The sequence below is a fragment of the Perna viridis genome, chromosome 3, assembly GCF_037379345.1.
Source record: "Perna viridis isolate PV_CMFRI_1.1 ecotype Kerala chromosome 3, ASM3737934v1, whole genome shotgun sequence".
Taxonomy (NCBI): Eukaryota; Metazoa; Mollusca; class Bivalvia; order Mytilida; family Mytilidae; genus Perna; species Perna viridis.
This window is the reverse complement of record NC_142447.1, coordinates 37,562,809-37,805,043: the sequence shown is the minus strand read 5'-3', so window position 1 is coordinate 37,805,043 and position 242,235 is coordinate 37,562,809. Positions and strand designations below refer to the sequence as shown.

At 32.1% G+C, this 242,235-nt stretch overlaps 13 protein-coding genes, 3 long non-coding RNA genes and 1 pseudogene across 19 annotated transcripts; 7 read left to right on the top strand and 10 right to left on the bottom strand.

Moving 5' to 3' along the window:
- Positions 1–26,073: 26,073 nt before the first annotated feature.
- On the top strand, positions 26,074–36,790 carry LOC148622142 (uncharacterized). The gene is made up of 11 exons (XM_088571741.1): positions 26,074–26,609; positions 27,240–27,298; positions 28,470–28,632; positions 29,411–29,607; positions 30,323–30,574; positions 31,009–31,119; positions 31,588–31,750; positions 34,211–34,419; positions 34,911–35,156; positions 35,487–35,534; positions 35,784–36,790. Exons 2-11 carry the CDS (start codon positions 27,244–27,246, stop codon positions 36,788–36,790), a joined length of 2,451 nt encoding a protein of 816 aa, XP_088427867.1. The 5' UTR covers positions 26,074–26,609; positions 27,240–27,243.
- Positions 36,771–38,741, bottom strand: LOC148622141 (uncharacterized). Its single transcript, XR_015920580.1, has 3 exons — positions 38,550–38,741; positions 37,485–37,588; positions 36,771–37,086 (listed from the first exon to the last, which is right to left on the bottom strand). It is a non-coding gene; the product is annotated as an uncharacterized LOC148622141 (long non-coding RNA).
- Positions 38,742–46,151: 7,410 nt separating this feature from the next.
- LOC148622139 (WD repeat domain 54-like) lies at positions 46,152–66,103 on the bottom strand. The gene is made up of 8 exons (XM_088571740.1): positions 65,816–66,103; positions 56,230–56,292; positions 53,058–53,130; positions 51,830–51,886; positions 51,448–51,525; positions 49,999–50,134; positions 48,524–48,752; positions 46,152–47,395 (listed from the first exon to the last, which is right to left on the bottom strand). The coding sequence occupies exons 1-8, from the start codon at positions 66,047–66,049 to the stop codon at positions 47,264–47,266; spliced, it is 1,002 nt and encodes a 333-aa protein (XP_088427866.1). The 5' UTR covers positions 66,050–66,103; the 3' UTR covers positions 46,152–47,263.
- On the top strand, positions 61,901–62,890 carry LOC148622140 (uncharacterized; annotated as a pseudogene).
- Positions 66,104–85,024: 18,921 nt separating the features above from the next.
- Positions 85,025–90,913, bottom strand: LOC148622138 (uncharacterized). Its single transcript, XM_088571739.1, has 3 exons — positions 90,350–90,913; positions 88,067–88,266; positions 85,025–85,575 (listed from the first exon to the last, which is right to left on the bottom strand). The coding sequence occupies exons 1-3, from the start codon at positions 90,645–90,647 to the stop codon at positions 85,189–85,191; spliced, it is 885 nt and encodes a 294-aa protein (XP_088427865.1). The 5' UTR covers positions 90,648–90,913; the 3' UTR covers positions 85,025–85,188.
- A 10,479-nt stretch (positions 90,914–101,392) lies between these two features.
- Positions 101,393–108,052, top strand: LOC148622137 (uncharacterized). Its single transcript, XM_088571737.1, has 8 exons — positions 101,393–101,551; positions 103,704–103,814; positions 104,697–104,831; positions 105,046–105,096; positions 105,579–105,689; positions 105,947–106,096; positions 106,788–106,868; positions 107,930–108,052. Exons 1-8 carry the CDS (start codon positions 101,458–101,460, stop codon positions 107,959–107,961), a joined length of 765 nt encoding a protein of 254 aa, XP_088427863.1. The 5' UTR covers positions 101,393–101,457; the 3' UTR covers positions 107,962–108,052.
- Positions 108,053–108,204: 152 nt separating this feature from the next.
- Positions 108,205–119,672, top strand: LOC148622136 (uncharacterized). Of its 2 annotated transcripts, none has more exons than XR_015920578.1 (12): positions 108,205–109,310; positions 110,149–110,178; positions 111,142–111,927; positions 112,376–112,408; positions 113,076–113,117; positions 113,271–113,888; positions 114,722–114,763; positions 116,089–116,259; positions 116,709–116,750; positions 117,717–117,767; positions 119,022–119,214; positions 119,485–119,672. XR_015920578.1 is itself a non-coding variant. In XM_088571735.1 (12 exons), the coding sequence occupies exons 1-11, from the start codon at positions 109,181–109,183 to the stop codon at positions 119,208–119,210; spliced, it is 2,082 nt and encodes a 693-aa protein (XP_088427861.1). In that variant the 5' UTR covers positions 108,205–109,180; the 3' UTR covers positions 119,211–119,214; positions 119,485–119,672. The 2 variants fall into 2 exon arrangements, 1 of the variants encoding a protein (XP_088427861.1); XM_088571735.1 differs by having other exon boundaries at positions 119,074–119,214.
- An 8,019-nt stretch (positions 119,673–127,691) lies between these two features.
- LOC148622135 (uncharacterized) lies at positions 127,692–140,028 on the top strand. Its single transcript, XM_088571738.1, has 7 exons — positions 127,692–127,919; positions 128,344–128,457; positions 128,842–128,973; positions 129,896–129,940; positions 135,997–136,107; positions 137,582–137,722; positions 139,766–140,028. The coding sequence occupies exons 1-7, from the start codon at positions 127,823–127,825 to the stop codon at positions 139,807–139,809; spliced, it is 684 nt and encodes a 227-aa protein (XP_088427864.1). The 5' UTR covers positions 127,692–127,822; the 3' UTR covers positions 139,810–140,028.
- Positions 140,029–141,099: 1,071 nt separating this feature from the next.
- LOC148622134 (uncharacterized) lies at positions 141,100–143,225 on the bottom strand. The gene is made up of 3 exons (XR_015920579.1): positions 143,123–143,225; positions 142,008–142,118; positions 141,100–141,235 (listed from the first exon to the last, which is right to left on the bottom strand). It is a non-coding gene; the product is annotated as an uncharacterized LOC148622134 (long non-coding RNA).
- A 198-nt stretch (positions 143,226–143,423) lies between these two features.
- On the bottom strand, positions 143,424–144,262 carry LOC148622133 (uncharacterized). The gene is made up of 3 exons (XM_088574107.1): positions 144,142–144,262; positions 143,554–143,839; positions 143,424–143,437 (listed from the first exon to the last, which is right to left on the bottom strand). The coding sequence occupies exons 1-3, from the start codon at positions 144,145–144,147 to the stop codon at positions 143,424–143,426; spliced, it is 306 nt and encodes a 101-aa protein (XP_088430233.1). The 5' UTR covers positions 144,148–144,262.
- Positions 144,263–152,010: 7,748 nt separating this feature from the next.
- LOC148622132 (uncharacterized) lies at positions 152,011–156,456 on the top strand. Its single transcript, XM_088574032.1, has 4 exons — positions 152,011–152,096; positions 152,897–152,973; positions 155,171–155,496; positions 156,353–156,456. Exons 2-4 carry the CDS (start codon positions 152,907–152,909, stop codon positions 156,380–156,382), a joined length of 423 nt encoding a protein of 140 aa, XP_088430158.1. The 5' UTR covers positions 152,011–152,096; positions 152,897–152,906; the 3' UTR covers positions 156,383–156,456.
- A 1,388-nt stretch (positions 156,457–157,844) lies between these two features.
- LOC148622131 (prominin-1-A-like) lies at positions 157,845–172,122 on the bottom strand. Of its 2 annotated transcripts, XM_088571733.1 has the most exons (25): positions 171,996–172,122; positions 171,288–171,361; positions 170,913–171,033; positions 170,641–170,707; positions 169,755–169,838; positions 169,196–169,404; positions 168,620–168,694; positions 168,240–168,303; positions 167,953–168,029; positions 167,533–167,606; positions 167,181–167,333; positions 166,853–166,976; positions 165,924–166,015; positions 165,458–165,542; positions 165,001–165,153; positions 164,541–164,627; positions 163,235–163,309; positions 162,809–162,862; positions 162,476–162,556; positions 161,886–161,954; positions 161,446–161,535; positions 160,726–160,838; positions 159,231–159,251; positions 158,947–158,979; positions 157,845–157,975 (listed from the first exon to the last, which is right to left on the bottom strand). In XM_088571733.1, exons 1-25 carry the CDS (start codon positions 172,110–172,112, stop codon positions 157,918–157,920), a joined length of 2,250 nt encoding a protein of 749 aa, XP_088427859.1. In that variant the 5' UTR covers positions 172,113–172,122; the 3' UTR covers positions 157,845–157,917. The 2 variants fall into 2 exon arrangements, with proteins under 2 accessions (XP_088427859.1, XP_088427860.1); XM_088571734.1 differs by lacking the exon at positions 158,947–158,979 and having other exon boundaries at positions 157,848–157,975.
- Positions 165,511–172,142, top strand: LOC148622130 (uncharacterized). Its single transcript, XR_015920577.1, has 3 exons — positions 165,511–166,017; positions 167,183–167,289; positions 172,005–172,142. It is a non-coding gene; the product is annotated as an uncharacterized LOC148622130 (long non-coding RNA).
- Positions 172,143–173,903: 1,761 nt separating this feature from the next.
- Positions 173,904–175,178, bottom strand: LOC148622129 (guanine nucleotide-binding protein G(I)/G(S)/G(O) subunit gamma-11-like). Its single transcript, XM_088571732.1, has 3 exons — positions 175,036–175,178; positions 174,516–174,615; positions 173,904–174,163 (listed from the first exon to the last, which is right to left on the bottom strand). Exons 1-2 carry the CDS (start codon positions 175,137–175,139, stop codon positions 174,516–174,518), a joined length of 204 nt encoding a protein of 67 aa, XP_088427858.1. The 5' UTR covers positions 175,140–175,178; the 3' UTR covers positions 173,904–174,163.
- Positions 175,179–180,411: 5,233 nt separating this feature from the next.
- Positions 180,412–225,099, bottom strand: LOC148622128 (uncharacterized). The gene is made up of 34 exons (XM_088571731.1): positions 225,027–225,099; positions 224,379–224,459; positions 220,915–220,983; positions 219,769–219,983; positions 216,083–216,227; positions 214,788–214,886; positions 213,177–213,499; positions 212,838–212,982; positions 212,215–212,316; positions 211,036–211,674; positions 210,455–210,547; positions 208,731–209,378; positions 208,267–208,296; positions 205,519–206,208; positions 203,280–204,422; positions 201,490–202,170; positions 200,715–200,837; positions 199,829–200,376; positions 198,634–198,720; positions 197,383–197,811; positions 196,888–196,964; positions 196,262–196,325; positions 195,600–195,851; positions 195,009–195,114; positions 194,493–194,598; positions 193,608–193,738; positions 193,027–193,139; positions 191,788–191,937; positions 190,569–190,752; positions 186,484–186,683; positions 185,816–186,040; positions 184,984–185,098; positions 184,159–184,309; positions 180,412–182,457 (listed from the first exon to the last, which is right to left on the bottom strand). The coding sequence occupies exons 2-34, from the start codon at positions 224,455–224,457 to the stop codon at positions 182,337–182,339; spliced, it is 8,283 nt and encodes a 2,760-aa protein (XP_088427857.1). The 5' UTR covers positions 224,458–224,459; positions 225,027–225,099; the 3' UTR covers positions 180,412–182,336.
- A 2,813-nt stretch (positions 225,100–227,912) lies between these two features.
- On the bottom strand, positions 227,913–229,715 carry LOC148622127 (uncharacterized). The gene is made up of 3 exons (XM_088571730.1): positions 229,487–229,715; positions 228,802–229,010; positions 227,913–228,113 (listed from the first exon to the last, which is right to left on the bottom strand). The coding sequence occupies exons 1-3, from the start codon at positions 229,624–229,626 to the stop codon at positions 227,992–227,994; spliced, it is 471 nt and encodes a 156-aa protein (XP_088427856.1). The 5' UTR covers positions 229,627–229,715; the 3' UTR covers positions 227,913–227,991.
- A 2,115-nt stretch (positions 229,716–231,830) lies between these two features.
- LOC148622126 (mediator of RNA polymerase II transcription subunit 27-A-like) lies at positions 231,831–241,219 on the bottom strand. 2 transcript variants are annotated; one of them, XM_088571727.1, is made up of 8 exons: positions 240,971–241,219; positions 238,323–238,464; positions 237,096–237,238; positions 235,189–235,282; positions 234,500–234,607; positions 233,792–233,833; positions 233,285–233,362; positions 231,831–231,991 (listed from the first exon to the last, which is right to left on the bottom strand). In XM_088571727.1, the coding sequence occupies exons 1-8, from the start codon at positions 241,168–241,170 to the stop codon at positions 231,857–231,859; spliced, it is 942 nt and encodes a 313-aa protein (XP_088427853.1). In that variant the 5' UTR covers positions 241,171–241,219; the 3' UTR covers positions 231,831–231,856. The 2 variants fall into 2 exon arrangements, with proteins under 2 accessions (XP_088427853.1, XP_088427854.1); XM_088571728.1 differs by having other exon boundaries at positions 231,831–231,988.
- Positions 241,220–242,235: the final 1,016 nt, after the last annotated feature.

The window sequence follows — 242,235 nt, the reverse complement described above, 5'->3', positions numbered from 1 at the left end:
AGAAAATAGATATTAAGCAAAAGTCTACATGATAGCCAAAATATAAAATAAAAAGAGTCATTCAACTAGGAATAAAAATGGAGTAAAAATGTGCATACCATAGCGTTGAATATCTCGATTTACAAAAAGTAACAAAAAATTTAATTACACGAAATCAACATTCCTGTAAAATATGAAGTACATGTAATTCTCTAAAGTATATGTAACATCCACGTGCAAAACAATTATGTAACACGCATACTAAACAAATGAAATAAAACAATATATTGTTAACAACAAGCAAAACAGAACAAAGAAAAGATGAAAAACAAAAACAAAAACAACAAAAATAAACAAAAAAAATATATGAAATCCAATGCAGATCCTTCATCGCCATGGCAAAATTACTTGTAGTTATATCGTATGCGAGATAAAGCTTTAACAGTGTGATTTTGATAACCAGATATTATATTCCGAAGTATCTTTTCTTAACAAGCAATTAAAACGTAAATATATATCTTAAAAGATGATTCTTATACCCAAATTAAGAAACAGATTCCAAAAATAAATACAATAACAAAGAACATAAACTGACCAAAATTACACGTACAAAGAAACAAAGGTAAATGAGCAATATGGGGTCCACTACACTAAAGCATGGACCGGGTGCACCGGTAGGGTGGGCGTCCCCTGCTTTTCTAGAAACAGAGATCGGTTCTCATGGTGCAGATTAATACACCGTAATGATCCACGAGTTCATGAAGATGGTCATAAAACTTATGTAGTGATGAATTCAATCTTCAATCTGTAGCAACAAAACTCTGTGCCAGAAGCCTAATTTTAACCTTTCTATAACTTTTATGATATTTATGTTACCTGACTGATTGAGAGTCAGATCATCAAGCATAACATGCATGCAAAATATATCACATTATTTCTACACTGGTTACCTATACGAGAAAAGGTCATTGGAAGTAAAGTTAAAAGAAAACTAATAGGGCCATTTTACGAAGAAAGCAAGAGTAATCTGCTCTTTAATTGTGGACGTGTAATGCACAGCAGTGAAAGGAAATTATATATAATTTGTGGATTTGATCTTCATATAAAGTTCCACACGTCCGTAAATTACTTCAGAATAAAACAAACCATATTTTATGTTTAATAGAACAATTTTGAAGAATGAAAAAAACGAAAACCTAGTACGGTTACAGAGTGACTCAGAGAAGTAGTTATATTTCGGCCACGCCAAATTATTTATTAGAAACGGAAATTCTTATTTACAACGCACATGATAATTTCCGAGATTTCACGTAGCCAAGAGTCAATGAGTTTGGAGTAGCTGATGACACGAGTATCTCGTTTAATGACATTTAATTGCATATAAACAATATAGTTTTAGCGTACTAGTATATCGAGAAAATGATGTATGTGCCTGCTTAATGTAAATAAACGCTTCTGAAATTCTTATGAAGTAATCTAGATTGTCTCCACTTTACTTATATAACGAATAGTTTTTGAAATAATGATTGTAGTGTTAAAATATTGCTAAAGGTTGTGTGAGAGAATTAGATAAAATTGACATTTTTTTATACAAGAATCTCTAACCAGGGATTTAGGTTGGTTTGTTCATTATACAAGAATCTCTAACCAGGGATTTAGGTTGGTTTGTTCATTACACAAGAATCTCTAATCAGGGATTTAGGTTGGTTTGTTCATTATACAAGAATCTCTAACCAGGGATTTAGGTTGGTTTGTTCATTACACAAGAATCTCTAATCAGGGATTTAGGTTGGTTTGTTCATTACACAAGAATCTCTAACCAGGGATTTAGGTTGGTTTGTTCATGATGATTTCTGTAAAGAAGGTAAATAAAATTGAAAGTAATCGGCTAAAAAGGTAACATTGATATTACAATAAAATAACAAAAAGGTGATGTTACCATTCCTTAACATTTTCATGGTAAAAAGCGTACAAAATATCACTCCTTGTAAAAATATAAACTTTAATACTTCTTTGCATATTGTTACTAATATTTCATGAATTAAAGTTTTTTTTTAACTAGATGATTTTCATATAAGGTTCTCATTCTTAGTTCCACATGGCCCCACCCCAAAAAGTGGTGGACTTCCTAAAGTGATTAGTATGTCCGCCCGTCTGCACTTCATTCAGACCTCTAATAACGAATTGTATCCATACAGTAATATTTTTGTTTTCGTAATATTTTGAAATTTAGCATGTGGATTACCATCGGTCTGGCTTTACAAATTTGTAATTAGAATTCATTTACGTTGTGTCAAGAGATATATTCTACATCAGAGAGAGAATGCTCAGTAACAGACCCTCCTAAACGATTTTTCACTATTTTAGTCGTCTTGTATAACAAAAATGTCAAAGACAATTTCCCTGTATAAATAACCTTAAACAATATGTAGACTTTAAAAAATGCTTCCCGTTGGCACAGAGAACCTGTTATTTTAAACCGAACCCAAACATTTCTCACGCTTTTGTCAATTTGTACTCTTACATTTACTTGTTATTTTTATTATTGCAATATCAGATCTAACACAGAATATTTTTGAGGATGAGAACAGTTTTTACTTCATGCATACACATATGCATATACACAAATCAATATTTAAAAAAAAAGCAGTAGGCGGGATGTTAAAATACTGAAAATCAACAAACAAACAAAAAACAAACAAAAAGTAAACAAACAAAAAAAAACGAGAAAATGTTCTAGAAATTGCATCTAAATCCATAGATATCATGCCATAATAGCAATAAAGAGTGCTAATTGACAACAATTTAATAACAACATGGAATCTTGATCTCATTATTAACCACTCTTTGATTCGAGTTTTACGTTAATCAAATTCATCTTCAGACCAATTTTTACATTTATTATCTGAATGTCTCTGCAGTTTTTACAGATTACAGCCGTATCTCAGCTTACTGGCATTTAATTTATCCGTCTAATCAAAAGCCGTATATCAAAGATTGAAGTTGTTTAATATTTTCCCATCATAACTCATACGGGGGAGGAAGCATCACTAATTGAGTAAAGAAATGGCACACTACCTTCTTTAAAGACAACCACTGTCAGATCCATGTTATATCTACAGGATATAATAAACGGAACCACTTTGATGTTTTTTTCAAAGAAAATGACCTACGAAAGTAAAAACTTTACATTACTTTTCATAATTCATAAAGTTGCTTGAGTTAACAGAATACTTTCTTTAAAGTTCATTCCAAAGTAATTCTTAAAAAAAATTAATAGTACTTCCTTTGATAATTAAAGAAATTGAAAGAAATGTGAGTTGAAATATGGACGAATTCCGTCATTTAGGCACAACCTAATGACAACCTTAGCACTACTCAAATATAAATATAGAAGAAAGTGGGGAATGGGAAAAAACTGACAGTAAAAAGACAGTCCAACGATGAGAGTCTGCATTCGGTCGGCCAATGAAACGACAGCTATACTGATTCATACTCTTAAAACTTGCCTGGCTTTGCCTGGCGTCAGTTATGGGTAAGCTTGGTCCCAAGATTTGAAAAGCATGGCTTGACCTAAGTCATGATTTAAAAAATGTTCTTCTATGATATAAAGGTGATTATAAGACGGATTGGAAATGTTTGTTATTTTAAACAATAGTTTTTACTAAAACTTTGATGAATTTTTCTACGTATTTCGAATGTATGTATCGACCAACCTTTAATAAAACCAAGTTGAAATCGACCATAATTTTTGTTTTTGTAGTACATACTCAACGTTAAAGAGCATTTCTTTCAAACTGATTTAAATGGATAACAAAATTTGATTTTGTCATTGTTTTCTTGTACTTTCATGTATTCCACTTCTGACTTGTAAATAATCTATCAGTATGGACGTTTAGTGTGAAAAAAAAAGAAAACCATTCACGTGGTATAGTTGACAAGAGATAATTAGGCAATACAAATATTCAATCGTACCTCATGTATGTTTGATCACAATCTATGACAAAAGTGTACACAGAATTATTCATTGATGTTTTTACGGATTCTGCAAGGGGCGGGATGGGACAAACTGCATGATTATTATAATATTCCTCTGGCTTTTAAAAACAACAAATAAATGCAACGTACATACCTTTTAACCTTGAATATTACAATAAATAGTAAGCTTAAAAGGTAGTATTATATGGTTCAAGAGTATGCAAGATAAACACAAAACTAACTGAACATTCTGTCCTGTTTAAACTAATAAAAAAACCTTGAATATTTTGATGACCAGAATCAAGAGCTTCCCATGCATACTAGGTCAAACAGAGTGTTCCTAATTTCAGGCCAGGCCGATCTAGAATGGAAGCCTGACCAGTTGAATGTTTTGGCCATTCCAGGCTTAAACCAAGGCCGAACAAAAATCAATGCCCGGACAGCTCTAAGAGTTTGCAATGAAGGAATGTATGTATATGTAATATTAACATGGGCATTAAGATCAAATTAAAACACAAGAAACGACCATCATTATTTGATCACATTGAAAACGTGGAAAGGAAAATAAAATAAATTGCAATAAATCAGATATGTTGCTTCTTAATAGACTATGGTTTGTAATGTTGTTCCTCTTGACATTTGTTAGAATCATGACGACGTACTTGTGTTGTCTAATTCTATAGACCAATACTGTATGTAATTCAAAGGCACATTTACTATTTTTAATAGTAAATTTTGACTGAAAATTATTGACTCAAAATGTATAGTCGATTAATATTCTGATCATGGTTACCCCACAAACTAAAAAAAAATATTAAAAATAAAGTTTTGAGTGATATTCCTTTTTACATTGAATTTTGAAATGATATAAACTTTCACATTTACACCATTAAGTATTTAAAGATGCCACATTCCCAGAAGAAAAAGTCCCATTCCAAATAAAATCCCTATTGTCCGTTATTAGTATTGGAAAAATTCAACATCTCCAATATACCTTAATTGAATTAAGCTGATAACGAGACGAAGGTTAAATGATTGATCAATTGCTATTTTATGTCCTAAGGAATATATTTTATGCATTTAGGACGGGATGTTTGATCAATCAAATATATCATTCTTTGTAAGTACTCTGACATGCTGAGCTTAATGTACTGGCCAACAAGAGCAACAGATGACAGATAAGCATGGCACCTCACAATGATACATTATTCTGAATCCGATCTAACTACTCGTCACTGGTATCCGATATACCGTGTGCTTGGCTGAGAAGCAGTGGATACGCTATATTCCCATTTTGACAATTCCCATCTGCCTTTATGAAATGTTCATTATCAATCCCTCAATACCTTAGCATTGGAAGTCTGTAGTCCCGAATTCATGATGACGACCATAAAACTTCCGTAGTGATGACTTCAATCTTGTAGCATTATAATCCTGTTCCAGAAGCCTAATTGTAAGAAGTCTTCCGCGATAAAAAAAAAGTATGTCTGCGTAGTTACGGCAAGCTCTGGCATAACGTATGGTTTGTGATATGAAAACTCCATACGCAGGTGCTGACGGGATGTTGCCACAGATGAAAGGAAAGTTGACAATTTTGAATAAAAAATCATGACGCTTGTCGTAAAGTTTGGTCAATAGTTTTCCTTTACCATCGATTTCTAAGTGTAGGTCAAGATATGAGGCTGACTTGATATCGTCTGTAGTATCCTTTATCTCAAGTTCTTTTGGGGTAGGTGCACGATTGACACTGTACCCTTTAACCTCTCCCATCTGCTGCATTTAAAAATATATAAAGGGAAAAAAAAACAATTAAAGAACCAGTATTTCTACCAATCAGTCTTGCCTTCAAATTACTTGAACGATGAGGAATAAGTTTACAAAGACTTTTTATGACTTACAAGCAACAATATGATTGTTTGTCTGAAATGTGAAATGAAACAATGAGCGGAACAAGGAAGGGATTTAAACAATGGCGTTTCTTTATTGATGATGTCGTAGATAGCCTTGTTTATATGAGACGAACAAAGACTTTTTATGTAAATATGTTTATATAATGTTATTGTGATGTCGGCTAAATTGTTACAGGACAAGAGTTCATGATATATGTTTAAATTGACAACTTCCAAGTTTTCCAATCAAGAGTAAGATGTATGAACTGCAAAATGCAAAATGAAAATGTAGAAATTACAATTGGTGACATACTATTTTTAGAGTATCAAAAAAATCAAACAACATAAAATTAAATATAATTATTGATTTCTTCTTAACAACTCTCTGTTAAGTGAAAAATCAAACGAATTCAAGTAATGTTATGGAATTCTCACTTTTTTCCCGGTCGTTATTTGCAGAACTGAACTTGCATTAATGCTTTTAATAAACATTTAATAATAATTTCAGGAGTCACTGACCGCCTGAAAAAGTGTCAGTCGGTCTTTAAAACCCACATAAAAGTTTATTTTTGACAATGCATTCTATACATGGTTATCTTCTCATTATCCTACAATATGGTTACCTGGACTATTATTTCAAAAAATATTATTGTTATGAAACGGAACGTATCTCACAACTTAGTTCATTTTTCCAAGTATGCCAAAAGACAACCTAAGTTTAGCATGATTGTTGCCTTGTCAACTCAAGTTTAGCCTGATCGTTGCATTGACAGGCTGAGTTTAGCGTGATCGTAACCTTGACAATATGAGTTAAGGTAGGAGTTACGTAAATGAACGCCCCTAGCGGATTACGAAAAAAACGTTGTCGTTACCGTTACTATGCGAGTTATTTCCCTTTGACCACAGACTAAAAAATGTTCGACGGCAACCGAAATTCCCGTGAATATTTCTTTCGTAAATTGTATTATACTACATAACATAACCCTCGCGGAAAAGAGAGACCAGTAGATCTAGATGTTCACGAGAAAGAAAAAAAATGAATGCACACGAAAGTAATAACGACAATTTGGAATGGAGACAGGCCATGATAGAAGAGTAGTAGACATTTGACAGATATGCTGAAGGGGTGTAAAAACTATATATAATTCTTCTCTGTTCTTGCATAATTGCACATCTGAGGGAAGATATGGTCTTGGGAGCACTCTTTATGAAAAAAAAAGAGAAATTTGGAAATTTCCTCCAATTAAAAATAAATGACCAGTCATGTTTCGACGAATTATATATATATAAAAACAAGTTAGACGAACGATAATTTAAAATCATTTGTATGGGAAGAGTGTGTTACATTTTTGTGAACATACAACAAATGCGCGTAAAAAAAAAAAAAAAAAAAAAAAAAAAAAAAAAAAAAAAAAAAAAAAAAGAAAGAAATGGGTATAAGGATTGCAAGCTGCGTTGATATATCTTGCCAAAGAGCCATACAAAAGGAAATATCCCTGAATAAGTACGGTTTACAAAATGTTGTAGGATTAAACAGCTATTTTCGGTCGTTCAAGCATATATGAGCGGATCTCTCCACTCCCAAACATTACATGGGCGGCCAAAGGCCGTTCCTTGAGTTTGGGAGCTCCGAGAATAGGAGACACAGAACCACACGATGAATGAGACCAAGGCGGATTTACAGATATTGAAAAATGGGTTCCAGAGGGGTTACATGATAATATTTGCTGATCACTCTTGACAAAATACTGCGTGAATTTTTTTTATCCGACTTTTGATCCACCACTGGTAAAAGAAATCAAACCAAAATAATGTGGTAATCGGAAAAAGTCGGGTGTTCAAAGGAAAAAGTACAAGATATCAACTTGGCATCCCTACAACAAACTATCAAATAAATCAAAGTACTTTTCTACTGAATCAATATACATCGATTGTTTAAATTAATCGTCAAATTGCAAAAATAGGGTTAAGATAGAAGGCGCGATCGTTTTCAAGTGTATCCAAATACAAGCTTGATGTTGTAAATTGTAGGTTTACAGTAGTTTGACAGGTGCACATTACACAAGTCAAATGCATTTTTTTTCATGTGTGACATTTAGAAGCCCCGTGTCAAAAATAAAACAAACAAACAAAACAAAACAAAACAAAACAAACCCGAGACCCATCGTGAAAAAATGTCATGAAAAGGTGTTACTATGATGTATTTCCGACAAGATTGTTATGAGTACATGTACCTATACGTATAGTGGAGGGTAGAACATAAATATAATTGGTATGTGTTACAATAAAATGATTGGATTAGGACAGAATTATACGTAATTCGTAATTCTCCAAAAGCCTAGCGTTTCATTTACAACCGTATAACATGTAAAGATATGTGACGTCGCCTAGATAAATTTTGACGTTACAAATAAAAAAAAAAAAAAAAAAAAAAAAAAAAAAAAAAAACGAAAAAAAAAAGGTAAGTATTCCCATTTTAGCAGAGCATGACGGGTTAACGAGTCCCGTTGTCAAGTGATTTTTATACATCTTTTGATAGCTATTAAAATGATAATTATATACTATTTTTTAAAGAAAATTCTAGGCACCGTCATTTCACAATACTAAGAAATAATTTAATACCTGCCGTTTTTTAACAATTTCCCTACATATCCTATGTATTTTCATCATTGTTCTAGTATATTTCAAATCTATGTACTTAGAAAACGAAATCCGATACGATGTCATTTTTTTCTGTCATATGATTGCATTCGAGTCGATCTTTCTAAATGCAAAATTTCAGAAAAATTCTAGGACGCGATATTTACGTATCTCCTACCTTAAGCCTGATCCTTTAAATCTGGTTTTTTCTTGTTTTCCGAGTTAGATTCTTTACAAGAAGTTTTTCGTTTAAATAGGAGATCACATAAAAAAAAACATTATAATAACGGATTTGACCATAGACCACATTATATATATATCTATATATATATATATGTGTGTGTCTGAAAAATTCCCAACGATGTTAGAACTGTCAAATTTAAGATGCAAATTTTGGTCGTTCCCTCCGCGGGACTCGAACTCGTACCGCTGTCACATCTATGGCAACACCGCCTGCACAAAGTCCAGTGCCCTAGACCACTCGGCCAGCTAGGCTATAAAATATAGCTTTCGCTGGCCGAGTCATTCCTCCTCGTAGGATTAATCTAGGGCTGTAACTTATTACACGATGTATGGTAGTACGGGACAGTTCATTTTTTAGATGTTATTATGTAGGATAGAGGATAAAATTAATGATACATGTCACAACAAATCAATATTATACTCAGATGTTATTATTGCATTATATATGTATTTATATATAAACAATTCTAAGGTAATGCTAAACCCTGGAATCGATTCGAAGCTGCCAATGTTGATCCCTCAGCTTCTTATTTACATCTATGGCAACACGCTTGCACTAAGTCCAATGCTCTAGACCACTCGGCCAACTACGCTATACGTAATTCTTATCGGCCTCTATGCAAAGACTAAGAAGTATACAAAAAACTTGAATTCAACTGCTTCCGTCTTTTACTAAAGTCATAAGACAAAAATTGTGGGTAGTAAAACAGAAGTAGTGAAGTATCTTCGGTGAAAGAATATCAATCCAAGACAAGAGTATAGTGAGGTATTCTAAGTATTTACTGTGTTTTTTTGTATTTTGAAGTAAGTTTTGGTTAAACTGTAAGTGCATAAACAAAAAAGTATCACCGATTGGTACAATATAAGTATATAATACCACAGTTGTTAAATTTGCCTAATGACGTACGTAATGAAGTTTATTTAAGTGTCCCAAGACAAATACGAAGCTCAACAGTGCTTTTAACAAGCATGAGTTGTTCCTACTCAACAGTCAATTGTTCATTTAAGAAAATGTAACAAGTAGTTAATTAAATTACATGCTTTCGTGTGTTCATGTTCATGGAAAACCCCTTTCTACTCAACTCAACTACTGTTGTTTTGAGATTTGTTTGTAAATGTGCTGTTTAGATGTTATAGTTTTCAAGCAGTGTAATTGTGAATGAACAGATTCTGCTTATGCTTGTCTATTTTCCAGGGTTACATTTGTACCGACAGAGAACAGACTCATTTTTCTTTTACTCATTAGCAGACTCATTATTTTTTTTCTCTTTCCATTGGTCATGTTTTCATGAACGAAACCAATGTTATTACATAAGATCGTCATAAATTGTTGCATACGAAAATCCGGAATCAAATCCATAACCTATTGTTCAATGTTTTTGTCAACACACTTTACCTCAAATCAAAACGTTAAATAAAAATATGTCCGTATCTTAAACACAACGGATCGTTATTTCATCCAACTATAAGTACAACTATTGTCTGCGCGATTATCTTCCTTATTTTTTTCTTCCTATTTCATTTAAATCAGCAAAATTGTTCCCCAATATGAACACAAAACACCTATTTATCCTCCAATTAAAACAAACCATCCAAACTGAGTGGGTGGTGTTAATAATTCTTTTTCCTTTTTTTTTATTTAAATAGGATGTTTAGCATATGATGCTCACACCAAAATTACTTTTTTCCGATAATAGCTTGTGAAACGTCACGTTTTTACATTTTAATACAACCGGATCACAATCTATTTCTATCCGATATAATCTTAACAAATTCTAAATATTTGCTGACAGTTCTTGGAAATAGTATGTGACCAACCCGACAGTACCGCGTGCTTTCTTTTTCAAACATGAATCATAAGAAACTTTTTGTCAAACGACATTTCAGTTGAAGTCTTTGTGTATTAACGTTAAGTAATATATTAATACGACAAAAATACTTACCTGGGATCAATTTTATATATAACAATTTCAAATCTGATTTGAAAAAATAAATGAATGAAGAAGTCGTACAAATACTGGTAGAATGGATTATAGTTGTGACGAAAATACATGTAGACATTTGGTATATGATAAAATTGCAATAAAAGGAAAATCACTCAATTTTTCAAATTCCGACACAATACCGAACATCCAAGGGTGTCCATAGGGCATGTAAGTCTCGTCATATGACCCCGTGATTTCACGAGATTGGGTCCTAGTCTACCACTCAAAAGCATGCAGACTTGTCATTTAGAGAGCGTTGAGTTCAGTGTTGAGGGCAAAACATCTTTTTGTGTAACAAATACCAAATATCTATTTCTACATGATAAAGAGGTATTAAGGTATTAAGAAAAAAAACATGAAATAGAAGATTTTGCATTGTTATACAGCGTTTCGAGTACCCGGAAGTAAACAATAAAATGCAGATCGGTCTTCGGTATTCAATGCGTTCTGCGTCGTAAATTCCGGTAAAGAAAATGAAACTTACATACTATATATTACACTGGAAAATACTTGTTACCTTTGATTGTATCTTAAGGATAAGGTGCATATACAGAAAACGAAAAAAAAAAATGTATTCAAAATTCTTCTTTTCTAATTTCATTTAAATGAATAAAAAATCTATATTATACTTTGATAAGAGGTAATAATATATTGCTGGTTTTCTTTGCATCCTTAAATCTACTTCATAACTAACATATTTTTGTAGAATTCTATATTAGTTTCGTTCATCTTGCAATGTTTAATATTACAGATAAAGCGAGATAACTAGAAAATATTGAAAGAACTTGTACTCCTTAACCTAGCAAGATTTATAAATTGACGGGTAATGTTGAGCTTAAAAAAAGAACAATAATAAAAGTTGATCAAATATTTCACACAGAAATGTTTAGTAATTTCAATAGTAACACTCTGATGCCATTCAAAATCGGTCAGGGATTTGACTTTTCTCGATTTATAACCCTGAAAATGCTTACCATACCGGTACATGCTCCCAGTATTTAGTGGAGTCCGAGTTGCTCATATACGTTTGTTATATTTTATGTATTGTTTTGATTATTTTATGTTCTTTGTTGTTTGTGTCTGTTTTCCAGCAAGAAGACATTGATTGTCTGTCAGAGTGGTTAAAGGCCGTGAGGTCTTTAATGTTGAAACGAATGAAAGTTTTAAGTAGGTCAATGAGTGCCAATGCTACATCAATTTTCAAAGACCCCGATGTGGCAAAAACATTGTCTACTATACATGACAAATATGTTGTCGTACCACCAGACAAAGCCCAAAACAACATTGTGCTTGCCTGCAAAACGTTTTACATCCAATGTTTATTATCAGAGGTAGACGTAGAAAATAATAACAGTGATAAGACCTTTACTGCTATCACACTCTTCAAAGGAGAGATTGTGGAAAACCATAAATCCATGCTATCCTCTTTTGGTCTCTCTAATAAGGACGATGATTGTGATTTAACGTCTGTGTACTGGATTCCTAAACTCCACAAGAATCCATACAAACAACGTTTCAAAGCTGGATCTGCAAAATATACCACCAAACCTCTTTCAAAACTTTTAACTTCTACACTCACGAGTGTCAAAGAGGGTCTGCAGTCCTACCACAACACTTGTTACTCCCGTAGTGGTATTCAATGTGGATCCTGAAAAATTCGAAAGATCTTTTGAAGACAAGCAGTTTAAGACTGAATATAATAGCACTAAAACCTATGATTTTTTAACATACTCGGTTAAAATCCCGACTTAAAAACATTATACATCGTTGTTTTTTTTCCAAAAAGGTACAAATACATAGTTCTTGGTAGAGATTCCTCATACTTTGTAAGAAATAATTCGAAATCATCTTCCAAATATACGGTCGGCATTCCAATGGGAACAAATTGTGCTCCTTTACTTGCTGACATATTCCTTCACTCTTACGAGGCTGCTTTTATAGCTGATCTGATCCAAAAGAGAGAATTTCGTTTGGCTAGATCCTTTAATCTCAGTTTTCGCTATAGATGACGTTTTATCTTTAAACAATCCTCTAACAACTAGAACTCTAGAACTCTAACAAATAGGCTTCTGGAACAGGGTTATGTTGCTACAAAATTGAAGTCATCACTACAGAAGTTTTATGGTCTCATCATGAACTCGTGGATCGTTATGGTGTATCCATCTGCACTATGAAAACTGATTTATTCAACGGGTCATAGTTTTCCTTTCCTCGTTTGTCTACCCCGGAGTTGACTTTTTATGGGCAACTCGGCGGGCGTTTCTAGAAAAGCAGAGGACGCGTACCCTACCGGTGCACCTGGTCTATGCTCCCAGTTTTTAGTGGAGTCCAAGTTGCTCATTTGCTTTTGTTACTTTGTATGTATGATTTTAGTTACTTTATGTTCTTTGTTGTGTATGACTGTTTCCCATGTCTGGTCTTTGTCCCTGGATAACATTCTTTTGACTACCCTATAAAATGGCTCCCTTGATTATTCTTCCATGTCTGGTCTTTGTCCCTGCTTTTGCAATATTAGTTTTAGGTGATATTTTAATGATTTTTTGATCTTGTCGACACTTTTAGGTGAGGCTCCAAGCGAAAAGAGTTTTATGTTCTCTTGCAAAATATTGCGGAGTACTTACAAAAACATTTTGTGCATTCGTATGCATGTTTGCATTGTTTTATTTTTGGCCTTACACTTTCCATCATTAAATCTCCAACAGCACGAAAGAAATTCTCTGAGGAGGTAGAAGGGTGATTTACGTCAGTATGACCTTGTCTATTGTTAGCTGATACACTGTTGGGACTAAAATTTCTTTGAGGGGTAGCGACATATAGAACCCAGTGCTCCATGTCAATGATAGCCCACGATGACTCAGGATACCAAGCTTTCCATAAAAATCAGTTCATCCTAGGATACCCAACCTAGTCCTCTACTTGCTAGCATAACCATATGCTTATGCTTAAGCATTTCCTGACCCCTATCTGGCCATTTTTCAAATACAATACTCATGTAAACCATGAAAATCGATGTCCACGTATAAATATTGGATATTCCCTTTTGTGTTGGTGGAACTATACACTGCTGACCAGAAGTCAATGATAGGATCCCATTTGTTTGGGTGTCAAGGGATGGATCTTTTGCCGACTTTAACAAAGTCAATAGCTTAATGTATTCCCCAGCCCATACCTTCTTTTAATTTAACGGGTATGTGGGCACCTATGGGGTCAGATACCATTATTGTATAATTGGGCATTCTAACAACACTTAAACGGGGGATATAAGTGTCTTGTGGTTGAAGAAGTAATCAAGGGCTGTCACTTAAATTGATTGTAACCATACCCGTATGACTTGAATCCGTCTTGGGTGATGCTGAATCACGGTTGGTTTGCTGAAACTCAGGACTAGAATTCTGCCTCTGCCCGTCGGCTGTACTGTCGGCTTAATCATGGAGTGTGGACATGGCTAAGGTTGACGTGATCAGTCGAATTGTTGGCTGAGAGATTGACATGTTCATGTTGTCATTTAAATCGATATCTATATCTGTACCTTGTGGTACATTTCTATGTGCATGTATCCCGCTGGTGCCAATCGTGTTTTCTCTAGGTTTTGATTTTGGTTTTTCGTTTTGAAGCAGCAGATGCACTACCTTGAGTATTTTGAGGTTGCTTCCTCTAACGTTTTGATGGTTTTCATGGCTCTTATACTCGAGTATAAGATTGGACGACTTTGGATTATCAATAACAACTATTTCAAAGATGCTGAATATGTCTCTGTAGATAGATGTAAGTCACGTGACTTGTACACGTACGTGGGAATTCCACATGCTGTGTACGCATAAACACTACCCGGAATTTTTACCCGAAGTAAAAGAATAAGAATACATGTATTGCCCTTTTATTAAAACCTTTTATCTTTATGCGATATGCACGCTTGTTTTATGTTCTTTGTTGTGTGTGTCTGTGTCCCTGGATTACTTTCTGTGATTTCCGCTAGAACCTTTGATTACTCTTTCGTCCTTTGCAGCAGACAGATTGTCTATAAAGGATTTTCATTTTCTTAGGTCTTGGGCGAACTTGTCAATCTGACCCCAAGTCTTGTTTTGTTTTATCCTTCTGTTCTGTTGATATTCTCCAGGAGTATTTGCGTCTACTTTGCTTATCTTGTCCTTGTGTATTCCGTCTCAACACCTGGTTTACAATGGTGATTTTAGGCTTTCTTATGGTATGTCCTATACAGTTCAATTTTCTCCTTTTGATCTGCAATTCTATGGAAAACTGATTTACCTTTTACCATAATTCTTCATTTGTCATTTTATCCTGCCATTTGATGTTAAGTATATGTCTAAGACATCTTTTAATAAATGTTTGAAGTTTGTGTGTTGCTGTTTTACTGTACGCCATGTCTCAGAAGCATATAGTAATACAGATTTAAATTGGAATTAAACATTCGATTTCGGTGTTATTAGACATTTTTGTTGATGGCCACATTTTTCGTGGGGTCTTCAATACAGCTGAAGCCTTTCCAGTGTTGCATTTTATGTCTTTGTTTGTGCCCCGATTATTACTTACAGTACTACCCAGATATGTAAATTGGTCTTCTAATTCATTTTCGCTAGTTTTGAGTTTTGCTGCATTCAAAGCATTTATTCGCATAGTCTTTGTTTTTCCTTGATTTATATTGCGTCCAAGCTTTTGGCCCTGTTTTTTTTATGATGCCATTTTTGTCACGAGATATGTGTGTCTGTGTGATAGGAAGCGATGTCGTATGCAAAATCCAGGTCGTCTAGATGTTTTTTTTAAATGTCCACTGTATACCTCTGCATATAATGAATATGGTTCTGTGGGTGTTTCCATCACCCAATTGATAGCCAGCAAAAAGAGAAAGGGTGAGAATATAACATTGCTAAATTTCCTTTATTTGGCAGTTTTATTTTATGTTCGTGTTTCATTCAGTTTGTTCATTTTCTTCATTTCAGATTTTTGAAGCAGATTGTACAACATGTCTACTGGTACATTATGTCTGCTTTGATAGACTCTGCAGAAACACAATCCGGACCTGCTGCCTTCCCATTTTAAGTAGGGCAATATCTCTTATCTAGTTGGTCTGTAAGCATTGATGTCGAGTGGTCTGTTGGTATTGTCGTTTTTCTTCGTAATGTTCTTTCCACCTGTTCAGTTGTGCTTTTTCATCAGTAAGAACCTCCCCTTGCATTTTTTTTTCTTTTGCTCAATTATTCCCAACAAGCTTTCTTGTGATATTGTAGACATCTTTCATATTTGCCTGCAGCTTCTACGGCTTCCTTTTCTATGTTATCTTCTTAACTGACTTTTTCACGTCTATGTGCTTCTCGATATACATCTGTTGATTTTATCCTTTTTTTTTACCTTGTCTTACTGTTGTTCAAGTCTGCTTTATTATCATTTCTCTGTTTGATCGTAGAAAGGGCGTGTCTAATTTAATCCATTCTTTGTGTTGCCTTGTCTTATCTCTAAGACCTTGTCATATGTCTCCTTCCATACCTTTCTCGTATTTTTTACCGTTGTTCCAACCGAGATATCTTTATCAAATAAATCTGCGAGTGCTGTTGGATAGTTGTTAATGATATTCCTGTTTGATTTTTTTTTGTCTCTGAGAGGGTCAGTATATTTATGGCAGGTCTTGGTAATATCGGTTTGGTAGTTCTTCCAGTTTAATGCTACTAATACATAGATGGTGTTCTGATCCATTGTCAGTCCCTCTTTTGCGTCTAACATACTGAAGTGATGTTGGGAAGGCACTACTAATACAGTTGCGGTGTATCTGGTTTTTTGTTTGGAGGTCTGGTGATATCAATGTTACTTTATGTATTCTATTGTGTGGGAGTACACTTCATAAAATTACCAAGCTGTTAAATGCACAGAAGTCTGTGAGCATTTTACAGTTTTCGTTTATCACTCAAAGACCTTCTTTTCCCATTATCAATGGATGGCCAGTATTATCATTTTTGTGATGGGGCCCAATGTTTCTATAATGAGTTTGTTTTTATCACCTTTTTAAACATGCCTGCCCTTATTTGCCGTTTGATAATCAAACATATGTTTTCAGGTTAGACTCATACTAATTAAAAATGCAAAATTTTCTAAATTATCTGAAGCCTTAAAAAATGAAATCTGAAACATGACGCCTTCAGGAAAACCAATTTATCTTTTTATTACTTAGAAAACAATTCGATTAACAGCAAAGGGAGTCATTACCCAACAATACATCATGAGATTATCACTTTAAAACCCAGTAGTCTATTGGACGTAGTTTTTAAGAAGGAAATAACTCACTAGGGAACCGGAGAGACCATCGTTTGTTCTTAATGAAAATTCTATGGCGGAATAGAGCTATCACTACTTGATTAAGGCAATGATATTATGCAATGGGTATAATACCCTTCATCATATAGTCAGCTTTTTGATCATTTTAATGATTATGTCAGCTGAAACGATTGCTACAACCGGATATTGAACGAAAAAGGCAATATACTGGATAAACCAACAATGATTTTATAGATCTCTATTGAAAAAAATGAAAATTTGAAAGGATGTTATTGCCTATTACTTACTAAAACTCTTAAGAACGAAATGTTGAAAAAATGGGAAAAAATAATAGAACTTGAACCAGTGCATGAAACAAAATTAAGTTAATCCTTTGCTGCTAACATAACAGCTAATGAAAATTAATTATAGTAGTTTAGTATTTATGTGTGTGAGTTAGCGTCATGATTTGGTCTATATAAACGCTTGTAAATTTTCTCTTACAAATAAAAATCATTCTAGAGAATTAAAACGTTAAATAAATATTAGATATACGTGTGAGGGCAAATTAAGCAAAACAGCTTTATTATAGTAGTTAGTTTAAAATGTTTTTAATTGATAAACTATTGAACGTATATTGATTGATAGCCTTTCTTTTCGTTATTCATTTTGTCTGTGTGTGTTTTCGAAAGTTCTTTGCTAATGGATTTCTCCGTTTTAATAGCCCCCTTTTTTATTAGGACTGTGGTATTTTCGCTTTTCTAGAAAAAAATTGTAAAATTTGCAATTTTTTTAGCAGTATGTATTGTAAAAATCGAAAAATTGATATAAAACATAGCGTGATAGAACACACGAATTCAATGTTTATAAGGAATATCTTTGTCATTTTCAACGACTTTTCGTAATTAATTCCACTTATTGTTTTACATTACGTGTAGATTGAACTACGTACTTATTGTTTAAGAATCTTATTAGTTAAACAGTAATAACAGTAATAATTAGTTTAAGATTAATACACTGAAAATAAAGTTTTCTCTACAATGTAATAAACTGTCATATTATTTCCTGACATTTGAATTATCCTAGCGTATTTTTGTTAGCGTACAGCTCGAATAATACGATTTATTGGACAGATAGCAGTGTTACCGAATGCTCCCTGTGTAAAATAATTCTATAATTCACACTGTGAAATAAAGATTTTCTCCCAAACGTCACAAAACATCACAGCAATCCGCCGTTTAGACAAAAAAATGAATTTTATGTTGAAAATAACAACAAATAAGGGAGTAAATCTGTAAAAAAGATAGGATAATCAATTGGTTATCATGAATAACCAAAATATAAACACTCGTGCCAAGAACGCAATCAGATTTAATTCATCCGCAGAACAAGTTCCTTACACTCATAAAATATAAGCGTTCTTCAGCACTCGTGATCACATTTTGATTACTCACTCTTTTCAATTAATTATCCTATTAAAATATTATTTATCAAGGATGTTGATGTCATTTGCATTGAAGCATCTGACTTATGAACTCGTATGAAAAGCGAAATTTCGTATCAAAGAAGTGTTTTTAGTATGATTAATTAGCTTGAAGCCGATGGAATACAAATACTTGTTAAAGTTTTTATTCATAGATCTTATGATCCAATGCTTAAATAATGTGATGTATGAGCTACGAGTATATTTTCAACTCAAACCTCAGACTTGCGATTAGAATTAGAGATCGATTACGAAAACATTATTTAAAACATAAGACGCCAGGTAATCAATTAAAGTACAAGGCGCAACGTACCAAGGTAAACAATATAAAAAAACACGCAGTTGATCAGTTTTATCCGAGTATTAACGAGACATTGTCAGATTTAAAAACTTCCAATAGTAAATTATATTGGAAGACTATTAAGATGTGATTGAAGGGCGATAACCCAAGCAACAATATCGCACCACTCCGCGATCATAACAATAACTCAAAACTTGTTTTTGACAATTCAGATAAATGTAATATATCGAACCAATATTTTTGTTCTGTTACAGATATTGAAAACAGAGATAAAAATCTTCCTGATTTTGATGACAGGGGAAGGGAGGTCATCTCTGATATTGTAATTTTCGAACAAGATGTTATTAACGTGTCATCAAATTTAAATCCTAACAAAGCAGTTGGCCCAGATTCTATAAGTAACAGAATGCTTATTGCTGTTAAAGATTTCATACGTTTCCATCATATTGGATATTGGCACATGTTATTGTCCTGTACAAAAAGGGAGACAAATCAAAGGTATCAAATTATAGACCAGTTGCTTTGTTGAGTTGCACAAGTAAAATTTTAGAAAAGATAGTTTATAAACCTATTTTTAACCATTTATTTTTCAATAATCTATAAATTTCAGTCGGGATACCTGGTTCTTCTACAGTACATCATTTAATTGAACTTTATCATGAAATTCTGGTAAAAGAACTTGCATTACGTTTTGCGATGTTAGCAAGGCTTTTGACCGTGTTTGGATTAAGGGATTGATTTTTAAATTAGAACGATATGGTATCAAAGGTAATTTATTAAAGTGACATTATAGTTATTCAGAATCTAGAAGACAAACGGTTGTTCTCATGGATGGAAAATCAACCATAGGCTCATTGTATGCTGGTGTACCACAAGGATCTGTATTAGGCCCTCTTCTTTTTCTTGTCAATGACATATCTGATAGTATGATCAGGCTTTGTAGATTATTTGCAGATGACACTTCTATTGGTCATGTAGCCAATGATGAGGAGACACTTGTCAATATGACTAATATGGACTTAGAAAATATTTATATATGGTCTAGTGAATGGCTGGTAAAGATAAATCCTGATAGAACTGACATTATGGTATTTAGTACTTGCAACAGAGCTACTAATATTGCTTTTACATTTGATAATTCTATCATACAACCAGTCGAATCACAAACATCTCGGCTTGGTATTTAGCTCTGATTGCAAATGGACAAATTATATTGATATTCTAATTGAGAGAGCTTCTAAGCAACTCAATATATTACGTAAATTAAAATTTAAGCTGGATCGAGAATTCCTCGAGAGGATTTAGTTTACATTCATAAGACCGATTCTAGAATATTCTAGCGAAGTTTAGGATAATTGTGGATTAGTCAATTCAGATAGAATTGAGAAAATCCAACTTGAAGCAGCCAGAACGGGTCTAACATCATATACTAGTGGATTTACTTTATCGAGAGGCTGGTTGGGAAACATTAAAAGATAGAAGAGAACAAAAGAAGCTTCTTTTGTCGTATAATATGATTAATGGACATTGTCTTGAATATTTATCAGATTTACTTCCCCAATAGTATTTGAGATATCAGTGTATAACTTGCGCAATAACCGAAATTATAGCGTCCCTCCAACTAGACTTTCATTGTATCAACAGTCATTTTTCCAGCTACATTGAGCCTATGGAACAATTTGGATATCTTCTGACGAGAATCACAATCTTCTGATATATTTAAATTACGTTTAAAATTAAAATATCGTAATAACAGTGCTATTAGTAGGCCACCATCGTTATACCTTATTGGTAAACGATTAATGAATTTGACTCATGCACGAATTAGAAATAAGTGTAGTGCTTTGAAAAACGACATATTTAGAGCACATATTATTTTTGATCAAAGCCGTTCTTGTGGAGCTTTGACAGAAGACGCAGAACATTTTTTTTCTCGTCTGTCGAAATTTTACTGTGCAACGAAACATGCTTTTTCAAAATTTGACTGGTCTAGGAACAAATATTTGTCTCAACACTCTGCTTTTTGGAGATGATAATTTGAGTTTTGAGTTTAACTCATTGATTTTTAGTTATGTTCAAACGTTCATTGAAGCTACTAGGCGGTTTACTAGTCATATAATGTCGTTACATTCAGCTCGTAGGGTATATCGTGAACACTACTTGTGTTTATTTTTATCATGTTCCACTGCAACATTGATGCATTATAACTTATTTAAACATAATACATTCAATTTGAGTAAATATTTTTCGATATCCCTGTCTAAATTTATTCATGCTTAATCCCCAGTGCATGCATCTATGTTTATGGGTCACTACATATTTTGTTTGTCTTTATAGTAACTTCGTAAATAATATTATTTATTGTAAATGTCATAAGTATGTATTATTCAAATTTTTATATTAGGAAAAGGCATTAATAAGTTGTACAACTTGTGTCTAATCCAATTGTCTTTGACAATAAAATATGTTTAATAACATATTTTCGGGGGCGGATCCAAGATTTGAGTTGGGGGGGGGGGGGCGTTAATTGAATTAAATGCTGTGCAAAGCAAGGCAAAATATATTATGGGGTGAAACTTGTGGTGAAAAAATTTTTCTTAGCGATTTAGTGGGTGCGTACGCCCGGTACGCCAGTCCTTGGATCCGCGCCTTATTTTTATAAATATTTTACAATTGCTACATCAAACATTTTCTGGGGGACCTAAGCTTACACAATAAATTTGTTTGCATGCATATATCCGGTTCTGACAGTTTACCCGTCACGTGATTGCGCATTGTCATGGCATTAACCACCATTTTTGGTTGTTATTGTTTTAAACTGATGCTAAATATGCTGCCTCATTCCTTGTTTAATTCGGTGGAAGTTATCAACTCTTTGTAAAGCGCATTAATTTCCCATATAACCTTAATAACGTCGGTCCGCTTCTGCTTTTGGAGTTTTCTTATCATGACCCCTACGTTATGCAACGGGTTACTTTGGTGTTATGGACCTCTAATGATAAGCCAGTTTGAACAGAATAATACAACTTCAAGTATTCCATTTATCTTTTAACAAGTACTTCACCCGATCAACTTGAAGTTTTCACTTGTATCGTGGACACATTATCCATAGTCAACCTTTATGAAACCATCGAGCGTTACCTTAGTCGGCCTAAACATATTCCGTGCGCTTCTTTTATATTCCATTTCTTTTTCCTTTGAAGTAACTGTCTGATTTAAGTGGATTTCTAATTGCTATTGACTCCTTACGGGAACGTTGTTTTTTGTATTATGGATTCTATTCGAAAATAAAATGATCTAACATAGTTGAGGACTTGTTTCGATGACATTATTTATATAAACCAGCTTTTTTCTTTAAAATCAAATCCTCGAGTGAATTCATTTACTATACATAAAGTTTTCTAATAATCCCTTCAAGTATTTTTGGCTGCAACATTATTATTGTGTTAACTTCAAAGATGAAGTGGAATAATATAATTTTATCTCTAAAACAAAGTCGTTTATCTGTAAGATTCATTAAGAATACAGTCTGATTGGTTCCCAATCAATTGGATAACATTGGCACCAAGGTAGACATACATTTAAACAAGTGATGCTTATTGCAATCAGTAGCCACCTATTGAACTGTTACATCAGATAGTGGACTTATGAATAGGAATAATTAAACCCAATAGTTAGATGCTACATTAACGAAAATTTGTGAGAATATGGAACAAAATCTTCAGATAATGAAACATAGAAACTACTCGAATAGTAATTAACGTAAATGTAAAGACTATACTTGTATATGAAGCAATTCAGGGAGAACAAATTGATTTGGCACTGTTCAATTTTTAATTTTAATCGGAATACTTTAAATACATTTTGTAAAATAAACATGTTTGTTTGACAAAATAATATTTGTGTTGGATTATACCAACAGTTAGCTATGAAAGTGTAACAATTCAACATCAACATATTCAATGGATTTTTAATGAATACACATAAGAGCATTCACCTGTAAAAAACATAAAGGAACATATCCTGGTTAGTGTCTGGAGTTCGATCATTGTAAGTAGTCTTCTTTTCATGTCTCCGTCTAACATAAGTTAATTCTAAGTAAATAATGAATTACAGATACTAAGAAATACCCATTATGAATTTCTATAACATATTTTATACATAATATTCATGTTTAGGAAAATGATTATAAAAAGTATATTGTCGTTAGTATCCTTAATTTATTTTTATTATTGCTGTAAATTGTATAAAGTGTAAAACAAACTACCGTCTTCTGGACGTATAAAGACGATACCTCGTTAAAGCCAGAGATTTGAACCTTTTTTTCAAACTAGTTACTTTAGCACATGATAATATTAAACTAATCTGCGTTATGAAAGAATTGATGCGTATTCCGGGAAATTATTTAGAAAAAACCAATACATCAAGTTTTCATCCTTCAACTTAAAGTATGAAAATTATACACTTTTTTTGTCTGTGGCTTATGAGTAATTTACATGCACTTCAAAGTTCTACAAATAAATAGTTAATATCTTGAGGAGTACTTGTTTACGTAGTTGATATTGTTTCTTGAAAAGCTTAACGAAGTACACGCTGGTTAGATATAGCTTTTAGTTAAATGTAGACTAAAGACTGTACAAATGTTTATATTAATAAAATATTTGCTTATGTAGAAGTCATGATTATGATACTTTGTCTGTCCAAATGAACATTGCTATTGCCTGAAACATTGATAAAACATCGAGCCTCGGATGAAATTACTATCAGTATTGAAGGAAATATAACCCTCAATGGGCAGTCGATATGCAAGTATCATGTTTATTTAATTGAAGAATCTGGAGCGGTCATTGTCATGCAGTACTATCCTCTTAACATTTTAACTTAAATCAATGAATACCACATAATCACGTTTTAACTAATCTGAATAACTCATTCGTCTCTGATATTTTAATTCCACCAAGTATTTTTCCTCTTTTCCTCGTTTATAACTCCATCCTACACTATAACGGAAAAAAATGGAAAGTCGCCTGAATCATGAGTCAGATGAAGAGTTGATGAATGATTTAAACAAATATGCAACGAGTATTGTGCATTTAAAATGAGTTTAAACGAACGACGAACGAACAAGAAAGGGAATATGGAACGACCCCTAACGTTTCTGTATACTTTTGCTAACGGTCTAACCGTATCTTATTTTGAAAGTAAACACCATGAGAGATCTGCAAATAACCGTAGACAAAAGATTTTCTACTTAATTCCATGGTTGTTTTCGATTATTTAAATGGGAATACCAAATATACAGAAAATATGTCGAGATTTGTAAACATCTTACTCTATAATTAAAACCTGAACAAAAAAAAAAATCCCCGCCAACATGATATCGAAATAAAAATACTGAGAGTAACCCGTATACTTTTAAAATAAATTTGTGTTCTTACAAAAATATAAACGAATACTATACGAGATGTTCGCATTCTGCAAACAGGCTGATCATTCTGATAATTAGCATCTAACGAACACAACGAATAGAAAACGCTTTGATAACTATCAACTAACATTATCTGAGCCCCGTGCAGGTCTGGGTGTTAAAAGAATAGGCCTGCAGCAGCGCTAAGCTTGTTGTAAAAGGCGACTGAATAGTGCTCAAAACCCTACCCGGGGCTAGGACGCTTTGCCCACAGAGCAACTGGGATGTGTGCCCCAGGTGGTAGAATGGGGTACCCCTGGCGTGTTACATGTTGGGGTTGTCAGGCTATACCATAGTGGAGCACCGTGTTGGGAAAGATGCCACGTTCCTCGCACGTTAAAGAACCCTACTGTGGTATTCTCCCGGGGTAGGCACCATAGGGCTCCGCCACAGGAGGCTAAATTGCCCGACCCTACCTACCTCTCCCTATTTCCAAAATTTCCCAATCAAAATTTGTCGACCCCATTGTCCTTGTGTCCCATCCCTTTTTCATTTCATCATCATTTCATGTTCATTTTATCACCAATTTCATGTTCATCGTCTGAATATAGCTGAAATATTGCTGCTCGGACGTTAAACCCCAACAAACAACAAACAAAAAAACTAACATTATCTGAACTTTTTCGACAATTTGTTGGCGTTTGTCGAGAATTCTTTTTCTTGTGCAAAAATTCTTAACTTTTGGAACGTACTGCAACGTTCTCAAGCGAATAAAGCTAAATAAGGACAAATGTAAGACGAAGTCGGAAAGAACTTGTGCGCTTCTTTGACCTTCCCTGGGCGTTTTATAAAACTGCAGTTCGTTCCCAGTTCGTTGGCCATCTTGTGATAGTGGAAGAGCCCCCTTACGTAGTAGTTTATCATCATAAATATTTCCTTAAAGTTTTGTCCGATTTTCTTACATGGGATTAATATAAAATGCACATAAAACTCCAAATCTTGCTTGTATTAAGTATATAATAATCACAGTGAATAACATTTTACTACGTTTTGAAAATTGTTTATTATGAATATTTCCAACAAAATGGATGATTGAATTCTGTTGGTTTACTATGCAACCTCACATTCTAATTTTATTTATTTTCTACCTCAGTGGTCTTAGAATAACCACGTCGTTATCTGACATTTTAGCTGCAAAGAAGCTTAAATTGTTCATTGATTCTGAATTAGTTGAGATAATTAAACTATTGAATAAGTTCCACAATTCCGTTGCATTTTATAAAATAGGTACTTCGTTTACTAAATAGAAGATCTAAGCAAATGAAAATTCCAGCCTATTTTCCGAGCTATCACATTGTCAAAGAAACAATAAATAAGAGTGACTAAACGTAAACAAGAAAAAGTTAAAATCTGCTGTAAATACTAATAATAAACATCACAATGACATTTTTCACACTATAACTATAAATAGGAAAATAATATATTAAAAATGCAAAATGGGCAACAAAGTCTGATTTTTAAGAGTACAAAGAGAACCAAGAATGTAACCCAGGGACAAATGCCAGACATGGAAAGCAGACAAACACAACAAAAAACTTAAAATAACCAAAATAATACATACAAAGCAACTAAAATAAATGAGCAACTCGGACTACACTAAAACTAGGAGCATGGACCAGATGTACCGATAGGGTAAGCGTTCTCTTCTTTTCTAGAAACACCCGTCGAGCTGCTCATAAAAGGCAAGTCCAGGGTAGACGACAGTGGAAAGGAAAACTTTTACACATTGAACAAATCAGTTTCCATGGGGCAGATGGATATACCGTAACGACTGAGTGAGTTCATGATTACGATCTTAAAACTTCTGTAGTGATAACTTCATTTTGTAGCAACACAACCCTGTTCCAGTAGCCTTATTGTAAGAAGTCTAGCGCACTACAAAAAGTCTACGTTAACGTCAAGTGCTGGCATACCGTATGAATCTTGATATGAAAACTCCATACGCAGGTGCTGAAGGGATGTTCCCACAGATAAAAGGAAAGTTGACAATACGGAATGAAAACTCAAACGCGTTTATCGTATAGTTTGGTCAATAATTTTCTTGTACCACCGATCTCTAAATATAAGTCAAGATATGCAGTTGAATTCACAGTGTCTTTAGTATCTTTTATGTAAATTTCCTTGGGGTAGATGCGATGTATAATATCCCCGAAATTAAAATTGTTTAACGATAAATTGTCATCTATATAGCGGAAACTGAGACTAAACGATGTTCCCTCTTTTGTACCAGAACAGCTATAAGATCAGCCTCATAAAAGTGAAGAAATAGGTCAGCAAGTATAGGAGCACACTTCGTTCCCATTGGAATGCTGACCGTTTGTTGAAAAACACGTTCTCCGCCCTGGACTGAAACAATGAGATTATGTTTCAAATAGTCTTGGTAGGTTTGTGTTATATTTGCGCAAAACTTCAGTTGTACTACATTTTAGAAATTTCCATTTTCTTAATTAGGCTGTGTATAATCACCTGGTAAAGAATCCAAAAAAAGGGTTATAGTCCATATGTGCATCTTCTCAATGATAAATAGTAGTTCTAGATATGATGTAGATGTCGTTACTTAAAAAGGATTACCTTCTGGTTACAGAATACCACTTGCAAAAATTGGCAAGCACCACTTTTCACAATGTATATAATACAAAATGCAAACAACAATTATATGTTTTTAGTCTCTAGAAAATAATGATAAAAATCTTAGCTGATATTTATAAATAAATCATACCATAAAATATAAGTGATTTGTTCAGCGTGTCATAGTTTTCCTTTCCTCTTTCGTCTACCCGGACTTGACTTTTAATGAGCAACTCGGCGGGTGTTTCTAGAAAAGCAGAAGACCTTACCCTGCCGGTGCGCCTGGTCCATGCTACCAGTTTTTAGTGGAGTCCGAGTTACTCATTTGCTTTTGTTGCTTTGTATGTATAATTTTAGTTACTTTATGTTCTTTGTTGTGTGTTTCTGTTTTCCGTATCAAAATATTACATACAACTCAGCATCATTTTCTACTTTATTTTAGGAACATGCGGCCTAAAGATGTCCAACTTGTTTTTTCTGTCATGTTGTTTCTTATAACAGGTACGTAACATCTATTAATTTACCATTCCTTCCAGTATCACGTAGGTAGTCATTCGTTGTGTTTCCAAACCTCTGCTTACCAAAACAAAAAAATCTGCTTATTGGTCATTCAAAGCTTTTATTTCCATCAACACAAACCATTTTCTAGTGTTAGCATTCAACACTTACAGGCATTATTTAAACAATATTACCAAACAGATATACGTAATTTTAATTAAATTTCTACTAACGACAATGGTCATTTCTAGTAATTTTTACACTTGGGAGACGAGGTCCTTGCAAAATTAAGTCGGTCAATAAAAATAAATGTTATAAAAGTTATAAATTGTCTGAATATGATAATTATGGACTTACGGCGTAGAAGAAAAGTGGTAAAAAGATTTTTCAGTCGCAAATTTATCAGTAAGAGCAAAAAATGACTATAACGTTTATTACTTTTGACACTTTACGACAAAGGAAGATCCATTATAAACTTGGCATTACAATGCCTATTTTTACTTAATTATTGTTTTACAATTAGGAAAAGAAATTCATACAGTAATATGGCATTTACTTTTTTTGCTTGTTTTCAATTCTTGTGTTTTATGCGTCGTCGATGAAGATAAAAAGTTTTCGATAGTATGAATGAAATTTCCGATATAATAACTCTTTTCGTGACGGTAGATATGTTAACTACATTTAGAATTCCAAAGCGTGATCGTACGCCCTATGTATTGTAGTAGCAAGTGAATCTAAATGGAAAGTCAATAGACATGGCTAAGGGTTAATATTTCGTCAGTGGACTCAATCGAGGGTTGTAGGGTTCGATCATTAGTGGAAAAGTATGATTTTGTTAGAAAATCATGCTATACGATTAAATGGGCCTTCCATCTAAACACAAACGGGATTTGTAGAGCGTTGAGCTAGTTGTGGTATAGTCGTTAATGACATGAAGACCCTTGGGGATCGAGAGGTATGACAGGCCTGAATCATTATGTAGGAAATACATAACATGAAGGTTAAACTTGCGATTCAAGAAGAAAACATCTTTTTGTACTTTGAGCTTCGATTTTAAAGTTTTAGTTAAATGACTTTGAATTGAGTTTAAAGAACGAGTCTTTCCTTGACTTCAGTTTAAAACTCCAAATTCAACAAGGACATTCAGTTTATTAGGTTGTTATGATTTCCGCAGATGCTCAATCCCATATAGAAGAAATAGGGAATAAAATCGTTTTCCACCAGGAACAGCAAACATTAGGAGAAGCCGAAAGCATGTGTGGAAGTCATGGCGGTACTCATCTTGTAATTAGAGACTTTGTTGTTCAAGAAATTCTTGCTGATATACCCTCCTTAAGGTATGAAAGATTTATTTCCTCAAAGTTCAATTAGAATATAAAATGCTCCATAAAAGTAATTGTGGAATTACATTCAACTCAACGTGATGAGTAAGAAATTGATATTTATACAATCTTGACATTTTCTTATTAATCACCTGTAAGGAAATTGGATATATAGCTACTTTTATGGAATATTTCCTTTAATTGTTTATTATTCATATTTCATTTAGAATTGCATTGATTATGCAGACAATTTCATTCCTTGTAAATCAGACAACGAATAATTGTAGCAAGTCTAATTGGTTGGCAACATTTAATTATTTGATTTGAATGATAATTTACCATTAGAAGTTTTAGTAATCTGCCTTCTGTGCGTGTTGATGCTTCAATAATAAAGATTCCATGAAAAAACTTTTATACAAAAGTGACGAATATTGATAATCAGCATAAATGTATTTTTTATAATTGTTTCTTTCTCAATTGTTGTTAAAACAATAACATTCGTATTTTTGTAAATGGCTTAATTTGAATAAGAAAATGATAGGATCTCACATGACAAAAGAACCTGACGCTAAAAAAAGTAGCGTTCTCATCATTTTTTATATAAAAAAATGAAAAAAGAAAAAAACATTACCTTTTCCACAAATGAAGTCAATGTAATCTTCCCGACAATAAATAAAGTTATAAACCCCTTGATTATAATTTTGTACACATATGAATATAAATTATTCAGAAATTTGTAGAACGGTTGTGGCTTCGCTGTAGAAAAAAAATGTCGTTTTAACTTTTAAATCAGGAATGTATCAGTGTGGGTTGGTCTCTCGTACAGTAATAAATCATGGAGCTGGGCAGACGGATTTCCACTGTCACCACAGTTGGTGGCCTCTGTCGGGACAACGGGTTGTGTCTCAGTCACCTTAGATTTGGATGGTGTTTTTATGGAACCAAGAAGCTGTGAAGCAAAATTGCCATATTTCTGCCAATACAAAACTGGTGATTACATGTATTGTAGTGTATTAAAAAAGTAAACATTTGAAAATGATATCAGCGGCTACAACGGTATGGGCAATATTTATAACTCGAAAATCTAAGCAAAACAAGAAAACAATTATAACAACAATGCATTGAAAAAAAAAAGCACACAAGAAACTTTGATTAATGGCTAGGTGCGTGCCTAGCTATAGGGACTTGTCATTGTATGTCCTTTTCTTGCATTTAAAGTACGCTTTTATTACGCTTTCTTAAGTGTCATCTGCAATATTACATGTATGAGTTGCATTTTTCTTTTCTTAATTTTTAAAATATTATTTTATTTTATAACCTGTAGTTTAGATATAAAATAATACATCCAATTGTTTCAGTGTTAGTTTTCTTCTTTAAAATTATCCAATTATAAATGTTATACCTTTCTCTAAGACTCCCCCCCACCCCCAGGGTTGGGGGGCTTCTAAGTTCACTCCCGGTTTACTGGGGTTTTAACCAGTTCCCTGGTTCCATTTGACTTTTCATAGCTATCTTTTCATTTTCTGTTAAGGTTTTGCAAATGTAATTTACTTTCCATCTCCTCCATGTTTCCCTATGTTTACCTCTACTCCCATCCCACTGCTGGTGTGCACTTAAGTGTTATTTTTTGATTGAATATGTATCTTTTCGAATAAAAAAATGTACTTATCATATAGATATATTATGCACAATCTCTTTATAACAGGAACGTGTTTCTTTAGAGTTTATCACCAATCCAGTATTGTTGGACATAATATATTCCAACTAACAGTTACTACCTTAGAAACATGCAAGGATATATGTGGGCATATGACAGAATTTGTCTGTGCGTCATTTGAGTACAGTGAAGTTAACAAATTTTGTCAGATGAATGACGTAAATCGATGGACGGCATCTGAAAGTTTTGTTTTTAAAATAGATAAAAGTTGGGACTACTATCACAAATCTTGTTACACAAGTAAGTATAAAAAAAATCATTACAATTTTTATTGTTTTTAATCATGTTACATCTTGTTATAAAAACTTTTGGACACATTTTCATAAGTTAATATACCGTCGAGACGTCTAACAAACTGTGACGTAAATGATTGAAAAACGCTTTAACGCATTAAAAAAAAAACACTGAAAATTACGTTCACATGTGGCAATATTTTTAGCTTACATAACAATTCAATATAAGTGATTGTTCATGCTTCGAATTCCAAATATTGACGTCATCATGTATTTTCCAACATAACATCAACTATTAATCAAATATTTTAGAAAAAAAAAATCACAGGCAAAAATCACCCTTTATTTAGAACATGGTCATATTGAGTGTAATTAAATGTTAATAAGAATGCTTAAAATACTTTTCAAAGTGTTCCTCCCATGATTCTTTATTCCACTCAGCAACACTATTGACAGAGGATTCAGATCAATATACTTCGACAACAAGCAATATTCAATTTTCCACAGAGATACCACTAACAATTACACCAGCCTATGTACAAATTACAACTGGTAAGTGTGGAACATTTTTCGTCTGTCTGTTTGAAAATTGTCAATAGTTAAGATTATGTAATTGCCTCATTATTAGTAGTCTTTTCTCATGATTGTCAAGACAAATAATTTACTATAACAGCTGTTTTTAAAATTTCAAAAAATGTTAAAAAAAAATTCTTATGGAATACATGACCAGAATTTTGTATCATTAATGCAACGTCTTTCATTACTTGACATGTCTTACTTCTTGTGACCTTTAAGAAAATCAAGTCGACTTAACAGTCTGTTAGATTCAACAATAGCAATAAATTAGAATCATAACAATGTAAATCGCGAAGAAACATCTGAACTACTGAATGAATTAATGTATTGTAGTAGAACAATATATTGCATGTGCTGAAAATTGTAGCAATTTTAAGTTCTAAATGACCAGTCATCTGTCTTATCGATGAAATGCAATTCAAATGAAACTTTCTTTTTTTATAGAGTCGTTTCCTTCAGTGCTTATTCCTAAACGTTTTGTTTTGTCCAATGTAAGTTTGTCATGGGAAGAAGCAAAGCAATATTGTAAACAGGAAGGGGGCAGTATTGCTAAGATAGACGATCCCTCTATTGTACCAGAAACAGGGTATCAATCCATCAACGAACAGTGAGTAAAACTGGTAAAATACAAATATTTGAATTATATTATATAAAACCAAGTGAAAAATCAGTGCAAAAAAAAAAAAAAAAAAGAACCATGTTAATGCATGATATTGAATCGGCATAAAAAAGTTTTTGTGATGTAGCTGATATCACATGACTTGAAAGTCAAATTAGGCATGACAACAACTTGATTGCCGTATATTACTTAAACATTTAAAAAAAAATACAACGAGAATGAGGTCAAATTAATAACTACTAAATAGTTGGGTTAATTATGACTATCACGAGGGAAAAGCTTTATGCGTGAAGAATCGTTTAATACTTATCTAATTATTCCAGATACATGTCCATATTGATTTTTCTTTTCTCTTTGATGATTTTTTTTAGTTTTGAACGAGTGAGAAACTTCATCAGATAAAGTCTTTTAAAGTTCAATTTTATTTTTTTATTTTTCTGCAACTCGTGCTTCCATGTTTTATGTATCATCTGATAAGCAATACTGTCTCGGAGTTATAATTTTCATCCAAAGTACATGAAGCACAATAGTTCTTCGTACTTAACATTTTCGTACTTTTACCATGCAATTACTATTGTGTGAAATGCCCTCTTTTCAAACTCATGATTAATATGTTTTTTTTACAAAGCTGCACCATGATTACCTGAAAACATGTTAAAAAGCAATGTATTTAAATAATGCGCAGATTATTATACAAAACAGAAGCACACGTACTGAAATAAGCTGATCAAACATATGAGAAAGATATCGATATATTTGGAAAAAGGAAAACACTGACATCACGTTGAAACAAAATTTCTGCGTCCATGGTATTTGAATGATAGTTCAAAGTCCGACTTAGTATCATTTTAAAGGCCAAGTATGATAATAGGTCCTTTCAAGTACCTCATATTTCTAGTTATACAGGATTGTGTCAGTTGCGAATTAGGCGTAATAAGATAGAATATCATCATTTAATAAATTTGACTTTTAGATCAAAATTTTAAGACAAATGGTGAAAATCAATGTTGTCAGTTTTTTTTCAATATTATTCCCAGAGAAACGTATGTGTAAGTTTCTATTATGTCCGTTAATCTGTTAAAGTGTTGACTTTCGCCTACTGTGGAAGTAAGAATGGAAAATCAAAAGTACCAAAAAAAAAATTATGAAAACGGGGATATAAATGATATCCATGAGCAAAAACACATATAATAGATAAATTGACTAGGACAAGCAACACGTTTCTCTTGTCGCTTCTCTTTGAGTACATGGATAAGATAAGTAAAACATTATATAAAATATAGTTTGAAATGTTGCACCAGCCTTCTTTTTAATTGTTTTAATTGATGTTGTTCGATTTTTATATATATAGTAGTTATATATTTAATTTGAAATGTTCACAAGACAACCACCGCGTTTTTAACATCTTATTGGGTTGTGCGTTATTTTTTTCCCAAACTGAATAAAAAAAATTACCGATTAATGATTTAAATTTGCAAAACTCAAATTGAAATAATTAGTGTCTAACTTGTTATATGTTTTACATGTACATCTAAAATTCAAGAGCTGTCATACAATCTTCTCATCACAAACTACACGCCAAAACTTAAGATTTCCAGGATTTAACTTAAACTGATTTTGGTAAATAAAAATACTTGAATATACAATATTTGTTTATCTTTTGCCCTAAAGAAACTGCATTGGTAAGGTTATTTTCTGTATATTAGTCTTTTGTTAGTGATATAAGTGGTCTTGTAGCCATAACATCTCTAGCGTATGATGTCTTATTGTTTAATTTATTTTCAAACGTTGACAAATTTACACCTTTTACCTTTCACCGAATTCAAAGACAAGCGGCTAACTTAAAAATGCGTCAAAATATAAAACGTCAAACCGAATGTTCGAAGGTCGACAGCATACTCTAATTGACCGAGTGTCAGCTAAATATATGACAAACTACCCCATCTGTCATTAGTGATTTTTTGATCGGGCATACCCTTTATCCCGCCACACAATGGCTTTCTTAAAAGAATCAGTTACTGTTACCCGTTTGAAGACACTATTGTTTATTCCCGGGTTTTAGTAAATTTTGAACTGCTTGTTTCAATATGTGCTTTTTGGTCCCTTTGCTTTCAATAACTTGTTCTTCATATGCTGTGTTTAAATGTTCCCAATTTTCCTTTGGTCTAAAGAAATACCCAAAACACGTGAGGGGTCATTCTACGTATCATGTTCGATGAACATATTTTTATGTAGTTTTAGTCGTCACAAATTCTTGGAAGCAAACATAGAAGGATAATTTTTATAATATTTATTTTTTCATATATCATTTTTGATTTATTCATATTTGTGTTAAAAAATTTATACGAACAGAAAACTTTAGGTTTTTTTTCTTAATGTGGACATATCAATGAGATGGCATGTCTTATATATTCATTTAAGCTATTCATATATATTAATATTTTTTAGAAATGAAATATTTTGGATTGGATTAAGAAAAGCAGGAAATGCAAAGTGGGGTTGGTTTGATAACAGTACATTAGAGTGGAGTAACTTTAAATATAAACCAAACAAACTGGATTTCATTAAAGCATGCGGGGTCGTGTCACTATACAGTGGTTGGTGGTATACTGCTGTGTGTAATGAAAAGAAACGATTTGTTTGTCAATTTCCTTACGGTATGTTGTGCAAATGCATAGGATTTAATCTGTCCATCATATCTGTAAAAAAAACTCAAAAATAAGTAATATTTAACTGACTCTATTTTAATACAATTTACACACATAGTACAATAACAAACTTCTAAATTATCGGTATCGAACGGAAAAAGGTACGAAAAAAGTTGAACGTAATAAAAGAAACATTTTCCATTGAAAAAAAACTAGAACAAGAAAATAGACGCACAAAACAAACAGTATAAAATAACCAAACGAACATGCACATAGAATAAAAGTAAAATGAACAACCCGGAGTTCACAAAAAAAAACTAGGAGCGCGGACCAGGTGCATTGGTAGGGCAAGCATTCTCTATTTTTTTTTCTAGAAATACCCACTTACTCATAAAATCATAAAATGTTACTCACTTTCGGGGTTAACGAAAGAGAAATTCATCTCGAAAACGTTTAATGAGGATTTTGTTACCTACTTTGTTTTTATTCATCTTTTACAGAATCTTGTAATTTCGTTCCTTTGCAAAATGCAACGCTGATTGCACACAACATTGCTATTTTTAGTAATGTTTCCATAGGAGAGTGTGAGAATTATTGCACCGCTACCGATTTCACATGCCGCTCATTTGAATATAACCATGTATCTTATACCTGCCAAATAAGTGACCAAAATAGGTGGACTGTTCCAAAATATTTCTATCCCACATCTGCCAACTGGACGTATTCTCACCGAAGATGTAATTTTGGTATGTTTTTTTTTCTTTAAATTGAATTCTGAAGTGATATTGATAACAATCAGACTTTAATCAAAACAATTTAAATTGTAATCTTAAATAACAAGATGCGGAGTGTGCGTGTTTTTTGTGTTTTTTTGTTTTGGTTGTCGTTGTTTCATTTTGTTTTGTTTTGTTTTTTTGTTTTGTTTCTTTGTAAAAGAAGCTGTGACTTCAGCATCATTTTTAGACAGATATCGTGTTTGATACAAAATCATGAATTATATCTTCTTGTTAACAAGAATTTTTGTCAAACAAAATGTTAATGATAATATAGTGTATTCATGTTCACCTCGTTTTCAGGCTATGACTCTGTCACTGAAGCAACAACTCAATTTCAAACAACTAGTGGTACGTTCTATTTTATCAGTGATAACTCCCTTTTATTACAGTTGGTTATGTAGTTCATAATGGCAATGGCATAGTGTTAATGGTATACACAAAGAGTGGTTAAGGCTTTGCCTTTTTATCTTTTGCGTTTTAACGTAATTGCGACCGAATGATTAAATTCTTTCTTTTACCATCAATGTCTTGAGCCAAAAAATAAATAAATAGATAGATATAAAAAAAATCACAACAACGAAATTTTACCACTTATAGAATACAAAGAAACCTCGGTGGACCTTACTACAACTGAGGTGTTCACGACGGAAAACCATAACACTCGATCAGAAAAACTACTACAAGAGGTTGTGGAAGAACTGGAAGAATTGGGGAAGGAACTTAAACGGAAAAGGGTAGAAAGAAGTAAAACAAGTGCCGTCGACAATCGTCCTTCTGCGAAGGGTGTCGGTATTGCTGCTGCTATCATATTAATTTCCATATTTGGTAGTATTGTTATTCTTGATCTTTCAACAATCGGTGCTCAATGTAAACAATTTTCTACAAAGGGTAAGCATAAGGGTTCCAAATACAAGAGTAAAAATTTACTTCTACAAAGTACCCAGAACAACTCAGGGTGGGACGTTAAGGAAAACCGTCATGCAAATGTTTCAAGTACTAGGAATTCTGACAAAAATTCATTGTCTGTATTACCTAGTAATTGTAATGTTTGTTTTGAAAATCGAAATACAAGTACAGAAATTATTAATAACGGGTTTTCAAATGTGTTGGGGAGTGAAGGCAATAAACAAACAGAAAACTCAACCAAAAAAGTCGAAACTGATACGACATCAATTCAGTTTTCATTAGATATATCCGAAGATTTAAAACAGATAGATGCTGAAAGCATGTGTTACGAAAATACAAATCTGACTGTAGAAAATAATGACAATAGTTTTGAAAAATCACAAGTTAGGGACAATATACCCTCCAATCGCTTAACTGATGCAACGAAAATACAGGTATCAGTTGATGTGTCCAGAGAATGGACACAAACAGACAACTTTATTGTTTCGGGTTGTAACTGGGAAAAAAATACTGGCGACAATAGAAACGAACTACCAAGAAACAAGGAGGACAATACTAATCAGGAAACGGGCAGAGCTGAAATTTCACCTGTAGAAATGATAAACGATACAAATTGTGATAACGATTATGAGAGCAATGCAAATGAGGACCAAAATAGGCATGATAATCAAAAAAATGTAGACATAACTTATTTATGATGACAACGTTTAACAATGAATAAGTATGTAAATTATTCATGTACATGCACATGCTAAATCAAAAGTAAATCTGACGTTTTACACTTTCGATTATTCTTCTGAACAAACCCGTTGGCCTCAATCTACAACTGATGTTTCTTGGAAGGTTTCGGTCTATTTGCTTTGCTTCAAGCCATTGAATGAAAGCTTTATTGGATGGTACGTGTCACCTATCTTCACATAGTCAGGATAACCTATGTTAATTGATAGTGCGAAATCTATTGGTGTGTTCGATACTTTTGGATGATCTTGACCTTCTAAAAAAGAAAGATGAAATCGATTTAGAATATCAGTTAGCTTGATGTTTTATCACAAAAGCAAACAAACAAACGATCGAATACATTAAATCGAAAGTGTTCAGGAGATCTGATGTTTACTAATGAAGGTTGATAAGGACTTAACTTGTTCGATTATGCACCCACGAATAAACATCTAATCTAACTTGAAATGGCAAAAATTGGGCAATTTTAAACAAAAGTTTATTGTTGTTAAATATGTAAACAGCAGTAATACTTTAACTCAAATCTTACTATGCTGCTTGTGTAATACCCTTGGAAGTAAGAATACACATATATATGGGTCTTCAAAAAAAGGTAAACAATCTATTATGGTGTCAATATTATCATAAGATGACAAAATATTAAGAAGTGCTTACTATGATGGGGAGGCATTTTCTCTCTGTGTGTATGAGCAGCTCTAGACACAGCACTGGTAACTATTGTAAACACAAACAACACCAAAATTCCACAAATCTTCATCCTTAAACAAAACATTGAAAGTCACTGTTGGCGTTCATCGTAAACAAATTGACTAATAATGAATATGTGTAAAAGTAAATTTGATATTTGTTATCAGTAAAATTTGTGATGATTTTTTCTTTGTCAGGTGGCTTTCTACATTTTTTTCTATTTTTTGCTTCTTTTAACTATCATGCATGAAATAGCTTGATAGTATTCACTGAAATGTTTATAATTTCATTTATTTCTTTCTGTATTGGGTTTTCAAAAACACATGTGAAGTGAGTGTGTCAATGAATTAGGCCAATTTGAGTGCAGATATAACACCACTTATACTTTGACTGCTGTGTCCCCCACTAGACATCTAGTAAGTAAATGCATATGTGAGAAATAGTGAAAAAAAGAGAGAAAAAAAAAATCGAATAAAAAATTGAAAAGAGCTTACAAAGTATTCTAGTTATACTCCCTACAGTAAGGGCAAATGTGCACTTCTTAAAATGAAACATGTATCAAAATGTACATCATGTCGTGTATATTGTCGGCTAATACAGATTTTAATTTATGTTCTGGTGTTGATTAGAGATTAGAATAGAATGTTATTTTGAACATTGCCATGGCATTATCAGCCTATTCTTGTCACAAATTCTAGTTAATCTCAGTAATAACATGTTTTTGTATTAAAAAAAAATAGCATTTATTTTTATATTTGAACCTGAATTTTATGAAGAAGACACATCGAATCAATTGAGAAAACATTTTTATTTATTATTTGTTATGAATGGTATTTTTGTATTTCTTCAAATTAAAGTAAAAATCAGATTTCGCAAATTATAACCATCTTATTGCATACTAAAAAGATTAATTAGTTTTCTATTTTAACTGTTGTTTCTAATTTCACTTTGACATGTTCATACACTTAACTACACACGAAAATTATTTAATGTTCAACACAGATAAGACTAATGATGAATTAATATTCATACCTGCTTGTATCTTGTTCTATGCCAATGTCTTAATCCGGCAACCCAACAAGACACTACTTCAATCCAAAGAATCAAGACAACATTATTTTGCTTACAGTGAAGAATTTAAGCCCAGCTGCTAACAGGACAAGTTAAAACGTTTTATGACAAGATAATAAACAAGCGAGACAAAGGTTTGATATGATGATAATATTTCTTGTGTTACATAACAGAATATGCATTCATTTATAGGCCATTGTTCCTTAATTAATTTACACGTGATATTTCTTGTCTGACCCATGGATATAAAAAGGACCTCATTTCATTTGAAAAATGATTCTTCATAAAGTGGGGTATATATAACAGTATATATTACGCATATTGCAGCATGTCATAACAACTTGAATGTTTGTAATTGTAAGCCTAAGGGATACTGAGGTTAAGCTTAAAGCCAAAGAGAAATTTATAAAGAAGTCATGCTATGTTTAGTTTAAAGGAGGAAGCTGACATAGACTTAACTGAATTTTGTTGTTGTGATGATTTGTATATCTTTTGTCTTAGTTCCTGTATGAAGATAATAACTCATGATACGGGGGGCGGCTTTTGTTTAATTGAATAGTTTTCTGACCTCTTTAAGTTAATACTGTGACCTCATTGTAAAAAGATTAGGATCTGATGGAGGACATAGGTCTTTATGACATTACGTCTTATCAACGGATTGTACATTTATGGTAAACATGTATGGTAATAATTTTACCACATGTTTCATATTAGCTAGATGTGATTAATATTGTTTGTAAGTAGTAAAATAATGTTTTTTTTTTATAGTTCATAAAGTCCATGTTCACAGTTTGTCATGGAGAACGTTTAATATTTAGCTTTTTTCTTATTCCTGTTTTATTCTTTCGTTTTTGTTTCCGTTTTCATTGTCCCAGGACTTCTGAGCTTTTATATCGCTTTATTGATTTTATTTTATTCCTTTGGAAGAGTATTTTTACCTACTGCGTTTTTACCATCATTGGACTCTCAATTTAACCTTTGTTTTTATAACTGCTAGTATATTTGCAAATCGCCTTATTTTACAAGTTATCAACGCTTTCCCAAACTTGCCTCAATAAGTACTTCCACAAAGCAATTTTGAGTGTAATTTTCTACCACTATTGAAAATTAACGGTCAATTAGAAATAACTCGAAACCAGTGGAATCCGGGTTGTTCATTTACTTTTGTTTCTTTGTACGTATTATTTTGAAAAAAAAAATGTTTTTTGTTGTGTGTGTGTTTTTTTCCTGTCTGGTCTTTGTTCCTGGATTGCGTTCTTTTGATTTCCGCTTGAATCTTGGTTCCCTTGATAACTCGTTCCTTCCTCCCGTACAGTATAAACATATGGAATGGTTCATTGTCTGCAAATATACTGGCAGCATCAAGTAGTATTAGCTTAAGTTAACAAAGGATGTAGAATATTGACTGATTGAATGTTTCAAAAAGGTACAGTTTTAACATTTATACTAGCAAGCTGCACTTAAAATGCCATATATTGCAACTGCTTTAAAAAATGTTTTGATTAGAAAAACTTTTTTTCTGTGAGGTTAACAGACGGCAGAACCGTGTTCGCATTCTGTTGCATTTCAAACAAAATTAAGGTGTTTTTCACTGACCGAATAAAGTGATGTGTAGTTTAAAATTTAAACCTTGAACAAGTTTGAGTCCTTTAAATATACATTATCCAGATAGTTTAGTCTGCCTGCAACATAATTGATTGTGAAGTTAACTTCGTCGGTCTGAATAAAAAAAAACAAATTATGGAAGGACTGGGAACACGAAAAATCTGGGAATCTTCAAACAAAATATCTGGTGAATGATAAAAAAAAAAACACTTTACTTTCATTGTAGGTACATCTGAATGAATTATTTGCAAGTAAATACCACTCATTACAATGTCCTATCAAACAGTGCTTTTAAGCATTAAGTTTTCGAATAACAAAAAGTGAAGCTGGAGATAAGGTAATATGCAAACTAAACCACACAAAAATCGTTAGTTGGTGGTTGATTTGGGTATCAGAGCAAAACAAATGCGTTTAATTTCCTGTATCTTTAAACTGAATTTCCTGGTGAAACGATGGAGAAGTTAAACTTGCATACCATTGACATATCCCCCACTAAAAACTTATAAATATAACCTTGAGAAAAAGAATTTTGTTAATTAATATCAAGTGCACGTAGCTGTGAACTTTAATAATAACATTATTTTTTTTTAATTATCATTCCCACTCGAAAAGTGAAGAAGTGCTAAATTTAATCACAAGAAGTAAATAATAAATACGGCCTACTTTATAATTTGACAACTAACCACATATTCATTATATATATATGTATTTATTATTATGTAACTTGTCAATATGTATTGTTTGATGAACAATGTTACTTGTCTTTTAAAATGCATTGCTCATTTAAAGCCAATGTTTTCCGTGAAATTGAATAATTTGATGACAAGCATTTGTATTAGTCAATTGTGTTATTTAGTGAAAGGTACTTTTTGTTGTTGAAATGATTAATCTAATTAAAGTGAGATCAGTTACCTTAACTCCAAATATAGTTCCCTATATGTTTTTTGTTGTGTCTGTTAAGGCGTCTGTAGACCTAGGGTAAGGGAAATAACTCTTGAAATCATTGATATGTTTGCATTATATTCAATTTCACCAAAGCCTATCAAGCTTTCATTTGAAACAGAATGAAATCAGTCCAAGTTACTTTAATGCTTACTTGAGATTGATGTAAAAAGCTGAATACAAACGTTCCAATGATTCTAAGAGTTGTGTCCCTTACCCTAGGTCTACATCCTTAAACGTATGACCAAACACAAACTTTAAAAAACTGTTGGAGATCCTAAAAAAGAAACTAAGGGGTGTCTAAATACACAATATTAATATTATTTTAATTTATAGATTCTGATACAACTTAGAACAACTTAAATACATATACAAAGTAAAATATCAAAGTGTCTGTATTTTAAAGAGCAATTTCTTAACTTTTATGAGGAAACTTCTCAGCAGACCTTTCGATTATTTTTGTAGATAATATAGTTTAAGACAAAAGCACAAACTTTATGGCAAACTCGATTACACTTTTTTATGTATTGTCAATTTTAACATTTATCTTCGGTAATACAATATATTTGATTCACTCCGTCATAGGGAATTTTCACGTCACCTCATTTTCTCTCTCGACCTTACCGGATTTCGCATAGTACTTTAAATAATCATTTCATTTCATTGGTTACAGCATATAGAAATTGAAAAATTAAAATGATTGTTAATTTGTATTAAAAAGTTGAGTTTTGTCGCTCGATATTAAGTACTATAATTTTAGATATGTTCATTGATAAAACATAAAATTTTTATTCGTCCTAGATTTTTTCAACTCTCGTATTATAGAAGACATAATATGAGCAGATCAATGGAGACGGTGCCAACACTACTGTTGCACATGGTTAATGCTCAAATGATCTTGACTGAGTCCGAGTTGTTTTATTCATCCTTAGTTTGTGTATGTGTATACTTATGTGTTTTTAATTTGGTTTCTGTGAATTTTTTGTTGATTCCGTTTAAGTTAGTTTTCTTTTTTTTTTCTTTGTTTCATGGATAATGATAATTTCGCTTCTTCCTGGTAACTCTTACTTTTACATTGTTTTAGTGTTTGTGAAGTTAAAACTGGTAATTATGTAAATATTACTTAAACACTGCAAAAGTTAAAAAAAATGGCTTACGGCAATATTGAAAAAAAAACAATGACCATTACACTAATTGGAAAATTAATAACAAATGCAGGAAAAAATCGACCGTGCATTATAGTTAATAAAATAATGTTTGGAAAAAAAACACAAGATATAAAAAGCACAAATCTTTATTTAAAGGGGTACACAATAATGTCAAAGAGAAGAAGTGATTACTTATCACACTGCTAAGAATAAAACACGTTTTATATCACACAAAAGCTAGGGATTCAAAAACACATGAATCTATTCAAGAGTAATCAAAGGAACCAAGATTGTACAGTAACCCAAAAGTATGTAATCCAGGGACAAAGACCAGACATGGAAGACAGATACGCATAACAAAGAACATAAAATAACAAAAATAATATGTACAAAGCAACACGGACGCCACTAAAAACTGGGAGCATGGACCAGGTGCAGTGGTATTTTAAGCGTCCTCTCTTTTTCTAGAAACACACGCCGAATGCTCATAAAAAGTAAAGTCCGGGGTAAACGAAAGAGGAAAGGAAACCTATGACACATTGAACAAATCGGTTCTCATGCTGCAGTTGGGTACACCGTAACGATCAACGAGTTCATGATGACGACTATAAAACTTCTGTAGTGATGACTTTAATCTTGTAGCAACATAATCCTGTTCCAGAAGCCTAATTGTTAGAAGTCAAATGCTGTACAAAAAGTTTGCGTAGTTACGGCAAGCTCTGGCATAACGTCCATACGGAGGTACTGAATGAATTTATCTCGAGTTCTTTGGGGTAGAGGAAACTGGGATCAAAGGATCTGGCTAGACGATGTTTTTCCTTTGGAATAGATCAGCTATTAAGTCGGCCTCAAAAGAGTGAAGGATTAGGTCAGCGAGTAAAGGAGCACTATTTGTTCCCATTGGAATGCCGACCGTTTGTTGAAAAACGCGTCCACCACATTGGACATATATGTTGTCGATAAAAAAATCCAGCATTTTGAAAACAACTTCGGTAAATATGGAAGATGATTTGGAATCGTTTTTTACTAAGTATGTAGAATCTCTACCAAGTACTACATATCTGTATCTAGGTGTACCGTCTTTTTTTTTTATTTTGAGTAACAAAGATGTACATGTATAATGTTTTTGAGTCGGGAATTTAACTGAATATGGGGAACAGACGTATTAAAGTTAAAAAAAATGACAGATTTTAATGTTGTTGTTGTATTCTGATAATAATCTTGAATTGAGGGTTTCCAGAAGATCTTTCGGATTTTTTTTATCCACACTGAATTAATACCACTACGGGAGTAACAAGTGTCGCGGGAGAACTGAACGATGATTACGTCTTTAATTTGGTAAACTATGGCAAAGTATAAATCTAGTGGCCTTAGAATGGCACGAAAGGCCGAAGAACACTGAAGACATAGCACTAGATCCATACTTGTTATCCCTGACCTTTCAATAAATGATACGTCAAAAGACACGAACTAAACTATAATCAGTTCTTTGTCCATACAATCAAGAAGTAATCAATCAGATCTTGATTACGACGTGGAAAGAAATATTCATGATGAAGGCACAAAAACTAGACCAAAAATAAAACAGAGAACACCATCAATAACACAAATTAACAAAAAGGATAATAATACTCAAATTTAAAAATGTACACTTACGCCACTAAAAAATTAGAAGTATGGACAAGGTGTACCGGTAAGGTAAACGTCCTTTGCTTTCCTAAAACACCCGCCTAGTTGCTAATATGATGTCGGGTAATGTTCTCATAATCACAATAAGTTCATTATGTCGTCCGCAAAATTTTGAAGTAAAGGCTTTAGTCCTGTGGCAACAGAACGTTCCGACAAGTTATTATACCCCAACTTGCCAAGTACGGCGGTATATACTGATAGTAATATGCGTCCACCGTTCTATTACGTAGAAGGGTGCCAATCTCTTATCCATTATCCTCCCTACACCACTGATTGAAAATTAATGAAACTTTCACAGAACCCTAATTACATATTCCCACTGTACACATCTTTTTTTAGATTTTTATCCAAATAAATTGTTGTGTTTTATACACTAAAACATGGTCTTTGTCATGTACATAAGAACATGGGGTAGCCTCTCATATCAATTATTCCTCTTCCATCACATTATTGAATTTAATGAAACTTTTATATAATCTATGCTTCATATTCACATTGTGTTTAGGAGGTCAAAGGTGTATGTTATCAAATGGAAGAATAGGGTTTCAATTTATTGAGCATAACTCACTGTTTTCCACGTTGCATTAAGTTTAGCACAATACAAAAAAACCCATAGATTTGGCGGACTGCCATAACGTACGAAAAAAAAAGCTCCTCCAAGAAGAGGTCAGAAACGAAAGTGCGTTTTGTTCAGTTAACAGTCGACACACGGTCTAAAACGGTCACTTAAATGTTGTTGTATTTAGTGAAGTATACTACTTCCATGATTCTGAAAGGCATAAATATTACTCCTCACGTACACCATCAACTACTGTGTGGTAAATTTAATAAGGAAATATGTTCCAATTCCTGTTCTCCATTATGATCTGTATAAGGTGCATTGGTAGAGTCTTATTATACCATACGATTTCTGAATGTCAAAACAAACAAACAAACAAATAAACAAACAAAAACATCAAATCAAAATACCAGACAGAAAAAAAAAGTATTATCTTTAAAAAAAAAAGATAGCCGATGCATATTCTCGTTTTGTTAATACCAAAATCTGATTACGACTGTGTGATCACTGTGCTATGTTTTGTATTTCAATTATCAATTGGTTCAACAAAAAAACTATTTCAATTATTCCGTATATAAAAGGTTCTTCAATATATAAAAAAACTGAAATATCTCGAACACCGATTCCCCCAATGGAGCCTTAAATTTCACGGTTGCTATCACATTTGCTCCACGAAATAAAAGGTTGTAAGCAACGTCAGTTAGGTTGCCATGGTTAAGCATCATGGATGTTACGTGATGTCAAAACAAAGTGCGTCGGAAAAATAAACATTTCCTGGGATAAAAAACAATCAAAAACACTTTACTAACATTAACCTTTCAGAAAAGTTTTTACTGAAAATGATTGTGTTACTTGACTAGTTTGAATTGTGAAAGGGTAACATAAACAGGGTTGGACAAGAAATTATCACAAATAAACTAAAAATAACAATTCGGAAGTAGAATCCTCAAACAAAAGGTAAGAAATGTCTCCAGTTTGAAGACTGTTACACTATATTGGTAGAGTAGATCAACAATATGGCTGAGAGACAAAATGCAACAGTTTGGTAAATAACACAACACATAAGAGTTATATCACGCATTTCTTCTTTAAAGTCGATCAAATTGATCTCAAATTCTTTAAAAAAGATGCTATATAGAGAATGGCTGAATCATACATATAAAAAAATATATTAACTTTAAAAACTTGTGTGAAATTAAGTACAAAATGTGTCTAGCTATTTCGTTTTTCTTTGGAACAAGGTTTATCAAATATCTGAACCTCATAGTGTACAGATACTGAATGGATGGACATGTGTAGAGTTTGTTCTGGTCTACTGAGCAGGTAGTTTTATGTGTGCTATCCATTTTCGAGTTTACTGAATAAATGTTAGTTTGAAGATTTTTGAATTTGTGGATTTGACAAAAAGTCTTTTCTTTGGGAACCAATTCGTGGTTTACCATAACCACAAAAATTCAAGAAAAACACTCCACAGACAATAACACTTTCACAGTATTTAAAGTCATCATGTTGAATTACAACAATGAAACAGGAACAAATCTATAACCTTGAAGAGATAGTTAATATTGTTATACTGCTTGAGTAAATTCAACTTAACTCATATAACAACAAAACTCTACATAAAAATAAATATCTTTTATTCATGAGAAAAGCAATAAAATTGGACGGAACATACAAAAATTTAATAATTATCAAGTTACTTGTAAAAAAACGTTTTGCACGATCAATGGTTTATAGTAGGAATCATATCATAAAAGGTTACTTATTCGTTATATCTGTGTAAAATAACTACACACTGTGCTTAGGTTCAAATATAGCATAAATAAGTACTGCTATGGGCCTATACAAAATATGCACTGTTAACAATATGCTATGGGTCTATACAAAATATGCGCTGTTAACAAAAAAAAAATATTCTACAATATATATTCTTAAAGTACTGGATCACCAATCATCAGTCCATAAGTATTTTTCTTTATAATATTTAGTACCTACATTGTACAAGATTGTTCAATAATATTTTTCACTTGCCTATCACACATTAACAAAGGGAATAAATGATGATACCATTATTTATCATCAACATGCTTGCTTTACAAAGATCTGCATAATAATTCTAAAGTTGCTCAAAATAAGCTTAAAAGCAGCAGTGTCAAAATAACTTTCGTTTTTACACTTTAAAACTTCAAAGCACTGAAACAATGTCTAGAGATTCATACATGATACTATGCACATGAAATATAAACAAAAACAATCATTCAAAACAACCACAGAGCATACATAAAATAGATATCAATAACAACCAACTCGGTGTTCTTGATGAACAAGGATATGTAATTAGACCTGTTTTTTTTATAAATTATCACAATAATGTTCGTCAGTCTGTATAACTCGACACTGTCCAAACTTTGTATGTTATTTTTGGAGAAAAAAAATATGATTAAGATTCTTCTACAATTAGAATGAAGCATAAAAAAATTTCAACAAAGAGAAACGGTTTATTATTGTAAAAATCAAATAGTTTTCTTCATAAACAAGAGTTGTTGTAAATTAAGGAGAGAAGTGATAAGAGATTCTCTTTCAGGCCTTCATTCTTCAATGTAGCTTAGTCTGATTTTCAAGCACAATAAATAACAAAATTTAGAAGGTTTTAAAAATGACCTGTTTCTAAGTTGAACCCATTCTTTAAAAAAAGTACATACATTTTTATAATGAGTATAATTGCACATTGATTAATTCTGAATAAAGAATGAAATTTCTGAATTGTCATAACCTGTGACACAGAAACCCCGTCCTCCTTTCTGTATAAATTGTCCTCCTACTAGCTGTAAATCTGTTACTGACTCACTATACTTGTACTCAATCTACAGAACACAACAGAAATACAAATAATATGAGGAATTACCATAAATATGGTTTATTCAATACATGTATAAAAGAAATTATAGCGGATGCGATCCATATAATACAGGAAGCAGATACACAGTAGTATCAAAATTTCTTATGTCAATGGTGAAGAGAATGAAGAAATCTGGACTTTTGTAAAGATACTACAAATGTACATGAATGACCATGATGGCCATATGAGGTACAGATCAATCTGTTCTTTTCTAAACTTTACTAATTCTTAGCAAGGAAGTTGCACAATATTTGTTGATGGTACATTATCTATTTCTTCTGTATTCTTTACATTATTTTTAGCCAATCTGAACATTAATGAAGTAAGGAGGATTCTCCATAACATCAACAACTTACTGCTGTTTATCAAAGAAGGAAAACTACCAAATAGGGTTATAGTGCTATAGGATAAAAAAAAAAAAGTTTATAGTCCCAAAGAATATGTTAGAAAGTAGGGAGGCAATTATAAATATAAAGTCTTAAATTCTGATTAAAATAATGCAACCGGCTATTTACAAAAAAAATTAGGTTCAGGGTTTTAAAGCCATTTTTCATGAAAACCAATGAGGTAGCATGTGTTTCTTTTAGCTTTCTATTTCTAAAAAAAGTGAATATACTTTTTGTATAGCTCATTAGGAGAAAAATCACAAGACAGATGCTTTTCAGTATATATTTCATTGATGTAGAGATATAAATGGATAAAAAGCACTATCAAGATAGACAAGGAGGGACTTGAAAACCAAAACATAATTTTGGTTGGCAACATTGCTGAGGTGAATTTCCCAGTTCAAAGGGAGAACACTGCAAATCAAATAAATCTTAGCACTATTTCTATTATTATTATGTGCAATGAAAGATTTCAGGTAAATGAGTATGTTTAAATTTCTAAGTATTATGGCAAATAATCCAAGACAGGTCTTCAAAAATTAGAAATAATGATAAACACAGCACAACTTATAAGCAAAACCTCCTTGAAGATCTTTTCAGACTTTTTTCTTTAAAGAAATTAAACCTGACAGTTTCATTCCAAACATCATTAATATCATATCTCAATTTAAATACTTGAAATTGAAAATGAACATATATTTACAAACCTCTGGTAAATTTCCTTCTTTTAACTGCCAAACTTTAGCAAATGTATCTTCACTAACTGATAAAACTCTGCCAGTTTCTGGAGCTATGTCTATTGCATTTACCCATCTGGCATGAGCATTTACTGTAGCTGATAACTTAGCTGTCTTAGCACAGTAAAGTCTCAACTGGCCATCACCATAGCCTCCAACTAAAATGTCACGCCACAGTCCTAAACTACTACAGGGAATTCTGTTACATAAATATAATACCTGATTAACACAGTGGCCATATCAATATGCATACATGTGTTACTCAGTAAATGAACCACATATGCTCTTAATACTAAATTAACATTGGTTGAAAATTTAAATTCTAGATTTGAAAAATTTGAGGAATCCATTTAAGGGATGACTGATATATATTTTCCCCATCTATGTCAAAATAACTCAATCATGTGGAGCACATTATGTAACTTGTGCACCAATTTATATTTGTTTGCAACACAACCATTAAGATATACCCTTTCTTTTATTTAATATTACTCTAATCAAAATAATGTTAACCTTAAAGTGCAACAGAAAATGATTTGTTTAAAATATGTAGCACTATGACTAAAATTAACACAAAAACTGGTCTTACAAAATCTAACAGGTGGAAACCTAAAAATATGAATTAAATTAACATTGGAAAGGACAGATAACTCTGTAAAAATAATGCTACTTGTCAAACTTATGTTCCCTTTTTTTTTCAATTTCATGTAAGGTATGAAATGGCAGATGTGTTTTTCCCTTATTTACTACATTCAAAATAACAGTGTACATGATAAGAAACAACTTGAATTGGGATAGGTATATTTATTTTTCTTTTTAAATTTTTAATCGCAGAAAATGCTTAATATTTTCAGGCACATCCATCATCTTGAATTTTTTATAAAATATATTTGTATTGTTTATTTTTGCAAGATATTTATCAAAATATTTGCCTTAGTTAAAAGAGCCTTTTAACCACAAAGACTAAAATATTTACTTCATAATAACATCAAAATTGGAATTCTTGAACTTATTTATCTAAAAAAAAAATGGACACATGGTTTACTATTTAGATTCTAAATCTCAGTTGTTGCTTGTTAATTTATATGATAACTCTTTTTAAGTTAACTAAATTTAGTTAGACTTTTTTCTGTTCTTATTTTGGATATGCTATAGCTTAGAACTTCAATATTGTCTTATTACAATTTGTTTAGATTTATTGCAAGATTTTGCTAGATTGACTTTTCAAAATTCAACAAGTAGATCATAAAAATAGATTGATGACATCAGTCACAAAACTAAATTTGGTCTATGAGATGATAGACAATTTTTTTTATCCAATCAGAAATCAAGCTACTTCTAAAATTAAAATATTATAATTCAAACTCAAAAAAAGAATTTTCAAACTGAGAAAAGACAGAGATACAAACTAAGCTGTTTTCAATTAAAGTTAAGGTAATACTTACCCTTTACCTGTGATTGATAATGTCTGTTTTAATGCTCCGCCAGACTGCAGTGACCATATAAATATATTACCCTGTTCATCACTACTGACTAGTTTATTATCATCTGATGTTAAATCACATATGGGGTACTTATGACCTATAAAATGACCAAAAACTGTTTTGTAAAAAAGACAAAACAATAACAACAATAAAACAAATAGGCATTTACTAGTACATGAATTGTGAAATCAGTATCAAGTTAACAAGTTATTTTTTTTTTATTTTACATTGACAAAATTAAAAGGACAAATAGTGGAATGGTAGAAGGAAATGAGGAAATTTAACACTAAAGAGAGAATTCACCCACTTTTAATTATGCCAGATTTCCTTATCACTCATGGGCAAAGGATGAATATCATAATTTTATTATTTAATTCATGCTACATACAATGCTTCAGTTAAAAGTTTTATTCAAACTATTGATGCTATGAGATTTACTGTAAATAATCTGACATGTGCAAGTTCACAATACACTAGTGGAGCAAACAGAAATGTATATATGTCACATGGGAAAGTCTTACCTATGACAACTTTTTAACAATGATTTTTTAAGAGATCTGTTATAAACACTTTGTTCATATGAAAACTGATGATGAGTTAAAGTTACAACTACCCAGACCTGTGCGATCAACTGTTGCCCTGTTAGGCAGCAGATTTCTGCCGTTGCAGAAGACTGGACTATATGGCCAAACATGATTACCAGTCAAAGAATGATTTTGTTAACATTGCCCCATGAATGAGACACTTTATGATGGTATGCCCTTTACATGATGATATCAGATTTAATCTTTTAGAAAGGACCAAACCTGTTATTGTTATTTTCATTTGTTTGATAATGACAGTAAATTAATTAAATTGATGTAACTTGATGAAATTCAGCCTTTCTTGGGTCATTCATTTTTTAACTCATTTCAAAGGCTTATTTTAATTTAACGTAATGATAAGTTTGGGAATTTTGAATACTTTACAATCAGTCTCTTTTAAATGATATGATAATCTGTTCTAGAAATTCAATATGATCAATGAGGTTTTTACTTTTTTAATAAATAGTTTTTGAAACTTTGAAATGTTTACGTCTATTTCAAATGACAGGATAATATAAGACTGATAATTTGTTCGAGAATTTCATTGGGTTTTTCTAGTATTTTATTAATGATTATAAAGTTGTTTGTACATAATTGTCTCTTAAGTCTACTCAAGCTGGATATTTGATCTGTAAAATTTGGTGTTGTTGTAATATATGTATATTATCTATATAAAATCAAATATGTGACATTTTAATACAATATTTTATTATAATTAATTTATATATATATAGATGTATATACAACGTCTCAGAATGTGACGACTCTATTCGCTACACTGCTCCATCGGATCAAATTTATATATATCACATGGGTAAATTCTTACCTACTAAACTTTCTTTTAACATAATATTGGTTCCTTTAGATGGAACATTGAACACATGGATCTCTCCTATTTGGGTTCCTGTAGTATGTATAATAAAGCGATCAATTAAAACTCCAAAAAAATTCAGTAATTATATATTTATATAACAGACTGTGCAAGACTTTATTTGACATAGAGTACCGGTATATATTGGCCCTATGCGGAAAGTGACAACAACTACATTCTTTAATTTTTTTTTTTAAATTTTGTTCTTCAAATAATATTCATTCAAATTTGTGAGTGGTTTATTCTTTCTGTCACTGGCAATATATGTTCATACAATATAACTCATCAAAAAATATAACCTAGTTTAGACATACATTTGTACGAAATAAATACTGACCAACACAAATGAAATTTTCTCCAACACCAGCTATACCTCGGCCAAAATTTGTTTGATCTACAAAAAAACAGGAACATTTTTTTATTTTAATTTCACTTCAACAGTTAAACAGAAGTTATAGAAAACTTTGAGTAAAAAAAAAATTATTTTAATTCTGACTTTCACTATTTTATTGATGTAAGTAATGTTTCTAATTTTTGAACAGGTTATTGAGTATAACATGTTCAAAAATTAGAAATATTCCTTATTATTTAACTTCTAAAGGTTGATAGTTAAAATATTAATAACTGACTCATAATAAAAATGTTATTTTGTTTGGGCTGAGTGTAGACCAATCAACATGAATGATGTGAAATTGCCATGTCAGGTTAAACAAAATAATCTGGTTTGCTCAAAGAGAACCAACAAATCTGAAAGCGTGAAACAAATAAAATTAAATTATACATGGCTGCATTCTCTAAATGTTTAAATGGGTTAGCTCCATCTTATTTAGCTAATAAAATAAAATTTATTTCTGAAGAAAATCCATACCATTCAAGAAATGCCATAAACAATGCTCTTTTCATTCCTAAACCTAAGTCAGAACTATTCAGTCATACTTTACAGTCTCATTGAAATACCCTCCCACATGAAATAAGAAGTGTAAAACGAATAAGTAATTTTAAGCAGAAATAAAAAATCTTCTTAATGGAGCAACAGGCAAAAGAATAATCCAAATGTATTTACATGTACTATAACGTAAAATGATAACTTTGTTGCCATGCATATATGTACTAGTACTCATTTTGTGGCATTAAAATTAACCTTATATTTTTGTTTTTGTATGAGGGTCTTATGGAAGATTAGTTGTAAACTAACTGTGTAACCCTCTTGAAATAAATTATTATTATTATTATCATTATTGAAGAAAATTAATGGTACCAGAATAGTTCAGATGTAAATCATTTCATGGAGCACTACTGAATATTTTTCTGGACTTTTCAGAAATCTAAATGGTCAAGATAGAGAGGCCCAATGTCATTTACTCATTTTTCAATGATCAATCAGTAAATCTAATAAGTAATCCCCTTGACTTAAAAAAAAGATTGAAACCATCAAGTTAATTTACATGCTTAACTTTCATGGAATCTTGGAGCATTGTATACATTTTTTTCTATTGGGGTCATCATGTTTTTTTAGAAATTTAAAAACATAAAAGATACAAAACCAAGTACATACATGTACATACCTTGTGCATCAGAACTACTTGGGTCCCCTAATGCATGCCAATAAATCATAGCTGAACCATCTGTCTCAAACATCTGTAAATATATTCATATGAAATACATTTTGTAGTTCAAAATAATCCCATTGATTGGATAGAATTTGTTTTTAATGGAGCTTTTTGTACTCAATTACATTTAACATTATTGATAAAGCATTGTTATCTTGTTTTATTATACTTCATGTCAATTTGCTGAATTCTGATTGGTTTAATATGACAGTAAACGTTTACTTTATCACATGTCTCAGTGCTTTTGTCTTTTAAGTAATAACATTAAAAATAACAACAAAAAAATGGAAAAAAGAACAATTACTCGGAAAAAAAGACAATTACTCCAACATGGTGAAACAAATTTACATAAAATTTTGACCATAGATACATGTAGATCTCATCATGATGAGCAGTTATACCCCATCAGAATTTGCTATACCTAATGGTTTTTTGAGATATTCGCAAAAAAGAGGTTCCCAGGAGCCTGAATCACTCATCTGGTTAAAGTTAGTCTTTCAAGGGCAATAAATTTAACAAGGAGTTGTTCAACAATTTTGACTCAAGAAGACTTTGGTAGGACTATCATAAGGATAATTTCAGTGCTAAAAAGTGTCATTCTTTTATAGTTTTAAAGATATTGGCTGAAAACTGAAAAAAAAACCTGTCATTATTCATCTTTTAAGGGCAATAACTCTTACAGGAGTCACCTGACAACTTTGATCCCTACAACTTTTGAAGGCCTTATAATAAGGGTCATTTCAGCTATAGAAATAATTTTGCTAAACCTAACGGTTTTGGAGATATATGTGAAAAACTACTGTCTGACCCCTATGTTCTATTTTTAGCAACAGCAGTCATGTTTTTGGCAAGACAAAAAATCCTCATGCACAGATTATAAAAGATGTACTAAATAACATTTATTTAAATTTTGTTTCAATCCATCCAGAAGTTTTGGAGGAATAGATTTTCACAGTCGGAAATGTAAAATTCGTGGGGAAAAAAAATTCAGGACCCATAAATCATTCATTCATCAACGAATCTGTCTGAAAATTATGGCGTAGGTCCATCCAATCATGCTGAACAATGTTACCCCATGCCAAATATCAGATTAACCCAACTGTTTTGAGTTATGTGCACAAATCTGCACATTTGGCAGCCATGTTTTTTGCCAGATCAAAAATCCCCACGCACAGTTACTTAAAGATGTTCTACATAACATTAATACTAAGTTTTGTATCAGCCTATCCAGTAGTTTCAGAGGAGAGGATTTTTAAAATTGGAAATGTAAAATTCAGGAAAAATATCCATTTCAGGACCCATAAATTATTCATTCGTCAACAGATTTTTCTGAAACTTTTGGTATAAGTCCATCCCATCATGCTGAACAGTTTTAACCCACCAGAATTTAGCTAAACCCAACTGTTTTTATGTTTTTTGCAAAATTCTGCAATATGACCCCTATAGTTTATTTTTAGTAATGGCAGCTCTGTTTTTTTGCCAGATAAAAAATTCCCACATATGGATGTTTAAAATACCCTTTGGAAAATTCATACAAGTTTGGTTACAATCTGTTCAGTAGTTTCAGAGAGAAGATGTTTGAAAAAGTTTATGGATGACGACAACTACGGACGATGTACACAGTGTACTTTTGGCCAGGTGAGCTAAAAAGGAAAACATCCAAAACTGATTGTTAGGGTTTAGTTTGGAAAAGAATGACAATATAATATAATAAATAACACATAACTTACAGGATGTTGGAGAATTTGTAACCCCTTGAAAATACAGTCACCCTCGACAATACCTTGGGGTGACAACAATTTTCTTGCAGTAACAAACTGCTCTATCACCCTCTTAACTACACTGTATATGTTATTTATATGCTATCACAGCTATCTCTACAAATAGGAATATGCGAGACTTCCTACATCACATGATGTGCATCTGCGTTCAAACAATCACATCCTAAATACATACATTACTTCCGATATAAAGATTTTGAGCCATTCATGTTTTGACACAAGATCTACATATATAGGAACGTTGCTGCCATATTATATTGTTTTTTGTTTGTGTAAATATTCATTAAGCATTTTAGTTTATAATTGTCCGACTAAGAAGTACAGCATGCATCAAATGAAGTTTTTCACAAATGCTGATTAAAATGTAATATAATTGTTGGTTTAATGCATATGATTACATCATTTTATTAGGTAAGGTGGAATATGTAATAAAATTTAGGCTATCATACACCTATTTCAAAATAAATTGTAGCATGGGTTTTCAGAAGTGTGAAAATACTTATATCTGCTCTAGAAAACCATGAAAGTGAATTATAAGTTGTTGTCATCTTTAAAAGAGGAATGTTAAGTTTTCTTTACTTATATTAATAATGAAGTTTTACTGGAATGACACTGAAAAATCTACTTACTTATGTACCTTAAAAATGTCTTTCTTTTTGTTGTTTTTTATCAAAACAAAACATGTATTTATGTATTTATAACATAACTTTAATTCAAAAGTACTTGTGCAATAGCTCCAAATTATATAACACAAGCACAATGTTCATTTTTGAATTGATTAAAAATCACTTTTTGAAATTATGTTCAAATCCTAGCTAAAAAAGTGCAGAAACATATTAATGAAATAACAAACCATATGCTGTATTTCAGATTTAGAAAAAACCTGAACTCCCAAAAAATTGAATGGATTGAATAGTCTGGATGGAGCTGTTTGATCATTTAGGAAACATCAACAGTGTTCTCTTTGTGAATTTTCAATAGAGTAACTCTTAAATTTTCCCTTAAAATTAAAGCATTGCAATATATCTAAAATTATTTAAGGAATAACTGTTATATTTTTTGGAATATGAAGAAATAACCTCAATCATGTGGTGCACACTAAATAAACTACATAGCAGGTTATTTTCAAGTGTGCACCACAGGCACTGAGGTCATTTCAAATAGACAGACTTAATTTTAGTTTTCAAAATTCAATGAATAAATTATTAAAAAAGTTTGATGATGTCACAGACAAATATATGGTCAATGAGATGATTGACAAAATTTTTTATCCAATCACAGAGCCTGTTAGTTCTGAAATTAAATTATTTGCTGATATTCTGATTGAACTTATTATTCTTAATTACCTGTATTCCTCTCAAAGATGTAAGGACAAGGACTGTTCTACATGGTAAATTTATCCATTTTGCCTGAAAAAATGCAATTATTCCTTATAATATAAATCATTCCATATCATTTCCAATTTATATTCATCTTCAGCACAAATGTACACAGGACATAAAAATAAATGAACAATGCAAAGCAAGTAAAACTATTAACAAAATTGAAGGCATTAACTGAGTGAAATTCAGTATCCTTCCCTCATTGATTTAGGTTGTGATAGCCAGTAACAGAGCTCAACAGCAATCCATGAGTGTTAGAATAACTTTCTTGAGATGGCCTCCAGTGATATTTACCAACAAAACTGAATTTGGTTCAGTAATCTGAAAGAGAAGTTATGCAGCAAGAAAATAAGAAACTGACACTTATTAGAATCAATAAATGAAAGTGAATTAGGTTGATTTTTATCATTGAAATTATACCAAGCATTGCATGTGAGGCTGGTAATAGATGTTCAGTCAAACCAGTATCAGAGAGGACCACAGACCACAAACCACAGAAATGGGTCAGAGAAGTGAATTCACAGTAAAAGTAGCATTTAAATTAATTTAAAATTAAAATATGCAATATAAAAACAAAGAAAATATTAAAATTAAAATTAAACAAATTATTTACAGTACTGTATCAGGATCTGGTATGCTGAATTATTTTTTTTAAATGAACAACTGTTTACCTATCCTATCTCAACCTTTTCAGCTATCGTCCCTTTTTTCAATGTTTTTACATATGTAAGAAAAAGTTATGTGTAAGTGTGATGCTCGGTTGTAAGCTGTGCCTAACTCATATTATACTCTTCATCAATGCATTCCTTTTCATCATACAATTCTTGGACAGCCGTGTTTTTTTAAAGTTTGGGAAAGTTGGATGTACTTAAACGTCTTTCTCCACTCTTTCACAGTTTCACTACCTTTTTTGTTGCTCTAATAGTGTTATTCAATTCAAAGCACAGCTTTTCTAAGATAGAAAAGGCAATAATTTTTGGAATTTAAATAAATAAATCTGTCAGTTGTGTCAAATTCATGTGCATTTGATTATGTCACAGGTTATATATGTGTAAAACATTCTTGCCATTTGTGACGAAATGTTACATGTGATTGCTTCTGAAATTTGCACAAATTAAGAACCAAGCCTAATAAAAGAACAGCGTTCCAATGTTCCTCACTAAAAAAAAGTGAGGAAAACTTTCAATTCACTGAAATTTTCTAAGTCCAAGGGTCATAACTTCCATACAAATCAATCAACCCTAACCAAAGTTGAACTTGATCTGTAACTTCTCATAGTAAGACTACATACAAAATTTAAATCAGTTGGTGAAAGCATTACAAAAAAAAGTGTGGAAAACTGTAAATTCACTGAAATTTTCTAAGTCCAAGGGCCATAACTTCCGTAAAAATCATTCAACCCTAACAAAAGTCAAACTTAATGTAACTCTTCATAATAAGGCCACATACCAAAAACAAACTTATTTGGTAAAAGCATCACCCAAAAAATTGTGGAAAACATGGACGGATGGGCGGACAGACGGATGGACGCTGGGTATTTCCATGTCCCCTCGTGACAGGCCGCAGGGGACGAAAACTAACAAGAGGTTCTGAGGAGCCTGAATCACCCACTTGGTTAAATTTTTGCCTTTCAAGGGCAATAACTGACAAAGAGTTGTCCGACAATTTTGAATCAAGAAGACTTTGGTAGGACTTATCATAAGGATCATTTCATCAATTGAAAGATTCTTTCTATTGTTTATAGTTTTCAAGATATTGGCTGCAAACTGCTAAAACATCATTTTTCACCTTCTGAGGGCAATAACTCTATTAAGGAAATATCCATCATCCATTATTCAATGCATGCTTTTGTAGGCCTTGTAATTACATGTAGGATCATTTCGACAATTGAAAGAATTTGGATAAACCTAATGGTTTTAGAGATATATGAGAAAAACTTCAGACTGACCCTTATGTTCCAATTTTAGTAACAACTGCCATGTTTTTTGATGGATAAAAAAATCTCCACATAAGATCTATGCAGAATACCCTAGGCAATAAAGAGGGCAATTACTCCAATCTGGCTTAACGGATTAAAATGAAAATTTGACTAAAGATAGATCTCATCATGTTGAACACTTCTACCTAAATTACCTAGTATTAAATTTGGTTCCAATTGGATAAGTAGTTTAGAGAAGATTTTTTAAACAAAAAACAATCAAAAGAGCAAAAAAAAAAAACATAAAAAAAGTCAATAACTCCAACATGGCTTAACAGATTAAAACAAAAATATATCTTGACATAGATCTCATCATGCTGAACACTTCAACCCTTGTCAGAATTTGGCTAAACCTGATGGTTTTAAGATATACCAGTATGCAAAAAACTTTTATGTTCTAGTTTAGTACCCACATTAGTTCTATGCAAAATATCCTAACAAACATACATACCAAATTAGGTTCTCATTAGTCTAGTAGCTTCAGAGACAAAGACAACAACGATAGACGCCAAGAGCTGAAAAGGGTATAGCTGGAGCTTCTCATGAGAGTCAAAATGAACATTCACAAATGTTGTTAAAAGTTCATGGTGCTCAGTTTTAAATTATGTCTACTAAATATTACTGTTATGAGACAGATGCACCCAAAATAAATATGAGTGCAGTCAGTGCATGTAAATCCTAGTTCAATGATAGTGGACATAAAGTAGCTGAGGGATCCAAGGATTTTTTTAACAGACCCCAAAAATATTTAGTTAAAATTCATTAGCAAATTTTATGTACACATATATACAGCCATAAAAAAATTGGTTAGGTGGAGATACATCATTTATATAACACAGCTGAGTTAAAATATGGAGCAGGGTTGGCAAAGTATTGACCACCAAGGTTTTCCCTCTTTGGAAAACCCAGTTTTATCTTAGCTGGGTAATAAAATACTCCCTAAAATGGTCAATATTTTTTTCATTTAAATTATTTTTACCATTCTAGGATTTTATTGTCATAATTTTATTACACAAATGTAGCTAAATACACAGAAACATTTATTGCAAGTAGTTCACCAACTTTGTCTTTTCCTTTCCACAATCTATAACAGAATACAAATTTTGCACTAACAAATATTCCAATGTTTGCCTAATTTGTAAATTCAATAATGTCTTTAATTTTTCATGTATTGTAAATATTAATTGCTAATCAATTTTTTTTTTATAAAATCACCCCTTTGGGAAAATGTCTGGCATATTTGTATACTACTGAATCTCATCTTACAAACAATAATATTATAGATATAGAGAACTATAAATGGTTTGGTAATAATCATAACCAAACTTACACTCGAGCAAAAACCGGTTCTGGGGGGTGTGGGCCTCCTCGTCAAAGACAAGTAGTAAATGTGATGAACATCAGCATTGTAGACACAACAGCTGATGGTACAATATGGGTCAAGATTACAGAAAACACACCAAGCGACATTTAATTTTACATGTGTGTAACCTATCTTCTGACTGAATTCTCAGCAAGGTCTACAGATGTTCATGAATTTTTGCATTCATTGATGTCACAAATGTATTTAATTCCAAATGAAAATCCATTCTATATATGTGGTGATTTCAACAGTCGGATTGGAAAAATGGAAGATTTTATTCCTGGTGTCGATGAATTACCAGAATGAGAAGTTATTGATTCCAAATTAAATAGTTATGGGGAAATATTCTGTGAAATTTTGTCAATTGTAAATTGTTGTGTGTTGCATGGAAGAAATAGCTTGAATAATGATTTCACATATGCATCGACACGCTGTTTATCAGTTGTCGATTATTGTGTATTACCATTTGACAATTTAAATAGTTATACAAATTTTGAAGTAATTAGAGCTAGTGAATTAGCCAACAAAAGTATTATTGCAGGGTCAATCGAGCCAAGATTCACCCCTGATCATTCTGTGTTAAAATGGGAAATGGAAATTGCCTTATGTGAAAAAAAAATAAATAGAAAATGTGCATAAGAATAAAAATGTTCAAAAGCGAGTGATTTATAATGTGAAAAACATACCAAATAGTTGGTTACAAGATGAAAATGTTATTAGTCAAATAAATTCATGTATTGTAAATATTGAAAATAGTAATGGTAATCAAATTGATCTAGATAATGTTTATAATGAATTATAAATATCATGCAAACTGAGATGAAATGCAAGTTAGAACAGAAAACAAAACTTTTAGACAGTTGTAACAATAAACGATGACGATTTAAGAAGCCATGTGGTCAGATGAATTAACTTTAAAATTGAACGAGACGTGCCTTGCAGATAGACAGTATATGAGTTATACTGTTGGTGGTAATAAAACTGTGCTACAAACTCTATTTTTGAATAAAAGAAAGGACTTTGATAAACTTGTACAACAGAGGAAACATATCTACTGGCTTGAATGCCAAGATGATCTATTAAATATGAACAATAAGGACTCTAAACAATTTTGGAGAAAAATTGGTAATATTAGTATTGGCAATGAAAGACAGTTCTCCATTCCCAATGAAGATGTATTGCCGGATGGTACTATTACAAACAACATGGACTCTGTATTAAATATATGGAAAAATTGTTTTTGTAATTTACTTAATCAAAATCCAACAATGAATTAACTACAAATGTGTATTTGAATGTTGAAAGTAATATAGTATGTGATTTTCTAGACAAAACAATTATTTTTGAAGAAGTTTTTAATGTTGTCATGAGTGCCAAAAATGGTAAAAGTGCTGGTATAGATTTAATTCAAGCTGAATTATGTAAAAATTATACAGTTATTAACATTTTAAGAAAATTGTTTGATTTGTGTTTTAAAATTCCAAAAATTTGGAATCAAGGTTTTATTACTCCTATTCCTAAATGTTCTAGCTCAGATCCAAGAGATCCTTTGTCATATAGAGGTATTACATTAGCACCATGTACATGCAAACTTTATTGTAGTGTATTGAATAATAGATTGGTAAAATGGTTATAAGAAAGGGAAATAATCAATGATGAATAAAATGGTTTTGTTAATGTCATGTGTCCACTTTAACATCAATTATTGAAACTAAAAAAAATGTAAATTGTCAACTTTTGTTTCATTTATAGATTTAAAAAACGCACATGATTCCATAGATAGATCATTATTGTTTAATAAATAAAATGATTTGGGTTTAAGTACTAAGTTTATGTTTGCCTTGAAAGCCATTTATTCAAATGTGGAGTGTTGTGTTCATTTGAATGGCAATACTACTGATTGGTTTAATGTAAAGACTGGTTTGAAACAGGGCTGTGTTTTGTAAAATGTAATGTTTAATGTTTTCATTAATAATTTAATTACTGATGTAAAAGAATTAGATATTGGTATAGATATTGAAGGTCAAAAGGTTGATATTTTGTTATATGCAGTTGAGTTAATTCTTATGTCAGAAAATGGAGAAGATATGCAAAAACTGCTATATGTTGTAAATGTATGGTGTAATAGTAATTGCTTGAATATTAATTTTAGTAAATCCAAAATGATTCAATTAAGAAATCAATCAATACCAAGATCTGAATGTACTTTCCAGATCAATGGTGAAAATATAGAATATGTATCAAGTTATCAATATTTGGGACTGGTTTTAAATGAATTTTTAGATTATAATGTAATGGCCAAAGCAGTGGCTAAATCTGCCAGTCGAGCACTAGGTTTACTTATTGTAAAATGTAAAACTTATGACAGTTTCCAACACAATATTTTCACTAAACTATCTGACACTCTAGTTGGGTCAGTAATTATGGCTCAGCGATTTGGGGCACGGAATAGTTCTCCTGTATTTCAGCAGTTCAGAACCGAGCCACAAGATTTTATATGGGGGTTGGAAAATACATCCCTAATGATGCAGTAGCTGGTGATAGGGGTCTGAAGCCCTCATACGTTTGACAATGGGTTAACGTTTTTAGACACTGGTCTAGATGTAGTAAAATGGATGTAGATAGAATTAATTATAAAGTTTTTAAGTGGTTTATTACAAAAGGCAGTTATAGAATTAAAAACTGGAGTTACCAAGTTATGGAAATGTTAAAATTTTACAATAAGGAACAATTTTGTAATATAGAAGTAAATATACTTGATAAGAGTACCATATGTCAATTAGAGGAAAAAAATGTTAGATAAATATAAAACTGACTGGTGTAACAGAATGAGTCAATATGGCCAAGGTGACAAATTAAGAATAAATAAATTGTTTAAATCTTCATATTTTACTGAACAATATTTGTTGCAAAATATACCTTTACGTTTTCATTGTGCATTTGCAAAATTTAGATGTGGTGTAGCACCTTTGAAGATTGAAACTGGTCGTTACGAAAGGTTAGCATTACAACTGAGACATAATCTTTTGTTTAATTTAAACAAAAGATCATGTCTCAGTTGTAATGATATAGAAGATGAAAAACATGTATTATTAACATGCCCACTGTATGATGACCTAAGACAGTCACTATTTTTAGATATTATTAGCTATAATGAACATTTTTTGCCATTGTCTGATGATGATAAATTTATATTTTTATTTAACAATGAAAATGTATGTAGCTTAGTTGCCAAAACCTGCCATAGTATTTTACTGAGAAGAAATAGTATTTTATATCATTAATATATGATCGTATATATAAATCGTACCTTTTTTTAACTGTATTTAAGATGTATATATTACAATATTCTCAATAGTCTTTCATAATTCTTTTTACAATGGCTCATGCATTTTAATTTGTATGTTTTATCTCTTCTTGTTATCGTGTTTTATATTATGAATGTATGTGGTGAGACTTCAATAAACTATTGAATTGAATTGTATAGATCATAGAGTCAATAAAAGTAAATAATTAGACATTTCCTGACCTGTATAATTATACATGTACAAGTACAATTTAAATTTCCATAAATTGTTAAACAATTAAACAATTGGTCATAACTTCTCATTCTAAATGTTGACATCATACATTTTATTAGGTTTTAATATTATTCATCCTGTTATATAAAATGTATAACCAATAACTTACATCTACATATTCATTCAAAAACGTATTCTGAATTGCATCTTTTTATTTAATGTTCCACAGTTCAACCTAATTAAACAGAATGAGAATTCACATGAATTAATTTATTAAAAAAAAAGAACTGTTCAAAATTGTTCAGGTTTTGTTTCAATTTGCATGGCTGTCTATTTGACTTTACTGTGTTGAATGTTCACCAAAATATTTGTTTAAAAAATCAAAATGAAAAGTAACTGTGAAGGAATTCTTAAAATGTTTATATAAAATGTAAATTACAATTGTAACAATAAATGGCAGCTTCATGCATTTAATATCATGTTTTTTGGAATGCCTAAAAGAGAAATCAACAACCTCATTTGGTATAGACTATACTATAGTAATAGATGATCTTCCAAATTTGGAAATAATTCATTAATTCATACTTTTCCCCACTTCCTGTAAAGATTATTCGGGGTAAAATGGCAAATCACTCAATGAAGAGAAATGGAGAAAATCAAACAGGAAATCATTGATTGATTATAAGTAGAAAATGGATATCAAAAGCCAATAGAAAATTTGTTTTGATTGTGATCATTTTGGAAGACCAAAAACATTTTAGACAAAAGTTTTGTTATAAAAGTATGTTTATTTTTGTTTTGTTTTCATCCCGAAATTTTCTACATGCAAGTAGAACGTATTGGAATCTGAAGACTGAATCTGCATTTTATTGTTTACTTACAGGGACTCGGAGCACTGTATTACAAAGCAAAATCTTCTACTAACAGCCTTTCTTAACATTTTAATCATTATTTTTACAAGAGAAAGAATTTTGGCCTTTAATACTTGAATGAATGCAGTGTAAAAGAAAAATTTCCATGCCTTTGAATGGTAGACTCTGACCCAATCTCGCGAAACCATAGAGTCAGGTGACGAGACTTACATACCAAGGTTCTCCATGGCCTCTTTTTGCATGGTGCAGCGCCATGTGTTACTTTCCTTGCACCATGAATTCAAATGAGCGCCACATGTTCATTTGGTGTGCGCCATGTATTCAAATTTGTGTCATGCATTGCAAATTGGTGGTGTATTTTCCAATTACTTTTGTTTATTAATAATCTATACCTGTCATAAATCTATATGATTGGTGAATGTGTTTATTCTAACAGTAATTTCAATGTTTTGATTGGTAACTTAAAGGGGTATAATGTGTCAGGGAGTGAAACATGTGTGTGTAAACATATCTCAAATCAGTCAAATTTACAATTATCACCATTGGCAAAAATCAGTAAGATTCAAATCAGCTGAATGATTTCTATTGTTTTTTTAAATGAACAAAATTAGAAAACTATTCATTTAATAAAATATAGAAAGTACATGTATCAAGAGTTTTATTCAATTTGATAAAGATCGATATGTTTGGGAGAGAGGAAGAGATTTTAATTTATACAACAACGTCTTAATGATCTCAGCAATTATACAACACAAAAATGCAGTTCAATTTGCCTACCTTTTATGAAAATAACAAAAGAATGGGAGGTAACAGCTATAAAATTTCTTACATACACCCTCAGACTATTTTTATTCAATTTAAAACAAATTTATAAAAATCTTTTGGGTTTTGAAGGAGTTTGAATTTTAAATTAGGAGGGAAACTGCCCTCGTAGGTGGGGCTAAGCTGTCATGAGTCAAAACCAAGGCATATGAAAACGTTGATATTACAAATGCAGAGAAAGCTTCACTATTAAACTCCTTATATACACCCTCATATCTTTTCTGATCAATTCAAACAAATTTTATGACCATTGATAGGGTTTGGAAATAGGAGTTTGAATTTTGAAAGAGGAGGGAAGACCAACCCTTGAAGGTGGGGCCAGGTTAAAAACTAGATAAGAGATTAAGGTCTCGAATCGAGGTATTGATCAAAACAAAACACTGAAAAAGTCTGGAGGCAACTTGACGTGGGATATTTAAATTTTTTTCAAACCATATGGGTCAGAATACCTACATTTTTTGTGATGAAATGTTGAAGCGATGGAAATCGTTTGCCATAAACAGGGCATGCTCAGCATCAATGTAATGCACCGTGGGTAATCTTGCTGTATACCACCCCATGCAACATATTTATTATCGTACTATGTATAATCGCACCAGATCCTTACTATAAATAAATCCTTGTGGAGAGTGAGCCATGTTTTCATTTTGATCAATGGAGATCCCTGCATACCCTATTCCGTATTCTTAAGTTGGAATATTGTCTATACCATGTATTACTAAGTAAAGCATAGTAAAAATAGTTCTCCCAGTGTTGCCCACTTGACTGTGTAATACTGATAAAATCTGAGTTTTCTCGGAACCTGATATTAAAATTATCACTTTATTTTTCTATAGTAGTATAGAAGACCTGGTCCAAACCTGAAAAAAAAACATTCTCTAGAGTTACCTTTCTTTGAATAAAGACGATCCTCACACATTGAGGTAGACTTCATTACAGCAACCAATAACTGTTTTAGAAAAATGTGCAAAAATAGCTTTATGTTTTGTATTACCTGAATAACCATCGGTGTGCTCTGTTGAACAGCTGATGGTTCTTTACAGACAACTTGCCGATTTGTAACTGTAGAACCGTCTAAAGTCGACGAAATTACATTAACAACTGATTTATGTACGACTGCATAGTTCATCGACCCTTTCTCTGGACTGATGAAAACTGTCAGGTTATTGGTGAGGGATGACGCACTGCTTTTTAGTGCTAAAGGTTTTTCTTTGCGATACATCGACATTTTCAATAATCCTCACGATTTTCCGGTTGCTCGGTACGCTGCACCTGCGCAAACGAATTTAGATATTATAGTTTTAGAATGAAGACTGTGTGTTTTCCGGATTCCATTTTTAAATCCGTACTGTTACTATATGGTATACTTAAAACATAATTCGTGAAGGGGGTAGATTTGTACTCATTTTAATATGTGTATGGCATTTATATTCATTTATATTATTTAACACCGAGCGAGAGCCAAAATGCCAAACCCATGTTAAAATTAGTAAAAATCTACCCCAGGAAGATATAAATAACGGCTGTTCCGTTTACCCCCCTATGGAAGTTGGATTAAATTTCTTTATTTATGCCATCATATGTGTTAAATGTGTGTATTTGTAAAATTAATTTCAATTAGATAACATCTCAGCCGTTAAATCATCGCTTAAATGTTTTTTTTTGTCTTTTTTAATTAGTGTTTTGTCTCGAAGCGACAGCGAAAGAAAAGAGACAAAGCTGGGGTTGTACCGGCATATGCTGTTTGACGGTATGAGACGTCATATTAGAATACCCAGCTATCTCTGGTAGAAGTCACCAAGCAACACTACAAGGGCAAAATTGGTTAGTTATTTTCCTGTCAAAAAGTCCCGATGAAACACTGAACTTTTATAAAAGTAGACTAATAATTCGGTCAACATACGATCTTCTCTAGCTATACGAAGTTGCCAAAAAAAAAAAGAAACAATGAGGACATTAAACATTGGGACAGACCATTTAATGACATGCTGCACAAACAAAGCAGGTGTGGATTCAAAATTTTGGAAGTTTGGGTTTAATTCCGAATTGTCATTTTCTTTCTTTTTTTTTTGTGCCAAATTTTGGAAAAAAGAAAGACTGAAATATTCGAACAAAAGGGGTTCAAACATCCAGAACCATCTCTCGTGAATCCACAAACGTAAAGAAAAGGAAGATTTTGGTTGAATTAAAATCCTAGAGATCATGGTACCTGAATCCATATTCAAGCCTTCTCTTTCACCATGTAGAACTAAGGCAAGACATAAAAGGGGTCAAATTGACCAATAAAGTGTGATGTCACACCGAAAGTGGGAATAGTCATAAGCCGCTCAAATCGGTACATCCTAGGCGAATCCTGGCAATGTTCGGAATCAATGGACTACATAAAAAAGATAATTTTTTTCATTCCCTATGAAGACACTCTACACGTTGACGTACCGGTTCCCAATAGAATAGGGAAACGCTACCGGACCTTCTTGTGGTCTAGGAGTAGGCCAGAGCGTCAACAGATCTAGAGCATTCCAGCCGTTAGTGGAACATACTCTGACTGAGTTCTTTGGTAAGGTTTCCCGAAGGTAGTTCGAATTTCCTCTGACCCTGCAACCGTTCTCTTTTTTTATTTGGATATTGATATGTCGGGTTGGGACATATCAATGTCAATCATATGGTGTTTACATATCACAATTGGTTCGATTTTCTCGTATTTGTAACGATGTTTCCGATTTTAACGAAAGGAATCTTTATATAACCGAGAAATCACTATATCAAGGTTTTCGATAACACAAGCTCGTAAAAACAATCACGATTTTTTTTCAACCAATACAAAGAATGTATTCTCATATACAGATGTACTTGTGAAGGATTATACGTGCGGGTATCTCTCACCCTTGTTTTACGGTAATATTTTACACAAAACACGGAAAGCTCGATGCTCACTCAATAAGGATAGAACTATTTTGGTATTAATACATAGGGTCTTTACATAAAAATTAAAACACTGTATTTAAAAGCAGTTTTGGCATGACTTGTTTCCTTATGTACCGTGGTTCTTAACCCCGCATAGGAATAATTGGGGTTGATTTTACATACGATGGAGACATAAATTTTTGTAGGTTTTAATTGGTCTGGAGCTGGCATGTCAGTTAATTGCTAGCATAGTCTCTAGTTTGTAATTTCTGTAATATTTACTAGTTTTCAATATCTTTATTTGCGTTGTAACAAGGGACTTAGATTTTTAAACTGATTTTAGTTGTTGTTAGTTGTGTAATATTTTTCCTCATTGGCCAAATTTTAAAGGGGAGGGCTGTGATCACGCAAAAGTACTTTATCCCCGTCGCATTTTTTGCGCCTGTCCCAAGTCAGAAATTTCTGGCCTGTGCATGTATTTTTTCGTTTTCATCTTAAGTTTATTTTTATGTTGTTTGAGTATATAGGAACAACCTTTTCGCTGTACCTGTGTCTAATGTTGTTTTTGGGCCAGCTACAGCCTACCCTGTGGTGTGAGTGCTTCCTCGTCGTTTATTGAAGGCCAATGGGAGGCCTTGGGCTGACATTTTCATCCCGATGGTATTATTGTCTCTTTTGACACATTCACCATACATGTATTATTGGTATACAAACCAAAAAGATTACAACTAAGAAAACCAATTAAAACAAAACTATAAAACAAAACGAAAAGAGATAATAAGAAAATAAAATTCAATCCAATGTAAATAACTTTGAATCGATTTTCAGTTTTGTTAAAACATACTCGTATGGTTCATTCTCTTGACTCCGACAATATAGGTTTTCGAATTAGATGTACACCAGACTATGCCTACTTTATGGGACCTGGGACATCTATATAACGATTACCGGTTACAAGTTGCTGACCAAAAAAAAAATGCAAAACGGTAAAATTCTGAGATTTTTCATATTCAAGTCATTTCAAAATGCATTACTTCTAATCCTTTTTGGGATTCGGCGAGCTGGAGATACTTTTTTTTTGTTTTGATTATGGTCAAAACAAAACATGTCTCCTGCGCCGAATCACAAAAGGGATTAGTCAAAACAAAAAAAATATCTCCAGCGCCGAATCCCAAATGGGATTAGCGTTGCTTCATGTTTTTTTTAGCTTGGCTTGTCAATTTCCTACTTTCATAATATACTTTAATAGCTGTTCAACTTTTTTTTCAATCTTTTCTCTTTTAACGAATTTTATCTTAATAGTTCATTAAATAGTCAATGGATTAGAGTTTTTTTCTATACCACCCTAACGAATAATAATTTTCCGTCTAAATTATGAAATATGCTTTAAACATAAAAGGTTGACGGGTCACTATTTTGATTTGTCGGATCAAGCCTAATCTTGTACCATCATCTCAAAGCACACATAAACTCAATTTGTCAAAAATCTAACTAAGAATTTGATCCTGGTTTAGATATTTAAAGGATAACGATACTTTAATTAATGTTTATTGGAACAGTTTAAAGCTGTGAAGAGCTTGTGGGTGGCCAATGATTGTTTGAACCACTTATCTCTACTGAAATTCAGTATTGGGTAAAAAAGTACGTTGCATGAAATTGCAAAATCAAAGGTCAAGTTTGGCTATGTTGAATTGCTTCGATTTTATGTCCAAAGCGTAACTGAGGTCCTTGCTGTGGTAGTAAAGTAAGTACTTGTAACAAGACAGCTGGCGACACAGCTGCTGCTTCCGAAAGTGCATGAGTTTTCGTGAGAGTATAGTATTTATCCATATATCTTCTTATTTCATAAATTTCATTCTTTCTGATACCATTTATTTTCGACATCAAATTAAGACACAGCTGTTTGTATTTTTTCCATGTGAATGTTTGTCTTAATAGTTAAATCTTTAGAAACCGCAATAATTTGTATCTGCTATGTTTTAACTGACACATATATAAAGAAATCAAGGGATCCAAGATTCTAGCAGAAATCAAAAGAATGTAATCCAGGGACAAAGACCAGACACAGAAATCAGTCACTCAACAAAAAAAAACATAAAGTAACCAAAATAATACATACAAAGCAACAAAAGTAAATGAGCAACTCGGACTCCACTTAAAATTGGGAGAATGTACAAGGTGCACACGTAGGGTAAGATTACAGTGACTATTTCATTATAGATAAGTCGCAATACACAACACAACACCAAAGCGAACAATTGTGATTGAAAAGGCCAATATAAAATATGCTTTTTTATAATATATATAATATAAGTTTTTTCCTGCTAAGATTGAAAATTATTTGGTGTTGTTGGATTGTCATTGTTTTACGTTATGAATAGCTTGATTAATGGCAGGATGTCCTTTTATTTTTTTATTTTTTTTATTTTCTTTATTTTTTATTTTTTTTATGTCATTTTGTTTGAAGTTATCTTATTTATTATTAAAAATGTTCGCTAAATTTTAAGTACACGCACTTTAAACGGCAAGCAATTCAATGTTTCTCTTATCTGCAAATGAAAATTTTCGTTGATCAAACGAATCAACAGCTTTTTTTAAGTGGGAAAAACCGAGAGAGATCACTATTCTCAGTTGTAAAAAAAATTATAAGACTTGTGCAAATTTCCTAACATTTAGTTGATAGAAATCTCCACCGAGTCAAAGCTGTGGTATTAAAATATGTCACGGGTCAGTTATAAATATACTGTGCTGATCTCAAAAGGTCCGAAGTTCAATAAGTAGGGGACTATTGATAATAAAGAAAAAAGTTCTCTTCTTTGCCCAAAATTGTAGTTAGTAAAAAATCAGAATTCCCATGTTCGCCAGTTTTGCTTTAGGAAAAATCTTTCATCGGGGATTTTCCAAAGAAGCACTTTTAAAACTATTGCAATAATTGTTTAACACATTCTGTGTTTTAAAAAAAAAAACCAACTACAACAACAAACAAACACACACACACACACACACACAAACACATCTGCTACAAACATAAATATTTTTTTTTCATATCGGGTTTCTATAGTGGAGACAAACTATATTTTTTGTTTGTTTGGTTGTTTGTTTTTTTTCGCTTGTGTCTGCCTTAGGTACTTTTTTGTTTATTGTATAGGTTGAAATGTTATTATAATCATTATTTACTGTTTTTATCTTGTTTAGTTTAAACACAAATTAGAATTATTTGCTTTAAAGGGTAAACTGAAGTCTTTAAGTGCATATTTTGTAAAAAAACATATTCAGATTTCCATTCATTTAGATCGAAGATGAAAACTTCATAGACGTAAGATAATGTCATAAAACCGAACAACTTCGTTAAAATTAGGAATCCTTAAAGTTTTCCCATACATTAAGTGATTATCTGAGATCCCCTGTCACATACTGTAGTAATCAAGGGGGATAAACTTGTATCAATAATATCATAATTTACTAGATAAGTGTCGACGTTTTAGATGACGCTTACCAAATCACTTTGATAGTTGTAAATTGTGTTTAGATTTGGAATTTCCTGCGAATTAAGTGGCGATAGACTTGCTATTAAATGACACGATATTGATTACAACTCCCGTAAAGCGTCTTAATCGATTTGGGATAGGATACAAATGTCTTTATCACTACAATTTGTTGTGGAAATTAAAAGTCATTTGCTAATCCGACACTGGTGCTTAGTGAGTTCAATCAAAGTCTGGTAAGCACCTCCTGCATTGTTCTAATCAAAGCTATACGGCTTCTTGGTTTTAATATAGGGATTACCCAGGCTTCATAATGTTCTTCAGAATATGTGGTCATAATATCGCTAGTCCATCGTGGCTTTAACTAGTCTTCAAAAGTGGACCAATTGTCAACTAAAATTGATTTTAAACTACGCTTGAACAAATGAAATATGGTGCCCAATTGGGACAAAATGCGAATAAAAATTTGAAATCGAAATGGATGAAATTGCATTTGCTGCACACATTATTTATCCATTGATGATTATTACTGTAACACTTTGATATAGTAGTGACATTGGCCTTCAAGTTTGTTTTATGGACGGAAGGATGAATTAATACGACGCGTTAAGCAAATATTTTTAAGTTCATAAACCAACAAATGAGCTACTTGTACCTTATGCAAAGTGTACAATCTCTAAGAAAACAAAATAATAATAATACGTTTGTCTTAATTGCTAGAAATTAATAAGAAATGAAATATTTGATATTTAGGAGGGGGGAGACTAGGTTGATACAAAAATATGGATATGGATGAATAATTGGAAAAAATAAAAAGGCCGGATGCTGTTTTTTTTATTGGGAAAAATACAAGCAAATGCTAAAATTTCGAAAGTTAAATGATCAATGCTGAAGATAGAGAAGACGGCGAAAATCAACAAACAACGTATTTGTATGTAGAATATTAAATCAAACACTCACGCAACACAATAAAAAATAAATACCCCCCAAAAGACAAATAATAAATAAAAACGTTATATGTCATGGAGTAGTTCTCGCCGGCAAGTAATTATCACCTGCTGATTTTCCGTCCTTTTCTGTGAAACAAGTTCATTCCGAAAATTTAAGAAAAAAAACCAAATAACAGATTGTTGATATTTTCCTCTAAAATGAGCTTTCATGCAACGATTTTCATTGAGGAATAAAGTCTTGGTAAGTAGATTGGCGAGGATTGCTTCTGTCTTGAAAACGGTTCGATCTACTCTCTGACCAATATGTGTATTATACCAATAACTATCTGTTCATGTTATCTTTCCATGTTAAGAAGGGTAAACTTGACCTCTAGTTTAACGTAAGACCTATATTATCATTCACATAAATTTCTTATTACTGTTTATACTGAATTGACAGGTTTAGCAAGAACAAACCAAAAAAAATAATTCCTTTTTACAAAAAAAAATCTTGACTTCTTTTCAAAGGTAAGTCAGGACGAAGTCACGAGTACGAAATGCGTTGGTGGTAAGTATAGTGGTCGTGCGTTTCTTGGTAACCGAGTAAAGAGGCGAACAATAAGGATTTCTTTTGTCAGATTCGAAGCGATTAAATGTTATTCTTTAAGTGTTCTTTACAGACATGTGGAAGCTTACAGACTATTAAGATTGGCAGATAATTTCCTTTCACAATTAACTAAAAGTTTTAAAATTGATATAAACCTTAAAGTAATAAAAGATCTTACGATACTTGAATTTGGTCGTATTTCAATTACAAATATATATAGCTTGTACGTTTAATGCGGCTTTAGTATAAAAAAAAACTTATAGATTAATTCGGATACTTATAGTTTCCATAATATTCATCAAAGGCATTTAGAAAACAATTAACTGCACCGAAATTAGAACATTGGAATATTAGGTGTTCATAAGAATGGTGTCTAAGAATAAAGAAAATACAAAGATGGACTAAACTTGATATATTATATATCATACACATAGTTTGAAAGTTATGTAGAAATCCATGAATGCATATAATCTCTTAAGGTTCTTATAGAAAAATTAAAAAGTCTATCGACAAAAAATCGTCAGTTCAAAAAATGACAAGGCTGTCTGTAATGACATTGTTTAGTTATTCATTATTTTGAGTCATTTGTTTTGTTTCATACTGATAAGAATTACTGCAGGACAGTTTTTTTTTCAAAAACTGCATGGAAGTAAGTGATGAGCACAACTCATTTTTTTTTTAAAAATAGAACATAATGAAGAAAAAAGTGTTGTAAAGACGAGCCAATTATAACGACACGAGACTTGTCTAATAGTGCTTGATTTGTAATGGGATCTTAATAAAACGTTGTCATATTGTTTGCGTCTGCAACTATTGCCACTAGCACAAACTTTAAATGTAGTGAAACAATTTAACCATTTTAGGCAACCATCGAATCAATATTCCAAACAATTATCTTACTTGCCGCTAGTCACTCTAAATGCTGTAAGCTTTGATTGTTCATGAAAAACATATTTTATTCTCCCCATCAATAATCGCAAGTTGTCAAGAGTAGTTAACAGTTATTAACAATCGTTTTCAATTACTTATCGTGTGTTTTCATGATGGGTCTTTGATTTTCCCACGGGGAGCTTTGTCGGATCATAAGCTGGAATCGCTCATTAAAGAAATCATTACTTTGTGATCGGAGTAAAATGATTTTAAAGCAGCAAATTGCTTCTTGCATGCTATAAATGAATCATCCGAGGCAATTATTAGTTCTGTATCGGTGGACATGTTGGAATCAGTGATACTAATTAGTGTTTTAGACGCTAATAGCCTTACAGCGTTGGGGAGCGATAAGAAACTAATTCCATGTCCCAGGAACTATTTGTTTTCTAAACGTCTGTAAATGATTATATTAGGATATTGACATTATCGATAACCTTTCACAGTTCAATTTTCATCAATTCAGTTTATAGGCAAAATGTACCGGAATGTTTGTTAAAAGTTATTTTAATTTCGAGGATATGGATTTGCAATAGTTCAATGCATAAAGATCACCTATAAAGATATTTCTTTTAAGTAATAAAATCCCAACTGAAAGTCAGACAAAATATATGTACTGTTGTGTGAATATAGTATAACAAAAAATCTACTTCAGGGGGAGTGGTCAAATGATTTCTCCACGCGTATATAACCACTTCAATGGTCTCGTGGGAGAGTGTTAGCCTCGGTGGTCTTGTGGGAGCGTGTTTGTCTCGAGTACGGAAGACTATTGGTTTGATTCCTGGTCGGAACATACTAATTAAAATTAGTAGTCACTGCTTCTCTGGTAAACAAGCGGCATGACAATTAATTTGTTGGCTTGGAATTAGAATCATGTGTCTAATAGGGGTAATATGCCTGCCTGTGAAACTGTCACTTACGTGTGCTGATCCATTAGGTATCCGACTCAGCGTGTCGGACAAAACAAAGCAAGGTCTATTCGACTGGTCGAGAATTTTGGTCCTAAATTTATGACATCTTCAATCGCATAGGGTGCATAACTGCAATCAGTCCATCCATCCACTCGTAATTGTAAAAAAAGGTTGAATTAAAAGTGTAATTTATGTTTCCTTGACTTGCTTACTGTATATTCCAAGAACTCCCTGTGCACGTATTCCAATTCCCGCCTCAAATTCTTAATTCAAACATTTACAAGAAAATGTATGGAATTCGTTTACATAATTATCTAATAATTTAGGTGGGTATTTTTGTTCTATATGGAGGATTTCTTTTGATGTTTTTGTAAGTTTATTTGTGATATAACTTGCTATATTTTTATGCTCCTTATTGAAGGTATTCCTTGGCTTAGTTTTCTAAAAAAAATATAATATGGATTATTATGTTGTAATTCACAAAAGATGATGCTGAACGCAATCTAGCTGTCTGATAGACGCTTTAACCTGTCTCTGATAATTTGAATATTCTATTGTATAAAAGATTTAACCGTCACATTATATCGAACAATTTTATCATTTTCTTACATAGGTCAATAACGAGGGGCCAATAAAGGATAATTGATTGTTGCTAGCCACAGTCATACAAGGTTTAGCATGTACATCTAATTGATATAAACATGTATTTCTCTGTACAAACAAACAAGTAGTTTTCCATTCTATTATGTAGGGCTTATTACTCTGGCAACTTAAACTGACATGAATGCTTCCATATTTTTAATAATCACCAAAATACCAGTCTTAATAGATTTCGTCTGAATCATTTGTTTCGTTTATTAATAACGCATTTCTATTCTATGTGGTATTGTAAGAGACCAACTATCTCATGACAAATTGGCTATTATCTCGAACTAAAACCACAGAATAAATTAATAAAACCGCTAAATGTTTGATATTTTGTAATTGACCACTTATCAAACGTTATGCGGGTGAATTCCTCTTTTTCCAATGGCTACACGACCCGAAATTTGTAATTAAAGAAATCCCCTCAACAACCATAGAAATTAATTGCAGCTTTACAAAGACAAAATACATTCATCTCCCACAGAAAATGACATTCATGCAAATACTATTGACAAATATTTCTCATCAATACTTCTATAGCCATGATATTGTTATGAGAGATGCAATTGAATTTACTTTTCTACGTCTTTTAGGTCGTTAAATGAAAAGTTTAAGATTTGTATAGACGGAATTTTGGTAGATATAATCTTGCACTTAATATATTTTTATTGTGATGCATATTTTTGCCTTGATTATATCTTGTATTGGGTCTTATTCTATGCCTTTTATGGACAAGTCTTGATTCAGAACTAACCTTTTAATTTCTAAATTGAATCAAATACTGTGTTAACTGAAATGGCAGAAAGTCGCAGCTAAAACAATACCAAAAAATAAGTGCACTGAAATCAGAAAGAAAAGAGTTCCGATATCTCTAAAGACAAATATGCTAAATTCAAAAGACCATGCGACCAGTGTGCTGGAATCTCAAAAAAAGTGGCGCTAAAATTTCAAAGACAAGTGTACTGAAATCTCAAGGATTATGACACTTAAATCTTAAAGACCCTGATTGAATTCCAAAACCGAGGTGCACTGAAATCTCAACATTGAATTTTTCGAGGATTTTTCATTAGACGAATTTACGCGATAGGTATATTTGATTGTTGCTGTATATATACATGGCCTGTTTGGAAACGCTTAATGAATCGCGAGGCGATTTATAAACGTGCACAAATCATTCAAAAGGTATAGCTACGCAAGCATAACTTTTGTCAAAAATTAGAAACAATCCTTAAAATTCATTTTTTAACCTATTCCCGTCCTAATTCAGCTTAGATCCTTAATCACAACGTAATTTAGATTGAAATAACATGAATCGCGGACATTAATGACGTCACTGTATCAAATTAGTTTATGAAGAGAAAACTTCTACACCCAAATGAGAACCAGTCAACAGAAGGATTATTACAAATCAAATTAAATTATTTGGATATAAAGTAATTGCAAATGTTTGACACATATGAAATATACTCTCACAAATTTTCAGAAATTAAGGATTTCATATTCACTCTTAAATTAGTATTGACCAATCAGATTACTCGAAATTCGATATTTGAGAAAAGAATTAATCAAATTCTCAGTGTGATGTTTTTTTTAACAGAACTAAAACAGTCCCAACTTGTATCATACAGTATATCTTTTATAAAAATTAGCAGTGTTACAAATTTCAAAATCCCTAAAACCCTTAGTCATCATTGTGTTGCACAATATGAATTTGATTATAATATTGCTGATGAGAGGTTACTCATTTACTTTTGTTACTTTGTATGTATGATTTTAGTTACTTATGTTCTTTGTTGTGTATGTCCGTTTTCCATGTCTGCTTTTTGTCCCTGGATTACATTATTTTGATTACCGCTATAACCTTGGTTCCCTTGATTACTCTTTCATTTTTCTTACTTTTTTGGAGTAACGATGTATAATGTTTTTGTGTTGAGATTTTAACTGAGTATGAGGAGTACAAAGAGTTGAAAAATCATAAGTTTTAATACTATTGTGTTCAGAATTTCTAAGAATCCACACTGAGTTAATACCACTACGGGAGTAACAAGTGTCGTGGTAGGACTGGATGTCTTTTGACATCTGTGAGTATTGATGTAAAAAGTTTTGAAGGAGATTTGGTGGTACATTCAGATCCAGCTATGTAGCGTTGTTTGTATGGATTCTTTAGGAGTTTAGAAATCCAGAACAAGACGATGGATCACAGTCATCATCTTTGGTAGAGAGACCAAAAGAGGATAGCACAGATTTATGGTTTTCCACTATCTCTTCTTTGGAGAGTGTGGTATCAGTATAGGTCTTATTACTGCTATTATTTTCTACGTCTACATCTGATAACAATCATTGGATGTAATACATTTTGCAGATAAAGACAATGCTGTTTTAGGCTTTGTCGGCTGGTACGACAACATATTTGTCATGTATAGTAGACAATGTTTTTGCTACAGCGGGGTCTTTGAAAACAGATGTAACATTGACACCCATTGACCTAGTCAAAACTTTCATACGTTTCAAAATTAAAGCCTTAACCCACTCTGACAGAGAATTAATATGTTCTTGTTCTCGTTTTATCCATTTTCTTGCGTAGTCCTCCACGGTATCCATAAGAACTAATATGGATAAGAATAAAAATTAAGTTTGATCTGAGAGGTAAGTTGGTTAATTTACATTTTTTTTGCAATAGTCTTTGATAGTTTTATTTTTTAACCTTATCGCACAAGTTTTCAATCGTCGGTAATATAACATGCTTAATGTTATTTTTCCATTACATTGACATTTAGTCATTTCCAACACTTTATTACCTTAAGCACATATAATTTTCTTTTTATATTCCGTATATGAAAATATAAAAAAAATCCTAAAAACTACCTAATTGTTCAATTTCCTGTCACTTCTAGCTAAAATAATGATTGTAATGAACATGTTCAGTAAAAAATATAGCCAAGGCAAACAAACAATGTCTACTTAAATTTATCTAATCATATTTTGACCATATCAAAATTTAAAACACAATTTGCTTAACTCAGTAAATAAATGCGTCGTAGTAGACTGTCGTAAAACATCAAAGCAATTCTAGTGTTGACTAGGACACTTAGTTTTTGTGAGTTGAGGTGGACACATTTTGTCTATCTCAACGAAAAAAATGTCGATGTAGACATTTTATGTCTAACTCAACCCAAAAAGCGTTGACATAGACATTTTTTCACTAATTCAAACTAAACAAATGTTGTCATAGCCAAACAATGTCTAATTAAACATTTCATTTTGTTTAGGGAAAAAATGACTGATGCTACACTTTTTCAGCCCAATTTAGTCAAGAGTTGCTCTTTTTTTCCCGAAAAATGTTTAATAATGTATTTGCTAAATTCCCATTGCTCTTTGAAATTGACATAAGAAAACGAATTGTTTCTAACTGCGTTTATTATATCTTGTTATAACATTCAAATTGTGACTAATGGAATGTGTTAATTCAATAGTTATAGTGGAGTCCGAGTTGCTCATTTGCTTTTGTTACTTTGTTTGTATGATTTTAGTTACTTTATGTTCTTTGTTGTGTATGTCTGTTTTCCATGTCTGGTCTTTGTCCCTGGATTACATTCTTTTGATTACCGCTATTACCTTGGTTCCCTTGATTACTCAAAATATTACAGATTCTTATTTTGAGCATCTACCGTGTTGTAATTTTTCTACACATTGTCATTTGGTACTCTTTGTTTCATGTGTTTTAGCGTGTGTGGAACGTGCAGCACGCAGCGATGTATCTTAAAAACACTTCTAGAGCTATAGAAAAGAAAACAAGTCTTATCAATACTGAAATTCATACTGCAAAAACCTGAACAAGCTTGATAATTTTTCATGATTTGTCAGAAGCCATGACAAGATAGATATTGAATTAATGAAATTTAATTGTGTTATCTTTATTATCAGTTGTAATATATACTGAATTGTAGCCACGCGAATCTACGATATTATAGCCTTGCACGTGGTCAAACTATGGAGGCAGTATGTAACATAAAGAGTATCATTCTTCGTGCAGAGAACGGAAATCATGAAAATACACCATCGTATTTCTTAATTGCCGAGCCATTATTCAATAAATATAACATATAAACAGGGCTATTTAGATAAATAAGTAATACGATTACCGTAAAAACTAAAGCGATTTTGTTTGAGTTATCAGATAGATGCTAATTATCAGGTAATGGGGGCTAGAATAACTCTAGACACGCATAATTTGCTTTATATTGGCTAGCTGCAAAAACACCCGAATCTTTATAATCAGTTATTTTCGGAAAGGTTTTATGGCCGTCTCCCTCGTAGGAACTCTTCTTTAATGGAAAACACTTTTCGTATTCGCATCCGGTTTGAGTGTCGAACTTAATCATCACGCAATATATTTGGATCCAAATCATTTAGTAAGTTTAAATACTTGTCTGAAATCTAAATTGCCCGAGACACAATAACGAAATAAGCGAGTGATCAATGCCAGAGTATTTCCCCATAATCAGATGGTGCGATGTAAGCGGAAATGACTGCCTTTATGGTCACGGTATTAATATGAAGATTTCATGTAGTCTGAAATACTTAATTATCAAAAGGAAAATTGTTTAAAGTGAAGACTAAAACAATGATATTAGCTCTAATGAAGACGTAATCTTCCTTATGACCTATTTAACGTATTAAAAGCTCGCAAATGACTGTTAATCACGTAAGGAGCTAATAATCGACGCATTTAGCGAGAAATTGTGAAAAGGTTAACTCTCTTAAAACTGATCATTTAATTTTTTTGTTTAGATTAAAAGAGATTTAATGTTTTGTTCACTTTAACTGTTTAATTGAAACCGCAATTAATTAAAATTGAGTGTATAATAAAAACTGCGTTAAAGTTTGTCTGTCACGGTTTTTTGAATATTTGTACTGGGAATGATCACATCATTTTAAGTTAACACGAACATTCTCTTTAGATTGATGGTTAGATACTGCTTAGTTTGTTCGTAATTAGCTGCAGATAGTTTTGTAGGAACTCATGTGAAGCATTCGATTGTATCATAAACGTTGAAATGGACTATTAATTAAACCATCGGAGTTATTACTCTGCGATCCGACAGCAATGAAGGTCATGCAAACGCTATGTTTGAAATCCCTCAAGTAAGATAAGATATCAAACTGCTATTTAATAAAAGAACATAATTTTAGAGAATCGTATGCATTTCTGTAGTCATCATTCGTCAGTATAGGTTGATTTAAACACTTCTGAAATTACTTCAGGAATGACTGCTGTATTTTTTCGGTCAATGAAGAAATGACCTCAATCACGTGGTAATCACATGGTGCATACTAAATAGCCAGCTAATTCAAAGTGTGAACCCCAGGCATTGACGTTATTTCAAATAGAGCAAAAAAAGTATAACAGTCGTTCATTATAATTTAATTTAAATACCTAAATTCATTGAGTAAATCATTAAACAGTTTGATGACTCACAATTATTACAAAATTTGGTCTATGAGATAATAAACGAAATTATTTATCCAATCAGAAACGTGCTATTTCTGAAATTAAATCTTTGCCAAATAAGGATGCTTATAAGGAATAACTTTTTATGCGTATAACATCGGTCCAAGTAATAACACCAAGACATAAATGAAATTTCAACTCAGCGGATGTCACGAGTCAATTGTGACAAAATCATTTAGAACGAATGAAAACAAACAAAATGTGCTTATCTTGAGATGTCTATAACGTCCTAGGAGGAAATTTAAAGAAACCGAAGCCATTTAAAAAATAAAATTCAAAAGGTAAAAATAAAGCTGAAAAACTCGACCGAAACCGAAATAAGAATGGCCAATATATGGATATTGGAATAATGCACGAAATTTGAACGTACACCCTGAGCTTGATCAACTTAACAAAACTCTCAAGCAAGAACCGAGATTGTAGCCTCGCTAAAGAACATGAAATCCTACCGTTTCTCTTGCTTGCACTTTCAGTGGCTTTTTTTTTCATAAACGCTCTCTTTTAAATGTATAATAAGAAATAGTAGTAAGCTGGAGTTACACTACCCGAAAATGCAGTGGACTAGAAAATTTAATACACCCTTTCGTGACTTCAATGTTGTCTAACTTGATAGAGCCTCTTTGCCTCGAAATTGATATCACCCCTTAAAATAATCTTCACCTGCTTGTCGTTTCTATGTGTTGTCATAAGGACAGTTTGCTCTATAGTTTTGTATTCGGTATTATTACTGAACATGACACCAGCAGCATAGATTGTGTTTTGTGAAAAAAAAAACAGACGACAGTGGTGGATCCAGAAAAAAACTTTGCGTGGCCCCTGGCTTGATTATTTTCATCCCCGAGTCATTGTAAAATTGTAAAATTGAATCCCCACTAAGGGTGTGTTAATGAGTCATCTATAATATAACCTCTTGAAAGCAAGTTTTAGTCTATTTAAAAATACAAAACTGCACATTTAACAATAAACTATTTTTCTTTTATTTTTTGCATTTTTCGTGTTTACACGAATAACAGTTGTCATTTTAAATAGGTTCCATCACAGCAAGACAATCGAGTGTGTTAAATTCTTTCTTCCGAAATAGTGATTTTGTTTTTTCGTTTGTTTTTGTTTTTGTTTTTGTTTTGTTATTTTTGTTTTTTGTTTTTTTGTTTTTGTTTTTTTTGGGGGGGTGGGGGGTGGGGGAGGGGTTCTTTGTCATTTCCGAGAAATGCTTTGTAAGTTTGTCATGTGCACGGCCTATATGTAAAAATAAGTAGTTTTATGTCAAAACACATGTATTCGATCATCTGAACAAAATAATTAAGAAAATGTAAGAACAGTTAGAAGGTAGGCATATGAAGCCAACATATCCTTCCGACCAAAAAACTGAGATGTTCTGTAAACCTATTAATCAAAAACACAAAGTCAACGGAAGGAGAGGCATGTGAATTAAATTGTGTCTGAGGTCGCAACATGCTATAAATCTTAAAGAGCAGACCGGACTCGATCAAATTCCAGGAAGAGTGTGCACAAATTACCCAATTGTCTTTTAATAAATATCTAGAATCACCATGTTAGATTTTTTCATGTAATGTCACACAGAGAAGAAAACTATTAAGCTTGGTATGAATTTGTCATCTAGATAACGCAAAACATAACGCTTCTCTATAGCTTATTTATAAGAATCTAAGCAAAGTACACAAAGTCCGTGTAAACTTTGCAAGAGGGTTGAAAATTATACAATCTACATCTATGGATGGGTAATTGACGATATATAATGATATTTCGTTGCATTTAACCACTAGTTTTCGTCTTTCGTTGAATTCTACGAGTTTGTAAAAAATTCGAGCCGACTATATAGCGGCTTTAATCTAGATGCAACGGAGATAACCACCAACTCGGTGACTTGTTAAATACACGTAACAATAAACGATCTCTATCGAGAATAATGAAACTAAGAAATTTATTTTTCAGTTTTATTTTCAATAACCATGTTTTAAATTCCTTCCACAAAGAATTGTCTCGGTGAAATAAAAGAGTTCTTTTAATGCGACAAAAAATACAAAAGGTCACCAATTAATGGAGCAACTGAAAACCAAGAAATTCAAAGTACATGGCCTAAACGTGAAAAAAAGGATCTACAAACACAATGTAGCGCAGCAAACCGAATAAAATAGATATCATATAAAATGTGGATAAGGAAAACAAAATGTAACACAAAAGAATAAAGCACGTGCAATTTGAACTCCCACAAAAATAAATGGGAGTCACATAAGGTGCTCTGGAAGGGTAAGCATGTTCTAATGCACCAGGTACACCCGCCATACTGCAAATGAGTATAATCTTGTAATAGTCAAGCAACAATGCAGCTCCCCGTATCAACTATAAGTAAAAACTCCTGAACTTTTGATGTATTATTGCAACATATCATGTAAAAAAAACAAGAGGCTCCCAGGAGCCTGACTCGCTCACCTTGTTGAAATTTGCCTTTCAAGGGCAATAAATTAAACTAGAAGTTGTACTACAATTTTGATTCAAGAAGACTTTGATGGGACTTATCATAAGGATCATTTCAGCAATTGAAAGTTTTTACCTATCATAATTTTCAAGATATTGGCTGAAAACTTAAAAAAAAAAAACCTTATTTTTCCCCTTTCAAGCGCAATAACTCTTACAAAGCGTCGTCTGACAACTTTTATCCCTAAAGACTTTTGTAGTCCTAATAATAATGATCCTTTCAACTATTGAAAGAATTCGACTAAACCTAACAGTTTTCGAGATATATGTGAAAAACTACTGTCTGACCATATGTTCTATTTTTAGTAACGGCGACCATGTTTTTTGACAGATCAAAAATCTCCAGATCAGTTCTATGCAGGATACACCAAGAAACATTCGTAACAAGTTTGGTTTCAATTGGTCAAGTAGTGTCAAAGGAGATTTTTGAAAGAAATAACATTAAAAATATCAAAAAAACGTTGAAAAAGAGCAATAACTCCAACATGGCTTGACGGATCAAAATAAAAATTTGTCTGCAGATAGATCTTGTCATGCTGAACACTTATATTCCTGCCAGATTTTAGCTTAATCTAACCGTTTTGGAGATATAAGCGAATAACTATTGTCTGACCCCTATGTTCTATTTTTAGTAACGGTGGCCATGTTTTTCGATGGATCAAAAATCCCCAAATTAGTTCTATGCAGGATACTACTAGAAACATTCTTACCGAGTTTGGTTTTAATTGGTCAAGTAATGTCAGAGGAGAAGAGTTTTGAAAATTGTTAAAGACGGACGCCAAGTGATGGCAATAGCTCACATGGCCTTCGGCCAGGTGAGCTAAAAAACTGACATCCGTTTCAAGAATTTACTTTCAAACAAATTTTACAAGACAAATGTAAGGCGAATTAAACAATACCAAGGATACAGCAAAAACTTAGCTAAGTTGATACAACAAACTTGCATTAAACTAACGAAACAACCAACCGATTATTTATTTGTATGTTCCCCAAATGTAGAAGAGGAACGAAGACGAAATAGATCCACTGAAAAAAACAAAATCCCAGACTTGAAACTGGGTTTATAAATATGTCACCACGAGGGTTTTTCCTTTGCCACGTTAAATTCTTTTTAAAAAAGGATGACCTTTTTTTTCGATATAGCTGTCGTTAGAAAATATTTCATTTTTTGCTTAAATAATATTTTAAAAATATCATTGAGTTGTAGAAGAGTAATCAAGGGAACCAGGATTCTAGAAACTGACTTTTGGAGCTTTGGTGGTTCTATCCAACACGATATTATTTATTCTTCGTTCTGTTCACATGTTTCTATAAAATTCTGTTCTGGTAAAAGATATTCTTGTATTGTGACAAAATTCAATTTCCTTACATGCAAACATTAATGTAGCTTAATTACAAACTGAAAGAAGTACGTTTTATGTCCTTTATATGATTTTTTTGGTACACTACCGAACACAACAGAATCAACTTAGCAATAATTTATAGGAAAGCAGGTGCACTGTAGATACATTGGTTACTTGTGTGAGCAGTATTGGTATTGTAATAGTGCAATACCACTGCTATGAGTATAGTTATTTTTTATCAGTTTGAACTCCCTATTTGATACTTTTATTCTTCTCTTTTTTTCTTTTTTGTTTCATTTTTGTTGTTATTGTTTCACTTTCTTCTTACAGTCTTTGCCACTCGGCTCTCGGACTCTAATATGCTCTTCCAAAATTAAAGTATTGGATTAGTGTATTGTTTCAATTTTTGAATTTTAAATAAAATCTTTTAAATAAATCTGCACATTAAGGCTTTCAATTTTATTGACCACATTTACAATGTGAATAAGAACAAAATATATACTGGAATGAAGTGGAAATATTGAAACGTAAAGATACACATCTTAAACGAGGTTAGCACATGTCTGCTTATAAGGAATTTACAAAACGAAGACGAGCAAAACGGTCTTTCACATTCCGCCCGTGTCATCGTGCACGTTCACCTCATTTTCACTTGAGGGTTGTGACAGCTGTGCTTTGGAGATACTAAGCAATGTTTCTACCATATTTTCCTTGCAATAAACGTCAGGTTTTGTTAGGAATTCTTCATTCATTACTTCACTAATTACGGGCTCAATTTCGGATTTCACTTCCGTCTGCGTGTCTTTATTATCAATTTCAAATGCCATGCATGTTTTTTCTTCACTTTTGTTTTTCTTAACTGTCGACATATTGTTGTGTTTTTTCGATCCATCCGTGCTTCTTTCCACATTTAGTTTCAGTTCAGCCGCTTCTGCATTTGAAATGTTTTCCTGTTTCTTCCATTTTGTGCGTCTATTTTGAAACCATATCTTTACCTAAAACAAAACAAACATGCTGAAACATCGTTTTATTGATAATTAGAAAATGTGTTGTTTTGACTCGTGTTCGAGTGTCATAAGTAAAACTAACGAGAATTCAATGACGACTTAATATTAGTTACCGGTGTACTCGATGCGTTTAACACGCAGTTGTGTCATTCGTGTTACTTTTGTAGATATCTGATACCGTAAGATTTGTGGAGAAATAGTTAATAACAATTAAGTGACTACTTGTTAAAAATGACGCCTTTTTCAACATGCAGCTGTTTGATGCTTATATACAAGCTGTGAAATTATGTTGGTAGTTTTATGAACATTTGAATACAGAGTAAGATTCCATTATATCTGTTATTTAAATTAATAACATTTAGTTAAAATGATGCCATTCAATGTCATGTTTCTATATTTCATACTAATTTATAAATAGATACCAGTCATTTATCGAATGCACCCTGTCTAAATTAATTTAGTTATTTCACCCTCGGACTTCTGCCGCTAAAACGTCACACAATGCAATAGAACATCAAAAAAATAATAAATAAATAAATTTTTAATTTATGTTGAAAACAGAAATAGTTTATGGAGAAAATCTATATATAAATCTACATGTAATTAATAGAATATTCAACAGGTTATTTTGAATACTCGAAACATGACCGAGTGACGCTGTCGTCGTAGACACTTCGTTTCCTAACGTTAGCGTCTTGATAAAATGTTTTATAATTCATTCCACTATTGGAAGGTTGGTATTGTTTTGAGGGTGAGGCATTATCCGTTTTAAAAAAAACATTGCATTAACTGAATATTAGGTAATACTCCGCCACGTAAAGGGATAAAAAAGTGATGGCAACTCGAAAACTACACTTCGGGTTTTGCAAAAAATTATAATTGTAAAATTATAATTGTAACATTTTACACTAAAAAAAACACAAAATTTGAAAATAATCCTTAAAATCCGTTTTCAAGTTATTATCTGGAAACTATCGGGGACGAACAGGCAGACCGACGAACTCGAAACTTTTCGAATTATCACACAATACCTCGCCACTTCGTCTGGTGGGATATAAAAAATAAGGTCCAAACAGAGGTAAATGATAAGCATTTTATGAATTTCTGTGAATTGTACTGCAAGATTCCATATTACATTTTTGTTTCTTTGCGGCTAGGCGATAGCTTAAGTAAAGGTGTATGGATCTTTCTTTGACTTTGTACTACAAGGTTATATCGGAACAAACGAAAGGCCTGATGTATTTTGATGGTAATTGGTTCGACATCTGCGATCGTATTAGGCTGCGCCCTAAGGAGCATTTTTTTATGCTGAAAATGATTTGATCTGCGAATTGTTATATTCATCAAATTGGCTTATTGCTAGAAATTTGCCAGTTTCGAAATTTTCGCAAATGGTACTTTTATATATGTGTGCTTCTTGTGTGTAACTATTTTGTTGCCTTAGTTATGTTATAAGTTTTTTTGATTTTTTTGTCTTTTTATCTTTCAAACTTGTAATTATAAAACATTCCAGCAAATGAGCATAAGTTGTTTTTTTTACAAATTTGTTGAACGTGTATATTATTTAAGGAAGAGCGTCGGCATATTTTTTTCTATGACTCAGCTATAGTATCTTGTTATATAAGATGTTTTGAGAAACAAAGCTCAAAACAAAAATTTTCTCACGAGTGTTATCATTTTATTATCAAACAATACCGTAATTGGTATGAATTTTTAAATACTTAGACACGATATTATCCATAAAGTATAATGGCGCGACCCTCTTTTGGTACTACAGAGAACGTCACACGCAATTGTAAATGACGAATTAATTGGTTTGTACAACGACGCCACACTTCGCATTTTTGACACTTTACTTAAGAAAGTACCCTTTTCCGGAAATCTCCCACTAGAATGGAAATTAAAAACCTCTTACATGAAACAAAACCCAACACCTGTCATTCAGTAATCATTAACACTATAACAAATTCATTATCAAAATTCTAAACGTCTTAATTGATTCTTGTGAAAATTATTACGAGAAATAACTTAAGAGCATGCGGTCTATTGGATTCCATTAAGGGACGCGTTTTCACATTAAACAATTTAATAATGTGTTTTTTGTCAAGTGCCAAGTAAATGAAGCCATACAGTTTAATTCATAAAGTTTTATGAATCATAGTACGTGTACCGTTTAAAACTTTAAGTCCCCTGCTTAGAAATATTAAGCAATTTATTGTGTCAAACTGTGTTTCTGTGTTATACTGTTCACCGGTGTACTCTTCAGTTTTAAACTATGGTAAGGCTTAAAAAAAATCGGGTCCTCTTTTAACATAATGTCGTTTTGAATGAAATATTGTTAAATTGCCGAGATGATTTATAATGATAAAAAGAGATTGGAAACTAAAGAGTTTTGACTAGATAAGTTTATCAAACAGGTGTGATAAATTGGTTAGAGTAAAATTATATCAATAGGTGAAATCTTCATAACTGTTCAGACCTGTGTTTCAGTGACATTCAACATGGTGGCCATTTCGGCCCTCTCAGCTGAAGACAGGTATTTCTTTTGTTCAAACTGTTTTTCGAGCTCAAATATCTGTCGTCCAGTAAAGGTTGTTCGTGCTTTCTTCTTCTTTACATTCGGATCACTATTATTGTCTTCTGATGGTCTTTTCCTGCTTTCATCTATATCTGTTTCTTCTGTAAAAAGGTGGCATTTTTTTAAATAGCTTATTAAGAAATTGTCCGTAATAACATGATTTAGATTTTTGAATTGACTGTATTACTTAAGACGAATTCATTACACCCCTCCAAAACATCTAGTCCTGTAATTTGTTTTGTGTGTATCTTGCGACTATTTAAAATTCTATTTCATCCTTTTTGCTATAATTTTAAAAAGTGGAATTTTGTGCTACTTTTGGCAAAATAAGTGCGAATCTTGCTTGACGCTGATTTTGTTGCAATTTCTAATTTAATTGTTCATTTTGAATCTCTATTCTATTTAAAGGTGCAATTTTCTTTACTCCTTTACAGCTTGATATTATTTTTTTTTAATGTATAGTCAAGTTTAGTAACAGTTCAGATAATTACTGTTTTGACATTTTCTTTGTTATATTATTCAATAAAAGAATCGTTTCTGCGTACATGTGAAAGGCACGTGTTTACTAGATGTCTATTACATGTAATGAAAACATTAAAATCAGTGAAAGTTTGCATTTTTTCAAGAATATTTTAATACTCTATATAACCTAATCCCAGCCGAACAAAAAAAATATAGATATTTTTATGAAATTAATGGATTAAACAAGAGATCGATGATGCAATAAAAATGTTTACAGGATTTACAAAAATAAGTAAAATACAAAAACATTGACGAGTCAATGCTATAAAAATTATACCTGAACTACTATATAAAAGAATTAACAATATATATATATATATATATATATATATATATATATATATATATATATATATATATATATATATATATATATATATATATATATATATATATATATATATATATATATATATATATAATATTAATTCTTTTATATAGTTGTTCAGGTAGAATTTTTATAGCATTGACTCGTCAATGTTTTTGTTTTTTACTTATTTTTGGTTATGAACAAGTTGATAAGTTTCTAGTGTATCGCCTTTCTTGAATTTTAGTTTCAAAGTCTAAAATAAAAACGTCTTTTAATCAACAGATAAACTTTTTTTATTTAACAGTTCACATTTCCAATGATTTTGTAATTTCTTATAGTTGTACGCTATTTCCAAAGTTCAAAAGTTTTCTAACTCTTTAATAGAATATATGACCTACTAATTGTAAAGCAGTATTTTGCAAAAAAAAAGATCATGGGTACAAAGTAAAGATTCAATGATTTTTATTTAAAAATGTTAATTTTATTCATCATTGTTTATCTGTTGTCATGGAAATCAAATGTGTCGGTTTTAGGAAATTGATCATTATGCAGTGTATTTTAACAGTTTATTTTTTTTCTCTCTTGATTGTTAATTTACAAACCATAAGCTTTTATTTTTTGTATATAATTTATTAGTACTATTAATGTATTTAGTCAAATTCCCATGTATACAATACAGCATTACAGAAGTTATCGGTTTTATAACATTGTCCCGTACGCCTTAAGAATATCCAGAAATTTTAATTTAGTCCTCTGAGCGGGTTATGAATTCCGAAGCAATGGAATGACACGGTATATATATATATATTACAAAGGTAAAGTGCAAATATTTTTTTCCTTATTAACATGTCTCCAAACAAGAGAATTGACACGGGCAAAACTACTAAACTATTAATTAAAGTTGTCCAGTATGACATTTATGTTCATTTAATAGCAAATGACCACACAAAGTTATCTGTCAATAAAAATAGACTGAACTTTGCAAGAAATTTGTGATGTTTTACCGCATTATCTGCCATTTTAGAAATTGAAAAAGCTGATTTTTTTTCAGAATAATTATTCAGAATTTTTCATGGTCATAAAATGTTGAAAGTAGAAATGAAGAGAAACCGATACTTTATTCTTTTTTATTAAAAAAAAACAATGAATAAATTATCATTTCCATTTTTTTTTCAAACTTGATATATGTATTAGTGTTTTCATATATATGCAAAAGTTTCTGCTTAATTTCAACTTTTCGTAGCCTTAATTTAATTTGGAGAATACTGATTTTAGACACAGGGAAAATATTTAAAATAAATTATTATTTAAGTCAATGTATAAATATATAGATAAGAGAAATGTGACAATACCTTTTATGTCCAGCTTACTCTGACATGTGTTTGTTCTCAGATAACAACCCTCACATTTACAGGAATAATTTCGTATTAAATCTTTGGTACTGTCCTTAGAAATGTCCTGCCTAGAATCTTTATCACTTTGCTCATTAAGTCCCAGAATATCTGAAATGAAATGTCTACTGTGTTTCCTAAGAGGTTCGTATATATGGGGATGCCACGTTCTTGGAGCAGTGAACAGCATGCCACCCTGTTGTAACAAAGCTGTAGAAGAAACAAAGGCGTGAATACGATGGTTCATACCACATTCCATCTTTACACTCTCAAACTTGTCTTCAATCAATAGAATCTTTCTCCTTTGTTTAAGTAACAGAATTAAATTTTCCTCTCTTAAGAAGATAATTAGTCAAAGTTAAAACAGTAGAGGTTATTAAAACAAATGAGTGTAAGTGTTGTAAGACCTGATATAAATCTATTATACAGTTAATGAGGCTTTAAGTTGAATCCTCCGATCTTGTGGGAGGTGCCTATCGCGCATAATTATGGTCAACTAATCACCGATATTTGCTGGGCATTATTAGCAAATTCATCGCTACATTATACTGTCACTTGTAAAATTAATGATCAGAAACCTATACTGATAAAACAATATTAGTAAAGCAGAGGTGTCAAAAGTAAGCCTATATTATCCCGTGATATTGACCGATCGTTTACCATTAAATCTTGTCCCGGTTATCAGTAACCATACGGCTCCTGATAGTAAAACGGATCGACTTACAAATTACCCTCAATTTACTTTTTTAAAGTTTATTTTATTTTCACTTCACGCGTGTTAGTTCAAAGTTCTTGGTAGAACAAGATATTTGATGAATGAATTTTCAGTTCAATTTAATCCATCGGCAAATAAAACGGACATATAAATCTAAGATTATCATTGATAATTTTGATAAATTCCTGCGATGTATGACTATCTTTGCTTTTAAATACTTTAACACGAAAAATGACTAATTGATATGATTTTATATTCATAAATTTGGCAAAACCTTTATTAGATAAAAAGTCTAATATTTATAACTTTATTTACTTTATCTTTACATTTTGCTTTTATAATATTTTAGATGGATAAATAAGATGGTGAAAATAGAAATGCAAAATCTAACTTCATTTTGCAACAAACGCACGAGGGAAAGTTCGTCTGTTTTCATTTCTATTGTGATAATGCATAATATATGAAGTAACTTTCAAGTGCACATTGAATCAAAACGGCAGTCAAAATAGCGTAAATCATCTTCTGTCAAGGTTCGGGAAATATTTCAAACGGAAACATTTGAAAATCGAAAAATAACCTCCAGATTGCAAGGAAGAAAAAGAAACATTGATGATGATATTATAGGCAAAACGACAAATATGCACTGTTGTGGATCAAAAGTAATGGGACGGATTGGTTGTAGCCATCAATAGTTTGTAATATTTACTTTCTATATCACTTAGACACTGAATAGTTTTACACAAGAGAATCGTATAAAATGTGACATTAATGTCCCTTAAAGGGTTCTATAATTCCAAATGACGGTGATCTGACTATTAAATGCCTCTTGTTTCTCGTTGATTTCAGAATCTTCCTGACAGTTGATGTCCACGTTATTACAAACATTACGATTTAAATACAAACAGATATTAGGTGTGAAACCACGACATGTGGTTTTGATTCGAGCCTTTAATTAATAGAACAATTCCTTTGCTTGGAATGTCTAATGATTTCACGTAACTGTGGCAGGCCAGCAGCTTTAATTAAGATGACACGTTGATCGCTTTGGGACGTGGATTGCTATCTTAAAGATGTTCTAGACGTAACTAATGGGGCAATTTGTCGATATTCAATGGCAATAATTGAAATATTGAAATACAGTAGAGATTTCACAAGACAAAACGCGGTAATCGCATCATTATTTATATTGCCTTGTAATTATGTCTTCTAATAACATTCACTTTAGAGATTTTTTCTCCCTTAAATGGTTTGATAAACGCTACCAATAAAATATTTTATGTTCTACAAAGAGAAGTTTCTACAGTAGAAATTAAACTAATCAGTCAAAACACCCTACACAACCATCAATATAAAATACCTAAAATAAAATACTAATATAAAACAATTATTTGAAGAAAGTCGAACATGGAGACTAAAACGATCAAATCAGGGTTATATTTACGTTTAAAAAACAAAAGTAGTTACAGAATCTAGTAAAGCAGGACACATTCTAAACATTTCACTTTTCATATCTACCTATAAATACTCAAATTTGTGATAGTTTTCACAAGGTAAACAACAGACAAAACTCATGCGCAAAGCATGACACAAAATTTCCGTGACAAAGCAGAAGTGGTATTGCATTTGAAGTTATTCTGCACACCGAAGCAGTATGCATGTGAAATCCTGGTCACAAACCATAGACTAAGATATTTTTTATTAAAAGGCCAACTATGGCTAAACAGCCATATATGATATGATATATCATGCTTGAATGATAGAGAAACAAATTGGATTATAAAATCATATCGTCTGAATAACTACATGTATATATTTAAATCGTATCGCTATACAATAACTGATATTTGGATGACAGACTCAGTGTAAAACACCGACATACCACTGGCTGTAAGAAATGACCACGGGTGGAACACATGTATCAATACTTCCGCTGTCACGGTAATAATTTCAAAGACACTGCTCTCACTTTCACCTTATGGTTATTTCGCAAAACTCTGTTTTATTGTCAACAGTTGTTCATTTTTTACATTTAGTAGATGGTGCCATTTGAAAAACAATAATTTCAATATGAAAAAAAATAAAAGTTAAATTTTATTATAATCATATCTTTTTTTCCGGACAGTATAAGGGGTAATAACAATACTACTGAAAATATCAAATCTAGGCATTAGTCAAAAGGAAAGTCCGTATACATGTGAAACAAAATAAATGGCAATATCAGGGTAAAATTCGTTAAGTAGAAAAACTACCACAATGGCTTGGTGCAGGCACTTCCAATATGAAAAGTGGATTAAAGCAGGTTTTATATGAAGATATGAACAATAAATAAGTGAAGACAATAAGAACTAAATAGAATAAAACGCGCCAAGTTCAAGCTGAAAATTGCAATATACAAGTAAAAACTACAGAATATTAATAGGGTACGTCAATTTCATGAGAATGGGTCGTCTACCATTCAAATGCATTGAGCTTCGTCATTAACATAGCATTCAGTTCAACATAAAAAGCAAAATATCTTTCTGTGTAAAAATACTGTTAAAAATGACAAATATCTAGTTATACAGGATAAAAATGTTAGGAAAGGTATTGAAATAGAAGATGCTTCGATTTCCTGGAAGTAAACAAAAAATGCAGATCGGTCTTCGGATTTCAATACGTTCTACATCGAAAATTCCGGAAGGGAAACTGAAACTAGAACGAGACTTACAAACCCTATTTGCAGACATTATGAAAATCCATCATCCATATAATCCGTTTGTAAATAAAAATGAAACTTTTTTATCCTGCGTATGAGACGTATTTTCTTCTAACCTTAGTCATGAAACATATGTTATTGCTTTCCCCATTTCGTAAAGTGTCCAGTACTGCTCTCTTTGCTGTCTTTATTTCGACAGAAAATCTAGTTACTATTTTAGTTATGACATTGAGAAAAGATCCATTACGGATGTCAGCATAGCAATATACCTTTCTGTTTAACATTTAGTAAAGGCAAATATGTAGACTAAGTTATCATGGTTTACCAAAATATAATTTTACTTCTTTTGAATACTTAACTATTTGCAAAATGCAACATTTACAAAAAGTGAAAATGAGCAAATTTCGACAGTAGAAACTAATTTTACGTACACTTCGTTGGCAACAGTGTTACTCGTTAACCTGCAATGTCTGTTCGTCCGAGGCAACATAGAAGTATGATATATAACTTTCATGGTCTATGTAAAATCGTTTTTATTTAGCCCGATAAAGAGTATTGTTGAGATGTCCCTTATAATATACCAATACTGTATCAAGTGTTTTACAAAGGAAAAGTAGGATTATTAATGAAACTCATTAAATACTTACATGTAGTAAACTATTTTCAAAACTTGTTTCAGTTCAACCCCTTTAAATCTTGCAGTCATCAGACATCGCCACATTCAGTGTTTTCTCTTACAACCTCTTCAATTACTTATGTTCTTTTGTATTTTATCTTTATGGGACCAAAATAAATATATATATTCACATCCGCCTGAATAAAACAACATGTACCGTTTTGGGGGCACCAAGGGAACCAAGATTCTAGCGGAAATCAAAAGAATATAATCCAGGGACAAAGATCAGACATGGAAAACAGACACACATGACAAAGATATTAAAATAACCAACATAATACATACAAAGTAACAAAAGAAAATGAGCAACTCGGACTCCACTAAAAACTGGGAACATGGACCAGGTGCACCGGTAGGGTAATATATGAATATGCCATATATTTGCGTTCTTGCATGATTGAGTTATTGTAATGAAACACTCCAGTTTGTAACATTAGTAAATTGTAATTTCTCCAAGAAATATACTGATAATCATTTCAATGAATTTCACAAAAAGCCTTTAGTAGACCTCAATGTGCACTGTTCAAGAGATAAACAAAGAAAACTCATTTGGAACATTAAACGGTTTGTCTATATGTTACATGTCTCCATTTAAATTGATGAAAAGCACATAACTTGTTAAATTTATTGCAAATCTTAAGCTCTAGCAACATTTTATTAAAAGTCAAAAACAAATAGCTCTCACGATCGACGTAATTCTGATTTGATAGTTTAAGAAAGCTGTTTATTTCAAGCGAATTTCTTCCTCTTTATATTGACTCAAGTGTTGATTTAACCATGAACAAATCATTTAGTATTCCCCTCAATGTTTTTGGTCCGATTATTAACTACGATGGTATCGATGCTCCAATTAATTGCTACGGCAATCAGGCAGGGTGATTAACAGTTCTATATTGACACACCATACCGCTCGCATTGGCTTAAATTATATGTCTGCCAAACCTCTCCCATCTCAATGTTTGGCATCATGTCATTATATAATGATCAGTACTCATTACCGTCTGTTGTGGTGGGAATGACAGAGATTAACTCCAGTATTGTCTTATCTATTTGTGTACCTAGAAACACTTATACTCGATATCAGTGCCGTATCAACATCATTATTGTTCAATTAACTTCTCACCTGTATAGTTTATTTATTATGATAGCTTGGTGCTCCTGGGGCCTAGCGACTACAAGAACAACCGTTGTCACTTCCTATTATCAGTAACCATCGAAAAGGAACCCGGATGGTCCAGTCCAACCAAAATATGTCTGTAAATTACCTCAAAGAATACCTAAACTATAATTGTTCGGAAACGTTATTTTTGTTAGAAGCTGTATAGGATTCAAACCACTCGGTCATTTTGTAAACCATTTAACAGGTGTTTTATAATGTTCCCACTGACACAACTGTGTACAGAAACAAGACAAAAAAAGCAATAGTTCATCTTATATATTTTAACGACCAAAGTTATAGCCTAGAAACTTTTTTTCCTTTGTTTCCCCTTTCAGTCGTTGTCAAGCAATACAAATCAAGATATGTGCATTGATTCTTATTTAAATAAACATTAAATTTATTTTTCTTCCGGTCTGTATCAGAAATGAAGAGAACTATCACGACTCCGAACCACTAAAACGAAGAAACAGGACGCAATATCTTGTGTTTACCACGACATTCGCTTACATTTCTATAAAACTTTAAATAAATTTCAGTTTTATATCCGAAAGGACATTAGTAACTCGTCTAGTTTATTTAGAAACAGTTAAATACCATATGAATAATGCCCTGACAATATTGATATATTTTGAAATGACTAGAAAATCAATTCGTTTTCATTACCGTATTTAAAACCACTGAGAATTTGCCATAATTGCTCGTAGATGTCTTTTTTATTTAGCCTCATTATCGTTATTGCGTTAATGACAACGTTTCACAAGTCTCGTCCATCTGTACGTCATTTAGCGAGTTAATCTGGAAACTGATGTCATGATCAGTGAACGATAATTACGCTGTATGCGCATTACAATAGACACCACTGGGAGTTGTGATAGCATTTCTACAGTTTATCTTTAATTACCAACGTTTACTTGGTCTTCAATTGCCCTCTGGGAATAAAAATGCAGAAAATCCCCTAGCTATCTAGTAATAGCTGCAGTTTTGTTAATGAGACGGAAACACACCTAATTATTGGTTAGGAATCGTTGATAGGTTCTACATGCTAATCAGTAAGCAGTTCCCCAGAGTTAACCTTTTTTATACAGGAATTAGATAGGAACGTTTCAAATAAGTATTATCATGTGCTTTAATTGTTTGTCTTGTATTCGGAGATATTGCAATTTACAAAGAAACATCTGCGGCGCGGCTTCTGTTCTCTTTTAAATGTTTTGGGGTGGTATTGAGATCAATGGTAAAATGTCTGAACACAGTTACTGCACTTTAATAATACAGTACAGACACAGGATGTACTTTTCAAAGACTACTTTTATTTCGCTCGATTTTGTATATATAATCAATTTTAACAATGCTAAAAAACTGCCTGAAACTGGATAATATACGTATTAACCAATCTGTTCTGAATTGAAGGTGTAAGACCATTTATCAACGAGATCAACGAGATTAATACATCAGCAATTATAAAGTAACATTAACATTGATCATTCATGCAAATTAAAATATTGAGTTTCCGAGCCCTAATGCTCCAAATTCCGCTTTAAACCTGCATTTTTTATTTAGAAATATCGGCAAAAATACTGATGTATAAAAACAGAATGGTTATTGGGAAAGACAAGACAAAAATTGAAAATGGCTTTCAGGAAAAAATGTCTCTATTTTCCAAACTTTTGGGTTGATTTCACAACTTAAGACCCGCGTTCGTTAATTTTGAAAATAAAGACTTAGAAAAATATCCATTCATGAGGTAAAAATCTGGCAATAAAATTTAAAAAAATGATTTCTTTACCAGAAAGCTTTTCACGCGCTCATGAATTTAGAATGATTTATTGTTATGCAATTACATGTGCAAAGATGTGGGTCGTCCTTCCCACTGTATTCATTATTAACTTTATGTAGAATTGGATCAAGTCTCTATTTTTACTATGCAGTATTATAACAATACACTTCAAGGTGTATGCAGAACACTGCAAATATATTTTTTTTCAACGTTGTAGTACATTCGGTTATTATAAATAATTATTATTAATTATTTACTTATATAATAAAAATATTTTTTACCTATAGAAGAAAAAGATTAGAGCAAGTGCAAACATACAATTCTTTTTATAGATATTCATTATTTTTTCGGAAGAAAGCTTTTTAGAGGATTTATACTGGATTATTATTACCCAAGTTATATCCTACTTCAGAGTTCTAATCACGATGCCTCACATCAAGCCAAACGTTTCACATTTACAGTTCGCGTTCTCACAACTAGTCTTTGTTTAATCTAAGCATTCATGCAATATATTTCATTACAACATGCAGGAGATAAATTGTCTTATAAGGTTCATTAAACAAGAAATGAACCAATAAAGAGGAAGAAGGCTTAGTTATCTGTTCCCTAAGTCACGACACCTGTCTGGCAGTCTATTGTATTAGCTTTTAACGACTTCATAATTATACAGTTTTTGTATGTAATTAGGCAGAATATAAGGTAGTTATGTGGATGATGAATTCCACATTTTAGTTTAATGCTAATTTTTGTAAGATATGAAAAGACTTGACGACATTTATTTTTTATTTCCTGGATGCATTATTTTAGTTAACTTGAATGTGTTTCTCCGTTTTCTTGGCCAGTTTCTTTTTATCAGGGTCTCTCTGCATTAATTCTCATCTGATGTAAATATATTTTTTAACAAATTCAATTCCATTCTACTTTAAAATTCGATAACAAATCCAACATAGCCAAAGCACTTCCGAAAAAAAAAATCAATTTTGATTCCTTACAGTTACTGGTATCGAATGCATCCATATTCTATACATCAAATTGTACCTATGTGAAAAGATAAGCAAAAACAGTTTGGCCTTTTTTTTATGTTTCATGATTAATTTTTTTTAAATTCTGATAGACGACTTTCATATCCACAAATTTACGTTGAATCTGTTCGAACCTGGTTTACGGTGTTATAATATAGAATAAGAAAGGATTTTGAAATGAATATAACAGGACTACTAGATAGAAATACATCTCCAAACAAAACGAGTACTATCTTTAAAAATAGATTGTCGACGCAATAAAATTTGTTCTATTTAATTATAATTTTCTACATTTTATTCAGGAAATAAAACATGGCATGCAATTTCAATTTTCGATGCAGTTTTGTTCGAACGCAACTAAGTTATCAGTATTTGACCAATCGGGAAACAGAATCGTGATCAGGTGACTTGCGTTTCCATGGAAGAGCGTCTTTAAGGTCTAAGGGTAAAAAGCGAAATTATATTACAGGAAAACTATGACCCGTTGAATAAACAGTTTTCATGGTGCAGATGGATACACCATATCGATCTACGAGTTCATGATGACGACCATAAAACTTCTGTAGTGATGACTTCAATCTTGTAGCAACATAACCCTGTTTCAGAAGACTATTTTTTAGAGTTCTAGCGCGATACAAAAAGCCTGAGTAGTTTCGGCAAGCTCTGGCATAACGTATGAGCTGTGATATGAACACTCCATACGCAGGTGCTGAAGGGATGTTGCCACAGATGAAAGGGAAGTTGACAATTCTGAATGAAAAGTCATCACGTTTGTCGTAAAGTTTGGTCAAGATATGAGACTGACCTGACAGTGTCTATAGTATCTTTTATCTCAAGTTCTTTTGGGTAGATGCGATGTATCAAATCCCCAAAATTAGGATTGTTTAAAGATAATACGTCATGTATATAACGGAAACTGATATCAAAGGATCTAGAATTATTCATAGCATACCCTTCAACCTATGCATTATTTATGCAAAAGTATACTTTTTCAGGTTCCCAAAGTTCAAAACAAACCCAAAACATTTTCGAATCAGACGCTATAAAAGGGTGCACAAAAGCAATAGAAATGTTTGCCAGAATCAAAATGAGTATCCCAAAAAGGAAGTTTACTACAATGAATGCGAAATTTGTTAAAATAAAAATTCTGCAGATCAGATGCAAAATGGCACATCCTAAATGGAAAGCCAAACTTTATTCAGATAAAACAGCAGGTTCACAATGGCTTTTCTTTAAAAGTTGCGTATAAAGGAAGCCCAGAAATCATTCAAATCAAAAATTAAAATCATTCCCTGAAACTTTCCCAAACTTGAAAAAAAACTAAGTCCAAGAAAATCCTTACCTATTTGTGACGCCATCTATTTTAATGATTTTGATTGGATTTACCATGGAAATTATATTTTCTAGTCCTCAGTCTCATCATAAAATAGGGTGAAAACCGTTGAATATTTTTCTTAGAAAGTCGCTTCAACTTCAGTGGGTACTCAGAATAGTATCAAACTTTCCTAAAAACTTAATTGTCGCTATAATTTTACATAAGCTCGTTAAAGCACATGAGCAGAATTATATAAAATAATAAACATTACTGACATACATGTATTTTGTCGATTATTCTGTTGCAACTTCAAAAGTTGTACGCCGTGAAAACAGAGCGTTTTTTATATATTGGTAAACCTGGTTGTGACGTTAGTGTTAGCATTCTTTTTCTTTGTTGATTTCCTTAATATTTGGTTTCCATCGAGGTCTTATTACTGTTTGTTCAAACTTGCAAAAATGACACCCACCAAAGAAAGGAAGCATATTTGGCACTCAAAGTTCATTAAGTATGTAAACAGAAATATACGTCAAAATTTACAAGGAATCACGTTTTTACTACGCAAGGTCTCTGACCTTTTGGTAAGTTGGCCTCGGTGTGAACAGTAAACATTTTAATCTATCTTAGAGTTGTGAACTCGAGAACTATTGCATTAGGGTTACGTTATCAGTACTTGCATATTGAAACACCCATTTAAAATGAAATTGGAACATTTAAATACAAGCCGAAAATCTGTATAAGTTTATCCAAGTTTTATATTTGTTTAGTGGAAGCAAGTTTTGGTATACAATGTAGGAATTTTTTTTTTTTGCATATAACAAAAATGTGGTTCCTTTCTAATATACGATGTAAATCTTATATAAGATACCGTTATATATTCCTAGCTAGGCACCCTAACATTAATTGAATCATTGGTGAAGTTCTCGACGTACCATTAATCAAATCAGATCAAAACTCAAAACAATATGTGTACAATGGCATATCTTTATAATTTTTACATTCTCCGAAATTTAGTACAAATGCATTAGATATGGTTTTGGAGAGTATTGTATAAATAATTTCACTAACCAGGGGTCTGAGTCGATAGAAAAGGCCTCTTCCCGATTTTAGATTTAAAAAATAGATAACGGTTGGACATTTGCATTACATGATAATGATTACCGATAAGTTTTTTGATCCTACAAGTTGTCTAGTAGTAGTTGCAAACATCAGATATCTCTACCATTTGATAAATATAACCAACTAAAAGTAACTTCCTAGAACTATCAGAACCAAAGTTTCTATTGGTTTTTGAGTAGTTGTGGATACAAAATGAGCTAATGGAAAAAATCATTCTTTTGAATGAAATACAATCTTGTAGCAGATACATAGTAGTATTAATTAACATCATTCCCTAAAAGTATCGTACAGTGCTATCAAATGGTTTACTAAGGAGTAGAGGGTACACAAAGTAAATGAAAGACGTAAAGACACACTGAACACCATACAACCCGCTTCAGATCGGGTACATTATAATTCAATCGTTTTTGAAAGTAAATGCATTTGAACATGATTGCGAGTATTTTCAATGATCATATAATAGGTGACCATGTATTGAAACTTTTGACATGTCACTACCACACGTGAATTAAACATGTGGTCGTATCTTATCTCAGCTCTCTGATGAAGAATAATCTTCAGTCTTTCCTGTAAGCCCATTCTGGACAGTACACAATGTGGACCTCATTTATAGTGTTGTCTGTTGTTATTACACAAATTCACGGACAGGGATTTCAATTATTCTTTGGTACTACCCCCGGCCGTACTGGTACGTTTGATTTTGATACACATTCACCCGCGGGTAAAAGTTTAGAAATTGTTGATTTAATTAAATGTTTATCCTGAATAGCGTAAGTTTGTTGCAAGTAGTATGTAGATATTTCATTTTTACTCGGAAATTCGTTCCAACAGACCCTCTTACACAACAACTAATATAGCAAACGAACTGCTAACGAACTGACGAAAAAAAAATCACTTGTCGAATACCTGTCAAATGAAGAATTAATTTTGAACGAGCATATAACAAATAAACAACAAACAATGCGCATCCAGAACGGGTTTTTAACGACGAAAAAACATAAAAGAGAATTGCATATTGTATTTTCGTATTGCAAACGATCTCGGCGCATTAAAACAAGTAGTTAACGTATGGAACAAATACAATGAATGCATAGCGAATTGCACTGTATTTTGGAAATGCAATGCAAATAAAACACACATAACATTTATTCAGTTATTTTGAAAAAAATAAAGCAATTTAATAGAAGGGAAATGTTAAGACGTTATTTTTTTTTCTTTTGTTAATATTGCCGGATCGTCAGTGCATGTCGCGAAAAAAATCTTTTAAAATGACCGATTACAAGTATCTTTTTGTAATTATACGGGATAATTGTCATATATGTTTGCTGTCGTTCAATTTAATTATTTTACTGTTATAAGACTCGGGGCTTCATTGCAGATACGTTTCCTCAAAATTGACAGCTTTAGTGGTTGCGGTATAATATTTCTCTTATATACGTATTAAAGCTCAATATCGGGAGTTTTCATTGATACTTTGGCTTCACTCTCATAAAAGAATATTTTGATGGTTAGATCACTCTACAACGATAAGAAATTCACGTACTTCAGTGTGTAAAAATTCAGTATCAAGACTAAAATTAACTCATGGCGCAGGTCATGGTGTGTCAACTTGATTTGCCTGGGCATTGAATATAAAATATATAATTGCTTTCGCTGTTCTCTGAATGTTTTTGATAATTCGTTGACATTCATTGAGAATTTTTATGCTTACATTGAACGAATTGCAACGTTCTCAAACAAAGCTATAAGCAAAACAGATTCTAGACGAAGTCCGAACGCACTTGTGCGTTCTCTTGCTTTTGATTATCAAAATTGTTCCCAGTTGTTTGGTCACTTCGTTATAGTGTATATTCCCATTGAACCTACTGTGAAAGTGTCATTGTTTGTGGGGTACGAATTTCCGTGGTTTTCGTGGTTAGATTTCCATTGATGTTTATATTAAAAACCTCAAAACTACGAATTCGAGAATCCACGAATTAAAGTACTTTCACAGTATATGCCGATATGTATTAAAATTGATCTTGGTAATAAAAAAAAATGTCTTAAATGGACTAACTATTCTCTCTGACCAACCCATAGCCATTTATATTGAAGAAAATTTAAGGTTAACAAATAAAAATAAATATTGAAGATAATAAAATTATATATTAAGAGAAAATTTTAAATGAAAGAAATAGGTCATCATTTACTAATAAAAATCGAATCATTACAAACATTTTATGTTTGAAAAAATGGTACATAGGGAGATCTTTGTTCGATTAGCAATGTCAAGTCTGCCTTTCCATAATAATACAAGAAATAAATTGAATAATAATTTGAGAGAAAGTACGAGATTGAAAAGGGTATATTAATGTGATATCGATTCTATACTCTTTGCTTCATTGATGATATTTAATATCATTTAGCTACATTTTAATTTTTTTATGCTCCCTCGTTCGTTGCTATATCAGTGCAAAATTTTCATGCGTAAAAAAAGACATATCTGACCAATTCTCACAGCTCAAACCATACACTTCCAATTCTTGTTTTCCAATCCATCTAAATTTTAATCCTTAATTAAGTGTGCCATTTGTCAAACAAACCTTTTATCTGCTTAAATTTTGCAGCTGTTATAAACTGGACTGGAAGTCATTAAAAAGAAAAAATAGTTCAAATACATGCCTTATTATGTATATTTTTCTTGTTAAAATATATCTTTATTCCAATATTTTAGAATACAACAATCTACTGCTAAATTAATTATCTCCATCGAATAAACTCATAAAATTATATACGTCGTTATAGTAAAAAAAAGAAACAATATCTTCTTGATATCATTCTCTATATTGTCATGTTTACAGAATGTAAAGACAAACTACCCAACTGCTTTGCCTTTGGCAAGGAATCTTGTAAGGCTCCATATGAAAAATGGGCAAACGACTACTGTCCAAACTATTGTGGATTCTGTGTAGGTAAGATACCTAGTCGTTGATCTTAAGTACTACTCACTTTTTAAGGACGTAGATTTTTTTGTTAAATGGAAATAAATGGAAAGTAACCAACTGTCATGCTCTAAACGAAATCACGACATATTGTAAAAAATATTGTATGAAAGATGAGCATAGATTTAGGGGTTTCAATGTAAGATCAAGTTTAAAAGTCACGATAGTCCTCTTCCGCGAGAACCAGATCTGCATGTTGCAAACTCTGGCATAACGTATGAGCTGTGATATGAACACTCCATACGCATGTGCTGAAGGGATATTGCCACAGATGGAAGGAAAATTGACAATTCTGAATGAAAAGTCATCACGTTTGTCGTAAAGTTTGGTCAATAGTTTTCCTTTACCATCGATTTCTAAGTTTAGGTCAAGATTTAAGGGTGACCTCACAGTGTCTGAAGTATCCCTTATCTCAAGTTCTTTGGAGTAGATGCGATGTATCATATCCCCGAAATTAGGATTGTTTAAAGATAATACGTCATCTGCATAGCGGAAACTGAGATTAAAGGATCTAGCTAAACGATATTCTTTCTTTCGGATCAGATCAGCTGTAAAGTCAGCCTCATAAGAGTGAAGGAATTGGTCAGCAAATAGAGGAGCACAATTTGTTCCCATTGGAATGCCGACCGTTTGTTGAAAAATGCGTTCACCACACTGGACAAATATGTTGTCGATTAAAAATTCCAGCATTTTGTAAACACCTTGTTCTGTATATTTGGAAGATGATTCGGAATTATTTTTTTACAAAGTACGAGGAATTTCTACCAAGAACTAAAAAAAACCTAAATTCACAATCCCGACTTACTATCGGGATTGTTTATTCTTATTCGTATAAAAGTACATTTTGTGAAGGACCGACGACCCCAGCTCCACCATGTGAGAACACAATGAAGAACTGTGAGGCTTACCAGAAAACTGTCTGCACGGATACAGATTACAAACAGTGGGCATACGACAACTGTCGATACTATTGTCGACTTTGTACTCGTAAGTACATGAATATAAATCATTTCCAGCACTTGAATTGAATTTATATTGTAAGTTATATTCAAAATGTTATTTTTTGTAAATTGAATTTAACACAATGAGAGTATCAGTTCAATCTTTTCTGAATCGACCTGTGTTTTTGTTCCATGACTAAATATAAATATGGGAAATCTGAAGTAAGTTACGCAAGTTTTTAATATTGATTTCATTTCAGCTCAACAGTTATTAGAGAAAGACCGACAAATAACAACAATATCACCAGAAAGTCAGTACCGTCGTACATTAAAACCTGTCCAAACTGAACCCTTTTTTGGATTGTAGACAGGTTTAGACAGGTGTTCGGTATACTCAGGTTCAGAATACATTAAAACATGCGGGAAATTAAACAGCGTCTGGTGTAGACAGGTTTTCGGTTATATCAGGGTTTGGTTTAGACGGGTTTTTGGTAATATCAGGGTTTGGTTTAGACAGGTTTTACTGTAAAAAAAATTCTTTGTTACTATTTTTACTACATTTGTTCTCCTTTATTTAATTGCCTTTTATAGGAATCGAAAAACCACCTAAATCTTGAAAATATGTTGGACAGTTCAACAAATATTTACATGCTAAAATGCCCAATATATATATAATATATTTGCTAATGAAATCAGCCTGCTTCATCCCTTTACCCTTCAAAGTTTTTATTTGAGATAATGGTACAGTTTTACAATAACTGTTTAATTTACATAAGTTATTTGGTTAAATCAGACTGTGTGGACAAATTGAATGACTGCAAACTGTATGGAGAGGAATCTTGTAAAGGAAACTACAAGGCATGGGCCAAGGAAAACTGCTTACGAACTTGTGGATTCTGTAAAGGTATAAGGTGTCTTTTGGGTACCGAATATAAATGTACAAATAAATTTAAATTTTACGCATTGAACTATATTTGCATTTTTATTTGTGATCATTTTATATTTATTTGATATAACAGTTATTGTAGCTTGCAACTAAATTCTTTTATGTACTCTGATATACATTGGGCATGGTAAACAGGACGATAAATAAAAGTGTCTAAAAGTACAAAATCTATTACAAAAACATTTTAATTTAAATCAAATAAAACATTTTTATAGGACTGGCAACACCGGCTCCACCTTGCAGAGATAAAATTCCCAACTGTGATAGGTATCAAGCCAATACTTGTACTGACAGTAAATACAGAGGATGGGCTGAAGAGAACTGTAACAAATATTGTAAATTCTGCTCTGATGGCAGTAGTAGTGGTAAGATATGACATTTATTGCATCAAGATCGTTCACATAATGCTTTGCTTTGCTTAATGAACAACTACACAACCCGTCCTGCTTATTACATGCAATCTTTACATGGATAAAGTGGGCGCTTCATTATGCTTTTACCCATGCGTATTGTAGGTTGTACCAGTTTATAAATGGTTTATAATTTTACAAACTAAAAATTATCGCAGTAGCATGATTGAAGATATTTACGGTAAGTAAACAGTACATTTTTAATGTTGTAGCTATTAGTTAAATGACAACACGATTTTAGATAATTGATCACTTTGGTAGAGGTGCTTATGCTTACCCCATTCAACAAAGGTTACCAAATGTCGTTAAGTTTGAGAGGTAAGTATTGAACCTAAGGTATCCTGCAACAATCCCTCTGCACTCAGCGCTTTGCCGTTGTCCATTATTTTCATCTACAGCAAATTACTTCGCTTGATAAATTCATTCTAAGAAACTGTTAGCAAATACTAAAAGATCATGTAGCAGTTTTTCATAACTTAAATTTGTTTTAAATTGAGAATACTTTTGAAGTTATTTCACAATAATTTAATTTACAAATTAAAAGAAAGAAAACAAATAATTCAATTGAGGCATTTGCCCTTAGATTAGCCTTAACGTCGCAAAAAAGTACTGTGTCAAAGCCTGATCATGTCCAAAACTACTTCAGGCAATTCAGGCAACCCACCTACTTTATCACCTGGCCCGGCAACATTAGCCCCACCGCAGTCAGGTAATCCCAACCCGGCAGGTAAGTAAATCCCATAGTAGACGTAATAAATACATAACAACATTCTTTTGTGATATATTTTGAACATCGAACTAAATGTTGGTCTCAAACATTCGGTGAAATTCACTATTTTCAGAATAATCAATTAAAAAAGTATTCGTTCTTTTAAACTCATACCAGCGAATAGAAATGTGCCTATTTATAAAGTATAAAGACAAAAGGTAATGTCATCAGGGGCCAAATCAAACTTGATACGGTAATCTCATTAGTCGCCAAAGTTGTTACTTAGATCGTTATATTTACCTTAACCTAACAAATGATTATACTACAAGTTGTTCATTTAAAATACGCCAATTATATTAACTAACATACAATGGAGCCTTAACACCCACTTTAATCTATACGAACAGTGTAATACTCAAAAAGGTCGAAAATCAGAGGCACTTTGGATCTCTAAGGACGGAAGCTGGAACACGAATACCAGAATACTTATCAATAAAGTTTCATCGAGTTTGGCTTTGTTTAGGAAATTGAAATTCAAACTCGAAAGGAAACATCTTGAAACTTTTGTTTTTCGTTGAAAGGCCATCGATAGAAAAGTCTGATATTATTATAATATAGGAGTTACAATTTATTTCAAATTCGGTCAAGGGAATTGCCAACGAATCTCTTCATCGCTTTCGAGTAGAAATATGTCCCTGCGTGGTATATATTTTTTTTTTATAAATTGATCATAGTAGAAAACTAAAAAGTATAATCAACCAGTCTTTAACTTTGCATATTCTAAAAAGTAGGTACGTAACGGTATTTAGTTTCAAACTATTTTTTTAAGTAATTGTTCAGTCCGGAAAGATGCATATTACTCAAAAATGGCATACTTTATTCATTGACTATCTTTGTTCTATAAATTAAAAAAAAAAAACAACATTATTCTTGATAATTTCATATCAATTATACATTTTAATACCACTACAACTTAAGGTATGGACGATTTTTTGTCACAATAAAATCAGATTGGAATTCATAAATAAATAACATTAACTTTTTGTCGGTTATTGATCTTAGTTTCTTTTTTTTCTCAGGTACTTTAGCACCACCACTGCCGGGTAAATAAATTATGTTACCTAATTTGGTGAAATGGTCATGTGTCTTCTTGGATGTGATGTTTGTTTATATTTATGAAATAAAGGAACAAATAACACTTACAGTTTCTTCAACGTTTTTATGACTTGAAAAGCTTACCGAAAAACATACATTGTTTTAACCTTTGTTTGTGCTGTTCGTAAAATGGGTTTTAATCTTATTACCCTTGTTTTACATATATTAAAGTTAATAATTTAGAGAAATTTCATTTTTGTTTCAATATTGTTAACTGCAACACGGCTTATGGGGAGCCTAATTAGACATTTAGTTGCTCCGATACTCACGCTCTTTGCATGATTGTTGAAATAAATGCTTTGTTGGAAGTTTATATGAATAATATTAATTAATGTACGTCAATGTCATTAGCTCAACAGTGTCAAAACCGTTTTTTAACGACGCGAGTTTGTTTAACGTATGTGGATTATTTTTTTTTTTAAAAAGTAAGTTACTTTTTTCAATTTTTTTATCATTTGCTTATGGAGTTGGGTCCAATCATTATTTTGTACCAATGAATCCTTGTGACTGTTTTTGTATTTCACCTTTGCTTATTTTAACCATTATGGTGATAGCCTCCATACTTCCTTTGATCTTTATATAATATCCGTACTTTGCGAATGTATCCTAACAAGTCACCCATGGTCTTTATAGATCATTCCGTGCTTTTTGTGATTCCCTTAAACTATCTTCCTTTTTAAATTACATTTTTGGTTATTCCCTTTGTCATGTATGTTACCATTATTAATGTTGTTTCATTTAACAAAGAGATTTGGTGATGTTTAGCACAAAAGTAGCTTTAATTGTTTACTTTACTGAAGCATTTACTGTCAGTTGGGCGATAAAATAGTTTAAAACTTAACCTCTCCTAATAAAAAAAATATGTTTCAACATTATTTCTATCTATAAATATATTAAAACTGAACAATTATTTTAATTTTGCTGAAGAAGTTAATAAAAATGTAATTTCATGTCAAAGCGTTGAAGAGTAACTAATAATTTGAATAAAATAACTTAAAAGAATATATATTGATATTTTCAGTACGAAATAATGATATAAAGAATTCGTTCAATTTTCAGGGTTTTCAGGAAGAAAAAGAAATCTGATCGTGGGTTCAAGTAGTAATGGTTCAGGCAATAATATTCTGTTTGGAACCCCTCAACCACGTCCTAAACCTGACACTGTGACAAAGCCTATGACAAAACTTACAACAATGTCATCCAAACGACCAACGACGACACAAACATTAGTACCGCCAAAACCAAATAAAAATGCTTTGTCTGTTGGATCCAGCGCTGGTGGTCAGAAGAACAAAAACGTCATAGGTACTGTATATCTCTCCCCATCATAAAGCAAAATAATGCTCCGATGAAAACAAAATGGCCGGAGCAAAATTTGCCATAGTAAAGGAAATGAAGACACCTAAAACTACCTTAGATTGTGTCTGAAAATATGAAAATAATTTTCCAATAGAAATAATGTCATTGTGCTTAGTATTAAATATGTGCTTGTTAATTTCAAAGAAGCCCGAGAAAAAACTGTGCAATATGTACTTGTGATACACGTAAGTTATATAATCATTTAGGGACAAAGAAACGAAGTATATTAAACTATATCATAAATGAATTTTGGTCGATAAAGAAAATACAGTCTTTTGTATCTATACAAACGCATAATGATGTGTGAAATATTTATTACCATAACATAACAGGCTATATGCATTTGAATTGGGAAATATTATTTATCGCAGAGTACATACTATTGCACTTGCAAGCTCGTGAAATATGCTATCTGCTCGGGCTATATTTACCAATACAGATGCAATAACCTTATAGTTTTAACAACCTCACAGTAAAAAACCCCGCCTTTAGTCTTCATACATGATTTTTGCTCACTAATTTCGATCCAACTGCTTTTTAATCAATAACTTTTAAACAATGTTGTTGCCTCCACTTTATTTTTGCTAAACTAGTTTCTATAATCTGGGTTCGATTCAATATGCTTGGTTAATAATGAAACATTGTGACCTTTTGTTCTAAGCGAGCTATTGGAGCCCATCATGGCCCATCGTGGTCTGGACGTTTCTTTACCACATGTATTATTCTAACGTTACAAAAATATAATTTGTAAACATAAAATCAATATGAGCTTTTATAATTACAGAATTTCCAATGACGACTACAGCTACACCAGGTTTGCAAAAATAGCGTAAAGTATATTTTTTTCAAGCAGCCCATTATTATTTTATCATTACTTAGGTAGTCGAATTGAAATATAGCTCTCGTTGGATGGCCGCAAACTATCGTAAATAATATACAAAAAGAAGGACAACTCTAATCTTTATGTTAATCTAAACACTTTTTTCTGTTTTTAGCTATTACTACTTTTAGTTGTTTTTCCTTTATAACTTACGCAATTTATCTATGTTGTTGACTTAAATCAATGTATATAATTGTTAACTATAACAAAATTAATACTTAATCAATTGATCAGAAAGGGAGTGGATGCTAACTCGAATTTCATTCTCTAGTTCGTTTCTTTTCTGTTATTCAGTATACAAATTTTTTACCCAATGTTCCCCCATGTGATTCATATTTGAAAAAAAGTTTTATAAATCACAAAATAAACCGTCTTATATTCTTAACATTTTACATAATAATATTATATCATAATTTATTTTATTAAAGTGTCACACATCAGATTATAAACAAAATGCTATATACATGTAAAATAACATAAAACAATATAATATTATATAATATATTAATATTTTACATTTACTGAGTAGATACAACCTCTCAACACGCGAAAACATATTTTCAATACTTTCCAATCCAATAAGGTGTAATGACAAAATTACCGAACTGAAAAAAAAAACATCTTGGCAATGGTCGAAAGAAATAGTAAAAAATGAAATTTTGAATAATAATTGCAATGTCAAGGCAAAGACCAGAAATTTAGAATTAATCACAATGGTCCTGACTTTGTACAAGCATTTCCAGTTTATATTTGAAAAAAATATCCTGGTGTTGTCTACATAAAAACATGCATGCGATATATTGTTTTTTTTTTTTTTTTTTGAAATTCTTAGTAAATCAAATGTAATTATTGTAATTCAAATTGAAAGGCAATATAAAGAAGTTCCAAATTTTATAGCAATTGAAACGCCAAAACAACAGCAGTCTTCAACAACATCAGTACAAGCATCATCGACAGATACATTACTGACGACAACAGAACCAATACAAACGACAAAAAAATTACTACCTACGACAACGGAAGTACCAAATACAACAAAGTTAATACCAGCAAGGACAAAACAGAGAACAACAAAAGCGTCACCAACAACGACAAACCAGCCAACAACAAAAACATTACCAACAACGACAAAACAGTCAACAACGACAAACCAGCCAACAACAAGAACATTACCAACAACGACAAATCAGCCAACTACAAAGACATTACCAACAATGACAAAACAGTCAACAACGACAAACCAGCCAACAACAAGAACATTACCAACAACGACAAAACAGCCAACCAGAGCTTCACCAACGAAGACAAAACAGGCAACAACAAAAGCATTACCAACAACTAAATTGACAACAAAATCAATGAAACTATCAACAACGAACACATTACCAACAACAGCAAAAAGGAGTACATCGTTACAGTCATCAATAACAAAGCCCTTTTCCACGATTTCCACGACAGCAAAACAATTGACAACAACATCGTTACCAGTGACAAAAATATTATCGACTACAACACCGAAAACAACACTATCATCGATGAGAACTACATCGTCAACAACATCAAAGCTATTCTCGGCGACCATTAAACTAATACAAACAACAATAAAACATATTGCAACAACATCAAAATATATAGAAACCACATATATATCTTCAAACTATACACAAGAACAGAAAACAGACGGTATTTACACTTTTTGTTCGCAAGTATTCTTTAGCTGAAAGTAAAAAAAGACCTAAAGTGATACAAAATAAAGACAAATACATTATTAATGTAATTTAAAACTATAGTTAAAAAATCAAAGCCATTATTACTGAAAATATAGAGTCGCATCATTGACATGGTAGATACTTAAAATATAGAGACGCATCATTGACATGGTAGATACTTAAAATATAGAGTCGCATCATTGACATGGTAGATACTTAAAATATAGAGACGCATCATTGACATGGTAGATACTTAAAATAAGCATCGAGATTAAACAACATTATTCTGAATCCATTCAAACGTTTTGATTATTACTTCTTCTGTGCATACATGACACGTGTAAAAATTACTATTAAAATATTAAAAATGTCGTGCTTTTTCTTTCATATTGAAAAGTTATTAACTGTTTGTTATGTTTTAGCTATAACACCACCAACTTTAACTACTGAACTAAGTAAGTAGTCTATTTAAAATGTTTGTACCTATTAATGAAAATAGCAGAAATTGTGTATGATTATGCTTTGGCATGCCAATCATTGAAACAGTATCTGCTGCTCCTGTTACAAATCAGAATGGTTTTTTTCACTTTTATTTTGATTAATTATTTTGTCTGTGAACCCCTAACCTCCCCACAGTTGAAAAAACCCAAATTGCATAAAAAGTATTCATATCTAAAATTGACATTTGAAAGAGGAAACAATACCAAAGGTACAAACGAGGGGGGAATGGTCTTGTACAAAACAACAATGAAAGTAGCAACAATACATCAAAAGTTGAGAAACAATGGTACAACCCAATAAAACTAAATCATTACACACATGAAAACGAACCAAACCATAAACCGGGAGAGTTAGTACTTCCTGCTTATTGTCAGACACTCCTAATGCTTTTTGTTTAGGGTCAAAAAACCATTAGGTCAAGCACGGTATAAATGGAAAGATGTCTATGACATGACAGATGGGGGACGTTGTTTATATTGGAAATATACACTACATGTCAGTCATTCAGGTCATACTACGGTGTAACTTTGAAATGGCGACGTAACTTGCGATACCTTAATCCTATTGTTTTGCAATCATTTAACATTTCAAATGCTATATCATTTTTGTAATTTTTGCTAGACACAACTAATGGGCATACAAGTACCAACTTTAATAACACTGGTAAGTACTTATTTTTACCATAATGTATGTTTAAAGTAACCTCATAGTATATTAACACTTTTTTATGTGTTTATACTAAACAGAAAACGACGTAGCCATTGAATTCAGCTAAATCATTCTTACCTACCATTGATTTCTTCTTTCAAAATTTAGATGCTGGAACCGGTTCACAAACAATCAACAAAACTCCCTCAATGACAGGAGCAACCAAACAGTCAAATTTAACTAAAACAACATCCTCACAGACAGCTTCTACTTCTACCACAACATCACCAACAGCAGCTACCATCACACCATCACTGACAGATTCTAACACCACAAAATCACCGACAGATTCTACCAGAATAACATCAACGATAGATTCTACAACCAAAACTTCACCGACAAACTCTACCATCACAACATCACCAACAGATTCTAAGTCTACTTCAACATCACCTACAGCTTCACCGACAACTCCAACTACAACATTTGCACCAACAGCTTTTACTTCTACAACAACGTCATCGACAGCTTCTGCTTCCGCAAAAATGTCACCGACAGCTTCTACTACCACAACATCTTCGACAGCTTCTACATCTACCACAATATCACCGACAGCTTCTGCTTCCACAACAACACTATTGATAGCTTCTAGCACCACAACATCACCTATAGCTATTGTTATAAACACAACGGCAAGTACGAAAACAGAAACAACTACAAACAGAGAAACTGTAAATCTGTTAGAAACGACTAAACCAAACACCAATAAAACAAATAACGGAACTTGTAAGTAAATGGCTAATTGTACAATTTGGTATTTTTAAACTATTTTGATCAAATAGTGCACCTCTTTCCTTGTATGCAATGTCATCGTAAAGGTTGAATACAAATGACACAATTTGCGATATTTTATTGGTAAACAACAAATGAAATGATAGGAGACGAAATTTGAGTAATTGAAAGTTTTGGGTTTTTTATGCTTAACTCCCTGTGGATATTAAAAGAAGTATAATTATTTAATTACAACGAAAACCCAATGATTCACTTGAGAATCGCCAATTAAGGATTATAACGATGTACACGCGTTTCGAATGAGTTCAAATATGAGGTCACCGCTTATGTTTTTGCAATACTAGGTGGAACTCAGTTTATTTTTTATACTACCGTTTTTTGTTGATAATGACGTAGAAGAAACATAATAAATTAAATTACACAATAATATTTGGATTCACTGAAACGTACACTTTAGGAAACATTTATTTCATGATTTAATAACTTTCGTTTCTTTATTTCAACTGGTGTGACAGGGAACTAGTGTGACATTGAACTTAAAGCATAATTCATTGCATTCAAGTGTTCATCATAATTTTATGTTCTTCCTCAGTCTTTAATTGTATAATCCTTATACAAATATGTATAAGTTTACTTTATCATATCTGTGAGAGGCTGCAACGCAATAACTAAGTATGACACTTTAGCTAGAGATTACCCACTCTTTGATAAAATCTAGTTCATCAAACCAGCGAAGCAAAAACTAAAGATGATATTTTATTCAACATTTCATTTCCATAGACATGTATCTAAGTGCAGGTGAATTATAAAGGCATTTATACTTGCAGCCGCTGCAACAGGAAGTGAACCGAACATTAATACTACAATAGGTAACTTCATTAATATATGATTGTCTTGTCTCAGTTACCAGCAATGATTTATCATCAAACAGAGGGAATTTAGCTAGTTAATGCTGATCTTACGAATATTAAAATACTCATATAGATTAAGTTATATTTGTTCTTTTACATATGCGTTTTTACATCTTTCCGATAAATATTAGCTGTTAGATTTGTTGTGGTTATCATACTATTCGTTTACATAATCGTCTTCGGTGTTGACCATCACTTAGAAAGAAACAGTTGTATTGATTTGAATAAGCATAATTTTGGACTAATTCTGTGTTGTGTTACTCGGGTGTTCTATTGTTTAAGGAAATGGTATCAATACAAATACGGGAGGTGGACTTCAGTTGAACAATAATACATGTGAAACTTTGATTTCTTGTAAATTGTTGATGATTCCAATTAGTTTTTTTATTATGATAAATGTACCAGTAATCCTATAGTTTGATCAGAAGCATTATCTTCAAGTAGTATTCTTTGTAAGAATCATTCAAATTCTGTATTATGTTATATACCCCACCCCCTCACCCCCCCAAAAAAAGGCTACATTTATATTTTTGTAATTAATTTGCTTTTTAGATCTATATGATGAAAGGTCATTCTAGTCGGTCTGCTCTTAGGAGATAATTCACATTAACAATCCAATAGTTTTTATTTTATATTTTAGAGTCATTTACAGAGTTTCGCCCTTAATTTAGAGTTTTATAGTATGTTCGATATATAATTTTTTATCTCCTAAGAACAAGGGTTATATGGAACGCTAAATGTTCCTTTCTATTTAGTATAACATTTTAAGCATAATATCAAAAATGAAAATATACATGTAAAGGGTTGCTAACCTTGAATCACATTTTGCATGATTCTTATCTGGAGTGCTACTTAAACACAACCATGACTCGTGAAACATTACACCCTTATTATTCACAGATGAGGCAGTTTTTTTCAAGATTATTGTTTATTGAATATTTGAATATTTATGAATACATCTACGAACAAACAATGGCATCTCAAAATGTATTAAAATATCAATGATTTTAAGCAGCTGGTATACCTAAGTTTATTTTCAGTTCACTGTTTCTGAACCAAGAATGAAAGTGATTCGGTGGGTTATTGACATACATGAGTCACATCCTATCTTTCTTTTTTTAAGGACAGCTACTAACATGAGTGTACCATTTATTCTTGAAGATCTGTAAAAATAATCAATGACCTCACATTTATTACCTATGTGCACAGTTTTCTCATGTAAATTATTCTTTTATTATTCTTGCAAACCTATTAATGATGACATATGATCTGAAATAATGCAGGAACTACGGTCCAGGCAAAAATATCCGGTAACCCAACGACGGCATCAACTCCAAGTGTTCTTGTCACAACGGGTCATAGTAAACATTCTACAGTTGACAGCATGACACCAGTGGGAAGTAAATCTGTGCCCACATCATCACCAACAGAGGCAGCAACAAGAAATGGAACATGTATGTAAAAAAATTGTTTACTTATTCTTAAAAGCAGTTTGTTTAAAATACTATAAGTAAAATATAAATTTATCAAGCCAAAAAGATACTTTAAACGTATAAATTTTCGTGGATTCTGTTTTGAACACATTCGCGGTTATATATTTTCGCGATCACAAAAAAAGACTACGATTAAATAATGTAAAAAAAATATTTCAAGGGTACTATTTTTCGCGCTTTTCTGTACACGGCGAAAATAGCGAAAATTAGTAAACCGCAAAAATTAATGTGTTTACAGTATTCAAAGACCAAACATGTTACTAATCATTCCAATAATACATATTTTCTCTCTCATACTTATTAATTGGTGTACATACCACTTTGTGTACATATTGTCTCAATTTTATTAGCACTACAATTTTAATTAAGTGACGTTTTTGATGATCATTGATTTTTTTTATTTTCTACAGCTCTTGATACAGGAAGTCAGCCGATTACAAATATGACAACAGGTATCACCTTCTACAAACATTTTGTACTCTCAAAGTTAAAGAAATGTTCTCTTACATAATATAAATACAATAGTGCAATAAATGCCATAAACTTTCAAATGTGATATCAAATAAGATAACACTATCGTACTGAACTACATGTATTTTATTTTTATAATTAACGCTTATTTTGAGTAATGAGTAAATAGAACAATGGTTACAGGGAATACAACGGATGGCAGTCCAGGAGTAGGAATGAATAACAATACATGTAATATATTTATTCTACCAATGTCTTTATCATATAGAAAAGAAAAGTTTTGTATAGCTTGTAATGTATTAAGTTCCGAAGCAGCGTCTGACGTTCGAAATTCAATTTAGACGCTGCAGCCAACCCTCCAAAACAATGCAAAGTCGGGAAAAAGCGAACGAGAATTTCGAAAGGCATGTCTGCAGCGGTTAGTAAGAGACGGAACGAACGTCTGCCGCTGAATGGAGCTTGATAATGTATGATAAAACACCACAGTTCTGGGTTATTAAAGTGAAACTTCACAAAAACGGTAAATTGAAAAATTTCAATAGAAAGTGAACGCCCTTTTTTCAAGTTTTATTGGTTGCAAAACTTAAATTCTTAGTATGTTAAGAGCTGACAAGATTATTGTGATAGGATTTTGAATTAAAACTAGTGGAAACTTGAAATTCTATATAAGGTGTACACACATGTAAGTCAAATAAGTTTTTTCGTACTCTAATTTTCTTACTGCAATGAATGTAACTTATGGTGGTCACAATTAAACATCACACGCATTTGCTTGTAATTCTTGAACACTGGTATATATACTGCTACTGGTATGTATGTAGATATAGATATACTGCTACTGGTATGTATGTAGATATAGATATACTGCTACTGGTATGCATGTAGATATAGATATACTGCTACTTAGCTCATTCTATGTATCATTTTCATTTTTCATTTGTTTGAAGCCTCTGGAAGTGGTAGTCAACCGGTCACAAACACAACTACTGAAAATATAGGTAAGTAGAACGATTTTAATTTGCTTTTAATTTGAAATCCTGAAATAAGAAAGGAGCTACCTTAAATGCCAGTGGAGAAATCCGACTGAAGTTGGTTATAGTGTTCTGAGTTGTCCAGGTTTTTTACATGTCACCAACGAAAATAATTCCTGTGATGTTGCATGCATTTTTTGTTCAGAATCATCACTGTCACTGTATCGAATATCGCGACCATAAATACCATCATCTCATTACAATGCAATACTTTATTCTTTCACCATTTGATTGCAATGTTTTGGAATAAAAGTACTGATAATCGTTAGTTTTACAGACATTATACTAATAGTAAAATGTGAGATTTGACCATTTATGACAAAAATAATACAATCATAATACAATTGGTTACAAAGACCTTATGCAAAAAAAAAAAGAAGCAATGGTCAAATTTTCCTATATGTATAAGATCAAACTTAAAACAAATAACTACCGTGAATAAATAAAAATCAATTGAATAGAACCAAGCATAAGTACAGAATAAAATACAAAACAAGCCAGTGATGAACTCTGGAGCTGTATAAGAGTGATCATTGTTAGTCTTATGAAACATCCACATTGTTCCTTAGAAATGACTCGAAGGATTGAAACGGAATATTTTACAGCATTTGATTTTATTGTGATATTGTTTTTTAGGTTAGAAGAACTTTTATGCAAAACACATAAAACTTGAAGAAGATAACGTAATAATCTAAACAAATTGAGAAAAATATACTTGGTACTTTAATGTTCACGTAGTGACAATATAAACACAGAAGAAGCTTTTTACTTTATACTTTTATTATTCTTATTCTCAAACCTGTTTACTGTTTAAGTAGCACTCCAGCTACGGATCATGCGAAATTGATTCATGGGTAAAAAGCCTACATATTTTTATTTTTGATATTTTGTTTGAAATGTCATAGTAAACAGAAATTAACATATGGTTTTTCATATAACCTGTGCTCTTAGGAGATAAAAATTATATAGAATGCATTGTAGAATTCAAGATTAAGGGAGATAACTCTGTAAATAACGCTCAAATACAATAGAATCTACTGATTTTTCAATGTTGATTATCTCCTACGAGCAGGCAGATTTGAATGAATAATTACACATTTCATAGCATAGACCCATAAAACAACTTAATTACAAAAATAATAATATGTAGGTGGGTGTGTCACATTTTTCAGATTTTGCATGATTCTTGCAAAGACAGCTTCTTATATCTTCTTTATACAGTTTGTGCAACTAAGAATACTTCACATGACCGAATAACGAATTCTACTCATAGGAATAACAGCACAAACGTCTGTACGTACGAAACAAAATCAAGTGCCCACTAAGAAAGTTCAAACCACCTCCCAAGCTAGCCTGAATGGCGTAACTGCATTGCTGTCGTGGCCAGGAAGAATGGGAACGGGTAATTGAAGATGTAAGTATCTGTAATGTCACTTGTTATATTTTTAAAAATATTTATATGGTAATAATCTAATAGTAGACCAGAATGAACATTATTTTCACGCAAAACGATTGCACATTTTTTAAAATGAAAGATCAAATCTTCTACAAAGACAAACCTTTTTTTAATATGTTAAATTGAATAATTGTATTTATATATTACTCATCCGATATGCAAGATATAAAGAAATATTCTTCTGTTGTAGTCAAAATGTCGTTTTTATTAAGCAATTTACCTTTTCAGAGGGATATTCGACTTTTCAACTTTTGCAAAAAGGCATGTACGGTGTGTATATGGATGTTGTTGAATTAAGATAAAGGCAGCAATAATCATCACCATTTACAGGATACATCTACCTCATTATTTTTCTAAAACTCAGGGAAATTTCAGACGTTACTGCACACTTATTTTATTAAATCATTAATAACTAAGTGATTGTTATTGTGTATTTTCATGTCGCTTCAGTTTTGTTATGTCTAAAATTTTCTCTTCCTGGACACGTTAGTATTCCTACTTTTATTTTCTGTATGTTAGTGAATGCACATCTTACATTAAATTTTATAACCAAGATATAAAGGCAATGCTTGTTAGTTTTATCGGGTATGCAGAGGAGTCTGGAATTATATTTTTGCAAAAATACAGCTAGGGAAAGAAGTTGCTTTTACAAGTATTATGCTGACTACAAAAAATGTGTTTTATGCGCACTGCACATTTACTGGTACTGATAATACGCAGCATTAGAACTACCAGTAATCCTGTGAGGGTTTGCATAAATGGAAATTACCTCAAACACGTCTAACTTAAGTCGCGCGCCATAAGAATGTATCTCAAAATAACGACAAATGGGTGTATTTAATGGAAATATTGTACATGTACAATGATGAGAACTGTATAAGGAGGATATAATACAAGAAAAAACACATAGATGAAAGCAAATAATTTAACGAATTTAAAATATCAAAAATAAGTACATTTTACAAAACAAAAAAAGAAAAAACATCATAGAGCAAAAACATAGGTTGTCCGTCGAACAGCATTGTATTAAAAATGTCCAATCTCCTTTCGGTTCACTTGAAAGTTATATGATAAAAAAAAACGCAGTAAAACCTGTCTAAACCAAACCATAAATAATTCAAAAACCTGTATTAACAGATTTATCAATTTAATTTTGAACCTGGGTAAATCGAACAAGTACATCTATGGAACCGAAATAATTCTGAAACCTAAAAGGGGTTCGATTTAAACAGTTTTCATTGTACTAAAATAATAGCCGATAACGCGTAAAATATATATGCTTCGATCATTTATGACGCAGTCAATCTTTTTCTTGACATTTTGTTATCATTTTGACATATCCATATGTTTTTTAAATTGCGGAATTGGTCCTAAAATTTCAGCAGTAGAACTATTTTCTGATAAGAACGAGGATAGAAAATTTAAAGATTTAAGCCTAAAGATGATAGTATGAATAGATATAAGAGACCAAAAGACGATGTAACATAAACATAACAAATCGGAACAAACATAAGAGCACAAAAGTGGAACAAAAAGCCGTTTAGACACAACTATTGTATTGATTTATGTCCTTAGAAAAAGAGTAGACCAAGAATTTAAAAGCTATGAGAGTAAAACAATGTACAAATCAGAAGAAAAGCAATCTAAAATGTATAATCAGATCGATGATTCAAACGCATTCTGGGTAAAGATCTATATAAAACAGTTTTATGAAAACAAGCATCGACGTTGTCGTGCCAATTGAGTCACAAGTAAACTATTTAAAAATGGTCATTTAGTTGCTCAATGTGGATATGAACAAATGAAGAAACAACCTTTATCAACAAACAGAAAAGTTTGATTCAGAAATGTCTTTAAGGAGGTAGACCTAGGGTAAGGCACATAACTTATGAAATCAGTGATATGTTTGTATCATATTCAATTTCACCAAAGTCTCTCAAGCTTTCGTTTGAAGCAAAATAAAATGAATCCAAGTTAATTAGATGCTTACATAAGATTGATGTAAAATGCTGAATACAAACGTTCCGGTGATTTTTAAGAGTTGTGTCCCTTACTCTTGGTCTCCTCCTTAAGCTCCTGAATACGTTTGAATAAAGAAATGAAAACTAATAACGCGAAGCTCTGCATTAAAATTGTAAAAATGTAACATATTGTGTATAACTGAAATTTCCATAGTAACCATTCTACCTTATTAAGAACACAAACCTATGTAAATATAGTCGCATTCTTGAATCGGATGTAGATCCTAGACAATTTAAGTACAAGAACTACTCAGATATTAATGTTGTTAAATTTTCTTACTATTTTTTTAATCCTTTTTGAGGACAGACAATTAGAATACCTACGAGAAGAAACTGTGCGCCCCTCTAGGCAGATCGGTTTCTATATCCCTATGAAGCTAGGTTTAAACAAAGCTTACTACAGTAAACAAAAATAGAAGAACCATCTCTGTGCTTCAACTTCAGGTCCGGTTACATTTATGATATAGTATCTCTGCATAATCTCACTGTCACGTGATCTATCTAAATTGAACTTTAAGAGACAACTTATACACCTCCTTTAAGTTTATATTTAGACAATAATCTGTACATAGAAAACATAGGACGTTTTTGATCGAAAACGTTTAATTACTATTCCTTTGTAAAACTCCGTGATTAGAAACTAAGCACTTTTAGAACAATGACTTTCGATTTGTACAATTAAGATTAGCGTTTTTCAGGAAGTGACGAAGATGTCTGCACGGATTCGAAAATAATCTAAATATAAGATTTCAACTTCGGCAGACAATCGGTAAAATGTAGAACTGAATATTTTGCATCAGGTCTCAGTATCGTATTAATTTTCCCATAGACTTCTATAGTGAAGTGCATATTTTTAGGATTTTTTAAAAAATATGTAAATTGATTCAATAAAACTTTCACTTATGTAGCACTTCTAAGGACATGTGAAAAAATAATTTCCCGCAAAGAAAATAGGGTGAGTCCACGAAGATTGGACAGAAAAGTAGTCTTGAACTATAAATAGCCATTTTCCCTACTTTCACTTTCGTTTTGCACTCACCAAACCAACCTTTTCAGTGGAACATTTTTATGATATTATGTTAGATTTTCTTTTAAAAAAGTTCTTCATCTTACAGTGTGATGTTTGCTCTATTTTTTAAGTCATTGTTCATGTCTTTTGACAAAACATTAGTTTGTAGAGAGGCAAAAAGAAAATGCACTATATTTTTATGGCATCCATGTTTTGACGTACACCCGCTCAGGGATATGCAATACGATACTGGTACCATCAGACGTCTTCAAAATGCTAGTGGGAGATAAGAAAATGGCGGAATAGGCAGGCAGGAATGTAAACAACGTCCGGTCATATATGAGAAATTATTAGGATTCGATTGCATTTAAGAGACTATTTCTGTTCTAAAGTGATCTTGGAAGACTCAGTGACATTAGTGATGATGTATAAATAATGCGTAAAAATAAGTCAAAGAGAGGAAAAAGGAATAATAGTTCAGATCAAACATGTTTGACCCCACCGGAGAAAATGGCCTCCACAGGAACACACTTACAAAACACTAACACCTCTCAAGTAATAGCCCAAGCAAATGAATCGATATATGGTACTTTGAGCCCACAACATGTATTACAAGATGTTTCATATATACAACAAACGTTTCCGCCGCCGCAACCTCAGCCAACTTTTCCAACTCCATTACAACCCTCTTCATCTCAACCAATGTACCCACTTCAAAGCATACCAGTCCATGCATCCCCTAGCCAAACTGATACAAAACAGATACCTCCTGCATCCCAGAGATTGTCGCCTTCCCAGCCTATCAACCTGTATATGACACTTCAGAGTATTATTGCCAATATGAATACTATGGATGGTAAATTAGAAAGTCTTAACAATACAAACAATTTTATTCAACAGAAATTACAAAAACTCGACATTCTAGAAGAAATTAATAAAAAACTGATAACCGTAGAGGAAAATTTTACACAAATGAAAACAGAAATTAATGACATTAAAAACATTCAGGAACAACAGGCCAAAACAATTCAGAACGAAGAGCGACATCATCATGAAATTGAAGATAGAATGCGATACTTAGAGGGTTAAAACAGGAAACTAGAAGTCGAAAAAAATGAAATACATGAACAATTCCTACAATTCCAAACACACTCGATGAAATATAACTTGATATTCACTGGGTTGAATGAGGCAGACGATGAATCCAGAGAACAAACTGAACATATTGTGAAAACATTTATTGATAAAGAACTAGAAATTGAAAATGCGAATGATATACAGTTTTAGAATGTGCACAGACTGAAACCACGTAATGATGGTAAACCCCGTATTATCATTGCGCGATTCATAAACTATTCTGATCACCAGTGAGTTCTACGCGAAGCTTCCTTAAAACTGAAACTTAACCCACAACACTCTGTCTACCAACAGTATCCTCAAGAGATAAGTGAAAAACGAAGAGCCCTTGTCCCAAAACTTAAAGAATTTCACAGACGTGGTCAAAATGCAAAAATTGTGTATGATCAACTGATTGTAAACCAACAGCGCTATATACCCGAATCCCATGGTGACCCCCACATTCCTGGACAGACATAGGTTAACAGCTCGGTATAGTAATTATTTACAAAAAGTCGTTGTCAGAGTACATTACCTTTTTAAAATCCGAATCCGAATTTGTTCAGTGGTTTGAGATTCATTCAAAATTTACAGTTCTAAATGAAAAAGTTCTTATGGGTTCGATTTATATTCCACCAGAAAACTCAAAATATGCATCTGAAAATGCGTTTGATGAAATCGAATCAGAACTTATATCATTGTCATAAAAAAACGCAAATTATGTTTCCCTGTTTGGCGACTTCAATGGTCGCACTGACACTATGCCTGATTATGTCATAACTGATGTTGATTTGTTCGACAATTTAGGTTTTTTGAACGAATTAGATGATGACGCACTAAAGAAAATGTACTCCTATCAGGTTTTACTTCATAATAAAATATGAATATCTTTGGATAGAAGCTCCTAAGATACAGGTAGACCCAACAACTATGGTAAAAAATTATTGACATGTGTAAAAGGTGTTCCCTATATATCGCCAATGGCAGAATTGGATTAGACAAGCTAATTGGAAAAACTACGTGTAAAGATATGTCTTATTGACTATTTATTGTTATACTCTGATTTGTTTAATTATGTAAATACATTCTCTCTTTTGGAATTTGATCCGATGTTCTCTGATGTCCATAACAGAGTTCTTTTTTCTTTTTCATTTCAACATGGTGAGCAAATAAATCCAAATAATAATAATAAGTCTAATTATAAATCCTTTGTTAAATGTCTCAGTTAATAAATCAGTTTCAGCAAGAGATTTCAGCACACCTTAGGGCAATTGACACTAGACTCCATGACCTAATTGTAACGGATAATGTCACGTGTGAACAAGTAAACAATATTACGAATGATCTTGTTTATGCCTTAACAAATACAGCGTCTGAGGTCATGGGTACTTTTAACAAGAGGGAAAGAAAGGGTAAAAATACGGATAGCAAACCGTGGTTCGACCCCGATTGTAAGAAAAAACGCGATACTTTTCATAAATTTAAAAAGGAATATAATTCAAATAGATCAATCGAGAATAAAAACTTACTAAACTGTGCGTCTCGTGAGCATAAAAAACAAATGACCTGTAGTTATAAAAATTACCAAGAAAAATGTATTCAAGAGTTACGTAAACACTCCAAATCTGACTCGAAGAAATATTGGAACATTTTGAATAGATAGACTCAATAAATTGTCTAAAGACGAGAGCCCGACATACCGATAGAAACTTTTCATGAATACTTTAAAAATCTAAATGCAGATAATATAAATGATGAACCTAATAATTATGAAATCGATGATGTTGATCTTCAACTCTTTGTCACAAATAACCCTCGTGTTGATGACATTATTAATGGGCCAGTAACTGAAGATGAGGTAAAAAGGGCAGTTTCCAAATTAAAAAATGATAAAGCACCGGGGTAGATGGTGTTATCAATGAATACATAAAAAGTATACCACCAGAGTATATACCTTTATTTTGTAAACTGTTTAATGTGGTCTTTGACTCTTCAATTATACCCGAAAACTGGCTAATCGGAATTAAAAAACCAATTTATAAAAATAAAGGCGACAAATTCAACCCAGATAATTTTAGGGCAATCACACTTATAAGTTCCTTAGGTAAATTATTTACTTCAATTTTTAACGATAGACTGAACGACTTCTCATGCTAGTTTGACTTGATCTCTAAAAATCAGGCGGGATTTAGGAAAGGACATTCAACAACTGATAATATATTCGTGCTTCATTCTCTGATATCCTTATATTTGTCCTCTGGGAAAAAAAATATACAGTACATTTATTGACTTTAAAAAGGCGTTCGACACTGTCTGGAGGACAGGACTATGGCAGAAACTCGAGAGTAGTAATATTAAGGGAAAATGTTTCAAAATTATCTACAATATGTATAATAACATAAAATCCTGTGTCCAATATAAAAATGAAAAATCTAATTTTTCCCCTTGTTTAGTAGGAGTTCGACAAGGTGAGACTTTGTCTCCCTTTTTCTTTTCTATATTCCTAAATGATTTAGAAATCTTTTTCAAAGATTTAAATAGTGAGCCTCTACAAATGATACGACATAGATGTCAAGACATACTACAAACATATCTGGAAATTTTTGTCTTATTATATGCAGATGATACTGTAATCTTGGCAGAATCTAAAAAAAATCTACAGAAGGCGTTGAATATATTTGAAATGTACTGTGAAACGTGGAAACTTTCGGTAAATACTAGTAAAACTAAAGTAATGATATTTGGTAAGAGAGATCTAAAAAAGATTATGTTTTTAAGTTAAATTATACTATCCTAGAAATTGTTGATCACTACAACTATCTGGGATTGCTTATAAAATATAATGGTTCTTTTAATGATGTTAAAGATACACTCATTGAACAAGCACTACAAGCTCTGTTCGCCTTATATAAAAAAAATAGAAAATGTACGCCTAATTTTATGGTATATGGTGAACTTGGGCGATTTCCGTTAGATATAAATATTAAATTAAGAATGGTTTCTTTTTATAGTAGAATGATGAAAAATGAAAATAAACTGAGTAGCATTATGTTTAAACTGTTGCTAAATGTACATCAAAATGGTACGTGCTATTCGAAATGGATAGCTTACGTAAAATCAATTTTTGACGACTGTGGCCTAAGTTACGTTTTCATAAAACAGCAGTATATAGATATTTCATTATATAAGCCAATTATTAAACAAACGTTGAGGGATCAATTTATTAAAAAATGGTTTCAAAGTTTAGCGGAATCGTCCAGAGGTTCTTTTTATAGTATATTCAAAACAAATTTCTGCATAGAAAATTATCTACTAAAGCTTTCGGGACAAGCAAAGCATTTGATTTTAAAATTCCGATGTTGCAATATCAATATCCCAATAGAAAAAGGAAGATGGCATAATATTCCGAAAGAAGAAAGGTTATGTGTGTTATGTACTGAAAATACAGTGGGGAATGAATTTCATTATTTATTCTTATGCAAAAATGCTAAAGTTGTTGAATTTAGAAATAAATTTATTCCTTCATATTACATAAAAAAACCTTCAACTAATAATGTGAAGTATATGTTTAGCTACTGCCATAAACAACTTTTGAGTAACATTGCTGTGTTCATTAAAAACCTCTGTTCGCTCATTTGAAATACATGCTTTTCTGATTTACTGATTTGGTTTCATATATTGATACTTTCTTGTCTTCTCTAGTATCACTCTATTCCAAAAATTGGTATATTATCTTTATTTGACCTGTTTTTCTTTATTTAATGTATTCATGGATATATCTGTTTGTATGTTTTGTTATCTTATTTCATGTAAATGTTTATGCCTGTCTGTTTTGTCATTTTTGTATCATGTACATATTATGTCCTCATGTAAGACATAACATGGGTCTGAGTGTAAATAAAAGAATCAGGATCAGAATCAGTGGGGCGTTGACTGAAATAATATAAGCGAAATTCTATGTCGCATTAAAATGCACTAGACTTGCATTCGTAGTGTGAAGATTAAAATTATATGTTATAAATACTCAGTATATTCCGTCTTAAATGATTACAATCTAGGTCTAAGATTGAAATTTGTGTTTCTTCCTTTGCTCACCGTGCGACTCCTGGATCAACTTGATGTGCTTTTGAACTCAATTAAAACAACATAATGTCACAGTTTCAGATAAACAAATGTACGATACATGAGTTTATGTCATCGAAGCATTTGTGTAGGCGTCACATGCATTAGTTCGACTAATCTTATCATTCTATCTATGGTTATTTAGGACAATTTGGGGTCATTTATTGGTCTTTAAGTTCTGAGATTTTATCATTAAAATACAGGTGCTATGATAATATTTTAAATTTTACCTTTTGAATTTCTTCTGCAGTTGTTTTCCTTGAACAGTTTTATTACTTTTATTTTAAAAAAAATCAAAATGTGGATGAAAATTCAAGTTTTGTGCTTGTTTCTCGGTTTAGAAAAGATTAATAGCCAGGGATTTCAAGCAATACCGCCAACTCAGGCATCTAAAGGTAAGGAAGAATTCTTTTTGTGTGTGTGTTTGTTATAAATGTTTATAGCTGATGAGATTTTTTTTTAGTTTTGGCATTAAAACTGACCAATTTAGTTCACATATATAAAAAAGCCAAAATAAGATTTCAGACATTCAAAAAAATATACGTAATATTTTTTTATCAGTCTACTTAGTTGTCAAAGATGGATCTGAAGCTAAAACTTTTTTTCTACACCACTAATTTTTAAATTGGCTTCTCCAATAATGTTAATGAACACTTAACGATTAATGCAACAAGTGATCCATGCACAAGTTTAATCTGATTGCTTCTATAAGTACATGTACTTATTTAATTGTATAACAGATAATTTGATTTGGCTTTAAAAAATTCTTGGTTATATATAGATACTTGAACGCTGTAGTTAAAAACGACTCTTCTTCAGTATGTAAGGACAGATTGGAAAATTGTTTCGCTTTTGGAAAAGAATCCTGCAAGCCTCCGTATGACGCATGGGCCAAGGACTACTGTCGTTTGACGTGCGGATTTTGTGGTCATGGTATGAAAAAGATTTGATTAATAGTACTTATCTTTTAGTGTTACTAGATACAAATTAAAGTGGTGAAAACGCTTTGATTATCCTTATATTATCAAAACAAAATATGATTGATGTATTCGCATATACAAAAAGAAAGATATGCTATCCAATGTTATATATATAATCTCTCATAAGATACTTCAAATTCAGACTAGTTTTTTTTATTAAGATACATAAGATATTTTAAACATTAGTAAATGGTACATAAAATCGTATGTGTGTAAGTACTCATGTTTTGTACATTTATATTTTCAAACAATGACGCTCCTCAAATTAGTGGTAAGATTTATTCACAGTATTGTTGCTTTTATATTCATAAAAATGAGTGTACGAACTTTTTAACAGTAACAGTCCCACCGTGTGTAGACCAAAAGAGTGACTGTGATTTATATCCTGCCTCTGTATGTACAGATAAACTATATGCAGCTTGGTCACGAGAAAATTGTAGATTTTATTGTCGGGAACAGCTTTGCACCGGTTTGTAAGATTTAACTTCATCTTAATTGAACTGTATTATAAAATCGTTTATGATAAATTGCTATCAGTTTATTAATTTTTTTGTGTGTGTTTTGACGAATGGTAAATATAAAATATGTGTTCGCTGAAATGGCAGTTTTAAATTACCTAACAAAACAATAAGCAACTTTATTACAACACGCTGGATACTTGAAATAGTAATAACCACTATTAAAAATGCAAACAATTTGAGGTTTATCAGTTTAGTCCAGCTCTGATAGAAAAGGAGTCGTCAATTGAAAATAAGCTTTTCCGACCTATTTTCTTAATTATATATTTAATGAATGTATTCAATTTCTGATTAGCTTATAGGCTATAACCTAATTTGGGTCCGTTTACGCTGAATAAACCGCGAAGCGGATTATGTTTCAGCGTAAACGGACCCAAATTAGGTTATAGCGTATAAACTAATCAGAAATTGAATACATTCATCATATTTTAATTAAAAATAAAAAAAAATGATATATCCATCACTTTTATTAACACTGAGTAAACAACAACTTTAATTTTCCCGCCGTGTAGTAATTCTAGTAAACAAATTGGCCGCCATTTTAAAATCAGCGGCAAGACGCTGTCATTTCATCACTGGGAAATGTTCAGTTATTTTCCAAAATTGAAGACACAGTTATTAAAGCAGGAATTTGACTTAAACCCGGCGGACATAAAGTTAGTTAATAATTTATTGTCACAAAAACGTTTCAACGGTACAATGTGACTGAAAACGTTGTTCCGGATGTTGACAAACAAAAAGTAGTTCCCTAAAAGATGGGCGTGGCCTAAATAGTAAGTTAGTTTATACAATTGAAACAATGTTGATTTTTGTCAACAAACCAATCAAATGACAGGATTCTGATCAAGTTAAAATATATATATATATTTACAGCTGAACAGCGTAATCACCTTGTGACAACCACCATTCCGCCAGAATGTAAGAACCTTTGTTTTCACAATTTTGTTATCTGTTAGTATTATTATTATGATTATTGACGTTACACATGCTATTGTGGCTATGTTGAAAAAATACATCTATCTTAAATATAAATGACTATTTAAAAAGTCAAAACTGTGAATATGGGAAACCTGTATACTGTTGGAATCAGGACAAATTATTAGTTCTGAATATTTGTCACGAATGGTCCTTCTAATTCTTTATAATTTCCTTCTAATTCTTTATAATTAAATAAAGTTGTCATAAACCCATAAAAACGTTAAAATTCCGCATGTCAGGTGTAACGAACTGTAGATCCAAAAAGCTAAAATAGTGTATTGCGCTACCGCAGAGGGTACGATTAACTTCATATGCTTTTTGAGATAATTATCGAAATTGAGTTAATTTTAGGCAAAAAAAATACATTGTATTCAATGAAAAAATGAAAGTGTTGGTAAATGGTCAGATTTCTAAAAGTGTTCAATGATCATACTCTGTTATTAAAGTAAGAACTAATTTACAGAATATTCTTTTCCGATTGATATTTCCTATGTACATACTTTCAGCAATGCTACGTCGGCATTTGATAAAAGTTTCAGTACAAACAAAAATGTTACGTCTGTTTAAAAATGCCTCAAGAAATGTCAGATGTCAATATTTTCCGGGTTCGTTGAGAAAATGCCATGCTCCAACGCAATTCTACAATCAATTGGCAATTTCTTCTATGAAATAATGATACTTTGTAAGTTTACATTCACTTAGGAGTACACATATTTCATTTTTTTATTATTTAAACCGGCTAAAATGGATAAATTCGAACAAAACAACGTCCCAGGTAGCACGAACCTTTGTCGAAATATTTTATTTAGAGTTAATTGGTAGTATGCTAAAACATTTTCAGCAGAATATTTTAAAATCGTTTTCAAAACATTTTGATTTTTTTTTCAAAATGTTTTGATAACTTTTTTTTGAAACATTTTACCGTTTAAGTTTGAAAAAGGTTTTCAGAACTGTTTACTGAAATGTTTTTGCATCGTTATGGTGTATCCATCTGCACCATGAAAACTGATTTATTCAACGGGTCATAGTTTTCCTTTCCTCGTTTGTCTACCCCGGACTTGACTTTTTATGAGCAACTCAGCGGGCGTTTCTAGAAAAGCAGAGGACGGTTACCCTACCGGTGCACCTGGTCCATGCTCCCAGTTATTAGTGGAGTCCGAGTTGCTTATTTGCTTTTGTTACTTTGTATGTATGATTTTAATTACTTTTTTGTTCTTTGTTATGTATGTCTGTTTTCCATGTCTGATCTTTGTCCCTGGATTACATTCTTTTGATTACCGCTATAACCTTTGTTCCCTTGATTACTCTTTAAAATGTTTAAATTACATTCCCTGTAATGTTTTTGGATATGTTATAAAAATTGTCTTATATGTTACGAAAATATTTTCTGATAATGTTTTGATTACATTCCTATGAAACAGGTTAAAAACATTTCCAGATATGGTTTTAATAAGGTTTTTTGAAATGTTCAATAAATAGTTGTAGAAATGTAAGACAAAAATTTTAATATATTATTTAAAAAAAAAACGTTTTAAAACGAATTTAGAAAATGTTTCTAAACTATTTTACATTACAAAATTCTAAAAAATATCAAATATAGAATGAAAAATAAATAGGCCATGAAATTGAAACTCTGATAATCTAGCACTATAAGACAATAGAGGCTATATATAATTACATCATTATTTAAAAATTATAGAAAATGACCGAACAAGAATATTAAACACATGCAATATACATGTACGTGTAATACTAGTCTTCTTAATTTGTCATGCATATTTGATTTACAATTAATTCATCCCAGTTTACTGTTCTTTGTCTTTCAATTAACCAACATCGATGATATATAGATGATAGCATCTCCATAGAAATAAGATAATATTGTAAATTGTGTGCCACATGCTGCTATTGAAATAGGTGAGAGCAAATCTTTATCAGTGTGCGTATTATCTTAAACGCGTATGCAAGGAGCAACTATTTTGAAGACGATTTAAAGAACTGGATCTGTCCAACAATATGTAAGTACAATTCTTTGTAATTAGATAGTTAATAATGTATGCCAAAATACTTTGAATTAATACTTGTCTGTGTAACCTTGTTTTATAAACATAGCTGGTCAATTAGTCATTTTACAATATCCTAGTCACTAGACAACATCACGCTGTGAAGCCAAACACTCAAGTAACTTCTGATTTTTTTTTTTTTTTTTTTTTTTGTAATGCCCCGAAAATTTGTACTGCTCCGGAAAATTTACGTGTTTCTCCGTTTCCTGCTTTGATCGGTGTATCCATCTGCACCATGACAACTGATTTATTCAACGGGTCATAGTTTTGCTTTCCTCGTTTGTCTACCCCGGACTTGACTTTTTGATTCAATTGCATGTCCGGTACAAGATGACAAAGTTAACATGTCAAAATTTATATCAAACAATAAGGTGTTGACCCAACACGGAGTACGTTTTTATCTTTTGATTATTTACTTATGATAGATAAGTGTATTAGTAAATTAATTGATATGTTTATATTGCCTAACTTAGTGTAAATATATGTATTTTGAATGTTATAAAGGACGTCATAGATATTAACCCGGTCACTAGTTTTGCCAATGTGTACACTCAAACTTTACGTTAATTCCTGATCAAACTTGTTACTTTTAAGGTATGCGTCAAAGAGGACAACTATCTTCTTAATGAATATAGACGTTTGTTGTCAACAGTTTACAATCATTTTGAAGTGTGTATTTTCCAACAGTTTTGCATTATAGTTGTATGAATATTGTGATTATGTGTATGAGTACTTAGGAGTACTGTTTGTATTGAATCTGACCAGGACATTTATTTTGAAACTTTGCAAGTTATTTTTAGAATTCATAACATTACTTCAAGTCCTGCATGTATGGAAAGCCAAATCGACAGAAATTGAAACATTTACATTACACATATTGTCAAAATTGCGTTCATAACTTTTAATATGTTCTGTTAGTTTTGTATATTATTATTTTTTGCATATTCATGTTTGTAAAATTGTGTTGAAATACACATGATCGTTCTCTTTTTCAGGGAATAAGGATTACAAAGAAGCTCATACCGAATGATTTAATGTTTCCAATAAACCAAGATGATTAATTTTTTTTCAAGGTAAGTTTTATAAAGTGATGAGAATCTGATTGGACCATGACAAGTGATCAAGGCATTTAAATTGTTATCTTTTCATATGTCTGTTCATTCATTTGACCACAGTATGCAATAACTGTTTTACACAAATCAGTAGCAGATCCAGCACCTCCGACAGGTGGGGAAATATGGCTTTGAGGGGCTCACTATTGGTAGTATCATTAATTTTCAATAAAATCAAATTCTTTTTTTTCAAATATGAGGTGGACTCTGGGCCCCTCTTGGATCCACCTCTCTTTTTGCTGAGCTTCAATAAAGTTTTAATTACAGAACACATGTGTGAAGTTCGATTTCATGAATATCCACTTCCTGTTTGAAGAGGACATACGTTTTAAAGGTGTACATATCTCTGCTCACCACAATTTCAGATTAAAAACTCAATTCATGGTTTTTCAAAGGGCAAATAAAATCTTGATACAAAACAGCATGTTTTAATCTATCAGACAATAGTATTTCCATGATTGCCACATACACCTGATGCAAAAAAAAATCAAGTAATATGTAATTGATAGTATGTATGATTTTTTTCCTTCAGTATTTAAATTCTAACTACTGCAGATATGCATATCGTAACTATACCATTAATCCTGTACATCTTTTTTTAGGAAACCAAAAAAAAGGGAATGGACGCTGCTGGAGATGCCCGAAGATGAATAAGTGAACTGACAAAACCTATCTTTGAAATTTCATTTAGTTTGTTGCTACATCTTTAAAATATAGAGAACTCTGCAAAGTTCTTATCTCATGTTAAACCTGTTGTATGTGTATGCGATTTTTGTATAAAAATATTCATAATTAAGATTGTTTTGAAAAAATATTATTGAAAAACATTATAGTAATATTTAAGTAAGTGGTTGTTGAAAACGTCATGATAGTATTTCTGCAACCACATATTTTTACGTTTTAAAAACATTTCTAAAATATGTTTTCAGCTTTTTTTTTAAGGAAATGTTATAACATCATAGTGAATGGTTATTGAAAACGTTATTATAACTTTTCTGCAACCATACATTTTTACGTTTTAAAAACATTTCTATAAAGTGTTTTCAGTCTTTTTAAGGAAACGTTTCTAAATTTTCACTTTTTGGACGTTTCCGTCGATCGGGAAATGGAAAAATAAAACGGAAATATTTTCCGCTTTACATAACAACAACCAGACACTAATAGTCGTCTCTGCAATTACAAGTATAGAACATGTAACTGAAAGAGACAATAAATCGATGGTATACAAAAAGACTATAAGTATCTTTATTTTGTTTTCTTTAAAATAAACGAAAGAATGTAAATAAACCAAAAATAAATTGAATAAATTCTTAGTTTAGACACAAGTGGAATGACTGAAACGCAACATAGAGTTGACAAAACTTTTAAAAAAAGTATAGAAAAACAGAATGCTAATGATACAATGAAAGTAGAAAAGGGAGTCATAAACATTTTTTTTATTTCGGGAAGCGCAAATGAGCATATGAAATGAAAATCTTCACCAATGAGCGTCTATCTAATGGGTGTTGATGAAAGCCAGATTTTCTGATATATAGAAAGCTTTTTCAGTCGAAATACTAAGTTGTGAAAGGCCCAAATTCCGCTATTGGTACATGTAACATGAAATTATACATGTATATCAAAATGCATATTTTAACTTATCTTAGGAGAAAGTTGCAATGTTCCCTCCCTAGACAGACAGTGTGTGCATATATGTTGCGGTTGCATTCCTCGCTGCGATGCACATGCATATGCAAATTTAATATACTGGTAGTACTGATAATCAAATTAATTAATATTTTCGATTTTCTAAGAAATGCTTAAGATGTTTTAATTGCTACCAATCAAATAATTATTAAATATTTCGCTATACTGTACACGTGTTTCAATAGGCAAGCAGGCAAGAAACGAAAAGTGTTGCCAAACGTCGAATTCCGACGTTACCGCATATGATGCAATAGCGTGCGTTACGACTATTATAATTTCACCTTTTTATAAATTGCCTATTTCAGTTCTATATCTGTTTTCCGACATGAATGTGTTTGACAAATCTAAGGAATCTTTTATACAAAACTAACACCGACGTGCACAATTTATGTAAAAAGAATATAAGCCCCTGTAAAAAGAGAATGATCTAAATAAATAGAAATAGCAATCACATAGAGTTCCTTGCTATCTGCCAAATACCGATCCATCAAAACATAGGGGCAACTCACGGACATCAAACTCCAAAAACATAGCGTAAATGCAAAAACAGGAAACAGACACGATCTACACAAACAAAGAAGACAACATAATTAATGTTATAAAAAATAAACCGAAGATAATGATAAAAAATAGTACACATTTGCAAAATAAACACTCACAAAATGACAGAGGGACATCGGGTAAACCTGAAGGTTAAGTCAAACGGTACATTTCACATAGCAAGTGAGTAAGATCAATTAAGCGTCTAAGTTTAGTTGTTTTTTAACTGGAAAGATGTGAAATTAAACTGAAAACAGTTTGTATGGTCTGTGAGGTAGAAACTTCATATCAGTTAATCAAATTTTGATTGCAACCATAACACTTCTGCAGTGATGATTACAGCTCTGTCTGAGAAGCTTAAAGACAGTATGCTCGTTCTACTAAGTAAATAAAGCCATTATTCAAGTCACATACGCGATAGTTGGAAAAATTTAATCGTATAGAATCATGGCATTGTACCGGTATTTCATTTATTTATTTCATTGCCCTTTCCAAAATTCATTGATATATGAACATACGTTTTTATTACGTTGTGTAGATGGAATTTTTTTCAGATATTGCATTATATAGTACATGTACACATCTTATTTTTCAGTATGTGTCGATAAACTAGACAACTGTGAATCATACGGAAACGCTTCCTGTTCCGGAGAATACCGTAAATGGGCGAAAGATAACTGTAGACGCTACTGTAAAATTTGTAAAGGTGACATAAGCACAGAATATTTTATATTTTGAAATAATTTGTTCTTTTTAGTTTTGTTGAAGGTCACGCGGCTGCTTTTAGTGCATGGAAGGTAACTCCACAATGTGATTTGCTTTGCCATTCCTTGACAAAGTCATATCGTTTGATCTTGTCTTATAGTGCATGCCATTCAGTTGCAAGTATCAAGTGAGAAATAAATACATTTGGCCATAGGTAAAGAATCCTTAAACTTTAAGCTAATGTGATTTTTTTATCATTATTCTAACAGTTATTCATGTTACCATATTTTATTGAAATAGACTGTTGGAACGGACGTTTGAAAGATTATCTTTGCATTTCTACCATTATATTTTGCACATAAAAAAAGTATGCCATTTTCTAAAAAAAATAAATGTCGAAATCAATACAAAAAAAAAACAAAAACAAAAAAAATCTGTGAGTTTTAAACGATTTCATCACGTATACAGCGTCAAGGAATAACTTATGTAGGAAGAAAAAATAGCATAAAATAGTTATTGAATGCTAGACTTTCGTTACCCTAAAATACTATAAAAAGACTATTCTATAGGAAAATTTAATAATTCATTTATACAGAGATGAAAACGTTGACCATTACATAGACTCTAACATTATTAAATAAAAATCATATAGTTAATTCAGTAAGCGCTCTTCTTTGACACACTTACTGGTTTTTATTTGAATTCGTGCATAGATATAGTTATTTACTTACTTATATTTACTTACGCTACCATAAATACAGCTAGTCCATAACCCCAAGCTGCCACCGGGTTAAGTTTGTAAAATCAGTAGTCAAAACAAAAAGATAAATTGATGATTTTATGAAAATCCATCGTCCATTTGTTTGTCACAAACAAAGTTATCTGTATCTCAATAACATCTCGATACAGGGAATATAACTTAGTTATGCAGCGTATTAGACGTATATGAGACCTTTGTTGAATATTTGTCTCTCAGGCAACGACGGTGCATAAAAAAGTCAGAATAGTGGCTACTAGCTCTGGCACACCTTGACAAGTGAGAAATTTTAACACAATACGCATAATGGGGAAGCTGGCATATTAATGAGAGGAAAATTTCACATTTTCAATCAAAATCGCATTGTTTGTCATAGATGACAGCTATTGTCGAAGGTCTAAAATTGACGCGGAGAAAACTTTGTCAGTAATCTCTTTAATGTTTCGTTCTGGTAGATTAATGGACGGTAACCATATTCGAAATTTATTATTGCTAATATAATGGAGAGAACATCGTAAAGCGATATGTGAAACTGAAATTCCTGGCTTTCTAACCTTGTTGTCTTTCCCAACACATTGAAGAAACTCCAATTCAATTGAACAAAGAAACAAATCGGTAAGAAAATGGGCACACAATGTTGATAATTTGTTGAAAAAGTGACAAATACATTGTCCAGGAGAAACTCGAACGTATTGATACACATCATATAAAATTTTAGGAGATCCAACCTCTCCACCACCTTGTCGAAATAAGATAGACAATTGTGACAGATACGACATATCTACATGTACAGACGACCAATACAAAGCATGGGCTAAAGACAACTGCTACAAACGATGTGGTTATTGTTCTGGTGGGGGTAAGCTTTAACTATTATCTTTTTGTGTATCATTTTTTTACTATAAGTAAAGGTTAAACAACGTACATGATGCTCAAATCAAATTATTTTTATTCAGAATATTCACATGTAATAACCGGATTTGGCGGGACGAGGCCATAATTGACAGGTTCGGATAAGGAACTGCAAATTGTAATGGTTCTGCTCTATACGAGTTAGTTAGCTGTACAGAAAGAAAAAAATAATGGATACTGTGTAATTTTGATACTGATTATACACCTCTAAAATATAACTTAAATTCCATGCTAGTGATGTGAAACGTACGGGGCGCCGAATGGGACTCTTGTGGTTTTGTACTCAAAATTCAATTTTGTACAGACAAAAGTGAATTTTGTTCAACAAAAATGAGTTCAGATTAACAAAATTTATAACATACTACAAATTTTCAATTTTGTGTCACAAAAGTCAATTTTGTTTGCAAATTAGTTTACAGAATCCTTTGGATATGCAGATGAAACCTTTCATCGCGATTTTGTAAGAAGGTTTCTCATTGGATATAGTAACCGCGTGTCTCGCAGACGCACGTTTCCGATTACTTAGAACAAGGTGATGAGCTACAGGGGCGGATCCAGGATTTTAGATTTGGGGGGGGGTGGGGCGCACAGTTAAATTTTTTTTAGGTCAATTTTTTTAAATATTCTTCTGGAGTGAGTGCAATGTAGATATCTTTAGGGGTAAAATTAGCGAGACATTAAAGTTACAACCTAAAGCCGCCTAAATCTACTCCTGACAACCCATGCTTTGCAAATTTTAGGTGGGGGAACGCCCGCCACGCCCCAGCCTTAATCCGCCCCTGAGCTATTCTGCAAAAGTAAGTAATATATAATAAAGTATTACTTTTGCAAAATAGCGCATCAACCATATGATATTCCCTTGCTTGAAGTAATCGGAAACCTGCGAGACCCACGGTTACTATATCCAATGAGAGGCCTTCTTACAAAAATCGTAATGAGAGATAATTCATTTGCATATCCAAAGGATTCTGTGAACTAATTTGCATACAAAATTGACTTTTGTGACACAAAATAGACTTTTGTCTCACGAAATTGATTTTTGTGACACAAATCAATTTTGTCTCACAAAATTGAATTTTGTGACACAGAATTGACTTTTGTGACAACTTCGTGATTACAAAATAAAGTGATCATAAAACAAGTCTATGTAACATAGTTTTGTACGACAAAAATGATTTTGTTATGGCAGCATTCAATTTTGTGTACACAAATTTGATATGATTACAAAAAGATTCGGCGCCTCGTAAAACGATGACCAGGACAAAAACAATCGATATCCAAATATTAATTGTAAATGGTATATATTTTAAACAGAAAAGTTTACATTAGTTCGGACGAAATACAATAGCACATTACACGTCCCTAATATATTTAAAAATGATTCCTGGCTGACTTGTAGTCTATATACAAGAATTAGTATACCGTTGTTTAATCAAAGAAAACACAAAACTGAACTGTATAAGACACGAGCTAGATTTCATTACAACCAGTGAAGATTGAAAATACGAAAGTTAAATGTGCCGATGTTTTAAATATAAAAAAAAAACAGGCATCACAAAGAATAAACATTTTTAATCAATACAACTCAATATAAAACATACACAAACATGAGCAAATAAGAAGTTCAGAACGACAGTCTTACTTAATAATTTTAGTAACACCAAACAATTTAAAACATAGTTCTGTTATTTTATTAAACAGTATACATGTTAACCCATATCCTGATAATATACGTCACAAGCTCCGAACAGCGTCTTACGTTCGAAATTCACTCTAGATGCTGCAGACAGCCCTCTCAGAAAATGCAAGAATTTTGCAAAGTCAGAAAAAGGTGAATGAATTTTTGCGATGTTATCCGATTGTCAAACGTCGTATGATTTGAATAACCACCGAGAATTTCGAAAGGCCTATCTGCAGCGGTCAGTAAGAAAGGAAACGAACTTCTTCTGCTGCGTGGAGCTTGGTTTTTGACAGTGTATTTTTTTTTCAGCTATTCCAACTGCTACACCGGCACCACCATTCCCAGGAAGATAAAGATGAATAAACTGTCTTATAGAAATAGTGATCCTATGGTACTCAGAACGTTTATTTTGTACTATTTATAGACTAAAAGTATTTTAGATTGAAGTCAGTAAATAACAATATGTTTACAACCATATTTTTAAGTCACAAAAATCTAGAACAATTTTCAGAAATTAATATAAATCCTATGGATGAAGTAAGAAATACGTAATAAAATAAAGTGCACCTGAACGATGTGGATTTATACTGTGTGTGAGTTGTACAACTTTATACTAATCTTTAAAAGAATTCGGTTTTTGTATCAGTATTATTTGTTTCATGTACTTTCATCCATACAAGTAAGAAGAGAATAGATAATTTAACATTGTAAAATTAACTTTATTATACCTTTAATAGTAAGAAACTATGAGGAAAATTTTCCAGTATCTTAGCTTATTTTTAGTATAAAATATCCAAAGGCATATCACTCATGAAATGCGGATATAAAACTATACAAAACTTTGTGTATTCACAAAACAAAAATATGTGCTAACAATCTGAAGTTTGTTTTAAAAAATAATATCCACACAACAATTAACATTCCGAACGGCGTTGCTTGATATGACCGATGTCGAGTCCTGATTACATGTAACAAGATTACGTATTACACAATATACAACTTCAACCTCCAACAATTTCTACATTTTTTGTCAAATTTCATGTTTGTCACATAACAGGTTTTACAGTGAAATTATGATTTAAGAAATTTCAGATTCCAACCGTTCAATAATCCACAGAAAGCTATAAATGAACACAAAATGTTAAAGCTAAGAATCAGAAACTTACTTTGTTCAATGCACGAACACTGTTTAATCCTTTATTAGAATGGGGGTGTCCTATTTATTAGAAAATGCTTTATTCTCATAATTTACGGAAGACTTATTTCTTGTTTATATAAAGGTATGTTTTATATAAAAATCTTAAACAAAAACCTCATTTCAACTTGTCATGAAAATAAGTTAACACTTAGTGTTGTAAAAGATCCTTTTTTTTTAATCTATTGGTCTATTAATCTTAAAACCGGAAATTTAGACTAACCCTTTATTGAAAACATTTTTTTGAATTTCCGCCCAGGCCCACGCACTAAAACTTAAGTTACAGCACGAAGAATAAGTATCTACAGTCGATGACTATGAAAAATAAAAAATAAAAATATTGTTAGCTTACTACTAGTCTATTTCTCACACTGACAATTAAAACATGTAACTGAAACATCTGAGTAAAATGAAGCTGCAATACCTTAAAAATATTAAATTCTGCTAAGTTTTTTACAAGCTTCGAAGTTATACAATAAATTATAATAACTGTATTAGTCACATGGTTAGACCATCTGGTATTAACAACATCATTATAATCCACAACACATTACCACTCATAACACTAGTTTCAGAACCATTCCCTGAAATAGACAAATAACGAGTTCTCAAACCTAATTGAAAAATTCAATTTTTTTTTATCTTTTTAAAATCTTATAACTTTGTATTTAAATTGTTGAATATTCTCTTCATTTTAAAACGGTTTTTAAGACGTTATCAGAATTTCAGTCCTTTTATTATTCGATTCGTCCTTCAAAGTTACTTACTCCAATAGATAATCTATTGAATTTATATCAGCCACCGCTTTTTGTTATAAAAGCTATCATAAAAAATGATGTAATATTTGAATTATCATCAATGAATTAATCACCATGGGACTGTTAATTTGTATATCAAAGTAAAATAAGATATATATATATATATATATATATATATATATATATATATATATATATATATATATATATATATATGTAAAACACATTTTTTTTCGATGCACTCGGTATTGAGTTCACTTTGACATCACATAACATCCAATATGCTTAACCATGGCAACCTTACAGATGCAGCTTGCAACCTCGCATTTCATTGGACAACTGTGGTAGCAACCGTGAAATTTAAAGCTCCATTGGGGGGCATTGGTTTCTGGAATATTTGGAAATTTTGAATAATTGGAAATAGTTAACTTGTTGAACCTTTAAAATAATTGTAATATGAAACATAGTACAGTGATCACACAGTTCACAAAATAAAATCTTAATCAGATTTGGTATTTAAAAAAGCGAGAATATGCGTCGGCTATCTTATCAAGGATAATACTTGTTACTTTATGCCTCACACCATACTTCTACATACCACAATCCAATTCGTCAAATCCATTTGGACAATCATGGACAGCATTGCAAATATAAGTACTGTAGATGCAGACAGATGTTCCTGGACAGGTCAAAGGGCAGCCAGAGTTTGCTGAAAAATATTATTTTTACATTACTCTTAAGTATAACAGATAATGCTATAATATGATACTGTCATCAAAGAGTTCCATTTGAATTTCTCCTGTTTTGAATGACATTAATTCATTTTTGTTTCAATCGTGATATATACGGTATCCTTCTTTAACCGAATGCTGATCAGAATTAAACCTCGATTCGATGTAGTCAATAAATGAACTGATCTTATTCCAAATTTTGCAAATAGATTTTTCAAGGGAAAAACGCAAGTATGTAGAATACTGGCTTATTACTTTGAACTATTTATGACAGTGGATCAAATTCTATGCGTACGTCTACAAGAAGATAAGATGTACAAACAGTTACCCTATATGTTTCTTGGAAAATGTACAGCACTATTTATTTTCATTATCAAAAAGAAAACGAACGGGTACGATGAAACGTAACACGTGTGCCAGCGTATAACCTTAATACAAAATAGTAAATACTTTCAGAGATCACCAAAAGATCTTGAATAAGTAATTAGAAGTCCCCGACACGAAAGTAATAAAATCCATGGTTACTGAACGATGACAATTCTTCAAAATCAAACAAAAATGTAATAAATCGACACATAGACATAACTATGGACAGGTGCATGAAATCTGCGGTGGGGTTCAATGCCTTAACCTCCCCTTTTATGTAAGGCCAAAACGAACCGAAATAACAGTAAACCCACCATAAAGATCATTAAATAGTTCTGTCGGTTCTCTACAAGGTAGACATCAAAATGAACCTTACAGACAAATGAGATATTCACTTAAAGAAAGCTAGCTCAGAACACATTATACCATCAAAACTATCCTTAATTGACTGATGTCTGGTAGAGCTAAATAATGTTTGCTAGCAAGTATTTGGAACATTTTTAAAAATATAAGACGAACTGTAACCATCATGAGGGTACATACATGTCAGGTCCAAGATACTTCAATAGTAAGGGTGGGTAGTTTTTATTCGGCAATTATTGATTTGAGTACTCACTGCAGTTAAATTCATCTTCTCTATTTGGACATTCCACTACTCCATTGCATAAACTAGTTACATTAATACAGATATTACTATCCGGACAAGTCATACTACAGTCGCCGTCTGAAATACAAGATTAAACGTCACTATTATATATATTTTTTTAAATCATTAGATGGGTGATTACTTTTGGGTTTTTTATTATATTTTATAGTTTTGTTTTTGTTTTTATATTTTTTTCTAAAAAAAATCTCTGATGATATCAAATGACAGCGAAAAAAAACTTTAAAAAACAAGCATTAAAATTACTTTGTTATCAAAAAGTATTACCTGAAAGAAAAACTTATTATTGCATGCATTTTTCTATAATTAAAACAAATTTATCAAACCGTAAAAAAACTTTTTATCAAGACAAAAGCTATAATTAATGGAGCAACAAAACATACCTCCTCCTGCCGACCCTCCTCCTCCAATCATACCGTCGTCGCCATAATCGCCACCCATTCCGCCACCTTCCCCTCCGCCTCCTTGGTTACCGTCGCCATTATAATCGCCACCTTTACCACCACCTTCCCCTCCGCCTCCGGTTCCATAGTCAGCATTGAACATTCCCCCGTCATTAACATCTCCGCCACCGAAACTTTCATATTCTACCTGACTTTCCATGTCAGCAGATGCACATATGATTTCCAGCAACACGACAGTAATACACATACTAGAGCGTATGCTCGTCTACAACACATTTGTTATATTTGTTCCAATAATAAAATCGTACAAAAACAATAATATTGTTATGGTCTAATACTTGTATCTGAAAAGTGTTTTTTTCTAGCTAATTACTATAAAATTTTAAAAGTTTTGATAAAAAAGGGGAATTACATTGATTCATGTGTAAAACAAAAGACAACATAAGATGTGAAAACAAAAACATTATTCCAACTCTTCCAAAAATAGAGTGTTAACACGTCAACTTAAGGACTACAACTCCAAGATTAACACATGCTAATAATAATTAATAGAACGAGATAACTTACCATCATTATGTTTCTCTCGTCATGTGTTTAACAATATTCCGATATTTTGTCTTATATAATTATATTTTGCTGCTAGCATTTTCATTGAAGCTTTAAATTTCAAAGTTCCTGTACATTTTAGTAAAGCAGTAAAATCAAACGAACGACGTTTGTTTTAAACAAATAGTGTCATATTCGAGAGAATTGTAGTTACTAGGATTGTCTATTTCGCAATATCGTATAAAATACATTTGTGTTATTGCATCGCCACAGACTCATCCATTTAAATACATTTTAGTTTTCTGGTGAAAATATTAATGAAAATAAATTACTAAACTCCGCGAGGCAAATGTCGAACAAATACTTGAAATTTGATATGGTATTGCTAAAGGAATTATGCCAATAAATGGCACATTGGGATATATAACGACCTTGGCTACCCTTAGATATCTTATATGGTCGATCCTTACAGGTTGACTGTTAGTGGCTTTTTGGTCGTTAGTCTAGTCTGACCTTTTGGCATATGACTATTTTGTCTTATTCATTCTTAGTGAAAGGAAACACTGTAATTTTCTGAATTTACATCAATATTTAGAACATAAATACAGCTGTATGTACAAAATTATTCGTGGGGACTTCAGTTAAGATTACACAAGGAATCTACGTAATAAGTATATCAGATTTATCACTTATGGGGAATGAACAGTTTTACATTGAATGAAGTCTAAAAAGAAAACCTAAATGCCAAAGTAGATATTTTGTTTGAAATTCAAACCGTTTTTTAAAACATAATTAGAAAACTGATGTCGCATGTTACCCATGCAAAAGTATAAAAATAAATTATTACTGTACGTCTTTCAATGTGGTTCTTTTTTTATCAAACTCGTAAAAAAAAACAAAATTGAGTTGTCTCCCCTTTAGTATGGCCCGAACAAAATACTCTGTGTCGAAAGATTTTGCTAAAAAAATAAATTGAAACGTTATGTAAGAAACGTCGAGTGGCTTTGTATCTTGTTGTTTGTGCTTTTAAGGTCGTAATACATTCAAGCGAAATGGTCAGTTTTCATAATTACATTGTATAATAACAGCATATTCAGCAATCAATAATGTCAGGTTTGTAATATCATATGTATAATGGCACAAGAATATTATTATAATCCACATAAGTGTGGACACAGACTGGTATTGCCCGAGCAGCAAGTATGGACGCGGACTGCTATTGCCCGAGCAGCAAGTATGAACGCGGACTGCTATTGCCAAAAGAGCAAATTTGAACATACATACGTTTTGTCTTGATCAAGAGTAACCAATAAAACCAAGGTTCTAGCGGAAATCAAAGGAAATCAAAGGAATATAATCCAGGGACAAAGACCAGACAAACAGACAAACACAACAATGAACATAAATTAACTAAAATAATACATACAAAGTAACAAAAGTAAATGAGAAACTCGGACTCCACTTAAAACTGGGAGCATGGCCCAGGTGCACCGGTAGGGAGAATGTGTTTGCATCGTCCAGAAAACTCCTCCATTTACTGAAATCAATAATTGAATTATGCACATGTATGACTTGCCACAACCATAAGACATATCATATACATATTCTTTCTTAAAGGTGTACTTGAATGGATGTGTTGAACTTGCTATGTTATGTTAATAATTTTAAAATGGTAGGGGCCATAAACTAAAGAAATAAATAGGAGCAATCATTAATTAGTTGTTAGTAAAAGCATATTAAAATTTCATAACAATTGATAAACCATAACCATAAAGTCATCGCATGAAAATCAAGTGAATATGGACGACGACGACACTGACACCGCCGACGATGACGTCGCTGTCAGCACCATTTTTCAAACTTAGGACCAAATTATAAGTGTATGATTTACTAAGAATTTACATCTTAATGTCTGTTTTTACATTAGTCCTAGTTAAGCAGTTCTCAAGCAAAGGAAAATTAAACTGCTGCTAAAATCAAAGTACTCAATCAATTTATATTTATCGCATGAATTTTTACGCCTCAAATAACCGTCAAATTGCAAAAATATGGGATAAAAGCAGGGATAAAAGGAAAATACAAATACAGGGATCGAATTCAAACGTATCAAAACACAGGCTTTTTGTTGTAAATGGTTAATATTGAACTCTGATTTTTTTTTAATTCACCATTCTGATTACGAAGGACATTTAATAAATACAACAAAATTCGCGATGCATCGTAGCATGCAGTGCACCAGTTAGCGAAATATTGAGGTTCGATGATGGTTTACATGGAACACCTAGATGAATTCATACAAAACATCCACACAGCATAATTGAACTACAAACTACTAGTTGGTCTTTCCCAGTTCCTAAATTTCAAATTTGAAGATCTTCAGATCGAAACTTTAACTGTCTGTCAAATCATTCAAACTTATGCCACAATCATTGAAATAAACCATGCCCTACGTGTCCCTCTCATCTAGCTACATCTCTCAGTTGATAAGCTATATAGCTCAAGTCGTACAAGTTATCACATAGAAACCTGTGTGTCGTGTAAAAGCGCTTATTTTCTTGGCACCTAGTTGTAGAGACATGCACGTACATTAACATAAACACCAAAGTCTTAGAATAAAATTTCAACGATTATGTCTGGTGCAGGAAACACTCGCCATGCACTTCTAAGGCCCTGAAGCACCTACAGCTCTATCATTATAACACATGGCCAAATAGCCAAATAGAATTATTATTACAAAAGGCAATACCACGAGACCACAGACTAATACCATTCCTGAGAAATGTACTATCGAAATTCCTATGCCATGGTCTATAAGCAAAGTTTCATTTCTTTTGTCATTTCCGGGCTTCCGATGTCACCAGGTGGTAACCGTAATAAAAATACACGATACAGTGGGTAATAGATCAGGGTGGTTTCGGGTGTTATGCTACATTTTTGTTAAAAGTTTAGCAAAAAAAAATGAAAAAAATATTAGCCTGGAACAGGAAGTGTAGTCCTTGGCTGTCGTCTGAAACCTCTTTCTTTATATAAGTTTCTTGATCGGAACCACTGTCCCCTTACTGTAAATACTAGTATATTGATCCACCAGGCCTTGCGTTGAAATTTCTGAAGACAACCTTCCAATTGGCACTCAGCATTGCTCTTTTTCATTTCTATGAGCGATGACTATTTATAATCTCGCAATGTCTTCATTTATAGCTAAACATCAAATGGTTTACACGTCTAAGAATATTGTATTTGTAGGAGATATATTGAATATAATACACATGTACATGTATAATGAACGATTGGTTTATTCCGGTAAATGCATAGAAATAAACAGGTATAGGCAAACTTAAAGATCAATTATTTTTTAATTGGATCGTTGTTAATACATACCAAATTAATCATCATATCTGGTTCACAGTAAAAGTTGTTTATTTGGTTTGTTTATTGGCGTAAATAGCATAGCTGTATACAGCGTGCATATTACAAATCGAATCACTAGGTCACCGATCGACATTAAATCACGTGATAATGCATTAATTTTCATGAATTTAGAATGAACGTGGTCACATGACAAATAATTTCCCCGAAAACACAATGAACTACATTCACGGGTTTGACTACGCCAGAGGGCTGTGTAAACGCTTTGATGCTTTACACCGTTCGTGAGAGACCCCAAACGATAGCCAAGGATGTTAAGATACACCTCAGTCCGTCATGTATTACACATATGAGTGCAAACCGGGTCTATCAGTATTGAGTATATATTAGCACGAAAAACGAAAATTAAACCAAGCATACGGACAGTCAGCTGATTGTCAGCGTCACTCATATCGTGCAAATGATTGGCTAACCCTCTGTTACGAAAGATTTTTGGAGAATTTAGTGGTTTATATCCACTAAGGCAGTCGAATTATCTCCTAGAAGCAACGATGTTCTAGCTTTATAATGAACTAAATGAGGGATGTAACGGATATACAGAAAGTGCTATCATTTTCAACTTTGTTGTTGTAGTGTTATTTAATAAAAGTTTAAAGTTGGGTGTTGGCCTTTCTTGTCTTACTATAAAACTATACATGTACTTCAATATGAATTGGGCTTCGGCATGGTGGAAGTCTTTGAAAACAATACTTCGCGGAGTTTGTAACTTGATTCATTTCTATAAAAAAATATATTTGAAAAGTCGGAATTAAACTGAGGTAAACATACGCCATTTTGACTTGACTTTAACTTTAGCTTTTACTTTTGCTTTGCTTGACTTACATGCACTTTGCTCGAATGAATACGCTACTTTTCAAAGTTCTGATAATACAGTATTCATATTGTGTACCTTCAATTTTGACCTGTTACGGTTACAGCTGATTTTGGTTCAGTAAATTATATTTGACAGTCTTCGACTAGTCTGGACCCGATTTGGATTACGATATGCCAGCAAAATACACCAACTGACCGATCGGAACTTGTCTGACAATATCCAAAGAGTTCATACTTGTCTGACAGGCAGATAAAGCGCTTAATTGTAACATAAAGCTGTAAAAATAACTTTTCCGTTGACTTTAAAAAGATTGTGAAAAATAGTTAATTTTTAACTTTATCGCCTTTTGTACTTTTTATAAATAATCGATAATGTACTTTATCAATCAAATCGTCTAGACGATCAGTAGTGAATTGGCAAAATAATTCCTATAAAAAGTACTTAACAAAATATAATAGTTACAATAGTACTAAAACTACCATGATTCTGGAATGCCAACTATTATTCCTTACTACAAAATAAATGTAACTTAAACTTTCTAGAGTTAAAAGCATGATATCGCAAAATATTCTTAACCGGAAGTCGCAGAGAATGGAATGAACAACGTGAAAGTTACAAGTTTCAAGGATAAAAAAAATCAATAACCCGTTATAAATCGGTATGAATAAGTCCCAAGTCGAGATATAGGTAACTGAATATATCAAAAATGTAATGTTATCCATAAAAATTTCTGAGAAATGGTTCTGCCTATAAACTTTCGAGTTCATATTTTAACGCGTCAAAACTATCTGACATAAACAATTTAAAGAACCCCCAATGCACCTTATTTATTCAAATATAACCATAGACTATCATAGTAACCTGCATACTACAGTTACATTTGTATACATGTAATGTCTGGAGACTTAAAAAATCAATTATAAGCCAATAAATTTTACGTTGTCTTCTTTTCTTGAAGCAATGTAAATAAGGCAAGGCGGGACTCAGTCATCATAACAAGAAAGTTTATACAGAGGTAGGTCACATCAAAGACGACTAAATATGGACAGGCATAAAGACCGTGTGGTGACCTGTAGAAATTTAATTGTTCATTGCTTAAAATTCGGTGGATGGCTATCTCATTAGCAATCAAATCACATCTATTTTTATATTATGAAAACACAAATTACAACAAAGCCACCAATGAAACAAAAACCAAACAAAAAATTCTGAGTAAAATTCACATGTAATATAATATACGGTTATTTTGTTAACAATCTAAAGTGAAAGTTAGTTCGACACTACATGTATTTTATTGAAAGTTGCGGAAGAGGACACATAAGAAAAATTGCCGAAACTTAACCATATTTAGTCGTGAAGGCAGTTTTTTTTTAATTACTACTACAGTCCTTTTAGGGAATAATGATGACAAGAAAATTAGTTTGCAGAGACTTTAAAAACATGTTAATTGTATATTTATAAGCAGACAGCAGTATGGCAGATCATTCGTCGCAACTTATGCCGGGTCCGTACCCTCCTCGTTTTGAGGCAGACTCACCAGAGGTTTGCCAACTACCCAGCATATGTGTAACAGCCATTACTAAATTTATAATAAAGCTCATTTGATTTTTGAACAAACCGGGAGTAACATGTTGAAATAGGATAAGATAAAGTTAAATAAAATCATTTGTATAGAGTATCCGAAAAACGCTTAAAAAGGGAACAAGACTTTTATTTATTTATTGTTTAAATCGTAATATCGCTTTAACAGTTTAAAGATAGTCGGGTTCTTTCCTCGCCACAGCCTCAAATATAGAGAGTATATCCAAATTGCGATTGTAAAACATATTCGAAAACATTATAAAGAGATTTCCATTGAAACAGGTAAGCTGTTAGTAGACCTCAGTCGTAAGGAAGCTTTTGGGGATCTGGCGAAAGACTATAAAGTATGTGTTAGATGATTGAGTTGACGGTCTAGCCTACTTCGATAAAAAAAAATTTCCCACGATATCCATCCGGGAGGTACGCTGACAGAAGACTTTTTTGGAGTGGTTGCTTGAGGATTTTTACGGATCTCGCAGTCATCCATTTCAGTTTTAATAAAATATAGCATTTTTTAAACCATAAACAAACGTCTAATTATTGTTAAAAACAGCGTTTCTTTCATGTGCCTGACATCTGACGGAGGCATTGTGATATAATACTGCACGCGTCCATCCATTTTTGCCATTATATCTAACGATAACTGGAAACGCTTGAGTGGGTTATGTCGTTAGTTTAAGTCTAATAGTGTTTGCATACGTCACATAATCCAGCAGATCTTCGCCGTGTTCACCGCCACATAATCCAGCAGATCTTCGCCGTCTTCACCGTCACAAAATCCAGCAGATCTTCGCCGTGTTCACCGCCACATAATCCAGCAGATCTTCGCCGTGTTCACCGCCACAGTTTTTATAGTTCTAGCTTCATACGAGATAAAAATGTACTTCTTACATATCATACACTTGTGTTCTACGTGTGTTTCTTGCTTGTATGAGAACGGTAAGTTTACATGAAATGATCAGTTAGCTCAGTTAGCTTTGAACATTACCCGGTTTCCGGTTCAGACTGTATAGGTCATGTACATTAGCACGATTCGATATTTATGAATATTCATTGCCAGCTGCTAAATCTGGTTCATAAACTGGTTCCTTGTCAATATTATAAGCGACCCAAAGATCGCTATAACGTACTTTTTTTAAAATATACACATGTCTATGTATGTTTTGCTTGTATTAGAAAGGGAATTTATATTATAAGATAAAGCGATCGGTTAGCATTTAATTTATGTAATATTACCCAGTTTCCGATTCAAACACAGGCGTTCGTTACAATTGATTATGTAAAGGTCATATATATGTTACCAGGACACCGATATCTATATATAGCCATTCGGATCATAACGGTTACGAAAGAGTACGCAATAATATATAGGGAACCGAGATTTTAGTGGAAGTCACCTGACTTTAGAGCATATCGCATTTGTACTTTTTCGGATGTTTAAAGTATGTCAAAATCAGTGACAGTGAATATTTGACGATTAGCGACATTGAAGACTTCAGTCCTTGATTTAATTTCGTTACCCAACAGCAGTCTGAGATAGGAAGCCTCATACACGAAAATGGCAATACTTAAAAAATGTATTTATGAATAATTAACCCCGTAATACAGACTTATTTAATTATTTCCAATGATAAATTTTAATAAACACTCTAAAACAATTATTCATCGCTTTTAACAGTTAAGATACCGAGCAATGTATCAAAGAAATATGTGATATTGTCTCACTGGTACTGAAGTGTTGATCGATGTAAAACATTATATGTATTTACACTGTCTTTAGAACAATCTAAATAAGTTAGCCATGACTTAATATCCCTGCTGCTCACCCATGTTTTATATAAAAAAAACATTAATATAAGATAAGTCTTTTGGCTAATAATCAAGCTTATGTTCAAATGTTATTTTAAAATTAAATATTGATTTAGTCCAGCTTTAACCGAAACTTTATAACACGAAATCGTGGTCGTAGACAAATGTCGTGTGAACTCTTGTGTAACGTAATGTACGTCTACATTCCTCATTTTGTCACTTTTTAAGACAAGGGAGTCATTTATTACCGATGACATAGATATACAAGAATATCCCACAATGCAGTTTAGCCTGAGGCTTATTCGATCTGGATTAATTGTTCTTGTAGAGGCTTTATCGAGGACAGGTACGTGTTCATTTTATATGTATTTCCAAGATTTAATCAAAATCTTCAATTACTACTAATTGATAAAACTTATTATCATTTGTATTATATATATATATATAGTTTATGTCAGGCTAATGTATTCATAAATTCTGTTCTGAAACTATCACAGCAAATAACATAGTTACCATTATTTTGTCCCGATCAGTACAAAGCAATATATATTTTGTTGTCCATATTATTTCCTGTACTGCATTATTGATACATATTTTGAAAGAAAATAAAGGTTAATAGTTGACATTCCACATTGATTCATATTAAGTTTGCAACAAACGTTCTTTGATGTTCTCCTGTCTTTGTACATTTTATGTACACCAGGTAATAAAATTGTCATTTGTCAATCATCAGCATTCATATGTGATTAACCTATTATACACATTATAAAGAATAATGCACCTGTATATAGCTGATTACATTAACAAAATATTTTTTCCTCCTGAAAATTGTAATGAATACAACTTCAGTTTAATCGTTGTTAATGAAAAGAATTTATGCTTTTTTTCGTGTGACATACCTTATTGGATATGCATGTAAAATCTATACGTTAAATTTATCAAAAAATAGGGCCTATATTTTGCACGCTCGAAATCGTTTACATAGAGAACAGTATTAGATGCTTGTATTAGATTTATTTTTGCTTCTTACGATATGTTTACTTATTGTTTAACAATACTTGAGAAAATAATTATTTGTACAGATGCTTTCAGTTACTTATTTTTAAATATTTGTCTTCGCTTGATAGTTTGTTTTCATTATTCTAGCTGTGATAAAATGACGTGGAAGGGGCCTGTATTCTGTACATTATGTTTTGCTGTAGTGATTTCCTTCGCACTGTCTCGTAAGTTCGGTATTTTTTTATGTTTAAAAATACGTTCTTGGTTTGTCATGTCAACGATGAAAAGTTATCTTATATTGATGTTCCTTGCCGAAGAGATATAACTAAAGATAATGAAATATTACAAGCGGATCCAAATGAGATCGTGTCACCCAGTCCGCCCTTAAGAAGTGTCATATTATTTTATATCAAATCATTGGAAATACATAGAAATCAATGGTTAAATAAATAATTGAAAAAATCGCATTGAATTACCAACATTATAAGTTAATATAATACATATTTTTCACATTTTTTTAGTATAAATTTCTAAACTCGAGTGGTACCCCTCCCACTTTGTGATATGTCTGGATTCACCGCTGGATACTATTACATCATCATCAAGTTATATCGTAAATAACTTTTGTACTGTCGACAATTATCTATTTCCAATTTCTCAGACGATGCCTTTTGAAAAAAAGTGAAATCTAGTTGAATTATAATTATCATATATACATTTTAATATAATGTTAAGGTTATGCACACTGAAACATTGATAAATAGGTGAACAAATTGAAGATCCAAGAATTAAACGCAAGCCATATTACAATAACAATGATTTAAAGCGTGCATCCGTAATTATGTAAAATACCAACCTGAGTCTTTACAAGCTTACTTTTATCACACAATAGAAAAGAATAAGGATGAAATAAAGAAAACTTTAGGCAGTTTTTTTATGTCATTAACCAGGGATATTTTGCTGTATACTGTAATTAATAATTTTTGCTTGTAATTAGGATGCTTTATTGTATGCCTACACGTGTTGTACGTGAAGGAAATGCACCACAAATGACTTCAGTATTAAATATAAATATATGAAATATCGGCAAAAAATATACCGAAACGTTAGAAAAGAAGGCACATCAGAGCTATAAAAATACATGGCTGAAACGTGAAAACAGGAAACAGAGACGACCTAAAATGTAGCTAACATGATAAAATACAATGACTTATAAAAACTGAGCAGAAGAAAAGTAGTAATAGAAAGCATGACATTGGAAATTCTTAACATTGTAAGGTTTCTCCTTTATTGAAATTTAAAACAACGTACGTTAGATATATAAATCATGTGTTTTTTAATTGTTTGTCATATGATCAAAATTGATCGGTGCCTTTGGCAGTGCAATAAATTTCAAAGTTAATGACGATTTTGAGCGAAATTTACCGCTTTGTTTCATGTTACATATTGTGGTTCTCAGTGTTTTTTTTTTTACTGTGGTTTATTTTACGGTGTTATAAACAAGGTATATTTTCCAAATAATACCTACGGAAAGATGTAGGAAATTATTCAGCTAATGAGGCTTAGTAATGACTCACGTACGACCAAACTTATAAAAGTTATAAAATAACATGTCATTTTTTATTATCAAGACAATACCGTGTAGAGAAAATCACATGTTAAATTATGATGTAATATCTTTCATCAATCACACATTTTGTTAGAACGTGTATCACATATTAACTATGTCATTGTGGGTACGTACAGAGGTTTATATTGTTCAAACCTGGGATAAGTAAGATCATAGATTATCATACGATATGACTTCTGAAATTATTAAAATTTCTGTCAAGGTTTATAATTGTAGTGAATATCTATTGCAGAGTATAGAACAAAAACATGAATTAGCGTTGATTGTTCATTAAAAAAATTTGTTGAGACACAAGAAATATATAATGCACATGTGTAATGTTTTCACTCACTTGGACCAATGCGGTGAATGTAGTGGCCCGAAACAAGCTAGTCTATAGTTTAGTATTTTTTGTGCATCTCTATCAACCTTGTACAAACAAAGAAACATGTCTGACTGTACTACGTACACGTGCTGAAAAAAAAATGAAAAGTGGATCTTCGTACCTACAATGATGTGTTGCTTGTTTTTAAAGTTAAGATATACCATATCTAGAGATTTTTGTCCAGAACTCAAATAAAAGACAATTGTAGTGATGTAGTTAACTAGTTTAATTATAGTAAGTAGTAGAACTAACTCCGGGAATAAAGTAACTCCTTGGGTTGTTAACTACATAATTGACAATGAGTTTAAACTTTCTATCAAACTCAATCATCTTTTTTCCCTGATGTTAATTCAATCACTCGCTTTAAATTAAAAAGGCTTTAATTAATCTACTATTATACTTCAACGTTCATACTTCTCATTTGTAGAAGATTGTGTTCAGTATTTTGAAGAAGCGGACAGTATGTTTAAGAAACCAGAGGTCATGCCAAAACAGTTTGAAAACTCGCTGATAGTTAACTTGACTCTGATCGAACGTAGATCTTACTACCGATGCGAACCAGCAGACGAAAAGTATGGTATCGGTCTTGACGGAAAGGAATGGTGGGTATTCCACGGGTGTGGGGGAATATTTGAAATAACAGAGTGCTCACCAGATGGCGCAGCTCTTGTGATGAAACCAGAACCTGATGTAACAATGACACAAGAAGAAGCCGACAAGAAGGCAAAAACTAAAATTAGTAAAGACGGCTCTGTAAGTTTCCCTACCCCGATTAGACATTTCTTGCTTATAATACCAACATAATCCATTTTCTCGTCATTTCTTTTCAACTCATGTGTCTAAAATGTTACTTTAAAATGGTAGTTTCCCTTCCCCGATTTTTTAACTATAAAAGGTGGCAAACATATTGGAAATTTGAATAGTCCATGTTTTGCACTGGGCGATACCAATCCTAAAAGGTAATAAATATAAGTAACAGTTTACATTTGATAAAGAATGTAGAAAACATGGGCATAATGTTTAGAACATTATTTACGATGTAAAAAAAGTTACATGCACTTGGCATTCATCTTCATTTATCATGAAAACACTTTTTGTCCTCTACATATAGAATTTAGGTATTTTAAAGTTTGTAGTGACAATTTTAAATTAACATTTATTATAACATTAGAAATGTATTGTAAAAAGCAAAGAGAAAAAAAAATGTTAAAAAATAGATCAATCAGAAAGCTTCAATTGGCATTACTAAAGTAGGGCTCCTTAAACTATCGTTTGAATGTTATCAAAGTATACTTTTAAAAATTTTATGCGACTGTTGAAGAAATGTAAAAAAAAATATCCCCGTACAAAATAATAATTTGATCTTTCACAAATTTTGTTTTTCTTGTTCATTGTTATGTTCATTTAACACTGATACACTTCCACGTCTTACCTATACCATTCATTTTTCAGAATTGATTTTATCTTAAACATATATTTTCATTGCAACAGTTGCAATCGTCGTAAACATAAAGAGTCTTGTGAAGGATATAAGGATTTTTCCTAATACCATAAGCTACCAATGTAAGACCACATCAGTGTGAACTAATATTTCTTTCTTTTTTTTTAGAATACACAACCAGAGTTAAAAGGATTTTAAATCTCAGAGGTCGTATTGTGCCACATGTGTCTCTGTCTTCAATTGGTAAATTGTAATAAAAACTTTACAATCTTCGTTGCATAATATATATATATATAATAACGTCTTAGAATGTGACGACTCTATTCGCTACACTGCTCCATCGGATCAAATTGATACAGGGAAGATATGTAAACGTATAGAAAGGTCTGAAAAATTCTCAACGATGTTAGAACTGTGAAATTTGCGTTGCAAATTTTTGGTCGTTCCCTCCGCGGAACTCGAACTCGTACCACTGTGAAGTCTATGGCAACACCGCCTGCATGAAGTCCAGCGCCCTAGACCACTCGGCCAGCTAGGCTATATAAAAATATAGCTTTCGCTGGCCGAGTCATTCCTCGTCGTAGGATTAATCTAGGGCTGTAACTGTCCCGTACTACCATACATCGTGTACTAAGTTACAGCCCTAGGGCGCTGGACTTAGTGCAGGCGGTGTTGCCATAGATGTCACAGCGATACGAGTTCGAGTCTCGCGGAGGGAACGATCAAAAATTTGCAACGCAAATTTGTCAGTTCTAACATCGTTGGGAATTTTTCAGACCTTTCTCTCTCTCTCTCTCTCTCTCTCTCTCTCTCTCTCTATATATATATATATATATATACCTATGAAAAGACAAATTAATAAAACAGATATTTGGGAAACATCCTAGTATTGACAATTAACTACATATATCACGTCACAAAACAAATGTATAAAATTCAAAACAGTCTCTATCCGTTTGCCCTATCAACTTAAACAAGGATGTTGATCACCTGCAAGATTCGGGTATGTAACTAAGACAACACGATACGAAAGTTTAACTTATAATAACAGTCATCTTGAGAAAGAGTATTCAAGGGAACCAAGATAAGAACGGAAATCAAAAGAATATATTTTAAAAATAAAACTAAACAGAGAAAATGGACACAAACAACATAGAACATGAAATCAGCAAAACACGTACAAAGAAATTTAAGTAAATGAGCAACCCAGAGCCAACTAAGACCTGTGAGCATGAACGAGTTGCTCCGACAAGGTGTTCTAGAAACATCCGTCGAGTTGCTCATAAAATGTCACGCCCGGGTAGACAAAAGGAAAACCATTAAAATAGATACACCACAAAGATCCATGAGTTCAAGATAACGACCATAAAACTTCTGTAGTGATGACTTGAGTCTTGTAACAACATAATCCTGCTCCACAAGCGTAATTATAAGATGTCTAGGACGGTACAAAGAGTCGCAGTTTCGGCAATCTCTGGCATAACAAATGAGTTGTAATATGAGAACTCCAAATGCAAATTTAACAGTAGTTCCGTACACTTAAGTGCAATGATAGTATGTACCAAAACGTAAAAAGCCTCTCCTATTTCGACCAAATAACACGAACACTCCATGAATATAGTTTTATTGAAACATAAGTAAAGGTTAATATTATACTAGATATGAACAACTATTTAAGTTAGATAGATTTATTTATCAAATCACAGTTTTGTCTTTATACATAGGTGAAACTGTTACCAGTCAAGAGCATTCTGTCGGTTCTGATGAGGCCGTGGTGATACTTTATTAGATCTGAAAAAAATGTTTACTAATAATATATTCCAGTTTTTACTGACTAGATATTCATTTTGTGCACTGTTGTTTCCACTCGCTCATTTTCTTTTTTGTAGCACTACACGAACTGTTAATTCATTTCCTTTTACCCGTTTTGTTTCATCGGTCAGTTTAAATCAATTATTTTCAAAAGTTCGTCTAAATAGAACATTTTCTTTCAAAATAATTTTACAACTTATTTTTATGTTATTTTTTTTTAATATAGACCCGTTGTCAGTGGGTTTGGGGTTGTAGCGACGACCCCACCCCTCCCCAATGGAAGTAAATAGTTATTAACAACTGTTTAAAACGGGCTTAAACTTTTTTTCAAAATTATTACAATTTGGCAAATTGACCCCTTAATATACTCTGACCATGGGTTTGATATATGATTATTTCGAGTTATTTCGAAAAAAAAATGCTCAATTTAAATTAAAAGTCTACGAATAAGATAGTTATTACACTGTTCCTATATCATTGTATTCGTTGATGTCTATCATTGCTGTCTAATTTCATTGTCGGTCAACACATTTACATTTATATTTTATAGCGATAAGAATTAACAATATTTGACTGTAAAGTCTAAAAAACTACCACAGATCCCGAAGTGGAGAGAATTGTACCGCCACCAATAATTAAACGTTTACCTGACAGGGGCATTCTAATATACAGTTTTGTTTTTTAATGGATTTCGGGTCTTTTATTACCGCGCGTATATTGAATAAACAAAAACGGAAAAAGACTTTTTAATTCTCATTCCAATTACAAATACTTACATAAAACTACTAAGATTTGCATTTCACATATGCAATATAAATGTCGATAAAAAACGTAAGACCACACAACGTTTCAACTGAAGACGTATTACGTATTTAAAAAAAATAATAAAAATATTTGAGAAGACAACCAAAAATATGAATAAGTGAGCCCACCACCGAGATAAAACTTACCTTTTTTGATAGCTGTCACTTTCCTTATTATTCCTTAGAATTGAATTAAAATATATAACTATCACAAAATGGGCTCCTAATATACATAAAACTGAAATATGTTATGGAGCTCAATTCGTCAACTAATCAACAAAGCACAGTGTAATAGACTAAAGTACATTAGTATTGAATAATTTATTTAATTTATGAAGTCGCACATACATAGCTTTCAATTAACTGAGTATCAGGTTTATTTTTTGCGTTATAATAATAATTAAACTTCAACTTTAAATACAAGTACTTACCAGTCATCATCATAGTCGTCACTACAAATTGAAAAAGTTACACTTTAGTTGGTCGTGACTGAACCAATATGACTTTAGTTGGTCGTGACTGAACCAATATGACTTGAGTTGGTCGTGACTGAACCAATATGACTTTAGTAGGTCGTGACTGAACCAATATGATTTATCTTTTTTTTGGTAACTTAAATGTCCTTCAAATTCAATAATAGACAACCCGTTCTTTTAAAGAGACAAAGCTAATAAATATAATGTAATAGCATACAGAAACTCACCAATAGAATTTGGTAGTGCATGCGGATTATTTTACTCCAAATTCGGACTAGAAACTTGACTGTGCATTGGTAAGGAAACGCCCACTTATAAGAGTCAAAAGGTTAGCAATATAGCTTTCGTGGTTTGGAGCGTTGTCGTAACATGATTTAACAACATTTCTTTCAATGCTTACAAAATGCTGGAATTTTTAATCGACAACACATTTGTCCAGTGTGGTGGACGTGTTTTTCGACAAACGGTCGGCATTCCAATGGGAACAAATTGTGCTCATTTACTTGCTGACCTATTTCTTCACTCTTATGAGGCTGACTTTATAGCTGATCTGATCAGAAAGAAAGAATATCGTTTGGCTAGATCCTTCAATCTCAGTTTCCGCTATATAGATGACGTATTATCTTTAAACAATCCTAATTTCGGGAATTTGATACATCGCATCTACCCAAAAGAACTTGAGATAAAGGATATTACAGGCACTGTGAAGTCAGCCTCATATCTTGACCTACACTTAGAAATCGATGGTAAAAGAAAACTATTGACCAAACTTTACGACAAACGTGATGACTTTTCATTCAGAATTGTCAACTTTCCTTTCATCTGTGGCAACATCCCGTCGGCTCCTGCGTATGGAGTGTTCATATCACAACTCATACGTTATGCCAGAGCTTGCCGAAACTACGCAGACTTTTTGTATCGCGCTAGAACTTCAACAAATAGGCTTCTGGAAAAGAGTTATGTTGCTACAAGATTGAAGTCATCACTACAGAAGTTTTATGGTCGTCATCATGAACTCGTGGATCGTTATGGTGCACCATGAAAACTGATTCATTCAACGGATTATAGTTTTCCTTTCCTGGTTTGTCTACCCCGGACTTGACTTTTTACGAGCAACTCGGCGGGTGTTTCTAGAAAAGCAGAGGACGCTTACCCTAATGGTGCACCTGGTCCATGCTCCCAGTTTTTAGTGGAGTCCGAGTTGCTCATTTACTTTTGTTACTTTGTATGTATGATTTTAGTTACTTTATGTTCTTTGTTGTGTATGTCTGTTTTCCATGTCTGGTCTTTGTCCCTGGATTACATTCTTTTGATTACCACTATAACCTTGGTTCCTTTGATAACTCTTTCATTAAGAACACTTTGTAAATAACTTTGGCTATTGTCATAATTGTAATGGACAAAAATAACATTGCGGAAAATAATGGCTAAAAAGCGATTGTTTACTTACTCATCATCGTCATCCTCATTCATTTTCCTGTAGTATTTAGATAACTTCACACCTACTATGATGACAGGAACAAAGAAGAACAGACCCCAACCAAGGCCAAACCAAAACGCATTCTTAAATGTAAAGCAGTTAAGTAAAATTCCATATAAAATTCAGATACTGGCAATGCTAGAGATAATTCATGATGGCGAAAAAGACACCGAACAAAAGATGTATTTTGGTGTCTATATAACATACTGTTGCCTAGCTTTATTCTTTCTTGTATACACATCTCTATTTTGGAGAAAATCATATATTCATCGTCCAAATGAAGAACTATAACTCATGCAGCAAGCCAATTTCATACACAGTCTATATATTTTTTATCTCAAAAGTGCAACAATACAACAATTTGTTTCGAATATGATCCATTTAAAGAAATAAAATTGAACATATTGAACGATGCAATATGATATAAAACGATAAAGTTAAAAACGCCGGCATAACATTAATTTATGGACCAACAGATAACCAGATTAAATCATTTTTATAGTAAAGACTAAGAAAGCCTAAAGCAAAATTACAAAAAAACGTAATTTCATCAAAATGAACACATTGTGCTATTGCACATTTCCATAGTATAATCTAGAATGGTTCTTTCTGATAAACAAAAATGAATTTTGAAGGTTTAGTTACGTCAGTTCATTTCTTTTGTGTATGTAGTTATGTAACTTTACGTACCAATGCATCAACTGTGTAACTACACAAAGTTGTGGTGAATGAATCCCATAAATTCCATATGGGAAGACAAGCAGCTAGTTCGTTGAATATCTGCATTTTTATAGTAAATTACGTTTACATACATTAATTTGACACATTAAAATATACTAACAATAGTTCTAGTTTACCTCATTTATAAATGTTGTTATCATCGCTATATGATGCAAAGTTGCTTCAGCAATAGGAAACTGACTCATACTTTCGTTCTTAAAATATGAAAATGAATACAGTTTTAAAATCGGCCACGCTTATTATTTCATCCAGACTATTACCATTTGGTGTCTTTTATTAGAAAAATCAACTCAACAAGTTTTATCTTGTCGAGATATTTTATTACAAAAATAGGCATACTCCTGTTCTGAATGTGCTTATACATAAATCCAACTAATACTCTGACTTACAAGATTTCTAACTTCAAGAAAATACGAATCAATGTAGGCCAAGATCTGATTTTTGAAATCAACGGCAGCCTGCAAAATAGATTTACATGAAGCAATTACCATTTGTCATTAAAAATTTGTATCGATAGACTACAAAGCGGGAACCAAAACTAGCAAACATCTACTTAAATGGATTATATACTCACCGAAAATGTCTCGTGCCGTATTGCTAATTTACTTTTGTTTCTTTGTACGTGATATTTTGGGTATTTCATGTTCTTTGATCTGTGCGTTTAGTTGTTTAACCTTGGATTACATTCTTTTAGTTTTCGCTATAATCTTGGTTCCCGTAATTGCTTTTTCATATTATAGTTTAATCATTGACACATCTAACCACAAAATAGTTGCAAATTTATGATTGTTTCAACTTTGATGCAAATCAAGATGGTGAGTACAAAACTGAATTTTATAACTTGATGGTGAGTACAACACTGGACATAATAAATTGACTGTGAGTACAACATTGGGCATTAAAAATAAGTTAGGACACGACCGTTACTGACTCAGCTACTACACTTAATTGGCTATCTAGCTATCGTTATCATCTATACCTGTAGGATAACGTTGACCATATTGTTCTGTATTTGGTTATCTGCATCTCGAGCTGTAGTTAGGGTATTATTTATTTTAGCCTAAACATGAAAAGATCACAAAATCAGAAAAAAAAATATACAGTAAAATAGACATATTTATGAGTCTCTAAAACATTGGAACAAGTTAAATATGCTAAATATAGTTTGCAAAATTTCAAATTATATTTTGAATATTGAAACTTAAACATGTTATAAATGAATCAGCGTCACATACTTACAACTTACGTACATTATCAGGAAATTATTAATTACAAACGAATTTTGGGCTATATATGGATTTAGTTGTCTTACCTCTATTCCATAAATAGCGTGTTCTAGGGCAGATATCGATGTTTTCAAATCATCCTAAAATTCAAAACATGCAGAGAATAAATAAAAATATATACAAATAAAACGTTTTCATCTAATAGACACAGGACGACGACCCCTGAATAAAAGCGACAGTAAAGGCAGGTGCTTTGGAAAGGTGATCAGTCCATGCTTCTTGCAAAATACTCCTCGTGCCGCATGGTGAAGGTAATTTCCACTGAACTACGTAAAATGTAGTTCATTAGTTAAAGGCGATCTCGGTCATGGTGATGTTCTCAAAACTTTGAGAGTGATCTTCTATAAAATGCTTTTTTATACGCAAACAACAAAAAATGTTGAGTTAAGTATAACATATTAACTAAAAAGAAACATTGAGCGATTTTTAAGTATTTCCAAATTAGATCGTACCTGAGCTGTCGTGACTGCAGGTATCGTCGTGTCGCGTATAGTTTCTGCATCTGTGATATGAGTAGCCCATCTCGACTGCAATAAAAACAAGAGGCTCCCAGGAGGCTGAATCGCTCACCTGGGTGAATTTGCCTTTCAAAGGCAATGAATTTAACAAGAAGTTGCCCAAACATTTTGACTCAAGAAGACTGTGGTAGGACTTATCTATCATAGGTTTCAAGATATAGGGTGAAAACTGTATTCCTGAAGACTTTTGTAGTCCTAATAATAAGGATCATTTCAGTCATTGAAAGAATTTGGCTAAACAAATAGTGTCAGAGGAGAAGATTTTTGAAAGAAATAATATTAAAAATAGCAAAAAAACATTGAAAATGGGCAATAATTCCAACATGGCTTAATAGATTAAAACGAAAAGTTTACCGCAGATAGATCTCATAACGCTGAACACTTTAACTCACGTCAGAATTTAGCTAAACCTAACGATTTTGGAGATATATACCAGAAACTATTGTCTAACTCCTATGTTATATTTTTAGTAACGGTGGCAATGTTTTTCGACGGATCAAAAATCCACCAATAAGTTCAATGCAGGATATACCTAGATACATTTGAACCAAGTTTGGTTTCAATTGGTCAAGTAGTGTCAGAGGAGAAGGTTTTGAAAGAAACAACATTAAAAATAACAAAAAACCCTGAAAAGGGGCAATAACTCCAACATGGCTTGATGGATTGAAACGAAAATTTGACCGCAGATAGATGTCATCATGCTGAACACTTTTATCCCCATGTCAGAATTAAGCTAAACCTAACGGTTTTTGAGATATATGCGAAAAACTACTGTCTGACCTCTATGTTCTATTTTTAGTAACAGCGGCCATATTTTTCGACGAATCAAAATTTCCCACAACAGATCTATGCAAGATACCCTTACAAATATTCATATAAAGTTTGGTTCCAATTGGTCAAGTAGTGTCAGAGAGGCAGTTTTGAAAAAAAAAAGTTAACGACGACGGACGACGGACGACGGACGCCAAGTGATGGCAATAGTTCACATGGCCTTCGGCCAGGTGAGCTAAAAACGATAATGCTTTATGGTTCAGCAATATTTTAGGGTCATTTTGAAGATATTAATTTTGATAATTTATTTCATTTGCCATTGAAAGAATAAATTACTTTTAAATCAAAGAAAATATAACAAAAAAAAAACAAAACAATATCTTTACGCAATGTAGGCATCAGTGTCATACCAAAAAATAAAACAATCACATATTTGCAAAAGATATTTAAATCATCTTGTGAGTCTTACATCTGTGGTTCCTGAACACTGGTTCTTTATTGCCGTCATTGAAGATATCAGTGAGTTAATGTCAAAGGTTACAAGGTTCTGTGCCAACTGAAATCATAAGTAATACAAGTATCCTTTAATATTTTATTACATCCATGTCTGTTGTACTGTTGTAATTATTAGCGTATTTCCAAGCAATGAAAAGGATGGAAACAAAACATAAATATAAAGTGACTTATTTTCTTATATATACTTTATTTAGATTTTCTTGGTAGTACTAAAAACTCCTGAATCGGTTTCTTCTAGAGTGATAGCATCCAAATCATTGAAAAATAAAAATTATCTTAAGTCAAGTAAACAAGTATGTCAAGTAAAGGTAATAATCAACGTGCATGATAGTAAGAATAGTGTGCTGTAAGACACGTGGTAAATGAAATTAGTTTGAGAAAAAGCGACATTTTGACATTAATTAAGAACGTACGGAAGCATTTATAGCAGCAAAATCAATAGTTCCCAGTCCAGCATTGCTGAAATCATTCAAACTTGACTCCATATCTGGTGTAAGGACTTTGTAGCTGCTAATGTCTACAGATGTACTAATCGAATTGATCTCTGAATCGATGCTGCTTAAATACTGAATAGAAAAAAAGTTTGATTTTGAGTTCAAACTAGAATTGTGTTTATATAGAAGCATTTTTGATAGCTGCAACTCTACTAGATGTCTTGTAAGCAGAAGCACATGTTGCAGGAAACGTTCCTTCTTTGTTAATTGAGCACTATTATATTATCAAGTTGCAAACAACGCAGACATACATTTCATTCTAAAAAAACCTACATATATAATGCTGTTAAATACAAAACCAAATAAATATAACTTATAAAACAATTAACACACAAAACAAAATAGAACAGCCTTTCCATAAACCGAATAAACCTACTTGTGTGTAGTTAAGATACGTGTCAATTGGAATTATAGCATTCAGACCAAGAAGGTTGAAAGGAGCTTTATTTGCACGACATCCTCTGTAAAAAAATAAACATGTTCTTTTTCTATGTAATCATGTTAGAAGCAGGCATTCAACAAGAAAGAAAGTTAAATATATTTCCTTAAACATTTCAAAAACCTTTTAGTGTAAGAAATGGATAATATAAATGAAAAAAAATTGAAATACTCTTATATAAAAAGAGAAATTAAATTAGTATTTAAATCGGAATGCTCTTTGAAACTTGTTTGAAGGAATTAAAACTGTACATATGCTTTACTACTATTACAATGAAAAGTTCTAATGGATTTAATACATGTGAGAAAATAAACGAAAACGTACATGAACCATTGCTAATTCAGAGGAACAGTTTAAACATTCTACAAAAAGTCAAATATGTTCAAAGTGAATGATAGCTCACAGAAATAAGTTATACACGCTGATGTTTGCATTGGGATCATTCAGAATCATCTGCCCAAGATTGAAACTTGGAATGGCATTTTGATCAATAAACTGTAAGTATAAATATAAAATATCTAGGTAATACTAATATAAAAGTTTGATTTTTCTTAAATGCCCGAGGTTAACGATTTTAATTTTTAACGGCGCTCGTCGGATCATATTCCAAAACAAAAAGACAGTATATCATATTCAAAACAGAATAGACATCATATAACCTACAAATCTTAGTTTCCTTGATTACTCTTCTACAAATCAAAGGCTTTTTATTTTTGTTCAAAATCAAATAAATTGAAATAATAAAGAAAATTATACAATGCCATTTTCACAATTTTGATTAAATAAACGAAATTCCTAATTTTTAAACTTAAATAAATAAGGCGTATAAAACGTGATTTCATCATTGGAAGTGTATACTCTATAAATGGCTGATTTCTAATAAATGTTTTAGTGTCTTCCTATACTATTCATATAAAAAAATGTGAAGTTTTCTTTACCCATTTGCCTACGCAGACTTATTTCCGCTTCTTGATGTACTATATATCAATCCTCTGCTCTTTGGAATGTTTAAAAATCACGGCTGTTTACCGTGTATTGTGCTAACTTGCGAGAAGCGAGGTGTAGTAATGTGTGTGGTAGAGACGAAAAAAAGTTAAGTTACCCTCTGCGTAGGAGATTGTATGCTCTCAAGACATATTATCCTACGGTTGTTGTACTTGACTGTGTTTTTAGTCAAGTGTTTATGAGTTCAAAAAGCTTATCATGTCACTTATTAGTTTTAATTACAAATTTTTATTGACGATAAAGTTTAGACATTAAGATAACATTCTTAAGCATAAGTATTATAATAACAATTTCAGTGTTGCTAAATAAGTTTGTTGAAGTACTTACGTCACTGAAGACCGTGAGGTCTATAAAAGACTGACAGATCTTCTCCATGTTTCCGCCGATCATAAACGTCACAGTCGTTAGCAACATCAGTAATGCACCAATTATAAACATTATTGCAACTGCCCTGTTGGTATACAATATTGTTTGATATAATTCATTGTTTTCATTGAAAAAAATCGGTATATACTTGAGTCACTTTCAGAGTCAATTATTACATGAATCTTATATGTACATAATTTATTAGTTATGTTACGTCTTTTCTTTCATGTAAAAGTTTTTTTTCTGAAATCACATATTTGATAAATAAGCTATGTATATTTATTCTTACAGTATCATCAGACACCCGCCACAATTCGAACAGCATGGTCTCTCCCAAGCTTTGGCTTCAGCGTCACCACAGAGACAACCACACAATATACCACTCAGCATCATTAAAGGTATCAGAGAAAATAATCCCATCAATCCATACCCAAAGTACTGTCTGGTAAATAACATCAAAACGGTATAAACAATTCAACCTATTGTATGATTAATTTAATGAACTGTTAAATAGGATAACATGAAAATTTCTTCTTTTTTGCCATAAAAATAAGTTGAACAGTTAAATGATAGTGGTAACAAATTGTTAAATGATCAAGTTCCAAACAGTCTTCTAACTAGGTACCAAAAGAAAGCAGTACCTGTAGACATCATAATCAATGGCAGATTTGAAGAAACTTCCCATTTCTGTTTTCAGGCTAGTTGTGTCAACAGCCTGTAAATAAAATATCAATGTCATTGATAACAAATTTTGTAATTAACAGTTAGAACCGTACATCCTTTAATCAATTAATGGAGCTGTTTAAGCATTTAAAAAAACATTCCCTCTGGAGTTTCTGCAACATAGTTCTATTCTGCGTCCCTATACACACATCAAAGAAATCATTCTGTTCGTCCCTCGGTTTATGCCATTTTTGATGTAACAATTTTCCAAAGCAAATCGAAATTATATTGAAATTAAAATAGTAAATATTAATTGATTTACGTGAGTTGAAACCGATGTTTTGTCTAAGCATAAAATCGAAAACCTGTTTGATCTAATATTGAAAAAGGTTACTTACTCCGTCCATTTGTTTCACAAAATCATCAACCATGGTATTCAAAGTTGTTTTGAAATCATTGAGCGTGCTCTCTATTGCTGTGTTAAAAAATAAAATAATTTTTTTTATATAAAAGTAAGCTCGTACTTTGAAGAGCTTTTCTCAAGTTACTCCCTCATTATACTGGATGTTGGTCTTTTGTGAAATGACGGAAACTACTAATATATTACAACTAAAAAATGGAATTCAAGCCAATAGCATTACATTGTCTACATTTATTTGAAATCAAGTTTCACTTTTTATCTTACATGATCTGGCTGAGGCTGTAGAAGAGTCAATCGTAGTTTCCATGTTATCCAGTTGAGCCTTAGCCTGTAAGATAGATTTTGAATCTGCTTTAAATTCACATTGTTTTACATGGCATAAGTTAAATATATTATCATGGAGTAGTATTAAAAAAACACCCCATTAAATATTCGTGTTCGTCCTAACATATTCGACAATGTTTTGTATACACCGCTGCAAAGTTTTTTTTGTTTTTACTAAAGCAAAAACATCAAATACAAGGGGTAATATTGGTCTTGGAGTTGACAAATAATAATTTTCCATTAGCTATGTGTCAAAAACAAAGAGAATGTTTAAAAGTTAAGTTTATGAATTTGTTACCCGTGTATAAACAGATGTTTACCGACAGAGCAATTCCAGTTAGATTCTTGGACACTACATCATCGATTGCTGTTTGTATACTTGTCAGATCTGGTAGCTAAAGGTACAAAGAGGATAATATGTATTCGTATATTTATAGACAGCGGGACGTTAAGTATAATGCATATCCAATATATATTATGTTGGATTTTTCAAAGGCAATCTTTATAGATGTGGAATGTCCCATTTTTCTTATCTGGAGTAAAAGCATATTCACATAAAGAAAAGATACTTTAATTCATAGAAACAGATTTTTGTTCCGACGCAGTCGGTATAGTTTCGTTTTGTTTACCCTTTGACCTTAAGGACGCTCTTCTATGGAAACGCAAGTCACCTGATTGCAAAAAAAAAACTGTATCAAAAATTTTAAATTGCTTGTCGTGTTATTTTCCTGAAAGAAATGTAGAGACTTAGAAATAAAATTTTACTGCGTCGGCTATCTTTTTGTTAAAGATGGTACTTGTTTACATTTCAATCAATAAACAAATTGAGAAGTTATATTTTCCATTCTATGAACTTAAGATACGTGCAAGTATTTACTCGTGAATATAATACTTACACTACTAAAATCAGCTGATACTGTCAACTGTGATGTATCAAAACCATCACATGCAGTTGTTGGTGTACAATCAGAGGAACAACTAGTCTTCGTTGTATCTATATCTGATCCCAACGAACTGAGGGATGATGTTAACGTGTTGGCCGCTGATTGTAACGCTGTGATGTCAGTGACAGATTTGTCCAACGCAGTCTTTATTGAATTCAGGGCTGCAAATTATCAACCAACGAGGTTTCATCGTCTTAGAATTGGCTCATATGAGAAACCGATTTTTAAAAACTGGTGTTGTGTTTTCATGTAACAAAGTCGCCTATGTTCATGAAAAAGCATTTCGTCAATTTGTGGGAAAATTTTTTTATTCACTCAGAGTTAAATAATAGATCAATTTATTCAATAATACAGTAAGTTTTGAGAAATGAAAATCTGTCCATTTTTGTTTATTTACATCTGCAATGAGTTTGTTCCTTTTTATCTAAAAAAAGGTCCTTCCGTACTGAAAAAAAGAACAAGTAAATGATTTAAAACAAAAATTTGTAGACAAATTTATTTGTAATCTTACAAGTATCAAGTTCTATAACAGCATTTATGACTGGGGTTATATTTAGATTGGCATGGACAGCATCTGCCATTACTTTACCAATACCTATAAGATAAAAAAGAGTTTTTAATGTAATAATACACAGAGGTAAATATTGATAAGATAATGTCATCTTAATGTTAGTGCAGTTAGTAGCTACTGCACTGGAAAGGAATTCGCCATTTTTTGCGACGTGACTTGCAAAACCGAAAATACCATATACTTTCTCCAGTGCCGGTGTGGTATGCAGTACGTTGGCGAAACAGAACAACCTTTCAACAGGCGTATGAATGGTCATCGCAGTGACTACAAATGCAAACCAGACCTCCTTCTAAGTCGCCATCATAGATCCGCCAGACAAACCTGAGGATCTCCACAACATTGTTGTTACGATTATAGAACATAATAAAAACTGGTCAAAATGTAAAAGAGTGTCTCGGGAAAGCTTTATGATGAAAAAATTACAAACAACTTCTCCAGATGGAATAAACGAGAAAAAATAATCCATTTTTAGGTCTTGGTCTAAGGCTGGTACAGCACTACATGCTATACATCAATACGCCGTACTACTATATTTTGACTTTTTTAAAATTGTTTTCCATAGTTAATTTTTATTTTTCATTTTGATAAAAAGACCCCTTTGTTATTTTCATATCAAGATAGCAAGATTTTTCCAAATTATGATCAATATACCTGTCGATAAATTAGTTAAGTTTATGAAACCAGTACCATGCCTCTCAAAGTTGTGTAGAGGAGCAAGATTAATGTTTCCGACCTTTTGTAATTCATAATTACTAATGAATGATTTGGGGTTATATTCACATGCTTTAATTCTACATTTAATTAATTATTTTTTATGCCTACATACCATTTATGTCCGCAACTATTGAGTCACTAACTATGGTATACATATCGACAGCAACATATCGGAATTGCTAGAAATAAAAAAAAATAAAGTCCATTAGTATTGGTTAAGAATGTTAAAACTAAGATTCTGTAGTAGTGCTATATATATATATATATATCAACTAAGTTTTTTTTCTTAAATTATTTAGATTAGCCCATGTTCATAACAAAACAAAATAAAACCACACCAAATCAAAACAGATAATATAACCTACAACACATAAAGATATTTACCATCACGGTATTGTTGACGTAGGTGTTTACGTCATCAAGGTTATCCGCGATGGCAGAATCGGCGTAGTTTATTGCTACTGTAAATCTATCATTGGTCAGATATACACAGCCTGCAGATGCCCTAAATGAAAGCAAATGTACAAATTGAAATATGCGTTATCATTTTTCGAAATTTATCTTCTTTTTTATTACGATAGTTGCATAGAAATTTTATCTTTCCTTCTGTAAATACAGAAGGCGACATGGAAGGACACGTAACGCGTATTGCGCTTGACGTATTCTTCTTTGATATTCGTACGTGACTGTATTTCACTTCCTGTTTAGTTTTGCTCTGGAGAGAGTGATAAAAAAGAAGGCAACTGAAAAAATACCTACGCCATACATATGGACATCAGAAATAACGCCTGGGCGTATCCCATCCTCTTACATTCTTCGTTAGGATCTTCTTCCTGTTTAAGAATAAGAAATGAGCACTCCAGCTAAGAATCACGAAAATGTTATTCATGGTTGGAAAGCTTACATATTTTAAATTTTTTGATATTTTGTTTAAAATATTATAATAAACAGAAGTTAATATGTTGCTAAATTTTAATATAAACTTTGTTATTTAGAGCTAAAAATTATATAGAATGTACTATGAAATTCAAATTAAGGGAGATAACTCTGTAGATGACAATTAAATACAATAGAAACAATTGATTTTTCCTAAAAGCAGACAGATTGGAATGAGTAGTTATACATTGTATCATATAGATAGATCTATAAAGAAAGTTTTAAAATGACAAAAATAAAAAATGTAGCCTCTTTGAGGTGTATCGATATTACGGAATTTGCATGGTTCTTACAAAGACTGATACTTAAATATTTATCCTGCGATATTATGGTACAGTCGTAAGGACACAATCAATATGCATGTATCTCTCTATTTTTTTTTCGAGTGATTCAAAACAATTTCCGACAGATTTATTGTATTGTATTCCATTTGCACTTTTAACAGTAAACGAGAAACAACTTTGTTCATTAGTAAAGTAATGGTAACGATCTCCCCTTATTAGACACCAGTAACATAGATAAATTTCTTACATATTTCAGATCTCCTCCACAATTACCACAGCATCTACAGCAACAGAAACAGCATCCACACAAAGGGAAGAAGATAACGAACAATAACCCGATGACAAAACACACAGCAAATCCCATCGCTACATTAATCAGCTATTCGGACATGGAAAAGAAATGTTTGTTTCAAAATTGCGTCAATAAACGGTTTTCTTCTGGCAGAAATGAGAAAAAAAAGGTAAAGCGATTTGCTTAAACGGTTTTACTGTAATAAGATACAATGCAAACAAATCATTTTTATACTTCTCCAGACAAACCTATATGTTCCAACTGGTACAAGTAAAATAAAATAAATCATTGTGTTCAAGTTTTTTTAATTGATTCGAGTAAATTTACATTCTTAGAATTCGATGTCATTAATACATTGTGGTATTATTGCAACTTGTATAATGACACATAATGTAAACAAGCTTTCAAGTATTCTCATTTGTTTCAGTGCATATACCATGTACGATTATGCATGATAGGACAAAATTAATACAAAACAAAGTACAACGCTTAGGCGTTTCTTCATTTTAAAATAAACGATTTCGCTATGTCGGTGATCACGGTTGGGATGTTTACATTGTGTCCGTACAAATCAAATGTAGCGCCTAGAATTATTTTACCTCCATATACCGTGCTGCTATGTCAAAGTCGCCCTTCAGAACATCACTGATTATTTCTGCAAGACAAAATAGATGTTGTTTTCTTGTGTGTAAGTTGCAAAATTTTACATATGTTTTTTCATCTATACCAAAAAATGTTTATTTAAGAGTTGTTTTTTTTTTCTGTAAATGTACAATATACAACTAAAGTTAAAATTAGAGGTTAAACGCAAAGGTACATCAAAAAGTCGTAAAAATATTTAGGGCATGTTGGTAATAAAACGTGAGCAGCTTTTCCATGATTGAGTAGGGCTCATCTCAATTATTTGCCATCATTTCAAGAGAAGTTAAGAAGGATTCAACCTTGAACCAAATTCTTACAAAATGTCCACAGACGATCAACGTTTACTTACTGAACGGGAAAGGTTGTGACTGGACCGTGTTGACAAAACTCCGTACGGTATCAAACAACAGTTTAAGTTGTCCGGGATCATAGCTGTTAGTTGTTTTATACGAGTATCCGGAAGGTGGATCGGCCCAAGATATCGTTCCATTCCCATAGGCAACATTACCATACGTATCCGTAATAGTTCCCGATCCGACGGGATTAATTAAAGTTAATCCACAGAGAACTATAAATAACGCCAAAGATTTCATAGTAAGTATGAATTCCTGACTTTTCAGAGTCAAACCATTTTCTGACAATGTAAAGTGTCTAATCCTGAATTACTTCGACTTGTCTGTTATCAACAAACACTTCTACTTTTTCCACATTTCATGACCAGTCTGTGTTATTTTTTAAAACCATGTACTAATATTTTCCAAATTGTGTATTAAAGATTAAAAATAATAAGCTTACATGGGTCTTAAATAGGTAAAATATGGATAGGTATTGTTCCATCGGTCTTCTTGATTCTTGACATATAATTTAATACGCGTGTAGACCTAATTCTTCTTTCGTCTATGTCAACATGATAAACATGTCCACATGGAAAATATTTCTCATGTTAAAGTATGTTTAAAATGGACAGAACTTGGAATTAGTAGAAGATGAAACAGATCATAAGACAAACATTGTATCGTTCTTAGTCGTTACATTATTTAATCTCAGAAATACATGTACATTGTACACTTTGGCCTTGTTTTAACTTTAAAAGTTATACATGTATGAATACAATTTTTGGAGTATTTTGTATAATTTTAAATTTCATTTTAAATAGGGCAAACAAGTGCCGTAAATCTAAAGTTGGCAATCGATGAACTGTTTAAAAGGATTACATAAACACACAAGACTGTATTTCAATGCAGTATTTTATTCATTGATTTAATATACATTTCAATAGGTGAAACTTTTAACAAGGTTTTTTCTCTACTTTTTATCTTTATATTTGTCTTTGCCTTCCGTCATTTGTATTTCGAACCTTGCTCAGAACACTTTGTCTTGAGTTACACCAGAGCTTCAGTATGTCAAATCAACATTCGTTTAAATAAGTAACTAGTCACTAGATCCGTGTGCTCGTGATAGTTGCTTTAATCGTGAAATGTCTGAAAATAATGAAACGCACTTTGCAGGAAAATAACACCAACTTAAAAGCTTAAAATACCCCCCCCCCCCGGAAAAAAATGAAGACATCAGTGTTACTATGAAATGATCTTTTTTCTACACTGCGAGCATTGGAATGTATGCCAGTTTGTGTCATGAAATAGTTAAAAGTAATCTTCGTTTTCCTTTACGTAATTTGATCGTTATTAATAGAAAGAACGCTTCTTAATATTCCAGATTCTTACAATCGACTAGTGTGTGTCGAACAGAAGTTTAATGATCGGGATTTGTGATGGTTTGTATAGTAATGCAAATTAAATGTACTCGCTACACGGATGTATAGCTGTTGAATACCTATAGTATGATACATGCTCCTTGTTCTCTCAATGGATTGTTATTAGATGGATTTAGAAGAGGGTCATCTCCCTGGTTTTCTTGTACGTAATTTCTAAGTCTAAAACGAAAGTTCCTCCAAATTGATGAAAAGACATATCATTGTTTTTGAAGAGAAAAAAAAATCTGTCATTATTTGGGTTATATTGTTACAAAATAAAAATCATCACTGCAAGAAAAAAAAATACAACACATAAGACATAGATCAAACACGAAAGCTTGAATTAAACAAGTACTTAACTTCAGGAATATTTATCTATTATATATAATTGCACATTATGCAAATAAATGACAACTAATATAATCAGCTTTCTGTTATTGTTCATGTGTATTAAAAAAGGGGGATAATAGTCCCGTAGTCAAATGTCTGTACCATGTAAAGTACAGTTTATCTCTACCAGTTTGAAGAATTATACCATTCTATCTTGCTTGAAATAGGAAGATTAAAGACTAAATTCTGAACATGATTAAGCCAACTTACGTTTCAATCCCTTCTGAAACTTTACTCCGACGCTGACTTGCTTCTATACGTAATTGTTGGACCTCTTCCTTTAACAACTCGACTTGTTGTTCTAGCATCGACATTACCGTGTCTCAAAGTGTTAGATTTACGTAACCTAGGACTGCTTGGACGGAAGAAATTGGAATAGAAAAAGTTCCCACGGATAATCAAAAACATTTTTTTTAATCTCTTTGTTAGAATAAGAAAAATCTGAAGTATGTACAAGAGAGTACTTGTCTTTCCGATAAAGTCAATAGAGAAGTATACTATATTTATATTTTGCCGGTTTCATAACAGCAGATGCAATAATAGTTTACTTAACATCAATGTATATACATGTATTGCAATAGATAATCGGTTCAAGATCAATGACCAGAGGAAGTTATCGAGTAATTCATCAAATATGACTATAGTATTATTTTCTATATATTTAGTTGACCAAGTAACTTTTCAGCCGATAAATAAACTTTGAGTATGTTTATTTATATCCGTAGCAAACTGTATGAAAAGTGTGCTTACATGTCAACATCACCTCTGTACCAGGAATTGTGGGTATTTGGACCTAAGTCACTGGTACAGTCCTGCAAATGTTTGTATTGAAACTACATTAAACATGAAACGTTGTGTGAAAATTCATTAAGAAGTAGAGAATAACACATAATTAAGCGTACATTTACATTTATATTTAAGAATAGTTCTGAATTCAAGAGCTGACAGATTCTAGTTTTTATATCTCCAAAATGAATCTCTTGTCCTTTTCTACATTTCGTTGTGCCCTATAAAGCTAAACGAATGGTCATAACATCCTAAATCAATCCAAACTGTCCCCTCACAGTGAATGACGTCAGTTGTACATTTTATAAGACCCAATAACTGTGTTGCACAACGCTCAATTGAGTTTTCATGGACTATCAAATATTTTGTTTTAATTCTATTAAAATTTGACAGTATATCTACTTATTGTACAACCAGTATTTTTTAGTTTCATAGCTGTTGTATTTTTACATGTATACGTTCATACCAATATTATCATATAATATATATACCAATTTAAAGTCTTGTAATAAAATTTGCAATGTTACTGTACATGTGCATTAGTATTTTGGGTAAAATATTCCTATATGGTCTACATAAACGTAAGGCACAGATCGTTAACCACCGCCATATTAGTAGGTATTTGCTTGTGTTCTGGAACACCATTCCATCAAACGGCCCGGAAAAATAGGTACTGGAAAAAAAATTCTATTTTGAAGAGAAATATAATATATTCTTCGATTTTCAGTGTCCGTTAAATAGATGATATTAATTTATAATATAGATAGCAGTGTTTCCTAGAATTTTCCAGTGTAATAAATTTCAATAATTCACATTGTGAAATAAATTCGGTAATTCCACTCTCGGACTTTCTCCCGCCAAAGTGTCACAACTTTGGTATCAATTCGCCAATTACAGGATTCAAATACATGTCGAAAATATCGATAAATTATGAATAAAATTGTATATGATGAATACGTTAAACCCCAACAAACAAAACATACGATAATCAATTAATTGTCGTGAATAACCGAAATATAATCATCACTCGAAGAACGCGAAGAACGTTTGATGAGTTCCGCACACTCGTTACATATAGAATATTTTCGGCACTCGTGATAATATTTTGGTTATTTTCCAATAAATTGTCCTATTAATCTCTTTCAAGGATTACATGTACTTACATTTGACCTATCCAAATGAGCTTGCAATTAAAGAAACAACTGATACAGTATTGTCTTCTGCTTCGTATCTGATAAAGGGCGTTTGAGATAGGAACTATGACAAACGTGAAGCCGGACTTTCTAATTGTTTACTTGACCTTTCAAGGTGGCAATATTCTAGCATCTCCAGCCTATATAGACTACACTTCTCAGTTGATCCGTTACTACAGAATGATTTGTACACGGACTTCTTTGTAGTGCGCTTTCTTTCAAATAAGCCTCTAACACGGTATTTTTAGCCTTTCTTGATATCATCACTACAGAAGTTTCATCACAACCTGATTGACTTAAATATGAAGTTTCTATGTGAGGCAAGTTATTTTCAGTTAGATTTCAAGTCTTACTGTTTGACAGCTCATTGGTCATAACGCTTATAATTACCCACCCGAAGCACCTGATGTCAAAAATATTTTTTTTGTGGGAGTTCGAATTGCGAGTGCTGAGGTTTTGTTTTGTTTTTGTTGTCTCGTTCCGCTTATTCTGTTGCTTTTAAAATGTTTATATAAATCGTCTTCGTTTCATGTTTTCACTTTTTGGTTATGTACTTCAATTTTTAAGTATCTGAATTGTCCTTATATTGTGACACAGGCGGATCCAGTGGGAAGGTGCATGGGGTTGGCATCCCCCTTTTCTAAGAAACCCCGATTGGCAACAATCCTTTTCAAAGTGTCTGGATCCGCCACTATGTGATGCTTCAGTGTTAACATTTCAGTGAACATTTCAGGTAACAAAATCAAACAGGAACTGTTTAGAATATATTAAGATAAAAAATGTGTATGGACACCTAAATTACTTGTTTTCTTCGTGAATGGCATGCTCTGATGTTTTCTGCGTGAATGGCATGCTCTGTTGTGCTATTCAAAATAGATTTATTATGGTCAGGCTCTTTGAAAAGTAAAAAACCATCTAAGGTAAACAATAATAAGATATGACGATGATGTTACGTTCTAGTGGAAGAGTAATCAAGGGAACTAAGGTTATAGCGGTAATAAAAAGAATGTAATCCAAGGACAAAGACCAGACATGGAAAACAGACATACACAACAAAGAACATAACGTAATTAAAATCATACATACAAAGTAACAAAAGCAAATGAGCAACTCGGACTCCACTAAAAACTGGGAGCATGGTGCACCGGCAGGGTAAGCGTCCTCTGCTTTTCTAGAAACACCCGCCGAGTTGCTCATAAAAAGTCAAGTCCAGGGTAGACAAACCAGGAAAGGAAAACTATGACCCGTTGAATAAATCGGTTTTCATGGTGCAGATGGATACATCATAACGATCCACGAGTTCATGATGACGACCATAAAACTTCTGTAGTGATGACTTCAATCTTGTAGCAACATAACTCTGTTCCAGAAGCCTATTTGTTAGAGTTCTAGCGCGATACAAAAAGTCTGCGTAGTTTTGGCGAGCTCTGGCATAACGTATGAGTTGTGATATGAACATTCCATACGCATGTGCCGAAGGGATGTTGCCACAGATGAAAGGAAAGTTGACAATTCTGAATGAAAAGTCATCACGTTTATCGTAAAGTAAGGTCAATAGTTTTCCTTTACCATCGATTTCTAAGTGTAGGTCAAGATATGAGGCTGACTTCACAGTGTCTGTAGTATCCTTTATCTCAAGTTCTTTTGGGTATATGCGATGTATCAAATCCCCGAAATTAGGATTGTTTAAAGATAATACGTCATTTATATAGCGGAAACTGAGATTGAAGGATCTAGCCAAACGATATTCTTTCTTTCTGATCAGATCAGCTATAAAGTCAGCCTCATAAGAGTGAAGGAATAGGGCAGCAAGTAAAGGAGCACAATTTGTTCCCATTGGGATGCCGACCGTTTGTTGAAAAACACCTCCACCACACTGGACAAATGTTGTCGATTAAAAATTCCAGCATTTTGTAAACATCTTCCTCTGTATATTTGGAAGATGATTTGGAATTATTTCTTACAAAGTATGAGGAATCTCTACCAAGAACTATATATTTGTATCTAGGTGTACCATCTTTTTTGAAGAAACAACGATGTATAATTTTTTAAGTCGGGATTTTAACTGAGTATGGGAAATAGAAGTATAGTGTTGAAAAATCATAGGTTTTAATGCTATTATATTCAGATAATAGTCTTGAACTGATTGTCTCCAAAAGATCTTTCGAATTTTTCAGGATCCACGTTGAATTAATACCACTACGAGAGTAACAAGTGTTGTGGTAGGACTGCAGACCCTCTGACAATTGTGAGTATAGAAGTTTTGAAAGAGGTTTGGTGGTACATTTTGCAGATCCAGCTATGAAACGTTGTTTGTATGGATTCTTGTGGAGTTTAGGAATCCAGTACATAGACGGTAAATCACAATCATCGTCCTTGGTAGATAGACCAAAAGAGGATAGCACAGATTTATGGTTTTCCACAATCTCTTCTTTGGAGAGAGTGGTAGCAGTATAGGTCTTATCACTGCTATTATTTTCTACGTCTACCTCTGATAATAAACATTGGATGTAAAAAGTTTTTCAGACAAAAACAATGTTGTTTTGGGCTTGATCTGCTGGTGCGACAACATATTTGTCATGTATAGTAAGACAATGTTGTAGCCTTGGCACTAATTGACCTACTCAAAACTTTCATTCGTTATAAAATTAAAGACCTCACAGCCTTTAACCACTCTGACAGAGAATCAGTCTTCTTGTTCTCGTTTTATCCATTTTCTTGTATAGTCCTCGACGGCATCCAATTTATGGAGCGTGGTTCACGGTACTTGGGACCTTTAGAAAGGACAGTCAGGTGGTTTAGCCTTGAAGTCCTCAATCATGAGGTTCTGCAATAGCCTTTTATATTTGAAAATTTTGGATGCAATGGGTGAAGTATAGGAATATGAAATAATTGGTATTGATTTGTCTTTGAAATATGGGGGAATTTTGTTGGTAACGTTTTTGTGGAGAATGTTAGCCAAATTAATTGTATCTATACCTTTGTTGACAAACGTTAGTGGAAGAAATGATCGTTTTTCTTCATCTTGACTTTTCAAACTGGTTTAAAGAGTCTGTGGAAACCAATATCCAAAATGATGGCAACAAGTCTGTATAATGGTGAGGTGGGATCAGAAACAGGAGTGTCAAGATTTATTTTGTAAAGGGAGTGTAGTAGAGTGAGAGGTATAGCATAAAGTTTGGTTCTAATATGATGAAGCCCAAGAGGTTTTTGTATGAAAGGAAGGAGACCATTTATGGAGACATCATGTAACCTAGGTGACGTATAGTGGCTTGGATTTTTGTCAAATAAATTCATCACATTTATGCTATTGTTATATTGGCTTGAAAGGTTTCCTATACTTTTGATGTTGTCATTGCATCCGTAAGGTATTGCAGTACCTAGTCTGCGTATCCGGTACTCCTCTCTTTCCCTACGATAGTTTTTACTTAGATCGGGACTGTTCGTAGGATGGTAATTTTTTTTATATAAGATACGAACTTTCATGGAGAGGATTGAATGATCTTGTTGATTAAAGTGTTGATAAACTGTTGATAAGAAATGATTTGATAAACAAACGTAAAGAGAACAGATAAACAAATAAACCTATGTTAAAAATAACTAACTATAGGGTAGAATTATTTTTATTTCAAGGAAAAAATATATATATATACAACGTCTCAGAATGTGACGACTCTATTCGCTACACTGCTCCATCGGATCAAATTGATACAGGGAAGATAACGTAAACTAATAGAATGGTCTGAAAAATTCCCAACGATGTTAGAACTGTCAAATATGTATATATAGTACCAACCCAACTTAAATTTGTTTAAAAATCGATTGTCAAACAATTCATGCATACATTGCATTGATTGAAGAAAGAGTAATATAATACTGGCCAGTGATCCCATACTTGAAAACTTGACCAACCAAAGTGTCAATTTTTATATATTTGCCGATAGTACCTTGATTCTAAAAGTTCCATTTGAGCAACATTGTCAGTATTGGAAAATACCAACATCAACAATGCAGATTTCAAAATATGGTATTTAATATTAGTAAAATGTGCACAAGATAATTCAAATCTTATGGATTGTCAAATTGTCTATTTCTCCACAATGGTTTGTTGTATAGCCCAATAAATTTGTATGGTTGTACTTGGTGTATAACTGAATCAAATGAAACCAACTTGTAGAATTACAAACTCAGACTATAACTGAAGCTTTGAACAGTGTCTGATGTGTTAAGCTCTGTCAACATTTCTATAAATATTCTCCAACTGTGAAGACATTAACTTCTTTAATTGGTTGAATAGAATTTTAAATGTTCAACAAATGAAAATCAAAAATTGGATTGAAATCTAAATACATTTCTTCCATAATGACATATTGATATAAAGATTACCTGCACCTTATATCTAGAAGTAATAAAAATCCATGTTCAAGATGGAAAAACAGAAGGGGTGTCCTACGATGGTACCTTTCCCCCTTTGGAGGAGGATCAATCAAAGTTGTCATAGTAACATTAAAAACATGTGTTAAATGTTACTTATGTTAAAAACGCTGATCTAAACCTAGGAAATTATAGAGTAGGTATGATCGTTGTTATATGATATTTACTAGTATGAGATGAATCCTTTTGATTTTGGCTCAGGGAGCTGAAGTGCCCTTTTTTGTCTTTAGGCATCTTGACAAGGGGTATATTCATTTATAGCAGTTTTGGACCCTGTTGTATTCTTAAAGTTTTAGTTTACCCACTTAAGACTTATTGGCATAAAATTATTTAACCTAGACAAAAATGAGTTGTTACAACAATTTTATGTGAAAATGATGTCATAAAGTACCATTTGTGTATAAAATTAGATTTGCAGGTGTGTTTGTTTTTGTTCATATTGACCACATGCTTCAATGAACTAGTTATTTTGTCAAAAGTTATCTTAATTCAATACCACCCCTATGGTTTGAATATTACATTGCCAAAGAATGTGGCCAAAATCCACTGCAAAAAAAAATGTAATGAAATCAAGTATCATTCCCGAATTTGGCAGAAGTTAAACCTTTTGATTTATTTTGCACTAAGATTTCCATGTTATGTGTGGATAAACTGCAAAACTGGTTTTTGGTAGAGTAAGCACACATTTTACTTTATATTAGGCCATATCCATACTGAATTCACTTAGTTAATTTTTAGGGACAAATTTGATATAAACTGAACATACACAGTTCATTTAAAAAATAATAGATTGATAGATTGATAAGGACCAGAGTCCATTAAGACAATATCAGATAGACTTATATAGCTTGATAAGGATCAGTCAATTAAGACAATATCAGACAGACTTACAGAGAGATTTTAACAAAGAAATGGAATACTGTTTAAAAAACCCTATAGTAAAAACAAAGCTAATGAAAACAATCAATAATAAATATTAAAGAGGTATTTCTATTACAAAATTAATAATTCAATTTTAAAGATAACATTAATATACTGATTGCACTTCACTGTACCAGACAGTGATACATTTGGTTATATTGAGTCAGGATTGTGTCATCACAATTTTTCTCCCACTTCAGATTTGTCCATATATCCCTGATTACTAAAACTTGTGACTGGAGATGGTGCATAGGCATCTGTTAGAATGGAATCTTTCTTGTATGCTGCTTGCTTTGATCTGCAAGTACATGAATTGACAGGTTGACACATTTTTCACTTTTGGAATTAAACTACTTGCTTTCAAAAGATACTTTGAAAACATGAAGTAACACATGTTGTCATGCTATGCATAGCCCCAGTCGAACAGGAAGTTGATATCGCACAGCAACCAAAACTGCTTACAACAAATGCCCCATCTACATGAAGCCACACATTGCATTTAAAATCAATCCATTCATTGGGGGAGCCAACATTTTTGTGACAAAAATTTTCTTTAACATTTCATATAGTGAAAAATAGCAAAGCCCCATGAAACAGGAAGTTGACATCAGAGAGCTACTACAATTACTTTCAACAAATGCCCCATATATATGCAGCACCACACCAATCAATATAGAAACCAACCAATCAATTGGGAGCCAAGATGATTGTAACAAAAATACAGACAGAGAGAATGACAGATGAACAGACTGACAGGTAAACAAGATGATTCCAATTTACCGTCCACTCCTTGAGTGGCAGTGTAATTAGTAAAAAAATAGTCCACTTCCATACAATTGACACCTTTTTAAAATGACCCAATCTTCTATTACTGGTAAAACACACCTTTTTCTATAAATTAGGAAACTTGGAATAATGAAGTGAATGTATAAAATCTTGAATTTAAATTTAAAAAAATCATTAATATTATAAAATATTGACAAAAATTTTGTCATACTTAAGAAAATGTTTGAGTCAACTTTCATTTGAGGAAATGGCCTTACTTAAGAGGTTATACAAACAATACCACTGTAGACATTTATAAACAGATAGTCTTAGTCCCTCTTTATTATATATATGACACAGAAAATATATGTAATTAACCTCTCTGATAACACCACCACTAATTTCTGTAATAATTAGTAGATTTGCTATCAGAAGGATACATGCAATCATTAAACTTTTTCATATATTCTTTAATATAAAGAGGGACTTGTAGCAAGTCTAGTCTTAGTTAAACATGCTCTGAAGTTCTACTAATCTTTGGGATGTTTGGTGAATACAGAAATAATTGTACTTAGGTTTATATAGACCAATTAAAAACTTCAAACTTTTGACACACTTGTAAGCAAATTCCCTGTCAGGTGACTTTTATGCAGGAATGTCAGAAGTGGATATAGAGATTTTGAAAAGGAGGTCTAGAAAAATAGGGATACAGGTTACTATTTTTTCATGTCAGCCTAAATTCAGAACAAAAGTAACAAATTTCTGCAATAATTTACAAAAATGGGAAGGTAAAACACCTAAAACCCCCCGGGACCACTTCCATACATGTATTTAATTATGATCAGGTTTATCACAAATTTGCATAGCAAACCAATATCTGTCTTGAAACATCTCAAGATCTGTCTGCCTGTGTCTGTAACACATTTCAACTTTAGTAAAAGCATCTCAGAGTTTCTTAAGCAAAATAATGGATGGTAGGACACACGAAAAACTTAGGTGTTCCTAACTTCATTAGCTAGGCATAGAAAATGACTTTGCATATCGGTTTTAATGGCTTTTGTGTAACCCATATACTAAAATCAGAAGTCAAGCAGCCCAAAATTGATTGATACTGCAGAATGAGTAAAATATCAGTTTTTTTACTTAAATTTCAGTTACTGCATGATGTACCATTGAAAATTATTGGTACATGTACTACTCTAGCAATAGGCGCTATACCAATAAATATACTTACTTTAGTTTACAAATATAGAACAATGAAGCAATAGCCACAAAACAGAGAATTCCGATAACAACAGCAAGGATTGTAGTGGTTTGTTTCTTCTCCTCGTCACCACTGACCTTCTCTACATCAGTAGCACTGTTACACTGTCTACAGGACTCATCTAAAACAGTCAGAAAAAATGTTCAATACAGTTTTCAAACATTAAGCACTAAACATTAAGTACTAAATGGATTTTTTTACACTAGCCCTAACTCTAGTTAACAGGTAGTTATCTTACTTTAAAAGCTTGTTTATTCTGATATAGATATAGCACATTCACAAATAACATGTAATATTCTTGGCTTTGAAGCTTGAAAAAAAAGCTTAAGTCACAACTTAAAGTTGAAATTAAAGAGAAGCAAAATAGGATTGACATAAAACAGAAATACAGTTGTGAGATGATGCAGATGTTATTTGTGAAGTCAAAATATTTAACATTTCATGACCTCTTATATATCCAAAGGAATAACAGCCAATGAGGCATTCTGAATTAGTGTATATACCACCAAAAAAAACAATTTTAATAGCAAGGAAAAGAATAAAAAAACCATCAGAAAATTGAGGACAGAGAAATTTCAGACACCCTTACATGAGATTTCTATGTTCTATAACAGAGCTATGTCTGAGAACTTGAAATCTAATCATTGGCTGTTTGAGATTTCTCTGTCTTGTACTCTAAGCAATGTTAGATTTTAAATATCTTCAGATAGAAAAACAGCAACTTTTGTTAAATTTTATGATATTTGTATTATAAAATGCATGATTAGAATAATGTTGTGAAGATATCAGACCAACCTGTACTCTCTGTCCATTTACTGGCACTGTTTGATGGGTCACACTCTTTACAGGAATCATCATTTTTCTTGTCACCAGAGGCAAAACATACTCCATTTATTATACAGGTGTGGTCCTATAGAAATACACAATACTAAGTTATTTTCTTCATCTCAAAGCGTGACACATTTTTTATTCAATTACTTGACAAGTTGATATTAAATTTCAGTATTCTGTCATGCTATTTGTAAAGTAAATGCTTCTAAAATACTGCATGAGGCTACATAAAATTACACAAAATAAGATTCAAGTATAAATTAACACATATATACATTTAAAGTACATAGCACATTTTTGCAATTCATTTTAATAATATACAGATATCCCGAAGTCTGTTTATTTATATTTTTTCAATGGTGATGTAAACATATTACTATAACATATCAACTTAAACATTTTAATTAAGAGCATTATTGTACAGGGACAAGGGCATATCCAGAAAATTTTAAAAGGAGGTTATGGAGGTTCTTGACCTTTATAAGGAGGTTATGGAGGTTCTTGACCTTTGTTTGCTCATTTTTACACAAAATTAAGAAAAAAATCCAAAATGGAGGGCTTTTCAACCCCACGACTCCCTGGAATTACCACAGTCATAGGACATCATTCATGTCTGAAACCAAAGCACATTCTGTTCCCATTCAATATACTGAATGAATGTAAGTGAGGTACCATTGCATATTCCTTTAATGAAAACCCAATACGCATAACATTTGAACAAAGCATATTATCTAATAGGCAGCAAGAACAATGAAAAAAAATAATGAACTGCCATGGAAACTTATTTGATGAATACCTTTCTTGTATATTTCACTGGTGTTGATGTTAGGTCACAATCAAAACAGACAGAATCATATGCTGTGTGAAGGTACCAGTCATTACTGTATCCCTGTCCATTATTGCTGACTGATACGTATACACCATCCTTGACCTCTGGTAAAGTACATGTGACCTGTGTTATACTAATATATGCTGCAGCCACAGATCTCACTAATGATGTTGGTTTCTCCAATGCAGGCATCTGATTTAAAATATATAAAAGACTATACATTGTATTTCTGGATCCTGTATTTTCATATTTATTTCTCTTCAATCCCGAGAAAAAATACTGTTTTCAGTATATTTCATCAATTTTGCAAATTAATAACAATTTTCATGTCTATGATTCATACAGCTTTTACACAGAAAAAAAGAGGTCAATGTTAGTCCCAAGCATTCTTTCCTTTTCATCAAGATTATGATGTCCTTATATGGATATTACCACTGTGATTTATGAATAAATTAAATTTAAATTCAGACCCAAATAAAGAAAATCCAGACTAATTAGCTGAAAAAGCAAATTAATCTGCACAATATATGTACAAGTCTCATAATACAAAGTCACCAATTTACAATTTCTTGTATAGCAATGAGTAAAGATTGATTTTCAACTTTGATCTTAACTGACAAAAATGTAAGCCATACCTGTGTAAATTCATAATGACAAGTTAATGTCTCAGACTCTACAAAATTATCTCCAAATATAGTAACTGTTCTACAGTCATCAGTGGCTCTTCTGTCACAACCACAAGTTGTTGCAGCAGGGGGTAGCAATGTTGGGATAGTATCAGCAGCTGATACTTCACATTGCAGACCAGAGTATCCTGCTGCACATCTACAAACACCTGTAAATACAACAGCATTAGTATTAACTGGTACACATGTCTGTAAATACAACAGTAGTAGCAGTAACTGATACACATGCCTGTAAATACAAAAACATTAGCAGTAATTGATACACATGCCTGTAGATACAAAAACATTAGCAGTAACCGGTACACATGCCTGTAAATACAACAGTAGTAGCAGAAACTGGTACACATGCCTGTAAATACAACGATATTAGCAGTAACCGGTACACATGCCTGTAAACACAACAGTCTGGTGGTAACTGGTACACATGCCAGTAAATACAACAGTAGTAGCAGTAACTGGTACACATGCCTGAAAATACATCAGCATTAGCAATAACTGGTAAACATCTGTAAATACATGTACAACAATATTAGCAGTTACCGGTACTTGTACACATGCCAGTAAAAACAACAGAGTCTGGTGGTAACTGGTACACATGCCAGTAAATACAACAGAGTCTGGTGGTAACTGGTACACACACTTATAAAGTATGTGATATATATATGGCAGATAACAGTATATCAAGCACAATAATAACCAAATAAAACCCAATATGACTGATATTTCCTGTGGATTTTCAGTGTTAACCTCCACAAACATGGTGTATAATTTGTATTGAAAGGTTTCCTTTACAAAAAAAAATGAGTAAGAAAAGGCTATTTTTGGATAACAAATACAGTAGAACCCATATAACACTAAAATTCAGCTAAAATGCGCCAAAGCCAATTTTTGTAGTCACAAGCTATTTTCAAAGACAAAAAGTTATTTCCTGATATAGCTTTGGGTTCAAATTACTACCAGGGTTATGCCAGATTGTGAAAACATAGTTTACAGGACATTGATCCGTTTCACTGAACAAAAACAATAAATAAGACTCAATCAACAAAAACCCTATGTCACAAGTTAGGGTTCCCCTAAAGAAATACATAGAAAAATATAAAATACTCCAAATGAAGAACGCCCAATAAGTTTTCTAGGGAGAAAAATGGCTAGAAAACATAATTTTAACTGTTATTTTTACATCGAAAACGATTTGAACAAATTTTCCACAAAATACGGATGTCCCATGAAGCACAGTGAATTACGTTACAATTTTCCTGAAGCTATAATGCAAATGTAACTGACACATACGGTAAGTCTATGTGAGGACAAAAAACCATAAAATTATAAACAAGATGAAAATGAATGATTCACACATAAAGGATAATGTTTTTATTGAAAAAATACACAATTTTTGTCTTTTTTCCAAATGTGCATTTAATTGTGAATTACGTTACGGTGTCTCTTGCACCTGTTAATGGTGGTAGCAAACTTTCAATATTCTTATTCATACACACATCAATGTCAGTCATAAATGACTCTTAAACAGATTTTTCAGGTGCTATATATTTTTCACATTCTTGGTCAAGTACAAATCCATGAATTATGTTACAGTGAATTACATTACGTTAATTTCTTTTAAACGGATAAAAAACACTGTTATCGGAACAAATTAACTATAAATCATTATCAGTGACATCGCCTATCATACGGACATCTTTAGAAGGGAAGTTGTGACACGGGAACAATTTTTAGGTAAACATTCCCTCTAGTCGTAAGTGTCCTTCATTTCTGTTAATTGCAATTATTTAGATATTATTGATTTTCAGTTTAAGTTAATTTAGAAACGGAGAATACATGTATTGGTAAGATGTTATGACAATGGTATATTGCTATATTGCTATGCATGATATATAAATTACGCATGGGTATATATTATAGTGTAACATAATTCACAACATTGTAATGTAATTCACCGGTTCATAAACTGTGTATTTTGATTACAAAAAATGGTTTTACATGACAACTTGTCATGAGAAACATTGAATTAATGCTAAACAGAGATACGAATAACTTTCGAAAAACAAAAGCCATTCAAAACTATTTAATCATTGCAAGAATTTAAGTAATTACTAAACAAATATATGTGCTTCTTTGTGAACTGACATGGGTAAATTATTTTTTTGTTTTTGTTTATTCAGATCACTTGAAAACAAGGAATATATATACTGAACTCAAGCAAAACTACAGTAAAATATTTGATAATGCACCTTAAAGGATATACCAACGATCAATTTCAATTTCTCGGCTATATACGACATATTATCTTTAAACAATCCTAGTTTCCGGGATTTGATACATCGCATCTTCCCCAAAGAACTTGAGATAAAGGATACCACAGACACTGTGAAGTCAGCCTAATATCTTGACCTACACGTAAAGATCGATGGTAAATGAAAACTAATGACCAAACTTAACGAGAAACATGATGACTTTTCATTCAGAATTGTCAACTTTCCTTTCATCTCTGACAATGTCCCTTCAGCCTGCGTATGGAGTTTTCATATCACAACTCATACGTTATGCCAGAGCTTGCCGTAACTACGTAGACCTTTTGTATCACGCTAGACTTCTTGCAATTAGGCTTCTGAAACAGGGTTATGTTGTACAAAATCTGCACCATGAAAACTGATTTGTTCAATGTATCATAGTTTTCCTTTCCTCTTTCGTCTACCCCGGCCTTGACTTTTTATGAGCAACTCGACGGATGTTTCTGGTAAAACAGAGGACACTTACCCTACCAGTGCACCTGGTCCATGCTCCCAGTTTTTAGTGGAACCCAAGTTGCTCATTTACTTTTGTTACTTTGTATGTATTATCTTAGTTATTCTATGTTCTTTATTCTGTTTTCCGTGTCTTGTCTTTGCCCCTGGTTTACATTCTTTTAACTTCCGCTAGAATCTTAGTTCCCTTGATTACTTTTTCATGTGATGTTACAATACCAGCAAAAAGTTGTTTCTGTGAATTATGTTACATTTAATTTAGACATTATAATAATTTCTGGTAGAAGATTACTCGTTGATCAAACATCTTACGTTTTGAAAGTATACCAGAAATCATTGTTATAATATGTTAAACAATTGATCGAAACAAACTGTACCTTTATCGTTTCATTACATGCCACTGAAGACTTCGATATTTCTTCATGTGGTGTATATAAAAATGACAAACTTAACAGATATTATATATTTTATTTTCAAATATTACTTGCCAAAATATTGCAATTAGTTGATTTTTGTGTTTAACCTTCCAATTTTGTTATGTGCTCCAATTAGGGCATGAGAAAGCCATGGAATATATATTACATGTTATAAGTGAATTACGTTACAAAGTCGGTCATTCCTGCTAAGCCAATTTTTAAACATTCCAATTAGATTTGAATGCACAATTGTTTTCTATGTGTCACCTAAAAGATTTATGAATGGAAATATGTTGTTAAATTAGCCTTCATCTTTTGCTAATTATGTTTCCAAAGAATAATAAAGATAACTTTTTTTCAATTTCATTTTGTTTTATTATTTTTTTTATTAGAATATCTTAATAAAGATAACAATTTTTGAACAAATATTTGTTGTGTGTTGCGAATTTATTGTTGATCTATCAAATGATATCATCTGAAGCACAGTTTTGAATAATTGTATGATAAAACTATTATTGTTCAACGTGGGTGTTCAGAGGTAACATAATTCACTACCAAAATACACTGGGCATGTTCAAAATTTCATACAGGACATAAATCATTCATCAAGAGCTATCTTATGTGTTTTCTTGCAATACAAACTTTGTTTTATTGAAATTAAAGCATTTGAGTTGTTTTCAGTGTTCAAAATGTCTGGCCAATTTTCTGTTCCTATTGGAGCACTTTAACTGAATTTGAATGATAAACCAAATACCAAAAACCCTAAATAATCCACATACCTGTCTTAACACTATTTAAACTCCCTTTACATGTTAGACAGCTTTCACTGAATTAAAGAGAAATAATATCAATTTACCCTGATCACAGGTTCCATGACGTCCACAATCAGGTTCACATAGAATTGTAGCATTTAATGCAGCTTCTTCATTATCTGGGGTGACAGTTCCATTTACAATTCTTTCCTGGCTAGCTAGAGTGTTTAGACATTCCTCAACTATATCTGTGACATAACCCAAGGCCCAATTCTCATCACCAGAGTCCTAAATAATTTTTACACATCTTCAAATATTATAAATTAAATAATTGTAGTCAAAAAGTCCGTACACAACAGATGGAAACAGATGCAGTAGTCTCTTTTGATCTCAATAACTTGTCAATATATTATTTTGCCATGAAACTGGAACTTATACAACAAGTATCTTCAGCCTTTTTGATAATATACATTGTAGTTAGAACATATTTTAATAAGACATTTTAAGGTAAAGCACATTTCAAAAGCAATTATCTAATAGTAAATAAGAACATTTTTCATAAAATGGATGTGTTTAAAACTTTTTTAAATATGGTACATGTTACTGGCGTACCTTAAAATGCATTTCAAGATAAGTATTGACCATCTAAAAATGAAAAGGGAGGCTTTCAACTTCTTTCAATAAAAAATATGCAGAACTTATTTGTGCTTGACTGACATATGGCATTCCAAGTACCAATCCATATAAATATCAATGGTAGAGGTGACAGATACTCCCAATGGTAGAGGTGTCAGATACTCCCAATGATAGAGGTGACAGATACTCCCAATGGTAGAGATGTCAGATACTCCCAATGATAGAGGTGACAGATACTCCCAATGGTAGAGGTGACAGATACTCCCAATGGTAGAGGTGTCAGATACTCCCAAAGGTAGAGGTGTCAGATACTACCAATGGTAGAGGTGATTTATGGTGCAGAACAACCAGCAAACTATGTTTTTTTTTATCTTCATAAACCATATTTTTTTTGTAATTTAATATATTCGTTTCTGTCTGCAGACCTGTTTTTTGGAGACAACCATATAGTCATCTCTCACTTAAATTGACTAAATCAAGAATGATAACTCTAGCAAAGTGTCAATTTCAAACACAATCCTCATCTCAAAAGTGCAACAATGGAATGACAAACTAACACTAGTTATGTAGTCTGTAACTTTTCTGAAATATTAACAAAGTAAATTTCATAGGTTTTTGACATACATAAATCAGATCCTATCTGACTTTTATAAAGACTGGTTCTTAAATGATCATTAAACAACAAACCATCAGATCACTGGCACAATTTTCCATCGTATCATTTAAATCTGTTTTGTTGACAGTGTTCCAGCATGCTTTTACAGCTTTATTACTCTCTATAACATCTGTACACTTGTCATATGCTTCTGTTTCAGTATAGTTCACTGCATTGTTTGCCTGAAATAATGAACAGAAACCTAGGAAAACAAGCTATTAAGTAGCTGTCTTTGTAAGAATCATGCAAAATCTGAAAAAATGTGATACACCCAAAAAAAGGCTACATATTTTTATTTTTGTAATTAAGTTGTTTTATGGGTCTATACTATGAAATGTGTAATTATTCATTTAAATCTGTCTGCGCTTAGGAGATAATCAACATTGAAAATCAAGTAGATTCTATTGTATTTCAGTGTCATTTACAGAGTTATCTCCCTTAATTCTGAACTCTACAGTGCACTCTATATGATTTTTATCTCCTAAGAGCACAGGTTATATGAAAAACCACACGTTAATTTCTGCTTACTATGACATTTCAAACAAAATATCAAAAATAAAAATATGTAGGCTTTTTACCCATGAATCACATTTTGCATGATCCTTAGCTGGAGTGCTACTTAATTTTTAGACATAGATCTTCCTATTTATTTGATTCTAATGTAACTGATAAGAGGTTACTCCTGAAAACATGTGTACAGCATATAGAAATTTGCAATATACGTGATTGTTATTTTTGTATCCAAAGCATCTTAAAATGAAACTGGATTCATATTATTGAGATTTTCCTGAAATTTGATTTGTTATGTTTCATGAAAACAAAATATAAATCTTAAACTGTTCTTTAATGCTGAAAAAGACTATTATATCCTGTTTTAATAAAATTTATCAATGGCCAAACATTAGAAATGGAGTTAAAGCATTGCTAACCAAGGAAGTACTTATTTGACTTAACTTGAATTCGGGGCAATAACTAGCATACAGGTTTTATAAGTGATTTTTTAGTGTCGTTTCATATACATGTACATGGAAGTTGAAAAACTGTTAGGTTTAAGTAATAGATCAAAAAGTGAAAAAAATCTTTTGAAATACATCTGTAGAAATAAAAAAATTGATTCAGGCACTATGTGTGAGGCACATCATAAATATTTCCCTAAGAAAAAAAAACCAATTCATCCTTTGAAATTATCCATGAAAAAAAATGAGGGCAAATATTGGGTTTAAAACATACACTCTTTGGTATGGGCCAGTAATTTTATTGATTACCAGTACCTGTATTGCTGCTGCAGTAGTAACAGGATCAACATCTACAGCCTGTCTTCTATGTCTGTGGTTGATATGGGGAATCTTGGCTTGTCTAAGTATGGTTGATGTTATATCATATCCTACAAGGAAGTACAAAAAGTGAAAATTCTGAATGATCTAACTGACACAGTAGTGTTGATATCACATTTAAAGATATAGTCATGATCAGTATAACAGAACTGATCCGAGTAGCAATATAACTCCCATGACTGATAAAAAGTCCAAAAATATATACCATATATATTTGCACCACTGAAACGGTGGCATAGTATAGATATAAACATCACTAGTTCCTCCAACTGAAATGTGGCAGGGGGCACATAAGAAGCAATAAGAGCAATCCAGTGTGACATTGCTATATTTTGTAAAGTTTTACTTCAAGACCTTAATGTTTGACCTATGACCTTCAAAATTAATGAGCTTCTAGATATTTACAAGAACTAAGTATATGCCATATCAGTAAAATCTGTTGAATACCTGGATTCTAGAGTGTTACAAGGGTGTTACAATCAGAATTGTACCACTATTAGCAACCATGCAGTACTTACTTGATTTATAGCACGACATGATACCATGTCCTCTATCACAGAATACCTCCTTCCCATTGATACAGCTACAGAATGTATTCAGATAGTTAAATGCAGCTGCTGATACACCAAGGAATATGGTTTTACTCTGCCTGTAAAACAAAAACAGGCAGTATTTAAATTTCTGGTGGTATGCAAATAAGTCAACAGAATTTTTTCTGTAACAGTTTTAAACAAATGCATATACTTGTAATACAAAAAAGAATTTAATACCAGCATCCAGAGTTTCTAACTTCTTTTTCACAATTTTTTTCTTAAAAAATTCTGGTGTGTCTCAACATGTTTCAAAGGAGGAAAACATCTACTAACCTCTAATTAACAATTTCTTAGGGTTTTAATGATTTTTATTTTAACTTGAACTTGACAATTAGTGGCTGGATAGTCCCACTAGAAATGCCAATAGAAAATCAATGATTATGCATATGTACAATTGGTATTTTATAATGGGAAGAAAATACTAATTTTCCGTAAATGGTTTTTTTACAATTTAAGAAGATCAAAGTAAGATGAGGTCAAATACTCTTCTCTTTACTTGTTGTATGTCAATGTCACAAGTAATTTGTTATTTTGCTTGGTAATGTCACAATTACAGTTGTGGGAAGTGATGCAGGTAATCTCCTTGACTACAGGTAAATTACCTATAACATACAGCATTTTATGGAACAAATAGGTACTAATCCTCATCCAAAATGACACTCTGATTATTCTTCCTCTTGATAGAGAAATTCTTCATCTCTCCACTCATTCCACTGAGTCTCCTTTGTGCAAAAGACAGAATTTTTAAAAACTTATCTAAGAAATCCTAGATATTAAATAGGAATGCATGTAGGAATCTATCAAACTTACTTCCACTTCATACAGAAAGATTGGGGATATCTGCTGTGGTCTGGTCTGTTACTACTTGGGTGATAAACATCGTTGTCTCTGTTGCCATCATATGAACCGCAAAGACCTGAAAATACAAATCAGTAATAATATCTTAGAACTATGACAGATGATCCACAAAGACCTGAAAACACAAGACCTTAAATAATATCTCAGAGCTATGACATATGATCCACAAAGACCTGCAAACACAAGACTTTAAATTATATCTCAGAGCTATGACATTGTTACTATTCCTATTACAAAGTACAACAAGTTGTCCAAATAAAATGTATTTTTATATCTTCACAGCCAATAAAGAAAAATGGTGTCAAATACAATTCCAAATGTGCATTTAAATATGCCATTTTAGGGACCAATGAAAGCCCCATGAAACAAAATAAAATATACATGTACCAAAAACTTAGCTGTAGGACGAACTATTTAACAAATCATTACCAAAGTACTGTATTATTTGATCATATATTGTGAGTATACCTTCTGTATTTCCTCTGTCTACACTCGAAGGTTTGACCCAGATATTAAGGAAGGATCCATGTCTCCAAGACATAATAGTGACCACAGTACCAGTGGGTAGTATTACCTTCAAGTACAGTTAAACATTGGAAAGAAATGCATGAAACATCAAATTTATGTGACTCTTGTATTAGCTTTGATAAGACAAAATGCTTTTTTTAAAGAGAATAAAACAATGAATTATATTTATCTTTTGAAACTTACTAGGGCCTTTAATTCAGTCAATCAAAGAAGACCAAACAGCCATTGTTCATATTTTTACTAAAAAATTATCACCAAATTCATATCTGTGAAGAGGATTTCATTTGTGCCAGTATCAATTTTTGTAGTTTGTTAAGATTTCATGCCTGTAGTCCAGGATTTTGCCATTTACATTAGCTGTTTGTCATTTGAATTACCGGTAGTTGATTTCATTGGCAAAAACATTGCATCTTCAAATTTTTACATTGATGGCAAATTAGCAATTTGTTGTAAATATAAATATTCATGTTTCTGTCAAGCCAGGAAAAATAACTGTCTCATGAATAACAAGTTTTTTTAATCAAATATTACCTGATATTTCTGACCACATCCTATACGTAATATTTTAGTTCCTGGTGTAAGCTCTCCATTCTTATACAATTCTACAGAAATCCTTCCCCGTGTATAATGATAGTGTCCATGTCCGTGACCATGGCCATTTCCATTGTTACCAAATCTTCCACAGGAATCAAATGTGATGACGTCATCACCAGATTTAATGGCAGCTGCACAATTACAATAAGCCCGTCCTCTGCTGGAACACTTTGTGTTATAACCTCTAACCTACATTTCAAGATCAACAATGTCAACAAAAACTTTTAAATCATTTTATTGTATTCATTGCTATTCTCATTAAGTTTCTCCTTTGAATGTTATTTGCTATGGCATCTACATGTGCAATTTAAGGTATTGATTAAAGTAATTGCACTCCTGGGCACTCCTTTTCGCAACTTTGATTTGAAACTGACAATAGATAACTGCACATTGTATGGTTAATAGTTATTTCACCATTTTTTCATTTCTTTTTTGGGAAGGAAACCCCAGTATTTCAAAATGGAATATCAGTGACACACCACCACACCCCCAACTTCACTCTGGCTCAGGTAGCTGCTTCAAGATAAGAAATCCAGGCTCATAACCCCTCAGTCACCCTATGTGGCAGACTGTTGGTCAACTAAGTAATAATAGCTCACCTCATATGGCAGTGATGTATGTCTGTATAGTATAAACTCCCCACCATTGTGGTTGTCATAATGTCTGAATTAATGAACAAATGTCAAACATTGTACTGTATAACAACATAATCTGATACTTATTGTAGTTTGAATCTATAAATAGTAGTGATGCAATTTCCTTACACACAAGTTTTAATTTCAAGTCTTTAATTATGTATTCAAAACAAAATATATATCAATTTTACTTTCATTGAAGAAAACCACAGAAAATGGTGTGAGTGATGCCAAAAGTGGCTTTTAACTAAAACAGGATATAGTACAGTGAAGGATTTAGACCTCTTGATGTAGTATATGATAGGACATATGATTGATTGATTGTTGGGGTCTAATGTCCAAGCAGCAATATTTCAGCTATATTCAGATGATAATAGAATATATATTGTCCATGTCAATACTTGTACTTTTGTGTTGTACACTAAACTGTAATTTGGCTGATCATTTTTATACTATTCATGTCACAAACTGATCTTTTGAAATTTAGAAAATTACCAATTGTACTTTGAACCAAAATGAAAATTTTGTATCTACAGACATACATATCCTTTCTACAGCAAAAACAGTACAGATGAGACTACAGATCTTACCTTCCATCAAAAGTAGTCATATGTGGATCATTCAATGAGGCGCACTGTGCATTCTTGTCATTGTTATTTGCTGTGATCTATAATACAAGAATGGTATTTATAATTTAAAAAAAAAGAGATTATGATGAACTTTGCCTCACATGCAAACTAAAAAATAATAATCTGAAATAAAATTAAGATCGAACTTGTTACATACATAGAAGCTGAAAAAATCTAAATGTAAATAAGTAAATAATGAAATAAAAATGTATTACTATTAACTTACAGATAGGGAGTGATAAAAGCATACCAACAGAAAGTGGAAATGGCCACAATATGAATCAGACTGAAATATAAAACTCTGAAACATAACTTGGTTGATGCATGTAGCATGTTTTTTTCTATTCCATCCACTACAAATGTATAACTGACAGAAAAAAGACCACTTTAGAAAAAAACAAACAAAAAACATTCATATCAAAACATTTAAACAATGGCAGAAAACACAGGACGTACCTGCACTTTGCCAACATTCAGTGTATGTGGTATAGCAGTAACTGGAGGCTTAGGTTGGTTCACAACATGGGCCTGCACTGTAAAATGATTGTTTGTATTCCTGTCAATTCTACCATCAACTGTTGCCTTCACAGGTATCTGGATTGTCTGTTGCCATGATGATATGTGTGTTGTCTTGGATACTGTTGTACCACACATTTTACTGTCAGGAGATTGAGCGGACCCCTTCCACCCAACTAATACTTCAGCAATGTATTTGGTACGTGTACAGCGTTGGTAAAACCATTCAAAGTTGGCATGAGTTGTTATAGTAACCTGGCAGTTTCCTTGGCAACCTTGACAGCAGAACATTTGTGGAGGTGCAGTAACATGGACAACAATATACTGATGTGAGTGTCCTTCTGTTAGCACTAGTCTAGTTGTATTTAACTGAAATCAAAATTGTCTTTAATTGCAGAAAACTTTTTTTTTTTTTGCAGAATCATGACATCATTTTTATGAAAATAAAAGGTACAGGAGAAAGGAAAAAATTAGTATGAAAATATAGCACAAAATGAAAAAAAATGACAACTGTCTAAAGTACAAAGATTAAATGAGTACTTTTATGATGTATTCTGTGTTACAGTTTACAAAGTAATCATATTTTGGGTTTTGTACATTTTCATTTCATTTTTGTTACATGCCACTTAATATGAGTTTAACAATGAGATGAAAAGAAACTTGTACCACCAAATATTATCAATTTTCATAATAAAACTGACTTTAAATGTGCATTAACATTCTTGTGGTTTCATAAATTCTATGCAATTTGGACAAGAATTTAACATTATAAGTACCAGTCCATATAAAATTCAGACACTGCCTCTGATAAGGCAATTCATGGTGTAGAAAAACCCATGGATCAGACGATGCTTTTTTGGACTACACATGCTATATTTATTTTTATGTGACAATAGTCCTTTCTATATTTGGATCTGTACTTTTGAGAAAATTGAATGTCAACCTCCCACTTAAATCAACCAAATCACACCAAATCAAGAATGATAAATCTTACACAGTCTTAATGTTATTAATAAATTTTAACTCAAAAGTGCAACCCCCAAATGAAAAACTAAGATTGGTTATGTGATCTATAACATTTCTTAACAAGATATAAAACTGAATTCAGTGGTTTTTTGACATGCATGAATCACCTTCTGTCTGATTTTTATAAAAACTAATACTTTTTTATCTTAGCCATTCTGAGTATACCTTGATGTCAGGGGTGATGATATTGCTTATCTTTATTGGAGTTACCAACTTCTCTCCCTTCCATCTGGCTTGGACTGTACATGTAATCTATAAAAAAAATACTTAAGTTCTGCTTAATATGACACTTCTGACAGCTGAAAGCAGCAGAAAATTCTTAAACAGTAATTTTGGTTTCTATTATTTCATATTTCTAATCAGATCAGTTGCTGGTCTTATATTGTCATGATTTTGTACTAAGCTTTGTTAAAAAGATATAGATATATAATTGCAAAAAAAAAAAAAATATTCTTAAGATACAAAAAAAAATTTGTAAGATCAATTTAAGGAGTGTTTGTAATTTTTTTAACATTTTAAACAAAGTTAAACAAAATAACTTGGTTTGCAGCAGTTTACATTTATAAATCACTCTTATAAAAAGTGGAAGCTAGCCCATACTAGGTTATTGAGTATAACCTGTTCAAAAATTTGAAAACTTTTTTTATAATTTAATGACAGTCCAAATATTAATAACTTTTGAAATGCAGAGTGCAAACCAATCAATGTTATTGTTGTCATAGTACCAAGCCATGTTATACATAATAACCTGGTTTGCTCAAAAAGAACCAACCAATCAGAAAGGTTGTTACAAACTAAATTAAATTATTTCAAATTAAAAGAAAAATGTTCAGAAATATCTGCAATACAGGAATGCCTTAAATGATTGTAACCATTCTAGTGAAGGGATATTCTTATAATATTCTTATACATTGTATCATTACCACAATACTTGCTTATAATACTAAGTAGATATTGGTATTTTAGTACTCTTTCATTATAAATTCATACAACCTTTTTTGGCTTGTCGTCAAACTCAACATATTTTCTAACTTAACTTTCTTAGATAATAAATCTCTATGTAAATAAACCATCAAAAACAGACAAAATATAATGGAAGGATCCAGATATTTATAAAAGGCGGTTCAAGCTATCGATTTCTAATTTTGGGCCAAATATTGAACATAATTAAGTAACAAAACTTTCATTTGAAGTGGGGTTCCTTACACAAGAACTCTCCCCAAGGATTCATCACTGTAATCGCATTTATAATGCTATTTCCATCCTAGCCTACACAGCCAAACTAGGTCAAACCTTCTCCCCCTTTTTTTCAGTATACTTTAAAAGATCTTGTATTCTTCCAACATATAACAATAAATACCTGTTTTTTGAATAAATTCTGATTGATTTGTTCTATAGAATAGGTGACTTTGACAGATGTTCCAGCCACTACTTTTTGTATCACACATCTGCCACTGATTGCCAGACACACAACAAACTCCACATTAGGTTGTTTAGCTTTGGTAAACTCACAAACAAAATGGGCCATTCCTCCTTGATCAACACCTGGCCTCAAGTGTGGTTTACCAATGTAGCTTGGCCTAGATGGTCTTGGAGTTGTTGGTTTAGGAGTTGTTGTTGGCTTTGGAGTTGTTGGTTTAGGAGTTGTTGGTTTAGGAGTTGTTGTCAGCTTTGGAGTTGTTGTTGGTTTTTGGGTAGGTGGTTTAGGAGTTGTTGGCTTATCAGTTGACTTAGGAGTTGTTGGTTTATCAGTTGGCTTAGGACTAGTTGGTTTTGAAGTCTTTGGTTTAGTTGGTTGTGTAGAAGTCCTTACAGTAGATGGTTTTGTAGCCTTTGTTGGTTTTGTCTGCTTAGTTGTTTGTTTTGTATCAAGTGTAGTTTTGGGAGGCTTTGATGAAGTTAAATCATCTGAAATGTCAAATATTTACAAAATACTGTTATCTGCTATAGTGAACATGTGACAAGTAAAAAGTATTTTAAATATGTTTCTATCAAATATGTCTCTTTACTTCATTAACTAGTAATCGTTTTGCTGTGTAATGCACAGATCATTTATTAAACACTCAAATCCATCACATTATATGTATAGAGCACAGTCCACAATAGTTTTTTTAAGTAGTTCTGATAATTTTAGCAAATTAAAAGTTAACCAATCTTAATTATACTGCTAAGAATAAAATATATCAAATAACTGCCAATTCATTGCATTAATTATGAACTCCATTCAGCATGAAAAATGACAATACCTTTACAGATATATCCTGTCCTGCAGTAGTCTGTAGTACCAGTAAATGATGTTTGGGTTGTCCTGGCAGGGCTTGTTGTTGGTTTGGTTGCTGGTTTTGTTATTGGGACAACAGTAGTTTTTTCTTTAATACAAAGTGAACTATGTAAGTATTGATCATACTGAAATTCCCGATTGGAGGCTTTTTACATCAAACTAAACGATTTAATTATTGACCAATTCTTAATCAAAATGGTATTTATCAAATGCATGTAACTGGATTAACTAGCATCTTAATTTGTTGACTTAAAAGTCAAAGAAAATTGTTATTAGCAAATTCATAGATGTTAAGGCTCACAATTTTGGTGGGAGCCTCCTGATATTTCATAAAATATCGATAATCTCAGGCTCATGTGCCTGTGTCAAAGCAGGAGATTTATCTGCATTTGGAAATTTTTCCCATTTTTTTTGCCTAAAATCGTAATAAGTTATTTCAATTCTTGTAATAACAAATTGATCACAAACCTGTGATTAAGACCATTACTACCATTTTAATGAAGGGAAATGTTGCATTTCGTCCATCCAGGAAAGGGATATCACTAGAAATTGGATTTAAGTTCAAATTAGGTCCATTGCTATATAAAACATGCCTCGAAAACAAAACCTTGGCAATCTCCCACTCTAAGAACATTTTGAGAGGGAGATCTCCTGCTTTAGAAATTGTTAAGGTTAACACCTATAAAAATCACTCCCTCTAAAAAAATCATTTCCATTTGCTAAATCACATGAAAACTTACCTGGAATAGGTGTTGTCAATTCTCCTTCTCCCACAACATTATCAATCCAACAGTGCCATATAACCACAGACATCATGAAGTAATTACAAGACACAGAACTAGATATTCCAGGAGGATTACCTATATACATGTGCTCAGTAGACTGTGAAATCAGGTGGTGCTTTATAGAGGTTGTCACAGAGCTGATCACATGGCTATTGACAATGACCTTTAACCCATTTGTTGGTGACCATGAAATTATGACCTGGTGGAACTGGTGAACATATAGTGTCTCTCTTTTAATGGTTGAAAACCATGTGTCAGTGTTGTTTGAAACAATGCAATGGAATTGTCCATATCTATAAACCATAGCTAATCCAGTGCCATCTGCTTTTTCTGCACCACTAGATATAATAACTGTGTTCTCCTCCAATTTGGTAAACATGATAGTGACCTTGATTGTGATTCCACATGAACAGAGACTGAGATTACCAAAACACAAATCTTTATGGATACCAAGGTCTATGTGTTGGTTGACATTGTTGAAGTTTATCCCTGTTGAAGTATTCATACTGACAGATCCATGAATAGTTGCATTGAACTTTGACCCAATGATGATATTGGTATGAGTGATGCTGGAAAAGTTCCATTCAAACTTTGTAATATCCATTTTAGGTGTAGTTGGAGGCAAGGTGGTGGCAGCTGGAAAAATTACATTTTGAGATTACATGAAAAAAAATAGGATGCTTTTCATTCATTTCCATAGTATCTAGCAAGTAAGAGAACCTTTTACTCTTAATATATAAATTATAAATCAATGCATTTTTTTTAAAATATTGAATTTTCAACTATGACTTAATGAATCAAGAAATATAAAAGAGGGAATTATCATATGATTCTGACCATCAAATTAATTTATCATTTAATCAGAAGCTCTGCGTATAATGACTGTAAGCAACTGTCATTAGATACATTTATACAAAATAAAGCAAACGTAATAACCAACTTTATCAAGTTCCTGCTTAAAATGAATAATAATGTTAGGAACTGAGTTCCCATGCATAATTCAAATTCTAATGCAACATTTAGCTGTTATGTTCAATTTCATTGTATAATATTGAACATTTCAGGGTATCAATTCAAACATTACACCCTAAATTGTAAATGCACATGATGATGATTTTATCAGCATTTTTAATTGAAATTTTCAAAAAATAATTAACAGTTGCATTAAAATTGAGATAACGTTTTGTACTTGAAGATTTTCTATAATCAAATAAGGATTAGATGCCTCTAAAATCTTCAAATAAAACATAGTTATCTTCTAAATCTGGAGTGAAATGTCCTACTAAGTATTTAGGGAAATAGGAATTCAAAATTTATAGCTGAAAACAAATCAAATTCCATACTATGTGGTATAACATAACATATAGTATACCAGTATTACATGATTACATAATTAATACCTCAGTCTATTCTAAGCTACAAATAATGTCTTCTTACTAGGTCAAACTAGATATAAACTATAACCTCTATGATTTACATTGTTTTATTAAAAAATAACACTTTAGAATACTATCAAGTGGGGACAGATACATGTATGCTCATTACTAATAAAAAAAACAATAATAGTCAAACACAGTAAAATAAATACTGTTTTGCTTCAGAAAATCAGCAGCTGTAGCAAAAAGAATAAATAAATGACAGAAAAAATATATTAAAGCAGTCACACTATCTAAGTACATGTAGCCTTCACACTAAATAGGTACATGTAGCAACACTGTATACATGAAGCAACCATGTAAATATACCTGTAGACATCAACCCTTGCTGAATCAAGACATTATGAGAAGCCTGCCATATCTTCAATCCTGTAATCTTCATAGATGTTGTGTAACTTGCTGAATAAAACTTTCCTATGGTCAGTGAATGTGGAATGGAGGTATACTTGTTCTTGGTAGAATGTGTTGTAGTTACTAGTTGGTGGCCATCCACTATTATGGTTAGTCCATGAGTCACACTCCAGGATATTTCATATTTATGCCATTTGTTAACTTCTACTTTGTATTTAGTTTCAGCTGTCCATGTATGAGTTGTGCTCACATATCCATAAAGTTTGCCATTGTAAAAATATAGAGCCATTCCTGATCCATTCATAAACTGGTTGCCATTGGAGATGATAACAGTCTTCTGTAGATGGTTGATCTTGAGCAGATTTACATTGATATTGACAGTAAATCCTTTATTACATTCTTTTAAAACAGCCAAACAACCGATATTTGAATCATTTTTAAACTCTAAATACTCATTACTCCCATTTAATACAAGGACAGGGCTTTTTGTGATATTACTATGCTCAATATATGGTTTTCCATGAACAGTCAAGTTAAATGAGGGTGTCTTTAAAACATTGTGACTTATAGCAATAAAAGTCATGTCAATTGGTTTGATTACTGGTAGATATGATGTGATCTCTGTTGTCTCAAATTCAGTTGTTTCTTGGATGTCTCTGGTTGTTGTTGGAGATGAAGTGGTGGTAGTTGTTGGAAGTGTACTGCTAGTAGTTGTTGGAGTTGGAGTGGTGGTAGATGTTAGAAGTGTACTGCTAGTAGTTGTTGGAGTTGAAGTGGTGGTAGTTGTTAGAAGTGTACTGCTAGTAGTTGTTGGAGTTGGAGTGGTGGTAGATGTTAGAAGTGTACTCCTAGTAGTTGTTGGAGTTGGAGTGGTGGTAGATGTTAGAAGTGTACTCCTAGTAGTTGTTGGAGTTGCAGTAGTGGTAGTTGTTGGAAGTGTACTGCTAGTAGTTGTAGGAGTTGCAGTGGTGGTAGTTGTTGGAAGTGTACTGCTAGTAGTTGTTGGAATTGAAGTTGTTGCTGTAGTGGGGAGTTTAGTTGTCTTTGAAGTAGAAGTTGTAGTCCCAGCAACTGTGATTGGAACTGAAGTAATTGGAGTTTCTAATTATAGAAAATTTAAAGATCATCAAAGTGTTAAAGAGCATGTTTTATGATATTCAAACTTGCACAATTCATTTGTGAAAAAAACATTTTTTGCAAATCTTAATACATTTTTATGACCATATTGATACACCAATACTGGTACTTTAAATCAGGAAACCTAAAAAGCAGGAGGAAGATATCAATTTTCTTACTTAAACCACAAGTATTTTTACCAATATCATAATCATAAAACAAAAATCTGATATGATTTTTTTATGTTTTTTTTTTAAGATGGACACCTTATACGCATATCAATAAGTTAACAATGCTTCCCAATTATATGTACAAAATTAAGAACATTTCAATGCTACAAATATGTACTGGTAATATGTGTTAAATATTGAGCAATAAGGATTAATTTTAAGAACAGTTTCAACTAAATAATTTCTGCTTGAAACATAGTTGGAAGGGGCAAGAAGCATCTAGGCTGACTGTCTGGAACTGCAAAGATATTTGCTTGCATAGTAACACAGGAAAAAAGCAAGTTGCAATAGGACAAGATTCATCTGAGTACTGAAAAGTTGAAAAATGCTCTTAATACAGTGACAAAGTTAATTTAGAATCAAAAGATAAAGAACACACTCTTCTTAAACAGTACATAATGAACAATTTTTATCACTTTTTCTGACGTTCTACAATAAATCATTGGTGCCATTATCCATGACTATGACCGTTTCCATGACTATGACCGGTTCCATGACTAAGAGCCTTTCCATGACTACGACCGTTTCCATGACTATGACAGGTTCCATGACTATGACCAGTTCCATGACTATGACCGGTCTTAAACAAAATCCACTATATTAAATTTTAATATTTTATCAAAGAAGCCCTATGCTATGATAAGATTAATAATTCACTTCTTCATCTATATACAAAATATCTAACACTAGAATTTAATAATAACTAAATTATACAGCTATGCTTCTATCAGTCTATCAAAATATAGATCTAAAAAGTACAATATCACTTCTAAATAAAGGCAAAATTACAGTATAAGCATGCCAATTCTCACATATTATATATAGATAAAGCAGTCACACAACATTTATACCTGATGTTGGTAATGTAGACATCAACCCATGCTGAATCAAGACATTATGAGAAGCCTGCCATATCTTCAATCCTGTAATCTTCATAGATGTTGTGTAACTTGCTGAATAAAACTTTCCTATGGTCAGTGAATGTGGAATGGAGGTATACTTGTTCTTGGTAGAATGTGTTGTAGTTACTAGTTGGTGGCCATCCACTATTATGGTTAGTCCATGAGTCACACTCCAGGATATTTCATATTTATGCCATTTGTTAACTTCTACTTTGTATTTAGTTTCAACTGTCCATGTATGAGTTGTGCTCACATATCCATAAAGTTTGCCATTGTAAAAATATAGAGCCATCCCTGATCCATTCATAAACTGGTTGCCATTGGAGATGATAACTGTTTTCTGTTCGTGGATGACCTTGAGCAGATTCACACTGACCCTGATGGTAAATCCTTTATTACATTCTTTTAATGCAGCCAAACAACCAACATTAGAATCATTTTTAAACTCCAGATACTGGTTACTCCCATTCAGCACAAGTACAGGGTTTTTGGTGAATGAGTGATGCTCAAATATGGGAGTACCATGTACAGTGAGGTTGAAAGATGGTGTAGTCAGAATATTGTGTTCAATCTTAGTAAATGTCAAATCTAATGTTTTGATTGACTCTGTAGAAAATACTGTACTTGACTGAGTAGTTGCTGTAAATATTTGAATTTAATGTACTTTATGAGATAAAAAACTGGAGTAAGCAGGATTACATGAAGACCTTATAAGTTCAACATACCATGAATAAATGTTGGACAAAATATAAATACTCTGATACACTGGCATGCCATTGATGTACCAGAAGAGATAGTATGGCAGACATAAAGTGATTACACAAGATCTGATGACCATTTTTGTCAAATGTTAAAAGATGAAGTACAAGAATAAATGAGCACGCTACAACCTGAAACAATATTTGTTAATTTCTATTTCATACTGATTAGTCAGCATTAGTGAATGCTAATAACATGCATAAGGCTAACATCATGTATCACTGCTGCCTTTAACATGCAAAATAGGATAACTCAATATAAAATTGAAGGTGAGGTCCCATGCAGCTTTTATAAATTATTGTGTTTCATGCAAATCTACAGTGAGATAACTAAAAATTACATAAATTGTGCTAGTTGCAGTGTACTTGTGTTATTTGGTCCTGTTAAGGTATAATCCATGCATTACTGGTATGTAGGTGTCTTAGTCATGCATTGTTTTCAAGTCTTACCTTGTGTAAAAGTATTGTGTAAAAATAGTACAGTATTTAGGAGTAATTGTGAACAAGACTAAAACCCCTATAAACTCAGCACTTTTTAAATTTCTACATCTGAATTTGAACTATATTTAGTATTCTGATTTTTTTCAATGATGAAATTTCAAAAATAATTAAGTGATTAGTAATTGAGTAAACTATGGTATACTGATATAGAGTCAGTGCTGGTTTAGATATCAAAATATATTAACCTTCAGATTCAAAGTTTTACAATTACCAATTTTCCAAATATGAAAAGAAATAGAACATTAATACTTACAATATGTAAGTTAATATCTTGATGATGACAATAACAAGACAAAGATGACTGTCACAATGATGTTATTGATGAAGCCATCAAGATAAAGATATTGATGATATCATTTATGAAAATATAATTCAATTTCAAAAGTAACCTTTTTTTCTGAGGCCAAAAAAAATAATGTTGTGTTAAAGATCACCCTTCTAAAATTGCTTAGGATCGGGAGATAGGGATTTTTTTTTTAAAGTATTATTTTTTTTTTCATTGAAATAAAAATAAGTGTGAAACAATACTCAGAATACAATGAAAAAACAAATTTTCAAAGAATAAACATGTAATAGAATAAGTCCATCGCAAAGAGTACACTTACGTGTGTTTACAATTGATTCTAAATATTAACAACCAGTATTTCTAACTCTTTGTTTTTCCATCTAGAATAAAAAAAAATATCTTTGGCTTTATTTTTTGTAATTTTTTTTCAGTAAGACAGTTGATAGGCTTTATATTTTTATTTCAAAATCACAAATAAAAACTTTTAGGTAGAGGGTCTCATGATGGGTCAGTTGGGTGACCAAAAACAAAATTTTTTTTAGGCCTGATTGGATACAAAATTTTGTCCATCTACTCAGAGACAAAATTTTATAATGTGACTGTGACATCATCAAACCTATTATTTTTAATGATTTACTCATCGAATTTTGACTCTAAAATTAAATTATAAGGAATGAGTATTAGATTTTTTCGATCTTTCTAATATAACCTCAATGCCCATGGTGCATACTTGAAAAAAAACCTGCTATGCAGGTTATTTATTGTGCACCACATGATTAAGGTTATTTCTTCATAGACTGAAAAAACTGTGATAACAGTCATTCCTTAAATAAAACAACAGATGTTTGTAAGTAGAAGAGTGTTAAGAGAGGGGTATATAATATATAGTATTCTTATTTCAATTTTGTTTACCTGCGGTAACCAAGTAACTTTTTTCCATATCAAGAAACCAAAAGTTAAACTGTGTTCTTACTTAACCAATGTTTCCTTTCGGATTATTTACAGACATCAGACATAGTACGTCAACAGTATAATGTTAATGTCCCTTTCATTGCTTATTACCCATTATACATTTTTAAACAGAATGCAATTGTTGTAAGCTGCATGCAATAATATTCATCAAATAATTGTTTGCAAGCAATATTGTCTCACCTGTGGTAGTAGGCTGAACTGTTGGAAACTCTGTGTACATACATAATATCAAATAATTAACCACACTGGAAGAAATGCTTACTTTTGATTACTTGCTACACTAACCTAACTTGATACTATCAATAGAACTAAAACAAAATATATCACTACATATTGCCTGTTTTCAAGTAGAGTTACCAAAGTTACTTTTGTTTCAGTGAGAGTTGAACAAAAAGAAAGAAATTACTAAAAATTTCTCATATTAAGTATTTGAACAGGATTAAAAGAATTTTGTGGAAGTGCCTGTCTATTGAGATGAAGAGATGAAAGTCCATTTCGTGCAAAACACATATACTGGTGCAAAAGGACAGAGAAGGGTTCAATCTTTTATACTGTGATAGTACATAAGTAGGGTCACTGAGCAGTTCAATATTCAGTATATAAAATCATCCTGATATCTCTCATAAGTCAATATTAACACTTACCTGTAATACAGGTGTTGTTGATGAGAACATCCCTGGATGCAGTCCAGGAGTACAGATTACGGACCTCCATCAGTGATGTCTCAGCATAACCAGGGGTACCAGCAATTAGGAGAGGAAAGGTACCTGGTTGAGCTGGGTTAGGTAGCTTTATGGAATGTTCCATGAAAATGTGACCATCAAGAAAAACTTTGAATCCATCCTTCATATTCCATGATATCTGGTAGGAATGCCAATCCCCTTCCTTGACATTTAACTTCTCCTTGGCTGTCCAGATTATATTATCCTTCTTGGCGGCACAATAAAGCTCTCCATGCCACAAATACATAGCCAATCCAGAGTTATTAACCTTATCAGCACCACTCGATATGACATACCTCTTATTTGTAGAATTTATGTCAAGCCACTTGATCTCGAGACTGAGTGTGAAGCCATTTTGACATTTGGTCATATCTTGTATACACTCTATACCTTTGTTAGGGAGTTCTACATACTGTCCAGTAGTGTTCAGGACAAGAACAGCTTTACCATCCTTCTCAGGTCTAATGATGGGGTTATTGTAAACTGTGAAGTTATACTGTGGTGTGATAAGGATGTTGTTATTTATTTCTTTGAACTCAAACTTTGTTTCCTTGGCTCCACATGAAAATACTAGAAAAGAAAGCCACAAACACTTCCTAAAATACATGTACTTGTGCTTTACTCTGGACTTTTTTCGACAAAATAATATAAACTAAGGAAATATTGCCAAAAAAAATTAGAAGGACAGTCTTTGATAAATGGTAATTGCAAAAATAAATTTTCATATAAACAGAAACTGATAATATGTTTCAAGTGGAATTATATACACCATATATAACCATGGTTGAGAATTTGGTTGTTACAAATAAACATAACAGCACATGTGCACTCACAATAAAACATTGACATTTCATTTAACCAAAATATTACTACATACAAGTAAAGCACTAAGAAGCAAATAACTAAACCTCAGGTAAAAGGACAAGAAAAGTGGGACAGAACATAAAAAAAACTTGTTTTTTTTCAAAGTTGTTGGAAAGTAAAAATTAACATCAAAAAGAAGCTCCAATAACTGCAAAAAACACATCTTCACAAGTTGAAATACAAGTCAGTAGTATTGATCATATTTAAAACAAATCATATAGAAAATACCTGCTAAATACCAGATCACAATAACAACAAACATTCCCAAATCACATTATCTATGGTAAAAGATCGAGTCTACATGGTTATAAAAAAAATTATGTAAAAAAGATATTATTTAAGAATGGTTATGAGAATTAGATCTTAAGAACAACAGTACAAGTTAATAGAAACAGTAAATCATTACAGTTCAAATCCTGAAGTGGAAGTAAAAAAATGGGTAAAAGACAGAAATACCCTGTTGCCATAAAGTCGGTTAACAGGAAGTCCTGAAATCGCATCCCATGATATGGGACCTCATACTGAACTTGCGTACTAAATATCTAGTGGCTATGATTTTTAGTTGCTGAGAAAAATGGAATCAAAATATTTTCCCTGCCCAATCGCTCACCAGACCAACATCTACCATTATATAAGCAAATCTGCACTATTGCAACCCACCCAAAAATTGGTAAACAGAAGTTAATGTGAGCATAGCCAAAGAAAAAAGTTTACCCACAATCCTACATACAAATAATTTCTAAATTTTTATATACAAGTAATAACAAGAGCAATGACCTAACCTGTTGTTGGTGGTTCTGTTGTTGGCATTGTTGTTATGATGGTTGTTGGTGTTGTTGTTTTAGTTGTTATTTCTGTTGTCTCTGGAGAAGGGGCTACAAAACAAATGGAGGATAATATTTTCAAATACAGTTGCAACCACTCAGAAAGTGTAGAAGAAGTTAAGGAAAAGAAATATTCCAGCTAATTACAGGTAAAATGTAAGGTAAAAAGGAGACAATCCATAGTTTGTGTGAAATTCAAAACAGAATAAGACAAACCATCATCTTCAGTGAGATATTTTATACAAAGTGGAATAACGGTTTTTAAGCATTGTAAATACAATAAATACACAGGCTAAAATATACAAAAATAAAGCAAAGGTGTCTTTTTTACTAACACGTTTGAACTGAATGGATAATTAGGTTAACGTACATAGTCAACCTAATTATTGATCATGGTTGTCTTAATTTGAAAATTTCCCTAAAAAATAAAAAATCTTAATATGTTCATACCTTCCCTATAATTCAAATCTTAAAAAAAAAATCTCCCATTAAAACTTTGTTGCTAGATATTCATCATACTCAATCAAGTATAAACTTACTTGTAAGTATGCCAGCAACAGCTAAACTGGCTCTATTAGCATCCACTGTCTTAAATCCTTCTACTTTCATGGAGATATGTGTTGGTGGAGTGGTATACCCATGGCCAATAGTAATCTGTTTGACCAGTGTAGCATGGTGTGGGACAGGTCGGGTCATTGTACCAACAATCTTCCCATTGTCTATTAACTCACAACCTAAGCTTTTCTGCCAGGACAGCTCTAAATGATGCCATGTGTTTAGAGTGAGTTCATGAGTTGTTGTCAAGTGCCATGTTTGGGTAGAGGTACTTACAACAAAATGGAGAAGGTGGTTTTTGTAGTATACTGCTATACCTTTAGTATTGGGAAGATTACCACCACTGGATATTATGTATGTATTGTCGACCAACTGTGTAAAGAAGACATTGGTTTTAATGGTGAAACCACTCTTACAGCTGTCTAGGTCACTGAGGCAGGAGGTAAAGGAAGTTTTGTCAATTACTAGATACTGGTTGGTGTTACTGATGGACACAGCTTGTCCAGTCTGACCAGGAACCAGTTGTACATTCCCATGAACTGTGAACTTAATTGTAGTGGTTGTCTGGAGGATCTGGTGTACAATGGACTGGAAACCAGCATTAATTGTTACTAATTGGTTGGCTGTGTGTTAAAAAGGCACAATTATTTAACATAAACAACTATCTGATTCTAATAAATATTTACAAAATGACATTTTTTCTTACTCATTTTTTTCTTCAAAATTCCAATATGTCTAAATAATCTGACATGTTAATTTATAATTGATGACAATGACTTGCTGAAACTTTTTGTGGAATGGTAATAGCAAGTAACTTTCATATAAAGCTGGTGACATTGAGCATAATATATACACAAAACTGGATTATCTACAAAAACAAAAAGAACTCGCCATTGTGAGCAGTTCAATCTCAAATACAGCTCAACCGTTGTGAGTAAAAACAACAATAATCTGCCTGCAAAGAAAGATTTTATATTGCTCCCATTTTAGTAGAGATACTGAATAATACATGCATGACAATTTTTAATCAACAGGTGGTAATTACTGTTAAATTTTTACATGTTTTAGTAAAATATAAGTCTATTTTACTTAGTTAGTTTGGATTGAAGAAAACAACAGATATAAATTAAAGAAAACTAACAAACACATAGTAGCTTTCTTACCAGTTTTTTCACATCTGTCCCCATAGAACCCATGAGTACAGAGACAAACATTTGGTCCCATACAGGATCCACCATTCAAACAATATCCTGGTGTACATAGGCCTGGTGACAAATAAAGGAAATATAACAGTCACAGAATTATTCAAATGTTTTTTTTTTAAATTAAAATCACTGATTACATTTGGGCAAGCCAGCTGGTTCATGTACAGAAATGTGTAGAATTTTAACTGAAACTGAGAATATGATCTAATCCCTATCCTTCATTGATAATTAAGAAACTGTCAAGATTTCTTTTTTTTAATATCAACTTAATCATAAACAACATAGACTGACTTTTGCAAAGGTTATAAATAACTAACAATATACCAATAGTAGGAAACAAATATCTCACTGGTGTCAAACATATATACAAGCTTTGTAAACCCAACACAAACAAGGGAGGCATTACAGAATCATTTCATAATAGTCCAAAATGAAATCTATAGCAAGGTTTCAATGCAATGAAAAATTGTTAACATCAGCATTATTATGTAAGTGTCAATTATTTTATCACTGAAAGAATTCCCAAAATGAAAATTTTCATTTATATATGTTTAGAATGAAGGATTTACTAGCTTACAAACCTGCAGGATCACATCCCAGTACATCGAACCTAAAGCAGGCAGCAGTCTTGTATGTCTCTGGTAGTATTCTAATGGCATTTACAGTTGTAGCTGGTTCTAGCTGTATAGTGTAGTATAATGTGTCGTTTGCAATGGCTGTAATGCCCTTAGAAATAGTGACAAATCATTATTCAGAGTAACACTCTTTCAATGAAGTCCAAATGAATACACAAAATGAGTCCTCTACACACCCATTATTTTAACAGAGTGCTATACAAGTAAATAGGACCATTAACTTAAATATTCCTTTGTTCTCATTTCTTAAGAACCTAAACTGATAATTTAGATTGAAATAAATACCTTTGCAAAACTTCTCCATGTTTTTTGAGCATCCAATGGTGACCAAAACTGTAATTCAAAATTTTTCATATACTGAGCAGGGACAACACCATCAGGGTAACTTGGGTACTGGAAATCTATTCCACCAACTGTCTGTGGTTTGTCAAACTTGACTTCATACCATGGGTTTTTATCACCACTAGCTGGGCACCAAGCACCTCCATTCTCTCCTGAACAACAACCATGTCTGGCTTTCTCCTTACCATGGCCAGAACTACTAGATGATACAGACAAAGCACTGTCTGGTATTCTGCTATCTGACATCCCAAGTCGAGACATACATACTGAGGTACAGGAAACAGAAAACATTCTATATAAACTAGTGGTTTTAGAGGCTGTCTATAGAGACTAGAGTAATATCTTCTGTATTTTCTATTGTGAAATAATGTATCTCCTATGAAAACAACATATTGGAAACACTGACTTTAAAAAAAGACAATTCTTGAGTAGTGAACCAAAAAATGGTAGTCTGAGATATGATTAAAATTACTGGGGACATGGTACTTGTGGTGCTTATCATTGATAGATTTCACAAAAAGTGGTATGTGTTGCATAATTTGTAATACATGTATTTGTATAATTAAGCATTAAGCCTTCATTACTTGACAACATTTTTTTTATGAATTGACCATATACAGTGTATTTGTAATTTGTTATTTCTGATAACCAATCGCTAACTGCGCTATTGACTAAATTCATACCGATTTTAAAACCATATAAGATTGATACATACATGTAAACTGAAATTTCTTAGTTTTTTTTCAAATATCTTTTAGTTACAAAGGGTGTATGACTTCATACTTTGATAATATTTGGAAAATGCTTTTTACATTGCAATCATATCCCTATTCTCTTTGAACAGTCAAATTGCATTGACCATATATTTGCAACATGTCAATGGTATACTGTCACTGACTGAGAATAAATTGTTTCAAGGGGAAGCAGCCAAGATGTCACCTGCTTTGAATCCAAAACAAACTTTTTCTTGCTTTCTGGCTGTTTTTTTTTTTTTTAACTTTTTTTGTTGCAATATAAAGACATTAACCGTGCACTGACATAAACAAAATAACTTTGATATGGCAACTAACTCAATCCTGTACTTTCTCATGGTACTAAAACTAAATCTGTGTATCAATTTAATGTCATCTGTGCACTTTTATCATCTATTTATAATATTTTTGCTTTGAGGACTTTTAGAATTGACTAAAATTTATTCATCTAAAATTAGCATAATTACCTCCTTCAAATGATGCTGAAATTTTTTTAAAATTAGACATGATCAGAAAATTCATGTAAATACAAAAAATAGCAAACTATTGACTAATTGCTATCCTCTTTTATTAATTTTTTTTTTTATTTTGTATGGTGAGTGCATATGTTCTTTAACATACAAATAAGTTATACTGGTACTAGGAAGAGCTACTGTACATATGTCTTTAAGTTATTTAAAAACAAGGCACATATTTATATAGTGACATTCTCCAGAAATGTTTCCGAATAAATCAAACTGCAAATTTTCAAAAACTTATTTTTATGAATTGAATATAAAAAAATGTTTCTGTAATTAATTACTTTGTGTTTGACATAAATGTCCCTCATATCCACTTGGGCAGGCGCATGTATCTTCAAATACACAATGTCCACCATTTTGACAAGATGAAGAACATAAATCTGAAATGAGAATTGTACTCTAATGTATGATTATATAAGTTACATAATATATTCCACCAATTCAACTAATGAGCATTCAGAATGTATGCAAAAATAGTCCTCCCCAAAAATTACTGCATGTTTCTGCTGTGAAAAAAGTACTCATTGTACATCGAAAAACATTTTTGCACATTTTATAAGTGCAGATATTATCTTCTTGTATTGTTAAGCTTCATCATAAATACTGGTATTTTCCATCCTATTTATTGATCTTTTATTTCCTGTGACCAGTGCTTTACTCAAGTCTGCCAACAACATATGCTGTTAGAATATTATGAGCTGACACATGTAGAATCATGCTGATATATAGTCTGCATTTATGCAATTTATAATCAGTTTCTTTATTTCAATTTTTAAAAGAGACTCAGACCTATTTGAACTGATTTTTAGATGTCTTTAATTTGTGTAACATTTTTTCCACAGTGGCCAGATTGAAAATGGGGATGGTTGTGATGATGCCAAAGTACTTTAACCCCACTGCATTTTTTGCACCTGTCCCATGTCAGGAATTTCTGGCCCCTGTATGTATTGTTTCGTTTTCATTTTCAGTTTACTTTTGAGTTGCTGGGGTCTATGGGGCAACTATTTCACTACCAGTGTATAATGTTATTTGGGACCAGCTGCAGCCTGTCCTCAGGTGTGAGGGTTTTCTCATCGTCCACTGAAGATCCATGATTGGCCTTTAGCTGACATTTTTCATCCTGGTAGGGTTGTTGTCTCTTTGTCATATTCACCATATATATCATTCTCGTTGTATTCTTTCAGTTAAATTCAAGATTCATTTAAAATTATGAATTTACCATTGAAACCTATGGAGAGTGAAATTAGTGGTTTCAAACCTACATAGACAAACCAGCATTGTTCTAGAAGGCTAAAACACTCTTTCTTAACATTTTGAGGATGTTATATACCAATGACTATCCTTACTATCTACCCTCCAAAAGTTGTTGTAATTGTATAATGTTTGGAAAATACCCAACCATTCAAAAGTTAAAAAATCATTTCTTGATTCATTTATATATGCTTCATACCATCATTTCAGGATACCTTTTACAAAATTTATGGAGTGGGCTCAAATCATCTTGATTTGAATTCTGATTTGTAAATGATAGTACTTATTTAAACACACATCATTCTACAAGTTAAACTTGGCTCACCTTTATAGTTAGTACATCCAAGTAAATCAATCTTCAGACACGGTGATTTCTGAAAACTTTCTATGTTGATCCTGATCTTTCTAACCACAAATCCAGTCAATGTTACATCAATACTTGTATGACTATCATCCAGTGCATCAATTACCTGAAAAGTAAAATTTCATCAGTATTTGGTTTTTCATGAAAACTTATGACATTTAAAAAAAGCAAAGAAAAGACAGGTTATGTAAAATTTGGTAGTCAGCATCTCCAATGATATTTTGCTGATTGTTGTATTAGTTAATCCAGCAAATTTAATATTCTTTGACATGTGTAGAACTGTGGCTTTTGAGTTTGGAAAGACTGGGTTTTGTGGCTTAGATAAATGTTACCCCCACCCATTTTCACATTATTTAGGAATTTTTAATGTAAACTTTTTCACACATTGCATTTAAGTTTTGACATTATACAAATAGTAACAAGTGCAAAGTTTGAGGGATACTATATCTATGTGAGTAATGAGTCAAAAGACAGACCTGAAATGTTATGAATTCCATCACAAATATGATCTCCTAAAATGTTCCTTTTGCTAAAAGAACACAGCCAATCGTATGGCTAGCCAAAGTGGACAAAAATCAATATTTTGTAATATTAAAAATTCATTTTCTAATATTACAAATTCATGATTTAGTAATATTATAAAACATCACACATTTTGTAATATTACAAATTGAATTTGCAATATTAGAAAATAAATTTGTGATATTAGAAAATCATTTTCTAATATTAAAAAATAGTAACTGAATACGACAAATCCATTTTCCAATATTAAAAATTTGTTTTTAATATTAGAAATTCAATCGATTTTTTTATATTAAAGAAGTGTTTTGTGATATTAGAAATCTAATTTGTAATATAAGAAAATGAATTTGTAATATTGAAAAATCATTTTATAATATTAAAAAACACTTATTTTGTAATAATAGAAAACATACTTTTTAATATTACAAAATTATTTTTTAATATCAGAAAATATTTTTTAATATTAGAAATTCATTTTGTAATATTAAAAATTTGTTTTCTAATATTGCAAATTCCTGATTTAGTAATATTACAAAACATCACACATTTTGTAATATTACAAATTGAATTATTAATATTAGAAAATGAATTTGTAATATTAGAAAATCACTTTGCAATATTGCAAAATCAGTCACATTTTCTAATATCAAAAAATTGTAGCAAATCCATTTTCTAATATTAGAAAATCAATTGAATATTTAATATTAAAGATTGATCTTTTAATATTAAGAAAGTGTTTTGTGATATAAAAAATCTAATTCATAATATTAAAAAATGAATTTGTAATACTAAGTAACAGTCTTGGTAAGAATCATGCAAAATCTGAAAAATGTGATACACCCCAAAAAAGGCTACATATTTTTATTTTTGTAATTAAGTTGTTTTATGGGTCTATACTATGCAATGTGTAATTATTCATTCAAATCTGCCTGCTCTTAGGAGATAATCAATATTGAAATTTCAATAGATTCTATTGTATATGAGAGTCATTTACAGAGTTACCTCCCTTAATTTTAAAATCTACAATGCATTCTATATAATTTTTATCTCCTAATTACAGGGGTTACATGAAGAACTGAAGAATGTAAATTTCTGTTTACTATGGCTATTCAAACAAAATATCAAAAATAAAAATATGTTGACTTTTTACCCATGAATCACATTTTGCATGATTCTTAGCTGGAGTACTACTTAAAAAAATCATTTTTTAATCTTAGAAAATACTCATTTTTGTCCACTTTGGCTTGCCATACAATCTGTTATACATGCATTTACTTACAGTTACATATGACTCTCAAAAATTACTAAGACAAAGTTTTTCATATACTATTAACGGGAATTCTATTGACCTTAGGTCATGCCAAATTTTATTGGTGCATATATAGAGTTTTATTGAATACCATGTGTTTAGTCTGCATTTAAAGAGGTTTGTTTGCCAGTTGCATGAATTGTCTTTAGAAGGGTTGGTCTATGTAGGAATAGTTTTAATATATTTTTACTTCTATATATTAATGTACAGTGTATCAATAGTGGTGTTCAAACTGTTGATAGGAAGAAAAAATGTCTTGTTTCATTCGTTTGTATATCTTGTGTAAAAAATATGAACAAAAAATCCTTACCTGAGGTATAATTTAATTATAACTCTTAATCAAAATTTCACCATCTGAATTTTAAGGTTTATTACGGAGATTCTGTTAACCATCAAGTAAGGAAAAGATTTTAAAAAGCATTTAAAATAGTGCCACATCAGAAAATAAGTCCGGACACTGAATCCCAACAGGGATTAAATAAACCCTCCTCCAAGACACTTAGAGAGAATATTGTGGACAGGGGATAGTAGCATGCCTTATTTCATTATATAGGCAAAATGAGAATGGGGAAAATTACGTTTATATATGACAAAAACAAGCTCAAGTTCGACCGACGAGGACCAAAAGTATAGTTGAAACGAGAAGGTACAGTTATGTAAATGGGCAGGCTATGGAGTGTATATCAGAGGGAGACATCACTTGTAATATTCTGTTCAGAATTTTGCTGAGTGATGTACCAAATTAGAGATGAAAGATTGGAGAATAGCAAAATACAATGTATATTTTTATTAATTGGAAATAAGAGGAATGTAAGAGTAATCAAGGGAACCAAGATTCTAGCGGAAATCAAAAGAATGTAATCCAGGGGCAAAGACCAGACGTGGAAAACGGAGAATCACAGCAAAGAACACAAAGTAACTAAAACGATACACGCCAAAGTAATAAAAGTAAATGAGCAACTCGGACTTCACTAAAAACTGGGAGCAGGACCAGGTGCACCGGTAAAATATTTTCCTGTTCAAAATTATGTTTTATTAGACACCTTTTTAAAGGTTCCTAAAGGGTGATTCGCATTGAATGTTTGTGAAATGTATTGCATCTATTAAAATGAAATTAATTTCAAATGAAATATGGAAAAATCTGCTGAATGGCACTGGCTATTTTTGATAATGTGCTTTGAATAACAACAAAATGGTGATTAATTGAATGTACCTATTTCTTTGGAAAAAATATCTAAATTTCAATTTTCAAAAAAATATATTCCAGTTAGCAGTTACTCACAGTGCCTTCCTATTTCTTTACTTTTTGAATGTTAAAACATAAGATTAAAGAAACCTAAGATAATTTTTATTGCATATTAATGAGATTGAAATACCTAATTAACAGTTAGAAGATCAATTCCATCAATTTCCCTTGGTCATTTACTGATAAGTAATAAGTAATTATTGATTTTTACTGGTAAATTTTGACATTTTTATCATTTTTTTAATTCTGATTTCTGAAAGGGTTATAGATACATGTTGTAAGGATAAACTAAAACCTTATTTGCTCAATTAACTTCATCATAAATTCTCCCAAGAGAGATTAGGAGGTAATATCCCGAATTGCTGACTCCCAGTTTGCAGAGTCCAAAATGCCGATGCCCAAATTGCCGACTTAAGCAATTTTGTGTTCCTAAAACCGAACCTCAGCTTGCCGAGTCCAAACTGCCGATGCCGAAATTGCCGACTTTTTCTATTTTTGGTACTCAAAACCGAATCACTTTTTTCCAAACCCATTCCCATATTGCCGACTCCTTTTGATAAGAGTACATACCTCTGCTTTATTCGGATCATTGCCAAAGTTTTGAAAGGTTGTGCCTTGTTGTCCAACATATTGTATAGAAAATTGAGAGACGTATCCTTGATGTGAATTGGCCAGTTTTGAAATCTGTATCCCCCTTATACCAACCGCCGAATTAAATTCAAATTGGATCCAGTTGTTAGTACTACTTCGCTTCCTTGATCCGCACCACTCTGTACCCGTCAAACCTAAGTTCGCAAGTATTTTAGCAAAAGATAATTTGTTTTAAAGCAGCATTTTACGAAGTTCTAAAAGATATTTTAAAATTCGATTGCTTAACATATACTCCACAAATTCATTTTGCACTTGTCATAGCAAATCTGGTTCTATGTGTGCAAACTGTCATTTTATTGTGATGAGGGTACTAGAATGAAATTTGAAGTAAAAACGGGTAGGATCAAAAGTTTGTTTGATTTTTAACGACGGACAGACAGTATCTCTTATTGCCATAGTGTTTTATTTTATATTGGCGATAAAGAAGCAAAAGGCTGAATTTACACTTTGTCAAAATGTAAACATAGGATAGAAAATTTCACTCTAATCCCTATAGAGTTAAGTGTTTCTTTCCTTACAGGGACCAACTGTAACACGATTGAGAAGCTTCTAGTTGTTCTCAAGATGACTAGCGATTCGTTCGTTAGCTTTACTCTCAGAATATACAGGTACGAGATCACAATTAATTCCCTTTGACTTTTCTAATATAGTTCCTTTTTTTAGTGTGTTTCTTCTGATTTTTTTTCTTTGCTGTCATAAACTTTATTGCTTAGTATTAACTGCAGAAATGTAGGGCAAGTATAAAATTCACAAGGTTTTTCTTTTCATCCTGTAATTTTATGTGGAAGTTGCGATTTGGTCCTATCAAAGAAGGTCAAAATTTAGGACATTTGGCAGTGGTCACTTTTCGTGCCTACGGGGTTGCTGAAAATAAAATATGATGGTGAATTTTTCTGGCACTCTGCTTTATACATGTTTCCATATTGGTGAAGTTTGAATGAGTTTGAAGCGGTGGAATTTTTTTTATATGTCAAGATGAGTCTGTTGAAATGCACTACGAAATTAATTGTGTCCTCGTACCTACAGTTATATTTATCTTCTTAAGTATGACGACCTATGTACTACCTTGTCCATTCGATGCTGTTACTTTAGCTGATGATAACTGTCCATTTTGCGAGAAAGAAGATTTACAAACTGGAAGATAAAAAATAACACATTGTACGAAGTAAGACTTTTAAAGGATATTTTTATGACAGATTTTACATTTTAGTCCCCTATACTATCATGGTATTTTTCATTCTTAATCTTTAATGTACGTCAAATATTTTATTGGTTTTTTTTTTTGTTGTTGAGTGATTGTGTTTGCATAACATATATACCCATCTTTTCATACGAACCAGAAATACATTTTTCTGTGTTCCCCAAAATATTGTAATAGCAAAACTTCTTCAGCCTCGTTTATTTGATTTTATTTAATTGTACCTAATCATTGCTTGCTTTGTTAATGTTTTCTACATAACAGCAAGGGTAACCGTCAATGATTTACCCTAACATGATAACGTCTTTACTGACAACATTTTGTTCCTATATTTTGATTATAATAAATTCAAGTGATATACGAGGCAACCAAGATTTATTAAAACCTAAGAGATAAATGTTACTCTCAATGCAGGACAAATATTGACAAAGGTAGTCTGATGTATATCGACGTCATTATTAACTTTTCTCCTCTTTCCATTCAAATTAAAAAGTTGTGTTGTAACAATTTTAAGTTCCTTAGATTAAAATATATTGAGCTCCTGTCGACAAGCCCTGTGCTAAGATTTTGAATTCATTTAATGGGGCGTTGTCAAGAAACAAGGTTTGATAAATAAAATTTAGTCACAATTTATTCATCTTTAATAACGCGAAATTTTATACAAGAAAATCTGAAAACAAATAGGAGGGATTCAAAATTCAACACCAACATTTTAAATGGTCTGAAAAAAGGTCAACGAAAATAATATTAAATATTGTGTAATTTTACTTTGACTTTTTATTCCACGCCAGACAAGATTTTGACTAATATAATTATAATCCTTTGCAAATCCTTTTTATCTTGACCCCGATATGATCTGTATACTGATATCATGTAAGGGTTATGTCCCCCTGTGGGTTTAAGATTTCCTGTAGTGGCCTTGGTGTAGTATGTTATATATTTTTACACCTGATAACATGACAAAACTTTAAGAAGTAAATTTCTACCTGAACCATGTCTGACCAGCAAATACACATATATTAATTGTATGCAGATACAATTACATAAAATACGTATAGTACTTTATTGAATTGACTTATAGCACTCGACTTGGTTTGTAAGGGTCTTTTATACCAGTACAACAACCGGGTGCACAAGAGTTTTAACTTTTATGTTTATGACATTTCTGTTCATTTACGAAGTTTTTTGTTTTTGTTTTGTTTTTGTTTTTGTTTTTGTTTTTGTTTTTTTTTTTTTTGGGGGGGGGGTGGAATATCCCTTTCGGAAACAAAATAGGCCGTACCATTTTTGGCAAGAGTGCATATATTCTGAAATGTATCTTACTTTAAGAGTAGAAACTCCCTTTGCAAATAAAGACTTTAATCTAAACAAGACTAATAAGTCAACAAAAACAAATGATGTGTATGTACTTATCTGTATATTAGCCTATGTTCCAAAGACCGTGTCTTTTTTTTCAGACTACTGAACGATTATTTTTTAAGAGTCTTTTTGTACTTTAAGCTGACCAAGTACTGGTATCTTTAATAGCATAATGTTAAGAGCTAGAGTATCGTCTAAACTCATACTGGATGCTTAACGAAACCTCAATACTAACATACTTAAGTATTACAAAATGGATAAGACGGAAGTAAAGCATACTCTGTAAGTATCATTCAGTTGTGGCCAAACTAAAATCCAAAGTGTTCAGGTTATTCTCTTAAGATAGATGTTAGTTCATGTAACATTACTTGATGACATATTGTTTAACACCCCCACCCCCTACCCCCCCCCCAAAAAAAAAAAATACATCTTTGTTATCTTTCAAAGTATTTCACTTCTTTTTTTTCAAATATATATATATATTTAGACTGATAAAGGCAGTTTCATAGGACTAAAAATGCTTGTTTTTATTGAAGTTTTCTATTTTTTAGACTGACATCTTTAAAATACGTTATTGTTTATAACGGCTGTATTTTACACGGTAAATGTTTTTGGACCTTCATTGCACTTAGTTGCAAACCACCCCTTTGCGGGATTTATCTTTTGATAGTCTATAGACCTTGTGGCAAGTTTCAGAATGATGTCAATCACGCTGGGGCTTACTGCCACTATCAAATATGTTATATACTGCAAAATAGTCCTACATAAATTTAAGTGCACTTGTGTTATGCCGCTGTGGAAAAAGTGCACATCAAATCTGCATAAGTGAGTGTTTTTGACAGAGAATCATATATTTCTTTATTTGAAAATAAAATAGTCACTGTAACTTACTGAATTAAATATTTTAGGAGTTCAGCATGAAGACCCCCTTTTGTGAAATGTAGGGGATTTAGCTCATTGTCTTTTAGCAGCTGGTATTGCACTGCAATGTAATAAACCGCTCATTCCATTTTCAAAACTTATAGTGTAAACGTGCAGCTTTTATGTGATATATGGTCTTCTTCAGATTAAACTTAAGGTAGAAGCTTTGTAACACATTGAACGTAGTGATATTAGCATTGAAGCCTATGGGAAGTGACATTAGTGATTTGTGAGCTAGCCCCTGTGACCGATCATGCCCATCAAACGATATAGGGATTGGCCAACATTGCTACTTAAAGGATTATTATTTTTTAATTGACGGGAAAATGCCGTTTACTGGGGTTCATGTTAAATTTCATGCGTTCAACAGCAACCAGTGAAGACATTTTATCTGATTGTAAATAAGCACTGTTTCATTATGCATAAAATTGAAAATAATAATTATTTTTAAAATATTTTGCACTGTATGTATTAAGTAGTTAAGCGTATAAACCAGACATTTGTTAGCTGTTTTTGATTCTCAATACATTCTATTCATTAATTAAAAATCTTAACCCAAATTAAACAAAAATCATATAAGTCCTTGTCGCACAAGCCATGTAAGGTGTCGAGTGTTCCGTTTTATTGTGTGAACTGCTCCCTTTTTCGTGCATACTGCAAGTTGAAATGGTCTCGGAGAGTCGTGATAGCTTACAATTTTAAATTTGTGTTAGAACTTACATTTACAAAATTTTGTAATTATTAAACTTGAAAGACCGAAAAAGGATTTTTTTTCTGTTTTAGGCAGGTACACCTTAGAAAACAAAAATCATAATGGGAAAATTATGCATGTATATTGGATGATCCTCATGATGAGGGCTATCAAGGTCTTTATTTTGATGAAGTTAAGAGAGTGACTCCTTGAAAGAGAGAAACCTCTAAAGAGCAAAATTTAACCATTTTACAGTTTAAGTTTGTAAAAAAGCAATCAGTGTTTCTCGATTTAGAAGTCTCCTTTACAACAGGGACTTGACTACAATGGTATTTAATTACATGTACGTATAGTACTCACCTTGAGCGTTCAGTGAAGTTACATAGGACGCTGCACATATAACAGACAGGACCAGAAATAAAGTCCGTGACAGCACCATGTCTAAAACACAATCCATAAACAGTTACATTGAGGTTTATATAGTGGAACATCGATGGCTAATTACATATTATTTGCAAATGAACTATACAACATGCAGTTAACATTGTATGATTATGATTAAAACTATATTTCGTTCAAATATGCAGTTTAAAAATATGGCAAGTTATGTATTGACTACGAAAAAAACGTTGAAAATCTACACGTACATAACATGCAACTACTCCGGAACCATTGTTATAAGTCATGCACACTCTTCTGGCTATACATAATAATACAGGAATCTATGATAAAAGCTAAATCGTAATTAAAAAACACACCCCCCCCCAACAAAAAAAAGAAAATAATTTAAAAATAAACAAAACAACAACAAAACAAAAAACTAACAAACAGCGACAAAAGCAATATCTCTCATAATTTCATTTAAAAAAAATTAAGTATATTAAGTTAACCGTTGATATTTTCTTTAGTAATAACTTTATTTCAAAATGGACTACGTCATAAGAGAAGAATTGAATATATTTTGTTTGAATTATTAAAATGATAAATTTAGTGCAGCTTTAATCATACCTGGGGTTACTGGTGGTCCTATTCAATGTGGACGTTAGAATATTTATCGTGGCTCTTTATTAATGTTTCTATATACCCCGCCTACGACTCACCTTTCATTAGAATGACCCGAGATTTCTCGTTGACAGAGACGTGTATATGTATAGGAATTAACCGGACTTTCTACCTATCATAAATCTATGTAGAACTTCAATACTTTTTTAACAATATAGCGTGGGTGCCAAAGAATTTGTTATATAATAAGAGGGTACGGTTTTTGTTTATCTTGCTCTGTGGGAGCGCATATGTACATGTAATAATACGAATGATTGAATACATGTATACTTGCATTTATAGGTTCGAATAACCCTTTTATTGCTATCTATTTTTTAAGTCAAAATTATAAGAACAATTACCATTTGTCCAGATTTCGGTCTATCTTGAACTCACTGCTACTGTTTAGTTATGCAAAACTGGACGTTACGAACTAGGACTTGAGATAGATACTTTGAAATTTGAATTTTGTAATATGCTTGAAAACGTACACATAGCTGATTAGTTTCATTAATATGAATAAACAATATTGTATATGATTCATTTTAAGCAAATACAAAGGTACATTCCATTTTATTTTAACCATGTTTTAACATCGTATGGTAAAAAAAAAGAACTTTGTAGATGCTGATGTAATATTTTGATTATTTGTTACAGTCACAAGAACTCGTCAATAAAACGCGTTAATTTATATACATGTCCACCTCTAAATCTAAAAAAAAAAAACCTTTTTATCCTCAGACATCCATTCGTACAAAAAGCAAATACAGTGTATGTGTGCATACTTTAAGTTCTAATAAAGCTACAGATTCATAAGCTTTCTATTTATAACTATGTCGTACTTCTATAGATTGAAATAGCGGCCATGTCTGTTGCCGACAATATCTCTAGTATCCACTCAGTCGCCGTTAAACGACGACAGCAGACTCAAAGTCATGATATAAGCTCACATAAACCTTTTGACCAAGTAAGCTAATAATCAAAGAATTCATCGAACTGAGCATCTTTTTTGCAATATTATTGGCACTCAAAACCACTGAGCGCATCTGTCTTCTGAATTTTCTTTGAGTCTCTCTTTTACATTCTGGACGGGTTAACTTAAAATTTCTTTCTGCAACTGATGTATTTGGTTTTTTGTAGTGGTGTGAAAATCAATTTAAATCCCGTTGACAAAAAAAACCATACATATGATTAAACTATATCACGTAAAATCCTTGAGCTGCCGGGTGCATTACTTAGTAATAGATCTGTCACCGTAATCGTGTGTAAATAAATTTTGTGCGATATTCGTTTTTATTGACTGCGTACAAATGATTTTAAAATCATGGAAATGTTAAAAACACCAATGTTAAGACTTTATCTTTTGCTTTTATAATATGGTTTAATTGTTTTTAATATTGTTTATTGGTGAATCAAAAACGGCAGTATGAGACAGTAACTTACTCACTAGTTATATTATTCCGTCTTTTTTCAGACCTGACCGGAGAAACTTTGAAATCTGTTTCTAAAACAGTTTGGGAAGGGTAACGCTAAAAATCAGCGCGACCATTATAATTGCAGTGCATCAAATCCTCTAATTGGCTATGTTTATCTGTTGTTCCTGTGCATTTTTTGCGGAAACGAAATAATAAAGATGACCCTTAAATGTTATAAATCTCAAGTTCAAAATCATTGACGTCATTTTTCAACAAAATTCCGAATCTGTATTTCCAATACAAAATGAAATATAGCCAAAATATATTGACAGTCAGTAAATACAGAAGTGGGCGGGTGCAGGGAGAAACATTAATATACAGCTAAGAACTACCCAACTTTACGTTCCTTTAAATTATCTTCAAAAGGACGACTCTTTACATACATGTCAAATCTGAAGAAATAGTAAATTTTATCATATTTCTTCTTATATCTGCGAACGACGGAAGGTTATTTACTCATTGAAGGTCAAAGCAAATAATAAATTAATGTTATTTCTACGTTTCTAGCTTTACATAGAGAGAAAAGGTTCTTTACAATTTCCACGAAGCAACTATAACCAACTACGCCTAGTTTTTTTGCAAAATATTTTGAAAGTTTTACAACATTTAACTATTCTACATAAAGGACGTTCATTTATTTTACTTGAATGAAATAAACTTTTTGAATAGTAACTCCTTTTCAGTTTCAGCATCCCATTTTGAGGTGTTTGACAGAGTTATCTAGCCATGAAATGTTCATTTTCAGTGCATTTCAATGAAAATATAACTCAGTTTACCAACATGGGATTGAAAATCTTATCTTTTTCCTTGATTCTGATGTACAGATTGTCAAATAAAACTTTCAAAATGGTGTTTTTTTTTCTTACTATGTTTCATCTACTGCCTGATTCTTACAGATTCTGGCACTTAACACAGTGTGTTGTCTATGTTGTAAGTTTTGTTGCTTTACATTATTATTTTTGTTGTTGGCTCTTTATTATGTAAATCAGAGATTCGATAATTTAAGGCCAAAAAAAAAAAAAATAATAAATAACCAAAGAAAATAGAACCAGACACAACAAACAACGTTCAACAACATAAAAACAACCACAAAGCAAACAAGATTCAAATCTCCCATCACTAGTTAAATTTTCTTGTTTCGACTGTCTCCTATTAGCGAGTACTCAAAACAGCTTTGCGACATAACAAATGATGTCTAACCTACCAACAAACTTTTAACAAAATCCGTGTGGTCTTGGAGTCGCGCCCACAAAGTAAATGTGACGGACGGAAGAATCGGTTGCTTTGCGACAAGAGACACGCACTGAAGTTTAAGGCATGGACTTTGACAATAGAGCATCTTACTATTAAACATTCGATGATTGAGTATAATATTTAATATTATATTTTAATATAAGATCAAGTCATCTGTCTGTTTCTAGACTGTTATATGCTTTTCACCAGCAATTTAAATCAGATCATTGTTTTGTCGTTTCTATTGGGACCATTGTGTATCGGATGTATACACCATAATATACACTATATGGGTTAATCCTGATGGTGGTCTTCCCTTTATTGATTGTGGTACAGGAGTCAAAACCTATAGATAAATGACAAAAATGTTTTAATATAACGCTATAGGTAATATAGGTATTAGGCATGGTTATAAAAACATGTAAATGTATTCAATATCATTCGATACCAAGGCCAGGGGGTGCGACGAATGTGATCGCACATCCCCCTCCCCCTTTTGAAAACAAAAGAACTGATTTACACCATAGCCTGTAATTAGAGAAATCATACTAGATAACCAAATACAATTACTTATCAGTGATCAGTTCGCGCCCCCATTCTGTGAGAAAACCTGGCTACAGTCCCGCATACATTGTGCAAAAAAAAAAATAAGTTGCTTATAATTAGCGCTTACTGCTACACAGAAACATACACAATCTAGAAAGTCGACAAGTGTCTTTAAATTCTTTGTTGCATGCCAGTTTGTGTGGTAATCCTGTCAGGCGCGTAGCTGAGGCCAAATTGAAGTGTAGGCAAAATTACGGCAGGGGGTCTGGGGCGAAGCCCCCCCCCCCCTCGAAGCTCCGCGGAGATAGCGTTTTAGAGCATCATTTATGCCTCTCCTGGATGTATTTTATCTCCAAAAAAATTGGCAAAATTAAGTGCAGGCAAAAGCTTTTTTGCCTAAAGGCAGCTACGCGCCTGCCTGTTTCACCTAATTCCATAAAACAATAATTTGGGAAAAGCAGAAAAATAACAATCATGTGTGAAATTACCTTTTCTTGGAGTTCCGATCTGGTCTAATTTCTTGTCCTGGACTTTATACACTGTGTATCTCTCTAATCCTTTAGGTGCTCTTGAAATAAAACATAACTCCCGTGATTCGGGAGTGTTAAAGGACATATTAAGGTCCTTCTTTGTGAGGGTCCATCTAATCTGTCCCTTTTTGCATTTTCCAGATATGTCGATGTCACGTGGAAAAAGCCTGTAGAAAGTCGAGGAATAGGTTTCTGTGTAGATAATTTACCCTTGAATTCCAAATTTTAAGCTCTAATGCTTGTGTTTTTGTCATGTTTTCCTGTAGATACTTTTGACAGTTGTTTACAGCTAACTACACGTAGTTTTATTGATATGCTGGATGTATTCGGCAAAGTTATAGACGAATTTGAGTAAAACAATTAATCGACATGTTATATTGGCCTCAATTCATGTTACTCATTATCACAAAAAAAAATTGCAAAGCTGTTTTTTTAATAATTATGCATAAAAACAACAAGTGATGCATTTCGTATGATACAAAATATTTTGGCATGGAACCCACCGGAAGGCGATGTGTCAATGCAAACTTGATAAATCTTACGGCAAGCTTTTCATGCAATACTATACCAAATGTATTTCAAGGAAATCATACTACCATATGCCCACAACAAGCCTTTTGACAGTACTTTACCAAATCCTCACCCAGCGACTCTATCTCTGCATGACACTCCTTTAAAAGGATCTTTGGTATCTTTCTTCAATTCGGATTTGGTTGAATTTAATGGCTCGCTATGCGTCGACATAAAAACACAGAGAAACAACACAATTTTTAAACAATCCATCCTCTCTTTTGTATGATAAAACAAATACTAGTTAAAATGTTTATGGTTCAAGAAATATACGAACATTTAAAGACATGAAATAACCAGTTATTGTGAGATTACATCCGTCATTAGAATGTTGTAGGTCTTGTAAACTTTGGTGTAATGCATGTCTCCATTGACATCAAACAACCACAAACATGTCGTCAAGTAAGTTCTCCTGTGTCTTAAGTACAGATTCTTTTCTAACATGGAACTTCGAGTAAAAAACAAAGAATTTACTTAAGATTTTTATGAATCCGAAAAGTATTAGATCTAAGGAAGACAAAATCAAGAAAAAAATAATGGAGATAGAAAAAGCAAATGACCACATAGTGACTATCAAATGAAATCTGATAACTTGGCTATAAATGGACATGTAGCTCACGTATATACTACATGTACAAGTAAATGCTCTTGCACGTCCAAAAATCAATCTACGCTTTAAAGGGGTAGATATGGTTAAGAGGACAAAATCAGACACCAGACTTTGCTTCTATCAAATATGCATGCTTTTGGTTTTATCTCGCTTTCTAAAATTTGAAGAGACAATGATTAACCTGTAAAATTAAGCTTAAAGTTAATGAGCAATTCTACTTAGGACCCCACATATAACTGAGAGCATGGACCATTAACAACTTATAAAGGTTAGAAACACATGGCGATTGATTGTAACTGAATGCTATATGGCAAGTATTGCATGCACTTCTGGGTGATAATCAATCGAGCATACCCTTTATGTACTAGCCTGATATTTTAGCGTGCTAGCAAACAAAAGCAAGAGTCTGCTGATTAAAAAATCTTATTTTTGACAGTTTTTGGGCCCATTCATTTGAAAAAACTACTTATATTACCCGAGTCGATTTATTAAATAGTGGTATTACGCATTCCCTTTGTGATATCTGCAATAAATGGGCTCAAACTAGCAAAAAACGAATCGGACAAAAATAATGGATCTTGAGAAAAGGCGAGTGGTCGGAATCATCAGTGTCCAAGTGCCTGATTGTCACCAAACTGTGTCAAATTATTGATTCAAAGGAGACCAGATGTTACTATATGCAACATAATTGGCATTTTTTAAAAGTCTGGTATGACTGTCAGTGACTGAACCCTTGACCTCCCACACTTGAGACAAGAACGCTACCACAACACCACCGAGGCGGTTGAGACACCAGAAAACTTGTTTATGTCATGGCTAGTGTTATACATAAGAAAAATAAAAATAAATACAATTTATCTTTGCGTTTGAGACGGACACACCATAACAATCCACAAACTCCTTTTTGGCTGCCAACCTTTCAAAAATTATGACTTAAAACTTTAGATTACACAAACTTGCTAAAAACATCTCCTTAGAGAAACCGAATGAAGATTTTCCAATCCAAACATAAAATAAAGAGCTTTGGGTAGCACGGCATGATACGACCACAATATGTGTAACTCTATTCATAAGGGGCAAGTGTGGACACAATATTAGTTTTGACACACTAATACAAAGGAACTTACAGTTTAGTATGGGCACAACTGGTTTTGACACTATAAAGTACATAATTAGAAATTCCAATGAAAAAAATGAAATGCCCCAAAACCATTATCTGAAATCTGATTGCAAAAGCAGGTAAGGATTTTCATTTGTAAAGGGAGCCAATAAAAATTTCAAAATGGGAACAAAAATTGAAAAGTTGATTTTTTATTTGGTGTTGCCAATTTTTTACCCTTTAATATTTTAACAATAAAGATAAGACATTCGGTAAAAAAATTCAAAAACAGAATTTCAAAAGGAACACGTTGACATCTGAATCATAAAAAAATGATCAACAATAAGCTTTATCTATCATTTACAGGGATAACCACAGATAAAAATTCAAGGGTTGCAAATAAACCTTAGCCCATTGTTTTCAAATGGGTGGACCAAAAACCTCCAAAAACTATAGTGCCCTCCACCACCTAGCAACAATGTATTAAAATTTGATAAAGGTTGGATAAGCTTTACTCAAGTTCTTGAAAATAAACTTAAGTTAACAGACGCCAACAACAACAAAGTGACACCAATATATGACCAAAACCATTTTTTTAAGTCGTATGAAAATGGGTGATAACAAAACTTCAGACCATCTTCTAACAATAACTCTCGTAGGCCCTCAGACCAGAATATCTTATTAGATGGGCAATATATAATACAAACATTTATATTCGTATATATATTTTATTATTATCTACATCCATCATGAAGTGGTGCTAATGTCCTGAAATCTCTCCACACTGGAGGAAGTCCTTTCTGTAGATGTTTACCACACTTTGTACATGGTGCTGAGAACAGGGTCTTGTATGATATGAACCATTGCTGCTGTAAAATACCAACTCTGTTATATCAAGTACAATAATCATTTTTTGCATTATTAGTATATTGGGTTCAGTGTTAGGTGTATCATGATAAATCTAGTACAAAATAGTGTACTTCCTATTAGTACAATAGCATTTGTATCAGGTTTGTATCAAATACAATTCCATGTGTTTTGTGTTATATCAAGTACAATAGCATGTGTAATATTAGTTACATAGTGATTTAGTGGCCATGTACAGAATTTACCCTGGTCAGCATATTTCATACCCGTCGCGGCTCAGCGATGATTTTGTTTTTGTTTTTGGTTTAAAAAAAAAAAAGTTTATACCCGTTATTTAGATAGCAATAATTTTCTTTAATGTTCCTGATGTGTGTTTCAATTTTTACCCTTGTGTTGCCTCTATGGTACTTTTGTTTTGTATATTGTCTGCCATTAGCGACGCAAAACTTTTCGTCGCCATTTTGGTTGTAGTAAACTAAAAAACGATAACTGACCGGGTATTGCTAAAATAGTGACAGTGTATCGGAAATATACCGTCTTCACGTGATCAAAATACAGAGCGCCAATTAGTTGATTTCAACTGATAATTATCAGAAGTGGGTTAATGTGTAATATCATATATTCAGATCAAAATAGACATGTTTTGTAATCCACAATAAGTGATTGTTTTCATCCTATAACCTTTATCCTATCTTACATTCCTAATCAGAACACAGTTGAAGTAAAGTTAAAATAAATGATATAATTAATTCGACATGTCAAAGGCCAGTATCATATAATAAATGCACATGTAAAGAAGCTGTGCAATCTAACTTGACAGCTCTGCACAAGGTATATATATTGATCAAGGTGTCTGTATGTACAGCCATTCACAACATTTTTGTTACAGTTTTATCCTGGCAATTGATATTCTAACGGATCTTACACAGGTATATCATTTCATAGGAATTGATTTCCTACTGAAGTGTGACTCCACTACCTGTTTGATGAACTTGTATATGTTTTGACCATATGGTTACTACTGGCATGTGAAGCGAGGGTTTTCTTAGCGGGCTTGGCTCACAGTTTAATTTCTTCCTATTGCAATGCTTGGAGACCCTCAGTTAATAGATACAATAGGTGCAAATTTTACAGAAAAGTATAGGGTCAGCTTTAGAAATTACTGAAAATGAGGTTTGTCCCAGACCCTCAATAGCGTATTTTTACCCAAATTTTGTATAAAACCTTTAGACTCGCCACTGGTTCATAATTATAAACATACAAGTATATGTAGATGTAAAAGGAACTAAACTTACAAAGAATGTACGTATTGTAATTTCTGGTATTTGTGGGTAATAGTAATGTTGTATTCCTGCCATCATCAGATCAGAAATCTACAACAGAAATTAACTAATAAGCATTAATGTTTTTTTATTCCATGGGTAAAAAAATCTGGATATTGTTCATGTTCCTGTTTAAAAAAATTGTTATCAAAGTCTTTTGCCCACTTGAGGCAAGGTTCAAAAGTGGTTCTGCAGATGAAGTTATTTGATATTGATTAAAATATTGCACTAATACCTTGCCAAATTGTATCTCTGGCAAGATTTTGATGCCATGAAGTAACATACAGTACTTCTTCTCCACATGCATATTTTCTGAATTGAGTAACTTATTAAGAAATGGTCATATGTCTCCAGACAGATGAGAAATTTATCAGCTCAAGCATATATATATGTATATATAATAAAATTAAAATATTTTACACACACAAATTCTTCTCTTTGTTTCTGACATGAAAAAATAGAAATTTTGAAGATACATACCTTCTGGAAAACTTCATACCTGGATTTAGACCATAAATCTACCTAAAAACACACACAATACCAAATGAATAAATGAAACTCAAACAATACATTCCATAGAAAGAGGAGCAATGGAACTAACAATTTATCATAAGCACAAAATTTTTTTTTCAAATATAGTTATTGTACTCCATTTTGAACAAGAACCTGTAAACATGAGAGCCATACTTTACCTGTGCTTCTTACCATTATCACTTTACTGTTAATCTTTAAACATAGATTTGTCAGTAATCACAGTTTTTGTTTACCCAGTGTTTTAAGTACCAAAAAGCCAAAACTTTATATCCCAAAATGTTTTCTTTATGTACATGTATATCTGACATGTATGCACAAATTCTGGACAAATTTCACAACCTCAACCTAGATTTTGATAGCTGGTCTTCATAATTTTTTTCATATAGATATATAATATAGTTGAGTACCTGTCAAATCATTTGAAACACTGAAGTAAATACTAGATAGAAGTCTACTTAGTATTGCACACTTATGATTTTTGCTTCGGTAAAGTCTACAGAATTATAAGATTTTCCTCAATTTGTGTTCTTTGTCGTATCAATCAATAACAAAAGAACGAAATGAAGTAGTGTGGATTATTTTGTTTTCTGATTATACACTGTATTATTGTAGTGATTTCCAAGCTTACACACTTCCTATCACTATAATACTTACTTTACCATCATGTGATGTGAAATCTTCATTGAAACCTTTGACATTAACATATTCTATCAGAAAACCACGTAATACACAAACTGCTTTCAATGTTCTGGCTAAAGTTATCTAAAAATAAATAACCATAATATCTATTAAACAATATATTGGGACCAATGTATAATATCTAAATGGTGCAATTTTTATTTTGATTCATTTCCATCAATGTATTTTTACACAAAGTCCTTTCACACAAGAGATATATCATTATTACACTTACCTTTGATTTACAACAAAATCTTCTATCTTTTCAGATATATATTTCATTTTTGTATGCTTAATAGATCAGACATGTATAACAAAGTGGATATTGGCAAAATCGGAAGTAAATATACAGTAAAAAAGAATCGTAACGGTAAAATCCAGATTTGAAATAGCAGGATTCCACTAAAAAGCGGAAAATAATCATGTCTAATAGATGTGTTAATACCATCAAAGGCCAATTTTACCAATTCTAAGTTATTACACAACCATACAAAACTAAGATATAAATTATTTAAAAAAAATCACCAGTCTTACATTTTCTTATAAATAGATAGAATAATCATATAAAATTGACCAATATAATGAATATAAGACATTACACAATACATTATTTCCTTGGTAGTTTTGTGTAGTCTCCATTGATCGTCAATGAACTGGAACATTACCTGTACAACACAGCTACTACCATTAGGTCTGGAGATAGACATACTTGTATCTGGTAAATGTTTTTCTATATTGGTTAATACACTCTCCACTGAACTGAAATAAAAAACCAGTACAGAATTATTTCAATTTGCTATGTTTGTTGTTTTAAATTTTCAAAAATTTAATAGTAGTATCCAGAGGATGAACAGAATTTATTAAATAAACTGTTCATGCGAAAATCAAGCACATCATATGATATGGGCAGTATAGAGTAAATTTCCTAACACCAATTTATTAATGTCAGATCAAGCTCATTCTGATGTCAGAAAGCATAGAAAATTCTCTGTATCAAAAGTTGATGACCCAGAATATAATTTTAAAAAAAATATATATGAACAAATCAATGAGTTATTACCTTTTATTATTTTTTTAGTGCTTTCTACATAATTTATTTCAGTCTTACCATTTCTGAAAATTACAAATCTAATTCATTTTTTGTTGCTGAAAACATGAATTTGTGATCTAATTTGTTGAAAACACATATTAGGCTTGTGCACCCACTGCCAGAGTCCTTCATGGACATCCTCATAAGTTAAGTATTTCCCTTTGATAAAGTATAAAATAAAATTCATTTCCATGTGTAATTCTATGCCTTGATAACTGTCCTCAGCTTTCAATCATACCCTTATTATGAGCTACATGCATATATTAGAGGAATGACTCGGCGGTACATTAGGATTTTTTAAATTACTATCTAGAAGATCTGATTCCCTCAATAAGCTCAACCAAAAGTAATGAACAGAGTAATGATAGTGAGAATATTTTTGTTTTTTAATTTGTGTAAATGTTTAAGAATTGCTGAAACAGTAAGAGAAAAAGCTATTCAGTAATTTGGACATGAAAATGTGTCATTTTTATAATTCGTTGAAATTTAATAGAAATAATGAGTTGTGACGTATCTGTAATCAAAGTACTGTTAGCAGGCATACACAGTCAATTTTAAAGATTATATGATGTAAAATAAACCTGTAACAATAACTTTAGAATTGTTTTTTTTTTCCTTAAATGTTTAAACTGAATATTATTTACAATAGTGATTTCAAAGATATGATCTGTATATCAATCATAAGACAGTATAATACTTTACACACATTTACAAATTTTATTTCATTCCAGCTTATTCACAAATTTTTAAACCAACCCAAAAAATAAATTTGCAATTACATTCAAAAACTAATTTCACAAAGTATTTATTACAACAATGTAATTACACACACACACACACACACACAACAAGATTTCAGCTTAAGAAAATAATTTCAAGATCATACAACAGATTTTCCAAAAACTGACACTTTTTATCAATTTGAAACTTCCCACCAATTTTACTTTGTAAAACCGTAAAAATTCACTGTTTTTCACTTCCTGTTTACCAATTATTAATTATTATGATAAAGAATTTGATTAATAAGTTGATAAATGGAATATGCTTAACACATTTAAGTTTCTTGACACACTCTCCACAACCTTAATTTTATCAATGCAACATTTTTACTTAAAAGTCTTTAAAGGCAAAGAAAAAACATAAGTCCCTAAAATCTTCAGTTGATTTGAAGACTAAATCTAAATTTCATTTGCAGGAATGATAGAATAGTATGAAGCTGAATAATTACCTGAAACCTATTTTAATACTGATTTTGAAAGAGATGTTGATTGTTAACATATGGACTATATTGTAATGTAGTGTTTAGAAACAGTAGGGAACTGGTGACTTGTAGATATTTTGATCCTGCAGGATCAAAACCCCAAAAATGCAATGGGAATCAAATCATCAGCCAAGAATTATAATATGTGTTGAATCGTGACAGAGAGTGGTTGTTATACCACTAGTATACATTTGTATGTATATAAAAAAAATATCTAATACCTGGCAGGAATATTATGAGCAACAGGTGGCATTCGTCTCTGGCGTTTAGTAGATAAGCCAGTACCACCAGTTTGACCAGGATTACTTCTCTTTAAAGTATTCTGTTGCATTATCTGACAGGCATAATCTGCCAACTTGTGTACCTGAAATAATTGTGAAAATAATACATAAATAGAGTATCAGTATTAAAAATATATTTATCTAATATATAATATGACGTAAGGCTGTGCCTTTGAGGGACAGAACTATTTTTACTCCAATAACATTTGACTTGGTTGATATTTCATCGCTACATCACTGATGTCTCAACCAATGGGAATCTGCCACACCTACAAAAGATAATAGGCTGAAGTCTTTATAGTCACTAACTGCCAAATATCTCTGTCACTGATTTTGACTTACTTTCAATATCTGAATATGCTCTTCCACTAAAACTTTGGTTCCCTTGATGCATACTCAATCTTTACCCTGATGGCTCAAATGTTTTCAATCATCAGGAACAAGAGAAAACAACTGGCAATGGCTATATATGGATATCAAATGCAAATCACATACAAATATTAAGTTCTAAGAAGGTGCTAACAATATTTGTGACTTGAAAAGTTCAAACAATCCCATCCTCACTGCAGATGCCACCCTCGAAAGAACAATTTTGATCCACTTGTGCATTGACAGAAAATCTACATATGTAAGATGACGCTGATGCTCTGTCCCAATAATTCTTTGAAATTTGTATTATCATGTTCAAATCAATTTTCTACAATATTCTTTGGCCAATCTTATTTCTGTTTGCCATATCCCAAGAGCTTAAAAAAAGGTTTGGTCAGTAGTTAGGTAGATAATTTTTCTCATCCAAATTCTTCAGCCTTCAAAAAGTTCATATTCAGATGTGTATCACAATGCCACTTTTAACAGTTTTCTGTTGTTTATATTGTAACATGTAGACCAAAACAGCTTTTAAGTGACAGAAAAAAAATTACTAATAACAAAAATCTAGAAATCAGAAAAATGAGAATGTAGATTAAGACTACTACTATTCCACTAAAAAGAAACTATTCAGTCTGGAGGTTTCTCACAGGTAGATCAGTCTGTGGCAGAGTAACTTATTTTTAATGTTGATCTAGATAAACATGACATACAATAGTGATATACATACATGTATTCAGTATGGTTATCATTCTTTTATCCAATCTTGAAGCAAATAGTAATTTCATTATCTGTCTTTACCTTGTTGGTCCATTTGTGAGCTTGTATCAGCTGGCTAGGCAGCTGTGTCCTGTCTGTTGCGGGATCCAAACAGACCAAGCTAATGTTGTTAGATCCTTGGTTAACACTGGAAGGTAAAGCTTGGGAAACTTTCTCTAGTTCACTTAAAAAAAAATGATCAAAATAATCACCAAACCAGAGACTTTTATGAACCATCTGTACAAGACCCAAAAGATAGTCAAGGACATTGGAGAAAAAACTCAGTCAGACTTAAATAATTGACACGAGTATAATTACATTTATTATATGCATATTATTTAAACAGACTAGTCTCATTGGATAATCAGCTTTGAAACACATTTCTAGCTTCAGTACAGAAAGAGACATACCTTGACGGATCACCGATATGGTGGTACACCACTGAGACATACCATGACAGATCACTGATATGGTGGTGCACCACTGAGACATACCATGACGGATCACTGATATGGTGGTACACCACTTTGCTAGTGGTAACCCACAATTTTTTATCCAAATAGTTCAAAAATTTTTTTGGAAATGTTTAATGGCAGGTTATGCCCAACAACTTCCAAAAAGAATTTGCATGAAAGCTTAAGAAATAATAATGTTATTAACAATCAGTCTTAAGAGCGGCGTACCATTATGTCTGTGATTAGTCACAATATGTCTCTTTCTGTACTGTGTTTATATAAACCACAGTCACATTTATCAGACTACTATTATTAATTGCAGTGTACTGCATTTCGAAAATTAAATTAAAAGTAACCTTATCTGGGTTAAGTTGTATTCTATCAATCACAGTTTTCAAGAAGTTGGCTGAAAACAGTAAAACAATATCATTTATCACCTCTCAAGGGCAATAACTCTTACAAGGACTCATCTGACAACTTCAATACCGAAGACTTTAGTAGGCCTTATAATAAGGATCATTTCAGCCATAAAAAGAATTTGGCTAAACCTTGCAGTTTTGGAAATATATGCAAAAGACTACTGTCTGACCACTACGTTCTATTAGGAGATTGCACTTAAAATTGACTAAATAGCAATTCAAAGAAGAAGTATGCAATGTAAAACCATGATAAAAAAATTAAGGTTCTATGGCACCACACAGGGAGTTTGTACCACAGTAGTTTTAAATAAAAAAAGAATATGTTACTAGAAAATCACATATTCATAAACACTAACACCTTTTTCAGACCAAGTAAATAAGAAATTAAAATGAATACTATTATAATAATTATATTAGTATTCATTTTAATTTCTTATTTACTTAATTAAATTGCAATTCTAATAAAAAATCAAAGTGCTGTCAGCACTGTAGGTTTTTGCTCCTTATGAAAATTGTAGCATTAACAAAATTTCAAAGATTACATGATGTCAAATAAAAATGTGATCATACATTTGCATTTTTCGTATTTAATATTCCGAACTGTCTTTCCCTAATATTTATTAACTGAATGTCAATCAATACTTCTGATCCAACTTCATATGATCTTTTTTTCCATTTCCCCTTTTTTCTAAATTTTAAAACTGTCCAAAAGTTGATTTGCATTAACTTTTAAAAAAAACTATAGTAACAGATTATTTATTACTCAAATAAAACTAATATCAGCTTCACAAAATAACTTCCTTGATGCACATAAGATTTCCCAAAACTTGACACTTTTATCAATTTAATTTTCCACATAGAACAGCAAGTTGTGTTTGGCCACTAAGTTCTTGTAATAACTATCCATTCGAAATTGTAAATCATGCCATTTCTCAACATGACAAAAGATAATTCTAGAGAGACTTGAATGTCCATCAGCTGTTCCAAGCGTTTTGACAATAAAGCACTTTTGCGACCCACACAGTTGTTGACATTAACAAAGATGGCGGACAAAAATTGATGAAAATTTGATAAATTCAGTTACGGGGGTTTTTAAGGGAGGAATTCTTGAAACCGGGAGATCGATGTCTCCCTCATGGAAGACGTCAAAAGGTAAAATTGAGGGAGACTCCTGCAAAAAAACGGGAGGGTTAACACCTATGCATTAGGACTATATTTTTGTGTAGCGTTCAGAAATAGTAGGAAAGTTCCAGTGATAGACTGGCAACATAAGGTATTTTGATCCTGGATAAAAAAACCCAAAATCCTTAATCAAACTAATAAATAGTGAGCATGCATAAAAATATATATATAATTGCGTTAAAAGTTGTTGTATATGTATAAGGGGTCTCCTAGTATCCAGCAAGAGTTAGTAGGTTCTAGACTCAGTGGAGTCTTACATTGTATCAAAGACTATATAATTTATAGGCAATGCTTCTCCACTACTTTAGTGTTAACAGAGGAGGTGTTGCCTGGTATTGACAGAGAAGCCACTGAGAGTCAATGACAGAAACAAGTGTCCAAGTCTATAAATAAGAAGTCTTTAGTGATGTCTTCACTGTACTCATTTAATGTAAGATGTTGGATTTCTATTCCTCCATGACCCAAGTATGACACCAAGTCATAAAATACATTTTGTAGCTTGCCATACAACCTCTAGCATTGCTAGAGAAATCTCATTTGGTCCATGTCAAGACACACGTCTTATGATGACCATTTAATTAGGACCACTCGTATACACAAACAACAACGTGTTTAAGATTCTTTAGATTTTCACCTTAGATTGTCATTTACTGTTAGCAAAGATTTTTGAAGCTCTGACACCATTTCTTTTTCGTCGTTTCCAGTTGTTGTTTGTCCGTTTGAAAGATCTGTAAACACTCTTGTGACGCTAGCACGGAGTTTTTGTGTCAACTTAATTGTGTGGATCAGTTTTTCGGCCTCTTGATCTGCCATTTTGTCAAGCTCTCTGGGCATTTCTTCGAAAAAATCAATCTGTTTATAAGTACTCTGATGGCCGAATCTATATTTTCGATTCGTACCTTTTCGAACTCGTACCTTTATTTTATTGAACGCGTCATGTCAAGGATTAAAAAAATACTCTTCTGTAATTAGTTAATACTTTACACAACCATGTAAGAGACCAGATAAATAGTTCCTGATATTAATCAATAATTTTTTTTTAATGACTGATTAATAATAATTGATTTTGTGTAGAATACGAGTAAATAATAATGTAGACAATATGACATTATGATTCACTATTATAAGAGACCTATAATTAATTATGGTATTGTTTAAACACTTCTAATTTCAACTGAAATACCTATATTGATACAGTTAATCGAATTTTTCTATCCTTTCGTGAAAACAATGATTTTTATATCTCTGGTTTCAAGAAAATTCGACTCTCATTGTTTCCTCTTCATGCCAAGACAAACCTCTCCAGAATCCAACTTGAAACCCTGCTGAGAAAATAAATACATCAGTTAATGACCTAATCTGTACTATAGCGCTATTCCAGTTTCGCTTTTTACCCTTTGACCTTAGAGAAGCTCTTCCATGGAAACACAAGTCACCTGATCGCGATTCTGAATCCAAATTGACCAGGTATTTATAACTTAATGGCGTTCGATTAAAAAAAAAAATCAAAAATTGAAATTGTGTGCCATGGTTATTAAATGAAATGTAGAAAATTTTATAAGTATAAAGAAAAAATTTTACTGAGTCGGCTATCTTATTTTAGATATACTTGTTTTTCTTGTCTCCTGTTGACTGCCTTTAAACATGTTTGTTTCTTATGATAAACGCACATGCAGTCTAGTGCGGTGTTCAGTAAGAGGCAAAGCCCTCACTCTCAATATCAAGAATTGATGAAATTGAGCTACATGTAAAACTATCCAGTTAAACAGGGCCAAAAACAACCACCAATCAAATTCGCATTGGCTATGGACGGATGCTAAAATAAGAGAATTTATGTGAGTACTCTGACGGCTTACCAACAGACCCTCATGTTGATAACTCGATCCCAGCAAGTGAATA

What these genes read in the sequence shown, in the direction of transcription:
- LOC148622139 (XM_088571740.1), bottom strand. Translation starts at nt 66,049, where the DNA reads ATGTCGATGTATCGCAAAGAAAAACCTTTAGCACTAAAAAGCAGTGCG. An exon ending in AAGTAGTTCTGATGCACAAG is followed by an intron (nt 51,887 to 53,057) that starts GTATGTACATGT and finishes GTTTTTTTGTAG; the next exon opens with ATCAAACAAATTTTGGCCGA. An exon ending in TTATCAATCACAGGTAAAGG is followed by an intron (nt 48,753 to 49,998) that starts GTAAGTATTACC and finishes TTTATGTAACAG; the next exon opens with AATTCCCTGTAGTAGTTTAG.
- LOC148622142 (XM_088571741.1), top strand. Translation starts at nt 27,244, where the DNA reads ATGCGGCCTAAAGATGTCCAACTTGTTTTTTCTGTCATGTTGTTTCTT. An exon ending in TGTTTGTCAATTTCCTTACG is followed by an intron (nt 34,420 to 34,910) that starts GTATGTTGTGCA and finishes CATCTTTTACAG; the next exon opens with AATCTTGTAATTTCGTTCCT. An exon ending in TCACCGAAGATGTAATTTTG is followed by an intron (nt 35,157 to 35,486) that starts GTATGTTTTTTT and finishes CCTCGTTTTCAG; the next exon opens with GCTATGACTCTGTCACTGAA.
- LOC148622137 (XM_088571737.1), top strand. Translation starts at nt 101,458, where the DNA reads ATGTGGACCTCATTTATAGTGTTGTCTGTTGTTATTACACAAATTCAC. An exon ending in CTATTGTGGATTCTGTGTAG is followed by an intron (nt 103,815 to 104,696) that starts GTAAGATACCTA and finishes CATTTTGTGAAG; the next exon opens with GACCGACGACCCCAGCTCCA. An exon ending in CTCTGATGGCAGTAGTAGTG is followed by an intron (nt 106,097 to 106,787) that starts GTAAGATATGAC and finishes AAACTACTTCAG; the next exon opens with GCAATTCAGGCAACCCACCT.
- LOC148622127 (XM_088571730.1), bottom strand. Translation starts at nt 229,626, where the DNA reads ATGGATTGTTTAAAAATTGTGTTGTTTCTCTGTGTTTTTATGTCGACG. An exon ending in TGCAGAGATAGAGTCGCTGG is followed by an intron (nt 229,011 to 229,486) that starts GTGAGGATTTGG and finishes GACTTTCTACAG; the next exon opens with GCTTTTTCCACGTGACATCG. An exon ending in GATCGGAACTCCAAGAAAAG is followed by an intron (nt 228,114 to 228,801) that starts GTAATTTCACAC and finishes ATTTATCTATAG; the next exon opens with GTTTTGACTCCTGTACCACA.
- LOC148622129 (XM_088571732.1), bottom strand. Translation starts at nt 175,139, where the DNA reads ATGTCGATGCTAGAACAACAAGTCGAGTTGTTAAAGGAAGAGGTCCAA. An exon ending in GTTTCAGAAGGGATTGAAAC is followed by an intron (nt 174,616 to 175,035) that starts GTAAGTTGGCTT and finishes CTTTCGTTTTAG; the next exon opens with ACTTAGAAATTACGTACAAG.
- LOC148622126 (XM_088571727.1), bottom strand. Translation starts at nt 241,170, where the DNA reads ATGCCCAGAGAGCTTGACAAAATGGCAGATCAAGAGGCCGAAAAACTG. An exon ending in ACAGTAAATGACAATCTAAG is followed by an intron (nt 238,465 to 240,970) that starts GTGAAAATCTAA and finishes TTTTTTTTTAAG; the next exon opens with TGAACTAGAGAAAGTTTCCC. An exon ending in CTCACAAATGGACCAACAAG is followed by an intron (nt 237,239 to 238,322) that starts GTAAAGACAGAT and finishes CAATTATTTCAG; the next exon opens with GTACACAAGTTGGCAGATTA.
- LOC148622138 (XM_088571739.1), bottom strand. Translation starts at nt 90,647, where the DNA reads ATGGAATGTGGTATGAACCATCGTATTCACGCCTTTGTTTCTTCTACA. An exon ending in GAGTAAGCTGGACATAAAAG is followed by an intron (nt 88,267 to 90,349) that starts GTATTGTCACAT and finishes ACCTTTTTACAG; the next exon opens with AAGAAACAGATATAGATGAA. An exon ending in TGAATGTCACTGAAACACAG is followed by an intron (nt 85,576 to 88,066) that starts GTCTGAACAGTT and finishes GTTTTGTTTTAG; the next exon opens with GTAAAGATATGGTTTCAAAA.
- LOC148622136 (XM_088571735.1), top strand. Translation starts at nt 109,181, where the DNA reads ATGACAAAACTTACAACAATGTCATCCAAACGACCAACGACGACACAA. An exon ending in GACGACTACAGCTACACCAG is followed by an intron (nt 110,179 to 111,141) that starts GTTTGCAAAAAT and finishes CAAATTTTATAG; the next exon opens with CAATTGAAACGCCAAAACAA. An exon ending in TAAAACAAATAACGGAACTT is followed by an intron (nt 113,889 to 114,721) that starts GTAAGTAAATGG and finishes TTATACTTGCAG; the next exon opens with CCGCTGCAACAGGAAGTGAA.
- LOC148622135 (XM_088571738.1), top strand. Translation starts at nt 127,823, where the DNA reads ATGTGGATGAAAATTCAAGTTTTGTGCTTGTTTCTCGGTTTAGAAAAG. An exon ending in GTGCGGATTTTGTGGTCATG is followed by an intron (nt 128,458 to 128,841) that starts GTATGAAAAAGA and finishes ACTTTTTAACAG; the next exon opens with TAACAGTCCCACCGTGTGTA. An exon ending in TGGTTATTGTTCTGGTGGGG is followed by an intron (nt 137,723 to 139,765) that starts GTAAGCTTTAAC and finishes TTTTTTTTTCAG; the next exon opens with CTATTCCAACTGCTACACCG.
- LOC148622131 (XM_088571733.1), bottom strand. Translation starts at nt 172,112, where the DNA reads ATGGGATTTGCTGTGTGTTTTGTCATCGGGTTATTGTTCGTTATCTTC. An exon ending in GGCGGGTGTCTGATGATACT is followed by an intron (nt 166,977 to 167,180) that starts GTAAGAATAAAT and finishes GTATACCAACAG; the next exon opens with GGCAGTTGCAATAATGTTTA. An exon ending in ACCTCACGGTCTTCAGTGAC is followed by an intron (nt 166,016 to 166,852) that starts GTAAGTACTTCA and finishes TTATACTTACAG; the next exon opens with TTTATTGATCAAAATGCCAT.
- LOC148622128 (XM_088571731.1), bottom strand. Translation starts at nt 224,457, where the DNA reads ATGGTGCTGTCACGGACTTTATTTCTGGTCCTGTCTGTTATATGTGCA. An exon ending in AACAGAACCACCAACAACAG is followed by an intron (nt 209,379 to 210,454) that starts GTTAGGTCATTG and finishes TTTCTTTTCTAG; the next exon opens with TATTTTCATGTGGAGCCAAG. An exon ending in GTCATTATGAATTTACACAG is followed by an intron (nt 186,041 to 186,483) that starts GTATGGCTTACA and finishes ATTTTAAATCAG; the next exon opens with ATGCCTGCATTGGAGAAACC.
- LOC148622132 (XM_088574032.1), top strand. Translation starts at nt 152,907, where the DNA reads ATGACGTGGAAGGGGCCTGTATTCTGTACATTATGTTTTGCTGTAGTG. An exon ending in GATTTCCTTCGCACTGTCTC is followed by an intron (nt 152,974 to 155,170) that starts GTAAGTTCGGTA and finishes TCTCATTTGTAG; the next exon opens with AAGATTGTGTTCAGTATTTT. An exon ending in AAATTAGTAAAGACGGCTCT is followed by an intron (nt 155,497 to 156,352) that starts GTAAGTTTCCCT and finishes CTTTTTTTTTAG; the next exon opens with AATACACAACCAGAGTTAAA.